Source organism: Rattus norvegicus, chromosome 8 (assembly GCF_021556685.1).
Source record: "Rattus norvegicus strain SHRSP/BbbUtx chromosome 8, alternate assembly SHRSP_T2T, whole genome shotgun sequence".
NCBI lineage: Eukaryota > Metazoa > Chordata > Mammalia > Rodentia > Muridae > Rattus > Rattus norvegicus.
Window position 1 is genome coordinate 18,471,671 of NC_141541.1, and position 223,330 is coordinate 18,695,000.

General features: G+C 45.7%; 2 protein-coding genes and 2 long non-coding RNA genes across 48 annotated transcripts; 3 read left to right on the forward strand and 1 right to left on the reverse strand.

Annotated features, from left to right (window-relative positions):
* The first annotated feature begins 46,156 nt into the window (after positions 1-46,156).
* Smco4 (single-pass membrane protein with coiled-coil domains 4) lies at positions 46,157-99,655 on the forward strand. Of its 10 annotated transcripts, NM_001437149.1 has the most exons (4): positions 47,492-47,552; positions 71,140-71,245; positions 80,207-80,283; positions 98,968-99,655. In NM_001437149.1, exon 4 carries the CDS (start codon positions 99,049-99,051, stop codon positions 99,226-99,228), a length of 180 nt encoding a protein of 59 aa, NP_001424078.1. In that variant the 5' UTR covers positions 47,492-47,552; positions 71,140-71,245; positions 80,207-80,283; positions 98,968-99,048; the 3' UTR covers positions 99,229-99,655.
* Positions 99,656-99,769: 114 nt separating this feature from the next.
* Positions 99,770-136,425, forward strand: LOC148003962 (uncharacterized). 4 transcript variants are annotated; one of them, XR_015627534.1, is made up of 7 exons: positions 99,770-99,895; positions 102,745-102,857; positions 132,445-132,805; positions 133,452-133,820; positions 134,403-134,498; positions 134,662-134,741; positions 135,787-136,425. It is a non-coding gene; the product is annotated as an uncharacterized LOC148003962 (long non-coding RNA). The 4 variants fall into 4 exon arrangements; XR_015627532.1 differs by lacking the exon at positions 102,745-102,857 and adding an exon at positions 112,259-115,497; XR_015627531.1 differs by lacking the exon at positions 102,745-102,857.
* On the reverse strand, positions 114,426-176,836 carry Deup1 (deuterosome assembly protein 1). Of its 33 annotated transcripts, none has more exons than XR_015626588.1 (14): positions 176,628-176,836; positions 174,955-175,028; positions 160,498-160,669; positions 159,114-159,209; positions 157,339-157,470; positions 152,348-152,461; positions 151,487-151,729; positions 144,130-144,275; positions 140,273-140,378; positions 135,739-135,933; positions 134,345-134,424; positions 126,426-126,622; positions 118,601-118,651; positions 114,426-115,257 (listed from the first exon to the last, which is right to left on the reverse strand). XR_015626588.1 is itself a non-coding variant. In XM_087561698.1 (14 exons), the coding sequence occupies exons 2-13, from the start codon at positions 174,981-174,983 to the stop codon at positions 118,639-118,641; spliced, it is 1,530 nt and encodes a 509-aa protein (XP_087417824.1). In that variant the 5' UTR covers positions 174,984-175,028; positions 176,628-176,836; the 3' UTR covers positions 114,426-115,257; positions 118,601-118,638. The 33 variants fall into 33 exon arrangements, 24 of the variants coding, with proteins under 24 accessions (XP_087417824.1, XP_087417815.1, XP_087417820.1 ...); XR_015626586.1 differs by having other exon boundaries at positions 118,601-118,712; XR_015626587.1 differs by having other exon boundaries at positions 176,232-176,766.
* LOC148003963 (uncharacterized) lies at positions 168,724-221,301 on the forward strand. Its single transcript, XR_015627535.1, has 2 exons — positions 168,724-168,906; positions 219,682-221,301. It is a non-coding gene; the product is annotated as an uncharacterized LOC148003963 (long non-coding RNA).
* The last annotated feature ends 2,029 nt before the right edge of the window (positions 221,302-223,330 follow it).

Genomic DNA, 223,330 nt, shown 5'->3' on the forward strand with positions numbered 1-223,330 from the left:
AAACCCTTATTCAAACTAACAGAAAGACACAGAAAGAATCTCCAAATTAACAAAATCAGAAATGGAAAGAGGGACATAACAACAGACACTGAGGAAATTCTAAGAATCATTAGGTCATACTTTAAAAACATGTACTCCCCAAAACTGGAAAATGTAGAAGAAATGGATATTTTCTTGATAGATATCACTTACCAAAGTTAAGTGAAGATGTGCTAAACCTAATTAAATAGATCTGTAACCCCTAAGGAAACAGAAGCAGTCATTAAGTCTTCCAATCAAAAATTTCCCAAGGTCAGATGGTTTTAAGGCAGAATTTTACCAGACTTTCAAAGAACTAATGCCTATATTCCTGAAATTATTCCATAAAATAGAAACAGAAAAACACTGGCAAATTCATTTTATGAGGCCATAAGCACCCTGATACCCAAACCACACAAGAATGGAACAAAGACAGAGAATTACAGTCCAGTTTTTCTTATGAACACAGATGGGAAAATAGTCAACAAAATTCTCACAAACTGAATCAAATCCAATACATTAAAAAGCTCATTAACCATGACTAAGTAGGCTTCATCCCAGAGATGCAGGGATGCTTCAACACAGGAAAATCCATAAATGTAATCCACCATGTAAACAACTAAAACAACAACAAAAAAAAACCCTTCTCATTTGCTGCACAAAAAGCCTTTGACGAAACCTAACCCCTTTTTATGATACAGGTCCTGGAAAGATCAGGGATACAAGGAACTTCCCTACACATAATGGAGGCAATTTACAGCAAGCTCATAGCCCAAATCAAATTAAACAAGGGGAAACTCAAAGCAACCCCACTAAAATCAGGAACAAGACAAAGTTGTTTATTGTCTCAATATCTATTCAATATAGTACTGGAAGTCTTAGCTAGAGCAGTAAGACAACTGAAGGATATCAAGGAACTGCAAATTGGAAAGGGAGAAGTCAAAGTGTTGCTATGATATGATAGTGTATATAAATGACCCTAAAAATTATACCAGGACAGGAACTCCTTCAGCTGATAAATACTTTGAGTGAAGTGGCTGAATGTATGATTAATGTAAAAAAAAAAAATCAGTTGCCCTCCTCTACACTAATAACACATGGACTAAGAAAGAAATCGGAGAAATAACATCTTTCATACTAGTCTCAAACAATGTAAACTATCTTGTGGTAACTCTAACCAAGCAAGTGAAAGACTTGTATGAGAAAAAATGAATTAAGATATCAAAAGATAGAAGGATCTCCCATGCTCATGGATTAGTAGGATCAACATAGTAAAAACGCCCCTCCCCCAAGCAACGTGTAGGTTCAATGCAATCCTGATCAAAATTCTGTCACAATTTTTTTTACAGACCTTGAAAAGGCAATTCTCAAACTCATATGAAAAAAACGAAACCTCCAGGATAGCTAAACAATCTTGAACAATAAAAGAACTGCTGGGGAGATCACCGTTTCTGATTTCGAGTTGTATTACAGAGCCATGGCAATAAAAAGTACTTGGTATTGGCATTCAAACAGATTCCATTGATCAGTGGAATCCAATCGAAGACCCAGACATAAATCCACATATCCACAAAACGTGATTTTTAATAAACACACACTGGAAAAATTACAGCATCTTTAACAAATGATGTTGGCCAAACTGGATGTCTGCATGTAGAAGAATGCAAATAGGTCCATATCTATTACCTTGCATAAAACTCAAGTCCAAGTGAGTCAAAGACCTCACCATAAAAGCAGATGCATTCCACCTGATAGAAAAGAAAGTGGAGAACGGCCTTGAGTGCACTGGCATTGGAAAAGACATTCTGAACAGAACACCAATAGTGCAGGCACTAAAGTCAACAATTAATAAATGGGACCTCATGAAACAGAAAAGCTTCTGTAAGGCAAAGGACACTGTCAATCAACGTGGTAGCTTGCAGAGTGGGAAATGATTTTAGGCAACTGTACACACAGCAGAGAACCAATATCTAAAATATATAAAGACCTAAAGAACTAGACACCAAAACCTCAAATAACCCAATTAAAAAATGAAGTACAGATCTAAATTACAGAGAATTCTCAATGGAGGAATCTGAAATGGTTGAGAAACACTTAAAGAGATATTCAACATTCTCAGCCAGGAGGGAAATGCAAATGTAAACTACTTTGAGATTCCATTTTATATCTGTTAGAATGCTAAGATCAATAATACAGGTGAGAGCTCATGTTGGCAAGGTTATGAAGTCTGGGGAACACTCCTCCATTGCTGGCAGGAGTGCAAACTTGTACAACCACTGTGGAAATCAATATGGTGGCTCTTCAGAAAATTGGGACTCATCTACCTCAAGACTCGGCTATAACACTCTTGAGTATAAACGCAAAATATACTCTATCCTACCACAATAACACCTACTCAAAATGTTCATAGCAGATTTACTTATAATAACCCCAAAATGGAAACAGCCTATATGCCCTTCAACCAAGGAATGAATAAAGAAAATGTGGTACACTCGTACAAAGAGTATTACTCTTCTGTTTAAAAAGTGAAATCATGGGGCTGGAGAGATGGCTCAGAGGTTAAGAGCACCAACTGCTCTCCCAGAGGTCCTGAGTTCAAATCCCAGCAACCACATGGTGGCTCACAACCCTTTTCTGGTGTGTCTGAAGACAGCTGAAGTGTACTTGCATCTAATAAATAAATAAATCTTTAAAAAAAAAGTGAAATCATGAAATTAGCAGGTAAATGGATGAAACCAGAAGAAATCATTCTGAGTGAGGCAACCCAGACCTAGAAAGACAAATTTGGTATGTACTTATAAGTGGGCATTAGCTATTAAGTAAATAATAACCAACTACAATTCACAGATCCAGAGAGTATAATAGAGGAGGGTCGAAGGCAGTGGTTCACCTTCCCAATGCTGTGACCCTTCAATACATTTCCTTATGTTGTGGTTGTTGTTGTAAAAATATAAAAATAAAAAAAGTAACGGTTGTCTTTTATCCCGCTTGGTCTGCACTGTGGTGCCCAAAGATATCTGCTAGATATCTTGGCGGAAACACATCCCAGCCGCACACTTTCCTACACTCAAACCCTCACATAAAAGAACACACAACACAATAATCTTTGACCCAATTGGTAAGATTATAATTGCCCACTTAAACATACAAAGCCCGAGGGGCTGGGGATTTAGCTCAGTGGTAGAGCGCTTACCTAGGAAGCGCAAGGCCCTGGGTTCGGTCCCCAGCTCCGGAAAAAAGAACCAAAAAAAAAAAAAAACAAAGCCCGGTACCATCCGTCCTTTAGGAACATTGATAACAACCTGTAGATACACAGAGCAGAATCTTAACATCACCTGCCATGGCTTCTCCCCCCTCTCTCTCTCTCCTCTGTCCTGTCTCTTCCTCCCTCTCCTAGTCTCCTCCTCCTTCAAACTTCTCTTCCGCCCATCCTTCCTTGTCCTCCAATGACAGGCTTCCTTCTATCCTGTACCTGGTTTTAGCTTAGACAAATAAGATTACAACTGTATAACTCAATCTAGCTAATTCCTCCCTGTTAAATTACCATTTCTAAATTCCTCATAAAAACAACTTTAGAACAACCACTTTTAGGTCCCCAAAGTCTAGGGAATTGGGGCAACGACTCCTCCATAACTTCTTCAAGTTGTAAAGGGCGTTGAGAGATCCTTAGGGGTAGGGGGTAGGAAGAATGAAGCAAATGCTGTAGCAGGATGTGTCCTGACTGGACCCAGCTGAAAGTTCTTGAGACCAAGATTCCAAGTAGGCACAGTCTGTAAAATACAACTCTCAAGACAAAAGTTTCGAATCCAGATATCTTTTTGTTTGATTCTCCTGAATAAATTTGTCAGGTGGTCTACCTCTATCAAAACATAAGCTTATTCCATTGTTACTTAGTGACTGTAATTTTTCTACTGTTATAATTCATAGTGAATATCTGATAACAGGATATCTGATATGTGAACCCTGTGAAAGGGTCATTCAGGAAACATTGCTCTAGGGTTATATATATGGATCTCCTGGTGAAGGGAAAATAGAACAGATTTTATGGGTGGACTGGGGTTGGGTGGGGGTGGGAGCGGGAGGGATCAGGAAGATGGGATGGAGGAAGAGTGTGGGGAGAGATAGCAGGAATTGGGAGTCATTTGGGGGTGGTGTGGAAATCTAGTGCAGTTGAAACTTCCTGGAATCTATGAGGGTGACCCTAGTGAAGACTCCTAGCAATGGGGATATGGCGTCTGAACTAGCCATCTCTTGTAGCCAGGCAAGGCTCCTAATGGTGGGCCTGGGCTGGATTTGAGAGAGTACCGTGGAGATTCTCAAACAACCCAGCCTGCCTGATTCACGAACACCCTTACAGAGGACTGCTTCTCTGTTCTTGGATCTTCTCAGGCTAAGGAAGACCTCCTGTTGAGGGCGGTGCAATGTCAGAGCTAATTGGGAGGAAAAGGTAGTTTTGAGTGTGAATCCCAGCTCACTACTGTGTAGGATGGACAAGTCACTGACCTCTCATGTTTCTTCCAAGATGACACAGAAAGGCCAGGTAAGGTCTCAGGGGGTAAAATTAAGCCACATGGTTGGAAGTGGCTCTTCTTGGTAAGCACTTGATGGACTAGGTCTGTTTACTAAAGTGATGGGAGTGAAGTGTCTTAGGGCAAGGTGCCTCTTTCAAGCATGTTCTCTTCAGTCATCTAAAGAGGTTTGCAATATCAGTACTAAACCCTGGCGGGAGACATTGTTCCCAGTGCCTGGCAAATTGTAACCCTTTACCCCTCAGAACGATCTTACAAAGCAGTCCTGCTGTGGTAGCATGCTGGTAGCAATAGCTTCCAGGATGCCTTCTGTGAGTCTCTGTCAAACTCCTGTAAAGGAAACAACTACAGACATGCTAGGTCACTGATAGGACCATGGTTAATGGACTGTGTCACCGAGTCAGCTACCAGCTGCCTTGGTCCTTGAGGCCAGGCATTCAGCTAGAGTTTCCCTTAGGTACTATCAAGTTCATGTAGTCGGGCTATGCTACTTTGTGGGTTCTTCTTTTTCCCACCCTTTATCTCCCTGGTTTCACACATTATCACTAGATAGAGAAAAAAGGAGAGAGGAGAGGGGAGAGGGCAGAGGGGAGAGGGGAGAGGGGAGAGGGGAAAGGGGAGAGTTCCTGAATGTAATTTCTTTCTTCTTGCTTCTTCTTTGATCACAACTACTGTAACCAACCCCCTGAACAACCATCAAATACCCAACCTAGCATCAATGTATTCCCTAAAACATTCCCAGAATCCTCAACATCACACTGTAGAAACTGTAGCTGGCAAAACCACACTTCTGCTAGAGCACGAGACAAATCATAGTCAGCTGCTTCCTGACCTCAGCAATCTAGAAGGGGGGTGGGGTGGGACCCAAGGCTCAGTATTAGAACCTGATTGGGTGGTCTTAGGTTTAAAAATAACCACAACAGACTTATGCAACACGAATTACCTTTGTTAAGATTTGCAGGCCAGAGAAGTCCAAGATGAGGATTTCTGCAAGCACAGTTCCTGCTGAAGCCTCCCTTTTTGGCTTGCAAATTAGCTTGGTGTGCTCTTCTATGGTCACCTCGGTGAGGGGCACTCCAGGGACTTCTCTCTGTCCCCAGATTTCTTCTTACTAGGACACCAGTCAGCTGTGCTAGAGCCTCCCCTAATCCTTTATTCTGATCTGACCACTTCTTTGAAAGCCACGTCTCCAAATTCTGAGGGATTTGAAATTAAAGCTTCAACAGGAATTTAGAGGGTGCAATTTGCCCGTGACACCATAAAAATCTTTAAATTCTCACTAGTCAAGGCAAGGCGGACACTCTGAAGACTGAGCTCTGCTCTGTGTCTCTTGAAGGCTCCTTCAAGGTAGCTGGGGTCCTCTTTTGGAGGACTTTCATTCTCTGGCCAAAGTACCCCGTCCAGATCTGGTGACACCTGGCTTCTGAGAGGTCCAAAATCCTAGGGAATAAAAAAATGTTCAATTCCTTGGGAAGTCAATTTGGCTCCTCAGAGGGAGCCATGGACAATGGGCCTTTTAGTCAATGAGACCTGACTTAGGGAGGGTAAGTCTGGAGCCGAGTCAGCTCTGAGGATACCGAGCTGAGGAGATAACAAGGCCAGAACTGAGCTGATTCCCAAAATTCTACAAGGTCTCACCAATTATAATGAAACTAACATAGCAGCCAATCAAAATTGTACTAATGTCACTGCTTTGCCCCCTACCAATCATATTAGAGGTTACCTAATCCTTCTGGAGAATTCCCCTAGACCTGCATAAAAGGGGCCCACGAGCCCCTCGGATGATCACCATTTTGATGAATGGTTGACCCCTGCATGCTGGTGATATCTGCAGACTAGTTGAGTATTTGAATATTTGCATACTTTTTGAATTTGGGGTCTTCCTTCAGTGATTCTTGTACCCTAACACTTCAAACTGCTCTAATTAGGATCACAACCCTAACCATCACCCACCCACCCCCACCCTGTCAGATGGCAGATCTTTTATGCCTTTATCTACTAACTGGTTTCTTGTCTCTGTCACCCTTTAGACTATACATTCACCTAACCTAGACAGTACAATTTGTTTCCAGTCTGGTAAGCAGTTAACTATTGGTTTCTGAGTAACTGAACAATGAGACAAGACAGCCCTAGTATTCATCTTTCCCCTCCTCCTCTTCCTCCTCTCCTCCCTCTTTCTTTTGAAGTGTTGGGGGCTGAATAGGGCCTCACCACGCTGCCACTGGCTACATCTTCAGCTCCCCTCTTCCTTACCACTACACTGGCTCAGGATTTAAAGTAAATGCAAGCAGGATGTCATGAGATACAAGCATGAAAATGCTACAAAGAAATCTGTTATTTTGTATATCTGTTTTTAAAAAAAAGCTAAGGAAGGCCTTTCCTCAGCTGGAGGAGCAAGAGCAATGTCTGCCTACGGTTCTGGGAAAGGAGAAGCCACTCCCATGTATGGTTCACCCACACCTTACCAATGTTACTAGGGAGCCCTGGTGCCTTCATTGTGTCACCCAGAGGTCAGGGGACAGAGAGAAGCAGGAAATCATCCACAAGCCTGGAGAAGCTTCTCCTGCAGCCACATGAGATGCCCACTACAGTCATCTTCTTGTAAGTGACCCCAAAGCTCCTGTGTACAGACATGGGGTCTGAGATGTTCCCTACAACCACCGAAGCTGTTACACTTTTCAACTGATGTAATTCTTTCAGGGTGATGGAGTGATGTTGAAACATGTCAATAAATAAAGAAGAATGACAACGCAATAAAATGCTCATGATGAATAAAGACCAAAACATCAATATTTCTGACAGAGGATGTCTGAGGTGACTGAAGACGGATGTATGGTTGATGCTTGTGCTGGAGCTGTGAATAAACGTCATCAGGCCACAGAAGGCAATGTGTTTAAGCAGCCGTGGTGTATGCTTCCATTGAATGCTTCAATGCAGGCCATGGCGACTGCTTTTTCTTTACGGTTATTCAATTTGAGGCAAATGCATATTTCTATGTTTCCTTCCTTGCTTTCTCAGCAGCTCCCTGGGAGGGATGAACATGTCTTGTTTATTTCTGTGTCTCCTGCACCTGCTACATGGGCTCAAAAATTGTTTGTTGGATGAGTGCCAAGGAAGAAGATTTGAATATTATTGACGGGCAAACAGTGTACAAATATTTTAAGGCCTGTTAGGCTGAGACTCACTAATACTGTTATAGTCATTCTAATGTAGTCTTCCTCTAAACGAGGGGATTTTTTTTTTAACAAGGGTGTGTTTGTGTGTGCCTGCATGTGCCACGTGCGTGTGGCATGTGGAGGTCAAAGGTTGACATCAGACATCTTCCTTGATCACACTCTGTCTTCGGTATCGAGGCACAGCCTCTCAGGAACTCAGAGCTTACCATGTACCTGGTCTAGTTAGTTAGCTTACTCCACGGATCTCCTGTCTTTGCTTCTCATGTGCTAGGATTACAGGCTGGCCTCGACACTCACCCAGCTTTTACATGGGTGCTGGGATTTGAACTCAGGTCCTCCTCACATTTATGCAACAAGCACTTTAACAACTGGGTCATGGCCCCAGATCCAGTTAGGGAAGTCAAAAAAAAATTAGTTCAGAAAAGCTGGGATCATGGGATCAGTCTACACAGTGAGTTCCAGGCGCGGGGAGGCTGTGTAGTAAGACTTCTATAGAAAAACCAACCAACCAAACAACTGAACTAAACTGAAAGGTGGTTTAATATGAGGCCAAACTTCATTAAAGTGTGAAGGATTAAAACGCGGTCAGAGAGGCTGCATGCTTGGTTCACTTCTGAGAAGGTAGAGTAAGTTTAAATAATCCCAGGTCAGACATAATGAAAAACGAAGTGCATGGTAGGGGATCAAATGTCTGCGCAGCAGAGGAAAACATTTATAAAATCACCGCGTGCTCCAGGAGATGCACAGTGCTGCTCCACTCAGTAGCACAGTTAATAGTAAATTGACTCTAATTACTAATAACAATAACACCATTCAGTGGAGAATCAATTTATAATAAAGAATTATTTAGCTACTAAGCTCCTGGGGTCAAGCCAAATACCTGCTGGAGAGGGAGCAGGAGGGATTATTATTATTAATTATCTATCCAATTATTCCTGCTCTGTTAGGAACACCAACAATGTGCATGTCCCATCTGAAATGCCTACGCCTCCTCATGGCTCAGCCTCCTTCCAGCAGTCTGGAGAGCCTTCAGCAGCTGGCCTAGTCCTTACAAAGCCTTCAGAGCCCAGTGGGAATGTGCCCCTGTGTGCGCGCATGCACGTGTGTGTGTGTGTGTGTGTGTGTGTGTGTGTGTGTGTGTGTATGCATGTGTGCATGTGTGTGTATGCATGAGTGCATGTGCATGTGTGTGCATGTGCACATCTTTGTGGGTGGACATCGTTGTTTATGGAGGTGACTGCCATCCCCTTTCACAGTCTCCTTTCCTACAAGGCATGCTTTCTCACATCTCACATCTTGAGCCAACCTTTCACACTGTGCTCCCAAACGCCTCTTCTTTTTCTTCCATCCCCCCTCCCCCACTTATCTTTTCCCCTGTCTTACTTTTTCTGTCGCTGTGATAAAACACCTAACAAAAGCAAGTTTTTGATGAATTCTTTGTATATTTTGGATATAAGGCCTCGATCAGTTGTAGGATTGGTAAAGATCTTTTCCCAATCTGTTGGTTGCTGTTTTGTCCTAACCACAGTGTCCTTTGCCTTACAGAAGCTTTGCAGATGAAGACTATTTTGGGTTACAGTTGGAGGAACAGAGCATCATGGTGGGAAAGTCATGAGACAACTGGAATAAGAGAGAGGTAAAAGTTCATATTCAGCCAGGTTTCCAGCCCTGGGGATGGTAGATGAACAGTTAAAGGGCAGGAGTGTGTGTATGTGTGTGTGTGTGTGTGTGTGTGTGTGTGTGTGGTGTGTGTGTCTCTGTATGTGTGTGTTATGTGAGTGTGAGTGTGTGTGGTGTGTGTGTGTGAGTGTGTGTGTGTGTGTGGTGTGTGAGTGTGTGTGGTGTGTGTGTGTGTGTAGGGGAAAGGCAGTTAACCTAATTGAGGTCAGCCCTCACAGGCATGCCTAGAGGTTGTCTTCTAGTTGCATCTAGATCCTGTCAAGTTGACAGTGTTAACCATCACCTTCTCCCTCTCTCTCTTCAGAAACAGCTTTTGAAGGAAGGACTATGGACAGTCATGAAGGTAAACAGAGTGTGTGGATAAAATCGTGGTAAGATAGGCTTGCCATGTAAAACCCTTGAAAGCATATGACTTAGCAGAGTCAAGGCAGTCGTGATGCTGTGTGCGCCTCACCACCATCCGGTTCAGAATGTTTTTATTACTGGGGAAACACCTGTTTCTTGGAGCTGGCACCTGCATCCCCCAAACACATCCCTGGAAATCAGCCTCTGTTGGGGGGCCTGGTAGATTCTCTCTACTGAGTATTTCCTTCTCAGTATCCACTCCTCTCTGACAGTTGCCTTTCCCCAGATTGATTAGTTCATTTCCGGGTGATGTATTAGTTCTCTATTCTTTTTAATGATCCATTTAAATTCTGTTTCACAAAGAGAGCGCTCTTTATCAATTAATGGGCATCTCGGTTACTTCCACCAACTAAGCTTTGTAAGGGAAGCTCCAAGTATCATCTCTGCTCTCCAAGCGAAGTGGGAAATGGTTTGTGCCCTGGCAAGACAAGCAGAAATGAAGCCAGCCACTGGCTATGGAGAACCTGACTAATTCTCAATGCTACATAGAACATTCTCCAAGCAGAGTTTTCCTTAATCATTTGTGATGATCCCACCTTTCTTGTCAGTGGCTAAAAAGGAGAAAGCGCTCTGAGCACTGGCATTCCGGCTTCCTCCCGGTTTCTATTACTGTGACAAAATGGCATGACCAAAGCTGACTTGGAGATGAGAGAGTTTACTTGGTGTACAGTTTATAGTTCATCACTAGGGAAGCCAAGGCAGAACTCAAGGCAGAACTGAAGCCAGGGACTGAAGCAGAGACCACAGAGAAACACTGCGTGCTCACCATGGCTTGCTCAGTTTTGCTTTCTCATATAAATCAGGACCATCTGCCAAGGGGGGCCTTACTCACAGTGGGCTGGGACCTCCTACATCAATCGTCAATTAAAAAAAATACCTTCCCCATGACTTGCCCACAGACCAATCTTATAAAGGCATTTTCTCAGCTGCGGTTCCTTCTGCCCAAATGGCATTGGCTTGTGTTGTGCTGACCAAAAACAAAATAAAACAAAAACAAAGACAAAAACAAACAAACAAAAAATGTATGTGATGGGTCTAGGGGGTACCTGGAAGAGAATGGGAGACAAGGGACGTGAAGGTCACCAAGACAAGAGTCTGATCAAGGCGACAACTTTATTTTTTCCCCAAGGCTGAATTTATACCATAACATGGGTAACAGAGGGAGGGGGGAGCAAGAAACATTTACGCAGGCCAAGGACACAGTATTCGTGTGGTCAGGGAGTAGGCTGATGTTGACAGGTTGTCAGAAAGGTCACAGGTTTGTCATATCTATTAGTCAGCAGGATGTCTTTATCATGTTATTATTTTTCTTGACCACCAGATTTGTATTAGTCTTCTGCAGCTGGCTGGGGATTTTCCATGAACCTAGTCATACTTAATTTTAACATCAACAATGGAGGGCTTCAAGGGCATCGCTCCCAACATCTCCCCCCTTTCTCATAGTCAAATGAAAAGGTGGCCAAATGGCCATGCTTGTCCTGGGATGAGCCCCTCGGGAACTGCATCTGTCTTAGGTTGGAGTGATATTTGTCACATGGCCAAGAGAATCTTGTGGCCAGGGTTTGTCATGGGATAAGGCAGCAGCTAATGGCGGCCCTCCTGTCTTAGGCCCTTTATTCGTGAATATATCACTCTCTTACCCGTCATTGACTGTCCAGCTCAGTACGAAGGGGTGACAATTCATTGATTTTTTCAGCAAAGGCATCAGGACAGCAGGCAGAAAAGAATGTTGGCCTCATTTGGCTGAAGGACAAAAATGTCCTTGCCTGGGCTGGGAGGAGATGTATAGATGAGCTTGGTCATCATCAAAGCATCCTCCATAGCTAGCCTATGATAATATACCTGAATAGGTTTTGCTGCTATATTATCTACGTGTTATTTAACAAGGCTGGTTAAACTATTAAATGTCCAAGTACCAAAAGATATAACCAAAAGAAGGCCTACTAGGGGGTCCAACAGAGACCAATTTTGATATCAGTTCTCAGCTTTTTCTCTTTCTCATTTTCTCTTTTCCAAGCCTTCTCTGACTTTTTTATCTCTCTTTAACCATATTCTAAGACACAGGAAGTATTCAAGCACTGCCTCGCACAAACCAGAATTCACTGTGATCACTCAAAATTGAGAAATTAAAGGTAAAAAGCCAACCAGAAATAAGTACACTTGTTCGAATATACAGTTTACATAAAAGAGGGGCCAGACAATTGTTCTTTTTGATTAACCTCTGACTCTTAAAGACAGTGTGGGTCAAAATTAATATATTCAGATATACTTAAAACACTATTCTATTTTGGATAGATGTGGAAGCTTAAAAATTGAATGAATTTATATGATTATAAATGTTTACCATGAAATATCACAGAAGGGGTGCCACCAGGCAGGGAATTACAATAATAACTGATATTAAACATCTTAAATAATTTGGAGAAACCTCAACATTGAGTTATAACCATCAGGAAAAAAAATAAAGACATACATAGATATCCTGTGCATGTTATGTAAGAAATAAGCGAACCTCAACTCAGTACAGTGCAGTATCAATAACTGAAAGTTAAATAATATGTTGATACATGGAAGGAAAAGAAAACATGTTGACATTCACAAAATAATTCCAATAGACAATTCAATTTGGGTTCCTGCAACAATCACAATTGCGATATCCAAAAAGTCACACCCTACAAAAGGTATCACATAGCAGAAGAATATAGCTGTCCCGGAGTGCGTGGTAGAGCTTCCAATTTTTCCTGTGCGACGGCAATGGTCTCAAAGCGGTGCAGTTCTTTGAGTAAGCAGCTCCTCTCGGTGGAGTGCAGGCTGTAGATGAAGTCACGTGTGCCCTGTGCCGTGTTTAGTGTCCTCCTGGCCTCCTCCTTTGGATCAGTGCCCAGAAGCCGGGAAGTAGGAATGTCCAGGCTCTTTTAACAATTTTATGGTAAATATAATCCCTGTATCAGCACCTGATTGAAACATTCTAAGACCCCCAAGTATATCCATGTGTCCAATCCCGGTTTCAAACCACGGAGGTAAATTTAATATTTAAGGGGATGCACCATCCCCTTGTTTTAGAATTAGAGCCTTCACAACGGGAATCTGGGACATGTATATTATTACCAGGACGAGGGGTATTATAAGTCAAACAGCACAGTGTATTAGATGATAAAATTCTTAAGAACAGGGGGATGGAGCCAGGCAAGAAAGCTAGAGGGTGGTCCGTTGAGAGCTGGTAGAACAACCAGATCAGGTGATCAGGTGACAAGTAGCATTCAGTCACGTAGCTAAATGAGTAAGCTTTTTTGGGACAAAAAGGCCGTTGCAAAAATGAGCACAAGCTTTGTGCCTGTGAAACAGAAAGGCTAGCAGAGGGGCAGCCTGTCTGTTACTGGCTGTCTCTCTGGACTTAGATTTTCCCTTAAGGAGTAACTCCCTTCAGTGTCAGCTCGGTGGCTCTGCCTCTCAAGAGACCCAGCCTCTGAAGGACACTAGGCTTCCAGTAAGAACTAATAACAAAAGGGTGGAGAGATGGTTAGGACCTGGTTGCCAGAAGCCAAGTGGCCGACAAAAGAATTATATGACTTGTCCACTTTAGGGGGGACGTTTCTTCCAGGCTGTCAGACACGCCTGGCGACCAAAAGACCAGGAGAAAATAGCATCTGAGTATTGAAGGAGGCTCGCCCAGGGGTGTGTGACCCGATTGAAGCCTCAGGAATCAGAGAGTAAGCTATAGTCAGAGATGACTGGCTATAAGGACTCTTTCTGCCACCATTCCTGAGGCAGGGGTCACAGTTGAGCGGGGCTTCCTACCTCTAACATCCAATGAAGAGTTTGCTAACACTGGAGTACTGATCTTTAATAGAACTACAGCCCTCCCTGTGCCTCTGAATTCCAGGACTGCAGTAGCAGCCCTTCACCAAGCCGTCTCACTGGGTTAGAGGGCCATGGAGAAGAAAACATTGACCCTGACCTTGGCCACAGTCTCCAGTGGGAGTAGCTGAAGAGCCGGTGCCCAGACTTTCTCCTCTCATCATCCTAGAGTAAAGCCTGCTCTGTCTGGCAAAACAAAGTTCCTCGCAGTCTGCTGCAGACTCTTTCTGAAACTACTTTAGGGGCTCCCCTGCCCCCCAACCTGGGGCATTTTGACCATAGGGGCAGGAACTGACTGCTGCGGGGATAGGATCAGAGGCATGACTCTGTATGTCATACAGACTTTGTATGTCAATGATGACTAATGGCGAAGGTGACTTAATGCTGGAGACGAACTCTTCTCTTAGAATAGGGCCAGCAGATAAGGCAGGCTCCCTGGCAGAAAACAATTTCTCTCAAGCAAATTATTTCCAACTTAAGCACCAAGAGGACCAAGTAAAACTCTTTGACAAACAAAACAAACAGTTCCATGATTTCAAACACAGTCATCAGTCCAAGTCCAAAAAACGAAACAAAAGCCAAAAAGACACTCGACAATACCATAGAAAACAAACTAGACAAACAAGACCGAGACAAGGTGTTCTATAACCAATTTTCACAGATGCCTGATACCTTCAGGACCTGGCCCAAACTGCAGCTTAACCTTGGCTGCTTCTGGGATGAAGCGGGCCATCTGATCCCACCTCCCAACGGGATTCCAGAGTGTCCTCTAGATTCCTTTCTCCTCCTAGAGCATCCTTTAGGGCCTGTGACAACTAGCACACCTGCCTGTCACAGCCGTAAGTCCCTCATGGGACCCACAGTGACCACAAGGGGACTCTAACCCCTCTCCGGGGGGGACTTGAACCCTTCAGACAGCAGACGCAGACAACACAAGACAACATGAAACAAAGACAAGACATGACACAGAGACAAAACAGAAAGTAACACAGAACACAAAACACAGATTTGCTCGAGCTTACCTCCGATCTCTTTGCCAATTGTGGTCTGTGGGGAGCGCAGTTCCTGGCAGGTGCACCAAAATGTTGTAAGACCCAGTAGTGGCCTTACCTCAGGAGCGCCACCCACAGAGCACAGATTGACAAAGTGACCGCTGCAATAGCATGAGGGTATAAGGTTTTTAATCCACGTATGTGGGGTTGCTCATCCACACAGGGAGAGGCAACCTGGGATCCAAAAAGCACACAATTTTTATTTATTACAGAGGGCAGACTTCAGCAACAAGGTTAGCCGATCCATTAACCAATCACTAACTCTGCACTATCTATTGTATCAATTGTTCCCTCCTGGGGGAACTGTGGACAACCCCCCCCCCAAAAAAAACAAACAAACCAAAACAAATCAAAACAAAAAACAAGCAAAAGAAAACAAAACAAAATATTGAATCAGCACACAATGTATCCAGTTCCTCATGATGAACGGTGCTCTTCAAACTGAACCAGAAGAAACCCTTCCTTTCTTGAGTTGCTTTTTTGGTCATTTTTGTCATAGCCTCGAGAAAAGAAATCCTTGTGTTTTACTTGTGTGGAGCTTGTAGGTTTGGTCATTATCAGGCTGCTGAACAGCCCGGGAGCTGGGTGGAAACCTAGCTCAGGTCCACAGGCTCAGCCAAGAGCCTGCACTGGTTGTTTCTGTTACAAGCCGATCACTGGGACCCTGCGTCGAAGCAGCCCTGTGCACAGCCCTGACTTAAATGCCCTCACTCTTCCCAATCTGTTTACAGGAAGAAAAGGTCAACATTTCACACAACCTTTCCAAGAGCCATTTCAGAGAAGTAGACCTGCAGCCAACTCTGACTGAGCCTGAATCTTTAGTCACTGCCCTCTCCAGGATAAAGTTGGCAAGTACATCTGTGGCCTTCTTCCTTCTAATACCAGAATTAAAAAAGAGGTATGCCCTCATGACCAGAATGGCATTTATGCACACCATAAGGATCTTTATGGATATACACTTAACATTAGCACCTCACCACTGGGTTGTTGTTGGTGTTGGTGTTGGTGTTTGAGACAGGGTTTCTCTGTATATCCCAGGCTGTTCTGGAACTCACTCTGTAGGCCACACTGGCCTCAAACTCAGAGATCCAACGGCTTCTGCTTTCTGAATGCTGGGATTAAAGGTGTGCACCACCACACCAGGCCTAAAACTCACTACTTTTGATGACATTCGATACGTAGTTTGGCTTCCATGTCTTGAGACATACAAATCTATAGACCACTCTCCCCAGCCCAGGGACCATCCACCGTCCTCCATCTGCCTGAAACCAGCAATTCAAGGTGGAGCTTACTGTTTCCTACACCCTATGGATCTTTAAACAGCTCTGCTGCTCCCTGTTTGAGTCAGTTGTGTGCTCTGCCTCCCAGTGTTTCCAGGGACACAAAGAACTCTTGAAGCCAGATGCTGAGAAGCCATCAGAAGCAGCACAAGGAAAAGATACTTGCTATTACCAGTCATCGGATAAGCAAAAGCAAAGGCTGCAGCAAGATGCTCCCTGACGGTGGTGGGTGTCTAGAGTTATAACCCCAACAGTGTCAGTGTTGACAAGAATGTAAAGCCACTGAGACGTGTGTAAGTTGTGGAAGGGACCTATAGGTGGTTTCTTCTTACCATGGGTTCCCAAATTTCCATTCTTAGGCTTTTAAAGAAAAACACATATGCACATGGATCCCTAGACACAAATGCTCTTCACAGCTTTATTTCTTATCCCAAACAGAAACCAAGTCGACCATCCACCAACTGAGAACTGAGTGTCAAAGGGATGAGCTGGAGGCTAGAAAGGGAGGTGCCATTCTCCTTTCAGGTCTGTTGCTGTGATGAAACACCTTGACAATACACAACTTAGGGATGAAAGGCTTAATTTTAGCCCACTCTCCCAGGTTACAGGTTACAGGTTACAGCAGCTGGCTCTCGGTCACAATCAAGAGCAGAGAGGAATGAATGTGCACAGTCATTTCTTGCTTGCTTGTCTTTAGCTGGGTTTCTCCAGTCTTATACTCCCTGCCTAGGGATCAGTACCACCCACAGTGGGCTCGATCTTCCCTCATACATTAACAGAATGAAGACATTCCCCCACAGATGTGTCCACAGGCCAACTCAGTGTGGACAATCCCTCATTTAGACTCTCCTCTCAGGTGATTTAGGCTGTGACAAGTTGATGACTAAAGGTAGCCATCACTGTAAGAGCAAATAGTTAAACATGAGATGCTAGAATGAAACTTTAAAAAACCCAGAACTTGGTACAATAGATATATCACAACTAAAATAGGAAAGATAGGCTGCGCATAAGGAAAATATGTATTTGATGTAACTTCCAGTGGCAGCTATGATACTTAAGAATTTAAAAAATATACAAATAGAATTAAGTATGGATACATTCCTGCAATGGAACACTGCTTTGCTTTATAAATGCATGAACTAGTGATTTATACAACACAAACAAACGGATTTCAAAAAGCTATGATGAATTAGTTCTAGAAAAGGAAAAACTGTAATGACCAAAAGCCTATCAGTGGTTATCTGAGTGGGGCTGGTTAGGGGTGTCGTTTACTGAACAGAGTGGATAAGGTGACTTTCTGGATGATGGGAATATTCTGCTTTGGTTGTGGTTTCATGGGTGCATATAAAACTGCCAACATTTATCAAACTGTGTACTTAAATAGATTCACTTTAATTTATGTGAAGTATATATCTCTCTAAAAGTTGATTTAGTGGACCAGCTGAGGTTTAAAAGTATTTCTCCCAACTTCCCCATCTAGCAAATTAATTATTAACTTCTGCTAATTGGACTTCAAACACTGCTTTGCCCGAGTCTGTCTGCTGACGCTCTGCTGCACGGCTTGGATCCGCCGTTCCCTCTGTACCAGTGTGAACTTCCTGGCTCCCTCCCCTCTGCCACTCAGGTTCCCCAAATATTCTCCACACTCCTCATTGTACCCAGTCACACCCTGATGACAGCTACTCCTGGTGTTTCCACAAGCTATCTTTGTCATAGTTCATGATTTGGAGTAGTCCTTTCTTCCTCCCTTCTCCTTACTTTATATACCTGAACACGGGGCATTTCTGGGGGAGATGAAAAGGGAGGTATTTAGGACCTCCGACACCCCCCACCCCAGAACCACTTCATAAACTTATCCTCTGCTTAGGGTAGCTGTGCCCACTGCGTGTTTTTCTCTGTTGTTTCCTATTTGTTTAGCTTGGACAACTTCACCTCTGTAAACATTTTTTTTCTTTTTGTGACTACCCAATACTCCTCCCACCAAGTGTCTCAGAACCAATCTCTCACTTAACTGACTGGACTATACACATATGTATATACACACATGACAATAATAGTTAGAACAAAAGAAAACAGGTGGCTGGAGAGATAGCTCAGCAGTTAGGTGTACTTACTGCTCTTTCGGTGGACCTGAGTTCAGTTCCCAGCACCTACAAGGTGACTCAAAGCTGTCACTCCAATTCCACAGGCTCTGCCACCCTCTTATGACCTCCTTGAGTATTGCACACACATGGTGCCCATGCATACATGCAGACAAAATACCAGCACACATGAAATACATGAGTCTGACTTTTTTTTTTTTTTAAAGAACATGAATTCAAGGGGTTATAGGAGAAGGCAGAGGGGGCGGAGGTAAGAGTGATGTAAACGCAGTGCTCATATATGAAGTTCATGAGAATAATGAAAGAAGAGAAAGAAAACAAAGTAGGGTTTTATGTTTGAAGTAAAGAGAACAGCACTAAAATTTCGCACTCCCAGAATGCTCACATCCCGTTATCAGCATCCCCCGTCAATGCGCTGTGTCAGACTCAAGGATCACCCCCAGCTGATGCATCATTACCCTCAACAGGCTCACCCGTGTAGCCATCCTGCACTCCTGATAGTAGCTACCACCACAATCATGCCTGATCAGTCTGTCTGCTCTGGCCTCCTTTTCTGTCTACTCCTCCCACCCTGACCCCATTCCTGGCAGTCTCTACTTCTCTCACTGTCTTCAAAGCCTATCCATTTTCAGAAGACTGTGGAGTTCCAAACTCCCTTATAATGGCTGGGGCTGTCAACTTGACACACCTTACATGTCCTGTGGGCAGGACCATTCCCTGAGCAGGGGATTTTGGATTGTGTTGAATGAGGGGTTCAACTGAGCACTGGCATGCATACATTAGCCCATGGGGTTGTCTTAGGGTCTTACTGCTGTAAGAGACACCATGACCATGGCAACTCTTATAAAGGAAAACATTTCATTGGGACTGGCTTACAGGTTCAGAGGTTTAGTCCATTTCACAATGGTGGGAAGCACCGCAGACGTGGTGCTGGAGGAGCTAAGAGTTCTACATCTTGATTCCAAGGCAGCAGGAAGTGAACTGAGACACACTTCCTCCAAAATGACACACCCACTATAAGGCCACACCTCCTAATAGTGCCACTCCCGGTGGACTACACCAGGAGTCTATGGTGGCTATTTCTATTTAAATCACCACAAGGACCTTTCGAAATTTGGAAATTATGAACAGGAATTTACATATACATTCTTTCCCCCAGAACTTCAGCGTGGTATTTCAGTAAACATTAAGGAGGATAATTTTGGGGGTACATGGCAAGTCTGTGGACTCTTGTCAGAAACCCCTGAACTCATTTTCTGAGTGACCTCACCGTTTTGCATGTCCATCAGCAATGAACGACACTTGGTTCTTCCTCAGCGTTGGCAGCTCCATGGTGTGGTCCGTTGCCATAGCCACCCACATATTTGTTCTCCGACTGCCTCTTCCCTCCCTTATGCCCTCAGTGATGCTATAGACCATTCTTCTAAGCGTGGGGTTCATCACACTGAATCCTCAGTCAGATCCACCTGCCTAGCTGCAGTCCATGTTCTCTCTCAGCACCACCTGCTGCCCTCCTTCATCCTCGTTGAGAGCTACTCGAGAGGGACAGCAACATGGTTTTAGGCTTTAGAACTCATGGTCCATGGGTTAGCGCAACCACAGTGGCTGTGCCCCTGCATATCCTGAAGACTTCATGTTGTTGTGGAGTTTGGCTCAGCTTGCTGCCCTCATGCCACAGCCCTCATAATCTGAGTTGTGTGAAAACTGTAAGGGGGTCTCCAGCCCCTCAGTGGGCAATGTCATTGGCTCCGACAGAATTAGTGATTGATTAATGATTCAACCACCACTCTCAGAAGGAACTTAGAGAGATCTAGATTGTTAGCAATGACCACCGCCCTTAGAAAGACTTTGGAGTTATAGATTGTTAGTAAAGTTAGGTCAAGATGCTTTTGTTAGTGGCTTTGACATAGAAAATCTTAGGGAACAATTTAGAGTTCCGAAAGGCACACTTTTGATTATTAAGCAAAAGATGTTTTTAAGGTCAGGGAACAAGAACAATGGTAGCCCAGCCAGCACTTAGCTGACGTGTCTCTCTTGCTAATGCTGGACTGATGATCAAAGGTGATCATTAATTTCTTGTACTCATTCTTGCCCTTGGCTTCCTGATATGATTTAATAAAATATTGTTAATGAGTAGAAGTGTACCCTGAGGATATAAAATAGAAATAATGGGTTGCTTTTTATATAAAAGCTTAGATTTGTGTTTCTTTTAAGATTTTTTATATGATTAGATTTTTTTAAGATAAATAATAAAATAATTGGTCCTTTCTTTGTAACTGCAAATTTCAGCCTGCCAGTAAGAGAACTGGCTGAGAAAATTACCTTATTGCTTATACTTTGTTAATCTATAACAAGTTGCATAGGTATGATTATATGTGGGCTCTTCAGAATAATTTGTCTTTTTATCAGTATGAGGTACACTGTCTATTCATGTAAAGGTATTGGGGAACATATTTTTTAATAATCTTTCATTTGAAGAAAAATAGAATGTAATCCCATGGTGTTTTTTGTACTGCTTGAAAGATTTTGCTGGGATGTACAAGCTGTGTGGAGGGAGTAAAGTTGTGGGACCTTTGCTTCATCCACCAATGCGTGTATATATATATATATATATGTATATATACACATATATATATATGTATATATACACATATATATATGTATATATATATGTATATACATATATATATGTATATATATATGTATACACATATATATATGTGTATATATATATGTATACATACACATATGTGTACCTATATAAATATATATATATATAAAGTTGGTTGGAACTTCTCCATCCACCAGACATGTGTATGTATATGTATGTGTATATGTAAGGTGGTTGGAGCTTGTTGAAGCTTTCTTCATCCATTAGTGTGTGTGCGTGCATGCGTCTGTGCGTGTGCGGGTGTGTGTGTGTGTGTGTGTGTGTGTGTGTGTGTGTGTGTGTTTCCCTACAATGCTTTCACTGGCTCCAGAGAGTATTTCACTCACTCACTCACTCCTGAGAGTTTCTGCTGGCCCCAGAGAATCAAGCTTTATTCCCTCAAAGAGAAGTCTGAGGAGTGATCAATCACCAAGTCTATGCCCCACCTCAGTTTACCCTGGATGTCCAAGTGGCCTTTGACAACTCCTGGACACTCCTAAGGGATCGTGTTGCCCTCTTGTGTTTCTTTACCTCCTGTGGTGTTGTGGTTTGGATAAGAATGGCTCCTGTAGGCTCTTATATTTGAATTCTCTCGTGGAACTATCTGAAAGGATTAGGAGGACTAGGAGGTGTGACCTTGTTGGAGGAAGTGAGTCACTGAGGGTGGGCTTTGAGGTTTCAAAAGTCCACGCCGGACCCCACCCCCTCCTCACCACTTACTAATCAGGAAGTAGCTCTCAGCTACTGCTCCAGAGCCATGAGTACAGTCACGCTTTCTGTCATGATGATAATGGATTAAGCCTCTGAAACTGTAAGTCAGCCCCAATTAAATGCTGTCCTTTATAATAATTGCCTTGGTCATGGTGTCTCTTCACAGTGACTAAGACATTCCCGTTCAGTATTCTTCATTCACTCGTGAGGTTATCCTGATGGATTGGTGTCCGTCTCCCACCTCAGCTCTGTGTTCTGAACAAACCTGGCTCTGTGTGCTTGAGGTTGTTTTCCCGTATATCTGGACCATATTGGGAACAAGTCCTTATAAACTTTCACTAAATAGTTACTAGACCACTAAGAAATGGATTAAGAAAGACAATAGCCCCACGGTTTGATACAAGCCTAGTTTCTGAGCCATGGATGGAGAATCATTTTCTCTGAATGAGCAAGAGTCAAGGACACTCTAAATTACACTCGAAAGTGCCCTGGGAGGCCAGGGAACATATCCCGTCCCAGAGATCAGAACTTGGCAGTTGCAGACACCTTGTTGGAAGCCAGCTGGCTCCCAGCATTTTGGGAAACACGGTGGTATATTAACTCTCAACGGCAAAGTCCAAGGGCACAGCTATGTTGAAGGGCAATGTGCCTGACTGAAGCCAAGTGGCCCAATCTCCAACTGTGTCCTATTGCCAGTGACAGTCTCTTGAGGTATGTGTGGCTGATGCAGGGCCACACTGCCATTAGGATAGAAGGAGCTGGCCCAAAGGCAGTGGCCTGCTGCCTGTTTGGGCACTTGGTTCAAAACATGACCTTTCTGGGTTTTTATGTTGCCTTTGAAAAATACCTTTGTATAATTTAACTTCAATTTGGTATTACATTTGTAATTTTTTTCTACTTTATTGTTTGTAAATTATTAAGCAAACATCTAAAACAGAGCTGAGGTTAAAAGGAAATGTACAGGAACATTCAAGATTTAAAATGGAACATTTAGAGACCGGAGAGAGTTTGCTAGTTTAGGGTATAATAGAAGCCAGAAGTTAAAGTGTTTTCTCTTTGGCTACTACAAATCATTTCAGTGCTTTAATCCTAGCACTCAGGAGGCAGAGGCAGGATCTCTGTGAGTTCAAGGACAGCCTGGTCTACAAGACAGCCATGGTTATTACACAGAAAAACCCTATCTTGAAAAACAAACAACAAACAAAAAGGAAAAAGAAAAGAAAAAGAAAATCATTACAACTTTAAAAGTTAAAAAAAGCCTAAAGATTCCACAAAATTCCAAGTGTTATAATCTGAGGTAGGCAACGGAGCCCTAATGCATGGGCCTTGAAAGACAGTTATGGACGAGCAGTGGTCCAATAGGACAGAAAGGTGTGGGATGGGGAGGTGGTATGGGTTAGTCTGGGAAGGTGCCTTGAAGGGTACACCTGAGTCCAGATCCCTAGCTCCCACATGAGTTGGGTGGGAAGGCAACTCAGGTTTCTAACCTCAGCTTTGGGAGTGAGACAGGTTTATCTCTCAAGCTTGCTGGCCTGCCAGCCTAGCTCAACCAAGGAACTCTGGATTCAGTGACAGACTGTCCCAAAAGGAATATGGAGAGTAATGGAGTAGCCCAAAGGACTTCAACCTTTGGCTTCTCGTGCACACACAAGCACATATGTGCACACATATACAAAGGATTGACGAAGGGAAATCTCTCTCTCTCTCTCTCTCTCTCTCTCTCTCTCTCTCTCTCTCTGTAAAAGAATTATATAATCAAGATGGTCCACACAAATGACGCAAAAGCTTGGTATTTTATTTGAAAGCTATAAGTTTCGACTGGGCAGGTTTTGAGCTATTCTAACTTACATCTAATCCACAGGTCCCGTATTACTTGCTGTTTAAATCTCATCTGGGTCATTTCTGTTACATCAGCCTGTCTTCAGGGGCCACATCTCCTGGCCATGTGCATATGACCCATCCACATCATGGCGGCCTCCTGTTCTCTCTTCCTTTTCCTCTTTTCTCTCCCTAGACCCCTCACTGGTTCTGCCTTCCTCTCTCTACTGCCCAGTCACAGACGCCAGCCTTTATTAACCAGTAGCTTTAAGTTGGGGAACAAGGTTTACATAACGAAGGCTACTGTACAGGAGAAGTCACTCCTCTGGGCGCAACCAGATTTTGGAGTTCACAATTTAGCATTTGAATACATAGCAGCACCAGACCAGACCAGTAACTGGCTGTCAGCCACGGTTATTTAACCAGTCGGAGAATAAGAGGAACAAGGCTTACATAGCATCATTTGGTGTACCCGAGGATCCGCTCATGGGAACAACCAGATCTCAGGGTCCGTTGTTTAACATTTGAACACATAGAGGCACCAGACTAACATTCCCTCACCTCTCTGTCTGCCTTGGCTGAAATACCAATTTTTCCTGGCTTGGGCATCAGCATTAACTTTTCTGGTTCTTGGGGCTCTGAGCTAAAACTTAACAGCAGCTCAGCCCTCTGAGCTAAGTTACACTGCTGGCTTTTAAGACCTCCTTGGGGTTGGGGATTTAGCTCAGTGGTAGAGCGCTTGCCTAGGAAGCGCAAGGCCCTGGGTTCGGTCCCCAGCTCCGAAAAAAAGAACCAAAAAAAAAAAAAAAAAAAGACCTCCTTAACCACATGAGCCAATGTCTGTACTAAGTTTCCTCTTACTGTGCCTATATATTTATTGGTTTCCTTTCCCACGGGAACTCTGATTAATACAACCACCATCTATGAAAATACCTAAGCTTCACTGATGAATGGGCAAGAGGCCTGCTGGGTTTGAACTGTGTAGCTGTTATCTGTAGTTTGAAACATTACTTGTAGTGGAAGCACGCAACCTTAAACTGGTGGGAGAGCCACAAGACTCCTCATCCGCTGCTGGGGAGGGGAGACTCTCTGACCTGCCAGGTGCCTGCAAGTCTGCAAACCCTACAGGCAGCTCCAGCGATGTCCCTTGTCAGAGTTGTCACACAGTCTGGAACGGGCTTTGCACTGATGCAGCCGCCACGTCACCCCTTCTTCTGTGAGTAACTCCAAAAGGCATTGGTTGGATCACCTGGCTGACTTGTGAGTAGAATCAGTTCTTTTGTGTGTCCTCTGCAGGCCTTTCTGGGATGAACAGACATTTCTTCACGTCTCCTCAGGAAAACCCACACAACAGTTTGTAAGCAGAAGAGCGGAGCATAGGGAATAACAAGAGACACAGACATGCAGCCTGGGCACCAGAGGCCACTGGCAGGCATTCACTGGGGGCACCTGTAGGTATAATATTTTATGTGCACATCACATTAGCCCTTCACTTAACCCATGCTTACAGAGAAGGCAACTGAGGCACTGGGAAGTGACTCACTCCAGACCTCGGGTCAGTAGGTTGAGGCCAGCACTCCTCGCAGGCCGACTTTATCATCAGGCTTCTCTCTGGTAGCTGGAGTCTCTGTTATAACGAAAGCAAATATAGTAGGTTGTGATTAGAGCGTCTATATTCTATAACCAGAGAGATGGTGTGGACAACCAACCGAAGACCAACAGACTGCGCCGGCCACTGAAGGCGGTTCTTCCGGGCAGCGCTGCTGGCGCCGGCCATCCCGGCTTTACATTCCGGTGCGAGGCTCTGGCGGTGCCTCAGAGACCACTCGAGTACTGAAGAGTCTGATGTGTCAGGCTGCACCCTTGCTTTATTTTCTGCTGGGCTTCTCAGTGGCTTTTCTGGAGTGTGGCATTGCCTTCCGCAGTTTGGAAGGGGCCGGCTATCAGAGCGAGGGAGAGGGGATAGGCTGGTCTCTACCCAAGTGTCTTAAATCTGTGGTATTCTGAAAAGGAAGAGCCTCGAGGGTATGGGGGAGGCCAGGCCCCTCTGCCTCTGCTGCTTCCTGGTCAGAGCCCAGGCGAAGGAACCTGTATCACCATCAAGCGGTCTCTGCTTTACTCACTGCTCTCTGAGGCTCCGTTCTGGAGGCCAAAAGCCAACTTTGGAGATGTCAGTGCAGAACATACAACACGAGGCCATGCTTTCCAGAGGCAGTCTGCCAGTGATGGCCGGTGACCAGCTACACTTGGCAGCGAAAGCCACTCAGTCCTCCCCCTGCCAAAACAGAGTAACTGGCATCTTGGAGGTGGTTCATCCACACTGCTATGGGTTGGCTCACCCCCAAATGGACTCTCCAACAGGGACTCACCACACCTAAAGTGCATTTCCCTCTTGAAGACCAGAACCCTCTCTGCTGCAGTAAGGCTAAGCCTCGGAAGCTTACAGGATGCCAGATCGTGCAGGCTTCCCATCTTCCCATTATTAATCTCATCTCTTACTAAGCCGGATAAATGCTTTGTTCTTCACACCCAGACTACTCAGGGCAAAACCCACTTCCTCTTTGGGATTCAAATCGCCAGCATTTCCTTTGTTTCAGGAACTATGCTGCACCCCTAGGTGGACTTTCTGTCACCATGGCCCTTTGTAGAAAAGGGAAACACAGAGACGGGAAGAAGCTCTTTAAAGGACACACAGAGAGGGATCGTATCTCAGGCCACATTGCTGAACTTTCACTCATGAGAGGTTTTGGAAGGAATTATTTAAATATTTGTATCTCTGTTTTCTTTCCAAATGCATCACAAATCCCACGAGGGGAAGGGACTGCAGCTAAGCACTAGATTTGTAGCACTCCGTCACGCATTTGGGAAACACTTATTGAAGAGTTATGTGAACCAGAGATCACACGAAGCATTTACCAGTGTGGGGCTTTCCCTGTGGAAGTTCTCAATCCCATCCCAGGGAGGTCAGTGGGGTACCCCAGAATTACAAGGGCTGACCTACATGACCTGTGGCATTCTTGGCCATTTAGACAGTCACGGACTAATAACATATTTTATATGTACATGTATCCGATTCTAAATGTAGCTAACAAACATACTCTTCTCTAAAAATAAAAAAGAAAAAAAGCAAAATGTCAATTAATCAAGGGTGTGGTATATATCCTGTGCATAAAACCTTTGTTCCTGGCTTTTGACTCAGAGTTCCTAAATACCTTGGGATTTTTTTTTTTTTTTTTTTTGGTTCATTTTTTCGGAGCTGGGGACCGAACCCAGGGCCTTGCGCTTCCTAGGTAAGGGCTCTACCACTGAGCTAAATCCCCAGCCCCGGGATTTTTTTTTAAAGAGTGATCAGGGGGTTGGGGATTTAGCTCCGCGGTAGAGCGCTTGCCTAGGAAGTGCAAGGCCCTGGGTTCGGTCCCCAGCTCCGGAAAAAAGAACCAAAAAAAAAAAAAAAAAAAAGAGTAATCAGAACATCTTTTATTGTAGGAGTAACTCTGGCAGACCTTAAGTTGGCTACAGACTAGAGGTGAGTCAGTAGAAAGAGCAAACCTTGGTTTGAAGCCTGAAGCTATCAGCCTCTCTCCGCAAACTCTAGGGAAGTGCAGGGATGGAGACTGAGGGGTACCTGATTGATCCTGTCATTCTATGGAGTCACCATGCCATAGGATCCTCTAGACATGGGGTTTGCAGAACTCCAGGGTTGGTGAGTATGTGGTGGTGTTGAGAGTCTGGTGTAAACAGAAGTCATGGGGTACCCCATGCCCTTACCGTGAGTCTCTCTCATTTGCTGTTTTGGACGTGTCTCCTCTGTCACAAGTGGGTTGCTGTGAGTGAGGGGTCTCCCTGGGTTCTGTGCATTGTGACTTAACCGCCAGCCATCAGAAGCGTGGGACCTTGTGTCCTGGGACTGACGCCTGAGTGGGGCAATAGTGCGGGACTGAGTGTGATTTCTGGGAGCCCATACTAACTACCCATCCTATTTTTAGGGCTTGCAGTTACTATCTGGAGACTCAGAGGGTGGTGTCTCGGAGCAGTCTTAAGAGACTCTCAGGGAAGCAAAATACTTTTATCCACGATGAAATATTACCCCAGAATGCATATAGGCATATTGTCAGAACTATGTAGCAAACTGGAAAATACATAGGAGTTCGCTTTTGAAAACTGTCTTCAGATCAAGGTAAGAGGCAGGTGTTAAAGGCTTTTATGCTGAGTTTCTGTCTGCATTATTACAGAGGCCTCTTGACTCATAGTCCCAAGTCTTCTGCCCAAGCGCTAAGCTCTCAGAGCTACGAGGCTTTAACACAGCAAACCAGACAGAGCTGAGCAGTGACTTGCAATTATTTTTCCATTAAATCCTAGTCTTTCATCTGGGCTGTAAAGACTGACATGACCGCTCTCCTAGCTCACTGAACTGGCATGGCAATGGTGGTGGTGATATGGATGGTGATGACAGACAGGTGGCCTGTAGTGAGCTTCCCCTGAGCTTCATACAAGTCTCCTCTTATTTAATCTTTATGACAGGCCTATGCCACCTCCTTTCTAATTGACATAGTAGCCCAGGAAGACCTTTATGCACCTCAGCCTTGCACTTGCTGGTCACAGACACTCGACCTCAGCCCCGCTGACAACCAGATCCCGCTCAGCTCTCAGTAACAATGTCCCCTTTTTGGGTGGCTGTCCTTGACAGGTAAATTTGACCCTTTGCTCCAGTCATGAAGTCCCAGGCTGGGACTGACTTCCTGCTGATGAGAACTCATTGAGGCCTTTCATGGCCAGGTTTACCCTTCCCTACTGTGTCCCTCTCTGCAAATGGACCACGCTGCAGGCGTTGTGACAGTGGCTCTCTTGTTTGCTCACTGCAGTATTGCCATCCAGCTGTGCATGCACAACACGAGTGTTCACAACATACGCATTTTGGTGAGACATGTCTGAGGAGTGTGTATCTTCATACACGCCGTGTCTTTTAAAAGCTCTGACATTTCTTCTAAGTGTTGATCACCTGCCTGCGCCAGCATCTGTCACTTAACGGGCCAGCTTTCTAGGGGCTCGCTAAGGTGTGTACACCAGTGATATGAAAAGCTGGCTTGGTGTGATTGCTTGCATATAGACAGACAGTGGCTGCTTCCCTGAAACATTAGAGTCACAGAGTTAACAGAGGGGGCCTTGGCCCATATTCCTCTCTGTAGCTTTGATGGCCTTGCTCATTTGCCCAGCAGCTTCTTCAAGGTCCCAGGCTCCGGAAACCTTCAGATGATTACTCTTGCTGCTGCACTGGCTGCCTCTTGCTCCAGTCCCTGCCAGGTGGAAGTCTCCTTATGCTTTTAGCTGAGATACAGACTCACATCTGAGGTCCACTATGACTTTGTTCAGATAAAACGCAGATGCCTGAGTCTCGAGATGCAGTACGGAAATGCAGTCCTGTGGTGGTAGCAGTGTGGACTCTACAGTAAGCGGCCTAGGTCTGCTTATGACCAGCCACGTGTGTCAGTTATGGTTCTCATCACTGTAAACAAATACCTAATGAGGACGACTTCAGGGAGGAGGGATTGGTGCTGGCTCGGGGCTTGAGGGGATACAGTCATGGTAGGGAGCATGAGACTCCATAGCGGTAGGACCTGAAGGTGCTCATATCTTAGAAGTCCAGAACTAGCCCAGAAGCATGGCTGCTGTGGCCTTTATGGTCTCCGGGCAGTTCCACGTGCAGTCTCTGGTCTGCCATAACACAGTCACCAGCTGGGGACCATGAGTTCAAACCTGTAACACTAAAACACCACGCAATGTGTTACTGACTTCTCTGAGATTTAGAGTTGTCATCTGTGAGATAATCAAAACTGTGTGAGTTGGATCTAGCTGTTCTAGAGAAATACTCTGAGCTGGGAGGCTTGTAACAAAGGCCACTGTTTCTGTAAGCAACAGAAGAAACCCTTTCTCAGTTGTGTAGACTGAGTTCTCCCTATAACCCCATAAAGCAGACATTTATAATGCTGTCTGTTGTATAAAGACACTCTGATGGCTAGCCTTTTAAAAATTCTATTCAGGAAAATGGTTTTTAATTTTTGTTTATATTCATTTTAATTAAAGTAATTTTCCTAAAATATGTTTTGATCATATTCTTCCCTGTCCCTCAACTCCTGCCAGATCCTCCCCACCTCCCTGCCCACTCGATTTCATTCTTTCTCTTTCTTAACAAAAAGGCCGTCAAAACAACAACAAAAAAAATGAAAATGAAAATCAACCAAGCAACCAACAAAAACCCAGTAAGACAAAATATAGGAAAACAAACTAAAACACTCACAAAGCTACATGGTATTGTGTTGGCCACTTACTTCTGGCCCTGGGGCCTGCCCTGGGATGTGGTTGATATGCCTAGAGCCACTCCATTGGAGGAACCTGGGTTTCCCTTTCCCAGCGTGTATCCACATAACTTCCGGTTTACCATAGGGACTGTATCCATTCCTCCTTGACACCTGCTTACACCTGTGTAGGTCTTGCACGTGCTGCCGCAGTCTCTGTGAGTTTATTTGTGTCAGTCTTGCTGTCTCTTTCCTTGGAATCGTTCACTACCTCTGTCTCTCACAGTTTTTCTACCTCCCCTTCTGCATCGATCCCGGTGCCTTTAGGGGAGGAGCTTGATGGAGGGATCTTATTTAGGGCTGAGTGGTGCTGATCTCTGTTGCCTGCAACACGAAGGTCTTGAATGTTAACCTCGTCGCTCTGGAATCAACTAAAAGATACACCTCTTGGGGGAGTCTGTGAGAGTGTATCCACAAAAGATTGACTGAGGGGAGAGGACCCTCTCTGAGACTTGGGAGCACCTTTCTGGCAACCATCCCGTTATAAAGAAGTTCAAGGGAGACACAGCAGGGCTTCCCTGTCGGCTTTTACTTTCTGCTCCTTAGCACAACTGCTGACACCCTTATCTTTCTTCCTTGGTCTTCTGATACTAACAAGAGATTCTGGGAGAATCCTTGAGGCCTTCAGCACAAGACTGGGACTACTGAGGCATCTAGCTTCCGGACTCCGCATTTTCAGTGTTCAGGCAGCCTTTGGTGAGCTAACCTAGTCTACACCGTGTAAGCCAATCCACTAAATCTCACTTCAGACTCTGTGTCATCCTGTCTCTGTTACAGTGGTTCTCAACCTTCCTAATGCTGTTACCGTTTAATACAGTTCCCAACAATGAAATTACTCCTTCGCTACTTCAGAACTTTAATTTTGCTACTGTTACGAATTGTAGTGCAAATATCTGATATGCGGGATATCTGATACGGGACCTCCAAAAGGGATCACAGCTCACAGGTTAAGAACTGTTGCTCTGTAAGGTCCTGACTAAGTACAGACAGCAATGAGTTTGCAAGCCCTGGTGATACCATCACCTTTCTAGGGCCCCACCTCCTTATATCATCATTTTGTGGATTAGGTTGAATCCTAGTCTAAACTGTGTGAACTGGGTTTACCGTGAAGACTTGTGAGAACGGTCTGACAAGCCGGTGCATGCGAAGTTCAAGGTCAGTCAGTCCCTGGCATGGTGAGGACTATGTTGCCACTTTCTTGACAGGCTGTGTGTTTCCGACAGTGGAAGGTGCTGGTTTTATTGTAACCCAGAGCCTTATGGTGCCTGTCCTACCATGACTCCCAGCAAGTGCTGCTTGAAAGGATGGATTTCCAGCTTGGGAAACTGAGGGTCAGAGAGGTGGGGGTCGGGGGGAAGGGAGTGCTGTGGTGGGGTGGTACCAGAGCCCTGGTGTCAGTGTTCCTGGGTTAGCAGTTAAATTGTGGCATGAGCTGGTCTCCCCTTGTGTCTTTAACAAGGAATCTTGCTCAAGAATTGAAGGTGTCTTCAAACTTGTTTCCTGTGTTCACGTGTATGCTGTCAAACAATTGGGACAAATGGTAAATAAGCTGGAAAAATAATCTTTATTTTTAAGATGGACCCCGAGGGTAAGGCATGATTGTCTTTCCAATGTTTGCAGAATGTGTGGCATAAATTTTCACGTGAAATACTTATGATGTATTTATTGTCCTAGTGTAAGGCAGAGGCGGAGCAGGGCTGCCGGGAAGAGGAGGAGCTTAGGAGGAGAGGCGGAGCAGGGCTGCCGGGAAGAGGAGGAGCTTGAGGAGGAGAGGCGGAGCAGGGCTGCCGGGAAGAGGAGGAGCTTGAGGAGGAGAGGCGGAGCAGGGCTGCCGGGAAGAGGAGGAGCTTGAGGAGGAGAGGCGGAGCAGGGCTGCCGGGAAGAGGAGGAGCTTGAGGAGGAGAGGCGGAGCAGGGCTGCCGGGAAGAGGAGGAGCTTGAGGAAGCTCCACCAACCGGGGTGTGGGGGTTGGGCGGAGGGAGGAGGAGGAGCTTGAGGCTGTGAGTGCGGTCTACCCAGGGTTGAGGCTGGATTCTTGAGGCCCAGGAGGTGGAATGAATGTGAGAGTGAGAGGTACTCTCCCAGGTCCTACATGTGGGGGCGAGATAAATGGTGCTTCAGGTCTCTTTCTAAAATTCTCTTCATGGCCTGCACATAGTAGGGCTCACAAACCAAATTAGAGAATCCAGTCAGCTGCATTAGTGTCATGCTTGCTTATACATAGTTGAAAAACGGCTAAAAGCCAAAGTCTGGCGTGGAGTGGGATGAGTGACAGCCAGAACAGCTCTCTAACCTTACAGTCACACAGAGCAAATGGAGGAGAGCCCTTTAGAGCAGGGCAAGGACCGAGGGACTTAATGTCTCCATCACCGCACGCCCCACTTCCTCCAGCTCACAGCCCTAGACACTGAACACGGCAGGAGTCGGTAGGAAGGAGAGATGGCCTCTAGTCCCTCTCCAGTCTTCACTGACAGGAGAAACTTAACAGGTGCATTAAAAATGCACGCTGGCACTATATAGCCCAGCTGGAGGATTAAAATACAGATTGTCAGGTGAGTATTTAGTGGTGTGCTTTAATATGCTTAAGTACAAACCAGAATTTAATGTGGAGGCTAAAGTACGCATTAGCAATTTCACAAACAATCTGAAATTTCAGTAGGCATTAAAGAGGTGGGGAGGGCAGGCAGAGGGAAAAGAGAAACATGGTTCTAAACCTTGGAGTATTTTCTCTTTATTTCTCCAAGTGGGGACCTCAAATAATTCACAGCAGGGTTGGTTATGGAGTTTTCTATTATTTGGCTTGTTATTGCATTTCATATCTTACTGGAATAGGACACAATTCTCACATTAAATGAACCCTTTGCAGTGTACAATTCGGTGACACTTTGAACATGTGCAGTGCTGTGTCATGATCTCCTCTGTCTAATTATATAATAGTCATCATTGCAAGGGAAGCCCTGTGCTCCAAAGAGGTTCATTCCCCATGTGCCTCTCCAGCCACACTTATAATCACAAATCTGCTCTCCCTCCCTCCCTCCCTCCCTCCCTCCCTCCCTCCCTCCCTCCCACCCGACTGTTCCCTTTCTTCTCTCCTTTCTCATTTTGTTTCTATCCCATGGTTCACATTCATTCCTTCTTTGGACCCTAGGCAATGTGTGCTTCTTGGGCTGAATTCAGAAGTCAAAATGCTGGGACTCACGATGTTAGGTCTGGGAGGGAGAATCTGATTCGGATTTTCCCTAGCGTCTTTTGGCCTCTGTGTGTTGTGGGTGTGTCAACAGCATGACGGAACTTAGATGTCTTCTCAGGATAATATTTTCAAAAAAGATAAAGCATATGGATTACAAAAAAAGCCAGTTATATTGAGAAACAGTTATAAAATATTGATGATCAAGTAATTCGTACACGTCATTAACATGCTGAATAACATCATCTGTGGTTTTAATAATGCTGTATATTTTTCTTTTTTCTTTTCTTTTATTGGATATTTATTTACATTTCAAATGTTATTCCCTTTTCCAGTTTCCCCTCGGAAACACCCTATCTCACCCCCCACCCACCTACCCACTCCCTCCCGCCTCCCTGCCCTAGCATTCCCCTACACTGGGGCATCAAGCCTTCACAGGACCAAGGGCCTCTGTTCCCATTGATGCCCGACAAGACTCTGCTACATATGTGGCTGGAGCCATGGGTCACTCCATGTGTACTCTTTGGTTGGTGATATAGTACCTGGGAACTCTGGGGTGTCTGGTTGGTTGATATTGTTGTTCTTCCTGTGGGGTTACAAATCCCCTCAGTTAACTCCTCCATTGGGGACCCTGTTTTCAGTTCAATGTTTGGCTGTGAGCATCTGCCTCTGTATTTCTCAGGCTCTGGCAGAGCCTCTTAGGAGACAGTTATATCAGGCTCCTGTCAGCATGAACCTCTTGGCATCCCCAATAGTGAATGGGTTTGGTGACTACATGTGGGATGGATCCCCATGTGTGGCAGTCTCTGGATGGCCTTTCCTTCAGTCTCTGCTCTACTCTTTGTCCCTCTATTTCCTCCTGTGAGTATTTTGTTCCCCCCTCTAAGGTCTGAAGCATCCACACTTTGCTCTTCCTTCTTCTTGAGCTTCATGTGGTCTGTGAATTGTACCCTGGGTATTCCGAGCTTTTGGACTAATATCCACTTACCAGTGAGTGCATATCATGTGTGTTCTTCTATGATTGGGCTACCTTGCTCAGAATGATATTTTCTAGTTCCATCCATTTGCCTATGAATTTCATGAAGTCATTGTTTTTGATAGCTGAGTAGTACTCCATTGTGTAAATGTACCACATTTTCTGTATCATTCCTCTCTTGAAGGGCATCTGGGTTCCTTCCGGTTTCTGGCTATTATAAATAAGGCTGCAATGAATATAGTGGAGCACGTGTCCTTGTTATATGTTGGAACATCTTTGGATATATGCCCAGGAGGGGTAGAGCTGGGTTCTCAGGTAGTATGTGTCCAATTTCCTAATTTCTACAGTGGTTATACCAGTCTGCAATCCCACCAACAGTGGAGGAGTGTTCCTCTTTCTCCGCATCCCCTCCAGCATCTGCTGTCACCTGAGTTTTCGACCTTAGCCATTCTGACTGGTGTGAGGTGGAATCTCAGGGTTGTTTTGGTTTGCATTTCCCTGATGACTAAGGATGTTGAACATTCTTAGGTGCTTCTTGGCCATTCGATATTCCTCAGTGGAGAATTCTTTGTTTAGCTCTATACCCCATTTTTTAAAGAGGGTTATTTGATTCTCTAAAGTCTACCTTCTTGATTTCTTTGTACATATTGGATATTAGCCCTCTATCAGATGTAGAATTGGTAAATATCTTTTTCCAATCTGTTGGTTGCCGTTTTGTCCTAACCACAGTGTCCTTTGCCTTACAGAAGCTTTGCAGTTTTATGAGATCCCATTTGTTGATTCTTGATCTTAGAGCATAAGCCATTGGTGTTCTGTTCAGGAAATTTTCCCCTGTGCCCAGGTGTTCAAGGCTCTTCCCCACTTTTTCTTCTTTCAGTTTTAGTGTATCTATGGATTTCATTCTTCTACATGCTGACCTCCAGTTGAACCAGCACCATTTGTTGAAAATGCTATCTTTCTTCCATTGGATGGTTTTAGCTCCTTAGTCAAAGATCAAGTGACCATAGGTGTCTGGGTTCATTTCTGGGTCTTCAATTCTGTTCCACTGATCTAGCTGCCTGTCTCTGTACCAATACGGTACAGTTTTTTTTAATTACTATTGCTTTCTAATACAGCTGGAGATTAGGGATGGTGATTCCCCCAGAAGTTCTTTTATTGTTGAGAATAGTTTTTGCTATCTTGGATTTTTTTGTTATTACAGATGAACTTGCAAATTGCTCTTTCTAACTCTGAAGAATTGAGTTGGAATTTTGATGGGGATTACACTGACTCTGTGAAATGCTTTGGCAAAATGGCTATTTTTACTATATTAATCCTGCCAATCCATGAGCATGGGGGGTCTTTCCATCTTGAGATCTTCTTCAATTTCTTTCTTTAGAGACTTGAAGTTTTTGTCATACAGATCTTTTACTTGCTTGGTTAGAGTCACACCAAGGTATTTTATATTTTATGTGACTATGGTAAAGGGTGTCCTTTCTTTAATTTTTTTCTCAGCCTGTTTATCCTTTGAGTAGAGGAAGGCTACTGATTTGTTTGAGTTAATTTTATACCCAGCCACTTTGCTGAAGTTGTTTATGAGGCTTAGTAGTTCTCTGGTGGAACTTTTGGGGTCACTTAAGTATACTATCATATCATCTGCAAATAGTGATATTTTGACTTCTTCCTTTCCAATTTGTATCTCTCTGACCTCCTTTCATTGTCTGACTGCTCTGGCTAGGCTTTGGAGTACTATATTGAATAGGGAGAGAGAGAGAGAGAGAGAGAGAGAGAGAGAGAGAGAGAGAGAGAGAGAGAGAGAGAGAGAGAGAGCAGCCTTGTCTTGTCCCTGATTTATTTTAATGGGATTATTTCAAGTTTCTCTCCATTTAGTTTGATGTTGGCTACTGGTTTGCTGTGTATGGCTTTTACTATGTTTAGGTATGGGCCTTGAATTCCTCATCTTTAAGACTTTTAACATGAAAGGGCTTTGAATTTTGTCAAATGCTTCTCAGCATCTAGTGAGATGATCATGGAGTTTTTTCTTTGCGTTTGTTTATATAGTGGATTACATTGATAGATTTTCGTATATTGAACCATCCTTGCATCCCTGGGATAAGGCCTACTTGATCATGATGAATAATGGTTTTGATATGTTCTTGGATTCGGTTTGCAAGAATCTTGTTGAGTATTTTTGCATCGATATTCATAAGGGAAATTGGTCTGAAGTTCTCTCTCTTTGTAGAGTCTTTGTGTGGTTTAGGTTTAAGTACATAGAATGAATTGGGTTGTGTTCCTTCTGTTTCTATTTTGTGGAATAGTTTGAAGAGTATTGGTATTAGGTCTTCTTTGAAGGTCTGATAAACTTCTGCACTAAATCCATCTGGTCCTGGGTGTTTTTTGGTTGGGAGACTTTTAATGACTGCTTCTATTTCTTTAGGGGTTATGAGACTGTTTAGATGGTTTATCTGATCCTGATATAACTTGTTACCTGGTATTTGTCTAGAAAATTGTCCATTTCCTCCAGATTTTCCAGTTTTGTTGAGTATAGGCTTTTGCAGTAAAATCTGATTTTTTTTTTTAATTTCCTCATTTTCTGTTGTCTCCCTTTTCATTTCTGACTTTGTTAAATTGGATATTCACTCTGTGTCTTCTGCTTAGTCTGGATAAGGGTTTATCTATCTTGTTGATTTTCTCAAAGAACCAGCTCCTGGTTTTGTTGATTCTTTGTATATAGTTCTTTTTGTTTCTACTTGGTTGCTTTCAGCTCTGAGTATGATTATTTTCTGCCCTTTATTCCCCTTGGGTGCATTTGCTTCGTTTTGTTCTAGAGCTGTGAGGTGTGTTGTCAAGCTGCGAATGTATACTTTTTCCAGTTTCTTTTTGAAGGCACTCAGCGCTATGAGTTTTCCTCTTAGCACTGCTTTCATTGTGTCCCATAAGTTTGGGTATGTTGTGCCTTCATTTTCATTACATTCTAAGAAGTCTTCATTTTCTGTATTTCTTCCTTGACCAAGTTATCATTGAGTAGAGCATTGTTCAGCTTCCATTATGTATGTGGCTTTCTGTTGTTTTTGTTGTTATTGAAGACCAGCCTTAGTCCATGGTGATCTGATAGGATGCAAGGGATTATTTCAATCTTCTTATATCTGTTGAGGCCTGTTTTGTGGCTGATTATATGGTCAATTTTGGAGAATGTACCATGAGATGCTGAGAAGAAATATTTTCTTTTGTTTTAGGACGAAATGTTCTATAGATATCTGTTAAATCCATTTGGTTCATAACTTCTGTTAGTTTCACTGTGTCTCTGTTTAGTTTCTGTTTCTGTGATCTGTCCATTGATGACAGTGGTGTGTTGAAATCTCCCACTATTATTGTGTGAGGTGCAATGTGTGCTTTGAGCTTTAGTAAAGTTTCTTTTATGAATGTGCGTTTGGGGCATAGATGTTCAAAATTGAAAGTTCATCTTGGTAGTTTTTTCCTTTGAGGAGTATAAAGTATCCTTCCTTGTCTTTTTTTGATAACTTTTGGTTGAAAGTTGATTTTGTTCAATATTAGAATGGCTACTCCAGCTTGTTTCTTGGGACCTTTGCTTGGATAATTTTTTCCAGCGTTTTACTCTGAGGTGGTGTCTGTCTTTGTCACTGAGGTACATTTCATTTATGTAGCAAAATGCTGGGTCCTGTTTACATCCAGTTAGTGTATGTATTTTTATTGGAGAATTGAGTCCATTGATGTTAAGAGATATTAAGGAAGAGTGATTGTTGCTTTCTGTTAACTTTGTTGGTAGAGGTAGAATTATGTTTGTGTAGCTATCCGCTTTGGGGTTTTTTGAAAGAAGATTACTTTCTTGCTTTTTCTAGGATGTAGTTTCCCTCCTTGTGTTGGAGTTTTCCATCTATTATTGTTCGTAGGACTGGATTTGTGTGAAGGCATTGTGTACATTTTGTTTTGTCTTGGAATATCTTGGTGTCTCCATCTGTGGTAATTGAGAGTTTTGCTGGGTATAGTAGCCTGGACTGGCATTTGTGTTCTCTTGGGGTCTGTATGACATCTGCCCAGGATCTTCTAGGTTTTATAGTCTCTGGTGAGAAGTCTTGTATAATTCTTATAGGTTTGTCTTTATATGTTACTTGATCTTTTCTCCTTACTGCTTTTAATAGTCTTTCTTTGTTTTGTGCATTTGGTGTTTTGATTATTATGTGACAAAAGGAGTTTCTTTTTTGGTTCAGTCTATTTGGAGTTCTGTAGGCTCTTTGTATGTTCATGGGCATCTCTTTCTTTAGGTTAGGGAAGTTTTCTTCTATAATTTTGTTGAAGATATTTACTGGCCCTTTAAATTGGGGATCTTCACCTTCTTCTATACCTATTTTCCCTAGGTTTTGTCTTCTCATTGTGTCCTGGATTTCCTGGATGTTTTGAGTTAGGAGTTTTTGCATTTTGCATTTTCTTTGACTGTTGTGTCAATGTTTTCTATGGTATCTTCTGCACCTGAGATTCTCTCTTCTATCTCTTTAAGGGATTTTTGTGTTTCCTCCTTAAGGGCTTCTACCTGTTTACCTGTATTCTCTTATGTTTCTTTTTTTTTTTTTTTTTTCCGGAGCTGGGGACCGAACCCAGTGTCTTGCGCTTGCTAGGCAAGTGCTCTACCACTGAGCTAAATCTCCAACCCCTTCTTATGTTTCTTTAAGAGACTTATTTATGTCCTTCCTAAAGTCCTCTATCATCTTCATGAGATGTGATTTGAAATCCAAATCTTGCTTTTCTGGTGTGATGGCTTATCTAGGACTTGCTGTAGTGAGAGAACTGGATTCTGATGATGCCAAGCAGTCTTGGCTTTTGTTGCTTATGCTCTGTACTTGTCTCTTGCCATTTGGTTATTTCTAGTGTTACTTGCCCTTGCTGTCTCTGACTGCAGCCTCTTTCTCCTCTTATCCTTGTGTGTCAGAACTCTCTCTGTTCAGAGTTCAGCTCTCTCTGTGATCCTATGATGCTGGGATCCTGTGATCCTGGTTGTGTCTGATCTCTTGGGAGTTGAGCTTCCTCTGTGATCCTGGGTGTTTTGGAGCACTTCTGATCTTGACCGTGTTAGAGCACCTGGGAGTCGGCCTTCCTCTGGGTTTTGTGGGACTGGGTGCAGAGTCAGTTCCCAATGTCTGCTCAGTGCACTGGTTCAGACCAGAAGGTCATAATGCCATAATTTTAAAGTAGTGAGAGGGATAGATTATATTTTGAGATCTCTGTAACACTGTGATGTAAACATATCTGATTTCTACAGTGGCAGAATCTCAGGGATTGCTCATGAGCCTGGAGTGCTGCCTGCCTTCATATTGCAAAGAGAAGGTGGAAGTCAACACAAGTCAACACAAAAATATTTCCATATGAATTCATATACAGACCCTGGGTGATAAAAAGCTTCTTTGCGATTGACGGCTGGTTTCTAAGCTATTTCACCTATGGACCTGCACTGGTTAATTTTCACTGCTGAAAGACAGTCTAGAATCAGCTAGAAGATATGCTGCTGGGTCTGCCTGTGATGAGGTTTCTCGGTTGGACTGAGGTGGGGAAAGCCACCCTAACAGTGGGCAACACTACCCTAAGGTCTAGGATCTCACAGCATAAGAGCAGATAGCAAGAAGACTAGAAGCATAGCTTTCTCTTCTTCCCGAGTTGACAGGATGTGAGTAGCCATCTCATCCTCCCATCTCTTTGACCTCTCCACTACGATGGACTGACCCCTCAAAATTCAACCAGGATAAACACTTCCTTTCTTATCATGGCTTTTGTTGGATGTTTTGTCACAGCAGTGGGGAAAGCAATGGATATATATAGACAGCTGTGCGAACTGAAGACCATCTCATGAGAAAAAAAAGCATTTTATACATATTACATTTCATATCTGCTGACCCCTTATACCTGTTCATGGATCATTTCCACGACTCCAGATTGGGAGCCTCAGATTTAGGACTAACAGTGCACTAACTACTTTAGGGGTCTTTGCTGTATCTGATAGATGTGACCCGGGAGCTAGTTAGTCATGGTTGAAGAAGTGGGCAGTCTTATTTGTAGCCCACATCTGGGTGGGTGACCAGCTTCTCACTCTTCCATTCCTGTTCTTACGTCTGAGTGACCTAGTCTGGGGCCACTGTCTAGACCAAATCTAAGAAAGATGATTCCAGAAGGAGTCTGAAGGAGCTTTATGTTCCCTCAGACAATAGGCATGGATGTGAAGCAGATGGGGACGGGATCAAAGTCTGTGTCATGTGCCATGAAAGTAGTGATGGATGCCAATCTTCCCCCTTGCATCACACACACACACACACACACACACACACACACACACACACACACACACACGTCCTGTTATCTTGTTACATTTCCTGCTCCAGGAAGCCACACAGTCACACTGACAGACTGTGGTGGACTGTGGCCACATAGTGCTATTGGGCAGACTAGGTGTGTGCACTGCATTTTGACCTACAATGTTTCCACTGGCAACAGGTTTGTGGTGATGTCTGTCAAGGGGCACATGATGTTTGGAGTCACTGTGGTATCCTAAGTCACTGTGGTCTTAGGTCAATCAAAGTCGTGTTTGCTATCTTCCTTGGTTCCGAGACACTTCTACAGCAGCCGTCTTCCTGCCATTTCCTTTTGATCTTTGCAATTCTACAGCACATTTGCTTTCTCTGACTTAGCTCTTCCTCCACATCAGGTAAGTCTTTGACCTACAGTGTGCTGAGATAAAATCTACCTCCATCAACAAACAAGTGGCTATGATTCAAGCTGTCAAGGGCTTGGGCATGAAAAAAGAGACCAAGGCAGCTCCTTCCTCTCCAGAATCTAAGAGATTATTAGATGGAGAGGATTCAGGAACACAGAAGTACAGCTGTAGCCTAGCTGAGATGGACCAGGGCAAACCTTGCTCACACTCACCTGGTGCTAACATAGCTCTCACTCACCTGGTGCTAACATAGCTCACACTCACCTGGGTGTTAACATAGCTCACACTCACCTGGTGCTAACATAGCTCTTACTCACCTGGTGCTAACATAGCTCTCACTCACCTGGTGCTAACATAGCTCCAATTCACCTGGATGTTAACATAGCTCACATTCACCTGGGTGCTAACATAGCTCACACTCACCTGGTGCTAACATAGGTCTCACTCACCTGGTGCTAACATAGCTCACACTCACCTGGGTGTTAACATAGCTCACACTCACCTGGTGCTAACATAGCTCTTACTCACCTGGTGCTAACATAGCTCTCACTCACCTGGTGCTAACATAGCTCACACTCACCTGGGTGTTAACATAGCTCACACTCACCTGGTGCTAACATAGCTCTTACTCACCTGGTGCTAACATAGCTCTCACTCACCTGGTGCTAACATAGCTCCAATTCACCTGGATGCTAACATAGCTCACAGTCACCTGGGTGCTAACATAGCTCCCACTCACCTGGTGCTAACATAGCTCTCACTCACCTGGTGCTAACATAGCTCACATTCACCTGGATGCTAACATAGCTCACAGTCACCTGGGTGCTAACATAGCTCTCACTCACCTGGTGCTAACATAGCTCCTACTCACCTGGTGCTAACATAGCTCACACTCACCTGGTGCTAACATAGCTCACACTCACCTGGGTGTTAACCCAGGTGCTGCAGCCAAATGGAGTTAAGAGTTTCTGGAAATCCTGTGAGGGTTGAGTGGAGAAAGGAGCTTCTACTTAAGTCTGAGGAATCCCTGTGCTGGGACTCTGTCTGTGGGATGGCTGGGCTAACTCCAGGACCCTACTCTGATGTTCTGGGAAGCTTCCTTTTGTCCCATCCTTGTCTATGACCTGGAAGCCTTGAGTGAGTACTTTGTAGGAGCTGTTTCTTTATGGTGGATGCCATTGGCTGTTCATTAGATTTGCCTCATGACCTGTCAGTTCCAAGCCACTTCCTTTATTAAAGGATCTCATAGGACCAGTTCTTTTCCTCAACAATCTATTTGCAAGTTCATTTATTCACCTTCCTCATTGGTTTTTGAGCTTTTCCCTGGAGGGAAATGACTATATATTTTAGGCCTATTCCTTCATCTACAAAACTAAACCACTTGTATGGATTCAGTTAAAGGGCCTGGGGTGACTGAGGAAGTAAGCATAGACTAGGAACTTTGTCACTGTTTTTGGATAAGAAAATTCACTTGGGGACAAGGACAGAGGTGACAGGAAACAGGTTTTAATGTTGGAATTTCCAGACCGAAAGGCACAGCTGGTAGATGAGTCACTGATGAATCTCCGAGGGCCATGGTAATTAAGCAATCAGAAGAACTCCTTTTCGGCCTGGGGCTTCAGAACCATATGGACTATTTTCAGCCTTTGGGAAACTCAGAACATGGACAGTTCCATATCTTATGGGGTCCAGGGACTAGTGGTTTCAGGGTGGTCCTACTTTTCAAGGGAGCACGAAGACAGGGAAGTTAATGGCACTTTTGAAACAGAAGTCTAACATCTGCTGGCAGGGAGAAGACTGGTGAGAAATTAAGTTTTGAGCTGGGCCTGGTTGGCACAGGTTTGTAACCCCAGCTGGAGGCAGTCCTGGGACATGAAGGTTGGGAATTGCTTCCCATCTCTTAGCTGATGAGGTCTGCCAGGAGGTTAGGGTCAGTGAGCTCGAAGGGGTCTGTTGAACAGTTCATTTGGGCTCCATCTAGTCCTTTGCACAGATGAAAGCAGAGATCTTAAGTTGTTTCCTTATATGGGGTTTAGCAGCTTTGTAAAAATAGTCAAGTGTACCCTTTGCTGTGCAATGGAGTAGGTATAATTTTGTTCAAAGTCTTTGTGAAAAAAATTATATGATATTACTGTGAGAGAAAAAAAGAGTTTTTTATTACACAACTTGATAGATACATTAGTTTTCTTTGTGGGACTCAGATTCCAGTAAAGTGCATGGAGCAAACAGGCTAGCTTCTGGTGGAAATGCAGACACATGAGGGCTTAAAGCAATCTGACTTTTCCTTCTAACCAGTGGATGTGTATTGTACGCAGTGGTGAGATTCATAAAGACACCTCCATCAAGTATATGATGGGCTTTGATCACATTTACCACTTCTCTCCCACGGGTCCCTTTCCTCTCTCCAGTCTCATGTCTATGTCCATGCCACACACACAAACACACATACATACACACATACAAACAAAGATACACACAGACGTACATAAACACACATACAAACACACATTCACATATGCATACAAACATATATACACATATATACGTACAAACATACATACAGACATACACACATATATACATACACACATATATACGTACAAACATACATACAGACATACACACATATATACATACACACAAACATACACACATACATACATACAAACATACACATGCAAACAAACATACAAACATACACAAACATACACACACATACATTCAAACATACATACACATGCATACATACAAACATACACACATACACACATATATACATACACATACATACACACATACATACACATACAAACATACATACACACATACATTCATAATATATACACATACATACATTCAAACATATATATACATACATACATACATACATACATACATACATACATACAAGTTAAGGCGTACACATAACATTTCAGACCCATAAGAGAGAAAGGACACTTGCCTTTCTCAGTCTGGCTGAACTTGCCAGACCTCCATCCTCACACACCTTTTCAAAACAAGAAGCTGGACCTTTTCCCTCTTAGCTCAGGGAAGATCCATTTCTCCAAGAGTCTTTATTTGGCTGAGGGAGGCTCTTGACCAGAGCAGGCCAAGCTGCTTTTCTTCCTGGGGCTTGGAATGTGGAGTAAAAGGCACAGAGGAAAACCAGCAGCTGTTTTAGTAATTGAGTCTTGGTGAGGCTTCTGTTTGTCCTCCCAGAATTGTTGAGAGATCCTGGCTCTTGGCCCTCCTCAAGTTTGGATTGTGGGCAGTCTACCTGCACTAGCTTTTATTTTTATTTTTGGTGACCTTGTCTACCCTATCCCTTAAGATTGCCCATAATATTGCCCAAGATCATTGTATTTAAAAGTGTGTTTTTATTTTTAACTGTGTGTCCGTGTGAGTGTATGCTATGTGTGTGTGTGGGTACCCTAGCAGGCCTGTCTGCAGTTGGAGTTACCAGCAGTTATGAGTTGCCTGATGTGAGTGCTGGGAACTGACCTTGGGTCCTCTACAAGAGCAGAAAGTGCTCTTAACCACTTAGCCATCTCTCTAGCCCCAGGAAGAATATTTAAAATGGCAACAAATGTCAAAAAGGGAAACCAGAGTGTCCAGGAGTGCAAAATAGTCTGCTTTGAGCCAGCTCCAGGACCCTGGAGGCTCTGATCAGCTCCGGTGTTTCTTCCTGATGTAATGAGGTGCTAGGTTCCTGGATCTACATGTTCCTGATCTGCTAAGTCTTGGCATGGGCTGGGGTGGTGGCATACCGAGTAGAGCACTTTCTGCACCGGTTGTGTTACCTGAGTTCTATCCTCGAACCCTGTGTAAAGAGCCAGAGGCTGGGCATGCCCCTCTTGTAGATGGAGGCAAAGCAGACCTGCCAGAAGTTCACAGGTCAGCTAACCTGGTATACACAACAGTGAATAAGAGACCCATTCTCAAAATAGGCTGAAGGCAGAGACGGACACCCAAGGAAGTTATATGACCTCCACATGTACCACAGGCACACGAACCACATGAGCAGACAGGTGAGTGTGTGCACACTTGAGCGCAAGCGAGCGCGTGTGCGTGCGCGCACACACACATGCACACATACACATACACACATACATACAAATACACACACACATACACACACACAAACACATGAGCAGACAGGTGCGTGTGGACACTTGAGTGCGAGCGCACGCACGTGGGCACACACACATATACACACATACATACACATACATACACACATACATACACATACACACACATACACACATACATACACATACACACACATACATACACACACACACACACACACACACACACACACACACACACACACCACACCCCTTGTCATTAAGGAGTTTACTATCTAGGGGAGGAAATAAATACACCCACCTCCATGACACCTACTGTTGGCATTCTAGTCAGGCTTGAAGCCTGATAGCTTACAAGCTGACCTTGCCAGCCCCTTGTCATACTGGCAGCGAAAGAATTTTAAACTGCCAGGCTCAGTGATGAACCAATTCAATGAAGGACTCTGGGAGAGACATTTACATAAAATGTGATGCTCCGCTAAGCCCAGACACAGACTTCAGCTGAATACTTCATGATGGGGAACACTAGCCGGAGACTGATTCTTGGTTGAATTTCACCAAGACCTTGTAAGTGCAGAAAGGCTTCCGGGGAAGGGTGGGGTGTCTCTATTATCTACTGCATGTAAGAACCATTCCAAATGCTCAGTGACTTAAACCCAGTGCCATTTTAGGTTTCCAACTCTGGGTTACTCTGTGCTCTGTGGTTGGCTGTGCCCAGGACTCACTCAGGAAGGACTTGGCTGTGCTGCCAAGCTCGTCGCCTTGGGTCTCTCCTATGTGTAGAGGCTCTTTGTGGCAGCACCCTAAAGAGCAAAGGGCAAGGCTCAAATCCTCAGCTCACAAGATCTCACACCCCCAGGTCAAAGTGAGTCAGTCACGCAGTCAGCGTGGGAGGAAGCCATGTCAGGGTGAGCATTCTTCCTTCAGGTCAGCAGAGGCTGTGAGGAGTGTCTCTTGACCTTCCCAAATCTGCAACTCTTAACATGCAAAACAAGTACTTACCCAGGTGAAGAAGCTCTGGAGTCACCTTGTTAATTGTTTCTCTAAATCTAAGACCCACAACACTAATAGATATTCCCCGTGTTTGCTAACTACCCTGTACCTTTATGAAACAGTCGTGTGCTCTAGAGATTGCCTCAGACACTGCACCATTCCTTCTTAAGTGACTGGTCACAGAGGCTCTGGAGAAACCAGTGCAAGAGCCTCAGCTCTTAACAAATCAATGTGTTACCAGGACTCGGGAGGAGGGGCAGAAATGGCCTTGTTTCCAAGGTTGACTTTGCTGGTCCGGTGACTGAGCCACCACCTGTGGTCTTCAGGTTGTCCCCAAGTGAAAAAAAAAATAGCCTTCTTAGGAGCTAGAGAGATAGCACAGAAGAACACTTGCTACTCTCCCAGGGGACTTGAGTTCTATTCCCAGAACCCACAAGGTGGCTCATAACCTCCTGTAACTGCAATTCCAGGGGACCCAATGCCTCTTGTGGCCTCCTTTTGCACACACCCAAACACACACACACACACACACACACACACACACACACACACACACACACGTAAACAAAAAATACCTTTAAAAAAGAGCTTTATTTTTTTCTGTGTATTCATAAGTGCCTAAAGGTACATGTGCATGTGGAGATCAGCTGTCTATGATTCACTGCCTTGGTCTTTTGAGATAGGGTTTCCTATGGAACCTAGAGCTTAGCCTTTTGACTAGGCTGGCTGGCTGGTCAGTCAGTCAGAAAGCTCCAGGGATTACACACACACACACACACACACACACTGCTATGCTCGGCTTTTATGGGGGTGCAGATATCTGAACTTAGGTCCTAATGCTTGGATGGTAGGTACTTTACTGAAGTCGTCTCATTAGACCCCCAAAGTAATCTTCTTACATATGTGTAATTTCATCCTGCATTAGACCAGTAATAATACAAATGAGCAGCAGGCAGGCTATGCTAAGCGCCGCACACGATGTCTATAGATCTTCACCACAACACTGGCAAGTACCTTTTACGACTATACCAGGAAGTGAGTTTTATGACTCTCCTGGATGAGTTCATTTTTGGCAAAAGGAGGTTAGTTTTCCTAAGACTTCTCAGTTTTTTTAAGTGGTTGATTTAAAACCCAAACATGTTTGGCTAAAAGTCCTTAATAACATTTAGCTTACGGCTGTATGGGGCTTTAATACTGATAAGGAGCAAGGAATCCCATTTTATTTATGACAAGCTGAACATGTATACTTTACAATAAACAAACCCTGGTCGGAACATTGCCTCTGAGGTGTTAAAGTCTTCTTGGCTAGGAGGAGTAGGAGGTCTGTGATTGTATCTTGCTTCCTCATAAACTCCAGGCACAGGTCACAGGACAAACTTCTGCCATGAGGCATTAATTAACCTGCTCTCTAACCTGCGGTGCGCCAGATGTGAATGTACCTAATGGCTACCTAAACACAGTTCTTCAAGGGTGGCCACGTGAGGAAGCCAGTGCCTCTCATCACAGCCCGCTTACAGGGCAGGCTTAGCCCCTCCACGTAGAACCTAATACCCATTCTCAAGAACCGGGGACCCTAAACCTTCCCTTCTCCCCTCAAAAATGGCGGAGGCGCATTTGAGTGTACCTGGCCTGTTGGCAGCTGAGCACGCAAGAAAGCACTTTGCTTTTGCAATCCAGACCCCCCACCTCCCATTTACTGGTTCATTGACTCAGGGTGCTCAGGCCTGGCTGCCTCCGCTGGGCCTGGCCGCGACGCGAGGGTCTCCTCACCCGGGGGGACTAGGCGACCGCAGGGCGCAGGGTGCCGCGTGGCTCGGCCCCGCGTTAGGGTTAGGGAGCAGGATTCGGCTTCCCGGCGGCAGAGGGCGCCTAGCTCCGCGGTCCCGCGCCCTGGAGCCGCCCGCGAGGCGCGAGCAGAGGCGAGGCGGGCGAGCGGCTGCCCCTGCCACGTACCCGGCCGTGCGCGGCGGCGGCAGGTGGGCGCGGGGGCTGCGGGGACCGCGCGGCTCTGAGCGGGGCCTCCGCGCGCGGGTTGCGGGAGGCCGGGGCGCCGCGGGTGGTGCGCGCTGGCGGGCGGGACGGCTCTGCGCTCTCCGCCGCGCCTTCCGGGCCGGGCCGGGAAAAGTTGGGGCGGCGCGCTGGCCTCGGGGGCCGGGCGGGAAGTGCGGCGTGGGCGGCTGAGGCCCCGTGCGGGAAGGCGGCCCCGCGGGGACACGCGGGAACACGCGCGGTCCGCAGAGGGGCGCGCGTTTGCAGGTGGAGGCGGGTGGCCGAGGAACCCAGCGGGGCGGCGGGGAGCGGCTGGCCTCTTCCCTGCTGCGGCCCAGGGGGCCGGCGGAGAGTGGTGGTGGTGGCCCTCGTGGCATTCGGGGTCCCCGTGGGGAAGGAGCTGAGCGTGGTTTCCTGCGTCGCGGGCTCCAGGACCGCCCCTCCCAGTGCCTCATTCACCTCACACTGCGGTGCGTTTGTCCTGGGGAAGTTGAGCGGGCCGTGGAGTGGACGGTATGTGTCGGGTGTTCCGAAGAGAGTGGGATGGGACCGCATGAAGCACGCACACCCACCCAACCTCTCATTCCCGGCTCAGTGCGAAACTCCGGGCCCCCTAGCGTTTAAGAGAATCTCCGGGCTGGGCCAGCAGCTGCTCAAAGCTGCACAACACATCTCTAGGCATAGTGTATGGCAAGAAGACATGGCCTCTGATTTTCAGTCTGTCGTTGGCCACTTTCCAAACAGGGTTTTAATAGATGCCCTTGTGTTATTAGAACAACCTATGTGGTGCCCCTTAATGAACTTGATGTCCCCTCCCCAGTAAGCTTAGTATTCTAGCCACTTCCATGCCAAGTTGAGTGCAGAAGAGTATAGCTATGGAGCCAGGCCATGGGCCTCTTGAGCCCTTGGGAGAGTCTAGATGTGTCAGCAGGACATGACCTTGGGTGAGCCCTATGGACCTCAGTGTTTTTATCTGTGCAATAGGAGAAAAAAGCCAGATAATTTGTAGGAGGCGGGAGGAGGTTTCTGAGGGAGCCTGAAGTGTAGCCTTGTCTGACTTAAAGTCTCCTGTGTGTACAAAGGTTTCTGTTTGCTCCCAGGAAGAAATTAGGATAACTTTAAAGAAAACAGGAGCTAAAAAGACTGAGCACACAAAGCAAAAAGTCGTAATTGGTACTAGGTGTACATCGGAGGGTTGTACTCATGCAGGTAGTGGGTATTATGGGCTGCCGTTCTGTCTTTGCTATACAGTTGCTTCTAGAGCTGAGAACATCCTGAAAATGTCACCCGTGGGCACGGACTGTTTCTCTTTTTAGCCTTCAAGCCTGGGGTGGTCGCTCAGTTGGCTTGATGGGGGCCCTCCCTGAAAGGCATGTCCAGGTCTCATTCTCCTGTGTAACTGTATCCTTGCCACCTCTTCTGGTCCAGTTTTAGAAGTAGTGGACTGACTTCCCATTGCATGTGCTGTTTCTGAACTAAGCTGATTTCTCCCAAGTCCGAGTAGTAAATTCGTAGGCACGAGGTGCGCGTGGGTGCAGCCCACTCCAGTTAGTTTAGGCAGTCGTGTATGCTGTGTCTATCTGCTGGGGCAGCCTCTCGCCCGAAGTGGGAGACGGATTTGGGCCGTCAGGGCAGTTGCAGTAATTGGGCTGAGCAGCGCTTTACTGATCAAGCTTCCGTGTTGTTAAGGTGAGGAGGGATTTTCTTGTTTTATCGTAACCGAATGTACAGCTTTTCAGACTCCACACGGGCTTTGATATGGCCATGCCATTCCCAGTAATCCTTAAAACAGTTTGGTTAGTTCCGTGGAAGTGACAGTAGATGGTTATCTCTTAAGTTTAAGATAGTGGTAAAACGATACGTTAAAAACACAGGGCTTCGGGGGTTGGGGATTTAGCTCAGTGGTAGAGCGCTTGCCTAGCAAGCGCAAGGCCCTGGGTTCGGTCCCCAGCTCCGAAAGAAAAACACAGGGCTTCACTGATTACATCCAGTCCTTGAAATAGCCAAAGTGTGCATGTGCATGCACTTGACTCTAACAGAGACTGCTAGGTTAACAAAAAATAGTGTTTTCAGTCTAGTTTCCATCTGAGCCTTTGATGCTCTTCAGGCTTTGTGAAGCGGGGTGGGATTCAGTTCACCGGAGAGGAAGCAAAGCCAGGAGGCACAGTTCTGTCACAGCACTATCTGTGCACCCAGAGAGCCGTTTGCAGTGATAGGACAGGAAATCCTATTAGTTTACAAGGTTGTGGTCTCTCAGCGAGAACATGAGGAGACGCAACACGCTGGGGTCTGACTGGGGTGTTGGGGCTTAAGCACTGGAGGACACTGGAAGCCAGCTACGGAGTGAATCCTGGGAGTACAGAGGGCCTGGGTGTACGTCCTGAGCCCTTGGCTTCACCTCTGGTCTGGGTTCTGCTCCTGTAGCTCCTGAGCTTGCTGCTCTCCCACACCTGTGAACCAAAGGCTGGCCCCTCCTTCCTCTCCTTGCTCAGGCACTCCAGATAATGGGATTGATTAAGTCTTCCAGTAGGAATTGTCCTCAGGGGAGAAAGGCTTTTTAAAGTACATTTTTGTCCTTATGAATAATTCTTCTGGCTTCACCTCCCCACACCAAACCCAGCACACACACAGAACATACCAGGCCCTTGGGCTATGGATGAATTCTAGAAGGAACTGAATAAAACCAGAAGCCAGAAAGGGCAGGTTGGAAGTTGGATGTGGTTACTACTGGTTTTCTTTTGCTTATTTTGTGGGTTTCTCTCCATTTTTGGACAAGGGAGAGATAACGGAGTTTGGGGGGCTTCTGGATAAGGTGAGGAGAGAGGAGGCAGGGAGGTCACAGAGGAGGTGAATCTGGATGACCGTACAAGGGGACTGTAGTTAGATGAGGAACTGAGGTAGATACGGGGAGCCACTGTCCACCTAGTCCTGGAAGCCTCCCTGCTGGGCTTTCAAATTTTGCACTCTAGGCAGATTGTGACTTGCCTTAGTGGCAACATCAGTGCACTTCTGTAGTCGGTTGTGTGCAGAAAAGGAAATTAAATTCCAAGAGGGTGTTTGTTGTGACGGATGCCAGGATTTTTATTAGAATCTAGTCAGTCTGTAAAAGTACCTCCTAGTTCCCTGAAGACAGTCATTTTAAAAGAAATAGTTTTTAAATCATGGAAATGTCTTCATTGTGAGCCTTTGAAATGTCACCCTCCTAAATTGTGGAAACAAATGAGGTTTAGAACATCCCAGGAATTTATATTTTGACCTGTTCCTTCACTGCTCTCGCATTATTTTAATAATGAGTTACTTTTGGTTTCCTTTACATTTTGATAGCCTAGTTGCTACACTTTAGAGCTTGCCCCTGCCTTCTGTTCCCGGGTTAATTCGTACTGATTAGGAGAAGAAAAGGAGCACAGTGTACTGAACCAGGGTGGGGACAGCCTTAAGATGCTCACTCTTGGGAGAGCTAAACTGTCCTTATAGAATATGGTCCTGACAGCAGACGCGGTGCAGATGATGATGGCACATCATCCACAAAGCCTGGCATAGTGATGGTTCACAGATTCCTGTGTCCAGCAGGTGTGAAAGGCTGGCCGTGCTGTCTCTAAGGTTCAGAAGCATGCTTGTGGAATTTGATAGGCTGTCACAGATGTCATGATGGCTCAGAGACACATGTCCAGCAAATACTCAGTCTTAGACCATGGCTTCTGTTTACTTGGTCCTGGGCAGGAGGGGCTGTGCTTCTCTTCTGGCTAAAGCCTTTGTCTTGTAGTTTGGGAGTTTCATCAAGGAGAGAAGGTTAAGTCTGTATTGAGGAAGACTGTTCAGTGGCCTGTGTGGAGTAGGAAACACAGCAAGTGGAGATTAGTCGAGAAGAGTCCATCAACATAGTGGCTCAAAACACAGCCCATGTAAAAACCGTGACATTGGCCCTGTGCTGCACAGGGTGCACACTGTGAATGGGAAGATCTTGGTCTCTGGAGTTCAGAGAGGAGCCATCTTCCCTGTTCCTCGTCCTCACAGCCTTGAGCTCTGGTCCTGAAGGTGCGGAGAAGGGAACCTGTAGCAGCACACCTTGTTTCTACTGGGCTGCTAGAGACGGTGACTGAGTGACCTGACAGGCCTTTGTGGCTTCCCTCTGACCCTATCACTTCTAGGGGCCTCTCAGAATTGAGGTTGGGCTCTGAAGCCCCACTTAAGAATACAGTTTGAGCGTTCAAATGGAACTTGCTAGAAGGCTAAAGCCTAGTTTAGGAGTAGTTTGCATTCTGATAATTGCTGGTCCCCAAGCAGGTGTGATAGGGTTAGCCCTCAGTTCTCTGTGTATGCCCGTGTGGGGTTGCTGGGGAAAGCAGCAACGGTGTGTATACTGTGATTAGTGCCCAACTCTAAGGAGCGGAGGAGCCTTCCTCTAAAGGCCGCAGCCTGTGCAGCAGAGCTCGACTAGTCTGGAGCAGAGTCTGAGCCCTGGAACGAGAGTGACTGGAATTCTCACATAGAACACGCTGTTAACACGTCTTATGTCGTCACCCCTATCTGAGCTAGAGATAGTAGTGAATCTGCTTACGGCTGTGTGTTTTCTGGATTGCATTCCTGTTTGTTCTCGTTCTGGTCAGGCAGGAGATCAGTTGCCCAGGTTCTGGCCTTATCTGGGCTATGTATTTGTGAGGGAGCAGTTGGGTAACCCCTTGGACCTCACCGCACTGCTTCTCAGCATGTGTTGCAGCCTCTGCTGGTGGACACAATGCGCAGGCCCACCTCACTGCTTATGTTTTCTTGGAATTGACTACCTCGCATCCTTGAACTGAGGTGCCTCTCTTTGGTATGTACAGCATCGTTGTGTGGAGAAGAGCGTGCTTCCTGCAGACTGTAGCTATCATGCCTACGTCTTGTTTATTATGTCTGCAGCAAAGCCTCTTTGGCGGCTTTTTTTTATTTAGAAGTAAGTAAGTGTGTGTGTGTGTGTGTGTGTGTGTGTTTTGGGATCTGTTTGTTTTAATTATTACCAGGAACCACAAAAGATATTTGTCAAATGTTTAAATCTACAGCAGTGCTGTGAGTCTGGCAAGCAGGAGGAATAAATATACATTTAGCCAGGAGACCGCTGATTTATCTCTCCGTGCTAACGCTGCTCTGTTGGATGAGGCATCTGATTTGTGTACTGATACAGTTTGGGTTTCGGGAGTGAGGGAAGAGATTCCTGGGCTGCTTGCCGGAGTGGAGAGACTCCACTGAGCAGGCTTCTCTGCCAGTCTTGGCTCTCCCACTAACGCGGGCACTGGCACTCAGCACCTCGGGTAGAGCTTGTCCAGACCCCTTTGTCGGTTCACCTGAGGGATGCTTAGTGAGCTGATGGGGAAGACCTCTCTGCTGCCTGGAGAGGATTCTCTTTTGACATTGTGTGCATGTATGCGAAGAAAGGCCCAGAACTGGGGGGGGGGCGATGGCAGGTTGAAGGTAGGAAAGGCCTCACAGCTCTCCCGCATCCCTCTTCCCCTGTCAATCCCAAATTGACCTGTTGTCAAGGCACAGAAATTAGGCAGGGGCCTCTTTAGCTCCTCCTAGAGTGCAACATGGAAACAAACATGACTTGGGGTGCAGTTTTGCCAGCAGGGGAATCTGTTTGGGTGGCACTGTTTGCAGTGAGACCATTTGTTTTCTTAGATGACCCAGCACCCCCACCTTCCCCTGTAAAGAGTGCGGACGAGTAGAGCAGTGCGTTGAGCTGTGCAGCCTCTCCCTGATACCCTGTTGAGTCCTCAGCAGTAACTAACTGGTTCTAGCAACTGGATGAGTATCTCCAAGCCATTTGTCTGCCCATTTAGATGCATGGACATAAGAGTTCTTTGTTTCACAAGCCTAGATCTGATTGTATGCACCATTCTGCTACCTTTCTTGTTCTTATATTGGGAAGTTATTTACTTTTGTCTACAGCATAGGATATAGGTGTATCAGCCTACGAATTGGTTTCCTGTTGGCGGGCAACATCATGAAGTTCGTGAAGTTCATCATCATGGATTCATGAAGTTTTCCATTACCCACTGCACATGCATTAGGGTGCCTGAGTCTCTCTGTGACTAGAATGACTTGTCAGATGTTCATATTAATTCAGCCCATCACAGCAGCAGTACCCTCGGCGATCTTAGATGTCCTGACCTCTACTACAGTTTACAAGGTTCCCCATTTTCCTACTGGCCGACATTGTGCTGAGCGGAAGAAGTAGATTATGTTTTATAAGCATCCTGCCGATTTCTGGTGAAGTTGTGACATCCATTGCTTATCGGTGATCTTAGTGGTGAGATCTTAACTTGCAGAGTGGGCGGGCCTCTAGTGAAGCCCAGAGAGACTTTGCTTGGCTCTGCTTAGGGTGAAATAGACACCATGTCACCAGGGGTGGCAGTGTGTTGCCAGGGGTAGCGGTGTGGCACTTGGGAGCCAGACCTGATTTCACTTTTGTTCCACTTCTGCCAGAAGGTAGGTATGGTGACACTTGGTATGGTGACACTTGGTATGGTGACAGGACACTTGGAACTTGGTGTGGGGTCCTTGGGAATGTCTTGATGGGTTCCCCTGAGGAACTGGGTTTGTGTAAGTATCACATGAGACTGGTCTTTTCGGAGACCGTGCACCTCCGGATGCTGTACCATTCATGAATCCTGGTGGGGAGTCTGTGTGGGGCAGTCTGTGTGGGGCAGCTGCTCCTCCAGCTGTGTGGCTGTCCTCCCTGCTCCTGGCTTGCCGTGGGATGCTCTGACAGTTTGCCATGTACTGGGGTCTTCGGGAGAAACTCTGGATTCCTAGCAGGTAGTCAGCAGACTGATGAACAGATGGTGCCGGAGTTTGACTCCTCTGGGCTGTCCACAGCCTGGGATGTGGACTTCAGAGACTTTGGCTTCCTGGACCATTTCAATCTTCTGCTGTGGAGGGAGGTTTGGAGTAGGGATGGTGGGGGCAGAGGGGTAGGGAAGGGACTCTAGAGCCCAGCCATTTTGGAAGCCAACTCCTGGTCAGTCCTCATCAAGTGGGAGGGCCAAGTCTATTATATCCTAGTACTAGAGCAAAGTTTCTAGCTTCAGTGTCCTCTCTGGGGATCCAGGCTCACCTAAGTCATAAGTTACAGTGTCATTCTGAGGATTCTGTGTGTTCTCTCATAGAGTTTTAACATCTACCCAGCAGGTACTGAGTGATCGAAGCCATTTCTTCATGTGCAAATTCCTTTCTTAGCAATGGTTTTAAATTTTTAAGAGAGAGAGAGAGAGAGAGAGAGAGAGAGAGAGAGAGAGAGAGACAGAGAGAGACAGAGAGAGACAGAGAGAGACAGAGAGAGACAGAGACAGAGAGACAGAGAGAGACAGAGAGTGTTGTGTGTGTGTGTGTGTGCACTACATGGGTACCATGGTGCTTGCGTGGAGTAAAACTTTGTGGTGCTGCTTTTCTCTCTCCTTCTTCATATTGGTTTCGGGACTCAAACTCAGGTTGTCAGGCTTGTGTGGAAAGCACCTTCACCTCCTGAGGCGTCTCGAGTCAGTGCCCAGTCACGGCTTCTGAGTGAACGACTGTACACTCAGTTGGTTCCATATGTAAATGTACTCAGCCTGCTAGCTTTGGAAGGTCTGAAGACCAGTGTCTGCCGAGAGACAGATGGGAGCCGAGAGGAGTGCAGGCTCAAATTTGGCAGGGGAGGAACTCAGGCATCTCATCTCAACCCATCAGTTTCCAGCGAATAACTCCTATGTGTACATCAGTGCCCCAGGGGCAAAGGCCTTTTCACTTTCATTTCGAGTGAGCTCTCTTGTGTGTTTTGAGGTGACTGGTAGAACCTCTGAATGGTGACGTGTCTCAAGTCACACAGCTGGCCAGACTGAGAGTCAGTAGGGACTTTCCCCATCTTCTGCACACCGCCATGTTACCTATTTCCAGGTGTGGACAGTATTGGCTGTGACATTTATTGCTGGAGGCTCTGATGCTCAGGGTCAATTTATGGCTTGAGGTTACTGACGTCCCAGGAGGAACAGGAGGTGATTGGTGTTGGAATTCTGGCTCAGGCCTAACTGTTAGGCTCACACTTCTGTACTCCTAACAGCAGTACCCAGGCTGATGTTCATAGGATTTCCTTGTCCCCAGTCACCCGTGTCAATCGTGTTTATACCACTCTGTGTGTGTGTGTGTGTGTGTGTGTGTGTGTGTGTGTGTGCGTGTGCGCGCATGTACACACATGCTGACAAGTTCGTGCAAAGCCCCTAATTTGATTCCCCCCTACCATCACCACTAGATATCTGAGGCCTGCAGGGTGAATGTAGAGAAGGTGGTACCCAAGGCCAGCAGAACATCATGTAGCTAGCGTCTGTGTGGTAAAATGACAGCTCTGCTGCAGGCTGTGCTTAGTGAATGAGCATGTGGTCTATGGGGTCCCAGTGCTCCCTGCATAGATGCAGGAAGTCCTCGGGAGCAGGCAGAGTTTCAGTCACAGAGACGATGCATGTGACAGTTAATGCTATAAAAGGAGCGCAGTGACATACACCTTTGATCCCAGCCCTTGGGAGGCAGAGGGAGGCCGATCTCTCAAGGCCAGCCTGGTCCTGGTCTATAGAGTGAGTTCCACACACCCAGGGCTACCAAGAGAAACCTATCCCCCCCAGCCCCCAAAACCCTAACCAAAAATGGAATAATAGTGGCCTGCGGCACAAGAGAGACTTGAGAGCAGTGTATAGTGGGTGCCAAAGGTATTGCCCTAAATAACAGTCAGCAGAATCAAGGCCTCACTTGGGTCTGGCTTCTCAGAATGAGCTCAAATTAAAACGAGCCATGGTTAGCCTGTTAGAGAGCAGATTGACTCGGTTTTTATTACACACTGCATTTGACAGATACAGACACTGAGCCCCCCGGGGGCAAGGTGCCTGTTCAAGGTCACAGTATAATGGAGAGGAGAGCCAAGCCTGGGTCCTGCCCCCTGGCCCCGCAATCACTACTGTGGCAGACCTCCTGGAGGAAGGAGGTTGCTACCTGTGGGAAGTGAGTGTTGTGAATTGGGTGAGTTCCCAGTCCAGTTCCTGACCCGGCTGTCTGTCTGTCTGTCTCTGAGGGAAGTTAGAGCGTTATCCTCTTCAGATGGGCCTGTCTAGGCTGTAGGTGGCACCCCTCCCCCTGTTAGATTGTTACTCGCCGAGCAAGTTCTTACTGCATCTCCACTGTGCTTACCATAGGGAATCCACAGTGAGTGAAAGAAGCCAAGGTCCTGGTCCTGTTGAGTGCTGGCTAAGGGATCTTGCAGGGGTGCTGGTTTCCTAGGGCTGCTGTGACAGAGCACTGAGGCAGTGGCTTACGCAGCACAAGTTTATTCTGCCACAGTTCTCAGGCTCAGGGTATCTGCTGCTTGTTCACAATCATGGCCTCTGCTGTCACCGGAGGTTCTCCTTACCTCTTTCTGTGTTAGCGTCTCCAGAGGCACAGAATAAGCAGTTAGTCTTGTTGTATTAGGTCTTAGAGCTAGGACAGTGTGTGTGTGTGTGTGTGTGTGTGTGTGTGTGTGTGTGTGTGTGTGTGCGCGCGCGCGCGCGCGCACGCGGACAATGTGTGAATGGACTTAGGTATTTTGTCTATGGGTTTTAAAAGGAAGAAGTTAGATCTCGCTTCACCACAGAGCCACTGCTCTTCCTGACTCTCTTGCTTACCCACCTCCCCTCACATTTGCTCCATGTGTGAAGATGAGGCTTGGGTGGCATATGTGCATAGAAATAGCTCGCAAAGCTGTTGAACTGCGAGTTAACATGGCCTTTCTCCCCCTCATCCTATAGGTGCTATTCTCTCCATTTTAGAGTGGCGGACACTGTACTTAGTTCAGGTGGCCATTGCCTCAGGCAGATACTGGAAAAGCTGAATTTCAGTTCAGCACACAGATCTTTGCAAGCTGTAAACTCAAGACGCAGCAAAATCCAGTCAGCTCCCTTGTTTAGCCTTGAAAATGCAGGGATGTTGGTGGAGACCCATGGAGGGAGCTGAACTGCCCTGTGTTCTTAGTTCGTGAACCCAGGACCTCACTCTGTAACTCACACCAAGTTTCTGTCAGAAGAGACTGAGGTGGAAATTTAGGTTGGCCTGCTTGAGGCCTGTGGGGTCAGTTTGTGTGTCTGCTGAAGACATAACTCAGAGCTGAAGAAAGGCGTCATGTCTAACTGACAAGGAATTTCCTCTTGTGGTCTCGGAAGGAAAGGGCCTGGTTCTGTGTGAGGAAAGTTCCTGAGAGGTGGGCCATGGGTGGGTCTGCTTCCTTCACTCACAGAGGGGGCCCCTCGTGTTTGGAGGTTATCTGCATGGTACTTCTGCCTAGGCCCCGGTGGAGAACATGGTTTAGGATAATTATGTGTAAGTGGGGATGGAAATAGAATTGCCTGTGTCAGGAGCAGCTGCCTTTGGGGAGATACACACTCATTCCCCAACTTCCTCTGGAACACACCATAGTCAGTGTTGTCGACCACCCATGCGTGTTGTGAGAGGGTTATTTTGGGGTGTGTTCTAGCATATCCAAAGGACTTTCGTAGAACTGCTTTTTAAAGTGCATTCTTTCTCTGCTAGAGGCACTCAGGAAGCTGGACTTGGCGGTGTCCTATAGATGCTACAGGGTCAGTGAGGACCCTTGTCTCTTAGCCAATGATGATTCATTGTACCTGTGAATCAGCTCCTGGATGGCTTTTGTCTCTGTCCTGAGCACTTAGTAAATAAGTAACTTCTGTTGGCCAAGGTAGCGTCTGGGTTTAGTGTCTGCATATGGGATGGATCCCCAGGTGGGGCAGTCTCTAGATGGCCTTTCCTTCAGTCTCTGCTCCACTCTTTGTCCCTGTATTTCCTTTGGCCAAGATAGTATTGAATGTGGGCTCTGACATGTTTGTGGGGCTCCAGGCTTACTGCATGCTATGAGACCAGAGATCAGGTATCAGAGTCCCAGATTAGTACTGTAAGACTAAAGTCTGTCCTCATTCCTGCTGCTTTGGGAGGTCACTTGCTTCTCTGGGTTGGAGACATTATTGGGGCCTACTTGCCGGAGCATGGGTGGCTCAGAAACAGCTGCATGACTGGAAATGCCACCTCGTCATGGTGCCAGTGTGGAAATCTCATCCTGGCGCTCGGTGCACGACTTGCAGGCAGCTTCACCAGAGAACCTCCCCCCAAGCTTACTGCTTTTGTAGTTGTCTCACCTTTAACCTGCAGGATGGATGAAGGGACTAGGGTGGTCCTCTCTGTTCCTTGTGCTTCTCTCTCCTGATCGGGCAAGCCCTTAGCCTCATCTCCTCACCTAACGGAACCCATTGAGGTAGGGCTGTTCTATTCATTGGACGCTTGGCACATTTAGACCCTCCTAGGAGTCATGGCCAACATCCCTACTGCTTCATGCTGTCCCCTGCTGTCCAGCCTCCAGGGTCCTGCTTCCTAGGCAGGGGTGAAGGCCCAGGTCAGGAGGACTTGGCTGACCCTCCACTCTGCTTCTGGAGGCAGGTGGCTTCAGTTGCTTAGCTCGTATCTGTGCTCTCCCAGACTGCACACAATTTCTGAACCTGCCTTCAGCCCTCTCTGTATGTTTCTCTGTATGTTTGGTGTTTGTGTGCTCACCTTGGTAGGTTCTCTGTGTGCAAGACACTCAAGAACAACCAGAGAAAAGATGGGGACACCCTCGTAGCAGCAGCCCTGGTTTTGTGAGTGAAATCACGGTTAGGAGGGGAGAGCATCAGTAGCACGAATGGGCACTGACCCTTGGTCAGCATTGATGAAGTGTTTGCTGGGGGCTCAAAGGGCACGAGAGGAGCTGGCAGCCTCTGCCCCTCTGCGTCTCAGCAGCTCTCTGCTTCAGCAGTTTGTAGCTGGGTGCCTGTGTCAGCACCTTGGGTTGACTCTTGAGTCATCTCCGCCACATGCTTTATGTGACACAGGGGGACAGTCTCTGCAGGAGCTCTGCTGAAGTCACCTCGTCTCGCTGTCCACTGGTTTCTGTTTTGAGACTGGAGGACTAAGTAGGGCATGGATACGTGTTTTGAACTGAGTGTGGCTGTGCTGCATGGATGTTCAGTTTCCAGAGAAAACCCAGCTGTCCTCGTTTGCCCAGGACACGGGCCGGAAGCACTCTGGCTGGCTTCGGGGTATATTTATAGAGTGAAGATGCTGGAGTAGGCGATGCTATGACCCCCCAGGCCTTCTGGGGAGCAACACCAGAGGGGACCCTTCAGGAGGTGGGGTGGCGGGCGGGGTCTTCCTACTCTACTCGCTGGAGTTTTCTGAAAATCCTTCATCCTCTCGGATTTCCTCATGCACTAACTGTGTGAACTCCTCTCTGGAGAAGTCGAGTTTATTTTTGTAGCGACCTAACTTTGCTAAGTCAGTAGCTTTGGCTGTTGTTGAGTTGCTACTTGTTGAGGTTTTCCTCACAAAACCCTCCCTGACAGCTTGTAAGGCAAGGGTTTGCTTTCTCTTTCCCATGGGGGATGGCTGGGGATCAAACTAGAGCAGCCGCTTGCTCCCATGCCTGTGTGGAAACAGTGGAGCCAAGGACACTCACGGAGGCCTGCTAGTCAGAGTCCATCTAGCCTTTCTTTGTATTACAGTTCTGAGCTTGGAAGACCAGTATCCTCTGAGGGATGGGGCTTGGTTGAAGCTTTGCAGCCTGCTTTGACCTTCTTTGAAAAAAGGGTGGCTCTCGGTACTGGGGACCTGCCTGCAGGGTGCGAGGTACTGTTAGCTGGAGTTCGTGTGAGGCTATGGCTCCTTGTCACATTCATTGACTTTTCTCTTGCTTTGGTGTTTTTCCTGGTGCCCTTCCCTGTGAGCCCCCTGAGTGCTGCGGGGAGGGCTAGGACCCTGCACTGTTCAGATGGTGACATCATTGCTGCCCACCAGCCCAGTGGGTGCTCCAGCTGTTAACAATGCTGTTCCGCTCGCTCTTCAGTCTCTCATCTCTCCTGCCGCCTTGCAGGTTCAAGGAGCGAGTCTGAGTTTGGAGGTGGTTGTGTGCTTAACCTTTCCCTCTAGCTTTGCCCCCAAAGCTGGTCGCAAAGTCCTGAAAGGAACATTACTGTTCCATGTCAACTATGGCTGGTTAGAACCTGGAGGCAGTCTACCCAGGTACTGGTTTGGCCAGCATTCCTCAGAGCCGCTACCATCTGTCCCCGTCTTACAGGTGCATTTCTTGATAACTCAGAACTTAAGCAGCGCACTTCCTCTATGCTGTGCTTTCTTCTAAAAGGGTTTCAGCACACAGCAAGTCAGCTATGAGCAGCTACAGGTAACTTGAAACAGGAGCAAAGTAAGTCATTAAAAAAGGTTTTTCTTAAAAAACAAGACAAAACGAAAAACTGAAGAGATGTCTGTTTTAAACCGACTTGTGTTGTCAGTGAGAAGCTGCCTGGGGTATTTCGGTACCAGCAAGAGTCGCCATCAGGAGCAGCACCCCTCCCCCCATTCTCCCCATCCCCCCCCCCCCAGCATTTCCTGGCTTTGTGGATGGGGCCTGGCTACATACCCTTGCTGTATCCATATCCTATGAATGTCCAGTAATAACACACACAAGAAGCAATGGTTAGATAGACATGATACTGTATACCTGAATCATAGGAGCCAACGAATGGGTTGCTCTGTCTGCAGTTTTCCACCAACTTAGAGAAGTCACTAGTTTCTGTACTAGCTGAGATCTTAGACCCTCTCCTTTCCCTGAGGAGAGTGGGAATAATCTACTGCAGACTTTCACCAGGAGCTGTCTGCAGAGAACCCTGATTTCAGGACCAGGCACAGGACGGTAGGAAATTATGGAAGTCACATGGTTGGATGAAGGGACAAGGGAGAAATAATTTTTATTTTATTTTAATCTTTTTGTTTTATGTGCATGGGTGCTTTGCCTGCTTGTATGTGCCCCTGTTTGTTATGGATAATAGTACTTGTGAACGTGACATACCTGGGAATTAGAAGCCTCACCTGAAGCATTTCCTGCACTGGGCTAGCTTGCAGACTGTCCCTGGGCAGGTGGCCCAGCCTAGTTAAATAAGATGGCTGACCGAGAGGCATGGTCCTCATAGTTCCTGCCTGACACCGCGCCTTGAGTTTCTGCCTAGGGTTCCCTGGAGGATAGATTGTAACCTGCAAGGTGAAATAAACCTTTCCCATTTAAGCTGTTTTTGGTCATGGTGGTTATCACAGTAGAGCGAAGACTAGAATATCTGTCCTCTCTTGTGGTTTGGGGTCTTGGTTTCAGCTGCCAGGGACCTCGGCTCAGGGAAACAATGGGAGTCTCATGACTGAATGAAGGGACAAGGGAGAGATAGATAAATGATTTCTATTTTAAACTTTTTATTTTATGTGTATGGGTGTTTTGCCTGCCTATATGTCTGTGTATCATGTGTGCAGTGTGTACGAAAAACCAGGAAAGGGCTTCAGATCCCCTGGAACTGGGGTTATAGACTAGGCCACCTGTGTGTGTTAGGATTCAAACCCAGGTCGCCAGGAAGTGCAGTCAGATACAGGTTCTTACTATATAGCCCAGGTTGGCCTTGAACTCGTGATGATCCTCCTGCCTCAGTCTTCTGAGTGCTAGGATTACAGACCTGAGACAACATGCCAGGCAAAACAGTATCTTAGAAATAGTCTTTAAAACATACATGCTGGTCACCTGCACTTTTAACACCATCGTTTACTAAGTAATCATCATGAGATCACTTTAAAAGCTCTCTGGTCTCCTTCCAGCACCTCCTACACAGCTAGTAGATTTATTCTTACATTTCCTATCATCCAGTGAGAACTTCCCCCAGCCCATTCACCTTCCTTTCTTCTTTGTTGTTCATAAATGTTAGTGTAGACAAGTACAGGGGGCCAAGGAACCAACCCACACTGTTTAGTCCTCGAGGTTCCAGTACTGTATATATTTGCCTTGTGGTCCTGAGTTACCCTCCTTAATTCAAGGAACTCAACAGTGCAGCAGGGCAGAGAGGCCTCACGTCCTGATCATGCTCATAAGTCACGCTGGGATTCTTCCCAGAATCCGGGCCTTGGAGTCTTAGTTCATTGTAAACAAGACCATCTGCTGGCTTAGTCTTCTATTGAGAGGGTTGAGTAGGATGAAGGCTGTTACAAGACTGTCCCTCTCCTGAAACTTCTCTTTCCCACCTGCGCCCAGCAGCTGCCCAGCTGATCCCTGTCTGGGAAAACTTTACAGCTGAAAGAACAGCCAGAGAAATGTTCAGGTCAGTTTGCAGAGTGGTGTTTCCACAAGGGACCAGAAAGAGGGTCTTGCCTTAGCTTTATGAGTAAAGAAAGTGGGAAAATGGCGGGATCTGGAACTACCACCTCAAATATGTCAATTTGAATGTCAAGGAGGTGAATTAACCCCGAATTCTCCTTGTCCACCTGAAGATGCATCCTCCCACCAGGGAAGATTGTATAGATGTCACGGAGGAGATGGGAGTCACGCTACACTCAGGTTGTCACAGGACAACCTGGTTTTGTGAGGGCCCATTCATCTTTCTCTCAAATCATTTCTTCCTTAGGTCTTCTGCGTTTCCACACTCCCTGGGGCATTTTGCTTCCTGGTCCCCCTGCACCCTGGTCCTTCCACACGATGCCGTATGTGGGGGAGTGTACCTACTGTGAGTTTATTTTAGGGATCCGTTTATTGATGCCTCAGAGGGCAGCCTGCTACCGTGTCGAGTGTTTGACCGTGAAAACCTTGGGCTGTGTGGCTTGAGAAACCTGGGTGTGAATTCTTATGTGACTTTGGATAAGCCCTCTATCTTGAAACTGGGTCTGAAAATGACGCCTGCCTCAGAGATACTGGGGATGAAATAAGATGGCTTAAGCCAAAAGCCCTTGGCACAGTGCCTAGCATCCACACGCACCACCTGCTGCTCTTGGTTTTGTGTTTAGAATTGAGAAAAATGGCGTGAGACACTTTAGGTCCTAGTGCAGCTGGAGCCATGCCCCTGTAGGAGGACCATTCCAGAGCTCTGGAACTGAACTTGAAGCTTAACCTGTGGTTTGATGGTGGTTGTGGAAGGGAAGACTCAGCAGAGCAGGTGTGTGCTGAGGAAATGCCTGGTTTTGCACTTTAGAGAACACAGGACATTAGGCATAGATGGGGAAGTGAGGCTGTGCTGGAATTCAGCCGGATGAAACTGGGTCAGCTGGTACCTTTTATTTTCTAAAATAGCGTTACAGTTGCAAGGGGACCTGGTGGCTCTGTATCCAGCCCAGTGATAGTTTTACTGGACCATCTGGGGGCTGGATGCAAACACAGTGTTCTGAGATCATTCTCGGGCCCTGCAGTACACCAAGGCCACAGCTGACCACCCACACATACTCCCACAGGGCTTGTTGAGGGAGAATGTGTTGGGTTTCCTCATTCAACCCTTGGTTTCAAGTCTGAATCTGCTTGCTTCTGTAGTTTAGGCTTGAGTGCCATGAGCTCTTCCTCCCAAAGTTAATATGGTTCTGTTCTTTATTTCTGTAAGTGCTGTGTGTGTGTGTGTGTGTGTGTGTGTGTGTGTGTGTGTAGGTAACAGTGGTACATGCTGAGAATTAGCCAATGATAGGCAGTTTCTCTCTTGAAGTTTGGTTGAAATAGTATCTCTTCCCCATGCTGGGAAGCAACATAGAATCCTTACAGTCAAGCTCAGTAGTTAAGCTTGTAAACTTTCAGCTAGCCTAAGGCTGGATTCCCGTCCCATGATCCCGTTGAGTACCTTACTGTCTTGTCTTTTCCCATTTGCACAGGTGTGTGGGGTATGCATGAATGTAGGTACACATGTGTGCGTGAGGGTGTGCGTGTGTGTGTTATCATACGAGTGTTCATAAACTTGGAAGCCTAAGATTGGAGTTGGGAGTCATTCCTGATCATCTTGACCGTGTTCTCTGAGGCAGGGCCCTCTGACATGGCTGGCCTTGCTAGCCTGCCAGTGCACTTCCACACCCCCCCTGGCATTTTCATGGGCTCTGGGGACCCTAACTTCGGTCCCATTTGTTGGCAAAAGATTTAGCTGCTGAGTCATCTCTACAGGCCTGTGTCAGGTCCAAAGGGAACCCCATTTCCCCAGGTCGTGGTGGTTAGACAAAAGCCAGCATTTCCCTTCTACCAAAGGAACCATTCCCTTACCATTGTCAGAGGAACAAATGTCTGTTCGAGGAGGTGGCGATTGTTAGCATAGTAAAGGTGTGCGGGCTCCCTTGAAAGCTGGGATGTGTTTCAGAGTCCCTGCTGACTCCTGGCTCTTCTCAGCTCCTCTCACTCCTCATCCCTAACGTTTTTCCAGCTGTGTGCTTCCCTCCCCAGCTCCCAGCACCTCACAGCACTGCTGGTCTGGCTGTGCGCTGTCCTGGTCCTTTTCTTCATGTTTGCCCTCCACCTCCCCTCTGCTCCGGCTTCGCCCCTGGCCAGGTCCAGCCTGCTGGCCACGGTCAGGTGACTGCTTTCTCCCCTGCTCTGGACCCTTCCAGATGCCTTTGGCTGTTCTCTCCCTCATGTCTACAGCACCCTCCTCCCCTTCCCCCAACATGTCATGGAGTGTCCCTGTCTTCAGTTTATAGACACTTTTTATCCACTTTTTTTTTTCTTGCCTCAATTTAAACCCACAGTGTCGTCCTCTTTTCCCGGCCGTGAGGAGATAGCTCTTATACCTGCTTTTTGCTAGCATGTTCTGATGCTTGGCTGGCCTGATGCGTTTGTGTCAAGTCTCAGTTTGGTGGAGTCTCACACTCAGGGAGGTGACAAGTGAGGGTGATCCCTTCGCCTTGGCGTTGGCTTTTACATCTCTTGCCTCTTTCTCTCTTTGCTTCCTTGGAGGAGGCCCTGATTAGGATTAGGAACCACAATCCCTTGCTCTCTTTCCTTGTGCCTGGGCCTCCAGTTGGAGAGGGATTGCAGAGTCAGTCTTGTGTAATCTGATCCATGTGTGTCTTTGTCGCCCGGCCCCACCGTTTGCAGAGTGAGTCTCTGGCCTGCCCTTGGTACTTCACGCTGATCTGCTGCCTCTGCCGGACAGGAATGCACAACGAGTTAATGGAGTTGTTTTCATGGCCGCTGACTGCCTCACTGAACACCTGTGCGGTGAATCCTGCCAACTCCCCTGCCTGCTACCTGATTGGCCAGCCGTCCCTGCCACGTTAGTCTCTTGCGTAGATCAGAAATGTCAGCCTTGTCTTTTGAAGTCACTCAGCTGTGCTGTTTTTAATTTAAAGGCGCACTGCGTGCTCTTTCGGTTCTATCCCTGTGTTCCCACCACGCTGTCAGCTTTCCGATCGCTGGTGACCACGACCCTTGTGAACGCTGCCGAGGGACGTAGGTGCAGGTGTAAGTGTACTGCACATGGCTTCCCAGTCTTTCTTGTCTTTCCCACGGCCTCCTCTTGACCCTGTCTGACTTAATCTGCTGTTGCTGCTTCTGGTGTGACCTCTGAAGAGATGTGGCAGATGTGGGCTTTAAAGATGCACCTTGATATTTGGGGTTCGTATTATCCCACAGGCAAACGTGGTTTTACCAAGAACAAGCATGTGGACAAGGAATGAGTACAACCCAACCACAGATGCTGTCTTTGTCTGCGGCCCGGGCTGTCCCTTGCTGCTTTTCCTGGTTGAAATGCTCCCACCATGATGATGATGGACTAACCCTCTGAAACTATAAACAGGCCCCCAACTAAATGCTTCCGTTTATGAGTTACCTTGGTCATGGTGTCTCTTCACAGCAGTAGAACAGTGACTAAGACACCGCCATACTTTCTTCCACAATGGGTGTACTGGGTTACACCCCCACTAGCAGTAAACTGGGTTCTTGCCTCAGCTCAATTGAAAAACTTCAGACAGATAGCGCTACATGTCTTCATGAAGGTGAGCTTTTACAGTGGCCTCACATGGGCTGCTCTTGGGCGAGCTCTTCTCTGGCTGAAGGAGGGAAGTGTGGGGGGTTGGCAGGCTGGTGTCCTGACTTATCTCTCTGTGCCATAGGTAAATTAGTCTGGGATGTGCTCTTTGTCTTCTCGGCATGTTTAAGGAGAGCCTAAAATTAGTGTGTCTCATCAGGATGGCCAGGAGAGACTGGATGGGAGTTGCTGGGCACGCTGCAGGAGCTTGACAGACATCCATATCTGTCTCTGCTTAGGAGGACAGAACAAGCTGTATCTGGAGAGAAGCAAACACTAGACTAGGATAGGCATTAGCTATCCACCTAGGTTTAGGTTAGCCCTGGAGAAAAGGGTAAAGTGTGCTCCGTTCTCTAGACCTCTAGAAGTCTCCACAGTCATGTGACTTCCGTGAGAGGACGATCTGTGAGACACTGTACCTGGCACAGCCTGTTCTCCAGAGTGACGAAGTCAATCAGAAAAGCCAGACAGGCATCAGTTAACAGAGCAGGGAGTCAGGCATGGAGGCTTATACCTGTTTCCCTGGCACTTGGGAGACCAAGGCAGGAGGATTCAGTGATCAAAGTTGGCCTGGGTCTAAAGTTAAAAGAGGAAGAGAAAACCCAAGAAAGGAAGAGAAGAGGGCAAATGCCTTGCTCTCTCTTCCCAAGGAACTCAGCTTTTACAGCCTGCCCGCCACAGTTAGACAGGCACACACACACACACCCATCTTCTTACCTGTGCGTGCACACACACAGGCATATACACACGCACACAAACACACACACACAGAGGCATATATACATGCACACAGACACATTCGCTCAGATTTACCCTTCCCTTACTCCTACAGATCCTGCAGCTTATTAAGGCCTACGGAAGGTTCCCTTGGTTCATGGTGAGGGGAGGGTGGTGGCAGTGGGAGGGTAGGGTCTACTTACATGGGTAAAGACATAGTTTTATTTCTCCATGGTCTTTCCACACTGGTGGGGTGGGCTGTCTAGTTTTGGGATATTGTTGTTTGCAGACAAGTCCACTGAACCTTTCCTTTCACATCTGTTTTTGCCAAACATCCCAGCTGCTGCCTTGTAGAAGGCTAGGATTTTATCATCGGTGCTTTACGGATAGTGTCTGCCCTTTGGAAGGGTGAAGGAAGACTTAAGTGGGCAGCAAGGTTTATCAGGGAGGGTACAGGTTTCACTATGTCTTCTCCCTCAGCTCCATCCTGTCCTTGTCCCAGATGAATAGAATTTTTTCCTCGGTGACTTACACACACAAGAGTTGCAGGCAGTAAACATCGTGACCTTTTGCCAAGTCCTTGGGCTTGCCTTTCTCATAGTGACTATAACAGGAGATGAGGGGGCATTTCAACTTCCATGACTGTTTTATTAACTGCCTGGCACTAATGAACCCACTGTCCTGAATATCATTAATTTTCTAAACAAATTGTGCTGTGAGCACAGTTAATCTTTCAAGTTGTAATCCTGGAGTTGCTTGACCTGACCTATGTATTTGTAGGAAGTGAATGAGTGCTTCTTGATAAATTATGGCCTTTTGTGAGCCTAAAGAATGGGTTTTTCCCCCCCTGGGTTAATTATGTCCTGTGGAGCAGAGAATGCCATCTCTTAAGTCAGACAGGATGTTCTCCATGCCTCTCTAACAAGGATAATGGTACTAAGATTTCAGAGTAATTGCATGTGGATTTGGTTTTGGAGTTAAATGGGTTCAGTGCTGGCATGATGGCTTACGTGATTGCATTGTTCTGAGTGTCATTGTGTCACCAGCCTAGTGGGAATGCCTGAGGATGACAGGAGCTGACATAGGTCCTTAGCTGTGGGGGCAATGCTTAACAGTTGTAACCCTGCTGTAAGAATGGTGGCTTCAGGATCAACGTAAGGATGCGACTCTAGAAACTGCATCTAAGCGTGGTACTTAGGACCCAATCAAACCGTTACTGTGAGAGTTAGCCTTTTGCTGCTGGATGCCACTCTGTGGAGGGTGAGAGGGGTGTGGGGGAGCAGTACAGTCTTCCTCTGATCCCACAGGCCGAACTTGCTCCTCCTCCTTGGATCCCCAACTAATGGTACCACTTCCTCTGCAGATACTTGAGAGGATCTTTCTGTTCCCTGCCCCTCACGAGTGCTCACCAAGTTCTGTGGGCTCTGCTGCTCTTACTCAGCACCCCCGGCTTCAAGCCAGCATCTCAAAGATTAGGTCATCACACTTGTCACTAGATTCCGAAATCAGTTTTTCAAAGATCCAAGAAGGAAGAGGTGGGATGGGAAGTGTTGGAGGCTCTGCATGTAGTGAGGCAGATTTAGATGGCGAGACTCGAGTGTGACTGGTTTTGTAAACCAGGGCTGATGTTAGTGAGGGCTTTGTGCACACCGACTTACCCATCCCCAGAAACAGCACAGAGGGCGGCACTGTTGGGGTTGTCAGTGTTGGACAGTTGGCGAAATCATCTCAGGACCTTAAAGTGGCCCAGGGTCACAGGTAATGCCACTGTTCCAGTGCAGGCTGGGTGTGCTTGTGAGTGTGTCCTATGTGAATGTTGCCATTAAATAAGAGTTGGAATGGCTCTGTGTGATAGAGCCCTGTACAGCCATCCACACTTTCAAGAAGTACAGATTGAGCAGTGCCTTTGTTCAGGGAATCTCTAAGATCCTGTTCACGTCAAAGAGTATGAAGTCTGAAGTGACAAGGCCCCACGGCTCTGGTCTCTGCCTGCTTCCTAGATCCTCTCTGCTGACCCTTTCTTACCCACCGGGTTTTAGCACTAGATAAACCGTGCTTTGAAAGACCTTTGCCTCTGGACTGGTGACTCGGACTTGGGCCTGTCTGTGACTTGTCACCATTACAAGTTGGCTTAAAACAGCCATAAAGAAAGTTTCCTGTTCACCTGCTGTCTGTTGGAAGGCACTGGGGCAACAGCATGCCAAGGAAATGCAAGAAGTATTCCAGTGCTGGAGAAGAGGGAAAGGTCAAATCGATCGTTTCTGTCAAAAGAGTCTTCCTGCCTGGCTTTTCCAGGATCCATTTAATTGGCTGTCTATCTCTTTGACTCGGTCAATGCGTTTTGGGTTTTATGCATTTGTTTCCAGGCCTCTCAGCATCTACCCTACCTGAGGTGCTGATCCACATCTACTGGGCATACTTCCCCCTCTACTGGGAAAGTCTTAGACCTTAGATCAGCAGAGCAGTTCAGATCTGGGGAGATGGCTCAGGTGGTAAAGGGTTTGCTATGAGGTCATGAGTTTGAATTCTAGTACCAACATAAAAAAGAGATCTCTGTGGTAAGCTCTGGGTAAAACATGAGAGACCATGCATCAGAAAACAAGGTGGAGACTGACTGAGGAAGACACCTGAGATTCACTCCGACCTTTCCCTATACATGTATGTATACACACACACACACACACACACACACACACACACACACACACACGTGTGCACCAGAAGCCTTGTGCTCCAGAAGCCAGTGGGTAGTATTAGTGGCGGCTCACATTTGGGTAATCCTGACGCAGGGGAGGGATGGGGCATGAATGGAGCCTGGCATTAGCCATCCTGTGGTCCAGGAAGCCTGTTGTTTCTTTAACCTTTCCTGTGTTGGGTCTCTTTCTGGGCACAGTGCCTTTGTGATGCAGGCTGCTTGGCACCAGAAAGGCCACGTAGACTCAGGCCTCGGTCAAGGGCAGCTCTCACCAACTGGGCATGTATGATCCTGGCCAAGCCCGTTCAAATGCCTTCTCTGTATCTAAGATGTTAGTGAACTTTGGGACGTTGACAGCTGGCCTTGGGGCGCCCTCCAGTCTGCAATAGGTGCTGACTGGAAAACCCTAGATTCTGCTCTGGCCCAGAAGTAGAAGCTGCGGTGATAATCCCAGGCCTGCTTGTGGAGTGACTGCCCCGCACCAGACCTGGGCTCACAGTGCCACCCTCTACGACATCTCCACCCACCTTCCTAGGAGAGGTGGTGGATCCCTCATTGTTAGAAGAGGAAACTGAGGCCCAGTAAGCGTGAACAAGTTGCCATTGTGTCCCATCAGTGGCTTTTGTGAGTTAGCAGATAGCTGTGTGAGCTGCTTGAGTGTGAGTGTTCCCATGCGCTCTTGGTTGGAGTCAGTAGATACTTCCCAGGGGACGTCATACATACGAGGCCAGCCAGACCTGGCTCTGCAGAGCCATTCTTCACTCTGCAAATGTCCCTCTCTGCTCCTCCTCTCCCTTCTCCAGCAGTGCGGTGCAGTGGAGACTGGCTGCAGCCCAGTGTTCTCTCCTCACTGTCTGTCCTTCCCATTTGTCTCCTCTGTCTGTCTGTCTATGGGCTATGGAGTACTGACCTACCTACTTATCCTCTGTCTGGCTTTGTTTTTGAAGCAGACGGTCACCGTGAAGCCCAGGCTAGCCTCTAGTTCCCAGTGGTCCCACTGCTCGCCTCCTGAGAGCTGGGTTTTGCAGCAGTGAGCTTTCTTCTCTCCTTTTCTGCTCACTGCGGGCTCCTGCAATTTTGTTTTCCAGATGTGCCTGAAATGCATCTTGATTTGAGCATCTTGAGAGATTTAAAGCCCTGCATTTGGTTGTCACAGTTTCTTTCACTTTGCAGGATTTTATTTGGATACAAGTCTGTTTTGCAAGACCTGGCTTTTCTTCTTTCTCCTGTCATTAAATTTTAATGTTTCCCCATTTCTGCTCTTTTATAGAAATTTGTATTTCATTTTTTTAGGGTGTAATAACAGGCCTTTGGTGCCTTGCAGTTTAACTTCCCGTCGGATCTGCTCTCAGAACCACACATCGTTGGGGCACAGCGCGCTTTTGTTTCCTTCTGTAAGGCAAGTCTGCTGGTGTCAGTCGTGGGAGTTTGCATTCCTCTGTGGCTCACCTCTTGGGAGATCAGCTGTGAGTGCTCAGCGGACTGTCGGCCTCTGTCTTCCATTCCCTGACCCTCACAGCACCGGACTCGTGTTGGTTTCAGGACTCTTCTACCTAAGTCTTAAAAATTGCTGAGATCGGGGTTGGGGATTTGTTCAGTGGTAGAGCGCTTGCCTAGGTAGGAAGCGCAAGGCCCTGGGTTCGGTCCCCAGCTCCGAAAAAAAGAACCAAAAAAAAAAAAATTGCTGAGATCTTCTTGGACTCTGTGTGTGTGTGTGTGTGTGTGTGTGTGTGTGTGTGACAGGGGTCTGTGTGTTGACAGTGACTGTATGCACAAATCTGAGGATAATCTTGGCTCTTGGTCTTCAGGTTCCTGCTAACCTTTAGTGTGAGATGTCTGTCATTGGCTGAACCTTGCCATGTTGGTTAGGCTGGCCCACCCTCAGGCTTCCAGGGATCTGCTTATCTCAAGTTCTGGGGATCCAAGCTCCTTATGCTTTCAAAGGCTTAAGATTTCCCCAAGTAAGCCACCCGAACACCGTCGGTTTACACAGACCGTGACTAGAAACATTTATACTTTAGAATATTTATTAAGTTAAATGTAACAATAAGCAAGTCCCATAACATCTAGACATCCACTGTACAGTTTTGAATGGGTGCGTGTGCGTGTTTGCACACCTGTGTCTGTACATGGTCACACACGTGTGCGGGGTGTGTGTGTGTGTGTGTGTGCGTGTATGACATGCATGCATGTAGAGCCTTGAAGTTGATGGTGGGTATTTTCCTCCATCATGCTCCACTCTGTGTTCTTAGACAGAATCTCTCACTGAACCCGCAGCTTACCAATTCTAGCTGTCATGGCTGCCGAGTTTTATGTGGGCTTTTGGGGTGGAAATTCCTTGTCTTGAGCTTGTGTGGCAAGTGTTTTATTCACCAAGGTGTCTCTCCAGCGGGATTCCACATTCCCGGTGAAGATTACTGTTTCCAGTGCAGAATGTTTAGGAAGAAGACTGGCATTGTTTACTTGACTGGAGGCTACTGTGGTCTCAAGGCTTCAGCACCCATCTGTCCCACGATCACCTGGTGATCACTTGTGCCGTGCTTCCTCTCTGTTGCCAACCTGACACACTGTAGAGGGAGGACCTCAGTTGAGGAATTATCTCCATCACATTATCCCGTGAGCGTGTCTGTGGAGAAGTGTCTTGATCAGTGATTGATGTGGGAGGGCCCAGCCCACTGTGGGCAGCACCATCCCCAGGCAGGAGGGCCTGGGCGGTATGAGAAAGTAAGATGTGCTGTTCCTCCTCCTCTTGCTCCACCACCACCTTCTCTTCTTTACGGTAAGGGCTGAATAGCTTGTCTTTGAACAGAAGAAGCTCTTAGCATGCTATTCCAGGGTTCCAGGGGTTGGCAGGGTTTTTTTGTTTGTTTTTGTTTTTGTTTTTTTGATACCACCAGGTGTTAAGCACAGAAGGATTTGGGAATGCTCGAACAGGCTTTTAGTTCAAGGATGTTTGTGTTTTTCGTTTCGTAAAATTTTAGTAGAGCAAGGGAGCTGTGGGAGCTGCAGGTAACCTGAGAAACTTGTTTTGATGGCGTGGCTCACGGGGTCAGGATCCTTAGCAAGTTCTTCAGGTAATAATCATGTACCCTGGATTTTTCTCCCAAATCCCTGCATCTGGAGTCACAGGGAGCTGCGAACCTGATATGGGTGCTGGGAACTGAACTCAAGTCCTCTGGAGGAAGTCTTTCCGGAGGGTAAAATTGACCGCCGGTGTTTGCTCTTGCTTGACCCCATAAATCGAGACACCTCTAGGCACACTGTGAGGTGGAGGGGTGAGCTGGACACCAGCACGCATTAGCTAGTCACCGGGACGGGAGGTGTGTCGGGGGATTGCTTCGTGCCTCACTCAATCTGTTCTCAGCTACCCTGCCTCTAAAGCCCGGGCTGGCCCGCGGGTCCCTCTCTGGGTACTGCCGCTGGCATTCTTGTGTACAGATAATGATGTCAACTGAATTTGAGGCTGAGTCAACCTCCAGGGCAGCGTGTTGTACCTGTCTTTCGGCATGTGAGACATCATCAGCGATCTACTCATTGACTGGCCAATCAAACAATTCATAAATGTGCTTAGGAAATCCCGAACTGTAGGGTGCTCCCTACCTCTCTGCAGTCATGTAACGTGTGGCGTGCTCTGTGAACCTGCTCTGGCCTCAGCCAGGAGGGAGCCAGCAACTCTTGGTGTCCCCTTCCAGTGCTGCCTACACCTCAAGGGGAAAAGGACAATCTGTCAATCGTGTGAGTCTGAAAGGACAATCTGTCAATCATGTGAGTCTGAAAGGACAATCTGTCAATCGTGTGAGTCTGAAAGGACAATCTGTCAATCGTGTGAGTCTGAAAGGACAATCTGTCAATCATGTGAGTCTGAAAGGACAATCTGTCAATCATGTGAGTCTGAAAGGACAATCTGTCAATCGTGTGAGTCTGAAAGGACAATCTGTCAATCATGTGAGTCTGAAAGGACAATCTGTCAATCATGTGAGTCTCAAAGGACAATCTCAATCATGTGAGTCTCAAAGGACAATCTGTCAATCATGTGAGTCTCAAAGGACAATCTGTCAATCATGTGAGTCTGAAAGGACAATCTGTCAATCGTGTGAGTCTGAAAGGACAATCTGTCAATCGTGTGAGTCTGAAAGGACAATCTGTCAATCGTGTGAGTCTGAAAGGACAATCTGTCAATCGTGTGAGTCTCAAAGGACAATCTGTCAATCATGTGAGTCTGAAAGGACAATCTGTCAATCATGTGAGTCTGAAAGGACAATCTGTCAATCATGTGAGTCTGAAAGGACAATCTGTCAATCGTGTGAGTCTGAAAGGACAATCTGTCAATCGTGTGAGTCTCAAAGGACAATCTGTCAATCGTGTGAGTCTCAAAGGACAAATCTGTCAATCATGTGAGTCTGAAAGGACAATCTGTCAATCATGTGAGTCTCAAAGGACAATCTGTCAATCGTGTGAGTCTGAAAGGACAATCTGTCAATCGTGTGAGTCTGAAAGGACAATCTGTCAATCGTGTGAGTCTGAAAGGACAATCTGTCAATCGTGTGAGTCTGAAAGGACAATCTGTCAATCATGTGAGTCTGAAAGGACAATCTGTCAATCATGTGAGTCTGAAAGGACAATCTGTCAATCATGTGAGTCTGAAAGGACAATCTGTCAATCATGTGAGTCTGAAAGGACAATCTGTCATGTGAGTCTGAAAGGACAATCTGTCAATCATGTGAGTCTGAAAGGACAATCTGTCAATCGTGTGAGTCTGAAAGGACAATCTGTCAATCATGTGAGTCTGAAAGGACAATCTGTCATGTGAGTCTGAAAGGACAATCTGTCAATCATGTGAGTCTGAAAGGACAATTTGTCAATCGTGTGAGTCTGAAAGGACAATCTGTCAATCATGTGAGTCTGAAAGGACAATCTGTCAATCGTGTGAGTCTGAAAGGACAATCTGTCATGTGAGTCTGAAAGGACAATCTGTCAATCGTGTGAGTCTGAAAGGACAATCTGTCAATCATGTGAGTCTGAAAGGACAATCTGTCATCATGTGAATCTGAAAGGACAATCTGTCATGTGAGTCTGAAAGGACAATCTCTGTCGTGTGAGTCTGTTTGATCAAAGCACAGGTGTCATGCAGTGACGTTGACCTTGGCTGTTGTGACTGCACAGCCAATAGCATCAGCCTTGTGACAGTAGTCTTGGACTAGGGGTGGGTAAGGAGATTAGGGTGTCACTTGCTGTTTCCTTCTGTGACATTATTTACAGAGAAATTAAACATTTACATTACACTTACTGGTGCTCTCCGTTCTTGGCGTGTGGCCGTGGGCTTTGGGCTGACCTAGCTCTGTGAACGAGTCTTTCTCCCTGGCACCACAGGGCTGGTTAGATGGGGAGAGGGCCGATGGCAACTGTTTCCAATGCCTGAAACTTTCCCTGTCACAGTTTTGTTTCCATTAGAGTCTCAAACGTTAGGTGTTGAGAAACTGACGGCTAGTGGTTCTCTCACAGCATGGCGGACCTCGGCTGCTGTTTTTTTTCAGGTGGTGGCCTGAGATTGAATTAAGATGATAATTAGGAAATTTTGGACCTCTTGAGTTTTAGTCTTTGTGATTGAGTTAGATTTGCAGAAATATCATGAATTGCTAATTTAAAAACCTTTCTTTTCTTTGTGAAAATAACTCAGGCTAATTATAGAAATTGGAAACGTATAAAAGAGCATAATGCTAAACGTGTTTCTATTCAGGGATAATCACCGAAAACATTTTGTTGTATTTGCATGTATCTCGTATGCATAATTAAGATAGTTGTGTACGTTCTGGTTTCCGTTTTTTGCCTTATGCCTGAGTGTTCTCTCCTGCGTTGGTTGTGGCACACTACGGGGGCTTGCATGGGCTTCTTGTAACTGCTGTAATGACTTCCCACTTGTCGGAGTGGCTCTAAGCAGCGTGCATGGCTAGAGACCGGAGTTCCAAATCGAGGTGCAAGCAGGACTGATCCCTCAGCTGCCTGTTGGTCCCTTGCTTCCATTAGCTGGGACATTCAAGGCTCATTCAGATTATTGTTTTATATATAATTATTTGCAGTATCGAAGCCCACATCTGGGTTTTCAAGCATGCTAGGCAAGCACTCTTTCTGAGCTGTGTCCCCAGACTCCTTTTTAAAAAACCTTTTCCAGTATTGAGAAACACTCTCACAAGTTACACAGACTAGGTTTACACCCACTCCCAGGCCTCTGTTGGCCTTGATTCTGTGCTGGCCTGATCTCAAGGTTGTTGATAATATCGGCAGAGTGCTGTTCACATAAGGCTCCATTCACAGCCTTCATGATGGGGCCTGCTGCCCTCTCTAGGGCTCTTGTTCAGATCTGTAAGAAGGGCTCTGAGGCTGGACTATGTGGGCTCAAATCCCAGAGCCCTCTCACCCGTGCCAGATTACCTTGAGCAAGATCCTCAGCCAGTCATTTTCTGACTGAGACATTGAAATGAGACACTTGCACGCCTGAGTTGGTATAACCTTTGATGGGGTGAGGATGTGTGTGTGAATGTGTGTGAGTGTGGATATGTGTGTGGATGTGAGTGTGGATATGTGTGTGGATGTGTGTGTGGGTGTGGATGTGTGTGTGGGTGTGGATGTGTGTGTGTATGTGTGTGTGTGTGTGTGTATGTGTGTGTGGGTGTGGGTGTGGGTGTGGGTGTGGATGTGTGTGAGTGTGGATGTGTGTGGATGTGAGTGTGGATATGTGTGTGTATGTGTGTGTGGGTGTGTATGTGTGTATGTGTGTGTGGATGTGGGTGTGGGTGTGGGTGTGGATGTGTGTGAGTGTGGATGTGTGTGTGGGTATGGATGTGTGTGTGGGTGTGGATGTGGATGTGAATGTGGACGTGTGTGTGTGTGAATGTGTGTGAGTGTGGATGTGTGTGTGTGGATGTGTGTGTGTGTGAATGTGTGTGAGTGTGGATGTGAGTGTGGATGTGAGTGTGGATATGTGTGTGGGTGTGGATGTGAGTGTGGATGTGTGTGTGTGTGAATGTGTGTGAGTGTGGATGTGAGTGTGGATGTGTGAGTGTGGATGTGTGTGAGTGTGGATGTGTGTGAGTGTGGATGTGTGTGAGTGTGGATGTGTGTGAGTGTGGATGTGTGTGAGTGTGGATGTGTGTGAGTGTGGATGTGTGTGTGGATGTGTGTGAGTGTGAATGTGTGTTACACTACTTTAAATGCTGGTGTAGTGCCCAGCTCAATTAAGGATTAGCTGTTATTGTAGTTGTTTTTATTAAAAATTCTGCACAACATGATTTTTTTATTTTAATAACTTAATAATTTTTATGAGTTAACCACATTTGTTTATCCAGTAATTTCCTCTTTTTGGCCAGAAGTCTTTCTGGTTTTTACCTCACGTGTAAGGCTATCCTTGACTGTCTCGTTTTGTTCTGTGTCAGTTCTGTTTTCTAATGTAGAGTTTGGGAGATGGAATTGTGGCTTCAAAGAGTGTATGTGATTTTTTTTTAGCTTTTTAATCAGTGCGGTGAGCAGCCTTCCAGAAGGCTCACACCTGCTGTGTTCCTGTCAGCAGCTGAGAGACGAGAAGGCCAGTGGTTCTATCAGCTGTGGAACACCCTCCCTTCCGAGTCTAAAATTTAGATACTCCTGTGTTCTTCCGAAGTTGTCTGCAGTTAAGGCTGGAGTGTGACTTTGCAAAGAGACCCCTGGCTTTTGTTTGTTCTGAAATGAAGTCCTGTCCTGCTATGTACCCGAGTTCCTTTACCATTCCTTTTCAAAGCCTAAAGGCTTCTCAGAGAGTTCCTGAAGCCAGTGAGGATGAGTGTTTTAGAGGGCACATGTTAACGGCAGGATGACTGCTGTCTGTAGTTTTATTCTTGTTTTCAGATTTGGACGTTTAAAGCTCTGCTTGCTTGGTAGTACAGTAAACCAGTTGATTTAGTTTTGTGGCTATAGCCATGTGAGATCCCGAGGAATGGGTGAGAGGGCAGCTGTGTAAACTGAGAACCAGCGCCTACCTCCTTTCCCTTCCTGCATTGACTGCTGGAGCCTGGGCCAGCCTCCTCCTGGCTTCTGGGTCATCGAGGAAGAGTGGGGCTCAGAGCATGATTCCAGGGCCCATGTCAGAGGCCCATTTGCTCCAGTGCTGCTCAGGCTGTGGAGATTGGGCGGGCTTATCCTCCAGTTGTAACTAACGTGAATGTACAGTGAATGAAGTAACTCGCCTGAGAGGAATCCAGTAATAAGCCGGGTAGGGGCTGAACGGAGTCTTTGCCAATGTGAGGATCTTGGGGTAGAATCATCCTGGCTTAGTCAGGAGACCCCGAATGCCAACTCACAGACTCAGGTGACTAGGAGAAAGCAGTGAGTAGACGGGGCAGGAATGCCACTGTCCATCAGCGCTGGCCGGGAGGAGGAACTTCTGTAGGGAGTGTGTGTACCCTGCCTGCTTGGTTTCAGACTTCTCGCCTCAGCACTGAGAATAAAGCTCTGCTGTTGTAAACTCTTCATTTGGTGGCAGTTTGCTTTGACGCTCATGTGCCAGTCTGTGCTCTGTACAACAAAATGACTGATCAAGTGCCAGCCTAGTGGCAAGAAAGCTTCTAACCACTCCGTGCTTACTTTGTCACACTGTCACAAGGAGTTGGTGGCAGGTGGCACTGCTTTGAGCATTATTTGTTCCACGTGTAAATCTTGTCATCCTCTTTGATTTTTGGCTGGGGAAACTGAGGCCTGGATGAAGCTGCGGTAGGGCTGGCTCTGCTGCTTGGGATAGGCAGGCAGGGATGGGCAGGGCTTACTCTTGCAGGCCAGCTGTGTCCCTGTTACCTACTCCGCCAGCATCTGCACATGAGAGCTGGATACCCGAAGTGCTGGGCTGCTGAGCTATTGCCCAGGCACCGAGGCTGGGCACATGGTAGCCAGTAAGCCAAGTTTAGTAGACAGTGGACCTGCTGAGGCCATTCAGGCCTCTTCCTTCACATTTCCAGCCCACACTTCTGACTTTGCAGTTTTGGCCATATCTTCTTTTTGGAGCTGATGTAAACTATGTGTTTTCTGGTTGGGCGTTGTCTTAGAACAGTGCAGTCACTCCAGCTCTTATGTTGCCCAGTGGAGTATGGATGCCTTAACCTGACATTTGTGACTGTCAGAAGAGTACATTGCCTTCTGTTTTCTAGTCTTGCTTCCTAATCTTGCCTTCAGTATCTTAGTCTCAGAGCCTTACTTACCAGTCAGTGCTCCACAGCACATGGGAGTTTGGGTTCTTGAAGCATGTGTGATTCCTGATTCATCAGCGCTACAATGAAAGGGGAAATATAGCCAGTGGTAGAAATTGGCCAAAAGTCTGGGATGTTCTTATGTGTGTATTTGTGTTTAAGTGTGCATGTGTTTGTACATATATGTATATGTATGTGTGCATACATGTGCATGCATATGTATATGTATATGTATATGTATATGTATATACATATGTTCATGCATATGTATGTCTGTATATATGCATGCATATGTATGTATATGTGTGTATATGTGCATGCTTATGAATTATGTGTGTATATGTATGTGCATATGTATATGTATGTGTGTGTATACATGTGCATGTATATGTATGTGCATGGTTGTGTGTATATGTTCAATAGAATGGAAAATATATGAAGTAGTGTTGTTTACCATCAGGTCAGTGAACTTACTTTAGACCACCCAGCCTGCTGAGATGCCAAAAGACTGACAGCCACATCAGTAAGCCAGGCTACTCCAGAAACGGAATTAGCCCTAGCCAACCCCCCCCCACCCCCGGTGGCAAACAAATATTTATTCCTTAAGACAGAGCATTGATAAGGCGGGAAAGTTAAGGTTTAGCTTTGAGTTGTGGGGTCTGTTTGGTCCCATTACTCAGTTACTCTTCTTGGGTGTTCCTGACCTGTGTTTCCAGTGAAACCCTTCCGTTGGTGTTTTACAGGCCCCGCCCTTATTAAGACTGTCTTCCCTGATACTAATCTTGCACGTCTCTGGGGTTTTAGGAACCATTTTTTGACTGTGCACTCTGGGGCTTTTTCCTTGAATACTCTTGAGACAGTGGTGTGAGACTCAAGCCATTCCCCCCTTTTATTTTCCCCATGTCTTTATTTCATCACTCTCTCCGCTTCCACTTCCTTTCCAGACCTGGCCCTGGGTCTCTTATTTTACAACAGTGACTGTTGGTTGCAGCTTGAACTGTGTCTGGCTGGGGTCGGGCAGCTGCCTGGTCGCCCTTCCCCTGTTGCTTAGGGGAGGATGCATGTGTCTACCTTCCCAGCATGGATGGGGGTCAGGATGGGTAGCTCATCTCTAGACATCTCTTACACTCTCACTTCTAATTCCCCAACAGGAAGAACTCAGGTCACCCTGACTGGAAATCAGTTGACCCACGTCAGTGAAGCAGTGGTTCCTGAATTTGAAGAAAAGGTAAAAACTCTACTCATTCTTAGGGGTTGACAAACATGCCCCCTCTCTGCTGGGCCTCTTCTTGCTCATCAAAGACCTTTCCTAAATGTCTGCCCAGGGGCTAGTTTTGAATTAAAGTTGCACAGGAGTGGGTCAGGAGTGAGGCTTTAAACTCAATGGTTGTGCCTGGCATGCCTGTCCCTGTGAGCCTCTAGGCAACCCAGTCAACAGCTGCATCTAACTGACTTCCTAACAAAACATTTTACGTTGCACTAGCCAGACATTTCCTTTTCTCAAACCGTTTATGCCCCTGCTAGTTATTCCAAAGAAGCTTCTGATGCACCGTCATCTTCATGGTTGTTGTACCTTGGTAGACAAGTCCTCGCCCTTCCTTGGTGAGCACAGCCACAGCAGTCTCTCGGGTCTAGAGTGTCTACCGCTTGCTTGCAGGTAACTGTACACACAGCATTCTGTTTTCTTCTAGCAGTCCTGGGAGACAGTCAGGCAGTGGTAGCCTCTCATTGTGAGTGAGCAAACAAGTTCAGAAGCTCAAAGCTTGCTCTGAGCCATGAGCCAGTGTAGAGATAGTCTGTTTTCTCAGTTCCTTGTAGGCTACCCTTGTCAAGAAACCTGAAGTCCTTCCCACTCTTTCCAACCTCTGGTTCCTTTCAGGGGGTTTTGCCCTTCGGGATACCCTGCTGTTTCTCTACCATCAGCGTGGCACCGCTTCTACAACCAGAACCCTCCCCCTGATCCCTTCTTCCAGCCAGGGTTGAAAATGACCTCTTGGCCTGGGGGCTTACTTACAGGCTGGAAGTAAAGCTGTCTCATGTGAGCGCTGCATGGACACACTTCATAAGTCAGCGTCTGATCAGCTTGATCCTGTCACATCTGACAATGGTCTCTTCTTCCTTTCTAAAATCATTGCAAATGATGCTGTCAATCAAGGTGGCCCTGCACACTGAGCTGCCATGTGGCATTGTTCGGTTAAATGGAATTTCTAAAAAAAGAAAACCAACTTTTAATTACAAAGCAGATTGTCAACTGACATTTGATTTGTCCTTTGATGGGGAAGTCGGAAAACAGACGCCACATCGTGAGGCCAGGTTGTGGTCCAGAAGGAGGCAGATTAGCTTGAGAGCAGGATGCAGTTTCAATGAACCTTTGTTTCCTGAAATAGGCTGACCTTTCCGGTCTCTTCTCTTGGAAGGCCTTCCTCTGTTTTTGATACCAGTTGCCCATGGGACTGGGCATGAGTCCTCTAAACAGGGCCGCACTCCCAAGAGTAAGTTGCAAGGCCCATGACTGAGACCAGCACTCTTTTACGGGGACTGTTTGCCTTGAGAAGTCACCCAAGCTCCCATGATGCTGTAACTGAGAATGTTCCAGGCCGAGTGCTTCCAGTTGTAGCATGAAGCAAACTTAAGAAAGGTTTTACTGTGGGGCTGGGGATTTAGCTCAGTGGTAGAGCGCTTACCTAGGAAGCGCAAGGCACTGGGTTCGGTCCCCAGCTCCGAAAAAAAGAACCAAAAAAAAAAAAAAAAAAGAAAGGTTTTACTGTGTGTTTCCGTTACGTATTGTGCTGTCACACAGAGGCTTTTTCATATAAGTGAGTATACGACCCTCCCCCACATCTCTCTAGTGTCCCCTTTGACCCCTCCTACCCATCATTCCCTTCTTCCCTTCACTTTCATGTCCTATGTGCATACGTCCCTTTATGTATCATCATGAATACATGTGGGAAGGCATCGGAAGCGCAAATGAATGAGAGCAAACTTAAATTTTGTCTTTCTCAGATGTTTTGAAGCATAAGTTTGCTTAATATGATTATCTCTGGTGGCATCTATTTCCTTGTAAATGACATAATTTTGTCTTTTATGGCTGAAAGAAATTCCATATCTACCAGCATTTGTCTTGTTGTTAGATACCTGAGGGCTTTTGCTTTCTAAACCTTAAAGGTCTCGTGCCTGTAATGCTGAGGCTGCCCCAGAGGCAGCCTGTGCTCCTAGTTAACTTGGTCTCATTGGTTGCACCCCACCTCGAGCTGGCACAGTGTCAGGGACACTCAGTCGCTGTCAAAGGAAGGGACCTTAGAAAGGGGGCAGTAGTGAGACCACTTCAGGGTGCCTATCATTTCCCAGAACTCCTTTGGACTCTATAGGCTTTTCTGTTTCCTGTTTAGCAGCTAGCAAATGTGGGTGTACGTGGGCACCTTGAACTTAGTGTGGCTGAGGTTTAGCTCTCTACAGATCTGTTTTCTCCCCTCCATCTCAGCCAGGCACATAGTAGTTGGCTTGCTTTTCTTTTCAAACCAAGACTTAGAGAGTCATCTGGTCATGGTCACCCTCTCTCCTTTGCTTCCTTCACATCCCAGAGGCTGCAGTGTGTCTCTCAAAGTCGGTTCAAACTTACCTACCACCTTCCGTATCCAAAGCAGCTTCCTGTTTGCCTATCTGACTGCCAAGCCCTGTCAGCTGGCAGCCTGGCACCCCTCTGTCTCTGTTCTGCCCCTCCCTTTGGGCTGAGAATTAAGTGTAACAATTCATCCATTGTCCTTGGTTCCCCCTCCCCTTCAGCCTGTCAGTGGCATCTTCCTGCACTCGGATTGTATCTGTAAACCTGTGAAGAGGACAGGGTGTGGCCTGAAGATTGCTATGACTGATTTTTTCCAAATGCAGTAAAACACCTGTCGGGCTCTCACGGGTGCATTGTATGGGATGGCTGTTGTTCTGGGGCATGGATCGGGGCAATTTGTTCCTAACCACACCAGAGCTTCAGTTCCCACCACTCAGAGGTCAATCATTTCATTGGACCCTCCTAAGTTCACAAGAAACATGTAGTGAAATAACATTCTGACACCCTCTCCCACCCCTGAGTGGTCGTCTTCCCCCAAATTTTTGGCATAAGAATGTAACTCAGGAACTCATCAACGATTCTAAGCTGGTGGTAGAAAAGCCTGCCACCCTCCAAAGGAGGAAGGACGAAGCTGGTGTGCGTAGCCCTCCTGCTAAACACGTTCTGTCCCCAGCATGGCCTTTTATATCTTGACCTTGAACTGTCTCTGTGAGTGTTTACACATGCCAGCACATCTCTGAAAAGCACCCTTCCCCCTTCTTGATCTAACACCCCATCTTCACAGGCCTCCTGGAGTTTTGGTGGCCTGTAGTGAACACAGCTGCTATATGATCTTAAATTTGAAATATGACTGGTGAATCACAGCAAAAGGCGACCATGAGAGGCTGCACAAGGAACTCTGCAGGTGTCTCAGGCACTGCACTTGAGTTTATGACCAGGAGCCCCAAGGGCTCAGAGATGGGCCCCTTCTTCACCTTCTGAGTAGAAGTCATGTGACTTCTATGGTGGGTCTTAGAGAACTCCCAATTACGTTAGACAGTAGGAGGATGGGTCTGTCAAGATGGCAAAGTAGGTAGTTGTGGGGGCATTTGGGGTGGGACGTGAGCAGGCGGGTAGGCACTGTGGAGGGCCTTACTTGGGGACAGGGTTATACAGTGAGTTCTGGGTCGGATTTCTCTTTGGACTGTGATTGCCTTCCTGAGGTCCCCTGAAAGGCAGCAGTGTCCCATCCTGTGTCCTTTAATCTGTTATGTGTTTTATTGTGTGTGTGTTTGCATTGGGGTGGGAATGTACTATGGCCGTATGGAGGTCAGAGAACGATGATGAGAGAGTTGGTTCTCTCCCAGCATGCGGTTCCCAGGGGTCAAATGCAGGTTGTCAGGCTTGGTGGGAAGCGCCTTTTCCTGGGGGAGCCATTTCTCCAGCTCTTAATCTGTTCTAGTGGATGTGAGACTCAAAATGCTACACTCCCCGTTGTGAGGCCCGGCTCCAGTTTAGTGACTTAGCCAGGAAGATGCTGCTGCTGAAATGCAGTGGTCTGTGGGTGCTCACACTTACGGCCCTGCTAGCCAGGGCCCTGTTGGCCTTGGGCATTCTGGCTTCTAGTTTCCTCGGGTCTTAGAAACTGTACTCTAATGACACTGTGTCAGCAAAATCTGGAATTCTTAACAGTTCTGGCTGCTGGGAATCTAGTGTTGAACGATCGGTCAGTTATTGCTCTCTCCGCTTTCTCACTATTAGTCTGACAGGTCGGTTTTTAACCCTGCACATCGAGTAATGCATATTTATGCCAGTAATGTTTTCATGCTGAAAAAGTTTCCAGTGACTGTACTTTCCAACAAGAACGAGGTGCAGATGAGTCATCTGTACCATCTACGGAAGACATTCGCATCTCCCATATCTGCTGCCCTAGCGATTTTGAAGTTTGCCGTATGTTTTTGCTGGTAAGGGGAAGTGAGGGGGATGGGCAGGCACTGCGTGCTCTACCCTGCCCATAGGAGCAGGGTTTCAGAGGGGTTTAGGGAAGCCTTCACACCACAGCTGGAGAGAGTGTGGAGCTTAGGAGAATTCACAGGTTAGGCAGCTATCTTGGCAGCCTTCAGGATCAAAGATCAGGCTGTGGAGATAGAGAAGAGAGGGCACGTGAGAGGCCGTATCTGGAGAGGGGGGCGAGGAGTGGCGAGGATAGAGATGCATCTGGGGTGGTACAGAGGGGAGGTCAGGGTGCGCCCACGCTGTCTGCACCAGCTGTATTAACAAGAGGAGCAGGCTGGTGACACCAGTCAGATGGGAAGGCTTGAAGTAGCAGTGTTCCCCCACCGTGTGCACACAGACCTGAGTCTGTGGATGAGCTGCTCCGGTCAGTCCACACTGAGCACCATGCAGCCACGGGGGCTGATTGGTGCAGTGCTAAGATGGCCCTGGGTTCCATTGAGAGTCTGACATTTGGGATGTGAGGGACTGGGAGGCAGGTCAGAGCGGCATTGGAAGTCAGTGGGGACCTACAGGTTTCCCTTTTGTGGGGTGCAGTGGGTTCAGACCCTAGGTTTACTGTTACAGGAGGCTGACCAGCCCCCAGCAACAGTGGGTGGCGGTGGCAAGGCCAGGGAGCACACGAGCTGTCCCTGACTTCGGCTGTTGGAAAGTCCTTATTGATAGCGGGTGCACAGAGGTCTGAGCGGATCGAGGCCATGGCTAACCTGGAGTGTAGGGAAGTGTGAGATAGTGGGAAGCCGCTTTCCACGGTCTAAAGCCATGTTTGGTGCAGTTCACTCAGGCTGTCCACCCTCCATGCTCACTTTAGTAAGTCAGCTTAAAGTCTAAACCAAAAGAGGGCGTCTTAACTCAAGACCAAATGTGTGTCCATTTGTTAAGGACAAGTGAACTTTAGTAGCCAAGGTCTTTTCTGATGGGGCCATCTTCCTTCTTCACCCCAAGACCCACTCTTAGGAAATCCCCAGGAACACACAGTACTTGGTAAATGTTTATTGCACCCAGTTCACTGCCTGTCTTGCAGAAAATTTGATTTTTTCAGGAGGCTGGGGCTACAGTGAGACCAGATAATAGGCCTCAAGATGTCACCAGTCGTCCTTGGTAGTGTGTTGAATCGATCTCTCCAGTCTGACCACTTTCCAGGCCACTGACCATCGGCCCCTCTGCTCTGGCTTATTTCTGAACTTGACACAGGCTACTCCTGCCTCAGGACTTCTACCTCCTTGTTTCTGCTGGATACCTTTCTCTTACCCTCCTTTGGAATCAGAGAGGCAGTCCCACATCACTGCCTGCTCCAGCCCTCTCCTGCTCGTCTCCGTCTCCGTTCATAGCTTGCTCCTTCCTCACAGCGTGATACCCCTTTCTCACAGCACATGGCTTATCGCCGCCTTCCTCAGTTAGAACTGAATTTCTCAGGTTCCACCACCAGGACCAGACGTCTCGCACACCACGGCTGCCTTGCATTTGGTGAATAGTGACTGTTTCTCACACGTGTCGGTCAGTCATCACGGTCCGCAGTGGATCAGCACTAGGCTGAGGGATAGTGCTGGGAAGTACGAGTGAACTGAACATACAGGTCATACATGTAGGCTCATGACAAATGTCTGATGAATACATGAAGTGTGACGTGAATCCTCCGTCTTCATGTCCAGATCCAGCCCTGCAGGCGGGCTGAGCCACAATTTCTTTAGCCAGAAGGGCCCACATACCGTTTTGGGGATAGGATTTGCAGCATCTGGCTCTATTAACTTATTTACTGTCCTTTAGCTCAGAGGTGGGTGTTCATTTTAGAGGTTCAGCAGACACTGATGCTTGTGGTATTTTGGTTGCTGATGAAATCTTTGCCTGTAAGAGCACGAGGGATGTGGTCAAGTCTAGGAAGGAGAGGGGAGTGTGTCTTTGTCTTGTTGCAAGGACAGGCTGGCAGGGTCTGGCCAAATGGCATTTTCTTGTTTGGGTACCACATATGCATCAGCCACAGGTGAGTCAGGAGCCGCAGGGTGACGTACCATGTCCCGTTGAGGACATGTTTCTATCTGCAGGAAATGACAGATAAAGAAGGTTAAACACAGATAGTTGTTGGTTGAGAATGTAGCAAGCTTATTAGTGAAGAGAAGAAGGCTGTGGAACCAGACCGCTCAGGTTTGACCTACTTGTGCTCTAGGCCTGGGCCAACTCTAGAACCTCAACATTGACTTCTTTTCTCTGGGCTGCAGCCTAGTGACCAGGGACAGCTGGAGGTCTGAGGATGTTGTCAGGGGTCAGTGAGAGCCACGGAAGGCCTCATGATGAGAGCCACGGAAGCCCTGATGATCTGTGACAATTTACACAAGACTAATGCTGCTGAAGGTGCCCTGGCATCTGAAGGTGACAGAGGGGATAAAATGAAGTTTTATTATTAGGCTGGCTGTGCCCCGAACCTGGCCCTTTAAGAGCAATGATCACCCACATTCTGCCTATTTCAGACGGAGAAGTCAGAGAAACGACTTAAACTAAATATATGTAGTTGACTGCTCTGCACCTATCAGTGACTTCTCCCCTGAGCCTTGCCTTAGTCCTAAGCTGATGTATCATTAGCCAAGAGATGATTTGGTCTTGCCTGGCCTGCCTGCTGTCTTAAAGTGTCTAATGGACTAGCAGAGGAAGTTGAGGATGCCTATGGCTTTGAATAGGGTTTGCCATTAAGTAATGGCACTGTTTGGAAAAGCTGGCCACGTTCCTGGGCACCTTCCTGCACGATGCCCTTCCTGTCACAGAGGAACCGGTTCACCAGAGTGGAGGGGAGCAGCAGCCAATGTGGGAGTTGTAGAGTTTCTTCTGCAGCTCACAGATCACCTTCCTGCCTCCTTTGGACTCTCCTAGGGAGAGGAAGCTGCCTGCCCCAAAGCTGGTCCAGCCCAGGTCCCTGTACCCTGTGCTTAGTTCAGGGTCCTTCTTCCAGGGCCACAGCTTTGACATTCAGCCCGTCCCTTGTCACACACAGAGCTTCGGGTAATGGAGGGTGTGTAAGAGAGCAGCCTGTGCTCAGCAGGTTCCTGTCAATACCCACACACCTCTGAGCCAAGATTATTTTCTCATACACAGGAGATGCATGCAGTTAGTCTGGGAAACATGGCAATAACTCAAACCTGAAGGGAGCGCTGCGGCTTAATGGGTATGGCAGGATGAGAGTTTAGCGTAATCTCTCGGGTAGCAGTTGGCTTGCGTTGCTTGACACGCTGGGCCTTGTGTTGCACCAGACACCACACCCCTCTAGCAGTTTCCATGACCTATCTGAACAGGCGTTCTGTGACTTTCCGTTCTTGCTCTCCCTGCCTGCTGCGCTGGTGTCTTCTCCTGTATTACCTTCTCCTGCCCAGTTGCTTTGCCAGTACTCTTGTCATGAGAGCCGATTGATGGCTACTTGTGTTAGACCCACTGTAGTGGGTGTCATTCTCATACTTAGCTCCCTGGGTGCAGCTACTCACCCCACTTCTGAGGTGAAAAGCCTGGGACAGAGAGTAAGCTGCTCATAGTTACAGGACGGCCCAGAGCCCTCACTGGGCCATTGTCTGCCGAGGGTTCCTTCCTCTTTCCTGCTTGCCTTGTCCTCTCCACGGCTGCCAGAGGCACTGATGACCCACCTGTGGCCACATCAGTAGGCAGCCCTTCCCCCAACACTATCTTCCCTTGGCGTCCAGGTCGTTCTACTCTCACTCATTTTTCCTGATCCTCTTTTATCTCATGCTGGTTCCTTTCAGCTCTCCAAGGTCCATGCTTTGGCTGCTAAGCAGAGCGTGGTCCTCCGATCCTGTTTTGGCCAGTGCATTCTCATCAGTTCCTCAGACCGTATCCTATCTCCCATAGCTCCTAATCCAGACCAGCTTCTCCTTGAACAAGGCTGGGCCTGGTTCAGATACCTCTCAGGGTCTCGATGTGCTCTAATGGGGTCTTTCAGTTGACCCACGTGTCCAGGTTCCTGTTTCCCTGTATCCCCACACTCAGTGTCTTCTCCACCAAGGTCTATGCAGATCAGTCTTTAGTCTGTGTCTATGTTTCGTGCCATGTTCCCCACCAACCTCTTGAGGTGCACCCACCACATGACCACGTGTGTTCTTCCCCTGGACCAGTTCACCACACCACGCGTGTAAGACTCGTTCGATTCATCGCTGAGCCCCTCGCTTCAGTCTTTGCCTCTAGGGAATTCTCCCACAGAGTTCCTGTGAAATGATAGCAGATGGTTTGTGGGCCTTCATTTTGCTTTCGGCCTGTTCCAGCTTTCTGATCTTTCAGCATGATACTTGAATAAAATAAAATAAAGAAGAAAGGACCGTGACTGCTTCTAAGTGTGGTGGAGGAGGAAATTTATTATAGATTTGTGGGAAAGAGCAGGGACTTCTGGGAGAGTCCAGAGTGGACAGGACCCAGAGCCATGTGAGGAGAAGGGGAGGGGCATGGGAGAGGGGAGAGCGGGGGACCAGGCGCAGCAGCCAGGAGACCCAAAGCTACAAAGAGAACCAGTAGCCAAGATGGTTGGATCATGTAGGGAAGAGCATGCCAGCCGGGGGGCCCAGTAACAGGTAGGGACTGAGGGATGCAGGGAGAGGTGAGAGCTCCCCTGCAGCCTTCTGCAGCCTCCCTGGTCGCTGGCTTATGATAAGGTATGCCACCCATGTCCACGGGGGCTGACCGCTCCACCATCCACCTGGAAGTCATCCCGAAATCTTAACAGGCTGTTCCTTCTCTAGACCCCCTGCAGGGTCACTTTCTCCTGAAGCCCGCTCCCGCCATTCACCAGAAGGTTGCAGCCGCCTTGGAGGCCGGTTGTCTGTCTCACATTCTGTGAGTGAGGACAGCATCCTCCCTACCTACGGCAACATTCTTCCTGCTTAGTTCACAGCTGGGTCCTTGTCCCAGTGTACAGTACGACTTAAGAAATAGAACGAGAGGTGTCTCTATCCCTAGTTTTGTGCCATCTGTCCTTGTTAAGGAAGGTCAGTGCCATGCAAAGTGTCCATGAGGAGGGAATGAATACCACACAGGAAGGCATTTTGCAAGCCTCAGTTGCTAAGAAATGTGACCCACCTAAGTTACTGAGAATCCTGGGGTTTCCTGTCGGCCCCCAGTTCTGTTGTGTTCTCGGATTTCTCCTTAGACGTGCCTGATCCTGGTTTGATAAATTGTGTTTTCTCGATCCTTCTGCCCTCACTGTGGGGTGTGCTTCTCTGTAGGTCTGATCCTCGGTCTGGCTGTGCTTGCCGGACCTCTGGCCTGTCAGCAGTAGACAGAGGAGCACCTGAGTGGCTGTCATTGTTTGTCCCTGTGTTTGTTCCCAGGAAAGCACTTATGTTAGCAGCATGTGCTCCGTAGGAGTCAGGTTCCCTAGTAACCTGCCTGTCCCTTTCCCCTGATCTGTGGCAGAGTGGAGTGATGTGATCTCAGTAGAACAAAAAGCTCTATAGACCGTCTTCTCTGGTGCAAGAATGAGGTCTGTGCAGAGAGCAGGCGAGCTCTCGGCCCTGGGCCTGGTTACTGACTCCATGTGTTGAGTGGGCATATATAATTGCCATAGTCCTCAGCAATTTTACACAGACCCTAAGCCAGGCCAATCTGTGCTGGTTGGCCACATGTCCACCTCTTGGCCGCCTTCATGCTGTGAGTCCTGGGCCAGTATCATGCTGGGTAGAGGAAGCCACACCGCCCACGAGGGTCTTCAGAGCTGCCCTCAGGCTCATTCTGACAGGACACAGCCCATCCTTTTGCCTCTCACAACTGTGCAGTCTAGGCTCCACCATAAAAAGCTAGGGTTCTCAGTGAATTAAGTAACATTTCTTTAGTAGCCAAAGTTTGCAAAAAGCTTTCTAGCACATTATTTCAGACAACAGGGCAAGCCTGACTTAAGATGGACTCTGTCAGTAGCAGGTAAGATAGCCTGAAGCTCTCAGACCCTTCCTGCGGCCTCGGATTTGAAAGCCATAGGAGCTGGGTTGGAAACCCTTCCTCACGTTTCCTTGGTTTCTGTTTTCGTGGTATAGATGCATGCATAGTAGAGTGCTGGTAGGGGTGTGCCTGGGAAATAGTGGCTGCTGTTCCTAGTCGGAGGTGATTGGCAGCTCCGTGGAGTAACACAGAGGATTGGTTGCTGTACATCAGGTCTGAGTTCAGATCCCAGTCAGTTATTTCCTCGTTGACTGTTTCATGCCTGTTGATTGCGGGTTTTCACTGGAGTTGACTGGTACTCGATCCGTATAGCCTTTGAACTTGGAAAACGGGTTGTCCTTACCTGAGTGTCTTTCATCATCTAAAGCAGTCAAAGTGGCAGTCCCGCAGGACTGTGGTAAACACAAAACAAGGGCTTGTAAGCACACCACATTCCCGCAGCTCTTCCCGCTCTCATGGTTTGCGAAGAACTGCTTCAGTTTGGCTTTGACCCTCCATTCAGCACGTGTCTGCTGAGTGCTTGTTATGTGCAAGGCTTGCTGCCAGCCCCATGGGTGGGGCTGAGTGGGTTATGTTGCCACCAAGATATGTTTGCAGTCCCTGAGGGGTCCAAGGTAGGGGCGATTGAGAGTTGGCCAAGGGTGGGAGGGGCTGTAGCAGCCAACAGTACCTGGGAGAGGGTGCTCAGGGGCAAGTCCTGGATTAATTGTGGGTATGGGTGCTCCAGTGTCAGCAGCCAAGGGCCATGCTGCTGTGAGGGAGCTTGGGAGAGCCAGTGGCACTGGGCTGTGAAAGGCTGGGGAGTGGGGGGCGGTCCTGACTGTTGTGGGTGGAGCCTGTGTTTCCCGTACTTCCAGGAGGGCAGAGCTTGGGGCTCCTATAACACCATTCAAGCACAGCAGTATCTATGCTGAGTGTTATTCAAGCTATTCAGGAAATTAAAATGTTCTAGGAGCCAAATTAAGCAGAAAACAGGTGAAGTTACTTTATCTAAGCCCAACTATCCAAAATGCTATCACTTCAACATGTAATAAACGTTTTAGTGGGGTATTTTACATTCCTTATTTAGCAGTAATCTATCAAAATGTAGTCCGTATTAAACATAGCTTGTCTTAGAGATCAGCCACATTTAAGGTTTGTAATTTATGTATGTGTGGGTCTGTGCAGTTGAGGACAGGCATCTGTGGAGGCCAGAAGAGGGCATCACATTCCCTGGGGAGGGGGTTGCAGGCTAGAGCTGCCCTGTGTGGGTCCTGTAAATGGGACTCGGTCTCTGCAAGAGCATTGCTCGCTCTTAACTGTCGAGCTAACCCTCCAGTCCCTTGGCAGAGCTGAGGGTAGCAGGTCTGGGATGAGGGGAGTTGGGAGTAACCTTTCTTCTCCTAGCCTGCCCTTGATAGCAGGAACCAGCCTTTGAACACATCTGCCTAGCAGCTGATTTCTTACTGAGGGAAGAGAAACAGGGGATTCTATGTCCCATAGTTATGCAGTAAATTAAAAAAAAAACAAAACAAAACAGCAGATATGTTCAGAATTTCCAGCCTCTTGTACAAAGACAGCCCTCTCTGGGCAGTAAGCTTCTGTGTGTGTGCTCCCCACTGAGCAGTAAGCTTCTGTGTGCTCCCCACTGAGCAGTAAGCTTCTGTGTGCTCCCCACTGTGCTCTGCTTTGGCCCATTGTGTACACTGGGTACTGCTCCTGGTGTTCTAGTAACTCGGCAAAGCATCCTTCCTGTCCGACCTACAGAGGAAAGTCAGGTCCTGAAAACTTTAGTGCCCTGCCTGGGGGCTTGTTACCCCATGTGGCAGAGCTGAGACTCATCTCCAGCCGTTTCCCTACTAGGATTCAGTGCCATGGACATTATCATCTCTAAAGTAGGGGAAAGGTGGCCACTTTAGAGCATTACACACATATACATATCTATCTGCGTGCGTGTCCATCAGTGTGCACATGTGTGGGAGACTAACGTTATAATCATAACCATAGCAGTTCCTCATCTCCCTCATACACCCAGCCCTACATCTAGTCTCCTCCCACTGGCCACTTGGAAGGTTCCAGAGTTGGCCAATTGCCATAGGCTTCCATTGGTGGGGGTGGGACATAGCCTGTGACGTCACTTTAGAATCAGGTAGAACTCAATGCTTGTGATGTTTCTGGTTCCTCGGTTAGGGGAGCTAGAGGCTGTGGTGACCAACTGGTGGCACCAGCTTCCTTCTATCTTACTGGGTATATCAGGTATGCACGTGACGAGCTCCAAACTGGGTCAAAGGCCCATCAAAGAATGTAACGTGACAGTGGTACATGTAGGGAATCCTGTGGGGGAACAGTTCAAGCCGTGGGCTGGGGCTGGCTGCGGGGGAAGCCTAATGAAGTACCAGCTAAGCCTCTTCTTTCCTCTCTGCGAGGTGAACTCACCAGATGTGGCTCCAGAGACAGCCGAGGGCAGGAAGGCCTGTGCGGTGTGCACAGAGGATGGTGGCGTCAGATCTCATGGGTTGGCAGTGGGTCGTGCTACTCTCTTCTTGAGTAAGCCGGGGTTCTGGAGGAATACTTATATTCTGGCTCGATTCCATGTTCGGTGCAGAGAACATCAGAGCCAGCTCATGGTGAAATTGGCATCTATCACCACGGAAACAGCTATGAGTATCCTAAGAACACAGGCCTTGGTCGAGCTGGGTCCTCCCAAGTTTGAAGGCTGCCTCTCTGTTCCCGATTGCCACCACATTCTGGTCCCTGCTGTTGTCACACAGGACACTGAGTAGCTTCTGTAGTTCCTTCTGTGTGCCTCAAGGGAAGGTTTGCTCATTTCTGTGTAGAAGCTCGTCAAACCACAGTGGCTCCTCATGCTTCTCACATTCTAGAACTGCAGGCCAACGGGCTCATCTTCTCCTTTTAAGGAAGCCATCGATTTCAAAATCGTGGTGATATCTACACGTTCAGCGTTGGCCCAGAAGGACACCTGATCCAGGCTCTCAGACTAGCCCTTAGGGTCCCAGTGTGCTCACAGAGCAGTGCCCACCATGTGTACTATTTCTTCCTGATGGGTCCTTTTCCTTTTACTATAATTATTTCAAGCCTCCCTTGCCTTTGGCCAGCCTCCTAATCAGCTAATTTCCCCCATTTGTTCCCCAAACAAACAAAACCACCAGAACTTTCCAGTTCAATCTTATCCCTCCTATGTCCCACCCAAGTAGGCAGAACCATCCCTCCTACATCCTCGGTTTGGACCTCCTATCTCCATGTCACTTCCTAGCAACCACACTTCCTGTGTCTCCTCCAGTGCAGACTCAACCCTCCTCTGCCTCCTCTTGTGTGGACTCACCCCTCCAGTATCTCCTCTGTGTAGACTCTTCCTGTGTCTCCTCCAGTGCTGACCCACCCTCCTGTGTCTCCTCCAGTGCTGACCCCTCCTTTGTCCCAGGGTGGTGGACCCAGGCTCCTGTTCGTCAGCTTCTTTCCTATGCTCTGTCCGTTGTAAGTACCTTTTCAGTTTTGCTCCTTCTCATACCTATCGATAGCAACAGGATTCATTCTGCTAGGCCTCAAACACTCTCTGGTTACCCTCATCCTTAATATAAAATCAGAAAACCCTTTCTGGCCATGCGGTCTTCCAGGAGAAACTCAAGCCAGCTCTTTGCTTTTGAAAATGTATGCCATCTTTCTTTGCAGCTTGGGAGAACGTGAAGGTGTCTGCACCAACATGAAGATCAGCTGTGCCTTGAGAGTATTTAGCCATTTTTTTTTTTCATGGAGAAATTCAAAGAAGGAAGCAGCATGCTCACTGACACCCTGAAGCATGCTCTTCCAAGACAAGTAGGACATTGTCTGGGACATTGGCAGCCGTATGCAGTTGTTGGTCACAGCCAGTCTCATGCCCTGTTGAAATCCCCCCAGCAGCCTGGGGCAGTGACTGTGAATGCACCTTGTATCGGTGTCATCTCTTGTCGTCTTAGCAGTGACCTGGGCTTTCCTGGGCCCCGTGATGAACATTCTCTTCAGTTTCTTTTCCTCCTCTTAATGTCTACTGACCCACAGCTTCCAGGCTGCACTGTGTAAGCGGGGCTCAGTACCAGGTCTCCCTCTGTCTGTCTTGCTGTGGTGACCTCCCTAGTCCCACTGAAGATCTGCAGGCAGACTCAGCTGCAGGCTCTCAGGTATCTCCTGGACATTTCCATGACAGCCCCAGGTGTGAACAGAGAGTCAGCCTCCCTGGGATCTTGTCTCCCTGGTACCAGTCCTTCCTCTTGTCCTCACGCTGTCTCTCATGACGGTGTCACTAGATAGCTGGCGGTCCACCCAGTGTCTCCAGACTTTGGATTCCTCTCCATTGTTGCTGCCAGGTCCTCACCGGCCACATGTGACCTGCCAGGAAGGCCTACCCGCTGGACTTCTGGCAAACAGCTCCAACCTCTTCATCATGTTGACTGCCCAAGTCTGAGACTCCCAACCTACTAGACCATTCCACTTTCGCTTCTCCTAGGACACACTGCTCACCGTGCCTCCCTGTGTGTGCTGGGTTATTTTATTTTATTTTGTCAACTTGGCACAACTAGGGTCTATCTGGGAAGAGAGACCCTCCATTGAGAAAGTGTCTCCATCAGATTGGCCTGTAGGCACATGGAACATTTTTCTTTATCAGTGATCAGTTGTGGGTGAGGACGCCCCTGCACAGGTGGTCCTGAAATACATTTAAAAAGCAAGCTGAGCAAGGTGCAAGAGGAATCCTGTAAGCCCCATTCCTCTGCAGGCTGTGCTTCAGTTCCTGCTGCTGCCCCTGCCCCGACTTCCACGGTGATGGGTAATGGTCAGGACATGTAAGTCAGAAACCCCGTCCTCTCCAGGTTGCTGTTGGTCATGGTGTTCATCACAGCAGCAGGCAGCAAACTAGAACACTGTGTCAAGCCGTCACTGTGTCCCCTCCTCGGCCTCACTAAGACCCTGGGAAGAGCTGACTCTGTAGCCCCAGTGTCCCACCTCCTTACTCCGGGCTCCCTGCAGTTGTTTGGCCTCTCCTGATTCGGTCTCCTTTTGCCCCTTCCCTGTCCTCCCAGCTTTTGTCTCAGCTAGTCCCTTTACACACAGGGTTTCCCTTTCAGTTATGACTTCTCTATCTGCCCACTCTCCAGGTGGACAGACTCGCAGGAGACACCCATAACAGGTTAAAGTGCTCGGAATTTGGACTGTGTCCTGTGAATGCAGACCGAGCTGGTGCCAGCCCTGGTGTCTCAGCCTCAGGGAACTTCTCAGTATGTCTGAAGTGTCAAGAGCTGGTCCTGGAGGCTGGTGTTGTCTTTGATTATTAGCTGCACATACGTGGGAGGTACCAGCAGCAGTTGTAGGAACAGGACGGGAAGTCAGGCACTGTACTGTTAGCTAAAGTGGCTGCTTAATGCGGGGACTCAGGGTGCCGTTGGCCAGCCTGAGGGTACTCTGTGGGAGGGGACAACTGTGCGGTAGGCCTGCCGAGGCCTTAAGTGAAGTGACCACAATCAGGTTGCTTGTTCAGGAAGAGGATGGACTCTGGGTGCTGTCCCTCAGTAGTCACAGGTCATTGGCCCCTTTTTACAGACTGGATGACTGCTGGAGGATATTTTTTCTCTTTAGCTCATGATGTTCTCTCAACTGTAGAGAAACTAAAGCCTATTGTAGATCAGTACAGTTCAAATCTAATTATTCCAGCCTGGGTTTCACAGAGCTTTGTTTTGCCCTCGAGCATGGTCACTGAGAATCCCTAGATGGTAGATGAGGCTAAGGAAAGACCAACCTGCTATGCCTGAGCCAGGAGCAGGTGTGTGGTAGGAGCAGGTGTGTGGTAGGAGCAGGTGTGTCATAAGACCAGGTGTGTGGTGGGAGCAGGTGTGTGGTGGGAGCAGGTGCGTGGTGGGAGCAGGTGCGTGGTGGGAGCAGGTGTGTGGTGGGAGCAGGTGTGTGGTCTCACACAGCCAGGGCTACCCCTGACGCAGTGGGCAGGAGATCCTTCACTTTCTCCCCCTTTGGATTCCCCTGGTTCTCATTGTTGAGATGATGGTGCCAGGGCCTGGGGAGGTAACCTGACAGCTGCACTTCTGCGCGGTGAACGCGGTGTCAGAAAGTCGAGTCTGTAATGTCGAGGCTTCCTGTGCTTCACGCCTTCCTTCCAAGCAGTGATAGGCAGGTCCACTACATCCTCCTCCGGTAACAGATGCCCTACATAGTCGGTCCACAAGAGAAGGGGCTTATTTTGACACAGAGTTTGAAACAGTTCAGTTAGACCTCGCCTGCTGGGTATAGCTCATCTTGGTAGGAGCCTGTGATAGTAGCACTGGTCACCTCTTGAGGGACACCAAAAGCAGAGAGGGAGAGGGAGGGGCTTGCCTGTCAGTGACCTAAGCGCTGCCTCTTAAAGGTTCCAGAATCTCTGAACAGCACCCTAGGCTGTAGGCTTGTCACAGCTGGGCCACTGAGAAGAATCTAGTGCCTGTTGTCAGTGCCTACTGTGTATAGAGTCGCTGAAAAGTGAGGGAGCAAACGTTATTACTTGCTCGGGGCTGATGTTATGTAACACTGGCACAGTAATGGTAGTCACCTCACGCAGTGCGAAGCTGCCTGACTGGATGAAACACACTTTCAGGTTTCCTTAGAGATTAGGATACCTTACAGTGGAAAGGAGAGGTATCAGGACCTGACTCAGAACTTAGCCTCTGCCACCGAACAGGGTCACATGGGTGTGAATGTCTGCTTCCTTGTAAAGATGATAGTAAGATAACAGAGGCCACACACAGCTCCAGACAACACAGAGCACATGGTCTCTGGCATAAAAGCCCTCGTCTGTCAGAGGGGCGCTGGGGAATGGCTCTTGCTAACCTCATGTTTGTTCCCTGGTTGTTTGGCCATCGTCTTGGTTATTATAGCCCCACCTAGCATCTGACTCTGACTCTTTCCTATTTTTTGGAGGTTGCTCTGCCCGCTGTGAGTGTTGGAAGGTGGACCGTGGCTATACTGAGCCTTAGCATGGGCCACATAGGTTGGCGGGGACAATAGGTGGTCTCGGCGGTCAGCATTACATCTGCTTCTAGCGCCGCATGGAATCGTGATGCTATGGCCGATGCAGAAGACGCAGACTGAGGGACCTGGGCATTGGGAACTGGATCTGAGCAAGGACTGTGGCACACGGCATCCCCTACACTGCCCATTTTCTGAGCTCACCCTCATGCTGTGAGGAATCTATGAGGTGTCACAAGTTCTGGGTGAATTCTCAATTGAATCAGCCAAAGTGTATTTCTGTTGCTTAAAACTAAGAAGCCGAGTGCTACAGAGGGTCTGTGCTGTGCTTATTTATGGCGTTACTCATTTCCAGGCACTTGGGTATCTCCAGGAGTCTCAGAGTTTAACACAAGACAGAAGCCAGTGGGGAGACCACGGACTCATCCAATGTCCCTTCACTGTGGATCTGACCAGACCAGCAGTGTGGTCCCTAGAAGACAGAATCAGCCCCCTCTTGTAGCTTAAGCTCTGGAGGGTGCCCCACACTAGCAGGCAGTCAGGAGAGTTTAGACGAAGTTGTCTTGCCATGACCTCTGTTTCTTTGCTCCTAACTTACAAGTTGCAGATATAATGTACATACTCATTTTGCTTAGCCTAAGTGTGTGTATGTATGTGTGTGTACATATGTGTGTGTGTATATGTGTGTGTGCGTGTGTATATTGGTGTGTTGTGTATGTAGTGTATGCACGTGAGTCAACAGGTATACATGCCCATGTGGGCAAGTTGGGTAAATGACACTTCCTCTGTCTATTTTACCTCAGATAATTAGCCAATGACAGACAAAAATATTGGTACCATAAATTCAGGGTCACTTACAGGAGCAGCAGTGGTGGGAAGGAAGCTGCTTCACGGATATGCCACTCGATCTCCAGCATGGGCGACGCCTTGTAAACTGCAGCCCTGGAGTGCTCTGCACAGCTTGCAACAGAGCCTGACTAGGGCCCCTTCAGGCAGTTCAGGTCATCTGGTCTGGGTCTCCTCAGAAGTCCTTACTGCTTACGTAATTTGGGGGAGGGGACAGCCTTATCTATCCGGTCAATTTCTAGGACTTCTGGCAAAGTTTTTATGAATCTCCCCTTAGAACTTCCTGAGTCTTAAAAGGAGCCTCCCTCCAGGATGCCATGTTTGCTACCCAGAGGAGGCAGAGCGGGGCGTAGGGTGTCTTCATCTGTTGCTGGGCCAACTTGGGCCTCGCTGTTGACTCGGCTGCCTGCCTCTGCTCCCCAGTGCTGGAGCTGTTGGCATGTTCAGGCTCCTGCAGCCTGGCGTGTGGGTGCTGGCGATCCAAGCACAAGCCCTCATGTATGCAGTAGCAGTCGCCCACCAAGCCTCCCCAGCCCTGAGCGTCCGTCCAGCCCTGAGCGTCCATATTTCCTTCGCCCCATTCCTTCCTGACCACAGTTGTTCTTCTTGCAGAGGTGGTCTGCCCGGACAGAGGAGTGTGGCCCTTTCTTCAAGCCCTCTCTGCACATCTCTTCCCAGCATCCTCTAACCAAGATGCGTCAGCTCAAAGGGAAGCCAAAGAAAGAGACCTCCAAGGACAAGAAGGAGCGGAAGCAGGCCATGCAGGAGGCCCGGCAGCAGATCACCACTGTGGTGCTGCCTACCTTGGCTGTGGTGGTGCTCCTCATTGTAGTGTTTGTGTACGTGGCCACGCGCCCCATCGTCACCGAGTGAGCACCGCCATCCTGGCTTTCCTCTGCAGACATGTCTGCAATGCCGAGCTCTGGGCAGGAGTGCCCTGTCTCCTCTGATCTTTGACTTGATCAATATTTCTCTACTTTTGGGGGGGAAGGGAAAGGGAACATTTATCAGTGAATGTGCCATTTACCCGATGGTCCACTTCATGTGCCTTTCAGACTTCAAAGCAGTGCGTGTGTGCGTGTGCGTGTGCGTGTGTGCGTGCGTGTCTCCCCTTTTCTCCTGAAATCGACGCACAGCTGCACCTGGGGAGAGGAGGCCTCTCCGGGTGACACTGTGCTTCCTGGCTCCGTTCACAGCTTTCTAAGGGGACAGCCTTTCTTCTCTGTACTTGATGGGATGTGAAATACGCTGACTCAAAGTGAAATATTTATTTTTGAATAAAGGAGATAATAGTCTTAAACCGGATATTTGTCTTGTTTTTGTGTGCCTGCTCCCAGCCTTGCCTCACTGTTGACTCCCCCTCTCCCTAGGCTGTTCCCGCCTCTTGTCACTTGCTGCTCTTCTATACTTGCAGGGAGTGACGTTCTCATTGGGTCGTGAGCACACAGGCCTCCTGCTGGACGACACACTTGCACAAGGAAACACGCCACAGTCCCTGGCTTTGGTTCTTAGTTGATGGATTCAGGTTTTGTCCTTCCAGGTGAGTTTTAAATGAAATTGGCCAGGCCTCCTGTTGTTCCAGCCCTGGGCTTCCCGGTGCCTGATGATGGAGCTGCCCCTTTGGAAATGAGGTTCCTGGTAACTGTCCCATGGGTGCCCGTCAGCTCTGTCCTGCTGATCACAGAGAGGTTTGCAATAAGAGACCAGTTTTCCAAATATAGTGATGGTCACTTGACCTGCTGACAGCACTGGTGTTGCTGGGTATTTGAAGAGAGCCTTTCCAGGAGAGAAAAGGAAAGACTCCAGCTGATGTCTGCAGATAGATGCTGATGTGGGCGAACAGGCTGGCACAACCTCCCGCCCAAGTGTCAGGGACCCTGTATAGAGATTTACAAAACCTTGGTCACTTAGGTTTGACAAGTGTGTGACAAAAATGTCTCAAAAGCGGGGAACACAGGGCTCTGTTTTGAGCCTGTTCCCGATGGGTTCAGCCTCTTTCTGGGAACTGTAGTTTATAGAGATGACAGGAAATGTTTTTACCCGGATCTGTGTCCTCAGTAATTTAGCCAGTGTCTCTCAAGAATTCACACAAGTGTGCTGCAGTGCGCTGCAGAAGGTGGGAAAGGTTACTACAAAGGGGCCTTTTCTAGAGGGGATGGTGGTCCGTTGTTCAGGACCACTGTAGTAAGCTTCTAGCTGAGGTAGGCTTTCCTGAGATGTGTTTTTTCTATCCAGCTGATTGGCAGGCTTAACTCTCTAGAGGGAACGATGGTATGTATGTCTTTGTTCCTCACCAGAAAGAGCTTCCTGCTCAATACCGTGAACTTCCTTGTAGTGCACAGTGTCGTGTCTCCACTCTGGCCCAGATATCTGACTCAGATCACCCTTTGGCGGTCAGTCAGAGTTCTGAAGTTTCAGTTCCCAGTCTTACGAGCTGTGCATTTTGAGGAAGGGGCCCACACTAATGAGTTGCGGTCTGCTACCCAGCAAAGGAAGTGAACCGGGAGGACCATCCCAGGAGGCCACAGTCTCCACTGTTGGTATTCTAAGCTCCACCACCACAGCTACCTGGGAGCAGCCCGGTACGCTCCGCCCCACAGTTGCCTAGCAACAGCCAGCTGTGCCTGACTATAAAAGGGGCTGCCTGCCCCCTCCTCTTTCTCTTACCCATTCTTACTCTTTACTCTTGTTCTTTGCTGCTCTTGCCCCTTCCCCATCTACCCCCAACCCCACGCGCCAATGGCTGGCCACCTTTCCGCTCTTCTACTCTTCTCTCATTAAATCTCTCCATGTAGAAACATGTTGCTTGGTGTTTTCTGTCTGGGCATGGGCCGAGATTTAAACCCTAACATCCACAACAGTGTGTTGTGTTTTAACGGTCTCTGTCACTTGGGTGCACTGCCCAAGTAGATTGGAACAGGCCTCACCTGGTGAGATGGGGCAGCATCTTAGATGCTGTTAGTGTGAGTCCAGCATCCACTACAGGGTACCTAACAGGTCCAGGTGAAGAGGACCCTCGCTCAGGAGACACGGAGAGAGATGTCTGTCCTATGGGCTCCTTACGTAAACATTTCAGGATTCTTTGGTCTTCTGGGATTTGAGTTATCTAAAAGTATGAGTTTGGGGCAGCAAAGATATTTGTGAAGCCCACTTCTTTGACTTTCTAGCTAAGCAGGCCCAGGCTTGCAAACCCTGGCCTGTGGGGAGCCATAGCTGCTCATTTTACCATTGAGACGGTAAGGGGATAAATTGAAACACAAAGCCAACACAGCATCCTATCCCGTACATCTTGGGAGCTCGGTAAGCTCCCATGTTTACTCTTGTCGGTGTGTGCAGACCGTCATGGAACGCACATGGAGTCCGGCTCTGCAGGCTTTCCATAGCAGCTTAGACCCCGGGAGATACAGACATGTGCTGGGCCTTTAAGTCCTCCCGACTCGGTGTTTTCTTCTTGTTCAGTGACTAAGTGGTCTCATGAAGAAGTCGAATTATTTATTAGGAGTGTCAGTCATGCTGATGTTTCTGCAGTGGGGTATGGGGCTCTTGGTGCTCTGTCCTTATGATTGAGCATGCTCCAAAGGAAAATCAGGTTGCAAATAGGAATAGGAACCATAAATGGTGTCATTTGATTTCCTTTTTCTCTTTTTTTGTCTTTAAATCAATGCTTCTCTGTGTGTGTTTACCTATTCTTTGGCTAAGCAAAGTCACCATGACCCATCAGTACAGTTGCTGGTGTGTGAAACTAAGTGTGAAGCATCCAGACCTGGTCTTTTCTCAGTGTGACACATGACACAGGCCAGGTGCCTGTGTGGGTATGCCTGGCTGTAGATTTTTCATATCCCCTCAGGCACCCCCTGGAGTTTCTCTCAGGAGTCAAAACATCACGCAGAGCTCCGAGACCCAGGAGCCCCGAAGACGGAAGCCTCCAGGGAGCCTGCATGGCCTGGCCACTGCTCCGTGCTGTGTGACTGTGTCAGTTACTTATGAACCTGCACTGAGAGAGAGCAAGGTCTGAGGAGTTCGCGGCTGCCTCCTCTAATTCCTCCCTGGCGGGTTCAGAGGGTGGGTGGCAGGCTCCCTTCTGTGTTTCCTGCAGCCGCCAGGCTCTCCCGGGAATTGGAGATGCCTGCCAACACTTGTTTTGAGTGGTTGGCAAGATTAAACAGTTGGCTCTCCCCCGATGCCCCAGAGGATCTTATATCATCATTTATTTGCTAGAGGAGAGGAAAAGAGGAAGTGTCTTGGTTATGTCTACCGTCACGTGTCCCCGCACCCTCTGCAGCTATTTCTTGATGCCATTTCTTGTGGCAAGTCTGCTGAGGTTACCAGGAATGTGGTTTCTGTCTGCAGGAGCTGTACTGATTCTGTTCTCTATGGTATTTGCCACAGGACACTGTACAAACATCAGACATGAGATACAGTATCGTCAGACTGAGGAAATACATGAGAGCTGCCTTCTAAATCCTTCCCGAATGTCTGCAGTCAGAGTGGAGATGTTCAGGGTTTGTAGATGACTCTCCCTGTCTTCATGTTTCTGATATTAGGAAGGGCGAGTGTGCTGGTCCGGCTTGCCCACCTGCTCGGCTGGACCCTGCTTCCTTCTGATGAGTCTTTTGTGCAGTATCTTCTTGCCTTCCACAGTAAGCTTTGACGTTAGGTGCGTTATTTCTCTGCCCGCTAGTTCTTTGGGAAAGAACGGTCTTTTCTTTTGAATCACTGCAGCTGCTAAATCATAACCACTGTGGATCCCAGAGAGCCCCTGAATACTTGGTAAAAATGGTAAGACTCTGGCTAAGCCTCTCTCTCTACTTCCCTGGCATTTCCCTTCCCACTGTTTCATGAAACTTGTCTGTCTTGGAACTTTCCCAGCAAGAAAATAGTTTTCAACTTTTAAATATTCCCTTTCCAGCATGGGTCGGTCACCTGGCTATTTCAGAAGGCCTGTTAGATTTCCGGGATCAGATTTGGTTCTCACATTGCCAGCTGGTTCAGAATGAAATTAAGAAAACCAGCCATGAAATTGTTTCTCAAACTCCCTCATTTCGAAACGCACCTACTTCTAGCTTTGTCACTGGCTGCTTGAACGCTCAGCCAGCCCGTTTCAGTCTCTGCACTTAGAATCGGCAGACCTTAAACTGCCCGCTTCACACAGTCCTCCCAGTTGGGAGTTCCAAGGACATAGGCACATCTACAGAGACATACAAAATGCGGAAGTGTATGACACACGGAGAACGAGAGGATGGGGAGAGATGAGGCGGACACAGAGGAACAAAATCCACAGCAACAGTCGTAATGGTGATGAAATAAGAAAAGGGGAATAGATGTGCCATGAGGGGCAGGCGGTGGCAGACACGAGACAGGCAGCAGAAGCACGGTGTGGTTAAAGATTTGTGGGCTGAGAACCTGGCCTCAAATGTATGTGAGGTGAGTGACAGCTGAAGCAGCTAAAGATCGGAGTAACAAGACTAGTAAGTTTGATCCGGTAGATAAATAGACATGACGAAGCAGTATTTCCTCAACAGGAAATGTACGATCTTAAGAATGTATCTGGAAACATTGTTGCAAATCGGCTTGGTTTCCAAGTTAGCTGAAAGATAAAAATCTACAGCTTCAAAAGTTCCAACAAGTGCTGAACGAGACAAAAAACCGGCAAACCTCCATCAGTTCACTGCAAACCAAAAACAAACTGGGTGTGGGAGACAGACCCCACGGGCAAGGGCTCCGTGGCTCTTTCCTGGTTGAGCTGGTTGTCTCAGGTGCTCACAGTGTTGGCTACTATTCTTGGCTTTGGCTATCTGTGAGAAGACAGCACAGTTCCTGTTTTTCTGTGATGTTCACTCTGGTGAGTGATGGCTAACGTATGGCAGGAACACAGAGGCCTTTGTGAATGGGGGTGGTGGTGGCTGGAGACTATTTCTTAGGAACATTTTATTGAGAGACTGTAAGACGATGAAGTTCAAACATCCAAGGGAGAAATAGCGCAGAGACAGCAGGATTTTCACTGGGATTTAGAATCACCTGTGTCCATGGTCATGTTTTTGAGATAATGGCTTTAGAAAAGCTGGCACAAGTTGAAGTGGGTGGGGAGAGAAAGCGGAGGGAGCGAAGAAGCCTTTTGTGTGCTCCTACCTTAGGAGTGTACACTGTTCACAGCTCACAGTATATAATGAATGGTGGCTACCAGAAGACAAATACAGAAATGTAAACTACTTATGGGGTGCGTAAGGAAGTGAACAGCACTGTGCACACTGCATATGAGCAGGCCTGGTCAGCAGAGAGAGGAGAAACGGGGTTAGCAGATGAAGCTACAAGGAACCGAGGGAGCTGCATGACTGATTTGGACAGGGAGGGTTTAGTGTTTTTTGTTTTCCTTAGGGTACAGACCTTAGAGTTATATTCAACAAATTGAGGTTACAAAAATCACATGCACAGACCAGGAAACAATGAATAGACTTAAAAAAAAAAAACAAAATGAGAGAATATTTGCAAGTTTTACCTCTGATAATGGGTTAATATCCCAAATATGTAGGAAACACAACTCAAAAGGGAAACGGGTGAATCTTAGAAGATGAAGAACCTGAGCAGAAAGGCACCCCCTTAAATACACAAAGACCCCACTGACGTTCACCCAGCATTGACGTTGAAAGTGCTAGACAGCACCATGCCAGGAAGGTGACTGCAACCGTGAGGTAGCACCTGTTAGGGCAGGATATTGTCCAAAGGATTAAGGATGATTGTTAGACAGGATATGGGGACTAGGCAGCCATTTTGCTGGGAATGTAAGTAAAGCTAGGCTAGTGGCGGCGAGCCCAAGCAGTCTTTCTGTGTCTCCCCGCCACGGTGGTATGGCTACCAGTCACACTCAGCTCTTCACATGAGTACTTTTGTCCTCAGGGTAGTACAGCAAGCACTGTCAGCCGTTGAGCCGTCTCTCCAGGGTCTAAATACAGATCTTTTTAAATGACTTAAAACCTTCGTCTGCTTGATGATGGTCCAAACGACTGGATGCAAAGACCGGGAAGTGAGATGAATTCGCAGTGCAAATATTAAACCACAGTGTGATTGCAAGGGGCCCAGAAGTCTCCAAATCTTATTTACAGGCGCACGGGTGAGCAGTCAGTTACAGGAATGTGAGCAACTTATCAGTGGCTGCAGCAGGGAAGAACCGTCTCTCTGAAAGGCCTCACAAATCCCTCACTGTCCGCAAAGGAACATCAGTGGGTGTGCTCCTGCGTGGGTCTCAGCGGGTAATCACAACTGCTGGGCAGTCGAGGGCAGTGGCATGCCATTCCCAGGGGACAGCTTTCTCCAGCAGTACTGTTTAGTGAACACGGCCGTTCTTGTTTGCACTGAGCTCTACAGCGTGAACCACAGCCCATGGAGCAAATCCAGCTTGCCACCTGTTTGAACAGATGGGGGCTGAGAATAGTTGTTTTTTAAAAGTAAATTTTTATTTTGAGATAGCTATAAACTCATGGGGAACTGTGGGAACTGATGCAGGGGTCGTGTGTACCCCATACCTAGCTTCCCACAAGATCAACTTCTTCACACCTATCCTGAGTGTAGCTTGCCACCATGCCACCGAGATGATCTGCAGGTCCTCACAGGGCTTCCCGCACCCCTCTGAGTTCTCTGTTCCTGCTACCTGTTACATTACTCCTTTCCCCCGTTCTCACTCTTCTCTTTAAATCTGATTAGTTGAATATTTTTTGAAATAGTGTTAAAGACTTATTATTTTATAATTTTAATGTTTTGCCCGCATGTATGTATGTGTGCCACATGCTTCCCTGGTGCCTGTGAAAGTCAGACGAGGACGTTAGGTCCCCCAGACTTCAGTTACAGTTGCGTGTGCTGGGGATTGAACCTGGGTCCTCTGCAAGAGCAGCCTGTGGAGTAGCCTGCTGAGCCACCCTGTTTAGCCTTGTTTGAGGATTTTCACGGTTTGCTTTTTGATGCCAATGTCCTGAGTCTTACTAGAGTTTCATTTGCATTTTTCCAAAAGGCTAATGCTCACACTTCTCCGTGGGTGCTTGTTCTCCACCCCGGGTTCTCCTCGGTGAGGTGGGGTGAACTGGGTCTTCATGTCTTTTAACTGGATTCTCACTGGACTGTTGGCTGTTCTGCTGCCGGGTTTGGAAAGATCCTTATACATTCTAGACACCGGTTCCGGTTCCGTCAGCTGTGTGATTTGCAAATGCTTCCCAGTGGGTTTTCTTTTCATCCCCCTAACAGGGACTTTAGCTGAGCAAATGTTTCTGGTTTCGATTCTTCCCCATTTACCGATTTGCCTTTTTATGTATGCATCTGGATTTTTCTGTCTCATCTCAGAACCCCGCCTAGCTGCAAACCCCACAGTTTTTATCCTAGGATTTTTTTTTCCTAAAAAAAAGATGTATGGCTTCACATTTATGTCCATGATCTGTATTTGTATGTGTGTGTGTGGTATATGCATGTATATTTATGTGTTCATGTTTGGAGGTGTTGTGGTTTGCCCTGGAGTTCTCTGTATTTTGCTGCTAATTCCACTGCCCCAAGGACAGCTGCCTAGTCACTACTCAGAACTCAGGTGACTTCACCAGAACCACCTCCCCATTGAATTTGTAAAGTACAGGTGAGGGGCAGGTACAGGATAGAAGGAGGCCTGTCGTTGGAGGAGAAAGAAGGATGGGGGGGAGAGAGTTTGAAGGAAGAGGAGGAGACTAGAACAGAAAGAGACAGGACAGAGGAGAAAGGAGAGAGGGGAGAGGAGGAACTAGGAGAGAGAGGAAAAGACAGGAGAGAGGAGAGGGTGAGAAGCCAGGGCAGGTGATGTTAAGATTCCGCTCTGTGTATTTACAGGTTGTTATTAATGTTCCTAAGGGATGGATGGTACTGGGCTTTGTATGTTTAGGTGGGCAATTATATCTTACCAATTGGGTCAAAGGTTATTGTGTTGTGTGTTCTTTTATGTGATGGTTTGGGTGTAGAAAAGTGTGTGGCGCCAAGAGACACTGGGCCGCCGAGGAGTGGGGAATGAGTTTCCGCCAAGATATCTAGCAGGTATCTTGGGGCACTGTGGTGCGGACCTAGCGGGGGGAAAAAGACCACAATACTTTTTATATTTTTATATTTTTAAAACAACATGGAGGTCAAAAGTCAATGTTGAGTATTTTTCTCTATTGTTTTCTATGTAATTTGGGGGAACAGAGTCTCACACAGAATTTGAAGATGGCTGATTGTCTAGGTTGGCTGGTCAGCAGCTCTAGGCTTCTGCTCATTTCCATGCAAATATGAGGCACATGCCACAATGCCTGGTTTTGGATACTGGAGATCTGAACTCAGGTCTCCATCCTTTCATGGCAAACACCTTACTACCTGACCCGTTCCCCCAGACTCCCCCTCCCCCACAACATACTTTTTATTTTGGTTGTTGCTTTCTGATAGGGTCTCAAAGAGTAGTTTGGGATGACTTTGATCAAACTTCTCAGAAATCTTTGCCTGAACATCTCAAGTGCTAGGATCATAGACTTATAGGCCATCACACCTGACACGGTCTATTTTGCACAATTATTAATTGTATTATTAATTTTAAAAAGTTAATTTGACCATAAGGTGCCCATTTTCCCTTTGGAGGTCCAGTCCGTGCTGTCTGTCCTTCCTCCTCTGTCTTCAGAATGCTGGGGCAGATTTGTGTGGGAGCATTCCTTGGGTCCTTATCAGTACCTGCGATGGCCCCTCTCAACTGTTACCTCGAGCTCTAGAACCACCCAGGAGAAGGGCCCCTGGGCAGGCCTTTGGGGGTTGTCTTGATTAGGTTGATGGAGGGAGGCAGGAAGACCTGCCCTGCTGTGGGTGAGATCCCTCCCCGGGCTGAGATCCTAGACCACTATATAAAGAAGGAAGGCTGAACTCAAGCATCCATCGCTGTGGTTGTGACTGATGATGAAATTCGGGCAGCTGCCCGTGCTGCTGATGCTGGGCTTCCCCATGGCGGGCATGGACGAGCACAGCCTTTTCTCCAGTGAGCTCTCCTATCCGGCACTTTATCACAGTGACTTACCTTGTGGTCTCTATCATGGCGCCACACACTGTCTGTGAGACTGCTGCTCTCCACTTTCTGCACAGAATCCTGTGATGTGCTCACAGTGTTGTTGTCTTTGCTGTAAGTAGGCCTGTGCTTGGTAATTCTGCTCAGCCGCAGGATAAGGTAAGTGTGAACATGTGTGAGAGAGGCGTGGCTAAGCTTGCATGGTTGGAAGGCTAAGCCTATCGCCTGCATTGTCACCTCGGGCGGTCCTGAACTTCCGGAGAGTCAGGATATAACTGCCATGTCTCACAGATTGGGGGACAGCTGAACTGTCATCTTGAAACTAGGCGCACTCCTCTTTTGTGACCTCATAGTTTTCAGTTTTTAAAAATCCTATCATTTCTTTATTTTTCTATTTAATCTTTAGAATGATCTTGCCCCTGTCAACAAAAACTCTTGCTGGGATTTTGAGAGAAATTGTGTTGATATATTATCAATTTGGGGAAAATTGAATCCTTTGCTCAGTCTTTTGCTATGCCGTCTTCCAATCCATACTGTGGCTCCTGCCACTCTTCCTGTCAAAAAAGAAAAATTCTTGATTTCTGTGATCTCAGCTTTCAACCGTTTTATTGAATGCAATGTCTGTTGTTGTAAAATTAAATTAAGGCTGTCTTTTACCCCCTCTAGGTCCGGCACCACAGCGCCCCGAGATATCTGTTGGATATCTTAGTCTCAGTCAGCAAAGCATCTCGCCAGCTCCGCTCCATCCCATATCACACTGCTGATGGCCTCTCTCTGAGCCTGGCAGCAATCTCTCTACCCACCTAGTTCCCAAGGCAGGTTTCCATGCCAGAAACACACGTCCCAACTCCATGACGGCCCACAAACTCTCCCAAATTCAATTCTCCACAAGAAAGAACACACAACACAATAACCTCTGATCCAATTGATGAGATATAATTGCCCACCCAAACATACGAAGCCCTGCACACATCCATCCCTTATGTTATCGTTCATAACAACCTGTAAATACACAGAGTGGAATCTTAACGTCAGCCTCCATGTTCTTCCCCGGCGGCAACTTCTCTGCCGTCTCCCCCTCTCTTCTGTTCCTGTCTCCTCCTCTTCCTTCAAACGTTTCTCCCGCCCATCCTTCCTTCTCGTCCAATGACAGGCCTCATTCTATCCTGTACCTGCCTCACCTGTATGATGATGATGTCATCCCATAAACGTCTACACGTATTTGTTAGAATTCTAGTCGCCCCTCACTGGTGCGACGGAAAGAGGAATGTTTTGATGTCACTATACGCATTCATTATGGCTATATAAAGAAGCAGTCAAGTTTTGTGTGGTCATCTTGTATCCTGAAGGCTTACCCCAAGGACTTATTAGTACTAAGATTTCAAAAATAGACCCCTTGTGACTTCCTATTAGGAAATCATACAATCTCAGATAGGAAGAGTTTCATTTTTTTCTTTCTGTCTGTCATACTCCCCTCTTACATGACTTTTTAAAAAATAACCCACTGGGTTTGACTAGGGTTGCTCCCCTGTGCTCGAGCATGGGGTTACTTACTGTAATGGGCCACTGATCAGTGGCTACACTCCTCCCCCAGCTGCCATTAACTGACACAAGTATGTCACCTCAGAATGGGACCTTGCACACCTCTCCCCCACCAGGCTGTAGTATTGATGGGGCCGATTTGGTGCAGGTCTCACTTGTGTAGATAGCCACAACCACTGCAAGTTGAATACACCAGGCCAGCCAACAGTGTTTCACAGAACTCCTTTTCTTTCTAGCACGTCTCCTGGGATATCCTCGAGCCTGTGGAGGGTAGGTAGCATGTCCCATTTAAGGATGAGCCCTCAGCAGTCGCTCGCTCTCAGCACTTTGACCAGTTCTGAGCTTTTGCATTAACGCTGCCCATGCAGAAAGAGGCTTCTCTGACTCGTAGAGCAGCACTGACCTATGGGTATAAACCAGCAATTCTTAACCTGTGGGCTGTGACCTTTTAGGGTCAAACCACCCTTTCACTTTGGTGGCCAAAGGCCATGTGCATAGCAGATTTATATTACGATTCATAGAAGTGGTCAAATTACAGTTATGAAATAGCAAAGAAAATAATTTTATGGTTGGGGGTCACCACAAAGTGAGGAACTGTATTAAGGGGTTGCAGCATTAGGAAGGTTGAGAACCACTGGTATATACATACATATTTTAGAAGCAGTTTGACAATATGTCCATACAGCAAAATAACAACGGTAGGCTCCTCTCTAGAGCCTAGGGTCTTCTCAAGCCATGAGCTTTAGGCCCTGTTTATAGTACCAGGCATGAATTGAGCAGGATCGAAATCCACTTACAACATTGTTGGTTATCTTTTTAATATCTGTGCCATTGTTGGACCAGTGGGCACATCTTGCCTGCTTGTCAGTATTGTAGCATGTGGAGTCCACTGCTGAGTAAGGCCATTGATGACTTTTCTCTCAGTGTATACGACACCTGATGGCACAGTGGAAGCTAGCCAGCATGGATGGAATTTTCAGGTCAATTCTAGGCTGATTGATTCTGGTCTTGCAACCCAAGTGTGTGATATCTTCAGGCCTTACCACCTAGTTGGGGTGGCCACATGAATAAGGGCAATAGCCTATATTGTTTTGAGGCCCTCTGGGGCCTCCCTGAGCGGCAGATGTGAGGGAAGACACAATGGGGTCTTCACCTAATACCAAGAGAGTCTAGGAGCAGCGGCAGGACCTCTGTTCAAACCTCCATTCAGACTCCCCCCTAAAAGTTATATTTCTAATTAGCTTACAAAGTGTGAGTTTCTGAAAGGCTTTTCTTACTGATTTATGTTTTTGCTTTAAGAACAGCGTGGTACATTTCAAGTTGGTTTTCTGATAACAATTGTGTCTGTAGCTGCACTGTTCTCATGTTAGTAATTTATACCTGTCTTCTCCTTTCTTCTTCTTTTTTGTTGTCTTGCTATAGATGAGTCAATTTTATTGATTTATTTTTCAGAGACAGCTTTCTGATTTTTCTCTGCATTCTTGACTCATTGTTCCTACGAGTTTGGCAGCTCTCCTCCTCCTCTTCCTCCTCCCTCCTCCCTCCTCCTCCTCCTTCTCCTCCCCCTCCTCCTCCTCCTTCTCCTCCGACTTTATGCTCCTAGATCCTGGAGAGATTTGACTATTTTCCTATTTGCTAATGCATTTAGTTACCAAGTTTCCCTCTTAGCCCTGCTTAAGCCTGCTTTTGAAGAAGTCCTTAGTGCTGAGCCGAGCTGTATGTCCTGACTCTCATCGTGGATGGCCTATCAAAGCCTCAGCTGCTGTGATTTCTGACTGGATTAGTGTTTTCTTCTTTTCCTGGAGAGAGAGTGATTTTGCCTAGGCTTTTTGGTTTGCTACTTTGACTGCTTTTCCAGATCTTGATATGGGAGGGCCTTGAGTTGCTGGAACCATCCTAACAGCGTATCACAGAGCAGTGGCTCAGACAGCCGGAATACACTGTGCCATGGGTCTGGAGGCTGAAAGTCTGAAATCAAGGTGTTGACCGGGCTCCTACTGCATGGTGTGAAGAAGAGTCTGGGGTCTGGCGTCCTTCCTAGTGGCCTGTGGTTTGCTGTCAATCTTTGGCATTCCTTGCTGAGAGAGAGAAACAGAACCTTGATCTCTCCCCTCAACCTCTCCTAACAGTCCCCCAGGGCGCCTCTGTGCCTCTAGGGCTGTGAACAGCAGACTACTGTTTACAAGTTATCTGAGCTGAGGTATTTTGCTACAGTGGCATAAATAGACTAAGACAGCAGGTCATCACACTTGAAAATACCACAAATTGACTGGATGAGTGAGAAGCTTAATTTTTTTTTTTAAAGAAGTATCTCTTGTCTGTGTGTGCATACAGGTTTGCACATGTCACAGCTGGCCTGGGGAGGTCAGAGGACGCCATCGTGGAGTCTGCTCGCTCCGTCCACCTTCTGTGGTTCGAGGAATTAAATTCTGGCTGTCAGACTTGTGCAGAAAATACTCTACCTGCTGAGCCATCTTGCCAGCCCCATCAATTATTTTATTACCTTTTTTCCTCTTCCTAAGAAAAAGCAACAAACTGGAAACTGAAAGCTGATATCAGGTGGAGTGCTGAAGGGGCAACTTAAAGCAAGTCTGCTCATGAATTGATAAGCTCGTCCATGAAGGCAGCTGGTCCTTAGGACACACTCTTCCCTGTCCTTCCTCCAAGGTCTAAGAATGCTGTATCCTAGAGACCTTGATTTCGGCCAACAAGGTTCATCTATGAGGACCCTTGTAGAGACTCAAGTAGTCCAGGGCTTAGGAAACGTGAATTCTAACCATTTCTTGGTTTTGGGGTGGTCTAGCCAGAGGCCTCATTGTAAAGAAACTCTTTCTTCCATCTTCTAAGGGAAACACAAGCTTTTTTCTCTATTTGCTTGGGATTTCAGCCTTCCCTTTTTTAAATGTATTTATTTACTTATATGAGTGCTCTATTTGCATGTGCCTGCTTGATATAAGAGGGCATCATAAGCCACCACATGGTTGCTGGGGATTTAGCTCAGGACCTTTGGAAGAGCAGCCAGTGCTCTTAAGTCCTGAGTCCTCTCTCCAGTCGTCGGAGTTTCCGTCTTTTCTATTTTTATGCTGCAGTGCAGTGTTGCTGTAGTTAAGTAATCCACTGTACTCTCCCTGGCAGCGTGCATGTTCCTTGTTACCCACCCCAGTGCTCTGGATTCTTAAAGAATCATACACACACACACACACACACACACACACACACACACACACACACACACACAGAGCCTTCTATTTTTAACACAAACAACTCAATGGCTGGTCTTCTCCCAAACTTCCACATTGCTAACACCTCTCCTATGGTATTCCTGGATTACTAAAATCTATATTCCATTTTTGCTACCTTGGATCTAGGCCTATAGCCTTCCTGGGCTCTGACTCTTACGTGTTGGCAGTCTCTTTGTCTCCCGGGCCTAACTTCTTAGGCCTGGAAGCCCCCCACCCCCACTTACCCACCACCAACCCCATGCATGGTGCCTTCCTCCTCCTCCGTTTCTTGCCTGGGAATCCTAAAAGTCCTGCCTCTGTCTACTGCCCAGCCATTGGCTGCCATCAACTTTTTTTACCAATCAAAGCCCAACTGGGGACAATGACCCTCAGCATCCGGCAGGCAGACATGTGAATTTCCGTGTAATTTCAGAAACCTAATTAACATAATACAAGTAGTAAAACAAATTCACCGCAGTGCAGGATCAACCTCAAGGCTTCAAGTGGGCTTTTATTTTCATTGTTCCCCTCCTAGAAACTAGTCCACAGCATAAGATACCACAAAGTCCTATGGTTTTCCTCACAAGGGGCTTTTGTGGGGACATCGGCAACATGGAATTCTTCTGATGGTTTGAATATATCTTTATCGATCATCTGCCTGCTTACAGGAAGTGCTGTTGTAATGAGAGCCAAGAGTCAGAAATCCAGGTGTTACCTTCTATCCTGCTTACTACAGGATACTTTTATTTTTTACTGGTTCTCAAATGTGTGCATTTGAATGTGTGCTTACCTGTGGGTACATGCAGAGGCCAGAGAGCGACGTCCTGCCCTGTCGCTCTTCACATTCCTTCCTTGAGACGGGCTCTCTCTTTGAAGCTGACGCTAGGTCGGCAGTCACAAGCCCCACTGGTTTCCCCATCTCTGCCCCCCATAGCGTGAGGCCTACAGTTATGTATGGCCACGTCCTGTCTCTTCACATGCTTGCCTGGATCTGAACTCAGGTCCTCATGATTGCACAGCAAGCCCTCCTTTTCACTGAGGCACCATGCCAACCCCTAAGATATTGGTTTTGCTGATATCAAATGCTTAAGTGTCAATGGTGCTGATATGTGGAGTGTATGTGGCGGGGGTCATATGTGCACATTATAGCATGTGTCTGTGTGTTTATTCCATCATTAAAGACAGGGGTATCAGGTCACCATCCTGTGTATCTGTTATGTGAATCTCATTGTTCATTTTCTTGATATGACTTCTGCAGACACTGGACACTTGCAAAGCAGTTGAATTTTGCATTATTTATTGTATTACAAACAGTGGTGATTACAAGGGGACAGAGGCAGCATGGTGCCTGGCACTTGTCAGTGGCAGCATGGCTCTCTGGCACAGTGACTTTTACTGTGCACACTGCACTTTCGAAGTCTTTGGTATTAGGACAGCGTACTACAAAAGAGAATGTAAAAGTGGCAAAGGCATATCCTATCCGTTTGCTTCGGAAACAACTCTTAGGTGTCTGCATCGCCCTTTCACCTTAGAAGCCCCTGCGTCTGTGCCCAGCCCAGTGCCTGCACCCAGCTTCCTCACATTTGGAGTTGAGCACTTGCCCCTCTTGCTGCCTGTTACACAGGAAATGGGGCCTTAGCATACATGATTAAAGTCAGAAGTAATTCCATTTTAATCCCAAACCATTCCTTAGACAGGAAAGAAACCCTTCGGGGCTAGTCATGCTTATCTATCCTAACAGAACAATTAGTGTGTGAAATGCAGAAACAGAAGCAGCTTGATGGAACAAAACCCTATTTTATAGTGGCCTCATAGAAGTGATTTACTCGTGGAGACTAAACTAGGTTGCTTGGTTCTATGGGTCCGCTTTGCAAGGGTTTCTCGGAAGCTTTTTTTTTCCTCATGGAGAGGAAGCAAACAGAAGAGGTGCACAACTCATATGTGTCTACTCTGTTTGAGTTTGGTGTATTTGTTAAGCGTGAACTCGGTGTGTCTCTGGAGCTCATCGATGTGTGTGTTGAGCAGCTTCTCAAGCTCCTTGGCCCGCTTCTCTTCTTCCATGAGGAAGTGCTGCGCAGCTAGGGAAGCCCGGAAGGATATATCTGGTGGAGACTGGAGAGAGGAGGGAGAGTGAGGCTGGACCGATGCAGAGGCTTTACAACCGTAGACATGCACCTCTCTGACAGTCAACTCTGCGGCCTAGTGAAACACTGGGTTTTGGGCAGAGCCCTCCTCCTCTTGTAACCTCGTCCTTGCTAATGAAACCCTCAAGGATTTGAGACATCTCAGCACCAACCCATTAAAGAGCCCTAGAGAGGAAACTGCAGTGACAGCTGCTGTTCCAGGGTGGATGTAAGTACCAGGGATCCTGAGCAGAACACACTTTGTTGACTCACAAGCCAGTAATCAGCTCAGTCTGAGGTGAAGATCAGGCAGATTGCATAAAGGTGGCTCATGCAGAAATGGAAATCAGGCTAGGCTGGGTGAGAGGGCTGAACGCCTAGGGGAGTTGCAGTGGTGTAGGGAGGAGGCTGGCTGAGGGTATCCTGGTGAGGTGGCTGCCTGCCTCTGTGTGTGTGTGTGTGTGTGTGTGTGTGTGTGTGTGTGTGTGTAGGGTGTGTAGTGGTGTGTAAGGGTGTGTGTGTAGGGTGTGTAGTGGTGTGTAAGGGTGTGTGTGTGTAGGGATGTGTAGGGTGTGTAGTGGTGTGTAAGGGTGTGTGTGTGTGTGTGTAGGGATGTGTAGGGTGTGTAGTGGTGTGTAAGGGTGTGTGTGTGTATAGGGATGTGTAGGGTGTGTAGTGGTGTGTAAGTGTGTGTGTAGGGATGTATAGGGTGTGTAGTGGTGTGTAAGGGTGTGTGTGTGTGTGTGTGTGTGTGTGTGTGTCTGTGTCTGTGTCTGTGTGTGTGTGTGTGTATGTATGGGACTGATCTTTGGTCCTCCCTTACAAGCCAGGCTTAGAGGAAGAAATCTGAGTGATGTCCATTATACCTGGCTGGGAGATGTGGGACATTTCACAGCTTGTGATGTGTTTGGTGTATATTTAAATAAGAGGGAAAATGTTATGGAATAAAAGACAATGTTAGTTTTATTAAAAAATAGAAAATTATTTTAAAATTATATTTTAAGTTCCCAGTTCTTTTATCTATCCTTCTTCCTCTTCACTAATCTTCGAGGCAGTGTTTTATGTAGCCCAGGCTTGCCATGTAGCAGAGGATGACCTTGAGTTCCTGGTCATCCTGGTTTTACCCTAATAGTGCTAGCTAGTTTGCAGGCATGCACGACTGCACCGGGCTGCTTTTACTATCCCTTGCTCTTGTTTGTTAGGAAGAAGGAAGCTTTATGGAAGTGAACCTGGTTAGAAGGCTTAGTTCAGCAATACATAAAAACTTGTGATCAGAGCAGGCGACGCAGAGTCCTGAACTTTTATCCAAGTGTTAAATCCCAACCTCTGGGTTGTACCTCTGCAATGGGTGCAGCCTCCCCACCCAAATCTGAACAAACAGCCTGGAACAAGCAGGGTCTGCAAACACCCTGAGCAGGGCAAACACCCTGAGCAGGGCAAACGCACTCTGTCCAGGGCAAAGACCATCCCTGTGGAATAACATCAGGTTAGTGAAGCCCATGAATCCAAGGCTTGACAATATGCACATTCCAGAGAGTGAAACAGAGCCCCACAAAGACCCAGGGGCTTGGCATGTTTTTAGGTTGGGTGGGGCAGACAGGGATATACATGTTGAGTACAAGTTGGCATGCACCAAAGTTCTGTGTTATTGAACACAAAACAACATGCTGCTATCACTGGGCAGCACAGAAGTCTGAACAAAGGGGGTTCCATAGTGGGTTCAGGATAGGTTAGAAATGTTGCCCCTGAGGAGAGGTGAGTGGTAAATCCTGTTCTAGAAAAATCTTCATTGGACAGAATGCCTTGTACATTTTATAAGCCTCAGGGGGAAGGCCGTGTTGCAGAAATTTAAGACCAGAACGTGGTTGTGCCCCCTGTAGCAGAAGCCTGCACGCTCTGCAAAGGTTACTCCCTCCCTTGCTGCTGAGCCCAGGAGGACACAGAGCGCCTTGCATGTCCCATCTTAAGTCCTTGGCAACCACACAGGAGATTACATATGGATGCAATAGCAGAGTGGCTCTCAAACTGAGAGCTCCTTAGGAAGTGTCTGTTGATTCTCAGGTCACCTGAGCCCAGATGTGCCACCCGTGAAAAACACAAAGCAGTCTCCCTGTGCCTTCTAGACCTCACAGGGTCCCTCACGCTGTGGAGAGGGAGGGTTTTCTCTGCACTGAAAGTGGCCTACATTCCTGGCTAACCCCTCCTGTGGGATGATGTCACAGGTGAGGCGGGTACAAGATAGAAGGAGGCCTGTCATTGGACGAGAAGGAAGGATGGGCGGGAGAAAAGTTTGAGGGAAGAGGAGGAGACTGGGATGGAAAGGCTGGGAGAATGGAGAAGGGAGGGGAAGGCACCGAGAGAACATGGAGGCGGATGTTAAGATTCCACGCTGTACCTTCACAGGTTGTTATGAATGTTCTTTTTTTTTTCTTTTTTTCGGAGCTGGGGACCGAACCCAGGACCTTGCCCTTGCTAGGCAAGCGCTCACCACTGAGCTAAATCCCCACCCCTGTTATGAATGTTCTTAAGGGATGGATGTGTACAGGGCTCTGTATGTTTCGGTGGGCAATTATATCTCATCAATTGGATCAGAGGTTACTGTGTTGTGTGTTCTTCCTTGTGGCGATTTGACTTTGGGAGAGTGTGTGGCGGCAGAGATGCTGGGCCGCCACGGAGTTGGGATGTGTGTTTCTGGCAAGATATCTACCAGATATCATGGGGCACTGCGGTGCTGGATCGAGTGGGGGTAAAAGACAGCCATTTTTATAATTTTACAACAACACTCTCCAACCTCAGAGGATTAGGAGTTACTTTGTTGCTCTGTGAATGACCTACATGCTACTCTATGTTAAAACCTATCTGGGTTTGCTGCCTCATTCCTGTCACTCGAACACTTGAGAACCTGACTTGGGAGGACTGCTTCAGTTTAAAGTGAGCCTGTGCTAAAAGCTGAATTCTCGTCTCAGCTAGAGTGAGATCCTGTCTCTAAAAACTAAAAACAAACAAAAACCTAAAAGGTATAGCCATTGATTCATGATGGGGCATCAGATCCTCCTTCTGTTTGAGATGGGTGTGGTCAAATGATCTGTAGTCTTAGGTCAGAAATGGTGCTGCACCTCTAATCCCAGCACGCTAGAGGCAGAGGCAAGTGGATCTCTCAGATGGGCCTGGTCTAGATCGAGAGTCGTGAGAGGACTGTATGAGACCCTGCCTCAAAACAGCTACAACCAAAACAAAAGGAAGTGACATTTTAATCTAGCTGTCCTTCTCTATATTAGACTCGGTATTAAATAATCCACCTTTAAGGAGAAAATCAGCTTCTAGGGACTCACCAGAGGGAGGACTTCATTGTCACCAGCCAATGGACTTGTCATTTCTTTGGTCTGAAATGGCAAAGGCGACAAGGGTGTTGGGCTTCTGTTCATCTCACAGTCTTCGCTAATTCTAAAAGAGATCAAATGGATATCAGTGTCCTTCCCGAGTATATCTTAGTTCCCCGTCCACCACTGTGGTGATAAAACACCATGACCAAGACAACTTGTAAAAGAAAGTATTTAATTTTGCTTATAGTTTCAAAGGGTTAGCGTTCATAAGAATGGAGCAAAAGAGCAGCTGAGGGCTCACATCTTGTCTACAACCATAAAACAGAAAGCTAACTGGGAATGAATGGCATAAGTCTATCGAAGCCTCAAAGCCCTCCCCCAGGGACACACATACATCGTCCAGCAAGGCCACACCTCCAAATCCTTTCCAAATAGTTCCACCAACGGGGGACCACGTATTCCAATACAGAAGGCAGTGGGAGCCACTCTCATTCAAACTACCAGAGTGGCTACCAGAGGCTATTGTAGCTGAAAGTTTTGATTTCTCTGATGTTCAACTAGGGAGAACCAATCAAATGGTTGAGTTTGTCTGGGGTATTTCTTTGAAAATAGTCTTTCTGAATAATCTCAAATTTACTTTAAAAACTTGGATGAAGAGTGAAGAGGCAGAGAACACAGTGGTTGCTAGGTAGCCTCAGCCTTCCTAATTCTGTGCGGTGATTTTGTGTTTCCAGGCCATTTAAATAACTGAGGCACATTTGACAGAAACTTTAGAAGACAGAGCAGTGCTGCCGAGGGCAGTTCCAAGATGATTTAAGGTTCTCTGCTGTGCTTGCAGGTGTTCATAGCGACGTGCTTTGTGGATGGGAACTGTGTCACTGTATTAGCTGGCTCCTCTGGATTCACTAACTTACACCCACTTCCCACTCATGCCCTCCCAGACTTCTCACGAACAATCTGTTGGAGCCCTCTGCCTTCCTCTCGCGCTTTTGGAAGGGGTTCTCAGGACAGGTGCAGGACAGTGCATGTAAAACACCTAGAACATGGTGCCTGCTGCCGGTTACACCCAGTAAGGATAAAGAATCTAAGATGTGAAGTTAAATTAGTTACCCAATCATTTACATCCTTTTTCTTTCTGGAACTGTGCAATCGAGCCCAGGTTTTTGCAAAGAATGCTAGTGAAGTACCTTTCCCTGGGCTACACCCTACCTCTATTTGTGTCTTTTGTTAGAGGTAGGGTCTCCCCAGACTGTCCTTGAACTTGAAGTCCTGTTGTCCTAGTGCCTCTGCCTTCCTCTGACACCCAAGCCTTACTGAATGTGGGATTTTATGCCTTTGGCTCACTAGGCCCACGTCAATCATTTATTTTATGAATTTTTTTTTTTTTACTTTTGAGATTACAAAATAACTACATCATTTCCTTCTTTTCTTTTCTCTCCCCAAACTCTCCTATGCACCCCTCCTTACTCGCTTTCAAATTCATGGCCTCCTTTTTCATTAATTGCTACATGCATGTATGTATATATTTATATATTCCTAAATAAACTACACAGTCTGTCTAATGTTACTTTAGATTCCAAACAGGCGACAGCTTTACACAGCTCTGACACCTATGAACCACATCACCAAGTCGAACGGCACTGTAAGCCTAGATGTGCAGCAGTGGCATACACGCCTTGGTGATGACAGCTCTCTAATTGGACTTAAGGTCCACTCAACAGAGGGGTAATCATGCCTGGTGCTAGAAACCCAGCCAACTCCTCAGGGCAAGTGAAGTCATGAATCCTGGAGGAGAACCTACAATCTTACTAAACCCGCATAGTTCCTATCTATCTATCTATCTATCTATCTATCTATCTATCTATCTATCTATCTATCTATCTATTTATCTATGTATGAATGACACTCCTTACCCCCCAGGAAGGACACTTATGTTTGCAATAGTCAAAAGCCATTACAGAAAATCATACCTAATCAAAATGTAGAGTTGTGGAGCCCGTTCCCAGTGGATATATCTACGATAGAGCTGGTGTATTTAAGGCTCAGGGAACACTGCAGAAGACAGAACAGAAAGACTGGGAGAGCCAGAGGATGGCATTTGCTGTGAGACTGTCTGTCTCCCAGGAATGTCAGAAATCATACCCATATGGTCTCCCCAACATGACTGCCAATCGTGAACAGAACAACAGAGACACCAATGGACATGCCAGATTGGATGGGGAAAGGCCATGGTGTCTCAACTCTATACAAGGGACTACAGGCAACCAAGGTAGCCTTCCAGGAACACCAAATGCTCACCATACCAAGTGCTCAGCCCCGGAAACAGTTATTTACTTTAGAAGTGAGAATAGATAGCTAGGAACTGGTAACTTTGAATTCAAGCTCAACTTTTCCGGAAGTTGAGAGCCACAATAAGGATGAAAAACACTATGGAGTTTGTCAGTTGTGTAAATTATTGGGCAGGAAATGTACGTTTAAAAACAAAAACAAAACGAAACACTGGGAAGCTAAGCAAATAATGAAATAAAACAACATCCCTTAAAACTGGACCAAAGACCACACTGCCCAGCCTGTTTGGCTAAATGTCTTTCATGAAAGTGGGACTTAAAATCATCAAAGACCCTGAAAACACAAAAATCAGTTTGAAAGCACTTTATCCTTACTAATATACCCACGTTTCCCACAGGTGCCATCCATTTTCAAAGCTGCGTTTTGAAACAACTGAAACCCCCACACTGTGGTTTTCTGTTCGCTTCCAAAGCCCGGTCCACATAGACTTGCTTCTTATGCAGACAAATGACACAAAGCACCGTGCTAGGCCTCTGCAGTCAGCTCAGACAAACAAACAAAATGTGTTTCTTGGTTTTACGTTTCTTGAAATAAATCTTTCCCCTCCATTATCCCACACCATAATTACCATGGAAACAGAACAGCAAATTAAATGGAAATAGCATGGTTTATGATATGAACAATAGATGAAACATCTCATGGTTCAAACTGCGCAGTAACAATTGCATAGTGCACTCTCACAGACTCCCTGGCCTGTGTCTAGGGTCTACACTTCAGGGTGGACAAACAAGACAATTATAGAGGTGATCTGAGAAACATATGTATGTGTGTATGTGTGTTTATGTATGTGAATATGTGTGTGTAATCTTAACTATGCAGAAATTTTATGAAAGTACTATTTGTTCTAAATTATCTAAATAATTATCCCAATTATCCATTTTGCTGTGGATGCAGAGATGGCTTTATGGCAATAATTACTAGGATTTATGTAGGAATATTTTTTATATTATAAGATCAATAAAATATTGAGATTGAAGGAAAGGACTACATTATGAAGTAAAGTGCTTTGGCTTAAATCATGTTCATAGCTGAGAGCTCTTCTAAAACATGGCTATTCAAATACTTCATAAAACTGCCTTGCACAGAATGCTGCACATATCAATTTAAAGTGGGCTTAAAAAGGACTGCAGAGGGCTTTTAATATCCACTCACAGGTTGAACAGTTCAATTAGCTGTCCCTAGGCCCTGCTCTGTACGGCAGGCTCACTGCTGGGAGGGGAGGCACAACTCAGGGAGTGTGGGGTCTTGACTGCAGTTGTCAAGGTCTCTCACCTGTGGCCCCGCCTCTTCTCCAGCTCCTTCTCCTGGTCTACAGGATGATGTCCCAGCTAGGGATGAGACTCTATCCGTTATCACTGAGCTCCTCCTAGCCTTGTCTCCTCACTCCCCAAAAGCTCCCTATTCTATGACCTGTACTGTCTCCTGTCTTGGAACCTTTGCTGCTCCTTCTTGGCTCATAACACAGTATAGATTATAGGTTTATTTTTGGCGTCTAGATTCAAACCTTGAGAAGGGACCTGGCAAGGAGTAATGACAAACCTGCTAATTTTGTGGGGTTTTCCTATTAAACAATGTATTACTTAGATATGACTCCATCTTATTGATTAATATTCCGATTACTAATCTGTTCTCGGTTCATGATATAAGAATTTAAACCATGGGTTTACTATATGTGTGTGCACCTGGGTGGGCTAATGTGTCCCAACTGTGTGCAGGTGCTGGTGGAGGTCAGAGGGAGTCAAGTCCCCTGAACTGGAGTTAAAGGAGATTGTGAGTCAACTGATTTGGGTGCTGGCAGCCAAGCTCGGGTCCTCAGGAAGAACAGTCAGTGCTCTTAACCACCGAGCCATCTCTCCAGCCCTTGTGACTTCACTTTGAAGTGTGTATTCTCATATAAAGACAAGCTCCATTTATTACAAAATTGGTTTGTCATTAAAATTAGTTTTACATTAATAGTTCTGGGCCCCAGTACTCTAAATCAGCTGTAAATTATCCTGCAACTTCAAAACACTGTCTTTTAAGAACACTATTCAGAGCATCGTAACCAAATTCCATTATGTCTCATAAAAATTTTAGAGTGATGAGTATATTATTATTCTAGAAACTAAATGCTTTGAATCACCTAAAAGTGCTTCAGATTTCAAGTGAGTGAACATTAAAATATCACTTCAGAAAGGGGTGAAAAGGGGCTGGGGATTTAGCTCAGTGGTAGAGTGCTTACCTTGGAAGTGCAAGGCCCTGGGTTCGGTCCCCAGCTCCGGAAAAAAAAGAACCAAAAAAAAAAAAAAAGGGGTGAAAGACAACAGAAGTCAGGTTGTTTAAATCACTGACTGCTCGGATCTTCCTCCATGACAAGGGCTAATTCCTTAGACTGTGACCTTGAAGTTTTGTGGAGCCATTTTGTTTTTCCTTCTCCAAATAGTTTAACCCATTGATATGTAAAGATGATGGGTATTTTCTGGTTAACTTATGCCTGACAAATATCTGGATATACCCTACATGCACAGACCCACAACAATATATACATGTATAAACAATATATATATATATATAATATGTGCATATATGCACACAGATATAGACACATACATGCTCACATATACACATATACATATATAATCAAAACACACACATACCATACAAATGCATATACTCATATATACCACATATTTATACATACATATACATACATGCATACATGAATGCACACACACGCATATGCACATACAGCTTTTGCTACTTGACTCCCTGAGGCAGGCCGTAAAGGAGACTTCCTCTTCCACTGCTGGCACCAGCAGGGAGCTACCTGCTCTCTACCTTTTCACTGCTGAACTCAAAGTGTCCCCACATTGCAACAACTTTTCCCCATTGAGGGTTTTACATGGCAATAATTTTTTCAGGACATTTGAAATGCTGTTTCTTTTCAAAACCAGGTCACTGAAAAACACTGAAATCAGACAAAGCATTAAAACAAATTTAATGGAACTTTCAGCCAACGGAACTGGCAGTGGGAGCAGTTTTCTAGGCTGCTCATTAAGATAATCTCCTGCTGAGCCCTCTACCTCTTCCTGCCTCTGTCCCCCACTGTCTTGTTTTTGTTGGGCACTTTTAATACATGCTATACTGCCTGACAAAGGAAGGTGAAGGGCCAAGAAAAATATTTTTGAAATAAGTAACTGCAGAGTAATGGCTACCAGAGGTGCTCCAGGGAGTGAGGGGAGAGGCGGGAGCCCAGAGCCCTCAGTGACTCAGCCTGCAGCCACACAACCCAGTCTGGCATCTTCAGGGCTGTGCTTTGCTCTGGGAGACTGAAAGGAGTGAAGCACTTTGTGGGGTTCCTATTCCGGATTAGAAAATGACCTCTTAGAGTGGGTTTCCAGCGCTACTGAGAGTGACGTGTTCCGCCATCAGACAGCTTTGATGTGGCCAGGGCCTCCTCATTTCCCCACACTGTGTCCACTGAAGTCTCCAGGTACCCCACCACAGCACCTCCACGATGATGGCTCTCCAACCATGAGACTCCCACTATGACACCTGCACCACGTCGCTACCACCGTGGTGGAGTCTCTGCCATGGCACCCACACCATGACAACCACACATTACTCTCACCATGGCGCTTTCCTCATGGCAACCCCACTCGGACACTAGACATTCCTGTCACCATGGCACTCCCAGCTACAACACCACTACCACAGCATGGCTACCACGGCACCCCACCATGGCACCCCACCACAATGCCCACCACGGACGGCACCCCACCACAGCACCCCACCATGACACCTCACCACGGCACCCACATCAGGGCGCCCTCATTGTAGTACCACCACTATGACACCCTAACCAAGGTTTCCCCACCATTGTACCTTGACCTGCCCTCATTCTCTTTCTCCCCTTTCTACAGAGGGGTCAATTTAGCACTTTGGAGAGACTCGGGGCTAGTTTCAAAAAGCAATTGTTAGAATCCATCTTTGGAATTGGAGAGGTGGCTCCAGTTTCTAGAAACACTTGCTGCTCTTGCAGAAGACCAGGGTTTGGTTCCCAGCACCTGGGTAGTACTTCACGGCCATCTGGAACTCTAGTGTCAGGGGATCCATCCCTGACTTCTGGCCTTGGTGGACACCCAGCATGCACATGGGGCACGTACTGACATGCAGACAAAACATACATATATACATAAAAATAAACCTAAAACTGAAAAGAATCCATCCTAGTATCCATAGGCTTGAGATAGTAAAGGGAGAACACTGCTCTAAAGTCTTAAGAATGTTAAACAGAAGGTGCTGGAGAGATGGCTCAGTGGTTAAGAGCACTGACTGCTCTTCCAGAGGTCCTGAGTTCAATTCCCAGCAACCACATGGTAGTTCACAACCATCTGTAATGGGATCTGATGCCCTCTTCTGATGTGTCTGATGACAGTGACAGTGCACTCACATGAAATAAATAAATCTTTAAAGAAAAGAATGTTGAGCAGACTCCCTGGCCCCTATTTTGGTTGGTTCCATAGACTTTGCTTAGCTACTAAGAAAAGCCCTGGCATCACCTTCAAGCTTCAGGTTTAGCTATTAGCTTGGTCACCAAAATACACATTTTAGCCACCGTGAATTATCACTAAGGTATTAATATTGCAAATACAAATTACTAATAATATTAGTGATGGTGATGAACACACATGCAACTACACATACTACATGGATCCCCTCATACAATCTCCACTAACACCCTACAGACAGGAAACCGTGACAACACAGCTAGGTGTTCATGCTGTCAGGTTTCTGAGGTCAGGTTAAGTTGCAGTGAGTGTGGACCTTCTGAGTCAGCATGAAATATGAAAAGGCCCATGTCGGACAGGTGTGACGAAGCCAGCATACCATAGCCCTTCCCACAAACCCACAATAAACCAGCGTCTCCATGGCCCTGAGAAGTGCTATGGGAAAAGAGTTGCTGTGCCAAGCATTTTGTAGGCTTGAGGAAGCAGTGGTCTGCCTCCAGAGACCTTTAGTTAAAACTGAGTTCGCTAGCATGGCTCATTGTTAACACATCCACTCGGGATGTGAGCTGACCCATTTTAGAGATCATGGGGGTAAAATGGAGAGCACTCACTGTTCTTCCATGCACTGCTCTCACTGCCGTGACCAGCTCTAAGTCACCACAAATGACAACCCCAAGGACCTGCATCATGGGAGGACAGGAAGAAGTGACACCTCCCCATGTTCTCTGTTTTGCTTTAACATCAGATTTAACAGAGTAAATTCTAGCTTTCCCCACTCTCATGCTGTTAAAAAAGTAGTAATACTACAAATAGTTACTTGTGGAGCACGTCTTCTCGCACAAAGGTTCAGTACTTTTTACACAGGGCATCCAGGCTCCTGTGCTGTCACCACCTCATAGGCTACAAACGCCTGCGGAGGTCGTCGCTTTACATTACGTATACATTTCCCCCAAGGGATTTCTAAATGTCTCTTCTTTATGGCCAAGCCAGCATACCTGTCTCCACCGGTCTCCGTTTTCAGCTGGCTCTGGTAGATGTATGCCCCTGCTCCTTCATAGCTGCTCTGATTGGACCACGCTGCCTTTCCATTGATGTGGAGCTTGGCGAGATCGCTTCGGAGCCTCTCGTTCTCGTATTCAAGCTTGTTAATTGATGTGTGCCTCGAATGCTCCTTGTTACTAAAGTCCACAGTCTGGGGAGTAAAATAGACCCCCACTGAGTGGACGGACACGGGACACTCGTTTTCCACGTCTAGACTCCTAGGTTGGCAAGGCCCTTTCATTTGAGCTGGGCGATGTGTTTTTTGTGAACTCTGTTCCCCCTAAAGATTTTAGAGATAAATTAAATTACTGGTATTAATAAATTAATTGAGATACATTTTAAAAGACTTTTAATGGCTGCATTAAAGAGGTGTTCAGTTTATTTAATCACTCCTATTCTTGAGAATAGAGTCTTGTTTCAAAGTCATCAATAGAGCTGAGAGTTCCTCGCTGGCAGTCCTTTAGAACATTAGGACAAACTGAATGAAGGCCTTTGGGGACCTCAATGGCAATGCTACTCCTGTGCCACATTGCTCTCGTGCATTCAGGGCTGGAGAGATGGGGCAGAGGACCTGAGCTCAGTTCCCAGCGCCCACACTGGGCGTCTCACAATTACATGGAATGCCAACTCCAGGGGCTCTGACACCCTTTTCTGGCCTCCAAGGGCATATGAACATAACATACACACTGAAATAAAAATGAAAATAAATCCTGAAAAGAATCTCATCAGTTCCCACCAATAGTGACCTAAAGGTCTTGTTTTAATCCACTCACAATTCAATACCGCTATTCGTCGGATTTTAACCCACTCACAATTCAATACCACTATTCGTCGAATTTGTCAATGGCTGAGAAGCAGCAACCTTGGTTGCTGAAGTTGCGTGCGTATACATGGTCTTTTTTCACTCTATGTGGTCTCGGCTGCTTCTTGTATTCTTTGGCTGTTTTCCCACTTAGGAGTTGCTGGTTACTAATATCAGAATGTGTTTTAACACTAGGAGAGAGATCCTGAGTTTCTCTGCTTGGTTGAAAATATGGTTTTTTTTTCCTGATTTTTAAAAGGTATTTTTAAAGTTTTAATTGTGGTATGAGCCATGTTTCTCTGAAAAGGAACTTCTTTGCTGTAATTTAGTAAAATGCCACCTTTCCTTTGCCTGTTCCTCTTTGCCTCTTTTATAAGAACTATTAAACATTACTTTCACTTTCTTCTATGTGTTTTATGATTTCATTATTTCACATTTAATTCTTTACCTCATTTTGAGTTCGTTTTGCTATAAAGCTAGAGAAGACAGTAAAAATAATAAATTATCCAATTATTCAAATTGCATATTGATTAAAACATTCAGCCCCACTGCTGGTGATGTAACAAATTACATGGTGGACTTATTGTGGAGCGGGGTCGAGATCTGGGCCATTTTGCCGCATTGATCTTACAGTTGAGACAGAGCCAGCACTGTACATTGGGAGCACAGTCGATTATAGTGGAGTTCTGCTGCCCGATATATTAATGCCCCACTCTGAGGCTGTGAAATGAAATGTATTTAAATCCCAAAATGAATGGTTTAAGCAAGAGGCTTAGAGATTTCTCAGGCTGTTTTAATTAGACACTGCAGGAAGTTTTCAGGGCAGGTGTGTTGTGTGTATGTGTGTGTGTATGTGTGTGTGTGTGTGTGTGTGTGTGTTCACTCTGTGAATGCTTGCTTGCTTGTATGTGCATACGTGCACATGTGTGTGTGTTCTTCTCATAAAGCTTTGTAAAACAGACTCTTCTCACACAGCCAGTCCTAGGAAAGCTGTGTTCGGCGCTCTCTTGTCCTCTCCGTCCTCCCAGTCCTGTGTATTGAACATCCCAAGCTGCACTGGGGCTGACGGTACAGCAGTTCTCTGGGATCAGAAGGGCAATACCTTAGCATAAAATGCTTGACTCAAGCGACTCGTCACCTTTGAAGCTCCAAACAGTTGAGGTTTGAGGCCTAGAAAACTAAATGCTCGGAGCTTAAACATTTCTTTTTTCTTACAAGCATTGAGAAGCATTGACATAGAATAATACAATCACAATCACTCCAAACTCCTCACATTGTCAATAACTGCTCACTGGTATTCATTCATGCCGCCATATTAATATGGCCGACTATGGCAGCTTAGGAAGTGCAGAGGAAGGTCTGGCTTCTGGGAGAAGACTCTCAGGACTTCTCTAAGCATCTCCCTGACACCTGGAGAGACTTAGCCACCCATCCTGTGACTGACCCGGCCAATCTTCCTTCACTGCTAGAGGGAGCTGCCCACAGAGTGGGTTTCTCACCACTGCACGGGCATCTTGGCCAACTTTCTTTTCTAGGGAAGGAAGCAGAGACCTTCAGAGTTAGACAGCCAGAAACATTCTCAAAGCTGCATTTGCTTAGATAGGACCAATTTCAAGTAGTGGGGCTGCTGGAGCGATGGCTCACTGGGTAAGAGTGCTTGCCGCTCTCGCAGAGGCCCCCAGCTCTGAGCAACCGGTAACTCCTAACTCCGGCTGCAGGGAGTTAGACACGCTCCCGGTCTCTGCGAGCGATGTACGCATGCGGCCTTCAGACACACATTACCCCACCCAACAAAACGGGAAAGGAAAACCAACTACTATTTTAATATTATCCAAATATCACAAATGTTAGAAGGCTGAATATGACGCATATAGCTTTGTTTCTTTCTGCCTAAGGCAAAGTTTAAGTTTATATTTATCTAACTATTGCTGAAGTAATCTGATTGTGGATTTTTATACTTACAGAATTTTAATAAACACGAATAATAGTCTTTTTTTCATAAAATTTGAAAAGTGTAACAAAGTAAAATAAACCAGCAATTGGAAACTGATAAACTCCAATAATAAATAAAATAGGGGGCTGGAGAGCGGTCTCAGTTGTGAGAGGCCTGGCTGGTTTTCCAGAGGATTCAGCTTTTCCCAGCACCCATAGAATAGCTCACAGTCACCTGCAATTCCAGTCCCAGGGTGTCTGATGTTCTATTCTGGTCTGCACAGGAACCACACACTTGTGGTACATAGACACAGATAGATGCAAACCGTCATACAAACAAAATAAAAATAAAGGTTCAAATTTATTCAAGTAATAGAACCCTCAAAGCCCCTACCTTTACGTGCTAGTAAGCAGAATGTGTGAGTCATAGCCAAAACAAATGAAAGAGAGTGTGTTCAATTATCCAAGACCAAGAGACAGAAAGAAAACTAAGACCAGAATTGGGTATGACCGTTCATGTCTGGAACCCTGACACGCAGGAGGCTGAGACAGGAGTTCAAGGCCAGCCTCAGACAAGTAACGAGACCCTATCTCAAACAGGAAAACCTAACAACAGAACTCTGGTATGCAGTTGTAGGCTCTAACTAACCTCAGTAGTAAGGAAATAAACTGAAGCAGACACATTTTCTAAAAAGATACAGATTATCCAAGTGACCTTAGGGGGAAAAATAGATTTGAATGAACGGAGACAGAAAGGTAAAGGCTGATCTCAGTTAAGTTTTGCAGTAGACATCCCATAGCCAGACACCTCCTGCGAGTTTAAAAACAGTGTAACTTTAAAACCACTGCAACGAGTTGTGGCCAAACCTTACTTTAAATATCATCACATCCAAGCCAGTACTGTGCTAAAACTGACCGAGCGTGACAACTATGGGCCAAATGTGGCTCCCTACAAAGCTGTTGAAGTCCTAACCCTGGTCCCTCAGAATATGACCTTATTTTAAAACAAGGGCTTCCCAGAAGTCCTGAATTGAATTCCCCAGGCAAAAGGGAAAATTTGACTCAAGAGGACCGTGGGACAATTCAGACATGGGACCACAGCACACTGAGATAGAAGAGGGAGGGATCCAGCACAGAGATCAGAGGAGTGTGGCCCTGAGGGCATCTGTTTGGGACTAATGGCCTCCTCCTGGTGTCCTCTGTGAGTTATTATGTCCTGCTGTTTTTAAGCAAACACACTGTGGCATCAAGCTAATTTAGGACTGGGAAGATTTATCTCAGGAACCTCATTTGGACAAAATCAGGAAATATGTCAACTATGGTCCCTAACACATCAATAAAAGAAAGGGGAGACTCACACAGAGTCATCTGTTGAAAAGGCTCAGAGAGACACTATAGCAGCTGCATTTCACAGTACAGCAGAAAGAACAACCCAGGGTCATGAATGGAAAACAAATTTACATCCCTCAAAACTCCCAAAATGTGACATTTATAGTCAGAAACTGGAAAACTTCCCAGCAAGTGCTGTCATGGCTCAAGATTTCCCCAGAGGTCTCGTCGAAGGCAGTGGAACGAGAACAGATGTGTGTGTGTGTGTGTGTGTGTGTGTGTGTGTGTGTGTGTGTGGTGGGGTGTGTGTGTGTGGGTGTGGGTGTGTGTGGGGGTGGGGGTGTGTGGGGTGTGTGTGTGGGGTGGGGTGGGGTGTGTGTGTGTGTGTGGGTGTGTGTGTGGGGGTGTGTGTGTGTGTGGGGTGTGTGTGTGTGGGGTGTGTGTGGTGGTGTGTGTGTGTGTGAGTGTGTGTGTGGGTGTGTGTGTGGGTGTGTGGGGGTGTGTGTGTGAGTGTATGTGTGGGTGTGTGTGGTGGGGTGTGTGTGTGTGTGTGGGTGTGTGTGTGGTGGGGTGTGTGTGTGTGTGGGTGTGTGTGTGTGTGGTGGGGTGTGTGTGGGGGGGGTGTGTGGGGTGTGTGTGTGGGGGGGTGTGGGTGTGTGTGTGGGTGTGTGTGTGTGGGGGGTGTGGGGGGTGTGTGTGTGGTGGTGGGGTGTGTGTGTGTGGGTGTGTGGGGGTGTGTGTGTGAGTGTGTGTGTGTGTGGGTGTGTGTGGTGGGGTGTGTGTGTGTGGTGGGGTGTGTGTGTGTGTGTGGGGTGTGGGGGGTGTGTGTGTGGTGGTGGGGGTGTGTGTGTGGGTGTGTGGGTGTGTGTGTGGGTGTGTGGGTGTGTGTGTGTGGGGGGTGTGGGTGTGTGTGTGGGGGGTGGGGGTGTGTGTGGGAGGGGGTGTGGGGTGTGGGGGGGTGGGGGTATGTGTGTGGGTTGTGTGTGTGGGGGGGGGCACTACACTTGCTCCGTGTCCTGCAGAAGGCATAGAATAAGTTGAACTTTCTTCAATATTATCAATTAGCTGCTTAATGTGCTAAAAGCAAAACAGTCCATTTATAACAGTGACAAGAACTGTAAATAACTTGGGAAATAATTTTAAAGGAAGAAAACACGAACTGGTTAAAGAAAAATTACATTATTGGGAAACGTGTTATAAGGAAATGGGAAGTCATGCTATATCTTATTATAATAAAAACATTAAGTCTTCAAAGTTAATACAAAAATGAATTCAATTTCAGATAGAACACGCAGGAAATTACGAGGAGAAACCTGGTACATCGAGCTTGGTCTGTGTGAACATTTTAACTGTGCTCTTACATAGTGCGTTTCAAAGTACAATTTAAATGGATCGAGCAATTGGTTGTAAAAGATAAAACCTCTGAAAAAAATACAAAACCTTGTATGTGCATGTGGAGAGCCCTGCTACCAAAGAAGGGAGCTCCCAAGGCACCTATCGAGAGACGGTGGCCTTTGACAAGCCAAATTTAAAACTTCTCCTGGGTGAAAACAAACTTATAGAAAGCTGCTCCAGACAGGCATGCCGGGATGTTTTTAGGACATATTTATTCAGGTGAAAATATGAAAAATTTTCGAATACACTAGGGGTAAAATAGTTTTTGGTATAACCATACCATGGAATATTATAAAACTGTCACGAAGGGCAAATATGCTTGAGCCGGTTGGTGTAGAGAGGCACTTTGGAGCAAACAAAATAAGATACACAGAAGTATATTTGTGTATGTGAGCCTAGTTAAAAAATATCTGTGTGTGTGTGTGTGTGTGTGTGTGTGTGTGTGTGTGTGCGCGCGCGCGCAAGTGAGTATGTGTACTGCACACTTTCACACACCTTGCACCTTTCGTATACAGAAGCCTGAAGGAATCAGAAGCCGGTGTCAGATCTCCTGCAAGTGGACTTGGCAGGGAGCGGCCGAGTGAGAGTGGGGAACTGAATCGCATCCTATCCAAGAACAAATGTTCTTAAATTCTGAGCCATCCACTTATCCCCGTGGCCTTCAGTTTTTAATGATAAAATCCCCAGATAAGCACGTATGTGTGCTTATGTAGGTGTGTAAATACACGAAGTGATGATGCAAACCGAGTAGTTGCTGTCTACTGCCTGGCACTTGGAACAAGATGTGGAAGAGAAGGGGTAGAGAGGCTGAAGCAGGGACCGTGCTGTGAAGTCACCTGCCTGCACATATTGGTTTAATTCAGTTATGTACAGAGGGTGAGTATAAACTTCCCTAGCACTACAGCAGGGGGTCAGCTCTGGGCAAAGCTCGAGTTACTCATCTAATTGGTGGAGTCTATCACCCTATCTTGGCTGTGCACATGGTGTGTGTGTGTGTGTGTGTGTGTGTGTGTGTGTGTAGCAACAGGAGCCACCGCTTGCTTGTTAGCACAGCCCCCTCTGCTGTTGGGGAATCGGCGGGGTGGATGTGGGTGATTAGCAGCTGCTTTTCTATCTTTGTGTGTTTGACTCCTTTAAAAAGCAGATGATACAGAGGGTCAAAGCCAAAAGCCTCCAGGAGCAAAGTGAAGTCCCTCAGCTGGACTGTGGTGACCTGGGATATATACAAACACTTGGATTGAACTGATGTACATATGTATGTATATGTAATATATTCTATGTATGTGTACACATATGTATATATGTCACTTCAATATATGTGTATATATTCATATACAATATACACAGATGTGTATGCATGTGTGTATGTATATGTACAAATATATCTATCTTCATGGAGCGGGGGTTCATTTTTGTGTCCCACGATAAGGAAGGAGAAGGCAGAGGTGACGGGTAGGTTTTTAATGTAGCACATAGGGAGACCAGCAAGCTTCCCTTTTATCCATCTGTGCTCCAATCACAGGATCCACAGCCATGCTCAAGGAAGAAGGGAGAGTGCTTCCAGATGCTTCTACTGTCTTGATGCTGGAATACGGACTCATGTGAGAACAGGTGCACAACACGACAGACGTAGAACATTGGCTTCAGAAGGGGCTGGCCAAGCCTCGACCTGCTTCTCATTATTACGGCTAAAGGAACAGGCTAGCTGAAGCAGCCATGGTGCCCAATTTTTTTATGTTACCTTTCTGTTCCTTGAACAGTTAAAAAAAATAATGGCAGGACTTTTCTCTAAGTGAATGAAAGAAAATACAACAAATAATGCTAATATTTCAATTTTCTACCAACAAGAGTTCTTCTACAAAATCCAACCATCGACTGCTAGACAATGGAGGTGAGAGGCTTGGAGCCATTTAAGTTGTTTATGAGAACAGGTAGAGTCAGGGTCTAATTCATATATTCGGTTAACAAACACTGTTGGCTTGCTCTATCCTGAGCTGTTGGTCATGCCAACTTCCTGATTGTCATCAAGTTGAAAGAGACAAGCCACAAAACAAGTCAGCCAAATATAAATCAAACAAGAACGGAACAAATCATTCTGATTCGGATTTGAGGGGAGGGTTTCTCTGAGCATAAGGTTGGCACCCAATTCCGGCTGTCGAGGATATAGGGTTTCAAGCAATTGCAGGATTAAAAGCTAGGAAACTGCATGCTTTGCATGTTTGAGAAATGATCAGAAATGAGCCCAAACCAGGGGTCCGAGCCTGGGCAAGCCACTGCGGTAGGCAGTGCAGTAGGCAGTGCGCAGCTCGGCGCTCCTGGCGCGCATGCTCAGTGACCACACTGATGATCCGCCCTGACCAGCCAAGCTACCTCCTGTTCAGTTTGGGGGAATGAATTCAGCGCATTACCAAGTACCGTGCAGGGTCTAAGTCTCCCATCATTCCCTTCAGGTGTGTGTTTTCTGTTCTGACAGCTTTGTATCTTCTGTCTGAGATCTGAAAGATTAGCAGATAAAAGGCATGTGTAAAACTCGCGATGGGAGCTCGTCATCTTCATTAACTCTGTCCAGGTGGGTGCAAATCCTTTCTGTGGCGTGGAGGAAAACATCCACCCTCCCACCACTTGGGTTCTCTTCCTCCCCCACCAACTTCCTGTTTGAGCAGTGCTAAATCTGAAACACTTAAATATTTACTTTTCCCTACCAAGTCTGAAATTCCATTTCTCACATACAGGAATTATAATCACAATGAAGAAAACTTCTCGAAAATCCTCTTGTCCGTTGCACTTCTTCAATGCCCAGTTAACGTTTACAGTAAGCGTACATGGCTTTAATCCGCTCCTTCTGGTGTTCTGGCTTGCTCCCTTGTGTGCCTATGACTTGCTTCTGTAGCTCTTTCTTCTTTCCCTGGTGTCATCTACCTGAATGTTGGGATGACAGATTCGTGCCCCCATACCTGGCTCATTACTATACGAAACCCTTGCTTTAAACATATTTACGTTTGTGAATTAGAAGATACATGCTCACTGACAAAGTCCGGGAAAGATGGCAGTATGAAAACGAAAGGGGTCGTTCTTGCAGCTGCCCCTGACTGCAAGGCGCCCTGAGGTGCGCGAAGTGCCCTGTGCTGGCTTTCCGTGTGTGTGGTACAAACTGGTCAGTCTGCGGCCCATAACGTGATGAAGGCCCAATCTTTTCTGTTTTTGTACATACACGAGATTGAACTGCTCTTATGGAAATTGTCTCGATTCATGTTTTGTGCTCTGAAATCACCTACATTTAGAGTGAAAGGGCCGTAAAGCCTGTGCTGTCAAAGCAGGCTAACATTATTAGAGAGCAAGGAAACAGAAGGAATAGGGAGGATGGCAGGAGCGAGCATCCCTTGCAGGGTTTTAACGTGGAACTCAAGATCTCTGCTGCATGCTGAGTGGATGTTTAGTGATTTTTATGTTGTTTTCTCCGTGTTTAAAACACGACAATGTGTTAAATGGAGAGAGGGGCAGGATCTTCGAGCAACCTGGAATTGCTCTCTAAAAAACAGTTTAATGGAAAGGTCCTATAGCAAATGACTGAGGAAGGTACAGGGCAGTGCGATGTGCAAAGACAGCTGCAGGAGAACCTCGGCAAGCAACCGATCACTCATGTGTGCGCTGTCTGCTAGGTCCCTAGTGTTTCTTTGATGGTACTTTTTGTCCACGGCTCAGGGTTTTATGGGACAAGTCGCCAAGGCTTTTGACAGACCTAGGGCGAGGCTAGGATGAACATGGGCAGGAGCCAGCCCTGGAGAGTGCTCTCCTGTACGTATACATACCTGTTGCTTTGCTAACATTTTTTCTTTTATTTCTAATTCTATCTTTAGCTGTCTTTCCAGAAGGGCAGCTTTCTTCATGATGGTTGCTATAGTGACCTCCTTCTGGTGAAGTTCCTGGGTGAGTTCGGAGATCTCGTTCCTCATCCGTTCCTGTTCGGAGCACAGGTCTTCCTCCTGATAGAGCTGGCTTCTCATCTGGTGAGAGCGAGCAGAGACGTGAGCAGCCCCTCCCTCACAGCGCAGCTGCAGCGTGTGCTGGGCTCCCAAGAATACCTGTGGCCCATGACGGCCTACTTCTGATCATTGCTAACTGACAAGGGGCACCCTAAGTTAGTTTCCTTCCAACCCCAGATACCTCACCATTGTCATGTGCAGTGTCCCTACTGACTCAGCTTTCTGACAGACTTGACAGAAATTGCTACTTAGTGATTTATTGTGTTTTGAGGCAGGGTCTACGTGCACACCCAGACTGGGCTATCTTTGGCTCCTCATGCTCTGGCCTCTGGGCTCATGGGTGTACAGCACAAAGTCTGGTCATCATCTATGGAGAAACAGTGGCCTAAGGAGGGTAAGCATCTTGCTGGAGTCATAGGAAGAGAAAGTGCCAGATTCTAGACCGAAACTCATGGTCCTTGGCTATATTTACATATTTTTTAAACAATAAAAGAAGCGTAAATTCTGCTGGCAGCGGTGACTCCACACTATGTCTCAGAACCATATTGTAACACACGAAGCTTAATGTGGTGGTAGGAATGTCTTACTGGCCTCTTGTAACCCCTTGGAGTCTCTCATCATCTTTGCTAGTTTTCTCATAGCAGAAACTTTTGGACCTGGGCTCCTTACCACCCTCACCTTTCCAAATGCAGGCGGCAGCAGTCCAGGGCAACCCCCTCAGGCCCTCTGCTCTCTATCCCCATTGCTCATACCACACTGCACCCCCTACCCCGGCATCCTTTTAAAGACACGACCACTTCTCCTCCCTTAGAAAAACGAACATATTTATATCACAGGGTTGTAGTTGCGTGTGAGGGATGTCCTGGAGGGTGCCTAACCCAGCTGGTCTGGGGGTGTGATTTGTATCAGTCTGGTCTTCTCAGAGGAGAGGTTATCACACAAAATACTGAGGAGAAGATGCAAGCCAGCCAGGATGCAGCCAAGGGTAGGGACCAGAGAGCCATGTGCACTGAGGGAGCTTGGTGTGTTCTGACCAACTGTGCCCTAAGAAATAAGGCCAGAGAGGGAAGTCAAGAAAATCCACAAAGAAACTTCTATGAATGTATTCAGAAACTTAAAAGGTGACAGGAGACTGTATTTTCTCTTTAAAAGCCCAGTGTACATGTCTAAAGGAATAAGGGTCTCACCCCTCCTTTCTGTCTTTCCTCTTTCTTCCCGGAACCCATGCTAGCATCTTAATGACTAGTTCTTCCATATCACCAAACAATTTCAGGCAGAATTCAGATGTGAAATTGTCCCAAATCTCCAATGCTCAAGTCTATAAAGCTGGATTAGGATCTCACCATGCCAGCTCCCTTTCTAGCCACTCTTTGTCTCTGTTTGGTCTTTTCCTTTAATCTCTAGTTACAGTCCTCACGAAAGGCAGTCACTTTCTAGAACCTCGCCCCCATCCATCTTGGGTTATACCCTGGGACAGCCAGGTTCAGGATTGGCACCTGAGGAAAGGTGACCTAATGCCGAGTAGCTGCTTTCAGAGGCCAATCTGCTGGATCCCAGGCTGGGTCCCATCCACTCCTTATCTGTTCCTGCTCTAATTGTTAAGGCTAGAAATGTGTCTTAGACACCACATGGTCTTGACTTTGCCATTCAGCAAACAGGAACCAGGAGCTAGTTTCTAGCTCCCCAAATCAAGAGTCTCAGAGAGGGGTGCTAACCCCAGTATCTGTTATGGGTCTCTTTAAATTACATGTGTTTATATGTGCACGTGCATGCCACGGCACATGTGTGCAGGTTCGGAGAACTCACAGGTGTTGGGTCCTTCCTCTACCTTGAGTCTTGGGGATGGGACTCAGGTTATCAGGCTTAGCTGCAAGCCCCTCTATCTTCTGGCCACCTTGCTCACTCCCTCAGAATCTCTTTGATCCCCACTCCCCTCCATTTTCCCTCCTGGCAGTTTCTTTGGTGAACCAGCCATATCATTCTACAGTTTGACAGTCTGGATTTTATGGTTCATGTCCCTGTGGTAAACTTCAACACCAGCCTCTTAAGGATGAAACTGGGAAAATTAAGAAAATAAATATGCTATTCTGAAAGAGGATTAAATTTTTATTAGTTTACAGTGGTTAGATATTGAAACAATGTGCTCTTCCACAGAACGTGTTTCTTAATGAGATTTACTTATCTGTGCTTCCAATGACGTGGCTTTTTTTAAATGTGAATTTTATCACAAAATAAGTGAGTAAAAACAGCTCTGTACCCACAAAAGAAAAGCCACGCCCAAGGTTCATAGCACATGGCCCTCGATAGTGTTAGCACAGTGGAGTGGAAATGTTCTTTGCAGATACTTCTGGGAGCTGCAGCCAGCTAGTCCAGCCGTCCACCACCACCCTGCAAAGGGCAGTGCCTCTCCTTCACCTTGGTCTCACTCACACAGGATTCCTGACTTTACTCTGCAGTTCTGAGTTTGTCAGAAGCCTCGGAGGTCTAGAAGCATGTAGTCATATATGGCATTAGACACTCCCTTTTACTGTGACTCAGTCTCATGGAGTGTCAGCAAAAAGCAGCTTTTGAAAGTTTATATATTTGTTTTTCGAGACAGGGTTTCTCTGTGTAGCCCTGGCTGTCCTGGAACTCACTTTGTAGAGCAGGCTGACCTCATATTCATAGAGATCTGCCTACTTCTGGCTCCCAAATACTTGAATTAGAGGCATGGGCCACCACTGTCCAGCTGAAAGTTACATTTTTAAAACAGCAAAATCAGTGGGATTCTGTGGTATCAGTGTTCGAAAGAGGGAGGAAGTGACAATTGCTCTATAACACATTTCTTAGGCTGGACTGCATTCATTCTTTTTTTTTTTTTTTCTTGGTTCTTTTTTTCGGAGCTGGGGACCGAACCCAGGGCCTTGCGCTTCCTAGGCAAGCGCTCTACCACTGAGCTAAATCCCCAACCCCGACTGCATTCATTCTTAGATACCCATCTCTGCCAGGATCTGCCTTTAAGGGGATGAAGGGTAGAGTCAGGGTCTTGCTATGTAGCCTAGGATGGCTTCAGACTTGTGGCAATCCTCCTGCCTCAACCCCTACAAGTATTAGGATTGTTTGTGTGAATTACTACACCTAGTTAAGATCTTTCCTTCCAATGCATTCCTATTGAGACTGACAACATAATTACTAGGGAGGTATATTGGTTATAGAAGAATGAAGAACGCAGGGCTCTGTAAGAACCAAGCCCAGACCCTCCTCACCTCCTCATCTTAGGCTTTTAGCTCCTGGCAAAGTGCTTGGCCTTTGCTAGGCTCTTAGTTAGAAATGTAGGTGTGGCCCAAACCATCAGTAGCTCACATCTGTGAGGTGATCCTCTAGGTCCTGTTCTCAGTATGTAATTTGCATTAGCTTGAATTTCAACAGAGGTAGTCTCTGGGGTGACAGAGCCTACATTCAAAACTAGTGTCTACCAATTATTATCTGTGTAAAGTTGAATCTCTTCAGCTTCTCTGTGTCTTAGTTTTTTAAAGGTGAAAAGAGGATGCTATAGGATCTACTTTGTAAGATGTTAAATCCTTGGGGCAGTGTCCCTGGCGCATGAGAGTGTCAGCAGGTATCAGCTCATTTCACACCTGTCATCACCTCAGGGTGGTGGAAGTTGTATATTTCCTCTGAGTTGAATCGTTCCCTCTTGTACAGAACGCAGCGCTCATAAAGCTCAGGAAAATAACAACACATTGCAAGGGAAGGCTCGAGAAGCCCATGCACTGTTGTAAGCAGTCAATGGTTGCTGAGACCAGGGACTGCAGTGAGCGGCTGCCAGGAGCCCGAGGATCAGTTTCTGTGATGTGTGACTCTTCCTTCATGGGCTTTTCAGTAATGCAGCTACCTTTGAATCACACATGATGCTGTAAGCACACACACACACACACACACACACACACACAGCCTCCTTCTGACAATGGGAAACTCATTGGTTTACCAAATGAGCCTTGAGTACAATTCTTCTTTGGCCTATAGTCAGTGCTCCATTTGGAGTGACAGACATTTGTTCATGCTTCCCAAGGATGAGCCATCCAAACAGTACTAACCACATCCTAGATGAGGTCCCTTAGGCAGGTCAGTCCCCCAAGGTCACCCAGGCACTGAGCAGCAGCCTGGGCTCTCTCACAAGGGCACACCCCACACTGGATTCTCCCATGGCGGAATAACTGAAGACTTGTGCTCACACAGAGTATCAGAATTAACCACTTGGCCGATTATGGCTTTCAGAGGAAATACATCAGGCAAAGGAGAGGAGGATGGAGGAGAGCTTGGAGCCAATTTTATGCAGAGACATTAGAGCTGGGAGAATGGATCTTGTCGTACTCCGTACCTTGTTTAATTCCTTTTCATGATTGGGTTGATCCGAGACCACTGAAAACAGCTCCTTTCTTTTCCTTTCTGGTTCTTTAGTAGAAGGGGAATATGATGACTCAACTCTACAAATTACAAATAAAGCAGGTAATACTTCAGCATAACTTGGTGAATTGGTAATTATATTGTTAGTACTGATCATGGACGCTGAAGAGATATATTGTTATATGGTTGACAACACTGCTAGCTATAAAAATTGTGAATCCTAATAATTCCAGCCTTGGGAGTAGTTCTGTCTCTGAGCAAGTACATTTTAATGGGAGGAAAGGGAACGGTTAATAGGTCTTTCAACCATATATTAAAATGAGCATAAACATCTGGCTCTCCAGAGACGGTCTGAGGGTGTTCCCAATATCCAAAGCATAAACTACACAGAAGCAAACCACAGCTCCAAATCTCAAAATGGTGGAGAGAGAATTAGTTTAAAGGTTGGAAATGAAGGAGCTCTCAAAAGGCGTAGATTCATGGTGATCCCCTCGAGGTACAGGGATTTCCACGCCAGATTGGTCTGTCTGGCCATCTCGGTTGTCATTCTCCTCGTACCCAACCCCAGCCCCAACGCCCCTCCCACAGTCCAGCTTCCTTAGGCCAGCAGTGCAGTCGCCACTGCCATGCATGCTTCCTGGAAGAGCCACTGTCAGCCTCCGTGAATGTCACTCTCCCCCCTGGGTGTTCAAGTGAACGTGCTCCTTGGACAACCAGTGTACACACTATGTAATTTTTCTGTGTGATCAGAGTGCATACTACATATTATTTTTCATATCATCAGAGAACACACTTCCCATCATTGTCCAGTGTCCTTGTGTTTCTCACTGAGTAATGTGGTGTGTGTGTTTTCCATTTCGTCTAACGTTCTTCCAAAGCATCAATTTCTAAAGTGGTCTTAAAATTTCTCACTAAGTGAGATTTGGAAAGGGAGAAAAGAATCTTCTCATTTCTAGGTTCTTCTCAAGCCTTCTCAAGAGCTGCAGTACTGAGGGAATGGAAAACATTAGATTTCTATGTGGATGGGTGTAAAGAAAGCAAGATCATGCTCATGCGAATGGATCAAGGAGGTATGGTTTTGTGTTAGGGAAAGGACATTAGAATTATTTCTTAGTAATGCAAAACATGGTGTTTCGTGCTCTAAAGAAGAGAATGGAGAGCAACAAAATTAGTATCATCGAGAAAGGTTTTGGGAATGAGCAGCATTAACCATCAACCAGTGCTCCTGGCTGCTTCACCTTGGTAAACCATAGAGAAGTCCAAACGAAAGACGCCCAGACAACGGAGCAGACAGGCAGCAGCCACAGGAACCAGACTAAGAGGGCATGAAAAGTGCAGCAGGAGAGACGAGAGCCAGAGAGTCTGACATGGTAGAGCGCAGCGACCTTCAGCGCACGTCCTCAGTCTCAGAACGAGACATCTGAGGGAGTCCCTCCCAACGAGAAAGACACAGCTTGGAGACTAAAATGGTCATGCAGTTTGACAGAAGACAGGGAAGAGTTTGGATTGAACAGATATGTGGGGACCATGTTCTGAAACACAGATGGCTCTGTTTGGATTGAACATTATTTTGTCCTTTTGTAGCACGTGGCTAGACTGCAACTCACTGTGTAGATCAGGCTGGGCTAGAACTATCTGCCTGCCTCTGCCCCCCACCCCCCCAGAATTCAGATTTAAAGCCTGCACTACCTCTCCTGGCCTGACATTGGCTTTGTTGTTTTGAGATTTATTGTTCTTTTATGTATACGGAATTCTGCTTGCATGCATGTCTGTGCACCATGAGTGTGTACAGTGCCAGCATAGGTCGGAAGAGGACACTGAACTCTGTGACTAGAGCTACAGGGGGCTCTGCGCTGCCACATGCGTTCTGGAAGTTGAACCCTGGTCCTTTGGAAGACCTGTCTTTGCTCTAACTACTGAGCCAGCTCTCCATGCTAACATGTCTAACTCTGAAGAAATCATTGCTGCCTGAAGAAAGGAACAATTATCCTTAAGAAAAATGGATCGCTTAGCTATTGAGATGTTTAGAAATCATATGATTTGTTTCATTAGCTTTCTGATTCTCAGGAGAAAGTTCCATACCAGTGAATTGTTAAAAAAATTAGACTATCTCTTCAAAACCTCAAATACTGAGAATTCTCAGAAGACCCACTTATATTTTTTGTGGATATGCCTATATTTAAGGAGGGAAGAACCAGTGTTAGCTGTAACTTTTAAGGAAAAGGTTTATTTTATTTTCAGTTACGTGTATGTATTTATGTCTGTGTGCATGAGTGCAGATACCCTCAGAAGGCAGAGGCATCAGGTCCCCTGGAAGTGCAATTGCAGGTGGTCGTGAGCCACCTAACATGGGTTTTGGGGACTGAAAGGTAGGGTCCTCAGGAAGAGCAAGATCTCGTAACCACTGAGCCATCCATCTAGGACAAACAGCTACAGGTCATGAGTGCAGAGGCATAGTTACCATGACATCAGCAAGTGAAGACGTTAACATCAGGCTTATACGCAAATGAAGTAGAAGCAGTTAGAATGAGTAATAAATCCAATTTCTCTGCAAATCTACAAACAGATCCATACTGTTGTTTCTATTGAAACACACTTTTCTATAAAGAATGCATCTGAATTAAACTTTATTCTAGCTCAAATGTGAAGGCCTTGGATGTACAGACACATCCTGCACACACATACACATTCTGTACATGCACACCCTGCACACACACATCCTGCACACACACATCCTGCACACACACATCCTGCACACACACATCCTGCACACGCACATCCTGCACACACACATCCTGTATACATACACATCCATTATAATACACATCCTGCACACACACATCCTGCACACACACATCCTGCACACACACATCCTGCACACGCACATCCTGCACACACACATCCTGTATACATACACATCCATTATAATACACATCCTGCACACGCACATCCTGCACATGTACATCCTGCACACATACATCCTGCACACACGCATCCTGCACACACACATCCTGTATACATACACATCCATTATAATACACATCCTGCACACGCACATCCTGCACATGTACATCCTGCACACATACATCCTGCACACACGCATCCTGCACACACACATCCTGCGCATCCATATCCTGCGCACATACATCCTGCGCATACCCATCCTGTGCATTCACATCCTGCACACACACATCCTGCACACACACATCCTGCACACATACATCCTATATACACGCACATCCTGCACATGTACATCCTGCACACACACATCCTGTACATGCATATCCTGCATACGAACATCCTGCACATACACATCATGTACATGCATATCCTGCACACACACACACACACATTCTGTACATGCACATCCTGGACACACACATCCTGCACATGCATACCCTGCACACACACATCCTGCACATGCACATCCTGCACACACACATCCCATGCACACCCTGCACACACACATCCTGCACACACACATCCTGCACATGTACATCCTGCACACACACATCCTGTACATGCATATCCTGCACACACACACACACATCCTGTACATGCATATCCTGCACACACACACATTCTGCACATGCACATCCTGCGCACACACATCCTGCACATGCACATCCTGCACACACACATCCCATGCACACCCTGCCCACACACATCCTGCACACACACATCCTGCACACACACATCCTGCACATATGTTTCCTGCACACACACATCCTGCACACACACATCCTGCACATATATTTCCTGCACACACACATCCTGCACACATACTGCCTTGAGAGGCACCTGGGCTATCATCCAGTGTGAGAACTGTACCTTTTTCTGTTATCTTGAACAGTCTGCAGTTCTCCCATTTTCAGCAGTTCCCTATGCAAGTGTAGTCTTTCCATTTCTATTATCCTCAGGAGATCATCACGTGATTGTAACTCATTCTTCACCTCTGACAGTCCTGCTTCCATGGCCTGCATTAATAATTTTTTGATGTTCACTTTAGAATTATGATGCACAATACATTAAAAAAACACTTAACATCCAGCCCTTAAAACAAGAGGCCATTGCCATTGCTCTTGGTTGCCCATTAGATCCTACTGCTGAAGTGAGTACTTTGATTGCAAGACACGGGGAAATCAAACTTCCTCCCTGCTGGATAGCTTTCACGGCTTCAGAATGTGCTATTCAGGCTGCCATAGGAGACAAATCATCAATGATATTACCCAGTGGACGACCCTGAATGCCACCTGCATGCCAAGCGCCATGAGCCTGCTGGTGCAACAGTGGCATGAACGCTATGGAGAGAGCCAACCACATGGCGATTGGCTTTGAGGCTTGCTCCACGCGAAGGTCGTACCTGGGATTGTAAACCTAGTAGAAAGTTCATGGGTGGTGGGGAGATCATAAATGCTAGGGAAGCAGTTGCTACTGCTACTTTACTAAACAGACACATTGTTAAACCGCCTTCTAAATGTTTGTTCATATCCCTAAGCTAGTAGCAGTGCTCAGAGGAGAGCAGCTTCGTTTCGCACAGGGCAGTGCTTGTTTGTTACTGCTCAAAACGCTGAAGATCAGACACAGTGGGTGTTCAGCCTTGAGTGAGGCATTACGCCACCCACCCCCTTAGGCTCAGGAAATGCTAGAAGGGAGGAGTGTCAGAGCTAGAGGCTAAGGAAGAGTCCCTGCGCTTGATGTCTGAGTGGGCGTGGCATCACCCATGATGTCTGAGTGGGCGTGGCATCACCCATGATGTCTGAGTGGGCGTGGCACCACCCATGATGTCTGAGTGGGCGTGGCATCACCCATGATGTCTGAGTGGGCGTGGCACCACCCATGATGTCTGAGTGGGCGTGGCATCACCCAAGATGTCTGAGTGGGCGTGGCACCACCCATGATGTCTGAGTGGGCGTGGCATCACCCAAGATGTCTGAGTGGGCGTGGCACCACCCATGATGTCTGAGTGGGCGTGGCACCGCCCATGATGTCTGAGTGGGCGTGGCACCGCCCATGATGTCTGAGTGGGCGTGGCATCACCCATGATGTCTGAGTGGGCGTGGCACCACCCATGATGTCTGGGTGGCCTTGGCATCACCTCTGCACTCATGCACTCATAGCAGCTGTGGTTATCTGTGAAGACAGGGCCATCGACATTCCATTCTACTGAGAGAAAGCCCTTGAGGCCTCACTAGTCCTTGAGATGCTACTGGTTGCTAATGGCTACTGGGGAAGGGGAAGTCATTTTCTCCCATGGTGTAGCTACAGGCAAGGTGCCTGCTCTGATAAATTAGTTCACACTCATGCTCACTCAAGTAATCCTAATGAGGTCATATTCTCTCTCTCTCTCTCTCTCTCTCTCTCTCTCTAAACCTAATGAGGTCATATTCTCTCTCTCTCTCTCTCTCTCTGTCTCTGTCTCTGTCTGTCTGTCTCTCTCTCTCTGTCTCTGTCTCTGTCTCTCTCTCTCTCTCACACACACATTCTCTCTCTCACACACAAACACATACACACACACGCATTTTCTCTCTCTCACACACAAACTCATATATACTCCCCCACTCCTCTTTCTCATACACACCACTCCCTTCCCCTTACACATACACACACATACTCACATACACACATTTCACACATACAAACACACTCTCATATTAACTTATAGACATGACACACACACTACATACACTCATGCACACACTGACACACGCTCATATGCACACACACTGTCATACACACACAATCACACCTATATTTATACACAAACATTGAAGTCACACACACCCCAACACAGTCACACACACACCAACACACACACAGACATGAAAGTAGGAAGGGGGAGAGGAAGGGGCCTGAGAGAGGGTAATGATGGGTGAAAATGACCAAAATTCACTATATACGTGCATGGAAGTGTCAAAGAACTTAAAAATTAAAAACGCTTACCACCTTTAGCTCAACCGGTGTGCTTATTTTAAGTAAAGCATATCTACTCTTTTTCCTTCCTCAGTCTTAGAGTTTCACCTCACCTTTCACCCAGGGGACAAACCTTCTCTGAGCTCCTACCGTGTGCTCCGGAGCACAGATACTAATTGCCCTCAGAGTGTTCACCACTCAGGATAAAGACAAGGAGCAAACGACCAAGCCACCCTCAGCAATGTGGTCGCAGTGTGTGTGAACCTAAGGTAGCAGAGTTTGAATAAAGTACAAGGTGTGATCTCTAGTCAATGCCGGTCCTTTCGGATTAATACAGTAGTAACTAAATGACAGATAATCTTGTGACCAAAGCCATCAGTGCACTTTCCTGACACAGCGGCCAGCAGGGTAAGTCAGGAGCCTTGCCCCGTCCTGCTCCATGGTGGGGAGCTATGCTGAAACAACTAGGAATACCAGTGACCCAGTGGGTCCACAAGAGGCTCGAGCAGTTCAGAGTGAAGGGGAGGCTCTGGACAGGAAGAAAGGATGTAGCAGTGGGCGGGGCTCCTTGAAACGGGGGTGGGGGTGGGGTGGGGTGGGGAAGGGGGTGGGGGTGGGGGATAGAGGAATCCAAAGCGCAGTGAGAGACCTGCAATGAGACCAGTCTCCTCCCCTCCCTGAGCTGAGGGAAGGAGGTGAGTTCTGCATTCGGATAAGGGGAGCTCGGAGCCTGGCTGTCTGCTGTGGGATGGAGGAGGGGTCAGCAGTGGCGTTAGGGACATGCACACTGGCATCTCTTGACTGTGCTGTGGACCCATTCAGGCTCATGACATGGCCTGTGGGACCATCTGCTGCAGCAGTAGATCCCTAGGAATTAAAACTGTGCACAGCTCCCGTAGCTGGGCTCTTTCCCTCAGTAGGCTCCCAGGGCTCATCCATGTAACATTACATCTCCTGTTTATGGCTGAATTCCATCCCGTTACGTGGCTGTACCACATTCTGTTCTGTTCAGCAGTTGGTAGGCATCGAGGGGTTGTTTCTGCTTTTGTCAACCATGAGCAACGACTCCATTTAAATGAGGGTAGTGCTCAGGAACTTTTCTTAAAACAAGAACCTTCAATTATACACCTTCCCAAGGGCCTTTCAGCCTGGGTTTGGGAAGGGGCAGATTACTATACTTTCAGACATAAGTATGATGTTTTCTGAGACTAGTTTAGATGTTCTCTGTTTTGAACAGCAGGGATTTTTCAGATAGAGTTAAAATTTCAAAAACCAGAGAGACATGAAACAAATTATACAGAAGAAATGCAGTTTACCTTATGAAACAATAAGTTGTTGTTTAAAAAATCAGTGTTCCTTATTGTAAATGTCACCTGTTATGCCCTGCAGGGGAAGAAGGAACAGCCTGGGCTTTAACAGGCAGCAGCAGGCAAAAAGTGGGTGTGTCTATTCTGAGGGGGAGGAGCGGGGAGGCCCTAACTCCAGGCTGGGGACCTGTAGTGTCAGGTTGACAGAATGGCCTGTCCTCTGTTACTAGAAAACATCTGTCCGTAGTGATGAGCATCCAGAAGGAAAAACACGCTGTTTAATGATCCAGCGACACAGGTGTGAGGATGTAAGTTAAGACGGAAACATCTCATTATACAAATTGGTAATAATGATTGGACAGATAAATAGGTAAATTAGATTGCAGTTGACAGCATTCTGTAAATTAGCTGCAAAAACATAAGAACAATTAGTAGGATTTGTTGATATTGATAAATCGAGAATTATCTTCTTTGGACTCAATAAGCCCGAATTGACATGAAAATTAGTGGATTTTTAAAACTAGGATGTAGTTTTGAAATTGGTACAATTTTCATGAGAGTCCAATCAATTATTTGCAACGTGTCAAATATCTGGTAAATTGATTTTCTTATTAGGACATTCTCAAGCATTCCTGGAACAATTTAAGTACCAAACGCTCCCTTAATTGTGATAGTTTATGAAATCTAAATATAGATTAGGCATTTAGCACTGAAACGTAGGTATGCTGTAGGCCTTACATACACAGATTTCTGATGACTTCATACGAAGACCAAGATATCTGGATAATTTTTACATCTTCATTACATTTCAGGTGACAATGTTTTGATACACATTTACATTGGTTTGAATAAATATGTGACTTACGATAAATTCTCTCATTCTCCGAGGTTCTTTAATGTGCTACAAGAAGATTTTAAATCAAGTTTGACTACAGACCTCAGTTGACACCGAGCTTTATCTAGCATGCACGAAGCCTTGGGTTCATTCTGTGGAAACCAAATATGGTGGTGTGCACCCCAAATCCCAGTCCAGGGAGTGGAGGATGAAAAGTTCAAAGTCACCTGAGACTCTACAGGGCATTTGAGGGCAGCCTGGGCTAAATCTTAAAAATGAAAACAATGAAACAAGCGAGAAACCAGTAACACGGACTCCCGAACTTCGATCAGAGCTGTGGCTGCACTGCACATTTCTTGGGCAGCGCTGCTCTCGTTCTTAGTGATATATTAACCAGCAAATGATGTTAACTTTCCCAGCACAGATGTCTGAAAGACGCAGAGCCATTTATTTTCGTCATTAATCTCTAGTGGGGAATTCTGCACACTTAGAAGCACGAGGGGCATGCAGCATAGTAAATGAATGCGAGCACTGGGCTGTGTACTGGCACATTCCAGGGTTGGAGGAAGACAAACGTCGCACCTGCCTCCACAAGATGCAGGCACAGCTGCCATCAAAGTGCATTGCAACATATTACATGGCAGCTGTTTAAATAGGAATAGCTGTCTTGCTTTCCTATGAAAGATGTGGAGCATTCTGTCAGGTGCCTAAAAGGAGACCGCTTTTCCTTTTTTTCAAATGTATATTCTGGTTGCAAGATTATTTACTTCTAGTTATCCTTATTTGGTAAAATGCAAATTTTGAAAAAACAAATCTAAGGCCCATCTGTTAGCTAGGAACATGTCTGATACACTGAAAGGAGCAGTGATTTTTAACCCTTCAAATGAACTGACAAAGAGTGGACTCTCAACATTTGTGGAAAGCACAAGAACAGGTCATGAGTGCGCCAGGACATGACCCAGGGACGAGTGAAGAAGCAGGGTGCTTGGTGCTTTTTCCAAAGAGAAATCCTTAATTACTTTTCAAAAATACTTTTATTAGGACAACAGATACTTTTTTCTCTCAAGCATATTCCACAATAATTTACCTTGCTTTTTAATATATATATAATCTGTGTGTCCAGGTGTGTGTGTGTATGTATGTGTGTGTGTGTGTGTGTGCGCGCCTTGGCATGGCAGTGCACATGTGTACACAGGGAGGCCAGGGGTGGACCCTGGGTAACTTCTCGTGCTCCCCACCTTTATTTTATGGAGACAGTGAGACAGGGTCTTTTGCTGTACCTGGAGCTCACTCTTCAGCAAGACAATCTGGCTAGCAAAACCCTGTGGGTCCTCTTGTCTGTCCCCTCTGGCTCAGCAAGCCAGGCAGGGAAAGGACTTGGAGGGACCAGAGCTAAAAAGACCCCAAGAAGAGAGAAAACACAAAGCCCTTCAGTTCACACAGCTTGAACTGAAGCCCAGGGCAGAGTATTTTGGAGGGACCTAGGAAAATAATCACTTATTCATTTGTGTGATCCTGGGGAAGGCTCCATCAATGAAGATAGCAATGAAATGTATGCTTAAATTGTCTTCAGACAGGAGCTAGGACCAATATCCCATCTCCGAGAAGGAGAGGATTCTGCTGGACCCAACAGTTGTGCAAACAGCTCTTATAGGCAGGTGGGTCACCAGCAAGCCGAATACTAGGAGACCAACCTCTAGGAAGGCAGGACTAATCTTAAACGGTGGTAGACCCAGGGAAGATGGCACACACATGACCTGTGTCTGGAGGATGCCTGGCCTCTTCTCTGTCTAGCATTTTCAGTGTAATGCTAGTTTGTTCATTTGCATCTCTAGTCTAGTTGTTAGAATAATGTCTTTCTCCAGAAAGAGCTGGGGTTCAGGATGGGGGAGATACAGGTCTCTTAGAAATGCCACTGGAAGAGAAGGTGGAAACGTTGTGATCTGTGCCCTCCTAGACTCGGGGGAAGAGCAGGTGCTGATGCAGATGTTCCAGGACAGCCCTGCAGGTGACACTGCAGTGTGGGAAGGGGAGGCTGGCCCAGGACTAAGAAATGATCCTGGGAGTTGTAGAGCAGAAGCCACAGGGCAGAATATCTCAGAGAATCTGCCCAGGTAGTGTGCTTTGGGGGGTGGGGTGGGGTAATGAAAGGAGTTGGGAGATGGGTGAAGTGAACGGAGAAAAGTGGTAGAAGGACACCTGGAGGTGGGCAAGCTGGAGTAGAAGAAGAGAAAGGCTGTGGGGCTGTCTCAAGTGTCTGAATGCACACAGGTAAGACCTGAGGATGGGCTCGGCAATGGATGGTTTTGAAGGGTGCTGGTCCCAAACGCTTCTCTGTTAATTGCAAAAAGTAGAAAGAAAATTTTAAAAAGCTGGCTTAAGGAAGACAAAGCTGGAAAACACCTGTCAGCCTATCAATCTGATGATGACCTTCAGTTCTAGAAGACTGCTCAGCAGATACTGTGACCATATCTGGTGATCAGATGGTGGCCCAAAGGCTGTGTGCTACGGTCCAAAGAGTCTCGACAGGACAGGTGGTTGGGCCTTTGGGAGATGAGGACCCCACTGGACCTCCTTCCCCTTTGCTTGTGGGACATGAGGTTTTAGTCTACCCCACTCTCCTGCCATGACACTCCACCCTACCACAGTCTTGACATAACCAGGTCCCTCCCAAACCACGAGCCTAAAGGAACCTTTAATCTTCACAGATTACCTCAAGTGTTTTGTTACAGTGATGGGAAGTAGAGTAACACGGAGCAAGTGCTAATAAATCAGAAAGAGTAGATCCATGCCAGTCCCCAGTCCCCAAGGTCTAAACTTGCCAATAAGATAGGCGGGGAAAGGGTAGTGGCTGGGCACTGCAGTGTGGGTTTTCGGCACAAAGGTTTGCGACCGCCTTTCCAGTGCACTGACAATGTTCCACACTGTCATAGTGCTGTTACAAGACTCCAGAGGCTAAGACAGCCACTGGATTACTGGATTTACCTGGGTGACAGCCACTTAGAGAGGAGGTCTGACAGAGCTGACAGTGCATCGGAAGAGCGTCCTGTAGCTGTCCCGCTCCCTGTCAAGCCTGCATGTGTGCAGCCCATCAACAATGGCTGGAGAAGAAGCTGGTCGTGCAGACCCTCACCTGGCACTGCCTCTGGTACATCTTCAGTTCCTGCAGGAGCTTCTGGTTCTCGTCCTGTAACTTGTTCCTGCTCAGCGCTATTTCGCTCACCGCCGACTTTAACTTTTCGATAATGAACTCATCTCTTTGCGTGGCTTCACAGCCAGGACTGGACTCACACACCAGGCGAGGGGTCTCAGGGCTGCTGTCCTCTGGCCGCTGCTGTTTCCCGTTTAGCTGAGTTTGGTAATTTTGTGCCTGTTTCTGAGAAACATGACAAGCAGGGAAATGGCGTGAAGAATATCATATTTAAGCTTCCACAGGGGCAAAGGATTATGGAGTTAGTAAAGATCTTTGGCGTGAAGTTGGGCTTGTACAGTCCAGTGTTATGCTTGTTCCTGATCTCAACTTCAGATGATGTGAAGAGAAAGGGTATCTGTGTAACTCTGGAGCAAAGCTATGGAGAAGGGAAGGGATCTGGAGGAGGAGAGGTCTTATTCAACGAAAATCTAGAAGCTATATATAGAGAAAAATATTAATTCAATTACATACTAGTCAGAAAATGCCTCTTATGCAGTGCAGGTTGGCCTCAAACTCATGACCCTCCTGCCTGTGACCCCCACAAGTGTAGGGCTTATAGGTGTCTGCCCGACCTGCCTAAACACGAGTGTCGCCTGAAAATGAAACTGCCCCCAACCAGATCCAGGCGCTAAGGTCATGGTCCCAAAGGACTCACGTGACTGTGCTGTCACCAGACTCCCCATGGCTACTGTCTCTCTTAGTTCACACTTCCACGAGTAAGTAGACGCCACACTGAATGGCATGGATGGCACTAATTAAGATCTGGTGCTGCTTTTTAATCTAGGCACAGTGACAGTTTACCTGAAATTGATTGCACTTTTCAGAGAGTAACTTTTGCTGAGCGTCCAGCGACACCAGGTGGGTCTGGTAGAGAATCTCCTGCTTGTCCCACTCCCTCGACTTCGCTCTGAACTCCTTGTAAAGTGGGAGGCAGGGAGCAAACAGGAAGCTATTAGTCACTAAAAGTTCAATAAACTCTCTTCTTTCATTACAAGAAAACATAAGTCTATTCTCTATCTGCTAGGGAAACAAGAAATTGATGGAGTTGCACCTTGATTAATTACTGCAGCCTTGGCATTTGGCGTCTGAACCACTGGGCACCAGGGGGTTGCACCTCAGATTTTGGATTAGTTGCACATTCACAATAAGATGGCATCCAAGTTTAACACCCACTCATCTGCTGCAGACACCCTGTGGGCACTCCTCCAAAAAGTGACCGTAAGTGTCGTGTTTGATACACCCGCACTGAGGCCCCCCTCACTAAGGCCCCCCTCACTGAGGCCTCCCACGCTGTGGCCTCCGTATTATTTGTGGCATTATGTCACTGCTCAAAAAGCCTGGAATTTGGGAACATATGGGAATTGCAAATTTTCACAGTAGGTATGCCTAACCTGTGTATTCCAATTTTTTAGGAAATTATAGAATTTTAACATGCATAGAAATATTACACATTATTCAAAGCACAGATTGTTCTCATGGCAAGGGCAAGAAGAACAAGAGAGAGTCAAAAAACCTTTGGCACCAGCTGGTACCTCCTGCCTATGCCTTGGATAATTTCCCCCTCTCTCATTCTCTACACTTTAAGGGGGGGCATGTAGGAAGAAATGAGAAAGACACCTATTCTGACTCTGGTTCTACACATGCAGGTGTCCTCATGAACACATACACCACCCCAACAAAAGACGAGAGAACGCCTTCTCACTTCCCCCTTTCCTGCTATAGAGCCAGCAGGCAGCTCTTCATGAACCCAGAGGAGGCTCTCCTCAGAATCTGCCTGTTGGCTCCTTGTCTAAGCTACCCAACCTCTGAGTGCTGCTACAGAAGCCTGAGCTAAGATGTTGACTTTATTGGCCTCTGGCTTTCAAAGCCATCATGTATAGGGTGAAGCTAAAATCAGCTCACTTGGGAACAAGTGTCAGTTGGGGAGGGAAATGTGGGACTGGCTGGAGTCAGCATGCCCAGCTGCTCATGTGCCCTTTCAGGTAATGAGGTGTAGAGCGTGGCTGTCCACTCACAAGGGAACAGTAAGAGCAAAGGACATGGCTTTGCAGATGCCAGAGAGGATGTCCCTGCATTGCCCTTCTCCATGGGCTGGCCCCTGCAGTGTGCCTTTCTGTCCAGGCTTAAGGAAACGCGCCCAGAGGACTACATGCTCACGCTGTGCTTACAGTGCCTGGCGGACCCATTGATGACTAACCCCTGACCCACTCTTACAGAGCAGCGCGTGCACGCGTAAGCAAGCAAGTACAACACGACTGTCACATAAAAGCCACGGGGATATTTTTCCTTCCATGTTATTTTGGAATGTGGTGTGTTCTGCTGGAGTGTTTTAAAAATGGCTGCAGGCATTGGCTGGGATTTGTGTTGGTTCTGAGAATGCAAACTGTATCTTGCTTAGAATGAGAAAAACAGCACTTTTCATATTTCCTACACCGAAATGGTTTTGAAGAATACTTGGGGAAGCTTACTTTTTTCTTTTAATAATATACAAGTCCTAATCAATGAAGGAAGTCTGTAAGTGAGGAAGACTTTACAGTAATTAAAGCAATATGAAATTAAGTGGTGGCAACCTCACCGAGGAAATGTGTGTACACACCTCCCCGTCTACACGTACAAAAATCCCTATGGCAGTCTCCATTAGGGTAGTGGAGACAGTCTGCTTAGTGTCATGGACTGATTCTGACACTCAAGGATGCAAGCAGTAAGTAGCAAAGGGGACAATGACACATTTACACAATTATTCTCCAAACAGATGCTAGGTAACGTTTAATGATGGATGTAAGTTAGAGTTCAAGAATTTGATTTTATCGTTTATGATGATGCTATGAGGAAACCCATTAGTTTCTATGCTAGCTTTAGGAATTAAAACTTTTTAATTAAAAAAGAAGTCTTTGGGGGAAAATAGCAAAAAATGGAATAAGGTTGACTTTAACAGTAATTATGCTTTGTTTTTGTTTGGTTTGGTTTTGTTTCAGGTTGGGTCTCAGTGTTCAGTCCAAGCTCTTAAACCCAACACCCTTCAGCCTTAGCCTCCCTAGTACTGAGATTAGAGATAGGACCCACGTGCCCAGGTTAGAAGCTGTCTTTTACGTGGTAAATATACTTATCACCACCTACTCAAGAACTGCAAATAATCTGAAAATAAACACCACCCCTACCCTCGGCATGCTTTAGGGAAGACAGCAACATTAACCCTCGCTCGTGGGAGCTGAAACAGGTATAGCTGAGGGCCAGGATGGCTAGGGCTACCACACATGTACTGGCTCCTGGGTGCCCAGAGGCACGGCTTTGAAGGTTAGGTAGCCAGCATGCGTATTCAGGATGGGAGGTTTGCATGGAGGATACAGACATCAGCTCTGTGGGGTCACTCAGACCCCAGACCTCCAGTGGGGTTTTTATGGTGACAAAGTCTTCTCTGAATGACTTAGGTTGAGAGGGTCATGGCCACTAAAGGGAGTGTTTCTGGTGGTAACCAGAGAATTCGATCTTTGAAAAAAGAGCCTTTCTTCTAAACACTGGGAAATGGTGTTTAGTGATGTGTCAGTGACTCTAGACATCACAAAATGACCTTAACTTCTCATTAGGAATGTTTTATACTTACGTAAAAGTACAGAGTAACCCAAACCACATGATCTTCACTCAGTTTAACTGTCATTAACCGTCTAGTTTCTCACTCTTATTTGTGAAGTATTTTAAGAGAACTTTCTGCACTCATGCATTTTCATCCCTAAATGTAGTTTATCTAGTTATATATCCGTACCTATCTCTGTCTATATACGTCTCCCTACACACACACACACACACACACACACACACACACACACACACACACACACACGCACACACATGCATACATATGTGTGCCTGCACACTTGTGTATGCACACATATATATGGTGTCTTCTGGTGTGTGTGTGTGTGTGTGTGTGTGTGTGTGTGTGTGTGTGTGTATTGGAAGACCAAAGGGCAGGCCAGCCTCAGGTGTCATTCTTCAAAGCTGTCCACCTTGGCTCTTAGACAGCATGTGTCACTTGGCCCAGAACTTGGTGACTAGGTTAGGCTGGCCGGCCAGTGTGATCAGGCAGCCATCCATTTCAGTCTCCTTTGTGCTGGGAATTACAAGTGTGTACCCATGCCCAGCTTTTACACTTAGAATCTGGAGCTCGAGCCCAGGTCCTCATACTTTTGAGAAAATCACTTTATGAGTGGAACTGTACCCCGGCCCCATCAGCACAATTTACTGAAGGAAAAATGGAGGCTAACACCGCCTAAGTGTCACAGAGTGAATAAAAGAGAGGTGTAGTGGGTGCTCTGTGCTATAAGCCATGGTGGTCCCTACTGCATGCACACGGTGTCCCCAGTGATAGTACTATAGCTTGTCCCAAAGGACAACATGCTACATGTCCTGAAACAAGGACAGTTAATCTCTTACATGCTATTTTCAGATGGTTGTATGAAAGACAGCCATGAAGGATGGTTTATAATTATTCAGGTTACACTGCGTTTACTTAAAAGGCTTTCACATGAATATAAACACATCCATGAGGACGTGCACAGCAGAGACATGTTCACAAATCTGGTCCCCTCCAGAAGCTCACAGAGAACCAAGCAGATGAGCAGTAGTGTTTTGATGTTCCTGCACTGAGCGCCCCTGCAAGGCAGTCATACCCCAGGAGAGGCTGGGAGTGGGTGTCAGGGTTTCCTTTAGTGGCAGTGACTTTATACCTGCAGAACTGTATGTACCTAGAAAGACAAAGAATCCAGGGCTTTGGAAGGTGAGACCTAGGCTTTCTACCAAACTGGCTAGTTCCATGGCTGCCGTCTCCACCTGAGGCGAGGCTGCTGGTCTGGCAGTTAGGTATCTAAACTGCCTCTCTTGTGTATTTTGGAACAGGAGTGAGAAAAAGAGCAGATAGAATAAGGTGTTTGTGTGGAGACGAAGAGATAAGAATGGGAGGCAAGGGCAGGCCAGCTGGAGAGTGATGATGAGAAAGGCTGACGATCCCTAAACTGTCTCTGACCTTGGTCATTGGGAGGCACAGGGTCCAACTGAGCTCTAGAGGAGGAGAAAATGAAACTGCTGGCTGGGTCTGGGTCACTGGCCTTAGGCCCTGAGAAGAATGAAAGAAGCAGAATTGGGTGACACAAAGGTTAAGGAGAAAGTGACTTCAAAAGGCACTAGAGTCCAGCAAGCCAATGTCAGGGGCTCACAGAGACTCTGCCCCTTCAGGATTCTCCACAGGACTTCTGAAGAGCGCAGGGAGGAAGCTAGCTGCTCTGTGTTTTCTAAAGTTATGAAGTTGAAAGGCTGAGAAGAAGAATCGTGGCAACAAACTGAACCTTTGCAGAGATGAACTTTAGAAGTTCTTGGGGACATGGGACAACTTAAATGGACAGCCACTGTGCCTTTAAAGAGACAAAACCAAATCAAACCAAACCAGACCTGGGATTTCCAGCTCTGCTCTGGAAATACTTAGCAGCTTGGGATTTAGTACCTGACAGTTAAATGGACAGTAAAGGATTTATGAGGTATTCAGTTTAACCCTTCATTTTCTCTCAACAGCTGAGAAGTCTTTGTACATTTTTTAGCTCTCTCAATATATTTAATACATAAGATATATTATAAATCAGCTATTTTTGAATTCGCTAAGTGCCTGAAGCAGAACATGCACTGAGTCCATACTGAGTGCTGTGTGCCTGGAAACCAAGCCCACATTTGCACAGCTGTAGTTTGTAGTTTTTTTTTTTTCACGTTCCACCCTAGGAGCCTGAGAAACCGGGCCGTGCACTCACCTCTATCTTCTGGTTCAAACTGCTCAGTTCAAAAGGCGTTTCATCTTTGTTGGAGGCTTCTTTCCGGTGACTTTGGTTTTGCTTCATCTGATGTAATCTTAGCTTTTCGAAGTTATTGGTTAGCTTAGAAAACTGCAGAGACGGGGATAGTAACAGTGACGTAAAACCGACTTTCATGGCGTTTCCTTGTCACATAGCTCGTCGAGAACTTAAGTCATGATTAGAAAGCGCAATGACACTTAAATATCCCATTACTGAGGGTCCTTCAATATCCCAATTACTGAGGGTGGGACCTGTTATTGAAACTCAGTCACTGAGGCTGAACATGGCTCTTCTGTGTCTGTCAACCGGGGCCTTGGTTACCTGCAGTGACTCACTTGATGTTTGTTTTAACTGTGTAGGCAGCAAAGCTAACAGTTTTTTATTTTAAAGCACACATGAAATTTCCTTACTTTTACTTAATGCCATCTTGTGTGGATAATTTTAATCTCAATAAGACAATTGCTCTAACAGTAGCTCACACTTTCATGAATGCCTATAGCATCGGATCGTAGCGTCTGAGGAGTGTCTGTTTATTCTTTCTACTCATTCTTTCTGTGTTGAAATAAGAAAGGAGGCTGCTGAGCTGCTGCTGCCAGACCCTAAGTCCATCTCGCCGGCTTCTCCAGCGCATTCTCTAGCGGTCCCTGGCTGTTGGCTGAAGAGCTCACCCATTCTATCGAATCATCTTGGCAACCCATCTGCCTTCTTAAGTTTTTAAATACTGTGCTCTTGTCTTTCCTTTTACTTCCAACTGCCCTATATAATCACTTCAGATTTAGGTTGCCATCTTTGTAGGGGGATGGGGGAGGGTGGTGAGATGGCAGGGGGGGCCAAGTTTGGTTGCCATAGGTCTTAGATGATCTGGTCTCAGCTCAGAAATTTTGTAATACAAGCTGCCTTCTAGCACCACATGCCTGAATTGCAGGCAAAATGAAGACAGTTTTGTAAGATCTTATCAGTTAAGGAAGGGGCTTCAAATGTTTCCTAGTCTATTCTTAATCGGTGAATCCCCTTTCTAGAAAAGGTGCTTACAGAGGAGCGCTGACTGCTCCGGGCTCCTTTAACTAGCTTGTTACATATGAAATCTTTGCTCTCCAAGGAAAGCTGGTGGTGAGAGTTCACAATCAAATCACCTCTCCTGCTGATGCATTTACTACGCTAAACCCTGGCAGCTTCTGGGCCTGCAGTGCCGAGTGACTCCTGCCCTATGGGGCATCTGTGGTAGGGGATGAGACTTCGAGGAGAGCCTCGTAGGGCTGCAGTGATGGGTGACAAGGTAATTGGCGCCCCTCTCCTGGCATATGCACAGGCATTGGCATTGATGAACAACCAACCTAGCAGTAGCGAGGTCAGCTTGGTTCTTCCAGCTCCTGACTTCACAGCAGCAATCATCTGTATCTCAGGTTGCTGTGGAAGCAAGCCTACCCCTAGTAGGAAATAACCACAGGTTTTTGTTGTTCTCATAACTGATAATTATAAGAAATTGCCTCTAGAGAAACAAAGTTATTTGTCTAGCACCCTGCCATACTAGTGAGGGCAGTGCAGATGGCATCTAAGGTGACAGGCCATTAAGAGAGACGAATCAGGACCATAAGCTAATGCAAGTCAGATAAGCATGCAAGGAAGACTCGGGAACATTTGCTTGTGTATAAAACAATGTTGAAAATTAGCACAATTTTATAGCTTAAAATATGTATCAAAACATACAAAGCCACATTTAACGATTCTCTTACTTGCGCTTTTAGGGTCTGTAGCTGTCCTTCATAGTTCTGAGTCATTACTAGATTACACTTTTCTAGACTGTCCAGCTTCTGTCGAAGTAACCCCACCTACATTAAAAAAAAGCTTTACATTAGCTCTTAAAGAAAATCAGAAAAGGTGCAAAGGAGAAGTGCCATGCACGGAAAAGTGCTGTGTGGAGCCAAGAGAGCCAATGTTTGCCCTGTGGTTCCTAGCTAGGCCAGTAACCGAGTTCACAGAAGCCGGTCAGTGCCAGCCCTTCCACTGGCGGTGCATTAGGATAGCATGGGAGTGTGTTTAACAAGATCCTTGGCACTGCTGCGTTTTAAATGAAGATTTAGAATTTGCTTCATATCATCTGTCTGGGAGCCTGTGCCATTGTTCCTTGTGTAAAACGTCTGCTAATGTAACTCAAAAGATTTCCTGTGGGTTAGGCTCCTTTCCTTACCATTTTAGTGGCTCTGTGGATAAATGCCATAATTTAAAGAACTAACATATTAATGAGAGAATAAAAACGTTTAGGAGTACTTGTTAAGAATTTCAATTATTTTCTTTAACTGCCGACAAGGCACTTACAACACTGTGCCATTGTAGGTCCTTGCCAGGACCAGTGGACCTGCCTTCCCTGCAAAGAGAAACAGGAACAGCCGCCACATCCACCCACAAGTACTGACCCCCTCAGCTTTGCCAAAATCAGGTTCCATCCAGAGGTTAACAGAGCCTGGAGCTTGCTGATGAAAGCCTCTATAATGATGTGGTCTCTGGCTGGAGAGCTTTCTCCTTTTATGCCTCTCCCAGAAGAGTTGGACATGTATGTCTGCATGTGCTTTTCCTCAAGCAAGCCCAAGGCCTGTGCACCCCCACATTCTCCTGTGAGCACCCGGTCAGCACTGAGCTGCCATGGGAGGAGAAGGAAACCGTCTTAAGTGGGCAGCGCAGGCACGCACACCCGCACATCCATGGATGCGCCCATGCATACGCACACTTTTACCCATGTACTCTCCTTTGGCAATTTACTCTCAACATAGCTTTTTTGTTTGTTTGTTTGTTTGTTTGTTTGTTTTTACAAAATATTTTCTAGCAGACCAGGAGCAACAAATGCTCCTAAACTCTGCTGAATGAAGACAGCTTTTGGCCACCAAAAGCCAAAGCATTTTTACGCTTGTTTCCAAACAATGTTATTTCGCGTGTATCTTAAATGTCTGTTTACACCGTTGGCAGTGCCGATGTGATTAAGTCTGTTTCCATCAGTAAATGCCGGATTTAGTTTAGTCTCTGCACCTATTTGAAAGCACACACTTAACACTATATTTGCCGACGGAATTGTGACCAGTGAGTTTGGTGCATGGGCACTGTACTGACGTGTGTGCTCGGTACCTCCTGGCCTTTCTGGTCCAAGCAAGTCTGTGCGTTGGCCAACTCTTGATCCCGAAGGTCTAAGCGTGTCTCTAAAGCCCGCATCTTCCTTTCCCAGTCCAGCTTCTTGTTGCTTACCATGATGTCGATTTGCTCCATCAGTTCCTGAAGCTCAGCTTCACAAGGAGAAGCTCTGGGAAAAGCAGCAGAAAGAGCCGGTTTCATAAGAGAGAGGCGGGGCAGGAAGCGTTCCTGTGTTACCCGGGCAGCTTCAATACTTCCTTAACTGGATCAATTGGTTAAGTAGGAAGAAGCCCCAAAGCTACTGACTAGTCACTTACATAAAAAAAAGATAATTTCAGAGCTGATAGTACTTGTCTCAGTTAGGAGTCTGTTTCGGTGATGGCCAAAAAGCAAGTTGGGGAGGAAAGGGTTTATTTGGCTGACACTTCCACATTGCTGTTTGTCATTGAATGTAGTCAGGACAGAAACCCAAGCAAGGCAGGAACCTGGAGGCAGGAGCTGATGCTGAGGCTGTGGAGAGTGGTTCTTTCTGCCTTGCTTCCCATGGCTTGCCTAGCCTGCTTTCTAATAGAGAAAGGACCGCCAGCCCAGGAACGGAACCACCCATAATGGACTGGGCCCTCTCCGATCAATCACTAATTAAGAAAATGCCCTATAGCTGAATTTTATTTTCTCTATTGAGGTCCCTTTCTTTTGGATGACTCTAGGTTGTGTCAAGTTGACATAAGTCTGGCCAACACATATATACTTATCTTTTTTAAAAAAATCTTGTCACCAACCTATAATCAACAGGATTGCCCAGGTGACCAGCCAGGACTATATACTGAGTTCCAGACGCTTAGCTCAACAAAACAAAACAAAACAAAACAAAACACCAGAATTGAAACCAAACCAAATCTGACAAGCAAACACCATCTTCTAAGAATATGTTGTTAATCATAGAGGATTTGTTAATTCTGAAAAATGCTAAGCATAGACATAGACACCCATCATACTTCAAGGAGGCTTGACAGGCACAGTGAGACGTCAGGTTCAAGGTCTCATGCTCATCTGTAGAAGGGCAGACCTAGCCTCAGCTTCCTAGCTGTGAAGTCCAATATGCAGGTCCTTCCTTTTGACAAGAATTGGCTTAAAATCTATGGTACTGACCACAATAGCCTCCTAAGTCCTGCGTTTCCAGAATTACCCAGACTGAGCAATACTGTCTCTTCAGTTTATTCATAAGACCTGACATTAGAAAGTGACATGTACCAAGTGTCATTTGGAAGCATCTCATGGTAGTCCTGGACTAAGGTCCCAAAGGTTTTTTTTCAATTTTTGTTTAAAACTTAAACCCAAGGAAAGGAAGTATGTAAATTCTTTCAAAGAGACCATGACTAATTTTTAGCTGGAGTCATGATATTGGGAAGAATAGAACCACGGCCTTGCATTTTTCATGCTGTTTTTTTATAACTACTCTTTAGTGTAAAGAAGATTTGTTAGTGTAGGCTCTGAGAAAAAGAGCTGTTAGTCTTGTTCATCACTATCTCACCATCATCCAGTGCAACGCTCCAGCACAGAGGAAGTGCTGTAGCATGTGGTGAGTGCTCCAGAGTGTGGCGAGTGCTCCAGAGTGTGGTGAGTGCTCTAGGGTGTGGTGAGTGCTCCAGAGTGTGGCGAGTGCTCCAGCGTGTGGCGAGTGCTCTAGGGTGTGGTGAGTGCTCCAGAGTGTGGCGAGTGCTCCAGAGTGTGGCGAGTGCTCCAGAGTGTGGTGAGTGCTCCAGAGTGTGGTGAGTGCTCCAGAGTGTGGCGAGTGCTCCAGCGTGTGGCGAGTGCTCCAGAGTGTGGCGAGTGCTCCAGCATGCAGCAAATGCTCAGTTCTTTGGCATGTGGGAATGCAACATGCTAGAGAAATTAAAAGTAGAGCTGAGCCCAAAGTAGAATATGGAATGATGGAATCTACTCCATTGGTATTGTTAAATTACTAAATGAATGGCTTATGCCCTGTCTATGACTAAGGTATGCTAAGTTAGAACACAGACTCCCAGGGTGGAAGGACTCACACAGATCATCTCACTCCCTTCTTGGTGCAGAATATGCATTCTTTCCACATGAATTTCTTAAGAGAGTTGTCTTTCACACAGTGCTGATCAGATTGGGCAGGTCTTTGACAAGCTTTGGTTCAATAACAAATATCAAGTGATTCCTGCAGTTTGTCATCTACTTTGCAAAATCATCACAATAATGTCACATAGCCAAGGTCTGAGATTTCCCTGAACAGGCAACTGTCTCTCTCTGAGATGAAGTTGTTTCATCAGAAAGGGTCAGAGGTGCTGTTTTCCCAGTGACTTCTTTCCCAGTCTCTAGTCCTACTGTGATCCCGAGGTCATCTGGGTTTCCAACATAGTATGACCACATAGTACTGAGTCATCATTGTGTGGGTGCAGTTCTGGTTGTGCTCTGCATCAGAACCTGGAGATTCAAGAGAATGGTGGCCAGACCTGGTGACAGCAGACCCTGACCTGCATTGTCCTCACCAGTCAGTTCAGAAAACCAAATTTACAGTGTCATCCCCAGATGGTGGGACATGGCCACTGTGCTTTGATTTTTGTCTTTCCAGCTATGAAACTAGAGAAGGTCAAATATGTTCCTCAAACCAATCCCTTGGGATGCCTCACTCTAGTTTTCCTTTCTCTAACTTCTCTATGATAAGAGCCCACAGTCACAGCAGACCCAAAGTCTAGCCTCTTCTGTTAAGCTTTTCCACAGGCTGCCCTGCCTCTCTGCAAATGCACGTGTGATGTTTGGTCTTCATTGTCAACATGACTAGACTTCCAATTCACCTAGAGACATGCTCTGCATGGATTTTTGTGTGTGTGTGTGTGTGTGTGTGTGTGTGTGTGTGTGTGTGTGTGTGTGTGAAGTTTAGCTGAAGAGGGATGATCTACCTTAAACTCAGGTCAGTTGACTGGATTGAATAAAAGGGCAATTGGATCAAGAAAGCCCAGTGAGCACTGGCATTCATCTCTGTTTCCAGCTATATATGCAAGACACCAGCTACACTGCCCCATTGTGATGAACTGAATCCCTTCAAACCACGAAACCAAATAAACTTTCTTTGGTGGCTTGAATGAGAATGGCTTCCATAGGCTCACATGACTGGGCTGTGGTTGGCAGAGGTGTGTCACGAGGGCAAGCTTTGAGGAATCTGAAGCTTCCTTCTATCCCTACTTAAGTCTGTACTTGTAGATCAAGATGTAATCTCCCAGATGTTCCTCTCACCATGGACTCTAAGCCTCTGAAACCATAAGCCCAATTAAACTTTACTTTATAACTTGTCCCAGTGTTGTCATAGTAATAGAGAAGTAACTAAGACACTTCCTTAGGCTGATTTTGACAGATGTTTTGTCATGGAAAGTAGAGGAGTAAATTATACAGAAAATTGCTACTGAGCAGTGAGGCCATTGCTGTGGCCCTCTGATCTTGTGGTTCACAGGTCTTTGGATCTGTTTCACAAAATGGAATTGCAGGCTAGAGGAGACCTGGGATGCTGTAAGCAGAGTTTAATGGGACATTCTAAAGGGCCATTTTAGAGGAAGAACAGAATGACAGGAGACACACTGACAATGGAGGGCATGGCCTACAGCTGAGTTCTCAACCTCTGGGTCACAAGGCCTGCAGAGTCACATGTCAGATATCCTGCTCCTGTGTATCAGATATTTACATTATGATTCTTAACAGCAACAAAATTACAGTTCCGAAGTAACGACGAAATAATGGTATGGTTGGGGATCATCATGGCATGAGGAACTGTATTAAAGGGTCGCAGCATCAAGAAGGTTGAAGACCACCATTGTAGAGGTTTCTCTTGACAACATGGCTAAGCTCTGTAAGGAATTGGCCTCTATTCCATCCATGTCCTGAGAACTGGAGTGAGGTTGCGTTAAGGAGCAAGGGAGAACTGGAGTAAGGGCAAGGGACTGGCTTGTTGGAAAAAAATTCAGGACAGCATGAAACCCAGGCAGTGCCATGGCTACTGCTTGCTGCTGATACACAGAGAGGAGAGATGGGGTAGGGGAGGTTGCACTGGAAGCAGAAAGGCAGGGAAATGTGCATTTAGTGAGAAAAGGAGTGGAATTTTAAAAAGTGTAGTTTCATTGAACTTTCAAATAAGAGTAAAGAGTGATGGTCTAATTCCTCGTAGCTCAGCACGGCTGGTGTCCATAGCCTTATTCCTCCCCTCAGTCATACCCAAGCCATGCTATGTTAAGGATCTTTCTTTGCGTCGTCTCATGGGTCCCCTAAGTAGGTATTACTATGTCTCAAGTTTAGAAGAGTCGACTGAGGAGCCCAAAGAGAAGGAAAAGGGACTCTTAGAGTCATCAGACTGGGGACTGGGTGGGCCGTGTCTGCTTAAGGTGTGCAAGCTCGGTCTTTACCTTTGGGTTTATCTGTGGAAAAAATCACTAGAGTAGGCTCTGGGGTCAGGCTAGACCCTCCTGCATTAAACCTTTGACCAGGAAAGACAAAAGAGAGACGACACAAAGGCCTGCATGATGACAGGATAGTCGGGGACTAAACGTCAGGCTTTGACATGGAGAAAAGCAGAGAGAAGAGCACAGAAATCTGGTGATATCAATGGTGGGGGAGCAGCAAAAACCAGCTGGGTGGAGGCTGCAGTGGGGAGGATGAGGTTGTGTTTAGACCTAAGCTGGCCTCAGCCAGTTTTTCACCTGTATTATTTGAGTTTTGATGTTACACAGCGTGAGTTTCTTGTGCATTCTGGGTATTAACCTCTTGTGAGAAAAGTAATTTCCAAATACATTTGCCTGTCCTGTTGGCTGTCGCCTTTGGTTTGCTAGCTGCCCGTATTTCTGTCTGTTGGTCTCTGTGTTCTGTTGATTGTGCCTGCCAGTTGCTAGGAAGAAACTCTTTAATTTGATAGAATCTCATCTGCTAATTTCTGTTTTCTGTGTTCAGGGTTCTTTAAGAAAAAATTCACTGCCAAGGTCAAGGTCCTTAAGTTTTTCTCCTATGTCTTTTTCTAGTAGTTTCAAGGTTTTAGGCCCCGTATTTCAGACTTGAATCTACTTTGAGTTGCTGTTTTTATTTAGTGAGATGCAGGGTCTTTCTTTTACGTGGCTATCTAGCTTGTCCAGCTGTTTGTGGAAAGGATTATCCTTCCCCATGTTTCTATCGACTTGTAAAAATTCAGTTGGCTGTGAACCCACAGGGTTATTTCTGGACTTTGTTCCGCTTCATTGGTCTGTGTGTCTGTCTGCATGCTGATGCCACGCATGACTGAGTCTCACTATGTTCTGGGATATAATGACCTGAGCTGTTCTCTCTGCCCAGGACTGCTTTGTCTGCTTGGGTCTCACCACAGTGAGAACAGCTATTGTTAAAGGGAAAAGAGCGAGTGATGAGATGAGCATGAGGAAGCCTTGCATAGCATTGGTGGGAATAGCAATTAATGTAGCCACCGCAGACGTTCCTAAACACAGAGTGGAACTGCTATATGATCCGGCAACCCCAATGCAGTTTTTACACCCAAGATGAAGTAAATTTACATGTGGAAAAGGCACCCACAACCCAAATTTCTTACTGTTTACAAGAGCCAAGATATAGACTCAAACCAAATGTTTACCAGTAGGTGGCAAAGAGAAGGTGGCAAGAAGGCCCAGTGGAGTAATTTTCAGTAATAAAAACCTATGCAGTCCTGACACTTGTGACAGCACAGCTGGATCTGGAAGACATGAATGGAATTAGTGTTCACAGACAGACAGACAGATGCCATCTATTCGTGTACCCTTGGAGCAGCTGCTCTCATAGACTTGACGGCATGACAACATCAGATTGCCAGATTGGAGGGAGAGAGGATGAGAAAGAGACATGCACTGCAGACAGCAGAGTTCTGGTACCCTGTGGTGCAGCACCGTGAAGATCATCAACAGCACACGAGGACTGATTAATCAGCATATCCGTCAGTGAGAAAGGACAGAAGTCTAAGGTGCCGAGCAGTGCCATTCACATCCACCCAGCTTTGACTCACTGTACCTGTGTGTACATGACTCAGTCCCTCAACTGTACCTCCCGAGTATATACAAGTGTCATTTGTGAACCACAGAAATGAGAAATAAAAGTGGGGTTCACACATGAAGAAGTATCTGGAAGTGATTCGGCAGCTGCTGGACTCGTCTCTCAAAGAGCTTTGAAACACAAGCTTCTGTTTGGGTTCCTTTGTGTTGTTATTGACAGCAACCCTTTTGCCTCAGTCTCCCAAATCCTGGGATTGAGCGACTACTTCTGTTTTCCTACTCTGGTTCTTCAAGAGAGGGCCAGCAGCTGTGTCAGCCTTCTGACGTTATCTAAACAAGGCAGCTCTGAAATCCAAGAGCGCACATTAGTAGTTACAATAAAGCTGTACAGGGAGGAATGGACGTATGCCAGCAAACACTGGTGTGGAGCTTGGAGAGAGAAAAGGCAGCTCGTCATATGACTGAGGAGGCCATCATGGGAGGACAGAGGCAGGGAGAGAGTGTATGTCTTCAGGAGACATGGAAACATAGGAAAACAAATTCTCAAGGCTGGCGAGCAGTTTCAGGAGGCCTTACCCTTCGAAATCTCTTACGGAAACTCATTCTGAAATAAATTACACACTCATTTGCCTGAGCTAAGAGGCATGCAATTCGACCTTTCAACGGTCGCTCACATCGGACACTGTGGCACATGAGACACGAATACAGGCAAAGGGCTGTGGAGGTGACCCAGAAGCTGCCCACCACAGCCCGTGAGCTCACGGCGGCCAGAGTGGCTCCTCTCAACAGGACTACAGAAACACTGTTCTTCCCAGTCCTGTAGGTCACAGCTTCATGGCCCCCTCACTCAAAACCAATTACTGAAGCGTGGCTGGGCTTTTCCTCAGGCACTTTCTCTCCTTCCAAACGGTTGTTTACCTTTGCCCTTCGTGTTTACTGAGTCAGCAGTAGTCAATGCCGATTCCCACGCTGAGCGTGACTGAGGCTCATATTCTGCCAGTCTTCCCTTCACTCTCCAGAAGCTTAATGGATGTGGAAGTGTTATAAACCACCTTGTTCTGAAGGAGGGGTGCAGGAATGCATGAGCGAGGGCCTGTCCCTGGCCTTTGACCTGACGGTGAAAGACAGCCCTTAACAAGATGAACTGCTCTATGATATCTTAGTGTCCCCATTGACAGGAAAACCTCAGGTATCACCTTTTCTTTTCTGATTGGGGGATGATATGCTACAATGCACACATCACAGATGGCCTCTGTGATGACTTTTCACACTGTGAGCAACCTTTAAATGAAGAGACAGGAGGAGAGCAGACAGACAGGGATGGGAGCAGACAGACAGACAGGGATGGGAGCAGACAGACAGGGAGGAGAGCAAACAGATAGGGAGGGGAGCAGACAGACAGACAGTGAGGAGAGAAGACAGACAGGGAGGAGAGCAGACAGACAGGGAGGAGAGCAGACAGACAGACAGGGAGGGGAGCAGACAGACAGGGAGGAGAGCAGACAGACAGGGAGGAGAGCAGACAGACAGACAGGGAAGAGAGCAGACAGACAGATAGGGAGGAGAGCAGACAGACAGGGAAGAGAGCAGACAGACAGACAGGGAGGAGAGCAGACAGACCGACAGGAAGGGTACATTGGAAGTTGCTCCCTCTTCAAGGGGAAACTTCATAGCTTTAAGAGAGCACTCCGACTTCCCTGTCCTCAGAAAGTGATCTATGTAAGTCTGAGGAAACTGATAATGGACGTTTATTCTCATATGCAGTGCCTGTGTTATGTGAGCCAGTCTCTAGGACAACTGCCTCCACCCCTCAGTATAAATGGGTTGGTCTGAGGAGATGCATGGCAGTGGTGTGAGGACAGCATTCTGCCTTTCCCCATGACACCAGGGCCAGGTGCTTCACCAGACCTCAACAGGAAGGGCCAGGCAAGCACGATATGACCTATTTTTTTTTAATACTAGACATTTAAAGAAATATAAATGTGTAAGGGACACTCTGCTTTCTGCATGTTTGAGATTTCCCACGAACCTTTCTTGCTAGCTTGTGCTGACTTCTAGAAGTTTCTGCAGCCTCAAACCCTGAATTTCAGGCATCTTCGTCCAGTGCTGTTCACAACTGGCAATTTCACAGGACGTCATGGACTCTTAAAACATCACATGTCCTGACCCTTGCAGCTCAAAACCACTTCCTTCCCTTCTGTTCTGCATCTTTATCTTTACACAACTGCTTCCAGTTGCCAGGAGTAAAATCTTTCTGATCAGAGAGTACCGCTGGTGTTAATTCCGCTCCACACCCTAAATTCTGACCTCTCATCATACCCAGTGATAAAACCCGATGAAGACATCATCATCTGCTGTCCACGGTTGGCTGTCAGCTGCTTTTGTCTAGGTATGGTTGGAGTGTGTCTCCTGAAGGTGAAGAAGTGTGTTTCCTCATATGCTGAAGCAGAGAGGTGGTAGGACCTTTAAGGTCTGGCCTTGTGGAAGACAATTTGGCATTGGTGGGACTGCCCTCAGGAGAGACTTAGTTCTTGCAGGAGTCTTGTGGGGCCGAGTTTTGAAGAGAAGCCTGTCCCCTGGCTGTCCCCAGCCTCCTCCTGTTCTGCACGCCAGCACCTGGTGTTATTAACGGAAACTGCCTGCTCCTGAGCTTTCAGTTTCCAAAACTGAGCTAAAGATACCTCTGTTCCTTATAAACTATCCAGCTTTGGGTATGTTGTTATAGCAACAGAGAAGGGACAATAACCTCCCCAAGTCCACACTTTGATTCTTACATATTAACAGTTTTTATGGTATTTGGAATGACGGTTCCTTAGCACATGGGGTCTTCAACTGAAGTGGGCTCTCAAAGTATCTCACCCAATTTTGAAATTCTAAGAGCAGGTGTATATCCTCTGAGACTGGCTTGAAGTGAGGTTTGGACATTCTTGGGCTGCTGATCAAGACCGCCACTCATGTCTCATCTTCTACCTTGATTCTCTTTTCCTTTGCAGTGCCAGGGTTTTTACCCAGAGCTCTACAAGTGCAGGGCAAGTGCTCTTCCACTGAGCCACACTCCCCAGCCCAGCTCATTTTCTGAGCTGTGTAGATACCAACATTGTGGATAATCTGATCACCCGTCCTTTCTGAATTGGTGGTTTTGTTGATTGGACAATGATTTTCTGTTCTTGAGCCACTTTAAGGTAACTTGATCATACAAGACAGGTGTAAAACATTCGTTTTTCATTTACCATGTTATAGAGAAGGGTTGGAAGGGATCTGCACAGGCAGAGCTCACCGGCTCTGCTCTGTCTCCTGCTCGACATTTGCACACACTGTGGTTGTGCAATGGCTTAGTGAGAGGATCCCAAGCCAGTGGCTCTGTGTTTCTGGGAATACCAGCAAACATCCTTGTTAACTCCAAGGCACAGGCTACTTAAGCAGTCAGTGTTAGGAGGGGAAAACAGTGTGGTCCACGTGTCGCCTTCACAGGACCCCCAGGCTCTGGTCAGGAAGCTCCTGCTGGTGGATTCCTGCCCCGCACATTTCTGCTTGTCCCGGATTCCATCATTTTCCGCACCATCCTGCTTCTACCTAATTTTGAACACTTAAGTTCTTCTCCTTTGGCCTTCTGCATATGGAGTTTCTGCTGTTCTGCCTGACTTTGACATCACTTCTGACAGTGTGCCCTTCCCATGTGAGATGCCCTTCCAGTCATCGTGGCGTGACAAGAGATGCATGCTGCTGTCACTGGGTTAAGTTCAGCTCCTGTTGGTTTTTGGTCACCCTTGGTCTGCCCTTTCTTCTTTACTAGCTCTGTTATTAGCTCTGCTTCTTTCTGTTGACTTTGGTGGAAGGAGGACATGGCGTTGTCACCAGATGCTATCCAATGAGATCACTCCTTTCTTCAGAGGTGAGGACCCTGGAGGCTGTTCACGTTAAGTGTCCTGTGCCAGGCACATTGACTAGAGGCTCTCAACTCTTCTAGGGGGTTTGAACATGTTGAAAAGCTAGGCCAGGTTAGATGTGCCTGGTGCCCAAGTTTATGGTTAGGTCTGCATACCTCAGGCCTCTCCCTCTTTAATCTAATGAGTGGCCAATATACCCAACAATGCCCTATAAAAAGTGCAGGCAAATGTGTTTTGTGTGGTTGTACTTCTTAATCTTTCTCTTATATTGTTTCAAAGGCATCTCCCTTCCCTTCCCTCCCTCCCTCCTTCCTGAGTTTTCTGTCTTTTGAAGTTGCTAATTCAGTCCTTGCAATCAGCCCCATGCTAGCTTCAAGTCCACCTTCACCACTCTACATACTAGGAATACTCTCCCCTTCCCCTATCTCTTTTCCCATTAGTTTTTCATTTAAGACAGAAGAACTTAGAGGGACTTGTTAAATGAGACTATTCTGGTGAGAATTGGATGTGGGGGGCAGTACTGAGCAGTATGGGGAGAGCGGGGAAGGTGTAATCTAGGCAAAGGGTGGTCTGGGCCAGTGGAAGTCACAAACAGCCAAGGCAGTCGAAAAGAATTTTTCAATCACAGGAAGAGAACACTGTTATGGTCCTGCTATAGGGGCTTAGATCAGAAAAATCAGAATTTCTTTTTATCAACTGTAAAGTAAAACTGTATTTAACCCATGGCAAAATGATCAATGAAGCTGTGACTCTGTGTTTCTCAGGGGAAGGATCCTTGAGGGTTAGAAAGGGGACTACCAGGGAGTTGAAGCAGGAGTGGGAGGTCAGGCTGGGGAGCACCCTCATAGAGGCAGGGGGTGGGAGAGGGCATAGGGGGTTTATGGAGGGAAAACTGAGAAGGGGGATAACATTTGAAATGTAAATAAATAAAATAACCAATAAATGTGTGAAGAAAAGACCCAGAGGAAGCAGTGTTGGGGAAAGGCTTTTAGAATCCAGGTGGGAAGCTGCTCTTTAATAAGCAATCCATCTCAGTTCTCTGGAAGATAAGAAGAGTTTGGTGGCTTGTGCAGAAGCATCCTGAGTTTTAGAAACCATTTGACAAGATTCTATGCAAAAGATCAATGGCTCAGGTGTTAGTTACAGAATGCAAAGTATGATGACTCAGGATGGAAGGCAAAGTAGGAGAGTTATCAGAGGAGAACAAGGCTTTGGGCAAAGACAGATGAACCCACAAAATGTGCCCCTTTCCCAAGTCTTACTAACATGAGGCAAATGGGTATTTTTCGCCTGAAACATTAAACCTACAAAGGCGAAAATAGTGGGAGCCAAGTAGGACCTTGGGATGGTTGTTCTAGGCTGGCACCTTTTCACGGTTTACAGTCACCTGGGAGACGTGCCTCTGGGCACGCCTGTGAGGTGGTTTCCGAAGGGAAGACCCAGCCACATGTGGTTGGCACCCACCATGGTAGATCCTGGACTGAATAAGAAGTGAGCGCAGGGGCCCAAGAAAAGCAGCTCACAGGACGAAAAAGATGGGCAGCTCCAATCAGACATTTGTAAGATACTGGAGGGAAAAGGGAACTTCAACAGTTTGTGACATCAGGATCACTAAGTCCAGGAGCTAAAAATGCTGAGCAGGAAAGAAAAAATGATCCGTGTTAGACTCTGAGATGGATGCGACTTAGAAAGTTGTAAGACTATGGAGACTACCAAAATCATGTCATATTGGGGGATAGTGGAGTGAAAAGTGTGTGTGTGTGTGTGTGTGTGTGTGTGTGTGTGTGTGACAGAGGTGGGGAGAGGGAGAAAGAGGGGGAGGGGGAGAGGGGGAGGGAAAGAGGGAGAGGGAGATCCAGTGTAAAAGTCAATAGATAATGCCTAAAATTGAAAACTCAAAAAGCGACAATAAAACACATTATTTGAAAATACTGAGTTAGACATCAAAAGCCTTGGGAAAGGGTCCCTGCCAAAAGAATTCACAGTGGCTGCCTGTGGGAGTAGAAAACTGGCTGGGCACCAACATAACTAGATTTTGCTTTCTATTGTTTTTGGTAATGCATAGAACCAAATACATTTTTATATTGTGTACACACCTTTTTTCACATATATATGTATATGTATATATGTATATATATATCTGTATGCTTGTGGTTTTAGCACTACATAAGCTCACAGTAGGTGCTAAATATTCGTTGAAAGCAAGCTGCTTCAAGAAACATCAGAGGAACATGTTTATAAACTTGCTAACAAGTCCCTGGAGAACCACCCGAAATTTACTGGCTTCTTAACACGAGAGTCGGTGGGGTCTGAGCTCTGGAGACCATGGTACAGAACATCTGGCCACAGAACATCTGGCCACATGCCTACCAGTCCTTCAGAGCACACTGTGGTGTGCTCATTAACATCTGGAACTAACTGTAACTCTCTCGTACCCGAACAAGACCAGCTCTCTCCACTAAGTTCTAAGTTCTTTAAGGACCAGTTCTGTTTTTAAATAACCTTGGCTCTTCAGGGCTTAACACTCAGTACAAGGTACTTTGTTTTCAAAGGGGGAATGCAGAGAACCAGCCACAGCCTTTGCAGGGCTGAGACGATATGCTACACAAGCACAAGCTTGAGTCTTCCAGTCTGTCTTACTGTACCCCAGTGTCACAGTCACTTTAGGGGCTGAACACACGCTTAGTCTGACCTCGCTGTGCTGTGAACTCTAATCAGGCTGCCCCTCTCACCTCCACGTGATCAATTTCCAGTGTAGAAAAAAAATCCAGGCATTGGAGCCAGATGTATTTCAATTCAACCGCTGCCTCCTTCACTAATCACTTTTCTACCCTGATGTAAATTCTAGTTCCCGTCTCCACCTGTCTGAGGCTCAGTGGGGGAGAGTTGCCGAGATGCAGCAATGGTTACTCTCCACCCTTCACCTCTCAGTGGCGTTGGCTATGGCTGGGCAGGGCCATTTCATATTGAAAAAACTAAGATTGGAAATGCACTGAGTTAACCTAATGAGCCGGAGCACCGACAGCTCAGCCCTCAGTGTCCTGTGGTGAAGGAGACGGTCCACCCTCACAGTTTACTGCTGACCGTGAAGGAGACCGTCCACCCTCACAGTTCACTGCTGACTGTGCATTTGAGGCCACCAGCGTTGTCAGAGTGAATCCACAGAAGATAGATTAGAGATTAGAAGATGGTTTCCACCATCCTCTTCAGAGCTTCACCCAAGCGTCAGGTGATCGGGCAAGCTGAGCAGTCCTGAGTCCAGCGTCAACCATGTATGGAATTCCTGATCTATAGCTAGGCATGTGCTACCCAGCTGGAGAGCACATTTCCGAGCCTTTTTTTTCACGACTCCGTGTGACTGAGTTCTGGCCAATGTTAATGAACACAGGGGAGCCCGACATCTCTAGGCAGACTTCTAGAAGGAAAGTCTTTCCTGCCCTTGTTTCCCCCTCACTAAGACCAGGATGGAAAACAGTCACAATGCTGGAGCTAGAACCGGAGCAACCACTCACTCTGACATAGAGATGGGTTTGCATGTTACTTAAGGCTGTGCACTTGGTGTGCATGTGTGTGCGTGTGCGTGCGTGTGTGTGTGCCTGTGCATGTGTGTGTGTGTGCGTGTGTGTGTGTGTGCCTGTGCATGTGCATGTGTGTACATGTGCGTGTGTGTGTGCATGTGCGTGCGTGCATGTGTGCGTGCGTGTGTGTGTGTGCCTGTGCATGTGCGTGTGTGTGTGTGTGTGTGTGTGTGTGTGCGCGTGTGTGTGTTTCAGGGGTTCTGGCTCTACTATAATGTATTCTGTTTTCTTGTTGAGAATAAGGGCTATGGCCAGGAGATCGGACTCGAAACGTAGTCTTAGTTACTCATGCTTCTCTCCTTTCCTTTACCTGATGTCAGAGTCACAGGGGAAGCAGAGTCACTGGAAGTGAGACGCTAGAGTTGTGATTGGGTCAAAAGCAGCCACACTCAGGACTGGGCTCTGATGTGAGTGCCTCTGCTGCCTCAGTGTGAGTCCAGCAGAGGCAGAAGGATAGTGAACTCTTCATGGTGCTGATGCAGGAGAAGAGGCAGGACAAATAATTGTGAAGCGGAATTTGGCCCATTTCCTATGGTGAATGTTCTCCAAACCCCATTCTAAAATATCCAATTCTTGCTGTGCTATGGAAATATATGCATCGTGGGGCTGTGTTTATATGTTGAGAAAATGTGGCCAGTCTTATGTAGGAGCAGAGAAACCACTCACCCCAGCAAGAAAAGGCCAGGAAGTGCTGTGCTGTGGACATGTTAAGGGCTGAGGAGGCCAGCGTGGGTCCCCAACCTGTGATGCTGACGTATCAGTCGGGAAGCGCTGTCTTCCAGGGTATAGACTCAACATCAGAAAGATTCACACGAATAGAGACTTCATAACTTACTTGAGATTTTCTGTCTATTTACCCCCTCCCCCAATCAGCACATCCTATTTTTAACAATTCATTTCAGAACTCACGCTTCCTCCAGGACTTCTGGGCATAAAGATGAGCTAATTAAATAGAATTTCTGCAGCACTTACCCTGCCGTAGTATGGGCTTGGTTCTCCATGCCAAGAAATGTTTACATCTGACTTGGTACTTACTGATATTTAATCTGTGAGGAGGGAAATTATTTAGAATTATAAAATGCTTACACATATTAATATAAGATATGATATTTTTGCTGTTGGCAGCCACTTAGTATAGGTTTTGTGAGCATGGAAGCTCTAGCTTTGACAAGTACAGAAGGCCCACGGTGGGGGTGTGGGTGTGGGTGGGGGTGTGGGTAGGGTGTGGGGGTGGGGGGTGGGGGGTGGGGAGGTTTCTTTGGCTTGAAGTTTCCACACAAGTAGGAATACTGGCTCAGCATTTGTTTGCAATATTTGGTACTGGCTGAAACCAGAAAGCATTCCTCCTTAACTCAAAGGCAGCTAGGTGTCAGTGGCCTTTTCAGAGTGCTCAGTTCCTAATTCTTGCTCTGAGAAGTGTTGTCTAGAAGCCCTTGGAGTTTACATCTTAGCGACTCCCTATCCTCTGCCTTGGAGTATATTCTTTTGTTGGCTTTTCTTGACCTTTTAAAGGAGTAGATAAAGCAGGAGATTTAGTACAAAAGTCCAAGAACAGGAGCTGGACAACTGGTCCAGCAGTCATTGAGCTTAGAGTGCAGAGAGAGGACCCCAGCACTGGTCGGGGAGCTCAAAACCACCTATAACTCTAGCTCCAGGGCAATCAGATGCCCTCTCCCTCCCTGGCACCTACATCCCTCCCAACCCTCCCCATATCACCCCCTACACCTCCCCATACCCCCTCACACCACCCCTACAACACAGACACACTGTTGTCCCATTAGTGGATAAACTTATAAGGATAAATGAACAAAGTGGTAAATTGGACCTAACCTTACTAAGAAGTATATGAACTAATTAAGTACCTGAGAAAGAGAAGGAGAGGGGTAGGGAAGGAAAAAGAGAAGGTGTTGAAGAGGATGAAGAGGAGGAGGAAAGAGAGGAGAGGGTAAAGGGAGAGAGAAGAAGAGAGTGGGAGAGGGGGAGGTGAACAGGATGAATATGAAGAAGGGGAAGGAAAGGAAGGAAGGGGAAAGGGGATAGGAGGAATCTCCATTCAGACCGTTTAGCACCACAGGAAATTGCAGCAGTGGGGCAGACACTGGAGGTGACAGGAGACAAAACTAGATCAAAAAGTTCAGACAAAAGAGGGAAACTGAGGCACACTCCCAGGGTCTGCTGGAGGCAGTGGAAGCCAGCTGCTGCCTAGGGGAGGGACAGGTCCTGGGTTCAGGGAGTCAGCCGCCTGTTACCTGTACTGCTGTCTGGAGAGGTCTGCCCTGGCCTGGGCTGTGGGTCCCGCCCGCAGCACCCCGCCCGGCCGGCACCGTTGGCCTCTGGTCCCCAATGGGTTGCCATGGAGACGCGGCCTCCGCACCGGTCTGCTTCCCTCCAGCCGGAACTCCCTAGTACTGGCGCGGTCAGTGCCCAGTCCAGTGCCTCCAAGATCCGCCCATCCTGGCTAGCTGCGGCCCGCCGCACCCAGGGGCGCGAGAGAAGCGCGGGAGGACACTGCCCAATCAGAGAGCTGGTGGGCCACCAGGAGCGCCACAGAGACTGGGATACCTAACTCTGGGCCTCAGCCCTCTTCCCAGAGGAAACCAGGGTTGGGAGGGAAAGAACTCCAGGCAAAGGCCCTTTGAATTCACCTTAGTTAACTTCCAGCTGGGAATTGGTTAGGCTCACTCCTCTGTCACTGTATTCGCACCATTTAAACCTCTCTCTTCCTCACAGTTCTCTGAGTCCTTGGAAAACTGCCAGTTAGGTGGATTAGGCTGTATTGGGAACAAGGGAGTAGCTTCTAGTGGTGGGAACCAACCCGGATCCTCGGTAACTGATTCCAAATTCTTTCCTTTTCAGCCACATTCCAACCATAATTGATGACAGAATCTCAGTCTGACCCTGTTGATTTCACTTAGAAAATGACGTTATATACCATAATGCATATATATGTATATGTATGTATATATACACATATACACACATATGTAACAGAATACACACATACAGTATAGAAATCACAATACATTGATACATGTACTATTTACAAGTTATATATAATATACATACGTGTATATATACTTGGCACAAAATACAGACAATAAAGAAATCACACATGCACTGATACATGTATGTTATTATATACATTATATAATTACATATTAATTTATTATATATTATATGTATTATATTACATATTACATACTACATACTGCATAGTACATATTACACATTACACATTATATATTATATATTATACACACACACAGGTGTGACAGCAAGCATGTGAATTGGGGGATGCTGCTGGGCCTACTTTAGGAACATAACTGTTTCTCAGCATGTTCAGCTGATTGATTGCTAGTTCTTAAAGCCTGTCATTTGCATTCTTTTGACTCATGTCACTTTGCTACTTTAACATGGCCGTCAATTTTAATCCAGCCCACAGTCCTCCATCCAGGTTTGCCCGGTGCTCAGATGAGTCATGTGGAGTAATTCAGGAAGCTAGTTCTGCTTAGTGCAGTTCTGACAGTGACTGGGTGAAGCATGGTCATCTCATCTTATCCTGAAACTTCATTATTCTGGGAAAGTTAGTCACACCCTTTATTCTTGCCTAAGCTGAAATACACCATGTATTTTTCCTGTCAAGAAATGTAACCATCACTGTTGCTCTATTACTTTTGGGTGTTTTTGTTTTTTGTTTTTATTTTTTTATTTATTTATTTTTTGAGACTGTTTCTTGGTGTAGCCTTGGTTATCATGGAACTCACTCTGTAGACCAGGCTGGGCTCGAACTCAGAGATCTGCCTACCTTTGCCTCTTAAGTATCGCATGTGATTAAAGGTGTGCGCCATCATGCCTGCTATTTACTTACTTTGACTGTTGGTATCAGGGGAAGTGCACATGAATGGTTCACTGTAGGTGTCAGAGGACAAAGTGTAGAACTCTGCTCTCTCCTACGTTTTGGTTCTTAGGCGTCATGCTCATATACTCAGGCTTGGTAGCACATGCGTTTACCAGCTGAGCCACCAGATGAAAGTGAGCAGGAAGAACAGAAAGTGAAGCAGAAAGAAAACTTCATGATGGTCCAAGATGTCCAAGACTGTACCCGCTTACAGCTCCTCCCTGTTACTAAAGCCTCAGGGGCACCAGTGAGACACGGGCAGTAGGAGATGCTCAGAGCTTTGGAGGACATCAGCAAACTCAGACTTAAAATAAAGGATTCATTGGAGGATACATCTAGTTCAAGAACAACTGACATGTGACTTCAGCTTCAGGGCGTCTCAAAATCTCCCCAGAAAATAGGGTTAGGTTTCAAATATTCAGGAAACCATATCTGTAGGCATCTAGGTCTTGTACAGGTGATGGCTGATTTCCTATTTTCAGATGAATGGATGTGGGAGGGGTTTCTAAAGCCTGAGAGGATAGCTACTGTAATGGACTTTAGGAAGTTGTTTATGTGCAGACTAGAGCTGCCTGCAGCGGTAGTAGATTATTCTGCTCTAATCTCCCTGCAGCAGCAGGAGCGCAAGTTTCTTGCTACCGGCCCCATGCCCTGAATTTCTAAATGAAAGACACACACACACACACACACACACACACACACACACACACACACCACACCACACACACACACATGCACACAGCACACAACACACACAACACATACACACACACAACACACACAACACACTCACAACACATACACACAACACATACACACACACTTGCACACACACCGCACAACACACACACACACCACATACACACACAACACATACACACACAACACATACACACACACTTGCACACTCACACCGCACAACACACACACAACACATACACACACAACACATACACACACACAACACATACACACACAACACACAACGCACACACAACACATACACATACAACACACACACAACACATAAACACACCACACACACAACACATACACACACAACACACACACAACACACAACACACACAGCACACACACACACACAACACATACACACACAACACACAACACACACAGCACATACACACACACAGCACACACACACAACCCATACACACACACAACACACACACACACACACACACACACACAGCACCTTATATTTAATGTGCCTTAATCAGCTCAATGGCTGGGTCACTCGCAAACTTCCATGGTGCTAACACCTCCCCTCTGATACTCTTGGATTATTACTTATTAAAATCTATACTCCATCTTTGCTACCCGACACCCAGTGGGGGGAGGTGCTGGTGCAGCTCTTCCCTGACTCTTACATGGTTGGTACTCTGTCTTCTGTAATGTAAAGCCTCATCTTATTCCTTTCCTGCCATGGTCCCCTTGCAGGCAAACCCCAAAGTCCTGCCTCTGTCTCCCTGCCCAGACATTAGCCACCAGCAACTTTATTTATCAATCAGAACCAGATGGGGGCAGAACCCTTAGTGTCTTACATGTAGGATTCTTGTGCAATTTGGGGAACCCAATTAATATATTACAAGCATAAAACCAAATCTACATTTCTGGTTTTTCATCCACTAAAAAGGCATTTTCTCTCAGACAGACAATGAACATAGTCATAGTAATAGCAGTTATGTAAACTATAAGGTATGATATACACTAATAACATCCAGTCCATCAATTTTGTCAAGTTAGGCACATTACTCTAACATCTACCCTAACTTAGGAGTCCACAATCCTATATCTGAATTATGTTTTGATTTTAACTTGCATTGCCATCTGAAAACCATCCTTTCAAATCTACATCATCTTCCTTAGAGCTAAACAACTGAAGTTTGATTAGGAAACTACAACTAGTCTTCAACCCCATCAGAGATCTGAAAACATTAAATGTTACATGAATATATAGAAAACACAAAAACATAGCTTCCAAAACTTAACCAATTTGCAGAGACAGCTGAAACCTGGACAGTCCCCCATTCCTCAAAACAGTGGAGTATCTGTCTTCAGCCTTCTGGCCCAGAACCATCTGACAGACCTTAAGTAAAGCAGGAACTACTAAGAAGCAGCTTACCCTGTCTTGGCAGAGCTAAGCTGTCAACTATCCAACATCTGTCTGCCTGACATAGAAAACACACATGATATAGAAATCACAATGTACTGATACATGTACTGTTATTACACACACACACACACACACACACACACACACACACACACACACACACAGATATGACAGCAAGCAAACTTTCTAAGCACTTGAATTGGGGCATGCTGCTGGGTATACTTTAGGAACATAACTGTTTCTCAGCTCGTCTGGTTGATTGATTGCTAGTTCTTACAACCTCTCAATTGCATTCTCCTTTTAACACACATGTCATGTATATATAGTCTGTAGATGAATTAGGCAATTCTTGCCCAACTGGAACAGATCTATATGGAGGTTATGAGGCTCAATATCTTCTTTGTACTGTGAAGGGAGTACTGTCAGGAGCAGACATGTCTCTTAGTCAAAAATCTAATAATAATGAAATGATTATAAATGTCATATTCTGTGGATTTCTGATGCTTTTGAAGACTCTATATAAAGTATATCTGAACTGTTAAACCTTGGCTACTCTTAGCTGTTTCTATTTGAATAATATTGAAAATGCCTTTTTATAATTAAATTGGACTTTAATATAACCATGAGTTTACTATCTGGCCCTTAACTTGCATTACTTAATCATCCTAAACGGTTTGTAAAGCAGCTATAGAACGACTAAGTCAAAGTCTTGGATTCTTCAATGAGCTGCATAGGCGCAATGCCTATCTAAGAGTAACAATATTAATTTTAAATTTTATATCAATATGCAAAGATTTATACCAATGAAAGCCTTAAATCTGTATCAATATATAAATTCTGTACCAGTGTAAGGAATTATAACTTCAATTTTGCATCAATTATAAAGATTTCTACCAATGTAAGGTTATGACTACACAATGCTCTAAGAATAAATTTAGTAATCTATCCAATATGTCTAATTTCTTCTAACATTACTCTATCCTCCTTTTCCTCTTTAACTCGTTTCCTTTTACCTAGGAAAGAAAGGATAGAGAAGAGGAAAGAAATCCCCAAGTCTAAGTCTCTATTTAGTTTCCTCCTGCTCTTCATTTAATTCAACATCAGGAACAAAACCAAAGTGAGTCAGGGTAAGCCCTACCCCTCAGCTAAAGAACTATTGGCAATTGATGACTTGTTGGGTGAGAAAGAATCAGTTTTGTTCAGTGATGCAAGACAGGAGAGGCCTCTGTGGTTCAGGAGATGGTCCTACATCCATGTATATACAGTGACACTAAGTGGATTCCCAGTTTTAAAACACAGAGCATGAGCATTTGAGAGGGAAAAGTGGTGAGGGGTAGGGAAGGAATTGGAAGGAGTCAATTTGGGACAGCATCACATGTGTAAGGACACTATGTAACCTAACCCTCACAATCTACAGTCCATCTGGCATCCTCTGGGGTACTGTGCTGTCACTGGACTATGTTCCGATCTCTGATAATTTTGGGGCCAGTTTGTGCTGCTCACTCTGGATCAAGCTCAAAGGGGAACTGGGCTGCACTCCTGGACATTATATCCTTCTCCCTCCACCTGTAAAGCACTGAGACCAGGCATGCACCACTGCCTTAAACACATTAACGTCGTTAGAATAGTTTTGCATTTACAGAAAACCTGTAAACATGATGCAGAGTTACTGTGTTCCCTCATCCAGTAACCCCTTGTGTGGACATATTACTCTGGCAAGATCTAGTTGTGATAAGCAACCCAAACTGATTTTTAAAAGCCAACGAAAACCTATGCTTTACTTATAAATTCTTTTCTTTATACCTAACATGCTTGCTGCTGCAGTCCGCCCAGCACACAGGGCACAGTTCATCTTCTCACCTCTCTAAGCGCCTCTTGACTGTCAGTTTCCAGAGTTTTTGGTTTGGATGAGCTTGACTGTTTTGACAAACCATGATGACTATGATTCATGTAGAATTCCCCTTTGTAGAGTTTGCTTTTCCACTGGGGAAAGATCATGGAAGACGTCTGTCCCATGCATCACACTGTACAAAGGCCATGTCACCGTGACCTGAGTGGTCTGATTGAGATAGTTTTGTCACATCTCCATACCAAGCTCTTAGACCACAGTCACATGCATGGACTAGACCTGAGGTATATAATGGGTGATACACAGTCTGTATAGGTTTATTTAGAATTCCTTTTCATGGAAGCTGTGTCTCTCCACTAGCTTTTGTTTTATTTTGTTGCATTTTCAATTAGATATATTTCTTTACTTACATTTCAAATGGTATTCCCTTTCCTGGTTTCCTGTCCATAAGCCCTCATCCCCTCCTGCCTCCCCATACAGGTATTCCTGCCATCACCCCTCTTACCCCCCCCCCCCGGACATTCCCCTGCACTGGGGGTCCAACCTTGGCAGGACCAAAGGCTTAACCTTCCACTGGTGTCCCAACAAGTTTATTCTCTGCTACACATGCAGTTGGAGCCCTGGATCAGTCTTTAGGTGGTGGTTTAGTCCCTGGAAGCTCTGGTTGGTTGGCATTGTTGTTCTTATGGGGTTGTAAGCCCCTTCAGCTCTTTCTGTCCTTTCTCTAATTCCTCCAACAGGGACCCTGTTATCGGTTCAGTGGATTGCTGCTAGCATTGACCTCTGTATTGGACATGCTCTGGATGTGTCTCTCAGGAGAGATCTATATCTGGTCCTTTTCAGCATGCATTTTTTAGCTTCATCAATCTTCAGTTTTGGTGGCTGTATATATAGGGGCCACATGGGCCACCTGTGGGGCAGGCTCTGAATGGCTGTTCCTTCAGTCACTGCTCTAAACTTTCTTCCATATCCCGTCCTATGGATATTTTTTCCCCTTTTAAGAAGGAGTGGGAGCATCCACATTTTGGTCATTCTTCTTGTTGAGCTTCCTATGGTCTTTGGATTGCACCTTGGATAATTAGAGCTTTTGGGCTAATATCCACTTATCAGTGAGTACCTACTAAGTGTGTTTTTCTGTAATTGGGTTACCTCACTCAGGATGATATTTTCTAGTTCATTCCATTTGCCTATGAATTTCATGAAGTCATTGTTTTTGATAGCTGAGTAGTACTCCATTGTATATATGTACCACACTTTTGAATCCATTCCTCTGTTGAAGGGCATCTGGATTCCTTCCAACTTCTGGCTATTATAAATAAGGCTGCTATGAACATAATGGAGCATGTGTCTTTGTTGTATGTTGGAGCATCTTTTTGGTATATGCCCAGGAGAGGTATAGCTGAGTCCTCAGGTAGTACTATGTCCAAGTTTTTTTGGAGCAACCTCCAGACTGATTTCTGAGTGTTGTACCAGTCTGCAATCTCATCAACAATGGAGGAGTGTTTGCTCTCTTCAGAGCAAGAAATACCCCTTCCAGATTCAGCCTTACCCCCTTTGAGATCTTATATGGGGCCTCAGCTGTATTAGATGATGTTATTGAACCAACATGTCATAGTAATAATGATTTGTATGCCAGGCTAAAAGACCTACAGGTGATACAGAAAAAAGTCTGCTCACACTGACAGCAGCCTATGCCCCGGGGACCCCCGAGACATCTCATCAGTTCCAGGTCGGAGACTCGGCTACATACGATGGCACCGAACCCAGACACTCGAGCCTCGCTGGAAAGGACCGTACCTGGTGCTGCTGACCACTATGACAGCCGTCAATTCTCAGCCCTCACCAGCCGCGTACTAGCTGTTGGGGCTGAGAGCTGAGACCTAGAGGGACACTCAGCATGTTTGCCCTGGGTTCCATCGGGATAGGTGTGGGAATAGGCTTGACTCCTACAAAAAGATAGACACTTAACAAGGTTGGTTTTAGTCTTGGTTCACTCGGTCTCCCTGGATGACTATCCTACTCTCTGCTATGGCTGGCCCATTACTAATAATTTTCTTGGTTTTAGTTTTTGGACCCTGCGTGACAAACAGGTTAATTGCTTTTGTTAAAAATTGAGTGGGTACTGTGAGGTTGATGGTTCTGAGACAACAGTACCAGTCAGTTAGGACAACTGGTGAGACCGAATATGAGACTTGATATCAAAATTCTAAGATTAAAATTACTTAGTAGGGCAGCAGCTCTCTGCTCCCAAACCCCGTGGGAGAGAGACCTCACCGCCTGGTCAGGTGGGCACTCCTGAGGCTGCAGAGAGGAGGAGACCACCAACACTGCCCACCCCTGCCCACATCCCTGGCCCAAGAGGAAACTGTATAAGGCCTCTGGGTTCCCATAGGGGAGGGCCCAGGAGCGGCAGGACCCCTGCACCTGAGACACCGCCGGAACCTGAAGGAAACAGACCGGATAAACAGTTCTCTGCACCCAAATCCCGTGGGAGGGAGAGCTAAACCTTCAGCGAGGCAGACACGCCTGGGAAACCAGAAGAGACTGCACTCTGCACACACATCTCGGACGCCAGAGAAAAACACCAAACACCATCTGGAACCCTGGTGCACGAAAGCTCCTGGAAAGGGCGGCGCATATCTTCCTGGTTGCTGCCGCTGCAGAGAGCTCGTGGGCAGAACCCCGCGAGCAAACTTGAGCCTCGAGACCATAGGTAAGACCAACTTTTCTGCTGCAAGTGACCTGCCTGGTGAACTCAAGACACAGGCCCACAGGAACAGCTGAAGACCTGTAGAGAGGAAAAACTACACGCTCGAAAGCAGAACACTCTGTCCCCATAACTGGCTGAAAGAAAACAGGAAAAGAGGTCTACAGCATTCCTGACACACAGGCTTATAGGACAGTCTAGCCACTGTCAGAAATAGCAGAACAAAGCAACACTAGAGATAATCTGATGTTGAGAGGCAAGTGCAGGAACCCAAGCAACAGAAACCAAGACTACATGGCATCATCGGAGCCCAATTCTCCCACCAAAATAAACATGGAATATCCAAACACACCAGAAAAGCAAGATCTAGTTTCAAAATCATATTTGATCATGATGCTGGAGGACTTCAAGAAAGACGTGAAGAACTCCCTTAGAGAACAAGTAGAAGCCTACAGAGAGGAATCGCAAAAATGCCTGAAAGAATTCCAGGAAAACATAAATAAACAAGTAGAAACCCATAGAGAGGAGACACAAAAATCCCTGAAAGAATTCCAGGAAAACACAATCAAACAGTTGAAGGAATTAAAAATGGAAATAGAAGCAATCAAGAAAGAACACATGGAAACAACCCTGGATATGGAAAATCAAAAGAAGAGACAAGGAGCTGTAGATACAAGCTTCACCAACAGAATACAAGAGATGGAAAAGAGAATCTCGGGAGCAGAAGATTCCATAGAAATCATTGACTCAACTGTCAAAGATAATGTAAAGCAGAAAAAGCTACTGGTCCAAAACATACAGGAAATCCAGGACTCAATGAGAAGATCAAACCTAAGGATAATAGGTATAGAAGAGAGTGAAGACTCCCAGCTCAAAGGACCAGTAAATATCTTCAACAAAATCATAGAAGAAAACTTCCCTAACCTAAAAAAAGAGATACCCATAGGCATACAAGAAGCCTACAGAACTCCAAATAGATTGGACCAGAAAAGAAACACCTCCCGTCACATAATAGTCAAAACACCAAACGCACAAAATAAAGAAAGAATATTAAAAGCAGTAAGGGAAAAAGGTCAAGTAACATATAAAGGCAGACCTATCAGAATCACACCAGACTTTTCGCCAGAAACTATGAAGGCCAGAAGATCCTGGACAGATGTCATACAAACCCTAAGAGAACACAAATGCCAGCCCAGGTTACTGTATCCTGCAAAACTCTCAATTAACATAGATGGAGAAACCAAGATATTCCATGACAAAACCAAATTTACACAATATCTTTCTACAAATCCAGCACTACAAAGGATAATAAAGGGTAAAGCCCAACATAAGGAGGCAAGCTATACCCTAGAAGAAGCAAGAAACTAATCGTCTTGGCAACAAAACAAAGAGAAGCAAAGCACACAAACATAACCTCACATCCAAATATGAATATAACAGGAAGCAATAATCACTATTCCTTAATATCTCTCAACATCAATGGCCTCAACTCCCCAATAAAAAGACATAGATTAACAAACTGGATACGCAACGAGGACCCTGCATTCTGCTGCCTACAGGAAACACACCTCAGAGACAAAGACAGACACTACCTCAGAGTGAAAGGCTGGAAAACAATTTTCCAAGCAAATGGTCAGAAGAATCAAGCTGGAGTAGCCATTCTAATATCAAATAAAATCAATTTTCAACTAAAAGTCATCAAAAAAGATAAGGAAGGACACTTCATATTCATCAAAGGAAAAATCCACCAAGATGAACTCTCAATCCTAAATATCTATGCCCCAAATACAAGGGCACCTACATATGTAAAAGAAACCTTACTAAAGCTCAAAACACACATTGCACCTCACACAATAATAGTGGGAGATTTCAACACCCCACTCTCATCAATGGACAGATCATGGAAACAGAAATTACACAGAGACGTAGACAGACTAAGAGAAGTCATGAGCCAAATGGACTTAACAGATATTTATAGAACATTCTATCCTAAAGCAAAAGGATATACCTTCTTCTCAGCTCCTCATGGTACTTTCTCCAAAATTGACCATATAGTTGGTCAAAAAACGGGCCTCGACAGGTACAGAAAGATAGAAATAATCCCATGCGTGCTTATCGGACCACCACGGCCTAAAACTGGTATTCAATAACAATCAAGGAAGAATGCCCACATATACTTGGAAATTGAACAATGCTCTACTCAATGATAACCTGGTCAAGGAAGAAATAAAGAAAGAAATTAAAAACTTTTTAGAATTTAATGAAAATGAAGGTACAACATACCCAAACTTATGGGACACAATGAAAGCTGTGCTAAGAGGAAAACTCATAGCGCTGAGTGCCTGCAGAAAGAAACAGGAAAGAGCATATGTCAGCAGCTTGATAGCACACCTAAAAGCTCTAGAACAAAAAGAAGCAAATACACCCAGGAGGAGTAGAAGGCAGGAAATAATCAAACTCAGAGTGGAAATCAACCAAGTAGAAACAAAAAGGACCATAGAAAGAATCAACAGAACCAAAAGTTGGTTCTTTGAGAAAATCGACAAGATAGATAAACCCTTAGCCAGACTAACGAGAGGACACAGAGAGTGCGTCCAAATTAACAAAATCAGAAATGAAAAGGGAGACATAACAACAGATTCAGAGGAAATTCAAAAAATCATCAGATCTTACTATAAAAACCTATATTCAACAAAACTTGAAAATCTTCAGGAAATGGGCAATTTCCTAGACAGATACCAGGTACCGAAGTTAAATCAGGAACAGATAAACCAGTTAAACAACCCCATAACTCCTAAGGAAATAGAAGCAGTCATTAAAGGTCTCCCAACCAAAAAGAGCCCAGGTCCAGACGGGTTTAGTGCAGAATTCTATCAAACCTTCATAGAAGACCTCATACCAATATTATCCAAACTATTCCACAAAATTGAAACAGATGGATCACTACCGAATACCTTCTACGAAGCCACAATTACTCTTATACCTAAACCACACAAAGACACAACAAAGAAAGAGAACTTCAGACCAATTTCCCTTATGAATATCGACGCAAAAATACTCAACAAAATTCTGGCAAACCGAATCCAAGAGCACATCAAAACAATCATCCACCATGACCAAGTAGGCTTCATCCCAGGCATGCAGGGATGGTTTAATATACGGAAAACCATCAACGTGATCCATTATATAAACAAACTGAAAGAACAAAACCACATGATCATTTCATTAGATGCTGAGAAAGCATTTGACAAAATTCAACACCCCTTCATGATAAAAGTCCTGGAAAGAATAGGAATTCAAGGCCCATACCTGAACATAGTAAAAGCCATATACAGCAAACCAGTTGCTAACATTAAACTAAATGGAGAGAAACTTGAAGCAATCCCACTAAAATCAGGGACTAGACAAGGCTGCCCACTCTCTCCCTACTTATTCAATATAGTTCTTGAAGTTCTAGCCAGAGCAATCAGACAACAAAAGGAGGTCAAGGGGATACAGATCGGAAAAGAAGAAGTCAAAATATCACTATTTACAGATGATATGATACTTTATTTAAGTGATCCCAAAAGTTCCACCAGAGAACTACTAAAGTTGGTAAACAACTTCAGCAAAGTGGCTGGGTATAAAATTAACTCAAATATATCAGTAGCCTTCCTCTACACAAAAGAGAAACAAGCCGAGAAAGAAATTAGGGAAACGACACCCTTCATAATAGACCCAAATAATATAAAGTACCTCGGTGTGACTTTAACCAAGCAAGTAAAAGATCTGTACAATAAGAACTTCAAGACACTGAAGAAAGAAACTGAAGAAGACCTCAGAAGATGGAAAGATCTCCCATGCTCATGGATTGGCAGGATTAATATAGTAAAAATGGCCATTTTACCAAAAGCGATCTACAGATTCAATGCAATCCCCATCAAAATACCAATCCAATTCTTCAAAGAGTTAGACAGAACAATTTGCAAATTCATCTGGAATAACAAAAAACCCAGGATAGCTAAAGCTATCCTCAACAATAAAAGGACTTCCGGGGGAATCACTATCCCTGAACTCAAGCAGTATTACAGAGCAATAGTGATAAAAACTGCATGGTATTGGTACAGAGACAGACAGATAGACCAATGGAATAGAATTGAAGACCCAGAAATGAACCCACACACCTATGGTCTCTTGATTTTTGACAAAGGAGCCAAAACCATCCAATGGAAAAAAGATAGCATTTTCAGCAAATGGTGCTGGTTCAACTGGAGGTCAACATGTAGAAGAATGCAGATTGATCCATGCTTATCACCCTGTACAAAGCTTAAGTCCAAGTGGATCAAGGACCTCCACATCAAACCTGATACACTCAAACTAATAGAAGAAAAACTAGGGAAGCATCTGGAACACATGGGCACTGGAAAAAATTTCCTGAACAAAACACCAATGGCTTATGCTCTAAGATCAAGAATCGACAAATGGGATCTCATAAAACTGCAAAGCTTCTGTAAGGCAAAGGACACTGTGGTTAGGACAAATCGGCAACCAACAGATTGGGAAAAGATCTTTACCAATCCTACAACAGATAGAGGCCTTATATCCAAAATATACAAAGAACTCAAGAAGTTAGACCGCAGGGAGACAAATAACCCTATTAAAAAATGGGGTTCAGAGCTAAGCAAAGAATTCACAGCTGAGGAATGCCAAATGGCTGAGAAACACCTAAAGAAATGTTCAACATCTTTAGTCATAAGGGAAATGCAAATCAAAACAACCCTGAGATTTCACCTCACACCAGTGAGAATGGCTAAGATCAAAAACTCAAGTGACAGCAGATGCTGGCGAGGATGCGGAGAAAGAGGAACACTCCTCCATTGTTGGTGGGATTGCAGACTGGTACAACCATTCTGGAAATCAGTCTGGAGTTTCCTCAGAAAATTGGACATTGAACTGCCTGAGGATCCAGCTATACCTCTCTTGGGCATATACCCAAAAGATGCCCCAACATATAAAAAAGACACGTGCTCCACTATGTTCATCGCAGCCTTATTTATAATAGCCAGAAGCTGGAAAGAACCCAGATGCCCTTCAACAGAGGAATGGATACAGAAAATGTGGTACATCTACACAATGGAATATTACTCAGCTATCAAAAACAACGGCTTTATGAAATTCGTAGGCAAATGGTTGGAACTGGAAAATATCATCCTGAGTGAGCTAACCCAATCACAGAAAGACATACATGGTATGCACTCACTGATAAGTGGCTATTAGCCCAAATGCTTGAATTACCCTAGATGCCTAGAACAAATGAAACTCAAGACGGATGATCAAAATGTGAATGCTTCACTCCTTCTCTAAAAGGGGAACAAGAATACCCTTGGCAGGGAAGAGAGAGGCAAAGATTAAAACAGAGACTGAAGGAACACCCATTCAGAGCCTGCCCCACATGTGGCCCATACATATACAGCCACCCAATTAGACAAGATGGATGAAGCAAAGAAGTGCAGACCGACAGGAGCCGGATGTAGATCTCTCCTGAGAGACACAGCTAGAATACAGCAAATACAGAGGCGAATGCCAGCAGCAAACCACTGAACTGAGAATAGGACCCCCGCTGAAGGAATCAGAGAAAGAACTGGAAGAGCTTGAAGGGGCTCGAGACCCCATATGTACAACAATGCCAAGCAACCAGAGCTTCCAGGGACTAAGCCACTACCTAAAGACTATACATGGACTGACCCTGGACTCTGACCTCATAGGTAGCAATGAATATCCTAGTAAGAGCACCAGTGGAAGGGGAAGCCCTGGGTCCTGCTAATACTGAACCCCCAGTGAACTAGACTGTTGGGGGAGGGCGGCAATGGGGGGAGGGTTCGGAGGGGAACACCCATAAGGAAGGGGAGGGGGTGGGGGATGTTTGCCCGGAAACCAAAGAATTATTATTAAGTATTAAATAAATTAAAAAAAAAGAATTACTTAGTAGAAGAAGAGGGGAATGAAAGGAAAATTATACAGATTTAAGGTTTAAAAATATAAAATTAAAAGAGTAAGTTTCAAAATCCACAGACTCAGGGCTAAACACTGTCCAGGCAGGGTGGGGCCCGCCCTGCAACCAGGACTGACAGGCCATAAAGATGCAGAAGGGCACCTCCCCCAGCTTACTCAGAGTCACACCTTAACCAGATGTCCTTCAAACCCTGAGACACCCCTAGCTTCTAAAATCCTGTACGCTCCAGTCAGCCTGTACTCTTCTGCTGTGCTGTAATCTCACTGCCATGTTTGAGTGAGCCAATCACTTATAGCCACACCAGAAATTAGCCAATTGTGTGTAACCGCTCCAAACCCCCTAGCTTTCCCTATATAAACCGCTGACTTTTGAGCTTCGGGGTCGACACCTCTGTCTCCTGCGCAGGATACGTGTCGGCCCGGAGATCCCCGTAATAGATCTCCATAATAAACCTCACCTTTGCTTATTACATCCAAAAACAAAAACAAAAACAAAAACAATGGAGGAGTGTTTCTCTTTCTCCACATCCTTGTCAGCATCTGTTGTCACCGGAGTTTTTGATCTTAGCCATTCTGACTGGTGTGAGGTGGAATCTCAGGGTTGTTTTGATTTGCATTTCCCTGATGAGTAAGGATGTTGAACATTTCTTTAGGTGCTTCTCAGCCATTTAGTATTCCTCAGCTGAGGATGTTTTGTCTAGCTCTTTTTTAATAAGATTATTTGGTTTTCTGAAGCCTAACTTCTTGAGTTCTTTGTATATTTTGGATATTAGCCCTCTATTGGATTTAGGATTGGTAAAGATCTTTTCCCAATCTGTTGGTTGCCGTTTTGTCCTAATGACAGTGTCCTTTGCCTTATAGAAGCTTTGCAGAGGTCATATTTGTCGATTCTTGATCTTAGAGCATAAGCCATTGGTGTTTTGTTCAGGAAATTTTCCCCAGTGCCCATGTGTTCGAGATGCTTCCCCACTTTTTCTTCTATTAGTTTGAGTGTATCTGGTTTGATGTGGAGGTCCTTGATCCACTTGGTTTGTACATGGTGATAAGCATGGATCGATCTGCATTCTTCTACATGCTCTCCTGCAGTTGAACCAGCACCATTTGCTGAAAATGCTATCTTTCTTCCATTGGATGGTTTTGGCTCCTTTGTCAAAAATCAAGTGACCATAGGTGTGTGGGTTCATTTCTGGGTCTTCAATTCTATTCCATTGGTCTATCTGTCTGTCTCTGTACCAATACCATACAGTTTTTATCACTATTGCTCTGTAATGCTGCTTGAGGTCAGGGATGGTGATTCCACTAGCTTTTTATCAGTTTAGAGTTGTATATACTGCGGACTTTGACTTGTAACCTGGAGGCACTGTATTTTGTTCTGTGATGTTGCCAGCTTTCATCACTCTGCTCCTGTGCCATTCTGACACGCCTTCATTACTGTGCAGATTTTGTTTTTGTTGGGGGCTTCATTGCTTGTTTTGGTTAATTTCAGTACTTCCTCCTGTGTAGGCCATTCCAGGCTCACTTGGTCTATTATATATCATCCCTAGTTCTGCAGCCAGCCATTTCCCTGGGGGATAAGGTAGCTTTAGTTAGAATGTAATTAGAAACAGATATCTGGGCACTGAGTGCTAGTTGATTCTCATGGTTTTTAGGTCCTCTCAGCTGATAAAGGAAGGAAATATATGTGTTTTCTATTATCCTCTTGGGCAACTAGATATGTAGATTTCTATATGTATTCATCTGGGACTCATTATAAAGGATTTGCTCCCGAGTCAGCAAGCACTTCATGGCATCTGCAATAGTGTCTGGGTTTGGTATCTGCATATGGGATGGATCCCCAGGTGGGGCAGGCTCTGGATGGCTTTTCCCTCAGTCTCTGCTTCACACTTTGTCTCCATATTTCCTCCTGTGAGTATTTTGTTCCCCCTTCTATGAAGGTCTGAAGAATTCATACTTTAGTCTTCTTGCGCTTCACATGGTCTGTGAATTGTATTTTGGATATTCCGAGCTTTTGGGGCAATATCCACTTATCAGTGAGTAATGTTTGTTCTTTCATGATTGGATGATATTTTCTTGTTCCATCTATTTGCCTAAGAATTTCATGAAGCCATTGCTTTTAGTAGCTGAGTAGTACTCCATTGTGTAGATGTACCACATTTCTGTATCCATTCCTCTGTTGAAGGACATCTGAGTTCCCCCCCCCCCCCAGCTTCTGGCTATTATAAATAAGACTGCTAAGTGGACCATGTGTTCTTGTTATATGTTGGAGCATCTTTTGGGTATATGCCCAGGAGTTATATAACTGAGTCCTCAGGTAGTACTATGTCCAAGTTTTTTGAGCAACCTCCAGACTGATTTCTGAGTGTTGTACCAGTTTGCAGTCCCATCAACAACGGAGGAGTGTTCCTCTTTTTCCACATCCTTGCCAGCATCTGCTATCACCGGAGTTTTTGATCTTAGCCATTCTGATTGGTGTGAGGTGGAATCTCAGGGTTGTTTTGATTTGCATTTCCTTGATGTTGAACATTTCTTTAGGTGCTTCTCAGCCATTTGACATTCCTCAGCTGAGGATGTTTTGTCTAGCTCTTTTTTAACAGGGCTATTTGGCTTTCTGAAGCCTAACTTCTTGAGTTCTTTGTATATTTTGGATATTAGCCCTCTATCAGATGTAGGATTGGTAAAGATCTTTTCCCAATCTGTTGGTTGCCATTTTGTCCTAATGACAGTGTCCTTTGCCTTACAGAAGCTTTGCAATTTTATGAGGTTCCTTTGGTTGATTCTTGATCTTAGAGCATAAGCCATTGGTGTTTTGTTCAGGAAATTTTCCCCAGTGCCCATGTGTTTGAGGCTCTTCCCCACGTTCTCTTCTATTAGTTTCAGTGTATCTGGTTTTATGTGGAAGTTCTTGATCGACTTGGACTTGAACTTTGTACAAGGAGATAAGAATGGGTCAATTTGCAATCTTCTACATGCTGACCTCCAGTTGAACCAGCACCATTTATTGAAAATGCTGTCTTTTTTCCACTGGATGGTTTTAGCTCCTTTGTCAAAGGTCAAGTGACTATAGGTGTGTGGGTTCATTTCTGGGTCTTCTTTTCTCTTCTATTCATCCTCGATGTTTTTAAATTGGTACATGCTAAGCTCTCTGATTGTGCTTCATTTGTTGCTGAGTCAGTCTTTTGAGACCTGGATCTTACACAGAAACTTCTGCTGGACTCAGCACAGAGCAGAGCCCCAGGCATGCACTGCTTCCAGAATTTGCCTCCTGGTTGGCATTTTTACCTTTGTGTAAGGTCTGCCACCTTTGCATCTCTTGTTTTCATTCTAACCCTCAATATACTAATATTTTAAGAATATTTTTGTTTTAATTCAAAGACTTGTTGAGGAGTACGTAGTTAAGTCTGCTACTGATAATAGAAGTCCTTCCTCCATTAACTTACCCCTCCACCTCTGCCAAATTGTGTTACATATAAATAGCTCTGACATCCTCTTAGGTTTTTGTATTTTGAAAATGGAGAGGCAAACTTAAGTAGATTAAATAAGAAATGATTAAAGATCATTTATTACAAATATTGTTAAGAAAAGACTAAAGAACTCAGTATAGTTGTTTATACAATAAGAGCTATGCCTTTAAGATTTATTTAGAAAGCTGGATGTAGGAGCACAGGTTTGTAACCCCAGCACTTGGATGGTTGGGGATAGAAAAATCAGCTATGTAAGGGTATTTATTCTCAGCAACATCGCAAGTTCAAGGTTAGCCTGAGCAGTTCCATCTCCAAAACAAAAACAACCACCAGTAAGCGAGTGCACAATGCAGTATTTTCAGTTATTATATTTATTATTTTTATAAGTTACTATTTAATTTTACTGAGGTATCCTTCATGAGTTGAGTATCTCTCTGTGACCTCCGAGTCTCACATTTTTTGCTACCCTGCCTACAGCAGTGGTTAACTGAGAGGAACATTTGACCAGTTCTGAAAACAAAGTGTGTGTGTGTGTGTGTGTGTGTGTGTGTGTGTGTGTGTGTGTGTGTGAGAGAGAGAGAGAGAGAGAGAGAGAGAGAGAGAGAGAGAGAGAGAGAGCATGCTGTAGCAGGAACACGGCAGAGTCTGCTCAGAGAGATAGTGGTGTGCTGTCCATTCTCGTGTCATCGTCCAGTCTCTCGTGGCTGAAGAGAAACAGGGCCTGCTGTTCACATCACTTCGTCCTGTATTGTCGTGCTCTCTGCTGCTTGTATTGCTCCTGGCTTGCTCCTGTGGCTGCTGCTGCTGCTGCTGCTGCTGCTGCTGCTGCATATAGGCTATTTCAGAAATAAGTCATTAGTCTAGGTCACACCTGAGTTCAGCATTGAAGGACCACAAATTTGCCACATACAGGAGGAAAACAGGAGATACAGCAATTTTTTCTTTTGCCCTTTTTTTCTGGACGGAATTTTATGAAGAGTCATGGACAGATCTTGGAAAAAAAATATGGAAACGCCTGCCCATAAAACCTAAGTTACAGTGCCCTGACAACGTGTCCGCGACTCCCCATGAGGCCCATCACGTGCTAGTTCTGTTCAGAACATTTGATGTTACTAGGAGCTGTCATCCCTAAAAAACATCACTCTGCATCGTTCTGATGGAACATGTAATTTTTGACATTACTAGAAGTTACCATTCCTAAAAAAATTATTTTGCAACATTCCCATAGAACGTGTAAGGTGTCATCTCTAAGACCGTGGTGACCTTAAGTTCCTGAAGCCCAAATTATCTGAAAGTTTGCAAATTGCTTTTTAAAGAAGCCATCCATCTTTTCTATATGGTGTTGTGTTAAGATTCAGTTTTCAGTTTTATTTCGGACTCGACTGAGAGAATTTTCACAGCCTGACATAAATCCTCTGACAGTAAAGAGTGATCACAGGGAGATTTTTTTTGAATTTCATTTTTTCTTCCTTTGTGGTTAAATGTTTCAATCCTACTTTCTCATTTTGAGCTATGGGTCAAGCTGCAGCTTGGATATTTTGTAATGGGCTTGAAGGTTTTGGTTGGGGTCTACAGGAGGTCAGTAGGTCACAGGTCACCATCCTTGGAAGGATTTATGTTTACCTCATAGGACTGGAGCCCAGCACTGGAACAGTTGTTTTAAAGTTTGAGTTTGTCTACCATGCTGGTAGCTTCCCCAAAACACATCCCTACCATATGGTATCATCCGCCATGGTGTGGTACAGCATACAAATCCCTCAAGACCAGGTGGCTGCCCAGGCTTGGAAATTCTCAGTCTTTCAAACAATCCTTCAAAAGAAAACTCTTTGCTTCATGAAGTATTCAACCTTCAGCATTTTGTTGTAGTAACCAGAAATGAACCGAAACAGGTCATTAACTCACCAGTGGCTGTACTGAGCTTCTAAGCCACAAAGGAAATGAAAATGCAACTTCTTTTCTCACTTGATCTTTTATTTTTCTTTCTAAAAGTTAATGAAACATAAACAATAGGAATAAGAGGCTGCCGTCTTTTTTTTCCCCAAAAGAAAAAAGTATTCGAGTTATTTAAACTGTGGAGCTTATTTAAGGAAAGCCCCCATCTTTCTTTTCAGTGTGAGAAAACAGTGAAGTAGGTGGTCACGTCTGAGTCAGCCGGGGACTGTGGGAAGAATATGAATTATACAGACAAAAGTCTGGATCTAAACTCTACCCTTAGCAGTTGTCCTGCAGAGTTAAGCCACTCAGCTTTACCACACACTACTTTTTCTCACCTCCATGTGGGGGCAATTACAGGGTTGTAACAAAGTGCAGTTGTGTACACAGTGCAGCGTCCATAAGTCCCCCAATAGTTACTATTAGCACAAGTAATGATGCCTTTTTATGATTTTTTTCTAGTCTGTGGCTGCTTTTAGAAGTAGATTAAACTGAACATCTCTGTTGTTGTTTTTCTTTAACGATTATGAACTTATAGAATACTCAAGTGGTAATTGAACAGTGAAAAATGGGAAGGGAAAAGGTAGTTAAATTAAGTAAATGTTTTCCCTAGTTAAAGTCAGTGGCACAAAGATCAGTGGAGACTCTGTATTTCTAAACACTGTTTATTCAGTCACTCATCCATTTTAAACTGCGAATTTGTGTAATATGAACTGTGTGGGCTGAGACAACAGCACCCCTCCCTTCATCTCCATAACCTTGCTCATAACCTCAGCAGGAGGCCATGAAGTACCCAGAACCCCAGTAGATCCTGCACAGACAGCAAACACCCAAGGCTTCCTCAGAGACCTCTCAGATTTCCTCAACAGCACCCCAACTCCTCATATCCATATCCTGACCCACAACTCCAGCAGAAGCCCCCTGCTCCACTAGAGAGCATGCCAGTACCTGGAACCCCAGAGACCATGCCACTTTCCAGAGTCCCAGAATCCCAGAGCACCCAAAACTCCAGCAGAGGCACCCTAGACCTGAGGACTCACCCATCACAAAAACCATAGGCCATTCTTGCAAGAAGGCCAGAAAGGAAGCAGAAACCAAAGCGAAAAATATCCACTTAACAAAGATAAACCCAGAAATCGACACCTAAACCTATAATTACCCCAAACCCAGATGCTTAGAAGCCAGCATAAGAGCACAATCAATAGTCAACCAAAATTAATGAAAAGACATATGGAAGGACACTTCATATCATCAAAGGAAAAACCCACCAAGATGATATCTCTATTCTGAACATTTACCTCCCAAATGCAAGGGCAACAACATTTGTAAAAGAAACATTGCTAAAGCTTAAATCACACATTGAATCCCACACATGAATGGTGGGAGACTTCAATACTTCATTCTCACCAGTGGACGGGCCATTCAGACAAAAACTAAAAGTAATGGCGCTAACATCATGAACCAATGGACCTAACTGACGCCTGCAGACGATTTCACCCAAATACAAAATACTGTCTTTCAGAACTTGATCCAAAATTTATTACACACTTGGTCACAAAGCAAAATCAACAGATACGGGAAAATTGAAATAACTCCCTGTGTCCTATTAGACATCACAGGTTAAAGCTGGATGTCAACAATGACGGAGAGAACGGAAGCTTATAAACTCATGGAGACTGAACAGACTCAATGATAACTTGGTAAGGGAAAAAAATAAGAAAGAAATGGAAAACTTCTACAATTCAATCAAAATGAATGCACAAATACCCACATTTATGCAACACAATGAAAGCAGTGTTAAAAGTTCAGAGCACTAAGTGTCCTCACAAAGAAATTAGAGAGATCTAATACTAGGATTTAACATCACATCTAAAAGCTCTAGAACAAAAAGAAGCAAACATTCCAAGAGGAATAGACAGCCGGAAATAATCAAACCATTGGCTGAAATCAATAAATTGGAAACAAAGCAAACAATACAAAGAAGCAATGAAACAAAAAGTTTGAGATAGACAACTGCTTATCCAAAAATAACTAAAGGACACACAGAGAATATCCAAATGATCAGACTCAGAATGAAAAGGGGGACATAACTCACTGAGGAAATCCAAAGAATCAGTAGGTCATACCTCAAAAACTTGTACTTTACCACATTGGGAGATCTAAAAGAAATGAACCATTTTTCTTGATAGATAACACTTTCCAAAGTTAAATCAAGATCAGGTAATAATCTAAATAGACCTATAACCCCCAAGGAAATAGAAGCAGGCACTAAGAGTCTCCCAACCTCCCCTAAAACAAAACAAAACAAAAAACAAAACAAAACGACCCCTCCATGGCCAGATAATTTGAGCATAGCATTCTACCAGACTTTCAAAGAAAAGCTAATACTGATACCCCTCAAATTATTCCATAAAATAGAAACAGAAGGAACATTGCCAAATTTATCTTATGAAGCCACGGTCATTCTGATATACAAACCACACCAAGACTCAACAAAGAAAAAGAATTATAGATTAATTTCCCTCATAAACACTGATGCAAAAATACTCAATACTAGAAAACTGAATTCAAGAACATATCAAAATTATCATCTACCATCATCATTTAGGTTTCATCTGAGAGATTCAGGAATGGATAAAAATTTGCCAATATAATCCACTATATAAACAAACTGAAAGAAAAAAAATTGTCTCATTAGATTCCGAAAAGACCTTTGACAAAGTTTTCAACATTCCTTCATGATAAAAGTCTTGGAGAGATTAATTAGGAGTACAAGAAACATACCTAAACATAATTTACAGCAAGTCGATAGCCACCAGCTAATTAAATGGAGAGAAACTCAAAGCAATTCCAGTAAAATCACCGACAAGTCCCCTCTTTCCATGAAGTTTTAGTGAGAGCAATCAGACAATAAAGGAGATCAAGGGGATACAAATTGGAAAGAGAGGAGTCAAGGTATTATTTGCAGATAATAAGATAGTATATACATAAGTGACCCCCAGAATTATACCAGGGAGCCTATACAGCTGATAAAGACCTTCAGCAAAGTGGCTGGATATAAGATTATCTAAACAACAACAGCAACATCATCAACAACAAACCTAGGAGCCCTCTCATATACAAATGATAAGATGGCTAAAAACGAAATAAAGGAAACGTTCTTTACAGTAGTCTCGGATAATATGAAATATATTGATGTAATTCTAACTAAGCAAGGGAAAGAAAAACCTGTAAGACAAGAATTTCAAATCTCTGAAAAAAGAAATTGAAGAAGGTTATCAGAAGATAGAAAGATCCCCTATGCTCATGGGTCAGTTGTAGGCTTAACATAGTAAAAATGTCCAAAAGCAATCTACAGATTCAAAGCAATTCCCGTCAAAATCCAACACAATTCTTTACAGACTTGAAAGAACAGTCCTCAACCTCATATGAGAAAACAAAAACCTCAAGACAGCTAAAACAATCCTGAACAATAAAGGACTTCTGGAGGTGTCTCCAGCCCTGATTTCAAGCTGTATTACAGAGCTAAGTAATAACAAAAACCCACAAGGTATTGTCATAAAAATATTCAGGTTGATCAATGGAAGTGAGTCAAAGGCTGAGACAAATCTACACACTTAAGGACACCTGACTCTTGAAAAGACGACAGAATTATACAATGAAAATAAAAGAAACCATCTTTAACGAATAGTAATGGTTACCAGAATGTCTTCATGTAGAACAATGCAAATAGATACGTATCACCCTGCACAAAATTCAAGTTCAAGTGGATCAAAGACCTCAACATCAAACCAGGTACACCGAACTGCATAGAAGAGAAAGTGGGAAATAGCCTTTAACTCATTGGCACAGGAGACAACTTCCTGAACAGAACACCAATAGAGCAGGCACTAAGGTCAACAATTAATAAATGGGACCTCATGAAATTGAAAAGCTTCTGTCAGAAAAAGGACATCAGCAATAGGACAAAACGGAAGCCTACAGAATGGGAAAATATTTTCACCAACTCCATATCTGATACAGGGCTTATTTTCAAGATATTTAAAGAACTCAATAAACTGGCCATCAACAACCCAAATGGTTCAATTGAAAAAAAAAATGGGGTATAGATCTAAATGAATTCTCAACAGAGGACTCTCAAATGACCGAGAAGCACTTAAAGAAATGGTGGTCAACATCCTTAGTCATCAGGGAAATGCAAATCAAAATGGCCCTGAGATTCCACCTCACACCTGTGAGAATCAGAACCACAAATGACAGCTCGTGCTGGTGAGGATGCAGAACATTCCCTCATGGCTGGACTCCCAAGAGGGCAAACCTGTACAGCCACTTCAGAAATCAGTAATGGCAGTTCCATTGAAAACTGGGAATCAATCTACCTCAAGACCTAGCTATCCAACTCCTGGGCACGTACCCAAAGGGCATTCTCATACCATGGGGACACTGGATCAACAACATTCATAGTGGCTTTATTCATAATAGCTAGAAACTGGAAACATCCTACACGCCCCTCAGTTGAAAAATGGATTAAAAAAAGTGGAATATTTACATTATGGAATATTATACGGTAGTTTAAAGAACATTCTGGTATTTACAGCCAAGTGGATGGAACTAGAAAAACATCATCCTGAATGAGGTAACCCAGATCCAAAAGAACAAACTGTGTATGTTCACTTATAAATGTCTATCCACAGACCCAGAGAGGCTAAGTAATAACGAAGGCTCAAGGCTGGACGAATGAATCTCCCTGGGAAGTGGAAATAGAACAGATATTGTGGATGGACTGGTAGCAGTGGAGATGGGAACAGGAGGAATCAGGTCAGGGAGAGGTTTAGAGGAAGAGTATTGGGAGAAACAATTGGAACTGAGAGGCATTTGGGGAGTGAAGTAGAAAGCTAATGTGATGTAAACTCCTAAGAATCCATGAAGGTGACCTAGCTATGACTCCTAGTAATGAAGGATATGGAGCCTAAATTGACCAACTCCTGTAACCAGGAAAGATTTACAGTGTAGGGATTGGGACATCAACCTAGCCTCAAAACCTTCCACCTACAATTTATCCTGCCTATAAGATGTGCTGGGGTAAAGGTGGGGCAGAAATGGTGGGAGTGGCCAACCAGTGACTGGCTCAGCTTGAGACCAATGCCATGAGACACTGCCAGGAGGGCCAGAAACCAGAGGCTGGATAGCCCAGTGACCGAGCATAGAATCAAGCGTGACATAATGATATTCTGTTTTACTTGCAGACAGGAGTTGTGATGGTTTGTATATGCTTGGCCCATGGAATGGCACTATGAGCAGGTACAGCCTTGTTGGAGTAGGTGTGTTACTGTAGGCATGGGCTTAAGAATCTCATCTTGGCTGCCTGGAAGTCAGTCTTCTCCCAGCAGCCTTCAGATGGAGATGTAGAACTCTCAGCTCTGCCTGGACCATGCCTGCCTAGAAACCGTCATGCTCTCACATTGATGAGAATGGACTGAACCTCTGAACCTGTAAGCCATCCCCAATTAAATGTTGTCCTTATAAGAGTTGCCTTGATCGTGGTGTCTAGCATAGTTGCCATCAGAGATCATCCAGCAACTGCTGTGAGCAGATGCAGAGATCCACAGTCAAACAGTAGATGGAGCACAAGGAATTCTGCAGAAGAGGGTGAGGAAGGATGTTAGGAGTTAGAGGTATCAAGGACACCACAACCTAAGAATCAACTAACCTGGGCTCACAGGGACTCGTAGAGACTGAGCCAACAATCAGGGAGCCTGTGTGGGTCTGACCTAGGTCCTCTGCACGTGTGTTACGGTTGTGTAGCTCAGTCATCTTGTGGGACTACTTCTAACAGTGAGAGTAGGGGCTTTCTCTGTGTCTCAGACTCTTGTCTTTTGGGGGTCCCTTTTTCATTACTGGGATGCCTCCTGTAGCCTTAATATGAAGGGAGGTAGCTAATCTTATTGCAACTTGATATGCTATGCTTGGTTGATAAGTCTGGGAGGTCTGCCCTTTTCTGAAGGGAAATGGAGGTGGAATGGATGTGGGGAGCACTGGGAGGGGAAAGGTAGGGGAAACGGCAGTCAGGATAGAACATATGAGCAAGGAATAAAGAAAAAAGGAAAATGAGAGTCAAGAACACACAACAAGAATTTCATCTGAAATAAAGAAAATGCCTTTGTCATCCCATAAATATTCAAATAAATATTTTTTTTGTTTCCCTTCACCAGGAGTTAAAGAACAAAAACCAAAGGTGTTTTATCTCTCTCAAGGTTGAGGAAAATGGAAAAAAATAGGAGACTTAAAGTGTGCATGGCCAGGTGTGGTGGCTTATGCTTATGTGCTAGCCCTTGGGAAAGAGAAGGGGACCATTGGGATTTTAGCCTGGCCCGAGACACCTAAGAAGACCCAGCCTTAGAATAAAATGGGCTGGAGAGCTGCCTCATGATTGAGAGCACTTGACAGGCAGAAGACAGACAGACAGGCAGGCAGGCAGGCAGGCAGGCAGTTCCCAGCATGCATGTTTGGTGGCTCATAACCACCCATGACTCTTTTCCCAGCCACCACAAGCATCTGCATACAACATTTTAGATTTTCCCTTTTACTTTTATCTCACGTGTATGAATGTTTGTATGCATATATGTACACACTTACATGCCCAGTTTCTTACACGTCCAGTTTCTGAAAAGGCTGGAGGGAGACAAATCCCTGAAACAGACAGTTGTGAGTGACCATTTGGGTCCTGGAAACTGAACACAGGTCCTTTGCAAGAGTAGCAAGTGTTCTTTTTTTTTTTTCTCAATTATTTTTTAAGATTTATTTTATTTGTGTGAGTGCACCGTAGCTGTTCTCAGACACACCAGAAGAGGGCATCAGATCCCATTACAGATGGTTGTGAGCCACCATGTGGTTGCTGGTAACTGAACTCAGGACCTCTGGAAAAGCAGTCAGTGCTCTTAACCATTGAGCCGTCTCTCCGCTCTGCAGCCAGTGCTCTTACCTACTGAAGCAACCCTCCAACCCCCACACTATTGTCATAAATTAAAAATCCAGAAGATCTACAATTTTAGTTTTAAGACTGGATTCTCTAGAAATGAGTCATGAGAACATGAGGACACCCATATTCGGAAATCTGTTATCATACTGTTCACAGTTGTATCAAACAGAGAGGAGAAAACAGCAGACTGGCATGTGTTTATAATATTTAAGACTGTCTGCATGGCCAATTATCCTAACAGTTAGCAGTCCAAACAGCAGACAGTTGCTATACCAGAGCTTAAAAATGTTACACCATTTATCTACGTATGCATTAATATATCTATGTGTGTGTCATGGCCAGCCTGTAGAGGTCAGGAGAAGTTGCACTTCTTCCGTTATGTGAACCTGGGATTGCACTACATACTAAATGCTAACACTCTACAGTGGGTGGAAATAGTTGGGTCATAGATCAGTAATAAACACGAAGCCGTTTGTTGGTCCCCAGTGTACATCTGTCAATTAGAGACTGGTGTTTGGAGACCCAAGAGAAGTGATGATTAAAATAAAATAATATTCTAGAGGACTTCGCTTTAGCAGAGAATGAACTTAGGAAACGCACGACATGGTTAGATTTCCATCTGTTCCAGGAGCTGCTGACAGTCCATGTGGGGTTATCTAGGCACTATTTCAAATGATGTGAGTGGCAGGGACGGTTAATCACCTGCTGACTCACTGTGGGAGGGAGACGTGGTGCCAGGTGCAGTGTGGCAGATGTTGTCCCCAAATTACTAAGATCATGTCACAATTCATTCACACCATGGCAGTCTGGTGTTCAAAGTCTGCTCCGGAGGAGACAAACATATGCTGCGTGCCTCCTGGATAAGCATGTTTCTCCAGGTAATATATTATACCTAGCAGGTGGCTGGAATAATTGATTCATTTCTAATCTGCTAGAAACGTTTGGGAACATCTCCGGACACCCATGTCAAAACCTTCGAGTTCTAGATATTAGGCAAAGATGAAGCTCAGAAGCTTGCTGGGACCAGGGTGATCAATTCCTCGATTGGTACTAATGTGCTGTAAAGTGTGTACTAATGAATTACAAATGGTGTCATATCATCCTTGCACATTCTCCTATTAATGCAAGATCCAGAGTTTCAGAATGCATTTTTGACATCAGTCAAGTGTATAAATATTAAGGAGGCATTAACCTTTATCAAGTTGGCTTTTCCTTGTGCTCAAAGATCAGAGTTTATTATAACAGGACCCATAGCTTGTCTGCTGTGGTGTGGCTGATGAGAACAACATCTCTCCCTAGATAGTCAGACAGCTCCCAGACACATTCCATATATGCTGGGGATGCCAGGGGTGCTGGTGGGAGGTGGGAGGTGGGAGGTGGGAGGTGGGAGGTGGGAGATGCTTTGACTATGGGGGGGGTGAAAGGGAAGAGAGTCTGTTGCTAACACACTGGCTGCCGTCATTAGCACAGAAAATGAGTGTCCTCACCCAAGGCAAACGGCAGTGTTTGGGCCTATCTGGAACCTCGGATGCAAACATTTTGTCCAAAGACTTTGCCTTCCACCCACCTGCCTTCAGGAATTTCTCAGTTTGTGTTCTCTTTATTGTTTCTGTTTCTGCTTTCAGGTCTTGGCAGTTTTATTTTCTTCACCTGTTTAATTGTATTTTCCTGTGTGTCTTTAAGGGATTTGTTTCCTCTTTAAAGACCTCTATCTGTTTGATTGTACTTCCCTGTGTTTCTTTAAGGAATTTATTAATTTCTTCTTTAAAGGCCTCTATCATCTTTGATTGGATTTAAGGTCATTATCTTGTGTTTTGGATATCCAGGGCTTGCTGTAGAGGGGGACCCTGTGCTTTGGAGGTGTCATGTTGCCCTGGTTCTTGTTGACTGAGTTCTTTCGGGGGTCTTTAGCCCTCTAGAGCCCATCTAGAGACGGTTTTGGTTCCTTGATGTTCTTGCTGTAGTTGGCATTGGGAAGGAGGTGAACCTCAGTGGTCCTGGTGTGGTAGGGCTCTGGGCTGTATGGTTCTGGACCTGCAGTTCTGTATGGTTCAGGAGCCTTAGGTCCAACGAAGGTGGCCAGGAGAATAGATGTGCTCCTGGGATGGCAAGCTGCTCAGGACAGCTTGGCTTGCTCCAGTGGGAGGGCTCAGAAGGCAGGGAAGATGGGTGGGGGAAGGGAAGCTTACCTGTATGATTCAGAAGCCTGATGGAGATGGAGAGGCGGCAGGAAAATGGAGCCCATGTAGTATCAAGAAATGAGTTTTCAAAGTCAAGTGAGTATTTTTTTGATAAGCTTGGATGTGAGATTCCAAGAATTGGCCTCCTTGAAGCTGATTAGAAACCTTGGCAAATTAATTGGGGTTTAAATTTGTCCTCTGAACAGTGGCTGACCACATATCTATCAATTCTTTTGAAGAACAACAGCAACAAAAGCAGCAGCAGCAGCAGCAACAGCAGCAGCAGCAAAAGGGCCAGATCTGTAAGGAATTAATTTCTAGCCGCAAACACAGCTAGATCAAAAACAACAAACCAACCAAACTCCCCAAACCACCAGACTGACTCATTTCTGCTTCCCTCCTTTAATCTTCATTTTTGGGACAATTATTTGAGGTGCATTATGACTACCACCTCACTCCTCAGCCTGTTCAGACAGCAGACTCCACAGGGCTCTCCATTGCCATGGCAACTGTGTGGACCAGTGCCTGGTGCAGAACAGGGGCTTAAGCCGTGTTTGTTGAACTAGAACATAGGTATACATGATCAGATAATGAAAAGAAACTCTTTGAGTCAATTTTGGAAGCACTCCAAGGAGTAGGAAGCCATAATTAAGATGTTATGCTGTAAGGTATGACCCTGATATAGCCAAGGGACTATTTCAGACATGTTAAGGTTTCATTCTGAAAAATGAATCTCTGTGCTTCTGAACACACAGATAACAGCTGATTGAGGTATAAATCAAAGCTGGACTAGAGAAAGTAAGTCTAAGTCCTTATATCAAAACAAGGAATATAAGTGTGGCAATAATAGTAATTGTAGAGCGTTAGAAATTGTGGTTACAGGACTCCGCTGTCTGTAATGGCTTTTCTTGGTTGTCTACTTGACTGCATCTACAATGAACTAAAAACCCAAGTGCACACCTGTGAGAATTTTAGTCAACTGAATCATTTGAGGATAGAGCACCGCCTTCATCCATATCACTAGCAGAAAGACAAGCCAATGATTGGGATCATTTGAGGTGGGAAAACCCACCTTAAATCTGGGTCATACTTTCTTGTGGCAACATGAAGGACAAGGGAGAGAGAAACTTTGCCATTTGCTTGCCTGGCTTCTCTCTCACTTCGCTGGCACTAGAGACTTCTTCATGATTCCAACATATACCGAAGACCAAATAAGACAACCGGTCACGAAGGCTGAACATCTTCTGTATTATTGGACTTTTCACTTTTCACTGGGAGACAGCCATTGTTGGACTACTTGGACACAGCCTGTAAGGCACTCTAATAACACACACACACACACACACACACACACACACACACACACACACACACACACACACTCAGTCAATTCTGTTGCTCTGCAGAACCCTGAGTAATACACCACCCTAGGACAGGATGGTACATTTTCTCCGTGAGTGTTAGCCTATGTGCGTGCGGAGAAGGGGTACCTGAAGAGAGGGTGCAATCCCCTCAGGACGGAGTTACAGCATTTTGCATGATACAGGTGTTAGGCTCTGAACTCTGACACTCATAATTGAGCAACAAGTGCTCTTAACACCTGAGCCATCTCTCCAGCCCAAATCATACACTTTGTCTTCATTGTTTTGTGCAGGTCATAATTGTTGGCTCTGTTCTAAGTCTACTTAGTCTAAATTTAACAGAATCTTGCTGAATCCATTAGGCAAAATCCCATTAGTATCTGATGGACTCCGAATGCTAATGTCCTCTTCTGTCTGCGCTTTTTCAAGAATCCTCTTTGGTTGGGCTAGCCAGCCTCCCTCCAGCCTCTATGTCTGTCCCCTCTTCACCAGTTTCTTCTTGGCCACTCCTCTCTTCTTCTCTTTGTGTTTGGAGGTGAGCACACTTCTTCAAAGCTCCCTGTGGCAGTTGTCCCTCTTGCCGGGGGTCGATCTCACCACCTTTCACAAGTGACGGGGATGCTTTCTCTTCCACAGTCACTAACACAAGGTGAGGGTTCTTCTTCCTTCCTGGTTGACCCTCGTGGCCCTGAAAAATTGTCAAACTCCTGGGAATGACAATCCTTGGAAGCAGAGGCAGTGTCCCTAGCACTGTCTAGCCTAGTCTACGGTGAGTGTGCATGGAGAGAGCTCCTTCTCCTGAGACATGCTTTGAAGGACAAATACAAAGGAAGAAACAGGAGGGACAGGCTGGCAAGACAGGGACCAGGCTCTTAGAAGAGAAGATTGCAGGCGAAGCTTGAATGGGTGGGGGTAGGGTGGCAGTTGGGAGAATACAGAAATCCTGTTGATTGAGCCTGCAGGAGCAGTCAGAAAAAAAGTTTGAAAAGTGTTATTTTGGTCACATGACAAGGCTCTTGAACACCAGGGTCCTCGGTGTTATTGATTTTTGGCTGGCAGTGGAGGGTCCCTGAAGGCTCTTGAATGAAACAGATATACAACGGGAGCAGTGCATCTTGGAGATTTATGTGTGAGGCCTGCACTGAAGGAAGACTGGGGATTTTAAAGGAAGCCACTTCAGTAGCTCTGTGGTAATCCAGCAAAATGATGGAAGGCTGAATGCAGTGTGGAACGGCAAGGTAAAGAGGCACTCAGAGGTCTTGAATCATCATCTCTCCAGCTGTGACACAGATGCTGTGCTCCCTGCCTCCTTCCTGTCTCCTTTTCATTGATGCCACAGGCAGCTCGAGGCAGCAGGCATTGCCCACAATATGGTCATGCTTCTTTAAAACGCTAAGATATCTGAGCCTTTCAGAAATACTCAGAGCTGCATAGATAATTCACCAAATGGATGGAATTAAAATAAAAAACAGTTAACCAAAGAACTTCGTTGGCTGTAAACTTCAGTTTCCCATAAAGACATTATGTAATTAAAACTGAAGTTCGGAAGGTCACATTCTGATTTGCTATCTTCCTAGAAAATACATTTGCAGGCTTGAAAAAAAAAACACTCAGTGGCCTCATCAACGAATAAAAGTGTAGGATTAAAATGCTGGGAAGGAAATAATCAATCATGCTGTACCGTGGCAGTCTCAAAATAACTCAGGTGTTGCTAACCACAGCCTTACTCTGAGTCACAGAAGAAAGGGCTTCCAGGGTTCTTGTCCAAAGCAGCTGCCTGTCATCTCAGAGGAGTTCCCCTCTCTGGAATTCCCCTTGTCCCTCTTTTCCAACATATGACGGAGCCATTTGATTCTCGGAGGTTAACTTCTATATCCACTCCCAGGGAAGAATCAAGTGGCCTTCACTTGGAGTCATTGTGTGTTTTCTTTGCATTACGAGCTGGTGCAGGAAATACATGGGTCACTGCCATCTCTGACTCAGACTGACAAAAGAAGCACAAATTCTTTATTTCCTTCTACAAAAAGAAGTTTCAAGATAAACCACATTCAGCTACACCATGTTAGGGGCTTTAGTCCCAACTCTGCCAACATGCAGGTTGGTCCTAGCCTCAGATTAGCTTTCCAACAGCTACTAGGACAGCCTACAACACAAGTAAGAGAGAAAGGAAGAGCCCTAGTTTTCTATGTCACTAGGTGACTTGAGGACATTGATTCACCTGAGTTAATGAATGACCATGAAGATATCTCTGCTATTATCTTATGCACGGATTTTTGAACTTATCATTGGTGAAACAAACAAACATATTAAGACTAGGTCACATGAGTCAGGATCTTGGGCCTGATGTATACTTTGAAGAGCTGTGTTCTCTTAAGGAAAGAAGTTACGAGAGAGAGAGAGAGAGAGAGAGAGAGAGAGAGAGAGAGAGAGAGAGGAGAGAGGAGAGGAGAGAGGAGAGGAGAGAGGAGAGAGGAGAGAGGAGAGAGGAGAGAGGAGAGAGGAGAGAGGAGAGAGGAGAGAGGAGAGAGGAGAGAGGAGAGAGGAGAGAGGAGAGAGGAGTGAGGAGAGAGGAGAGAGGAGAGAGGAGAGAGGAGAGAGGGAGAGCTTGTGTGAAGAAGAGCTGAAATCCTGGTATAACGGAGATGACAGCATGAGCTATAGGCTGGAGGGCAGTTTATGTGGTGACAATGGCAGAGAACTGATGGCATGAATAAGTACAGGTCCTGAGAGAGGACCTGGCATGAATGACTTTTAAAGAAAGCTTCCAGCATTCTGGGCGTTTCAAATCATCTCCTCCTGAGAGAGCGGAATGAAGGGACTCATGGGGTACTTTGCTATTTCCTCTGCAGGCAATGTCAGTCTGGCATGGGATTTCGACTTCATGGACGTGCCTATTCAAGAAGTTAGTAAGATTTTAGCCGCTTCTTGGCCACACTGCAAAGCCAGGTTCCCCTGTGACCCTCCCATAATCTCCTGGTCTCTGCACACTATTCCTGCAATCCTAGCCTAGCCTTGAGCAATAAAGCTTCTCTCCACAGGTTTCATCAGGATCTGCTAACCTCTCACTCATCCTCTGTCTAGATAAGTACTTCTTGGATTAGCGTTCCTCAACTCTTCCAGAATCCTAGAGTTCCTCTTTTCCTGGTGATTCCAGCCTAGCACCATTTTATTTAGAACTACATGATGCTTGACTTTGCTGACTAGTTCACTGATTTATTCATTCAACAAATTCTGAGAGCCACTGAAAGTACTTGTGGGATGTCAGTGATGTACAAGGCTTGGTCATGGTCCTCTTTCCCTGTCCTGTATCCATGGTAACATCATGTGTCAAGGAGACAAATATAAACAAGGAAGGAGATGGATAATTCAGGGTACCGTAGTTATTATGACGACAACTTCACCGATGCACTGAGAGAGCAAGTCAGGGGTCTGTCCTAGGCTGCGTGCTCAGCGGAGGTACCTTGCGATGGCAACACAGGAAGTAAGATTGTTGCTTAGACAAGTGAACAACAGGGAGAAAACACAACACAGACATAAGAACCCTAAGCTTAAAGACCTTGAGTCCAGAAAAAGATCAATGCATGCAAGAAATGGAAAAGATAAAAATTCGTGTATGGGACACAGTGGCCAAAGGCTGGTAGCAAGATTCAGATAAGCTTAGACCTAGAGGCAGATCTGATGGGACCTTCCAGGGTGGGGTTAACAACGTAAAATCCAGAGCTAAGGATATTGGGAACTTTTTGAAGGGTTTCTATCAGAGCAGCGATACCATATATCTTGTTTTGCAAGTTTTTTTTAAAAATAAAAATAATTAAATATGCATAACGTGACATTCTTCTTGGTTGTCAACTTGAGTACATCTGGAATTAACTAAAATCTAAGCGGGCAGGTCCCACCTGTGAGGGATTTGCCTCTAATTTGTCTCTAATTTGCCTAGATTTGAGGTGGGAAGGTCCACCTTTAATCTAGGCCACACCTTCAGCTGGCAGCCTATAGAAAGGACATGAAGTAAGGAAACGGTTGTTTTTTGTTTGCTTGCTGCTGCTCTTACTGGCAGGTTCATGCCTTTACTGGCATTAAATCCTACTACTTCTGGACTCTAGTGTACATGAAGACCAGCCGAGACATCAGTCTTGTGGACTGAACATCTACTGACAACTCCTGGATTCTTGGACTTTGCATTGGACAGTCATTGTTATGGTACCCCAGCCCCTTAGTTCTGTTCCGTTAGAGAACCCTAGTACATATAATACCACACCTTTTTCTTTCCTCCAAATTCCCCCATATGTCTTCATGGAGGTATTGGTGTGAACCCATTTCTTAGTTCTTCTAGCTTCTAGAGATTGACCTGGCTTGTGGCTTTATTACAATGTTTCTCTCTTCACCAGTGTTACCACTTGCAATGATCCGGGTGATTACAATGGATAGCATATACAACTCAAGTTGTTCTCATGCCAGGCTCCTGATGTTTTCAAGTCCCTCTCTCCATAAAAGGTAACATTTCCAGGTTTGGACATAAGGATATATACATTATTGGAGGGGGCTTTAGTCAGTGTCTATTGGCACTAATCGATTTAATGAGATCAATAGCTGTTGAATGGTACAAAAAGAATGCAAACTTAGGACTTTCGCTTTTAAACAGAAATTAACACCCTAAACCATATGGACGTTGACTCATTCTTGATGTAAGTTGGCTGTTCATGTTAGCTTATGTCAGACAATTTAAGAGAGAATGCCCCAGAGTAGGGGAATGTCAGGGCAGGGAGGTGGGAGGGAGTGGGTAAGTGGGTGGGGAAGCACCCTCATAGAAGCAGGGGGAGATACCAGGTTTCTGAAGGGAAAACCAGGAAACAGGATAATATTTGAAATATAAATAAAGAATATCCAATAAAAAATGTCCAAGGTGATAAGAATGGGACAATTTACTTTCTTCTACATGCTGACCTCCAGTTGAACCAGCAGCATTTGTTGAAAATGCTATCTTTTTTTTCCACTGGATGATTTTAGCTCCTTTGTCAAAGATCAAGTGACCATATCTTTTTAAAATATGAACTATTTAATACATATTTAATATATTTCTAGTATTATATGTCATCCTAGGATATTTTTGGAATATTAGGTTAAACCATTTGAAATTGTTGTAATTTCCTGAGATGGGGTCTCACTATGGCTCACCTGAAGCTCACTATGTATATCAGGCCAGTCTAAAACTCAGATTCTCCAGTATCTGCCTCCTGAGAGCTGAGATTAAAGGTATGTACCCCACACCCAGCTGTTAAAATCATTTTCCATCTACACAATGAGCAACTCTAAACAATACAGTTTATCAACCAGCACTAAATGCAGAATGAATTTATATTCACGAGGAATAGTCCCAAAGGGCATCCACCAAGGTTTAAACTCTCAGACCCTTGGCACTTGGTATTTCTTCTCCATGCTTTGCCTATTCTGTAAATGCTCAGTGACCACTGACAACATGGCTGCTTCTCCCCCGAGCCCTGCCAGAAGATGGGCCTCATCGCCCTGTGTTTACTACCCTTTCATCACACCTCTAACAAAATAGATGTGCTTTCTCTGCAAATTCCTACAGAGAAACCACTAGTCCTGTACTTACACACGGTGTGTAAAACACATGCCTGATAGATTGAAGCAGTGCTTCCAAGTCTGGCTTCACCGAGTTGGAGGATATAATTCATGCACAACTTTTTCTACCTTGGCTCTGGTCACTGATTTTTCTAAAAATAATTGAATAGAGTTTCCTAATGACCTCTCATATTTTACATCTTCCCCTCTATTAATACTATGACCTTTGAATGACACACACTCTCCTTATGTTCTGTTCAGATGGCATTTACATTTCATCTTGGTTTATGCTGACCTGGCGGTGGCTTTTTAGCATTGCATGACGACAGTCCTAAAGTCATTCTTGGATGCTTTCCAGATTTCTTAAATTAAGTGAAAGATATGTTCAAAGGATATCCTTGACTCCAGTCCTCTCTGGCTTGGAATTGCTTCTCTTAATGAAGTGACTGTCTACCCTGACTTTGTGGCAGATAACCTTGAGGTCAGTTTATCCCAGACTCTTTCCTTGTGCCTTACAGCCAATGACATTTACACTGCTTTAAGAACAGTCCATTTTGAGTCCTAGGAGCAACGTAGGCTTGACAATGATAAACAGCCCCTCTCCTGCATGGAAACAGTAGGTGGGGCAAAGGTAGTATCTGTCCAAATTGAATCTGCATACAAATCACATGTTTTATCAAAATGGAAGTCATGGTTTAGGAGGTCTGAAATTCTGTATCAAGATGTTCCTGGTGCTGTTGGTCCTGACCAGCAGTTTTAGCAGCAAGAATATAAGCTTTCTTTAGACCTCTGGTGACCCTTAAGTTAGTCAGGGTTCATCACCAGCAAAGACAAACACTCCAGTCTGATGTCATTGACCAACTTCCAGCCCTTGATTAGTAAGATTTCTCAGTGGTTCTCTACACCTCTTCATCATTTCCTCATTTTTTGTTGTTATGTCTCCCTTTTCATTTCTGATTTTGTTTATTTGGACACTCTCTCTGTGTCCTCTGGTTAGTCTGGCTAAGGGTTTATCTATCTTGTTGATTTTCTCAAAGAACCAGCTCCTGGTTTTGTTGATTCTTTGTAGAGTTCTTTATGTTTCTACGTGGTTGATTTCAGTCCTGAGTTTGATCATTTCCTGCCTTCTACTCCTCTTGTGTGCATTTGCTTCTTTTTGTTCTAGAGCTCTCAGATGTGCTGTTAAGCTGCTAGCGTGTGCTCTCTCCAGTTTCTTTTTGGAGGCACTCAGAGCTATGAGTTTCCCTCTTAGCACTGCTTCCATTGTGTCCCATAAGTTTGGATATGTTGTGTCTTCATTTTCATTAAATTCTAAAAAGTCTTTTATTTCTTTCTTCATTTCTTCCTTGACCAGGTTGTCATTGAGTAGAGCATTATTCAGCTTCCATGTGTATGTGGCTTTCTGTCATTTTTGTTGTTATTGAAGACCAGCCTTAGTCCATGGTGATCTGATAGGATGCATGGGATTATTTCAGTCTTCTTGTATCTGTTGAGGTCTGTTTTGTGAATGATTATATGGTCAGTTTTGGAGAGGGTACCGTGAAGTGCTGAGAAGAAGGTATATTCTTTTGTTTTAGGATGAAATGATCTATAGATATCTGTTAAATCCATTTGGTTCATAACTTCTGTTAGTCTCACTGTGTCTCTGTTTAGTTTCTGTTTCCATGATCTGTCCATTGATGAGAGAGTGATCTTGAAGTCTCCCACTATTATTCTGTGTGGTGCAATGTGTGTTTTGAGTTTTAGTAAAGTTTCTTTTATGAATGTGGGTGCCCTTGTATTTGGAGCATAGATGTTCAGAATCGAGAGTTCATTTTGGTGGATTTTTTCCTTTGACAAGTATGAAGTTTCCTTCCTTATCGTTTTTGATAACTTTTGGTTGAAAGTCAATTTTATTCAATATTAGAATGGCTACTCCAGCTTGTTTCTTGGGACCTTTGCTTGGATAATTTTTTCCAGCCTTTTCCTCTGAGGTGGTGTCTGTCTTTGTCTCTGAGGTGCATTTCCTTTATGCATCAAAATGCTGGGTCTTGTTTACATATCCAGTCTGTTAGTCTATGTCTTTTTTATTGGGGAGTTGAGTCCATTGATGTTGAGAGATATTAGGGATCAGTGATTGTTGTTTCCTGTTATTTTTGTTGTTAGAGGTGGAATTATGTTTGTGTGGCTATCTTCTTTTGGGTTTGTTGAAAAAAGATTACTTCTTGCTTTCTCCCTCCTTATGTTAGAGCTTTCCATCTATTATCCTTTGTAGGGATTTGTAGGAAGGTATTGTGTAAATTGGTTTTGTCATGGAATATCTTGGTTTCTCCATCTATGTTCATTGAGAATTTTGCAGGATACAATATCCTGGGCTGACATTTGTGTTCTCTTTGGGTCTGTATGACATCTGCCCAGGATCTTCTAGCTTTCATAATATCTGTTGAGAGGTCTGGTGTAATTCTGATGTCTTTATATATTACTTTACCATTTTCTTACTGCTTTTAATATTCTTTCTTTGTTTTGTGCATTTGGTGTTTTGACTATTATGTGACGGGAGGAATTTCTTTTCTGATCTAATCTATTTGGAGTTCTGTAGGCTTCTTGTATGTTTATGGGCATCTCTTTCTTTAGGTTTGGGAAATTTTCTTCTATAATTCTGTTGAAAATATTTACTGTTCCTTTAAGTTGGGAATCTTTGCTCTCTTCTATACCTATTATTTTTAGATTTGATCTTCTCATTGTGTCCTGGACTTCCAGGATGTTTTGGGTTAGGAGTTTTTTGCATTTTGCATTTTCTTTGACTGTTGTGTCAATGTTTTCTATGGTATCTTTTGCCCCTGAGATTCTCTCTTCTATCTCCAGTATTCTGTTTGTGATGATTGCATCTATGACTTCTGATATCTTTCCTAGGTTTTCTATGTCCAGGATTGTCTCCCTTTGTGATTTCTTTATTGTTTCTATTTCCATTTTTGGATTCTGGATGGTTTTGTTCAATTTCTTCACCAGTTTGGTTGTGTTTTCCTGTAATTCTTTAAGGGTTTTTGTGTTTCCTCTTTATGGGCTTCTACCTGTTTACCTGTGTTGTCCTGGATTTCTTTAAGGGAGTTATTTATGTTCTTCTTAAAGTCTTGCATCATCATCATGAGATGCGATTTTAAATCAGAATCTTGCTTTTCTAGTGTGTTGAAGTATCCAGGACTTGCTGTGGTGGGAGAGCTGGGTTCTGATGATGCCAATTTCCCTTGCTTTCTGTTGCTTAGGTTCTTGAACTTTCTCTGGCCATCTGGTTATCTCTGACGTTAGCTGGTCTTGCTGACTCCAACAGTGGCTTGACCTTCCTGCAAGCCTGTGTGTCAGCACCCCTGGGTGACCTGCTCCTGGTGAGATCTAGGTACAGAGAGCTCTGGCACTGTGTCAGCTCTGGTCACAGATGGAAACCCGAAGAATCTAAGAAAAGTATTTAAAAACAGTAGATACCGAAGTGGTTCTGGCACCTGAAGTCCACTAGTCACCGCCTTCCTACAGTATACTGAAGCTACAGTGAGTTTCCTGGCAGCTGAAATGAAGCCAAAAAGCTCTTTGGGCATCAACATAACTAAAGGAAGCAGATATTGTTTACCTGGGGTGATAGACTTTTCCTCTCAGTGAAACAAAAGGTCTTTGTCATGTTAAGTGATGCTTCTTAAATGCTCTCCATTAGGTTCAACTGTACCATTAAATCTTCACCCAGGAATGACCCAATTTGATTCTGGGAGAAGTTTCCAGAATCTTTGGAAAACTAGCAAGTCTCTCAGACTCATTCTCAGATACTGTTTCAACTAAGCTTTTTAGTGGGTATCTGTTCACAGTTGAGTTATCTTCCATACTCTCATGAAGTGCTTCTAGGCTCTTTCATTAATCAAACAGCACCGCAGATGGCTGGTGCATTGGGTTCTGTCAGGGTTGGCTTGTGTCACTGCCGTTTACTTGGCGTTCTGTTCTTAGCAGTTGCTGCTTGAATGTAAAATGTCCTCCCTAGGCTCGTGGGCTCCAGCTTCAGATGCAGCTTTGGAATGTTGTTGAAGCTTTAGGAGGTGAAGGCTAGACACAGGAAGTTGGTCACTTACCTGGGGCCTTGAGGTTTGATGGCTCAGTCTACTTTCTGTCTACTGTCTGCTACTGACTGCCTCCATGCCTGCCTTCTCTGTCATAGATTGTATCCCCTACAACTGTAAGCCATAGTAATCCCTTCCTCTTTTAGGCTTAGGAATTTGACCATGACGGTAAAGAAAGTCAACTACACCTTACCTCCAAATAAACATATTAGTGTGCTTGGTCTTCTTAGCAAGCAAGGACCAAAACCGTTTTTGATTCTATGCCATACCATTTGACCTACTTGAAGCTGGAAGTTGAGTATTTTTCAGGGACATATAGCGAGAACCAGCATACCTGTGATCTTGTCTTAGCCTTCCTTCCTAATTTCTAAGCTAAGCTTTTTCTGGATAGACTTTTGTATTTCTGGCTCTCCTGCCTTCTTGAGTTGCAGGTCACGATGAGGACATTCTGCAGGGGAGAAGATTTCACAGAGTCAGTAGTCCGCATGGAGCCAAGGGAACAGGAACAGAATGAAGTCGTCACATAGGTTATAGGTGAAGGGAATGTGGGCTCTGAATTGTGCAGATGGAGGAATTCAGCTTCACTGGTCTGTGACATTAAACTAGTTACAAAGACTTCATGATTGTGAGTGCCACCACACTGGCTTATAAGTGGCATTTGTTGGACCTTCTAGAATGTATCTGCTGTTATTTTATTGTTGCTGATTACAGGTTGATCTTGACACCACAGCTGTCAGAGAGCTTGAGAGCATCAAGAGTTCCTTTTATTTTCCTACATTCTCAGGGAGATGAGATTCTCAAATGGAGCACTTTCCCCCCTTCTCTTGTACAATACATCCAGACCACAGTTTCCTCTCTGTCCACACCTCCTCCTACCTCCCCTAATCCCCAGACCTACTCTTCCTGCATTTTCCTTCATCAAATGGAATGTTTGACGAAACTTATTGAAAATCATTAAATATTTGTTTTGTCATAAATGGAAATACCTGTGATTTTATTTAAAAAAAGTATTAAGGTTTGACTGGAAGAGAAATTCTACTGAGCGTTGTTGGAATAGCTGTGTTCTCAGACCTCTGTATCCTCTGTCCCACAGTTGTCAGAGAGGTTTAGCAGATCTCTGCTGAGAAAACATGAAAAGACCAGGTCTCATCAATGTTTTGTGCTTTCTGCATTAAAAAAACATCAAATTATATGGTGTATACGCAGGAGAGTGCCATAATGAAACCCATTATTTTGTGCAATGAATTATTATGTTAATAACTAACAGAAATTATTTGACAGCCATAAAATTTAAGCGGCCTCAAACAATGCAATACAATTCTGCTATTTCTAAATAATTAAAAGATGTATAAAAATATTAATGAAAGACTCATAAAGTGATTGTAACAGTCAATGGGTAGGATTTTTAAGTTTTAACATTTAAAGTGTGCTCACTCGTAGAAGGGAAAAGCTGAAGAGCTGAGGTGAATAATTCATTACCTTGAGATGCACTCAGTGTGGATGGGCCCACCCACGAAGTGTACATGCTTTAAGTAGTGTGGCTGCTGACACTTTCTTTGCATTTTCTAGGATGTCTCTGCAGCTCCGTGTGTTCTGTCTCTCATGTCCAGAGGTGCAGGCTGACCCCCCTCTTCCAACCACACTTTCAGCCAGGTGCAACGCTGTGGTTAGAGTTTATGGCTGCCGTAGAGATTCTCCTTTGCCCAACCCTGTTCTGTTCCTAAGCTTCCTTCTCATCTCTCTTTTCATTCATACCCTGCTGACATCTGCCTTTGGCGACAGAAGGATGGAAATAAGGTTCAATATTTTAATAATCAGTGAAGTGACCTCAATCTCCCAAACTGCCAAGGTAAATGTCTAATGTGATGTCTTTAGCCTCCTCCCAGACAGGAGGCAATGTGGAGGGGCTCTGGCTTGTACTTCATCTCCTATTGGAAGCCTTAGCCCATTTACTCTTCTGTGACGGAAGTCCTGAAGTATCTTCTCTTCTTGTCCTTGTATTTGCTCCTTCCCCATCATCAGCCAACCTCTAAAGCCTGCCCATTCTTTCTTGAGATTGATTTTTACCTCCTGTAGATCTGTATAGAAAGAATATTCTCTTATGTCCAAGAGGGTAAGTAACTTTCTAAAGTCTCCCAACTCAGAAGATGGTGTTTGAGAGTAGCGCTCCTTACTCTGAAGTTAGTGACGATCTTAGGAAAGGGACTCTAGATATAGAGGAACTCATATAATACCAGGCCACGCAGGTATGGAGTAGGGATTGGGGGAACTTCCATGATCTATTTTCTGAAAGACTGAGACCCAGAAAAGCCAATGCTGTTTTTGTTTGTTCCTGAAGATATTCTGAGTCCACCTCTTTGCTGAAGTGCTGGTAGGCTGGTGACAAAAATCCTGGTAGGTGAGAAGGCCTGAGAATCATGAGCCCTGATGTCCCAGAGCATAAGATGGCTGTCCCAGGTCAAGTAGAAGGTGAACCTATCCCTTCTCTGTCTTTTTAGTTTCATTCAGATCCTTAGCCCTTTGGATGACACCCACCCACACTGGCCAGTGGCTCTTACTCATTTGCTCCACACTGGTCCAAGCACTGACCTGTTAGCAAACACCGTGGAAGGCAGGCACACCCAGAAATAATAGCCGGTAGCCATGTGACCTCTCTTAGTCCAGTCAAGCTGTCAGACAAAATTACTCTTCACAGTGATTTGAAAATAGTGCGCTCCATGCCTCGCTGGGAGGTGGATGAAGACTGTGAAATTTGCAGTGAGACAACCAAGCCGAAAACATACAAACACGTACAGAATGAGTTTGAGGTTAAAAATTCTGATGTTTATTTCTGCACTCTCCAAAGGGATTCACAGATCAGAGTTTAAGAAACATTTTACAAAATGATGGTTTCACCTTTGTGCGTGTGTGAGTGTACCCCCGTTGCTGGCTGCCAACTTGCCCTGAACCACACTCATCTCGTTGGGCCTGAATTGAAAACACCTGTGACAAGACTGTAGATATGGCTTGTATTCATGGCTTAATCATTTATATCAACTTAATTTTTTAGTTGCTACTTTATTTACTATTCCATAGAATCCATGGGCGGTGAGGCTAATTAAGACCTTTCTTGTTTGTTATATGACCGACTGTTACCAACACAGAATTGATGTCAATGGCTTACGTGGAGCTTGGACACTCTTCTGTATGGGCAGGGAGAATGTCAATTGTAACAATGTTTGCCAATGTGTTATTTGCCTAGGAAGACTGCTAGGGCACCGAGATGTGGTTACAGTAAATCTCTCAGAAAGATGGGGTAAGGAGGCCATTGTTTCTGGACCATCTTTTTAAAGCTCCCATGTTTTCGTTTAACCCACATAAGCACTGCTGTTAGTTTTCCTCTCCCCTTTCTTCCTTCCTCCCTCCCTTCAATCAATCACTTAAAAAAAGGTGTGGCAAAGTTTGAGCCCATTTTCACTAATGTCTCAACATCCCTCATTAGAAATATCTCCTCAGTGAATTTATTCATGCGTCCATTAAAACAGCGTTCACTAATTCTTCACCAGGCTCCATGACATGGGGAGAACAGATATGAACAACGCATCATAGAAGAAGACACAGCATAGTCATCCACTGCACTGGGAGGGCACCCAGGCTGTGGAACCTCAGAAACTCTGTGACTGACTTTTACTCGGGTGCCCAAAGGAGGCCAGGGAAAGCTCTGGAAGAGAAGACTACTGGAAGCGAGCCTCTAAGAGGGCTTTGTCCTGACAGGAAATGGAAAGAGATGCTTTTCGGGCAGTTGGGGGCCCATGACTGACTTCGGAGGCTTCTTCCACAAGCACAAGCAGAGCAAAACGCTGTGCACTTGGATTTCAGGAGTCCACAGAAGAAGTGAGAGTCCAACCATAAAGGTGAAACCAACCATCAATTTTTTTAAAAAAATGTCTTAGTCTCAGCCCCTCTTCTAGCAGGACTCCATGGATGCTTCAAGAACCCTGACTCTTCTTGTAATCCAGTCTTCTGAATATTTGGCATTTGATGCAGGAATTCTGTCTATGTTTTCTCACCTGGTTTGTCTCTACTGCATGCCTGTGGTGTTTACAGTGTGTGACAAGTGCTTAAGATGAGTCACCGAGGAACAGACAAGCGACCTATAACCTCTACATTTTCAGATAATCACACAGAAGCATGCTTAACCCTGAAGGTGGCTGGCTGGAAAGTTTTCTTATCCCCGAGATAAGCATCATGTGCAGTAACTCTGAAGCATCCTTTGAATCTTCTCTCGGTGTAAAAGGGCAGGCCCAGAACTGGATAGAACCAATCCTTCCATAAATAAGGCCTGCTGGGCCCCATCTGACCTTTCAGCATTGACTGAAATGCTTGTTGTGTTTACCAAACTCCTGAGACCAGGGAAGTCTGAAGTCGTCTCTCATGCCTCATTAATCTGCAATGTTTGAAGTAGTCGCTAATGTGTAATAAATCTCTGTTCTCCGAAGGTTTGAGCTGAACAGATGTGTTGTTTCAGATGAACGATGACAGGCATCAGTCTGCCAGTCAATCAGTCACCTGCCCTCAGTGGGGAGGGCGTTGGGTCCAAACAGCCAAGGAGCTTCCTGCCTGGGACCCACACTGGGACCTAAGTGCTTAGGTGGAAAGCAAAAGGATGAACAGGATAAATAGACAGAAAACATTTACAAAATTACAGAGGAACGATTACGGAAAGACTCTTTTAGTGTTTTTCAGTTTGGTTTATATTTGCAAAGAGCAGAGCGCCATGTTTCACTGATCCTGTGCACTTTTGGTCTGTTTTCTTTCTGCTCTAATATTTATTATTTCCTCTTTCTGCTATTTTGGGCTTGATTGATCTTGAGGTTCAACTATAACTTTTTACTTGAGATCTTTTTTTGCTTTATTGACTGATCGCTGTTAACTCCCCCCTAACTTTGCTTTATTTGCCATTTTTGAGGGAGAAGATTCATAGATTTAAAAAAAGTTTTTGGTTATTAGAACAATTTCTTTACATTTCTTTTTTATTTGTTTTTTTTTATTAGAACAATTTCTAATCCCCAAAGTATTAAGACATTCTAGTCTTTGGTTAACTTGATCTGTCAAAGACCAACTAAGAAGAGATGTTAAATTACTGAGTACAATTTGAATTCACATTAAAACACATTCTCAAATAAGTAAAGATTATAGTTATTTTATTAATGTACAGAGCTGTATAATTGCTATTTACCCGTTTCAGGAATAGCATTAAGTGAGTTTCGCTTACTTCATTTCAGGCTTTGGGGTGGAGTACACGAAGACAAGGGCTTTGAAGGAGAGTGGTAGACGGAGCCATGTCACTTGGGTGAAGTCGGTTAAATCTGGAAGAAGTCCTTCACATACATTGCTTTTTATCCTTGAATTTTGTGTCAGCTCCTTAGTAATTCCTTCTGATAATTCCCCATCTCTGTTTTTGGTAAGGCCTCCTCTACTGATGCTCTGAGGAGATTCTCTCCACTTCAAAGGCTACGCACAATCCTCACGGCGAACCCATATGAAGTAAAATACATCAATTTTGGGATGGGAATGACAACCACTTAGAGACTGACAGCTTAAAACGGGGAGCGCCTGCTGTCAGACTGGTCACGTGTTTTCAAAGATAGCTCACAAGGAGCACAAAGCCGGTCTTAAGGAAAGCTGTGTTCTTAGACAGAATTACAGCATGTTCAATGAAAGTCCCTTCTGCCTAATCCTCAGAGACGTCAGGATTCCCAGTGTCCCCTTATCCATGAGGTATAATACTTTCCCCATGTACATATGACCCACCGTACTGTCAGGTCCATGGACATATCTTACCTGGTCCATGCAGTTAAAAATATAATTTCTAATTTCTAATATTTTCCTAGCGGACAATAGGGCTGAGGGAAGCTAAGATATGTGTGTGTGCCATCCCAGTCATCGTGAGACCTTGGAAACAATGATCTTCATTGCAGTGTGTGTGTTTGTTCATTTTCCCCATTGTCATGACTTAATGCTGGAGAAAAAGCAACGTAAGAGAGGAAATGTTTAGCTTGGCCCAGTTAGGAAGGCAAGCAGCGTAAGGACAGGGAAGCCATGGCAGTAGGAGCACAAGGCTGCTTGGTCACATCTGGGGAGACCAGGAAGTAGAGAAAGATGAATGTTGGCTGCCTGCCCACCATTTTAACCCTTTTTATTCCATATGGCCCACTGGCCCACGGAGGGTGCCATCTGCTCCAGCATGTGTCTTCCTAACACAGTTACTGGTTTGTAGAAACACATTTGCAAGGTGTCTGTGTAACTCAGACTATCCTCAAAGCATTAGTAACACAGGCTGGCTTTGAACTCACAACCCTCCTGCCTTGTACAGCAATATGTTCCGCTATGCTCAGCTAAGTTTTAATGTGAACCTATATTACTCAACTTAAAAGCAGCCATAAGAAGTGGCCCCAGCAGCAAGAGGTGGCCTTGCTGTGACCATGCTTCTGTAATTTCGCCTGCCCTAGGTCGTCATCTTGCCTTGTATTCAACATGTGGGAAGCAGAAGGCTCCTCCCCAGGAAGTGCCATTTGCTGAGACTGCTTCCTGTGGAGGATCTCTCAGTTAAGAGTCACGACGCATAATCAGGCAGGACTCCTGCCTGGATACTAAGCCATTCTCCGAAGAGGAACAGGCACCCTACTGAATCCTTTTAGCTGGATGGTGACCTATCTGAGTAATTGCTCAAGTCACACACACACTTCCGGCCACTGTGGGACTGTGACAAGCCTTCCTTGCTCCTAAGCATGGATTAGGATTTTCTCAGTAGATCTGACACTAATAGCAAGTTGAAGTTTATTTAATTATCACACTGTCACACATTTTTCAACATTGGTAGAATTTTAATACTCAAGCACACCGCGGTTTCACTGGAAAGGCATTTGACGGGCGTATAACGTGGATTTGCTAAGTCATCTGTCTTCTGGCTCATGTAAGATGAACCCTGAAGTGTAAACATTTTTATCTGCCACACCTTCAGGATGTAAGGATCAGTCTTGCTTAAACTAAAACATGGGGACACCTGCCGTTCTTTTGCTTGCTTTCTTTTTTTCTTTTTAGTATATATGTGTTGTGTGTGTGATGTATGCATGTGAGTGTACATGAGGATGTACCGACTTGTCCACATGGATGCAGAGTCTGGAGTAGATGTCGGGTGTCTCACTTTATCAC

What these genes read in the sequence shown, in the direction of transcription:
- Smco4 (XM_087562660.1), top strand. Translation starts at nt 47,176, where the DNA reads ATGGCGGAGGCGCATTTGAGTGTACCTGGCCTGTTGGCAGCTGAGCAC. An exon ending in GCCGTGCGCGGCGGCGGCAG is followed by an intron (nt 47,553 to 80,206) that starts GTGGGCGCGGGG and finishes ATTCCCCAACAG; the next exon opens with GAAGAACTCAGGTCACCCTG.
- Deup1 (XM_087561687.1), bottom strand. Translation starts at nt 174,983, where the DNA reads ATGGAGAACCAAGCCCATACTACGGCAGG. An exon ending in TGGACCAGAAAGGCCAGGAG is followed by an intron (nt 159,210 to 160,497) that starts GTACCGAGCACA and finishes TTTTTAATGTAG; the next exon opens with GTGGGGTTACTTCGACAGAA. An exon ending in AAATGTTAGCAAAGCAACAG is followed by an intron (nt 134,425 to 135,738) that starts GTATGTATACGT and finishes CTAATCTTTCAG; the next exon opens with ATCTCAGACAGAAGATACAA.